Raw genomic sequence first — 262500 nt, forward strand, 5'->3', positions numbered from 1 at the left:
TATTCTACGGTAATGACACACACACATACACAGGCGTGTTGTTGTTGCACTGTGTGCAGTAGTGTGTTGTGTCTGTTGCAGTGTTTGCAGAGTTGTGTTTCACGTGCATGGTGGGACTGACCAACGCTCTGGAACAGGACAAATTCATCACTGGCTTCATCAGCTTCTACCTGAAGGAGGGCGAGCCTCACCTAAGCACCGCCTACGCCGTGATGATGTCATACTGGGAGGGCGTGGTCCACTTCATCCTCCTCCTCCTCATCATCCACCGCATGTTTTCACAGTCAGTTCCACCCAAACATCACCACTTCCTGTGTGCAGGAAACAAGAAAACAGAATAAAATAAAATATCAAAGTAATAAAGTTAGGTTAGAGGTTGTTTTTTTATATACATTTTTTAACTTTTTTTTAAAGTCATTTTGTGCTTTTTTGTATGGTTTTCTGTTATAATTCTTCTTTTTAAAAAAAAAAAAAAAAAAATGTTGCAAATGTTGTGTATTTTTTTAAACAAATAGTGTTCATGTTGTTTTGTATTTTTTTTTGTTGAGTCAATTTGTGTTTATGAAGTCAATTTGTGTTTTTTTAAGCTTGTTTTGAGTATTTTGTTTGTCATTTTGAGTGTTTTTGTTCTCATGTGTGTTTATGAAGTCATTCTGTTTCACTTTTGTATATTTGCCAATAATTTATTGTATTTTGTTGCAATTTTGTGTATTTTCTCTGTCATTTTTTGTATTTTTGTTGCCATTTTGTGTATTTTGGAGTAATTTTGTGTGTTTATGGAGTCATTCTGCACATTTTTATTTATTTTCCAATTGTTTATTGCCATTTTTGGTATTTTTTCTGTCATTTCATGTATTTTTGTTGTTCTTTTGAGCATTCTGGAGTTATTTCGTTCTCATTTTGTGTGTTTATGGAGTCATTTTGTGCATTTTTGTAAATTTTTCTGTTATTTTTAGTATTTTTGATGTAGTTTTGTGTATTTTAAAGTCAGTTTGTGTATTATTGTCCTCATCTTGTGTGTTTATGGAGTAATTCTGTATATTTTCCAATTAGTTATTGTATTCCGTTTGCTAATTTGTATATTTTCTCTGTCAGTTTACGTATTTTTGTTGTTCTTTTGAGAATTCTGGAGCTATTTTGTGTATTTTTCTTCTCATTTTATGTGTTTATGAAGACATTTGAGCATTTTTATATATTTTTCTGTTCTTCTCAGTAATTTGTTGCTGTTTTGTGTGTTTTTGGAAACTACAGGAAGTCGTACCGCAGTCTGGGCCTGCTGTGGGCCGGCTCGTCCATCGCACATCAGATTGTCCACGTTCCCGGCGTCCTGATTGGTCAGAGCTGCTCACACTGCATGCTGGGAGTGTTTGCTGCTCTGATTGTGTTGTGATGATGTTTGTTGTGTGTTCAGGTAAGTACGGCTCCAACATCCGACCTGCGTTTTGGAGGAACGTCCCGTTCTTTGTGGCTCCTTTCTGGGTCGCGTTGCAGCTCCTCAGCAGACCCAGGGAGATGCCTGTGGTGACAGCAGACAAGGTAGGACACATGGCTGGTATCACATGATTAACATTTAGACCAATCAGGAAACAACAGAGGCTTTGTTTGTTTTTGGTCATTTTGTGGGTTTTCCTGTCATTCATGTATGTTTTCGTTCTCATTTTGTTGTTATTTGTATATTTTCTGTTGTTTTGTGTATTTTTGGGTTTATTTTCTATAAACTTGTTGCAGATATGTGTGTTTTGGGAGTCATTTTGTGGTTTATTGTCTGTGTTGTTTATTTTTGCTTTTGTTCTTTGTGTTTATGGAGTCAAATTTGTGCGTTTTTAAGTTTGTTTTATGTATTTTTTCTGTCATTTGTGTATTTTTGTACTGGTTTTGTGTGTTTATGCAGTCATTCTGTACATTTTTGCATCATTTCTTTTTATTTTTTTGTATTTTGTTGCAGTTTTTTGTGTTTTTGGAAACATTCTGTTTAGTGTTCTGGTTGTTTTGTGTCTTTTTGTAGTCATTTTGGGTGTTCTTGTTTTCTGATTTTGTGAATTTTGTACATTTTTTTTTGTTGGTTTTTTGTATTTTATTGCCGTTTTGTTTGTTTTTGGGTATTTTCTGTGTAGTGTTCTTGTCATTTTGTGTGTTTTTGGAGTAATTTTTGATATTCCTGTTCTTGTTTTGTGTGTTTATTGAGTCAGTTATTTTTTTTGCACATTTTGCCATTTTTTTCTTTTGTCATTTTGTGCATTTACTAGGGCTGCATGTGTGTTCTTTGAGCTTTTTCACTCAAAGGCATGTGCTGTGTATCACATTTTCTTGAAATGTGTTTGGATCTAATCTGATCTCATTTGGTGATGACTATCAGAAGGTTTGTTACATGGCGCTCTCTTCTTCTTCTTCCTCAGCGTATATAGTGAAGGGTGTGGGGAAGGTACAAAGCAAACATTAAAGAGAAAAAAACTAGATTTTGATCAAAACTCTGTTCTTCCATGGCCTCGACCAAGAAAATTCTTGAAGTTATGACTTTAGTTTTCAAACTCCTTGGATTCAAGGAGTCATTCACTGTGATAGATCGATGTGAGACACACTTTAGTGCTTGTGTGGGATGTTCACGTAGACTTTATAGAGGAACTATTAAATTAAAGATGGCCGCCTTGACCTTTTTGTGTTGTTGTTATGCAGATTTCTGCAGAGCAGAGGAAGAGTTTACTGACCCGACCTGCAGATCTGCTGCTGTCGCTGCTGCTGCTCGGAGCCATGGCCTTCTCTGTGTTCAGAGGCTTTGTAAGCACTGCTCACTGTGTGTGTGTGTCTAATGTAACACAATCACACTGTGTGTAACAACACTGTGACTGACCTACAGGTGGTGCTGGACTGTCCTCTGGATGCTTGTTTCACCTACGTTTACCAGTATGAGCCGTACCTCAAAGATCCAGTGGGATTCCCCAAAGTCACGGTCAGCCCGTACTAAAAATTAAACACACAAAATGACATTAAAATACACAAAACAACATAAAGGCATACAAACTAAAAGTAAGATTTAACAACATAAACACACAAAAATGACTAAAAAAAAAAACTTAAATCCTTGAATCAAAATGAGAGAAAACTATTCAAATCACAACAAGATTGTACAAAAGGACAGTAAAATGGACAAAATTTCTGCAAAAACACACAAAAATGACTCAGAAAACACATAATGAGACCAAAAAATGCACTAAATGATGTAAAAACATCCAAAACAAGAGAAAAATATACAAAACAACAACAGAAATATACAAAATTTGAGTAAACTTTACAAATTCACAAGAAAGACACACAAACAGATGTAAAAACATACAAAATAAGAGGAAAATATACAAAATGGGGAGAGAAAAAAAAAAAAGCGAAATGAGAAAAAAAAAAGCAAAATGAGGACAAAAACCCACAAAATGACTCCAAACACTCGCAAAAATTACTCAGAAAACACAAAATGAGAACAAAACTACATAAAAACTTACAAAATAAGAGAAAAATATATAAAAAACAACAAACCCCCACAAAAGAATAGAAAAATGTTTCAAAAAATGAAAGCAAAATTACACAAAATGACACAAACATATAAAATAAGAGATTAGGAGAACCTTAGCGGTGTAGTGTTTCACTCACTGTTGTTTCCAGGTGTTGGTTTTGTTCTTCTATGCTCTTCCTCTGCTCTCCGTGCTGCTCTACGGTCTGAACGTACCCGGATGTAGCTGGATGCTGGACTGGTCCGTCCTGTTAGCTGGTGCTATGGTTCAGGTAACTTCTGATCTGGTTGTTTTGATGTTCTCTTTCATAACATTCCTTTTGATGTCTCATCATATATAAGCCTCCGTGTCATATCTCAGAAGCCATTTCTCATAAAGCCAACCTTGATTGGCTGATGAAATATATTCATCCACGGCAGGTAGTCCCACCTACTATAAGTAGAGTGGGCGGAGAATACATTCGCATTCAAAAACCTCTTCTCGCTCAAGAAGCTTCTCTCCACAGCAGCTGAACTGTGCACGGGTAGACCCTTCCTGGAGTCCGTAGCGGGACGATCCTTTTTGTGTCGACTACCTCAGGTCAACCAGTGTTTTTCCGTGCTCCCACGCTCGGGACTACACTGCTTCGACGCCCTCCACGGCCGTCAAAAGCCGACCGCTGACACCCCTGTCTTTGTCTCTGCTCACCCCTCCATTAGCTTAGCACCTAGCAGCCAAAGTGCCAGCGCTAACTAGCTTCTCATTCCTGTCTGCACGCCAGCACAGAGAGGAGAAAAGCCCCACACACCAGGGGGGCTGGAGCACAGCCAGGTCTGCTCAGGGTGCCTCGGGCTAGAACACGCCCAGACCCTTGACTCCCCTAGCTCCTGCCGCCACGGCGCCATTTCATGGTAAAGTGCCTCCGTGGACGGCTAACACAGTGGGGAAGATGAAGATGTGGCCCTGAACTCCTCATACAGAGGAGGAAGGGGAAGACATGTGTGGAACAGGCGGTTCTCCTGTCCTGATCTGTACAGTGCTTGCCCTGCCGGCTGGTGTAGCATGCGATAAGCTTGTCTGCAGTACAGGAGCTACCACATCCCATAGTGAGACATCAAAAAGAATGTAATGAAAGAGAACTATAGGTTATTTACATAACTTTAGGTTACTCTCGTAACCCTGGTTCTATGAGTGAGATGTCTCACCAGACAGCCCTTCTTGCTGATTGAGTGAGAAGAGGTTTTTGAATACCAATGTATTCTCCGCCCCCTCTACTTATAGTAGGTGGGACTACCTGCCGCGGATGATTACATTTCATCAGCCAATCAGGGTTGGCTTTATAAGCAAGGGCTTCTGAGATATGACGCGGAGGCGTATATCCCATAGTGAGACATCTCACGCACATTACTCAGAGAACCGGGGTTATGTAAATAACCTATAGGTATTGTTGTTGTTGTTATTTTACGTCACCTCCATCTTCCTCCTTGTGCTCCTACAGACCCAGTGTTGCCATGTTGGAGCTTCGCTACATTCCCGCACTCCCTTCACGTATCGAGTCCCGGTGGACAAACGGTGGTCCGTGGTCGCCCTCAACGTGTTTCCCGCCGTCGCCACGGCTCTGTTGCTGCTGCGTTGCCATAGCAACCCCGCCTATTTCATGAACCCTGTTCACAAAGGACAAGCCAGCGGCAAAAAGAAGGAGGACTAAAGCACAGTTAATTTAACCCTTTCTTTTTTTGTTAGGTTTTTCTTTGTATAAGGAAATATTAAAGCCCCATAAGTGTGTGTGTGTGTGTGTGTGTGTGGGTGGGTGGTAAAGCTGTACCCAGCTGATGATTTTATCACAAAATGATGTTAGTTTAGGTGTTTTTTTTTTATTGATTAAGTACAGATACAAACAAAAAGACACCTTTTACATTAATACAGATTATAGACAAAGCTGAAAGACCAAACAAATGATAAAACAAAAAAGAATACGTATATGAACTAAGGGGCAAAACAATCTACTTACAATCAAACAACAGATTGGGCTACTGAAAAATCTCAAGTTTCTTCATCAATTAAACAAATTTAGAGGCATTTCTGCCATGAAGAAGAGATAAAGAATTAGCAAAAAGTTTAAGCTTGTTCCTCCAGTCGGTAAAGTTAGGCTGAGATTTAAGAAAACCAGGAAGAAGTAAAGCCTTCCTCGAGCAGCGCAAAATAAAAGAAATGAAAACTAGACTAAATACAATGGAAGCGTATTGCATTCATTTGAGGAAAATCAAAATAAGTCTGTTCTTTTTGAATAATTTATTCTTTTGGTTTAGTTTTTGGGCTATTTTTTCATGTTTTTTGTAGTAATTCTTTTCTGTTTTTCTTGCAATTTTTTTTTCTGAATTATCGAGATACTTGGAAATCCCGCAACAACATCCATCCTATGGCGACTCCTTGTTGCACGTCTTGAGTGACCACGTATCAGCCTGAATGCACCTCAAATGCATCATTTTCTATCCATGGAACATGACAAATCTGTCCAACTGATCCTGGAGAAACGTTATGTCCCGTAGATCTGAATGTGCTTTCCTTCTGAACAACCGTAAAGTCGATGTGGTGAAAAGGGTTTATAAGTCCCAAAAATACCATGAACGTGGGAAAAATAGAAGTGTCAGAAATTGGAGTAATGTAGCAAAAAGTCATTAAAAGGAGCAAAAAATATGGCAAGAAAAAATGATGAAAATAAGTTAAAATATTTGGTGTAGCTGCAGAAAAAGGTAAAAAAAAAAGAAAAAAATGGGATTGAATTGTTTAGAAAATATTCTTAGTTTCGTGAAGGCATCTGGCGACCCCTTCCCACTGTCTCACGACCCCAAATGAGGTCCTGACCCCAAGGTTGAGAACCCCTGCCTTCAATGAAACATGACATGATGGCAGCCATTTTTAATTGAAAATTGTTGGAAGAACTCTCAATTTTTTTTAAATCCTGCAATTTTCCTCAAAAATTTCCACAACATTTTATTACAAAATCAAGGAAAATTAAAGCTTTTACAAATCTTGATTTAAAAAATTAGATGTAGACAATATAGGCCTCATCGATCAATAAATCAAAGATTTTTTGCTACCAAAAAAAAAAAAAGATTTAAAGGTTAAAAGTTTGTTTTAATCTCCGCTGTAAACACTATCTTATTGAAAAGTTTGGTGCATTGCATTGTGGGATGTGGAGTTCCACAGAAGAATGCATAGAAATGTTTTTACTTCATTCTTTCCGAGATTTCTTGTGTTTTTTCCCCCCAAAACTCTGCCAAAGTGACTTACCGACACATTCGTTTTCACTGAAAGTCGTAGCAAAACAATGGATAATGTTTATATTGGGGATCCTGGTCAGGAAGTTAATGTGGATGGAAAATACGAGATAAAGGTAATAAACTAGAATTTACGTTTCTTAAAAATCATGAAAGAAAAGTTGCACTTCTGAACCAAAAAGCTTGATTTGATTGAATTTGTGGATGAAAAGCAAAAAAGAAACCCAGCTTATTTTGTTCACTTTATTAAGAATGGAGTACAACAGCAAGACAAAAAGTCATAAGAAGACCAACAAAAGGAAATGAGAGAGAAAACGTCAGAGAAAAGAGCAAAACATGAAAAAGAAGACATTCTACCATCAGGATGTAACGACAGCCGTGCAAAGTATTATTAACGTATTTAGTAAATCAGATACAATCAAATGTTATCAGAAAGAGGCTCTCTGATTGGACAAGGTCCAGTTATTGATCCGGTATCAGCCAATAACACGTTACACTATTTACAAAAACAGAGATTAGAGCAGACACAGGCAACTGTTATCACAGGGGGCGGGGCCACATGACTGTGATTGTATCTGATCTGAGGGTCACATGATCAACATTCATGTCAGCATTAGAATAATGACCAATCAGAGCATTAACAGTAAACAACAAATGGTTACTGTGTGTTTTTGGAGTCGTCTTTTGTAGTTTTGGAGTAATTTTCTTTTTTTGTGTCATTTTGTACAGTTTTCTTTATTTTATTGTTGTCTTTTTGTGTTCATGCCTCATGGAGTCATTCTTGTTAAATATTTTTCTATATTTTGTAATTGCTTTATGTGTAATTTTGTTGTCAATTTGATGTTTTTTGTATTTTTGAATAATTTTGGAGTCTTGTGTGTAATTATGTTATTGTTGTCTTTGTCATAATTTGTCATAATTTTTTGTTTAAGGAATAATTGTTGTGTATTTTTGTCTTCATATATTGTTGTTATACCTTTGTGTAATTTTTCATTGTCTATTGTATTTCTGTAGTAATTTTGTATACCATTTACATTTTTGTGTATTTTTGCAGTCTTCTGTATTTTTTTTGTTCATTTCTGTATTTTTGCCGTTCTGTTTTGTATTTTTCAGTAATTCCCTGTGTTTACATTCAGGGCCTTATCAAATCAAACAGAGGGCCCCGTGTGGCCCCCGACCCTCATGTTGCCCATGTCTGGATTAGAGGCAATCAAAGGATTATCATAATTTACTAATAGTAAAGAAACCTGATGTTACGTCGTGACCCGTGTGAAGCGTGAAAAACTAAAGGAGAGCCTAAATACTAACGGATAAGTCACAATAAATAGGATCATCACACACACACACACACACACACACACGCAAACACACACACACACACACACACACACACACACACACACACACACACACACACACAGTATTAGAAAAAAAACACACGTCAGTAGAAGATATAATAGAACCGTCTAATTCAGACGCTAGAGCAGTGGTTCTCAACCTTTTCAGCCCAAAATAAAGGTTCTAATGATGGTCCATTGTTCTATGAATCTGTGATAACCACATTTATTTATTCATCTGAATAATATCCACTGTTATGCAGGAAGTTTAGCATTATTTATGTCCTAGTATATAATCATCTTAAAGATGGAAATCCTTGTTTTAATTAGAAATAAAATGAGTTAAAAGTGACCAAAAATGGTGGAAAAGGTGGTGAAATAAGATTTTAAAAACCACATAAATTAGTTGAAAGTTGCAAATTAAAGTGGCCAAAAATGCACAGAAAAAATGGTAAAAAGGGTTGAAATTGTCAATATTGGAACAATTAGCTTAAACTGGCAAATAATGGGCATGACAAATGGTGAATGTGGTTAAATTGGCAAAAATAAGCATGAATTATGATGAAATATGATATTTGTTTTGTCATTTTGTGTGTTTTTGGAGTCATTGTGTATATGTTTCTTGTGTTGTGTGTTTTGTTGTGTTCTTGTTAATTTGTCTGCAATACAGTATATGTTTATTTCGGTTGTAGTTTTTTTGTATTTTTAGGGTTTTGCGTGTCTTTGTTGTGGTTTTGTTCATTTGTCTGAGATTTATGTTTATTTCGTTTGTTGTTTTTTTGTGTTTTTGTTGTGAAATATGGTGAAAAGAGGTTAAAAGTGATAATATTGGGTCAACATATGTGACATTGGGTGGAAATGTGGTGGAAAGGGCTTATAAGTGCTGAACATATATTTAAAGTGGAAAAAAAATGTGATGAGAAAGCATTCATATTTCATGGAGAAGTGGCAGAAATGGGAGTAATGTAACAAAATGCATTAAAATGAGCAAAAATATGGTAAGAAAAAGTGATGAAAATAGGTGAAAATATGGCAAGTTAGGTGTAGTTTACTCTAGGAACACAAATACACACAAAAGTAACTGAATATTTTACAAAAGGACATGGAAATGCACAAAATGACAACAAAAACACAAAAACTTAATCAAGGAACACACAAGATGACTACAAATACACACAAAAGTAATTGAAAATCATACAGAATGACACAGAAAATACACAGAATTGTATTAAAAATACAGAAAACTAAAACAAAAAAACACAAAATGAAGGTGGAAAAGTGGTGGAAGGGGTTTATACGTGCTGAAAACGTCTGGAAAGTGGAAAGAATTGTGCAGAAAAGGGATTGAAACTTGATGGAGAAGTGACAGAAATGAGAGTAATGCAGCAAAAATGCGTTAAAAGGAGCAAAAAATATGGCAAGAAAAGTGATGAAAACAGGTAAAAATATTAAACGTTTGGTGTAGTTTTTTTTAAAAAATCTGCTAAAAATGAGCTCAAATTGTTCAAAAAATATTGTTAGTTTTTTGAAGGCATCTCCTAGTGTCTCACGACTGCAAATGGGGTCCCGACCCCAAGGTTGAGAACCCCTGCACTAGAGGAACAACAAAGTGGGTGGGGCTACGGTAAGAGATAGAAAAAGCTCAGGGTTAGCAACAAATTCTTTAGAAACACAAACACACTACGATGAGCAAACTCATGATCAGAAAAGTGACTCAGCACTTTTCTAAGTTTTTGTCACACACACGCACACACACACACACACACGCACACGCACACAGTTCTAGTTTGTGAGGAGGAATAATGAAGGTAAATGTTAGACAGGAAGTGTTCTCTGGGACCTTGGCTAAAGGCTAAAGGCTAAAGGCTAAAGAAAGCAGCGTGTATAAGGAAACAGAAGCTAAAGGTAGTGGAGGGCGTGGCTTGGGGCTGGAGGGGCGTGGCCTGGGGGGAGGGTGTCAGATATCAAACTATTTGGTTCAGTAGTAGCTGTGTGCGTCCTCGTGGCCCTTGTTGTGTCCTTCTCCGTGTCTCCGGTGGTTGTGGCGTTCGCGATTGTGGTGATGGCGTCGGTACCGATGCGACCGCCGGGCTGCAAGGTAAAAGTATTATGTAAAATCACACAAAAGAGGTACAAAACAACAATAAAAATACACAAAACGACTCCAAAAACACCCAAAAATATATAAATATACATACAACAACAGAAAAATACTACAAAACAACAACAAAAATACAAAAAGTGACTCCTGAAAACACATAAAATGAAATAAAAATACATGAAAGGACTTTAGAAAGCACAAAAAATGACTCTGAAACATACAAAATCACATAAATACAGAAAATGACTAAAAAACACATAAAATGACAATACAAAACACACAAAGTGACATATAGATACATATAATGACAGAAAAATACACAAAATGACTCCCGAAAAACACAAAAATATACAAAATGATTCAAAATAACACAAAATGAAAAAAGTACATAGAATGGAAGAAAATGACTCGAAAACACGTAATTACTCCAAAAACACACAAAGTGACATATAAACACATACAACAAAAGAAATGCACATAAAATGACAGAAATATATATAAAGAAAATGAATACAACAAAGCACAAAACAACAAAAATACACAAAATGACTCAAAAAAACATACTTTGAAGAAATATACACAAAATGACTATAAAAACACACAAAACTACAATAATAGAAGACAAAATGACCACAAAAATACAAAAAATGGTAAAAAAAAAAATGTGCACAATTGACCAATAACACACAGAACTACAACAAAAATGCACAAAATGACTGATTAACCTACAGTACATGAGGAAAAGAAAAGTAAAATATAAAACATGGACTCACACTTGGTGCAGATGATACGAGGTCGTTCCCAGCTGCCGTCGGCTCTGCATCGAGCAGTGGGAATGTGACGCTGGTAGAAACCATCAACACACTGGTAACGCACCACTGAGTGGATGTCATAGTGGGAACGCCGTCGTCCAATCAGGTGGGCGTTCTCCACTGTGGGCGGAGTCCCACACAGAACTAGAAACAAATTAAAACAGCAGTACACAAAAACAATAAAATAATGATCAATCTAAGCATTATTACAGGAATGAATAAATGCATTTGTGCATTTTGGGCGTCATCTTGTGTATTTTTGTTTTCATTCTTGTGTATTTATTTATTTATTTATTTATTTATTTATTTATTTATTTATTCAGTTCATTTCCGACATGGTTGCAATCACAGAAATTCACTTTTGACATTCAAAATCACATCATTGTTTTTTTTTTTTTTTTTTTTTGTCCTTTTGCATGCCGGAAAGGGCGACGGAAAAAAGCATTTTGCTTATCCAGATCCGTCCCCTGATTTGAACACAGATAATTTTACATCAAACCTCGTTTCTTCCCTAGTCAAACATTCTTATCTTCTTCATACCATAATTTCATCTTTTCATTAACGTCTCTTTTTTTTTTTTTGTCCTTTTTTATGTGATGTGTTCTCGTCTGCAGTCATTGTTCCTGTTGTTACTCCTCCTCACTGTCCTTTTTCTCCGTATCTCCTCGAGCTTTCTTTTCCGGTCGTTGTTTACGTTCCTCCAACTCTCCAAACAAAAAGTTCTTCTTCTTTCGGAGAATCTTCATATCCTCGGAAAGTCGCCTCAGCATACGATGCATCAGAAAGGCACATGCACATACACATACCACCATCATTAGCAGGCCAAAGATCATGACCCCTAGCAGATAGATGTCCTCCACATCTTCCACTGTCAGCAGGGAGAGACAGAGCATCTGGCTTCTCCCTCGTGCATCCATGACATATCCACTTGGGTATGTGTCCTTTGGACACGCTGGTTCGTGCTGTAGTAATTGCCTCGTCGTGAAGATTTTGTCGATGGCGCTCAATGACCAGTTGATGAGTTCCATGTCGTCGCTGTAGAGTTCGATGAAGAGTTGACTTGAGATCTGTATGCGTGTAGAAATGTCCTCCGTGTTTTCTCCTTAAATCCTTTCAGATCTACGGATTGTTGTGTCTCTGCGTCAAGGCTGTTCCAGAGGTTCATGGCTCTATACACAGTACTATGTTTGCCAACGTTCTATTTGACCCTGTCTGGTCTGAACACATTATTATGTCTGAAGTCATAGGAATTTTGATTGTATGTGAAACGTTTTTGTATTTGATGTGGTAGTTTTTTAGATGAGGCCCTAAATGCGTGTATTTGTGTGTTGTAGTGTATTATTTCTTGCAGTTTTAGGTATTTTGCCTTCTCGAATAATTCGTTTGTGTGTGCGTTGTGTGGTGCTTTATGTAAAATTCTTATAGCTTTTTTTTGTAGTTTAAATAATGGTTCAAGATACGTTTTGTAGTTATTACCCCATATTTCGGAGCAGTAATTTAAGTGCGATGCTATGAGTGAAGAATAGATTGTTTTAAGTGATTTGGTATGTAGGATTTGTTGAAGCTTCCATAGGATGTAACTGCTTTTGGCAACTTTGTTTTTAACTATTTGTATATGTTTTTTCCAGGTCAAGTTGTCGTCCATCCACACTCCTAGTACCCTATATTCTTTTACTTGTTCTATTATTTCCATGTTTAGTTTCAGTCTTATATCTCCTGTTATTTTTCTCTTTCCGAAATTGATGAATTTTGTTTTACTCACGTTTAGGGCTAGTTTATTTACATCTAACCATGTCTGAATTTTTGATAATTCTTCATTTGTTGACTCTATTAGAGTTTTAATGTCTTTACCTGAGCATAGGATGGTTGTGTCATCTGCAAACAACGTTAGTTTGAGGCAATTTGAGACTTTGAAAATGTCATTTATGTATAAAATGAACAGTTTTGGCCCTAAAATTGAACCCTGTGGAACACCACATTGTATGGTTTGGCATTTTGATGTATGTTCTTCAAAGTCAACATATTGTCTCCTATTTGTCATATAGCTTTTAATCCATTTTAAGGCATTGTGCTTTATTCCGTAATTTTGAAGTTTTTCTTCTAGAATATCATGATTAATTGTGTCAAAGGCTTTTTTTAGGTCCAGAAAAATTCCGAATACAAATAGTGTTTTTTCTAATGCTTCTCTTATATTCTCCATGATCAATTATAGCCATAGCTGTTGAACGTCCTTTTCTAAACCCATATTGTCCTTCATGTAGTATATTATTGTCTTCTATAAATTTGTCGAGTCTTTTCATGAAGAGTTTTTCCAGAATTTTCGATAATTGTGGTAATATTGATATAGGTCGATAATTAGTGAAATTCCATTTTTCTCCACCCTTGTAAATCGGTCTGATTTTTGCAATTTTCATTTTTTCTGGGAAAACACCATTCTTGAATGAGAGATTACTTATATGTGTTAGTGGCGGGGTTATTTCAGCTGTTATGGTTTTTATTAGACTCATAGTTAGATTATTAACGTCTCTGGATTTTTTTGAGGTACAGGTTGTGATTATTCTGTCCACCTCTGCTTCTGTTACTTCTTCAAGTACAAGGTACTTATCAATGTCTTTCTTCTCATTGTCAAAATGGTTCCATTTAAATGTTGGGTGTTTATTAAGCCCTTTCTCCGTGTTTTTTCCAGTATTTATGAAAAAACTGTTGAGTTCTTGTGCTATTATGTTTTTATTGTATTCTTTTACATTGTTTATTATAAAGTGGTCTGCATTTTTTTCTTTGCTTTTGCGCATGGTTATGGTATTTATAATTTCCCACAATTTTTTGTTTTTGTTTTTATTCTCTTTTAATTGTTTTTTCATAATATTCTCTTTTTTTTTCTCTTAGTAAATTATTGACTTTGTTTCTGTATTTTTTATAACGTACTTCTGCTTTCAGTGTTTTTTCTGTTATATATTTTTTATATAATATGTTTTTCTTTTTGCATACGTTGGCTATTTTCTTATTAATCCACTTTGTTTGTTTTACTTTTGATTGTTATTTGTTTCAAAGGGCAGCATTTATTGTATATTGTTGTTATTGTGTCTGTAAATGTGTCATATGCTACGTTCACGTCTTCTTCCTTGAAAACACTCTCCCACGTCTGTCTTTTTATCTGTTGTTTAAAGTTTTCTAGTTGTTTTTCTCCTTCCAGTCTTCTGCATGCCAATGTGTTATGATTTTCAAGGTTCTTCTTCTTTTTAGTGTTAAGTATCGTAAATATTGGTAAATGATCAGAGATGTCATTTATTAATATACCACTCTTTAGATCTGTGTTTTGTATGTTTGTGAAGATGTTGTCTGTCAGTGTTGAGCTGTGTTTATTAATTCTGGTTGGTTTCGTTATGAGAGGTTTTAATCCATTTGTGTACATGTAATTAGTAAAGTCTTCAATGTGTGTATTTTTTAAAGGGTTTAAAATGTTTATATTGAAGTCTCCACATATCAGTAATCTCTTATATTTAATTTCTTCTATCATTTTAGTTAGTTTCTCATTAAATATGTCTATTTTACAGTCAGGTGCACGATACAAACAACAGATTATTATCTTATGTCCCTCTGGACTTGTAATTTTCACTGTTATACATTCCATCACTTCTTCCACGGTTAAACTCATCGATTCTATAATCTCCATCTCAATATTTTCTTTTATGAATAGTGCCACCCCACTTCCTGGCTTGTGTAATCTGTTCTTATAGACAAATTTATATCCTTTTATCATAAACTCCATGCTTTTTTTTTCTTTCAGCCAAGTTTCTGACAGTGCTATTATGTCAAACCTATACAATGTGGAGATGTAATCCTTAATGTCTTCAAAATTTGCATACATACTCCGACAATTACAGTGAATAAGTGACAGACCTTTTTTCTTCTTTGTTTCCACTTTGAATTCAGTCTCTGTGTAGTAATGACAGTTCGTGTCTTGTTTCCAGTGCGAAAAGTTGTTTGGGTCCACTTCGTCCACTTGATTACTCTCCCGTTGTTGATGTTGATAATGTTGTGGATGATTTTTAGTGATTCTTTCCATATCCATAATTTCTATCAGTGTTCTTGTCGTTTAGGTACCTCATTCGTATTTTTCCAGGTCTTCCATCCTTTCGATTAGAATGGGTTTTCCATTTTCTTCTCCTGGGGGTGTGATGTAAATCCTGCAGCCTCTGGTCCAAGTTTTCACAATTTTTCCTCCTTTCTTCAGTTGTCGTGCCTTCCATGCGATACTTGCATTCTGCTTCGTCAAGTTCTCGTTCATCGTTGATGCTCTTTTGGGGGATTCCTGTCAGAAGACCATGACAATAGTCCAGTCTGCTGGAGATAAAAGCATGGACCAGTTTCTCCTGATCTTTCTGAGCCATTAAACCTTTCACTCTGAAGATGTTCTTTAGGTGGTAGAAGCTGTTTTTGTGATAGATTTGATCACAAATCACAAATTTCTTCTCTCAATACCTTGACGTCACTCTGCACGGTTTTCAAGGATTTCTCCAGGGCATTCCTCATGGACTCTATCTTCGTAGATAGATCCTGTCTCATGTCCTTAATCATTTCTTTAAGCTCTTCCAAAGCCGGATCAGGTTCTGGATCCGGTGGTGGCATTTGACTTGGTTTTTTTCTTGTAGTCATGTTCTGGGCCCAGTTTTCCCAGGCTCAGGTTTTCTTTGTGTTTGTGTTTGCTATTTGTGTTTGTGTTCTCTTTTTGGAGTCATTTCTGTGTATATGTGTTGTCATTTAGAGTATTTTTGTGTTTTTTTGTGGTTGGATTGTGTTTTTTGGATTCATTTTGTAGATTTCTATTGGCATTTTTAAAATTTTCTCTCTCCATCCATCCCTCCCTCCCTCCATCCATCCATCCATCCATCCCTCCTTCCTTACCTCCATCCTTCCCTCCCTCCATCCCTCCCTCCATCCATCCATACATCCATCCATCCCTCCCTCCCTCCCTCCATCCATACATCCATCCCTCCCTCCCTCCCTCCCTTCCTCCATCCTTTGTTCCTTTACCTGTTCCTTTCTTGCAGATGTATGGCAGGTTGTAATTACATGGAACATCGTTCCACTTCCCGTCCTCGTGTGCGATGGTCACCACACAGTCTTCACCTCCTGCAAAGAAGTTATCTGGCTGGCTCTCCCTCCAGTTCTCATAAATCTACAAATAAAAAGATTCTGTCTTAACTTTGGTGCTAATGTACGTTGTTATGATGAGAAAAATATCGCATTTTTCTTTTGCATTCTGAACGTTTTCCTTAAAGACAAGGATAAAGCCTTACCTTACGGAGCAGTTTGATTTAATTTAATTTACATTTTCTAATTAATTTCACGCTGAATAAATAACCATCAGATGTGAGTTTGTCTCTGAGCTATAATTAATCTCACAATCTGCAGGTTATTATTTCAAACCAGTAAAAATCAGGTTCTATGTTTATTACAAATTGTAATCAGAGCTGCTTTGATTAAATGGAATAATCGTCATTAGCATTTCAATAAAAACAAAGAGTCACTGCTTCTCACTAAACCAATGTCAGGTTAGACTGTTGATGACTTTATTTATGGGAATGTTTGTTTGTTTTTCTGTCACTGACCAGATCGTTGGCGTCCGTCCACTGAAAATCATCCTCCACTGTTCGATCGTTCAAACCAATCCACGCGTTGTCGTGACCAAGATCTGCAACAAATACAAATATCTTTTAATTAGTTTGAACTAATCTAACATTTACACACATGTTCACATTACTTATGTGGCAAACTCAAGGTCCAGGGGCCAAATCAAGGCCCATCAGAGCCTCCACTTTGGTCCTCGGTACAATTTTTAATACATTAAGTTTTTAAAAAATGGCAACAGAACTGTTTAGCTCCAGATTTCTCAGTCCTTCCAAATTAAAAAAAATGATGTCGCTCCCCAATTTCTACTTGTATTTTCTCTCTGTTCATAGTTACACAATTTATCTGTTTGTTTTTTTTACACAATTTCTGTCATTTTTAATACCAAGTTTGACAGAACATCATTTTTTTAAACCCTGCAATTTCTCCCTAAAAAATTCCTTACATACATTTTGTACATATATAACGTAACAGATATGTTTTTTAGTCTGTATTTTAATGGGTTTTTTGAATACTTTTTTCATGTGTTTTTGTTGTAATTTTGTGAAATTTTCTTCCATGTTTTTTGGAGTCATTTTGTGTATTTTTGTTGTTGTTTTCTATATTTTTCTGACATTTTGTAGTTGTTATTCTTGTTCCTTTAATTAAGTTACTTCAGTGTGTTTTTGGAGTCATTTTGTGTATTTTTCTGTCATTTCTTTTTTTGTTTTTTTAGAGTAAAATTTCAAATTTTGGTTATTGTTTTGTATATTAATCTGTTATTTTTTCTAGTCATTTTCTGTGTTTTGGGAACAAGTTTGTGCATTGCTGTTGGTTTGTGTTTTTTGTTGTCATTTTGTGAATTTCTGTTGTTGATTTATATATTTTTCTGATACCTTTGTAGTCTTTTTACATGTTTTTTGAAATTGTGTTTGTTTTTAGAGCAATTTTTGTGTATTTTGGTTGTCATTTTGTATCTGTTTTTGGGGTCATTTTGTGCTGTGATTTGGTTAATTTTTTTCTTTTTGCATTTTCTGTATTTTTCTGAAATTTCTTTTATGTTTTTTAGAGTAATATTTAGTGTTTTTGTTGTTGTTTTCTATATTTTTCTGACACTTCTGTAGTTGTTTCAGAGCATTTTAGAGTATTTTGGTTATCACTTTGTATACCGTCGTGTTATTTTTGCCAGTTTTGCCATTTTGTAAGTTTATGTTGCACAAAATGAAGATTAAACTATAGGTCACATGTGGCCCCTGAAGTTCAATAAGTAATAACCCATGCAGTGTTTGTAGGTGGGCTAATGATGATGATGATGATGATGATGATGATACCGTTGATGAAGGCCTGCTCATTAGTGGAGGTGATGCTGCTGAGGTGAGCGCTGTGCTCTCTACAGTCCTTCTCTGCATCTTCCCACGTGTGTCTGTGGCTGAAATACCTGCACACGACACACGACACACGACACACACACACACACACACACACACACAGAGGGAAAGTGTGTCACAAATAAATGCAGATAACGCTGATCAATCTGACGTTTCTTACTTGTAACAGTGACCGTGAAACTTCCTCCAGCCGTGCTCACAACCTTCAATGTCTGTGGAGAGGACGAGAGCGTTAAACAGCAACAAAAACACACAAAATGAACTCAGAAATGTACAAAATGACAACAAAAACATAGAAAATGTGAGAACAATACATAGAATTAAAACAAAAATACACAAAACGAGAAAAACACACAAAATAAGAGAAATTTTTTTTTCCAAAAACACAGAAGATGACAACAAAAACATACAAAATGAGAGAAAAATACACAAAACGACATAAATACAGTTAAACACAACAAATAAGAAAAAAATACACAAAATGACATAAAAACAGTTAAACACACCAAATGTGAGAAAAACATACAAAAAAACAACAGAAATACACAAAAATGGCAAACAAACGACAACAAACACTTACAAAATGAGAGAAAAAAGCACAGAATGACCCACAAAACACAAAAGGAAAACAAAAAACATGCAAAATGTGAGAAAAATACACAGAAAGAAAACAAAAATACACAAAAACGGGATAAAAAACACATAAAATAAGAGAAAAAAAATTCCAAAAACACAGAAAAAAACAAAAACATACACAATTAGATAATATAATATATTAAATTGCAACAAAAAAAGCATAAAAACAGTTAAACACACAAAATGTGAAAAAAATGTACCAAGTGACTCTAAAAAAAAGAAAAAAAATCAACAAAACGTACAAATCAGGTAAAAATATACAAATCAGATGTATAACATAAAAAATGACAACAAAAACAGACAAAACTGACTCCAAAAACATAAAATGACAACAAAAACAGACAAAAATTAACCCAAAATGACAACAAAAAGGGACTAAAGTAGACAAAAATGACTTCAAAAACAGATGAAAATGAACACAAAAAATGACAAATAAAAAGAACACATAACGACATAAAAACCCATTCAAATAGAGAGAAAATTGACTGAATGAATAAAGTGTGCAGGACAGCAGCCCTCGAGGACAGAGAATGCAGCCATTTGCTCCATTTTCATCCTCACTGCTGCTACATTTCTAATTCCATCAAACGCCCACGGTAGATCACATCTATGTCACCTTTTTCACACGTGTCTCCTCCGTAGCTGGGCAGGCAAAGGCAGAGGAAAGAATCTATCTTATCGATGCACGTCCCTCCGTTTTCACACGGCTCAGACTGACAGTCATCCACGTCTGTGGAGAAAAGGAGAGAAGAAGAACATGCTGCAGCTTTATCCAGGGTCCAGCAGGCGTGGGTGTTTATTTAGTTTGATCAGCGTTTGAGTCACATGTCACTTAGAGAACATGAAGCAGGCATTAGAAAGTGAAAAGAATAACAACTAAAAACCAACATCACGTTCTTTATTCACTCAGCCTGTGAGACAGTTTACTGTCCAGAACTGATAGAAACAGAATAACCTTCTGTTTTTTTCCTAATATTTTTAAAAGATTATTGCTGCCAAAACTTCTCATTTTTAAACTGATTGTTTTTGTAGTAAAAATGTTGGAAAAAAAGATTGATTCACAATATTCTCAGTCAGTTTTTTGTGTAATACAAGTATTTTTTTGCTATTATCCTAATTTGTTGTTGTGGTAATACTGGTTTCTATACAACTTTTTTTCGTTTTTTGTGTACGTATAATTTATTTTTATTTTGTTTACAGTTTTTAACATTTTGTTTAGACTTCTCTATATTCTAATTCTTTAGTAAAATAATATTGAGTTTTATGTGTATTTATTTTTAGGTACAGTAACTGTTTGGTTTGGATTCTTGTTCACCATTTATAGAGGTCAGGACTACAGACACAGAGAGGTCAGACGTCTACAGACATCAGTGATGATGATGATGATGATGATGATGATGTCATAAGAACAGATAGTGTCATTCACTCACCGATCTCACAGTTCTCTCCAGCGTATCCCTGAGGACAGTAACAGCTGTATCCTGTGGTTCCCTGAGGGAGACATTTACCTCCATGTAGACATGGGTCGGTCACACATGGCTCCTCATTGGCTGGAAGAGGCAGAGGGAGGGGGCAGGAGGGGGGTTTCAATCAGAATTAATATTATTAGTGAGGATGTCTCCTGCATTTATTATTATTATATGTAATCATTCTTCCGTACGCTCAAACTACTCACACAATTTAGAACCAATTTCAACAAGTGACGTATCAAACTTTTCAGAAAATTCAGGACTTTTACTTTTCACTTTCATTGGAAATTTCAGCTTTTTAAAATTTGAACCACTTCATCCCCAGCCATTCTTCAAACCATTCAACTTTTTCAACCTTATTGCTAATATTAAGCTATTGCTAGGTTAGTGCTAATGCTAGGTGAATGCTAATGCTCGGCTACTATTAATGCTAAGTGAATGCTAAGGCTAGACTAATGGCATTGTTAGGCTATTGTTAATGCTAGGCTAATGCTAATGCTAGGCTAATGCTAGGCTAATGCTAACTCTAGGCTATAATGCTAATGCTAGGCTGATGCTGCTGCTAACACGAGGCTAATGCTAAAGCTAGGCTAATGCTAACGCTGGGCTAATGCTAACACTAAGCTAGTGCACTTGCTAGGCTATTGCTAACGCTAGGCTAAAGCCAATGCTAGGCTAATGCTAACGCTATGTTAATGCTATTGCTAGGTTAATGCTAGGCTAATGCAGCGGCCAACACCTGCATTCTCGCTTGCATTTTCTTCAGGAAATGCAAATTTCCTAGTTATCAATATTATTACTGTTATCATTATTATTAATATTAATAATATCATTGTTATCATCATTGTCATTATTATTATTATTGTCAATATAATTATTGTTTTTATATAATTATTTTATATTTTATATTGTATTATTATTATTATTATTATTATTATTATTATTATATTATTTTTATTATTATCATTATTACTAATATTAATATTAACATTGTTGTTATCATTATTATTATTTTGTCGTTATCATCGTTAATATTACTATAATTAATGTTGTTAGTGTTTTTTTTGTTTTTGTCGTTGACACTGAACAATTATGTTTTCATCACTGCTTTTAGTTCACTAGTGTTTCTATATTCCTTATTTATCTATAATGTGTATTATTGTTAAGATAAAGATCACCTTTATTAGTCCCGACAAATTAATCGTTTTATTAATGGTTATCTGTTTTTAATATTTTTTTTTAATTTACATTTATCCTGTTTGACCTATGCAGCACTTTCTCTGTTTGTTTTTTAGATTTATTTATTTTTCTTCATACTCACAAGTATTCCAATGTACCTGTTTTAAGTTGTACAAACTCTGTTATATTATTGTTTCTATTATTATGATCATCATAGATTAATTTTAATTAAAATGTTTAATGATTAATAATACATTTGCAGCTAAATTACATTCCATCACATTGAAAAGCAGCACTCTCTTTTTGTATCTTTAGAGATATTTATCTATACATGTAGTGTGTCTGTACTCTCTGTTGATGTGCCTTTGAGCAAACACCGACACCTGAGTTTCGCTGCAGGACCGCGGGTACGAACACTTTAAATATCCATGAGGAGATAAATGCAGAAAAAAACGTCTAATTGTCATGTTTTACGAACACACACACACGTGTATCCATTTCACACTCCGTCTCAGAGCCCTAAACCTCAGCCATCCACTCAGAGAGGCGGTTACCATGGTTACCATATGGAAAGCAAGCCTTGGCTCACTCCAATGTGAGAACCCCCCCCCCAAATGCCCTCGTCGTCCCCGACAAGAAAACGAGCAGACCTCCCGCTGAGTGTGAGTGTGTGTGTGTGTGTGTGTGTGTGTGTGTGTGTGTGTGTGTGGTCTCCTACATTTCCATATCAATTGACAGACGACCACGTGTTTCTGCTCATTATGGCAACTTAAGGTCTTTGGAACGTTAGCGCTCTCTCAAGCCTTTGTTCTGGAAAAAGCTCTGACACCACTGCAGTGTGTGTGTGTGTGTGTGTGTGTGTGTGTGTGTGTGTGTGTGTGTGTGTGTGTGTGTGTGTGTGTGTGTGTGTGTGTGTGTGTGTGTGTATTTGTTTTCATGGCCATTGTGCAAACATCAATACCACAATGATGATGATTGGCCGTCGGCCTGAAGCGCAGAAGGAAAGAAATCCTGAGTCGACGTTCTGTGAGTTATCATGGATCACTGCCACGTTGACAAATTATTTCATTATCACGAGAAAACAGAGCAAAAAATAGGATGAATGCCAAAAATTCTGATTATCAAGACAAAACGGAGAGAAAAGAGAGTTATGAATGACAGAAAACCATCTCATTATCACAATAAAATGAGCAGAAAAAGTATGTCTGCCAAAACTTCTTGTTTTTACGAATAAATGAAACAAAGAACAGTTTGGATGCCCAAAAACCTTCTCGGTATCGTGGAAAAAAAATTGTATGAATGCCATAAATCACAAGAAAACAAAGCAAAAAACAATGAATGCAGAAATTCTCGTTTTTTTTATTTATTTTTTTACAAATAAATGGAGCAAAAAACAGAAGGAAGGCCAAAAAAATGTTCTAGTTATCGTAAAACTAAGTATGAATGAAGAAAATTATCTCGTTATTACAAGAAAACAAGGCAAAAAACTATGAATGCAAGACATTTTTGTTTTTACGAATAAATGGAACAAAGAAAAGTATGAATACCCAAAAACTTTATAGGGATCGTGAAAAAATCCATGCCATAAATTATCTTGTTATCACAAGAAAACTATGAATGCTAGAAATTCTCGTTCTCACGAGAAAATGGAGCAAAAAAAAAATACATGGCAAAATGTTTTCACTTATTGTCAAACAAATGAATGCCAGCAATTATCTCGTCATCACCTGAAAACAGAGCAAATAATAGTTTGAATGCCAGAAATTGTCATTCTAACGACAAAATAGAGCTAAAAACTTATGCCAAAATGTTTTCTAGCAATACCGAAACAGAATTATTGAATTAGTTTTCATGACCGTTGTGCAAACATCAATATCACAATCACTGTTGGCCCTCGGTCTAAGCGCAGAAGGAAGGAAATCCTGAGTCGACATCTTGTGAATTATCAGAAAGAGGAATGAGGAGGTGCGTCATTCCTCAGCCTCATGGATTTATCCTTTCTGATAAATCCATGTTCACTCTGAGGCTCGTGCTGTGAATTCTGCTGAAGTCAGGTGATAAAAACCAACCGAGCGTTTCATTTAGTGCACGTCAGGCTGGGTCCAGCGTGCACATCAGTCAAGGTCGCGGCACGTCTTGATAAATATCAACCGTTATTATGACAACCACAGCATTCCTTCATGTGTGCACGTGCGTGTGCATGTGAACGATAAAGCTCATTCAATAAGGCGAGTGGTGAGAGTGGACAACAGACAGAGCAGCAACAGACAGACTAGAAGTTTAGTCAGAAGAGTACAGGAGCAGACCATATTCTTCTTTTCTCGTTATAACGAGATATTTTTTTGGCTATCTAAAAAAAACAAAACAACATTAGACACAATGGCTCTAATTTATCAACCTTGTGTGAAAACGTGTGTTAACGTGAGTTCACATTGTGTCGTATGAAAGGACCAACGTGTGACTTATCAAACAATGGTATCTGACCAATCCCAGCATACAAATGATAAGGTGTTGAAAAAGCAGCAGATGATTTCCATCTTCATGAACATGTTTTGGAGGCCCCGCCCACTGAGTTCAAACAAGATAAGAAGCTTTTCCAAGATAAAAGTCTTACCTCACATCTGAGGTGGAGCAAAATTAAGATGTGCTTTTTGAATGTGTGAAAACTGGAAATAAATAAGCTCTTTTAAATACTCTGTGGAAGAGGATCAGCTACTGAGCAGGTGACGTCTGCCCCCCTGTGTGCACTGAGAACAACTTCACAACAGAGATCTTGGAAAGAGACACGGAAATATGACATTTATATCAACCTCATTCCACATGCTTTAGGCAATAAATATCACATTAAAATAAATTACTGATTGAAACGCTGTAAAAAAAAAACGTAAAAATGACTAAATACTATCCCTTGTCTGTGTTTATTATGCCTTCAGCCAATTTCACCTTTAATTCATCACATCACTGATTACTGCAGCGCATTTTCTTGCTGCTCCACTAATCCACTCAGATTATCTACATGAGCTCGGACCTGACGTGAGATCTGATTGTAGCGTATGCTCACATCACAATTGACAAATACAGAAACTTGCCTGAATTTGGTCGAACGCATATCGTACGCTCGGATCTGAACGTACCAACGGTTGATAATGAGGGCCATTGAGCAGATCAGTGACATAAACCAGACTAAGAACTGCTGCCGCTGCGCTCACAAATAATGGAAGTTAAGACTATTTTTGATAAAAGCCAAACTATGAATACCAGAAATTCTCGTTCAAATAAGAAAACGGAGCGAAAAAAAGTTGTGAAAAAGTTTTCTAGTTTTACAAATCAATGGGGCAAAGAACAGAATTAATGCCCAAAAATGTAGTTTTCGTGAAAAACTAAATGCGAGTCTCAAGGAAATCTGTTACTGTAAAACAAAGTATGAATATCATTATCACAAGAAAATAGACCCAACAAAAAAATATGAATGACAGAAATTCTAATATTTCCGGAATAAATGGAGCAAAGAACAGTATGAATGCCAAAAAATGTTCTAGTTATCGTAAAAAACAATGTATAAATGTGAGAAATGTTCTTGTTATCACTAGAAAACAGAGTAAAAACAGAGCAAAAAAAAAGCATTGATGCCTGAAAATCTCATTATCCACAAAAAATGGACCAAAAAAAGTCTGAATGACAAAAGACCAGTTCTTTATCACAAGAAAATGGTGCAAACCCAGGAAAATGGTATGAATGCATGGGTCACTTAGGGCTTCTGTATTTTTTGTCCAAAAATAAAACATCAGTCAATACCAACGAATGATTGAAGCTGATTAAAAGGTTACGATCAATCTTAATTCAACATTCTGCGCTAAAAGAAAAAAACAATGGCCACAGCTGCAGATTGGAGAGGACAATAATCTCAGGCCCTCATTTACTCTCATCGATTGTAAGGACTGATGAAGCTCTGTGTGATCCAGTCAGAGATGGTGTGTGTGTGTGTGTGTGTGTGTGTGTGTGTGTGTGTGTGTGTAGAGGAGGAAAATCAAAGCCATTATTCCTCCAGGATCTCCTGAGGGTGCTCCAGCACCAGCTTAGTTTGTGTAGTGAAGATATCAGTGAGTGTTTGTGTGTTTACAGCCTTTTGCTCACATGACTCCTGGGTCTGAGAGTCAATCAATCACTCTGAGCAGCAGGACCCTCACATTGAGCAGTAGTAGCCTCCCAGTGAGCAGCAGGAGCCTCCCAGTGAGCAGCAGGAGCCACAGAGTGAGCAGCAGGAGCCTCGCTGAGCAGCAGGAGCCACAGAGTGAGCAGCAGGAGCCTCACTGAGCAGTAGTAGCCTCCCAGTGAGCAGCAGGAGCCTCAGAGTGAGCAGTAGGAGCCTCACTGAGCAGCAGGAGCATTACACTGAGCAGTAGGAGCCTCGCACTGAGCAGCAGGAGCCTCACTGAGCAAAAGGAGCTTCACACGGAGCCTCAGAGTGAGTAGCAAAAGCCACAGAGTGAGCAGTAGGAGCCTCACTGAGCAAAAGGAGCTTCACACTGAGCAGCAGGAGCCTCCCAGTGAGCAGCAGGAGCCACAGAGTGAGCAGTAGGAGCCTCACTGAGCAAAAGGAGCTTCACACTGAGCAGCAGGAGCCTCCCAGTGAGCAGCAGGAGCCACAGAGTGAGCAGTAGGAGCCTCACTGAGCAGCAGGAGCATTACACTGAGCAGCAGGAGCCTCAGAGTGAGCAATAGAAGCCTCACTGAGCAAAAGGAGCTTCACACTGAGCAGCAGGAGCCTCGCTGAGCAGTAGTAGCCTCCCAGTGAGCAGCAGGAGCATTACACTGAGCAGCAGGAGCCTCAGAGTGAGCAGTAGGAGCCACAAAGTGAGCAGCAGAAACGGCCTCATGTTGATACACTTTACGTATGTTTTCCTCCATCCTTTCACAGACAAGTTCAAAGAGGCTGGAATAAATCTGTGTGTGTGTGTGTGTGTGTGTGTGTGTGTGTGTGTGTGTGTGTGCGTGTGCGTGTGCGTGTGCGTGTGCGTGTGCGTGTGTGTGTGCGTGCGTGTGTGTCAGACGCCCGAGGGCTTCAAACACACACAGCCATGGGATGTTTCCTGTGTATGAGCTGCTCTCATTATCCATAAATAAAACAGGTTGTAGCTCGTGAACTGAATCCTCACATCTCTGCTACTGATGGAAATGAAAGACTAAAAAGGTCTGAATACATGAGCAGGCAGAGATAAAGGAAAACTGTGGAACAATTCCCTTAATTTCAGCTTGTTTGTAAATAACATGCCAGGGCTGGGTCGATGTGATTTTATCACAATACAGGGGTGCAGATTGTTTATTAATTATGATTCGATAATGATTATTTTCACCAACGTTTATTTATTTATTGGTTTGTTTGTCTGTTAGCAGGTTTACGTCAAAAATAACGAACAAATTTGGACAAAATTGTAACAAAAGACAAACCTTATTTTGATATCACAGATTTCTGGTAAAAAAAAAAATGTTAAATAAAATAAAAAATTGGACTATTCTTCTTCAAATCTCATAGAAATAAAACACGATTTTCAATCTCATATTTTAGGGTCAGAGTTTATGGTTAGGGTTAGAAATAACAGTAATAAAGCTGTTTATTAATAAAATGCCATTCTAGTGCAACCCCATGAACCCCCCGTGATGCCCCCCAGTTTGGGAACCACTGATCTATTGATTCTGGATCAGTTTGAAAAATGACAAAATCTTTTTCACTCATCATTGGTGAAAAATAAAAACTCATATCTGTTCATAATTAACTGACCCTTATGAAATTTGACTCATTTATGTTTGGTTGGTTTCTCTCACCAAGTTTCATCCAGACCAGATCTGGGTTTTTTGACAAATTTGTTGGTGTCCATACATTTACAAAAACCATTACCACAAAAACTAAAATTGAACCATAGAAGCTTCTGGAAGATTACCTGTTGGGTTCTCGTGGTTCTCAGGGTTCTCGGGGGTCCCAGGGTTCCCAGGGGTCTCACTGCTGTTCACTCGTCCTTGATTCCTCTCCTCCTCTCCATTCCCAGTAAAAGAAGCCCCTGATCCCACAGCGTGAGACCAGGTTAGCTCCTCCTCCTCCTCCACTGGTCCAGAATGGGGTGGAGCTTCACCCACAGAAACATTCAGCACCTCCTTCTCCTCTGGGACCACAAGGAGCGCTGGTAAGGACCCAGTAGAACTCTCACTGATGTCTGTGGCAGTCTGGGCGGACTGGGATGGGGATGCAGAGGAGGGAGGTGGAGGACTGGAAGTGGACAGGGAGGGTAGGGTGGAGGTGAGCGTGGGAGGGGACGGAGACCAGGGGGAGGGTGTTGGACTGGGTTCTGGTTCTTTGGGTGGAGAGAGGGCACTTCCTGTTGTGACTCTGGGCTGTAGAGGAGTGGTAAAGGAGGAGGTGGTAGAGGAGGCGGTGGTGGTAGTGGTCTGTCCTCTCCTGTGTCCTCTCTCTCTAGAACGTTCTCTGGATCGTTCTCTGGGTTTACTGGTCCCCACTGGTCTACGGGACACGTGGATCTCACCTTTGGCTTCGACCCCAGCATTTCCCCCGCTGCCCTCCTCCTCTACTCTCCCCCTCTCCTTCTCCTTCTCCTCCCCTCGGCTCCGGTCCTCCCCTCGGTTCTTCTTCCCTCTTCCTCTCCCTCCTCTTCCTCCGGGCCTTGGGGAGGTTAGGGTCACGTGGGTGGTGGTCTGGGTCTGGACGTGGACCCACGTCCCCACGCCTGAGGAGGTGAGCTCAGCTGTAGCACTGGAGGAGGAGGAGGAGGAGGAGGAGGAGCTGGATGATGGTGTCTGGGTGTAGGTTGGACTGTGTGTGCTCGGTGAGCGAGTGGAGGGAGCCAGAGTGGAGACAGGGTTAGTGGGCGGAGCCTCACTCTCTGTGGATGATGATTCCTGTGATGGACTCACAAACCATGAACTGCCCCAAGAAAATAAACCTGAGGATAGAAAACAGGAAATGACCAACAGGAAGGGTTACTATGACAACTTAACACAACAACGCTGTAAGACAATGGATCTATAAGAAAAATAAAAACACTGAACAAATCCTTCCACATTGACCACCTATAGATCACACATGGGTAACTGTTGGCCCTGAAAGTAAACACACAAAAGGAATCCAGAAACACACAAAACGCCAATAAAAATACACAAAAGGACAACACGAATGCATGAAATGACAACGAATCACAAGAGAAGCTTTCTCACAAAAAGACTGGAACATATACAAAACCCTAACCCAAGTCAAATTCCTCGCATGTATAACATACATTACACGGCCAATAAAGTTGATTCTGATTCTGATAAAAACACAAAATGACAGAAAAAATACATAAAAGGACAACAAAAAAGACAAAATTACTCTAAAACATACAGAAAAGCATAAGTACACAAAGTGACTGCAAAATAAAAACGAGAATACACAAAATATATAAAAAGATGAAAACAAGAATACTCGCATGAAATTAAAGAAAATGCCTTCAAAAATACACAAAATGATAGAAAAATAAATAAAAGGATAACATAAATAAACAAAATGACAACAAAAATACACAAAATGACAGAGAAAATATAAAAAGATGAACACAAAAACACAAAAATCTGGCATAAAATTATACTAAACACCTTAAAAAAATACACAAAATCACTTTAGAAACACACAAAATGAAAGTACATACCCCAAAATGACTGGAAAAACATACAAACACATGAGAAAAATACACAAAATGACTACAGAAAAACACGAGATGCCTTCAAAAATGAACAAAATGACAAAGATATATAAAATATCAACAAAAATATACAAAATGACAGAAAAATAAAGAAAAGGACAAAGAAAATAAACAAAATGACTCAAAAAAAAAAAAAAACACATACAAGCAAAGATACACTACATGACTACAGAAACACAAGAGGCACCTTCAAAAATACACAAAATGACAGAAAAACACATAAAATGACAGACAAATATACAAAACGACTACAAAAACGCACAAAATGACTTGTACATTCTGTACTTAAATCCATACGTGTAACCTGATGTTTCTTATTCACTCACTTGATGATAGGGTAGTGCTGCTGGGCTTGGACTCTTCCTCTTCCTCTTCCTCTTCCTCTTTCTCAGTCTGTTTGGTGGTAGAAACTTCCTCTGCTGCTTCTTCACTAGGTCTACTGGTTCCCTCCTCATCATCACTCCCTACCAGGTAGTTCCAGGGTTTCCAGATGGACTTCACAATCTTTGAGATCACCTGGAATCACACACGAGCAACAGGAAACAGTGTTATTGATCTAATCAAATATACAGATTCAGTCATTGATTATTTAAAATCATTCACGTGCTAGTTTCACCTCCCTTAAAACGTTTTGTAAAGAGGAATAACAGATGAATACAAACTTTTTATTTTTTTAGAAAATGTGCATCATGTTCATGAATTACAAACACTGTAATTGAGTTTGTTGGTTTATTTTTTTTTTTTTTATATGATACAGTATATATTTTTTTAAAAACATCTGTATGACTTGTGTTAGCATATTGAATATTTTTAAATCCGTACAGTTTTACATCAACCTGTCAAGGGACTAGAGATGAACATTAGCTGTTGGCTAAAATGTCACATGTTTACTAAATGTTCACAACTGTTTATAGATAAATAAATACATAAATTAATAAATAAGAAAATAAATAAATAAACAAATAAATACAAAAATACATGAAAAAATAAAAATAATAATAAATAAAATGATAATTATAATAATATGGTAGGCATAATGGCTTGTAATTGGAGGCTCACCAGTTCTAATCCAACCTGGTCCATCATTGTGGAATGTCGAGCAAGTCCATTTATATTTTATTTTTAAAGAATAATCAAGCAGAGATTACAGTATTTACACACAATCTGTTTTAGTGTCAGAGAGACAGAAATGTCCATTTTTGCACAAAATGAAGGAATATGACAAACTCCACCGACAAAAATTTAAATATTTTTCATGACAGGGACTAAACCCTCACCCACATGTTTATATTTACTGACAATATCACACATTTCCTCTATATTTTTCACTGTAATGTTAGCTTTACAAGTGTAGCTAATGGCTGGATGTGATTTCAGTGTGTGTTTGTGTTCTGTTGTGTATAAATATACAAACACTGACCTTCTGAGGAGGTGTGGGTTGAGGCGGAGGTCGTAGGAACTCCTCAGAGTCTGGCCCAGGTTCCAGGGCCTCCCCCCAGTCCAAAGAGCTTTGTCCTGGCACTAAGTGTAGAGTCATGAACGTCTCTGAGGACTCAGAGGACCAGGGGTCTGAAGCTGTGAATAATAACCACAAGTATTAACGTCGCCATGTGCGAAGCACAGAGTGGAAGGTTCTAATTTACCCTGCGTTTTTCTCTCTGTCTGTTAGTAAGATAACTTGAAAAGTTATGAACGAATTTGGATGATATTTTCAGGGAAATTGATAAATGGGTCAATTAAGGAACAGGTGATTAAATTTTGATGTTCTGACTACAAAAAAAAAAAATATATATATATATCCCATTTCTTTTCCCATCCACACTGTGGAACCTCTGTAGAATTCTGACATCATCACTGTTGATGTTGCCATAAATCCTTCCGATACAGTGATGATACTGGTATATTAGAATATTAGAACATGTGTGATGTCGACTTCGTAGCCTCGGCACATCTCATAACATCACTACTATACTGATCTGACTGCTCAAACAAACTAAGAACACAACACCGTTAAGATGGCCAAAAGACCCAACTCTCCTCCACCACCTTCACCCTGTAAGCTCCCAAGAACAAAACATTCCAGAGGAAACTCAAATACCAGAAAATTAATGCTTATTGTATGCCTTATTCTAATACTAATGCTAGGCTAATGCTAACGCTAACGCTAGGCCAATGCTAACGCTAGGCTAATTCTAATGCTAGGCTAATGCTAACGTGAGGCTAATGCTAGGTTAATGCCAACGTTAATGCTAGGCTAATGCTAACATAAGGCTAATGCTAATGCTAGGCTAATGCGATTACTAGGTTATTGTTAACGCTAGGCTAATTCTAACGCTAGGCTAATCCTAATGCAAGGTTAATGCCAACGGTAACGCTAGGCTAATGCTAACATAAGGCTAATGCTAACGCTAGGCTAATGCGATTACTAGGTTAATGCCAACATTAACATTAGGCTATTGCTAACATAAGGCTAATGCTAACATAAGTCTAATGCTAACGCTAGGCTAATGCGATTACTAGGTTATTGCTAACGCTAGGCTAATTCTAAACTTATGCAGTGAGACGCGGGCCAGCACCTGCATCCTCACTTGCATTTTCTTCAGGAAATGCAAATATTCTATACATATATTCTTTAAGCACGGTGGCTTATGGGTAATGTAGTAAGTGCATTGTGTGTATGTCCCGCCCGGTACTTGTGCTGTATTTGGCAGAGATCTGCGCTGCACTAGTTACACATATATTTACATCCGCGGGGACCCCCACTGAAGGTGGTTGAACACAGATATGAACATTGAAGAACAGTCATGTAGAGACAGGGCCATCTATAAGGGGGAATAAAGGGGAGAACTTTTTGGGGTCCATCCATAAAGTCAGCAAAATGATGATCTATTGTTCTATGAATCTGTGATAACCACATTTATTTATTTATTCATCAGAATAATATTCACTGTTACCCAGAAAGTTTACTATTATTTGGACCATAGTATATAGTCATCTTTAAGATGGAAGTCCTTGTTTTAATCAGAAATAAAAATGGGTTAAAAGTGACCAAAAATGGTGGAAAAGGTGGTGAAATGGGATTTTAAAAACCACAGAAACTGGTTGAAAATTTCAAACTAGAGTGGCCAAAAACCGACAGAAAAAGTGGTAAAAGGGGTTCAAAGTGTCAATACTGGGGTAATGTACTTTATAAAGTAAAAACAATTAGTTTAAACTGGCAAATAATGGGTATCACAAATTATGAATGTGGTTAAATTGGCAAAAAATAAGCATGAAATATGGTGAAAAGAGGTTAAAAGTGACAATAATGGGTCAACATGTGTAACATTAGGTGGAAAAGAGGTGGAAAGGGTTTATAAGTGGCGGAAATGTCTTGAAAGTGGAAAAAATGTTCAGAAAAGTGATGAAAATAGGTTAAAATATGAAAACTTTGGTGGGTAAAAATAAGCAAAAATGTTCAAAACTTAGTTTTTTGAAAGCATCTGGCGACAGCCTCCCAATGTCATATGACCTCAAATGGGGTCCTGACGCCAAGGTTGAGAACCCCTGCTTTATGCAGAGGAAACATCATAAGGAGAAGGACTCACAGGCGTCGCTGTAATACGACTCCTCCTCTTCTAGGTCAACCAGACCGGTCCAGTTAGATGGAGAGTGATTGGTGTTCACTGGGAGTCCTGGACCAATCAGAACCCACGTTAATATAATGTCCACGTGTATTTATAATGTGTATAGTGTAATGAGGGAGGACATAAACACCTCCAGTGTTGGTGTTTTGCTGTGTTGTCACATCAGGACTCTGCATTCCTGCTGAGTCGTCACTCGTGGAGCCGCTCAGGTAGCTCCAGGGCCTCCACAGGGACGTGTAGATCTGACTAATGGAGCCTGAATCCTTCCTGTTACCTGTATAAAAACATAAAAGCAGGTTGTAAAATGTTAGAAAAACAACCTTTGTCAATAATGCAGTTTGTTAATTCCATCTTGTTGCCATGGTTACAACAACAAAGCAAAGATATGTTTCAGTGAAAACAGCAGAAATGTGTTGGGAAGTCATTTTGGGTCAAAATAAGTATCTAAAATCACAGTAAGAATAAAAGTGAAAAACACTTCCATGCATCCATTTACAGCAGGGGTTCTCAACCTTGGGGTTGTGAGACACTGTGAGGGGTTCGCCAGATGCCTTCAAGAAACTAAGAATTTTTCTTTTAACAATTTGAGCCCATTTTTGCATATTTTGCTGTAACTACACCAAACTTTCCATATTTTAAGCTATTTTCATAAGTTTTTCTTGCCATATTTTTGCTCCTTTTAATGCATTTATGATACATTACTCCCATTTTTGATACTTTTCCATCAAGATTAAATGCCTTTTCTGAACATTCATTTCCTTTTAAGACATTTTCAGCACTTATAAACCCTTTTCACCACTTAATATCACATATGTTGACCCATTATTGTCACTTTTAACCATATTTCATGATTATTTTTTTGCCAATTTAATGACATTCATCATTTGTCATGCCCATTATTTGCCAGTTATACTAATTATTCCAATATTGACACTTTGAACCTTTTCTTTTCTTTTTTAACCACTTTTTCAGTCAGTTTTTGGCCACTGTAATTTGCAACTTTTAACCAATTTCTATGATTTTTAAAATCCCACTTCACCACCTTTTCCACCATTTTTGTCACTTTTAACCCATTTTATTTCTGATTAAAACAAGAATTTCCATCTTTAAAATGACTATACACTATGGTCCAAATAATAACAAACGTCCTGAATTCCTGACGTATACCTCTGTAGCAGTAGGCGTCGTACAGCGCTGTGCCGTTGTCCGTAGTGCCGTTGTGCAAGACGGTGCGGACCCCGGCCTGGTTCCCTCCACACTCTGGGTGGGGCCAGGTCACGGGGAAGCGCACGCTGCCATCTGACACCCAGCCGGGGGCACAGCTGTGAAGCCCCGCCCTCCAGGCTAAATAAAGCTGTCCTACAGTGGCTAACTGACCCCCCAGGGACACACAGCGGTCTGAGGCTGAGGACAGAGACAGTCTGCCTGGGACCGACGAATGGAACACTTCACCTGAGGACACACAAACCACAGCATTAACACAGGAAACTACATAGAGTCACTGTGTGTAGTTCTGTCATCATTTTGTTTGTAGTATTTTTATTGTTTTTTTTTTCTGTATCTTTGGAGCCATGTTATGTATTTTTCTTGTTGTTTTCTAACTTTCAAAAGTCATTTTTTGTATTTTGTTATCAGTTTGTGTATTTTTGTTATTGTTTTGTACCTGTTTGTTGTAACTTTGTATATTTTTCTTTCATTTGTATGTATGTTAAATGTAATTTAGTGATTTTTGTGTATTTTTTGAGTCACTTTCTGTGTTTTTTTCTAAAATCATCTCATGTAATTTATGCAATCTTGTGTGTTTTTGGGAATAATGTTGTGTATTTCATGTCATTTTGTGTGTTTTAGAATCATTTTTTCTATTTTTATGTCATTTTGTTTTTGGCGGTCATTTTGTGTATTTTTGTTGTCGTTTTCTATCTTTCAAAAGTAATTTTATGCACTTTGTCATTTTGTTTGTTTTATAATCATTTTGTGTACTTTCATGTCATTTTGTGGATTTTTGTTGTTGTTTTGTATCTTTTTCTAGTGACTGTATATTTTTTCTGTCATATTTTTTTCATTTGTATGTATTTACATGTCATTTTGTGTGTTAATGGAGTAATTTTGTAAATTTTTGTTGCCGTTTTGTGTGCATTTTTGCAGCCATCTTTTATGTCTTTGGAGTCACTGTGTATTTTTGTTATTTTGTGAATTTTGGTTTGTTATGTGTGTTTTTGTAGCCACTTTGTGCATTTATCTTGTGGTTATTTTTGTGTGTGTGTATTTGTCTTCAACTTATGTAAATTGGTTGGTTATATTTTAACATTTTTTGTTTTACATTTTTTTGTTATTTTTCTGTCATTTTGTTGGTTTTTGGAGTCATTTTAAGTGTTGAGGAAATTCTACACATTAAATAACATATAAATGCATATGATTCCTATGTGAAACACATGTATTAATACTAATGGTTTGGTTTTTTGTGTGTGTGTGTGTGTGTGTGTTTGTGTGTAAATACCATCCAGTTCTTTAGCAAAGCAGTAAACATCAAAGAGCTCGTTGGGGTCCCTCTTCCCATAATTCCTCACTCCAGCTGAGTACTCCTGGTGTCCATAGCAACCGAGCTCTGGAAACTGGATGGAATATCTGTGGAGAAAAAAAACACAACATGTTTTTAATGTCGTCTTTGCATCAACATTTCAAATGTCATTTTTAAAAGACGTCGTATTTGCACCGTGTCGGAAAGGGCAGCAGTTAGAAGGAATTAAAACACAATCAACAACAACTAACTGTAGGACAATTACAGGCATGATTCTAAAGCAATAAAATATATGTATTTCTAGGAGAAAAGAAGAAAACCAATCTGTCGGAATTCTATCAACAAAATGTTCATTTTTCTACAGGAATTAATTATTTTATTCTAAGTTAAAAACTTAAAGCTGAGCCTGGCATGATAAAAATCACCCAAAAAATGCATAAAATAAAAAAAAAAAATGCATAAAATGACAGAAGAATACACAAAATGATTCCAAAAACAAACAAAATTCCAACAAAACTATACAAAATGACAGAAAAGTACACTAAACAACAAAAATAAATGCGGAAAACGAGTATAGACGCACAATAAAAACAAAAATTCAGAAAATGACAGAAAAACACACAAAATAATACGAGAATGAAACATAACGACTAAAAAACATTGACTTTGAAAACACAAAACAACGACATGTTCATAAAAAAATAATGACTTAAAAAAAAACACAAAATGACAACTAAACTTCCCTAAATGACAGAAAATACACAAAATGTCTGTAAAGACACAAAATGCAAACAAAATTATACAAAATAAGACTGAAAAATACACTAAGCAACAAAAACACGGAAAATGACACAAACAAGCACAAAAACACATTTCCCCAAATGACACAAATTGACTTCAAAAACACACAAAACAATACACAATGACAACAAGAACACACAATATAAAATAAAAAAACACAAAACAAGAATTGTGAAGATGATAAAAAAAAAAAAATATACATAAAATGACTAAAAACTCACAAATACCACCACCAGTTGACACCAGTTCAGTCAAACTGAAAACTAATAATTTCATGAATCTGTGGGAAGTTCAGTCGTGGTCAGAGATGTTATATCATCTTAAACTTAGTCAGGCTGAATCGAGTTAACCACAAAGTTGAACTTTAAGTTGTAAAGTTCTTTGGTGGACGTGCTAACGTTCCTCCTCACCTCACGGTCTGGTCATCCAACCATCCTGCTGCACAGCTGGATAAACCATCATGGAACGCTGCCCACAGCTGGGACGCTGTGGCTATCTGAGCCGAGTTTTCCTGGCACGCTTTACGGGCCTCAGAGAATGAGAGAGTGTAACGGGAGCTGGGAGCCTGGTAGTGGAACACCACACCTACACACACACACACACACACACACACGCACACACACACACACACACACACAAACCAGTGCACATGTAATTATAGCCTCTTGGTTCAATCAGAAACACAGAATATTCAACCAAAGCCTTTTTAATCAAAAACTCACACCAAGAGCAAAAAGCATAAATACACAATCAGTTCAAAATTCACACTCAACCATTTTCATGCTGATGAGGTTTAAGGGTTTTGTTACAAACATTAAATAAAACCCAGTAGTTGTTTTTATTGATGCAAAAAGGTTCAGTCTATAAAAAATATTCTCGTTGCTTTTTGTGCAGCAACGTTTCAGTCTTTTATTCTGAAACTCTTCATATCTTTCTTTCCTGTTGGAGTTTTCCCTTAGAGCCATGAAAGCAGCTCACAAGTTTAAGTAGTAAATCTCTTCACTATGCTGCACTTTCACACGTCGACTAAAAATACACAAAAAAACAACAGAAATTTTCAAAATGACAAGATAAATACACAAAAGGACAACAAAAATACACAAAAATACATAAAATGACAACAGAAATAGTCAAAATTACCCAAAAGTTGCACAAGTTGACTAAAAATACACAAAATTAACAGTGAAATTTACAAAATGACAAGAAAATTACACAAAATAATTGAAAAACACACAAAATTACAGGCAAATACACAAAAAAAAAACCCAGAAAATATACCCAAAAATACATAAAATGACAACAGAAATACACAAAATTAACCAAAAGTTGCACAAGACAACTAAAAACATGTGATTATAGCCTCTTTGATCAATCATAAACTGGGAGTTTCACACGTAAACACAGAATATTCCACTCAAAGCCTTTTTAATCAAAAAACTCACGCCAAGAGCAAAAAGCATAAAAACACAATCAGTTCACTCAACCATTTTCATGCTGATGAGGTTTAAGGCTTTTGTTACAAACATAAAATAAAATCCAGTCGTTCTTTTATTGATGCAGAAAGGTTGAATCAGTCACTTACCAGACACCAGCAGAGGTACGGTGTCTCTCTCGTAGTCGTTTCCCACTTTAACCTGACAGTGGTAAGTGCCTGAGTCGTTGGTTCGTAGACTCGAGATCATCATGGTGGCGTTCAGACGATTGGCAGCGTATCCCAGCAGCACCACACGCCCACTGAAGGCCTTGTTCACCTTAATCACGTCACCTGTAGCACAGAAACAAACAACGGGAACACACAAAATTACCCAAAAGTTGCACAATTGACAAAATGACAAGAATGATACACAAAATAAATGAAAAAACATACATAATTACAGACAAATATACAAAAAGACAACACAAATACAAAAAAAATGCATAAAATGATGACAGTAATACATAAAATTAACCAAAAGTTTAAAAAAATTACTAAAACAACACAAAAATAAAAGATAAATTTAGAAAATAACAAGAAAAATATACAAAATGACTCAAAAAACATACAAACTTACAGACAAATACACATAAGGACAAAAAAATACACAAAGATGTATAAAATGAAGACAGAAATACATAAAATTACCCGAAAGTTGCAAAAGACGACTAAAGATACACAAAAACAACAGAGAAATTTATAAAATGACAAGAAAACACAGAGTGAAAAAAAATAACAAATGTACCAATACAAAAAAGACAACAAAAATACACAAACATGTATGAAATGACAACAGAAATACACAAAACTATATCAATTGTAGCACGATTCGCCTAAAAATACACAAAAATAACAGAAATTGACAAAATAACAAGAAAAATATACAAAATGACTGGAAAAACACACACATTTACAGGCAAATACACAAAAGGAAAATATATAAAATCACAACAGAAATACAGAAAATTAAACAAAACAACAAAGCAAAATGGCAGGAAAATCTACAAAATGACCCAAATACATAATGTGGCCCTTGGATCTCACTTTTGTGGCCCTGCTGTGATAAACATCTGTGCTATAAATGTTCCCAGTTTGACCTCATGGTGATGTAGATTATTAACTGGTTTCCCCCCTTTCTTTTCAAAGCTTCATGCTGACTTTGATGTTTGGGGGATGTCGTCTCACCGTCTGCAGAGAGAATGATTTCCGCCTGAGGAGAATCTGGTCCTGATGCTGAGGGTCTGCTGCGGGACCACAGGAGGTGAGGGGGCGTGGCCGAGGAGGCTGACTGTAGGGTGAACACACAGGGGAGGACGGCCTGGCCGGCCAACGATTGATTGACGGTTGGATGAGTGATCCGACGCATGTTCACCACAGAGGAGGCTTCACCTGGACACACAGGACAGGAGAAAATGTTATTTCATCGTTCTAGAAGGCAGTGTTACACCTGAGGGAGGAGGAATTAAAGGGTAAAGGAGTTAGGGAGGACAGGACAATTTATTTGTTCAGATCAAACAAAAAAACCTGTCGTTAAATGACATTAAACTTTTAATTTATGTTCTTTTTATTCAGCGTTTCCTTTCAGTCGGAGTTAAAGTGTCTATCGACACAAAATCACATGAAATAAACAACATTTTAATGTTTTCTTGTATTTTATGTAAAGATTAATGTAGAATCACTGCAGCGTAATATTATCTGTATCGTGACGCCATGTGTCACGTCTAACAGACGTGGGCAACTGGCGGCCTAGGGGCCATATGTGGCCCCCAAAAAACGTACAAAATTATAAAAAAAAAATACAAACAAACAAAAAACAACAAAATACTAAAACGATAACCAATAAATGCAAAAATTGCTTCAAACACATAAAAATTACATAAAACAGACAAATGCCTCTAAAAAAATAAGCAACAAAAAGGTTTGTAAAATACACAGAATTAATTCAAAATGAGTGTATCCTCATCCTGTTAATTAGATAATACAAATACACAACACAACAAGAAAAACACACAAAATGACTTGAAAAGTACACAGCAACAGAAAAATACATAAAACAACAACAGAAACACATGGAAAAGGCCCAAAACAACACACACAAAAAACTTGAACGTTACACAAAGCAAATAAATAAATAAACAACGACTAAAATTATACAAGAAACAAACAAAGTGACTTGAAAAGTACACAAAGCAACAGAAAAATACACAAAACAACAAGAGAAACTCATGGAAAACACAGAAAATTACTCCAAAAACACACAAAACCTAATGCTGTGATTGGTCAATATTGTAACGCTGACATAAATGTTGATCATGTGACCCTCAGATCAGAAACAATCACAGTTTGAACGGTGCTTTCTCACATTTCGGGGTCACCATGTGATCTCTACTCATGTTCTCCCTGTGTATGCATCATTTATTAGTGGAACCTTATCTTTCCTCAGCACATTCAGATAAAGGTTAGACTTGGTTCTGCACGCGCTCAGTCAGAGGAGACTAAAGGACAACCAACAACCCCAAAAATAGGAAAGTGTTTCTAATTTTAGTTAAAAAGCAGTGAAAATATATCATATCAGAGGAAAAGGTGTGGGCAGCAGCATTAAAGCTTTGATCAGAATCCAGCAGCAGGATTTGGAATTGTTTTTGTCCATCTGTGTTTATATTGATCAGCGTTCATGGTGAATACACACTTCATTCTGGTGTGAGCTCAGGGCTGAGGCTGGTTCTAATGTGAGTATCTGAGAGGTTTGGATGTCAAGTGTCGTCTGTAGAATGGACGTGACACACAGAACAATAGAAAAGAGGCTGGAAGTGACAGACAGAACACACTCAGTCATTAACAGACCTGGTTTTATTTATTCCTGTCTGAGAGGCTGAGGACAGCTCCCCATCATACATACTGTACTATGTACTATGGGCAGCTGTGTATGTATGTGCATGTGTGCAGATATAAATTATATATATTATACAGTATATTTGTGTTATATTTATCTTATTTATTGTCTAATGCAGGGGTTCTCAACATTGGCCCCAAGACCCCATTTGTATATTTAATATCTTCTTTTTTTTAATTTATTTTTTTTAACAATTTGAGCCTATTTTTGCTTATTTTTACCCTTTTTCTGTATCTACACCAAACTTGCATATTTGAACCTATTTTCATCACATTTTCTTGTCATATTTTTGCTCCATTTAATGCATTAATACATTATTCCTTTTCTGATATTTCTCCATCACATCCCAATACCTTTTCTACACATTATTTTCCACTTCCAAGACATTTTCAGCACTTTTAAACCCTTTCCACCACTTTTCCACCTATTTTTGACCCATTATTGTCACTTTCACCACTTTTCACCACATTTCATAAATATTTTTGCCAATTTCACCACATTCATGATTTGCCATGCCCATTATTTACCAGTTTAAACTAATTGTTCAAATAAAGACACTTTTTTACCACTTTTTCTGTCTGTTTTTGCCCACTCTAATTTGCAACTTTTAACCAAATTCTGTGCTTTTTAAAATCCCATTTCACCACCTTTTCCACCATTTTTGGTCACTTTTAATATATAATAGAATACAATAGATAATGTGATATTAAATAAGAATGGTTACTTAATAATAAACCAATTTGTGTTTTTTTTTTTTTTTTTTTTTTTAAGAAACACTAGTTGTTTTTTTTAATTATTTTATTTCATTTATTTATTACATAAAGATGCCAAATGCAAGCAAGGTAATTTAATTAATAAAAAATTAAATTTAATATTAATAAAAAAATAAATAAATAAAATAAAATAAAATAAATAAAATAAAAATAAAATAAAATAAAATAAAATAAAAAAATAAAATTAAATGAAATTAAATCAATTAAAATAAATAAAAACAAACAGACAAGGCGTTGGGACAGAAGAAAATTCATCAATATTTTTCAGTATCGAGCTTTTCGATGACATCGAGGAATCGTCGCAGCCCTAAAGACTTTAAAAGGGAAAAATGCTGATAAATGTATGTAAGTGTAAGCTACAGTGGGAAATGAATGTGCAGTTATGAACTAGACCTTAAACATTTGGTCCAAACGTGAAATAAATCCAACAGAGAAACGAGGCTTTGATGAGATTTTGAAATGAACAGATGGGCTGATTAATCTCACATCAGCTTGTTTTTAGAGGAGCTTCAGCTCAGTCCTCTCGACCATGTCAGCACACAGCCTCAGATTAGCAGTTTATTTCCTTCTTCGTCTTCGTCTTCTTCACCTCCAAACACACGCCCACACACTCCATTAAACCCACTAATGTGCTGAGCTCATCAGAATGCAGCGTTTACGTCCAAATGTGTTGATTCATTTCTGCAGCACCTGGACATGAAGAAGCAGTAAACAGTGAACTCACCCGAGCCCAAAGAGAGCATCATCATCATCACCATCATCATCATCATCATCATCAAAGCCCAGAGGGCCATGGTGAACCTGCAGAGAGAAGAAAGACAGAGTGCATCATATATCAGCATATATCAGGGCTGCTCCAAGCTTTATGCTGTACAGGGAAACATTAGCGCTACACACACACACACACACACACACACACACACGCACACACGCACACACACACACACAGAAAACATTAGCAGCTAACGTACACAACCGCCCACAAACAAAAGTACAATATTACTCCAAAAATGACAGAAAAATAGACAAAACCAAAACAAAACTACACCAAAAGAGTCCGAAAACACACAAGACGACTACAAATATACACACAAATAACAGACAAATGTGCAAAATGACAAGAAAAGCACAATAAGATAAAAAATACACAAAACAACAATAAAAATCCTTGAAATTGTGACAAAAAAACATGACAACAAAAATACACAATATGACTGAAAAAGTATACAAAACAACAACAAAACCTTTACAATTACTTCAAAAATACAGGATAAGAAAAATTAACAATGTGACAGAAAAACATACAAAACAACAAGAAAAAGACAAAAAAAAAACAATAATTGAGATAAAAATACAAAAAATTACTCTAAAAACACACATTATAACAATAAAAACACATAGAAAAATATAGAAAGATTATTTCAAAAATGACAAATGGCAACAAAACACACATTACAGAAAAAAAATCAACAAAACAGCAGCAAAACTACACCAAATTACTCCAAAAACACACAAACTACTACGAGCACACACAAAAATTATTTCAAAAACACAAAACAGCAAAAATACAAAAATTCAAAACTAAAATTAAAATTTGATGCTGATTATATCCTCACATGCATGGTTTGAGAAAAAATATCCCAAATTTGTCTTGAATGGGTGATCAGAGAGACGGAAATGTCAATTCTTATTAGAAATCTGAAGTAATCAATACAAATAGTAATCAGGTTGTTTAACTAAATGTTTACCTTTACATTCCCATTTGCAGTAAAACTGTGATTTCTGAATGTACAGTATACAACAGACATAGGAACACAGGAAAACAGACATGCTACCCTTGGTTTAATTTTATGCATCCTCCAAAGTAAATGTACAAAATGACAGAAAAATACACAAAATGAGTGCAAGAATACATTAAAAAAAAAAAAAAATTACAAAGAATTACAACAGTGCAGGAAAATACAGCAAAATAGAAAAAAGCGGAAAATATTACAAAAACACAAAACTACAAAAAACAGTAATACACAAAATTGCTCAGAACAAAATTACAAAAAAAAAACGACAACAAAAATACACAAACATTACTCCAAAAATGAAAAATGGCAACACAAACACACAATATGACTCAAAAAGCATATATTGTACAGGAAAAATACACAAAAGGACAACAGAAATGCATAAATGCACCATTCCTGATACAATTCATTGAGCCCAAGGATGAGGTTATTAGAGGTAAACCCACTGCAGTTCATTTTCTGTAGGTGGACAGTGTAGGTTTGGTCTTTTGTCGAGTAAAGCTATTGTTATTGAACCTTTCCTTCCACGACTCAGCAGAAAACTCTATTTTTCTCTCCTGTTTCATCGCCGCCTGCTTCATCACCACTATAACATCCATAAAAATGCACCGAATGCCCTAAAATAATCTCTACTCTTGACTGACAGGCTGGTTTCACTGCGTCGTTATTTTACTGGCAGCAGGAAGTCAAAACAAATAGAAAATAAGTGCTCACAGAGCCAGAAGCTGTCCTCAGCGTTTCAGACACTGAGGCTTAAGTGCCGTGATGTGATTGAGAGATGCGGTAAACTATTGACATTCACTGAAATACAGTTGACCTTTGAACCCCATCCATTGGAGGAGACACAGCTGGAGTTTAGCCAATGATTGTATCCATGGCAACCCTATACGGAGAGGATAGATCGTGTTTCTGTATCACCAGAGGAAATAATGTTCAAAAAAGACAAAAATAGAGATGAAAAGAACAACGTACTTTGTGTACGTTAACTCCAGCAACATGTGAATCTTATAAACCCTGCCATTGACTTGAAAAGCTAAAAACATACATAAATACATTGTTAATGAAGTGAAAAAATGAGAGTGCAGAGTCTGGGAGGCTTGAATTCTGTCCCCTTTACAGGAAACGACAGAAAAACAGACAAAACAATAACAAAACTACACCGAATGGCTCCAATAACACACAGTACTACAAATATATACTCCAAAATTACAAACACTCAAAAATCACTCAAAACAATGACAACAAAAAGCACAATGTTGACAAAAATACACATGAACACCAAAAATATACATATAGACAACAAAAATACACATTAAGACAATAAAAATGAGCAATATGACAGAAGATATACAATAAACTATACAAAAAACATGAAAACCACACAATAAGACAGAAAATATACAAATCCACAACAAAAATACAGAAAATACAGAAAAAAAGACAAAACAAAACCAAAACTCCAACAATGTACTCCAAAAACACACAAGACGACTACAAATATACACAAATAACAGACGAATATACAAAAAACAACAGAGATTTTGTCACTGTTTGTTAATCATTTTTAATCTTTTTTTTTTTTTTTTATATTTGTGTGTATATTTGTAGTCGTCCCTGTGTGTTTTTGAGGTCATTTGCAGTAGTTTTGTTGTTGTTTTGTCTACATTTCTGTCATTTTGTGTATTTTTGTTGTCAATTTGTATATTTTTTTGTGTTATTGTGCGTTTTTGCAAGAATAAAATATGCATAGTTGATAAAAGTCAATAAAAGAAATGAAAACATGAGATGGCGTGAGGTAAACCTGAGTCTGAATCCTGGACAGCCCAGTGGAAAATCCTCACAAACATCGGAAATGAGCTTTAGACTTTAACAGAGGATTGGTTTTGGTCCCACATGCTCTTCAGCTCAATGGAGACACTGAAGACAAAGACTTGAGTTTTTTTTATTCTAGTCAAACTGGTTTGAAGAGAAGAGAGAAGAGAGAAGAAGAAGAAGAAGAGAGAAGAAGAAGAGAGAAGAAGAAGAGAGAAGAAGAAGAAGAGAGAAGAAGAAGAAGAGAGAAGAAGAAGAAGAGAGAAGAAGAAGAGAGAAGAAGAGAAGAGAGAAGAAGAAGAAGAAGAGAGAAGAAGAAGGAGAAGAAGAAGAAGGAGAGAAGAAGAGAGAAGAAGAAGGAGAGAAGAAGAAGAGAGAAGAAGAAGAAGAGAAGAGAGAAGAGGAAGAGAGAAGAGAGAAAGAGAGAAGAGAGAAGAGAGAAGAGAGAAGAGAGAAGAGAGAAGAACGAAGAAGAAGAAGAAGAAGAAGAAGAAGAAGAAGAAGAAGAAGAAGAAGAAGAAGAAGAAGAAGAAGAAGAAGAAGAGAAGCAGCAGAGCTAAAAGGGACTTTTAAATACAAATAGCTCTACATTATTAATCAGCTGCACCTTGGTGTCGCTTCGAGTATCATCAACTAGAGATCGTGAGTCTATTTTAGACGCATGAGAAAAGAGCTGGAGCAGCAACGTTCAACATATTCAGGTTGATTGTGTTTCAGAGACAAAACAGTTCCATCAGCTAAAGTTAAACCACAAAGAGTCGATCAATTACAAACCCAGATAGTAATCAATTAATCTTCACCAATAATGAAAGAAAGGGATTCCTCTATTTCTAAACTGACCCAGAGTCAGTTTATTGATTCAAATCCTGCTCAAAATGTAATGGAATCTGCCACGATTTAAAGTCTATCTTTGGATAATATTTTGTGATGTTTGGAAGTTCATTCATACTGTGATTTGTGTTTCCTTGTGTTTGCCACAAAAACTTTTCTGAGGTTTTCACTAAAAGTTGCAGCAAAAAAAAAAATGGTGGTTTGTTTGTTTTGGAGCTTAACTGGAAAAATCTTAATCTGGTTGGGAATACTGGGAACAAACCACAGAAATGTCCTCCTTTTCTGGAGAAAACTTCTACGCATCCGTCTACAGGACTCCACATCCCACAATGCAATGCACCAAACTTTTCTAACAAAGTCAATAAAAGAGTGTTTACAGTGGAGGTCATCATAGGTGAGAAGGGCAACGGGGGGCTACGTGCAGCCCCCAAAGTAAACACTGAATGACTTCAAACACGGATTAGAATAAATACACAAGAAACAACTGAAAAACACAAAAACAAAACAAGAAATACACATAAATGACCAAAACACACAAAATCACAAGAGAATAAACACAAACTGACTGTGAAATTACACAAAAACAGCAACAAGCACAGAAACACAAATAAGAAAACAAAACAAAAACTCTTGTTCTTGCCTGTGTTAATGCTCAGATTGTTCATCAATTTCAACCATTTTACCTCTTTTTATTCCAGCAAATAATCTTTGAATCATTCATCTATGAGGCCGACACTTTGTCTTTTTCTGATAAAGCAGCTTTAAAAGCTGTGAGTATTTAGCAGGGTGACACCCGTCAAAGGAACGGGATGACATACTTACACAATGACTCACACATACACAAAGAATGACAGACAATTAAAAACAAAACCTTTACTAAAAACCAACAAAAAGTCTAAACTGAACCAGGCAAAAAACAAAAAAACCTGAAAACATGACGAATAAATACAAAATGATGTGAATAAAGGCCTTTCTGGAGTCGCCACGGTAACGGCGTCTGGAGCCGACAGCATCTCTGAGTCTTCTAAAGAAGATTACATAACAGCAGTTTAGCTCTTTATGAGACGCTCATCGATAGGCTGAGCAAAATAAAAGCGAAGCGTGTGAGTAACGAACATTCATTCCTCTGTGTTAACAAAGCACTGCTGCCTAAACGTACTTTAATTACACTATTTGCTTTGTGCTTTTTCCTGTTTAAAAGCTCCAGTAAAGGAGGCCTGTGGTGGGGGGGGTGAAACACATTGGGAGGCCCCCCATGTCTAACTGTGGCCTATCAGCACCTGATGGGCTGTGACAGATTGGGGTCAAACTGTTGGACTCATTGGATCCATTGGTGAAAGAGACGGAATGGTTTCCAAGAGCTTGGAGAGAAAGTTGGACAGGGTCGAGACTCTCAGCAGCTCTGCCCAGAGTTACATAACCAGGAACCCAGAGTGTCGCTACCAGGAGCCCAGAGTGTTGTTACCAGGAACCCAGAGTGTTGTAACCAGGAGCCCAGAGTGTTGTTACCAGGAACCCAGAGTGTCGTTACCAGGAACCCAGAGTGTTGTAACCAGGAGCCCAGAGTGTTGTAACCAGGAACCCAGAGTGTCGTTACCAGGAACCCAGAATGTCGCTACCAGGAACCCAGAGTGTCGCTACCAGGAACCCAGAGTGTTTGTAACCAGGAACCCAGAATGTTCGCTACCAGGAACACCAGAATGTCCTACCAGGAACCCAGAGTGTCATTACCAGGAACCCAGAGTGTCGTAACCAAGAGCCCAGAGTGTCGCTACCAGGAACCCAGAGTGTTGTAGCCAGGAGCCCAGAGTGTCGTTACCAGGAGCCCAGAGTGTCGTTACTAGGAGCCCAGAATGTCGTTACTAGGAGCCCAGAATGTCGCTACCAGGAGCCCAGAGTGTTGTTACCAGGAGCCCAGAATGTCGCTACCAGGAACCCAGAGTGTTGTAACCAGGAACCCAGAGTGTCGTAACCAAGAGCCCAGAGTGTCAACACCCAGGAGCCCAGAGTGTTGTAACCAGGAGCCCAGAATGTCGCTACCAGGAGCCCAGAGTGTTGTTACCAGGAGCCCAGAATGTCGCTACCAGGAACCCAGAGTGTTGTAACCAGGAACCCAGAGTGTCGTAACCAAGAGCCCAGAGTGTCAACACCAGGAGCCCAGAGTGTTGTAACCAGGAGCCCAGAATGTCGCTACCAGGAACCCAGAGTGTTGTAACCAGGAGCCCAGAGTGTCGTAACCAAGAGCCCAGAGTGTTGTAAGCAGGAGGCTGAGCCTGAGACTGGCAGGAGCCCAGAGTTCAGACCATGGACCAAGTCTCTATGGAGGCCATAGCACATAAAACACTGTAAGCCTATAGAAGGCATCCATTCACAGGTTTCACCAGAGGGGATTTAGTACATAGAGAGCGCTGGTCATCAACCACAGCCTCTGCATACTAACAGGAAGCTGCTTTTGTTGTGTAGAAGACGTCAGATGTTGTGAACGCCTCCCTCTAAATCGCTCCTCTTTACTCCCAGAACCAGCAGTTGTGTTCAGAGGAGAAAAGAAAGAGGCAGAAGTCTCAATGCTGACGTCCGTCTGACACATTTCCACCGTGTGGCCTGAAAGGGACACATTCTTAGCCGAGTATGAGACTGACAGCGACCCAAAGAGGTCGTCACTGCTCAGAGAAACCTCACGTCTGCAGCTGGTGGGAAAACTGCTCATGGATCAAATACATGTGATTCCTGGGGCTGGGATGACTTCTCCAAACATTAAAATGCATCGTCGGGGGTTTGCGGTTTTGTTTCTCCACCAGATTCTGACACAGAGGCTGTGTTAGAAATGGCACACTCCGTCCAATTTACCAGGGTCTGCCAACTTTAGGGTCGATATCCCATTTGGGGACTTTTTTTCAGGTTGAATTGGCAAACAATAAGCATTAAATGTGGTGAAAAGAGGTTAAAAGTGACAATAATGGGTCAACATTTGTGACACTAGGTGGAAAAGTGGTGGAAAGTGTTTATAAGTGCTGAAAATATCTGATGGAGAAGTGGCAAAAATGGGAGTAATGTAGCAAAAATGCATTGAAAGCTGCAAAGATGTGGCAAGAAAAAGTGATGAAAATAAGTTAAAATGCGGCAAGTTTGGTGTAGTTGCAGAAAAAAGGGTAAAAAATAAGCAAAAATTGACTCAAATATTCTTGGTTTCATAAAGGCACGTGGCAACACCCTCCCAGTGTCCGACTTCCCAACACATATCGGATATTTTTACTGAAAGTTGTGGCAAGACGATATTGGATGTTTATTTCGGGGGTTTACACTGAAAGATCTGAATCTGTCCAAAATTGAACGTGTGTCAGAATGAGGGGAACACTGGGAACAAACTAGAACAAAAATGGAGTTAAGTCAACGACTGTCCTCCTCGTAGGGAGAAAAAACATAAGAAATCACAGAAAGAATGAAGGAAAAACACTTCTGTGCATCTGTCTACAGCAGTTCACATCCCACAATGCAATGCACTTAACTTTTCAACAGTGTTTACAGCGGAGATTAAAACTTTCAAGCAGCAATTTCAGCTTTTTTTTTTTTTTTTTTTTTTGGAGTAAACGATGTTGGATTCATTGATCTTCGAAGCCTACACCATGATTATATATAATTTAAAAAATTATCGTGCGTAGCAGCTTTAATGTTTTAAATTGTGGGGCAGACGGGCAACTGGGGGCCACGTGGAACCATGTGGGGCCACATGGGGCCCCCAAAGTAAACACTAAATGACTCTAAAAACACATAAAATGATCATAAATATCTAAGAAATAACAGGAAAAAACACAAACGATTCCAAAACACACAAATGACAAGAAATATAAACTAAAAAAATTACAAAACTTTTGTCCTTTCTTGTGTTAATGCTCAGAATGGTCATGTGACCCTCAGATCAGGTACAATCACATTTTTTGTGGCCCCCGCTGTTTAAAGCGTCCCGTCTCTGACCTAGAAAGTAAATATCAGACTAAAATATGACCCTACGGTTCTTCTGCATGTTTTCTTGAGGTGATGAAATGAGAAAAACACAGAAACGTAAAACGTGACCACATTTCAGAGGAAAACGCTCCCGTTTTCTTTTGCTGCTGAGTCGAGGGAAAAGGAGAGTAAAGGCTTATTCCTTCTGCTTTAATCATATCTTTAAAAAAAAAAAAAAAAACCCTATTACCTTCGGACTGCTGCAGTGTGAACGACTGAATAACAGCTCCAGATAAGTGACAGACAAAGTGTGGAGAGGAAGAAGAAGATGACGATGAGGAGGAAAGACGAGTCAATGGAAGGTCATTTCATCAACGTAGTGACAGGAACACGTCGCAGTAAACGAACGTTTGAACAGGTGTAGCAGCTTCCGCTAATTAATTGTAAAGACCACATAAAAATAAAAGCAGGCACTAAAGGAGACGTTAAATCAGAGTTCAGGTTGTACGAGAACATTAAAGAGTGTGGAAGGAATAACAAAGATTCATTTTGTCATTCAGGAACGGAAGACAAGAAATATTTCATTTATATATTATTATATTATTATCACATTAAACTGAACTCTTATTTTATTTAGAAACTACAAATCAATAAAAAGCAATTCATTATTTTAAACACTGATAAAGTCACAGTGTAGGCCATGAATCAAAGGGATTTATTTGATAAAACGGGAGAATTTACGCAGAAATGAAAGAGTAAAGTTGAAATTGTTGCTCGTAATTTTTCTTTTAGACTCAAAGTGACTTGAACTTCGGAAAGGTTTTGATCAAAACGTTGTGGGATCTGAAACCCCGTAAGAATGCAAAGATAGTGCCAAAGAAGTGTTTTTAGCTCATTTATACCATTATGATTTTTGAAATAGAAAACAATGATCCGCTAATCTGCCAACTATTACATTTCAGCCGTATCTGAGTGTTTCAGTCACAATATAAACCCACACCATTGTTTTCACACAACTTTCAATAAGTGAAAACAGCAGAAATGTCACTTTGCCACGTAAAGGAAATTTACTTTGATCTCCTGACATGTTTTGACTGTCAACTGCCAGTGTTCTTCAGAGGCGTAAGCTGAAAAACAGTTGTCTGAAAAGATGAAACCTTAACATATTATTCAAAATGAACTTGCTGGAATTATTACGCAGGAGTCAAGAAAACATTAAAGACATCAGCAGACGCTCATTTTTAGCTTTTTATCTCATTTTGTATTTTTTGTTGTCATTTTGTGTGTTTTTGAAATCATTTTGTTTATTTTCCAGTAATTTTGTAAGTTTAATTTTTGCGTGTTGTGAGTCACTTTGTATATTTTTGTTAATTTTGTGTTTTAGGAGCAATTTTTGTGTTTAATTGTCATTTTGTGTGGGTTTTTTTGTGGGGTCGTTGTTTTGTAAATTTCTCCCTCATTTTTAGATTATTGTCTAATTTTGTGTTTTTTGTTGTTGTTTTGTGTGTTTTGGAGCAGGGGCTGTTTTTGTTTCGTTATTCATCTCTAATTTTGTTTGTGTGTCATTCTGTGTTATTTGAGTATTTTGTCTTTTTTGTGCATTTTTGATGTTGTTTTGTGTGTTTTTCCAAGTCATTTTGTGTATTTTTTGGTCATTTTGTCAGTATTAGTTTTGTGAGCTATTTTGTATGTTTTATTCACTTTGTGTTTTTGGAGCAGATTTCGGGTTTAATTGTTGTCGTTTTATGTCTTTATTTGTCGTTTATCATTTTTAGATTTTTTTCTATTTCTGTGTTTTTTGTGCGTTTTTGGAGTCGTGGTGTTTGTTGTTTAGTGTGTATTTCTGTAATTCTGAAGTCATTTTGTGTATTTTCTTGTCATTTTGTTTGTTTAGATTGTTTAGTGTCTTTTTGTGTATTTTTCTTTTATTTTTTGTCTTCATTTGTTGTAATTTTGAGATTGTAGGTCCATTTTTATTCAAATTGTATGCTGTTTTTAAATAATACGATCAGATAAAGCCCTGCTTCTGGATTGAGATGCAGAACGGACTCCTTCTATTCAGGATTACAAACTCCATCCATGCACAGACATGAGGACAAGGGCAATTCATCACAGAAACCCTCTGAGGAAAAGAGACGAGCTGGAATTTAGCACAAAGCAATGCAACATGGGAAGTGAAGCAAACTAGACCAACGTGAGAGTGTGTGTGTCCTGACCTGGGTCTGTAGTTTATATAAAGTAGGTTATAACACAAACATCTTTCCTGTTCTTTTAAAATAATTATTCAGAGGAAATAAATGGTTGATCAGAAGGTGACACAGCTGCTTTAAATCCATCCGTAGGATCTCAGGTGTTCTCGTTCTCACTCTTCATTCTCGGCCTTTGTGTGTTTCACGTCAGATAAGGTGACGGCATATCCGACAAGGGGAAAAAATCAATTTAAATGCATTTGATTAACATATAGTGGAGCCACATTATTCATTGTAGCAGCTTTCAGAGGAAATAGAATCCAGAGGTTTAACTGCAGCTGAGCTCAGGAACAAATAAACACAAGCAGTTTTTAAATGACACACTTTTTTCAAATGAAATCACATAAAATATTAAACACTAACAATTCAAACTGAAACTTTGACAAACGATAAAATATCTTCATTATTTCTTGCATTTATTTGTGCGTTTAAACAAATAAAGTTGAACAATAGGAGCACGTTTTGTCCAGTATTCACCACATTCTCTTTAGATGGGATGTAAAATGTGTTTTGTTTTCTTATTATTTGAAAATTGTTTCCAAAACTCTTTGGAAAAGATTTACGCTTCAAGATAAATGTACGTGATTTTTTTTTTTTTTTTTGTCCTCAGGCTCTGACGATGTCGTGACTTTGTTTCTGTGTCAGTGAATTTATTTGATCATTTCTTCTGTCCATCATTTAGTCTTAGATTTAGATCAGAAGTAAAGAAAAAGTTACAAATTATGGAAACATTATCAACTACAGTAGCTCTTAAAGGTTGGTCCAACACAGACGTGGGAAACCTACAAAATTACAGAGAAATATACTGTACTTGAGGACAATAATTCACGTAATGACACCAAAAATCACAGAAAACACACAAAAAAAACTATACGTTTCAATAAAAATTACTTCAGAATTTCAAAATTACAACAAATGAAAGAAAACCCAAAAACTTAAACAAAATGACAAGAAATACACAAACGACTTCAATAAAACACACAAAATTACAAAAAACACATCATAATTCAAAAATACACAAAACAATAAGAAAAAGAAAAAAAAATGGAAAAAAATCACAAATTACAAACAATTATACACATGAAATCCTACAAAAACACAAATGACTCACAAAAACTAAAACTGACAAAATTACCCGAAAATACACAAAATGACTTCAAAAACACACAAAAAAAATGCACAAAATTCAAGAAAAATCTGAAAATTTACAAAATGACAACAATTATAGACATAAATTTGTCCAAAAACACAAAACGACTTCAAAAGAACAACAAAAAAAGCTCTAATTGAATGAAAAATACAGATAAAATGATGACAAAATACACAAAAGAAATAATAAAAATAATGACAAAAAAATACAAGCTACTGACAAAAACACACAACATTTTTTAAAAAACAGGTAAAGGACAACAAAGATATACAATACGACCCCAAAAACAAAAAACAAATAATGAGAAAAAAAAAAAAAACACAAAAGCACTCAAAAAGGTTAAAAGTGGAAGTAGCATGTTGTTAGCATTAGCCTTAGACAGAGTGTGACACCATCTGTGTGAGAAAGACGGCAGAGGTCAAAGGTGAAGGATCCAAAGTCTGCCGTGGCAAAGCAAAGAGGGATCAGGTGCAGGAGAGAGGAAATAATGTGTTTTAGAGCAGAGGAGGAAACGTCCCTCACTGTAGAACCAGAAATATGTATGATAATAATAATAATATATTGTTTGATACAAGGGTCACATGAGTAAACATAGCTTAGCATTCATTCTGTCATCTTTGTATTATTTTGTCATGACAGTGTGTTTCTGGACTCATTTTGTGTAATTTAATTTCCCATTTTGTGTCTTTTTTTAATGGTTTTCTGTGGTTTTGTATATTTTTCTGTCATTTTTGTTACCGCGGTGTTATTTTGGAATCATTTTGTGTGATTTTTGGTGACATTTTGTGTATTTTTGTGTTATTTTGTGCACATTTGTGTAGTTTTTATGTTCTCTCTGGTATTTTTCCGTACATTTATGTGTGTTTTGGGCTGAAAATGTTGAGAACCACTGGTTTAAATGTGTGGAGAAGCAAGTCATCATTAGCTTAATAAATGGTTAGCTAGCCTTGAGGCTAATGTGCTGACGGGAAGATATTAAACTATGACATTAATACAAATGCGTCGGCCTCCACTGATGTTAAAAAGCGTTATGAATTATTGCAATTTTTCTTCCTGAAGCCAATCAGACGTCGGTGCTTCTTCAAATATTTGTCTTCCATCAGTTTGGAGCCGAGGGCTAAAGACAAAGAAACAGCTCGTTCTCTTTGTGCAGCAGCCGTTCAGTCTCATCTACAATTGTAATGATTGGCCCCCGTAGCCCCTCCCCCTACTGAAGGCTGAGGGTTGATTGATGGATTGATTCGTCCAATCTCTTTACGGTTAGTAGAGATGACAGATGTTCATCTGTGGAACAACTGGACTCTGAGGTCCAGGAGCTGTCCGGTGCTGAAACGTCCTCCTCCAAAGATCAGCGACGGTGTTGTTTGTGTATTTTTGGTGACTTTTGTATATTTTTTAGTTATTTTGTGGATATTTGTGTATTTTTCATGTCCTCTCTGGTATTTTACCGAAATGTAAAGGTTTTTTTTTAGTCATTTTGTGATTTTTCACCCATTTTGTGTCTGTATTTGTTTGTTTTTTTGGAGTCATTTTGTACAGTTCTGGTGACATTTTGTGCATTTGTTTGTGTATTCTTTATGTCCTCTTTGGTATTTTTCCGTAAATGTTAATGTTTTTTGGAGTCAATGTGTGTACTTTTCTCCCATTTTGTGTGTTTTTGGAGTCATTTAATCATTTTTTTTTCTCCTATTGTGTCTATTTTTGTCGTTTTGTTTGTTTTTGGCATTATTTTTGTGTTTTAATGGTGACATTTTGTACATTTTTTAGTTATTTTGTGCGCATTTGTGCATGTTTTATATCCTGTTTGATATTTTGCCATAAATGTATTTTGTTTTTTGTCATTTTGTGTATTTTTTTCCCATTTTGTGTGTTTTTGGAGTCTTTTTCATGTATTACTCACGTTTTGTGTATTTTTTCCGATGTTTTACTTTTTCACCATTTATCCCATTTTATTTCTGATTTAAATAAGTATTTAAATCTTTAAGGCACAAAGAATAATAAACTTCATATTCATACACTTTGGCTTAGTTTGTATATAAAAATTGTTGATACATCTAGGACACTAAAACTTTTTAGTATTTTTAGTGAACTTTGCACGTTTTTTTTAGTTATATTTAATTTTTCTGTATTTTTTTATGCCATCTTTAGTAATTTCCAATAAATTTATGTGTTTTGGATTCATTTTATGTATTTTTGTCATTTTGTTTGTTTGTTTTAAGAGTCAGTTTTGTGTATTTTTGGTGATTTTTGTTGTCCTTTTCTGTATTTTTTATGGGGTCTGTGGTATTTTTTCATAAATTCATAAGTTTTTGGAGACATTTCATGAATATTTTTTTAAAACCTATTTTGTGTCTATTTTTGTTGTTTTCGGAGTCATTTTGTGTCTATTTTTGTCGTTTTTGTTTGTTTTTTGAGTCTCTTTTGTAGATTTTTTGTGACTTTTGTAGATTTTTCAGTTATTTTGTGCATATTTCTTGTCTTTTTCTCCTCCAAAGATCCGTGACTGAGTTGAAAATACTTTCCACTGATGATAAGATGACACTTTAGTTCCTTTTGTAGTTCACGTGTTGATAAATCCAGGACACTAAAACCCTGCCCTCTACATCCACATCAGATCGTCCCATTTCAGGGGAAACTTATTCACTCGCCACTCGCTCACAGGTAACACTTATTTTATCGTATCTAGGCAGCAATACACACAGGTGCTCATTTGCATTTATATAGCTCCATTCCGCTGGCTATTAACACTGTATTAGGGAGGAAATGGACGCTATAATCCCTAAGTGACACATCAGGGTGAGCACTTTCCTCATAGAGAACCATCTCCAACCACAGTTTCTGCTCAAAATACAAAAATAAAACCGCTTGAGATGCTTTTTTCGGAGTCAGCGAGGAAAGAAGAAGAAGAAGAAGAAGAATAAGATGTTGAAAACCAAAATGAAGTTCATCATAATTCCAGCAGCCTGTGAAGCGTGACCTGTGCTCACAGCCTGTTCCTTAATCTGCAGAGACGTTTTCATCTTTACAAACTCACAATGAAGATATAAAAAAAACTCAGACAAAACAGTTTGGATCGAACCATTTTAGTCACAGATCTTCCTCCAACACAGAAATCACACGCGATCAAACAAATATAACAACGTCCCACGCAACTCAGAAATTGGGATTTCCGACTTCCTACTTGAAAAAAGTGACTTGAACACCACCTGAAGTCGGAGATCCTACTTGTTAAAAGTCATGGGAAAATAATCTAATATTCTAGCGGTCAACTCGGTTGAACTTGGAATTTTCAACTGGGAAATGCCGAGTTCCGAGTTGCCTTGAAAGCAGCATTACGTGTTTCTCAGTCAGCTGCTTCTTCATTGGTTACATTCGGTTCCACGTCACTAATCACGACGTGATGAGTCTGGAGTCATCTCGAGTCATCACACACACACGGGGAGTATTGGTAGTGAATATTGAACAACTATTAAATATTTACAATTGTTGGCCCCGCCCCATTTCAGAGCAGATTATCGCAGCTTTGACATGAAACCCAGCAACTCGGAACTCTGGATTTCCCAACCTCCTACTTTGAAAAAGTGACATTGAACGCTACTCAAAGTCGGAGTTCCTAATCGGTAAAAGTCGTGGGAAAAATAATCTTATAGCGTTCAGCCATGTTGGAGATATTTCCACGTACTGCCGTTGAACTCGGAATTTTCAACTGTTCCGAGTTGCCTTGAACGCAGCATTACGTGTATGTAAGGACTTGTTTACACAACAACGTTTTGCTTCTGGTTCCATTTTTGTTTCCAAAAAGTTCCTCATGCACACAGCAGCAATTTCAAAATGATCTCGGTTTACATGAGATCACGGGAAACATCAGAAACCATGTAGTAATCATGCCAGGCCAATAGATGGAGGTGTGGTTTTACAAGTCACCAAAATAAGAGCATGTGCAGAAACACTTCCTCTGAACACAGTAGGAGTGAAGCTTTAATCAGACCAACAGAGTTAGACCTGAACCAGAATAAAGCTGATCTCTCTTTAAGCCTGAACCCATTGCTGACGACACTATTCACGTCCTTGCACAACACACACGTGTAACACTAACTCTCTACATATGTGACACACAGCTCCATGAGTCATTTATGCATTTTTTAATCATCATTTATTCATGTACCAGAGGACAGCCTCCATTCACCTCCTCAGCAAACATTTGTGCGTCTTTCTCGCTCTAATCCAAACACATCACCTGTCCTGGCCGTTCATTCACCGTGCAGTCGAGTCCAACCAGAGTCTGTGTTACAAAGATAGAAATGAAGCCAAATATATGCAGCTCTAAGTAGGAGCGCAACACTGTGAATGTCATCAGAATGAAATACGTCTCCAATGATCCAAGTGATGGTGATAAAAAAAACAGCACTTTGTTGGAGTTAAATCCACAATAACAGCGTTCCTCAATCTCAGTGTGCAGGGCTGTGACACAGGAAGCCAGTAGTTAGTAATAGTTTTGAAAAACGTCCACTCTGGAGCCACTTTTTAAAAAGTTCAGTGTTCAAGCACCAAAACGCTGTTGCCGTGTAAATAGACACACAAAAACGCTACAAAACTTGTGTTTTTACCTGTAAACAGGGCCTACGTCAGCTCCTATTCCTGATTGGCTACATCCTGTTCCACAAATCACTGCATCATGTGTCATGACTCGTCAGTTTTCTTCACACACACAAGGAGTTAAGGTCGTAAACATTGAAGGTTAATATTTATGACCTGAGCAGATAATCAGGACAAATTCACTATAAACACTCCTCAGACCACTGGATCATTTTAAAGGATAATCTGATTAAAAATAAGATAATCTGGGTTTTTTTGTGTGTGTTAGTGTTAGTGTACCCCACTTTAAACACAGGCTGGCTACAGTAGCTGGAGTACAGCTTGATGCTTTTTAAATTACATTACCCCAATAAAAGCTCTCCCTTTTATTCGCCCTAATAAATGGTCCTTTCTCCACACGACTGTTGTTTTTGTTGTTTCTGAACAATTGAGCCCATTTTTACCATTTTTACCATTTTTCTGCAACACACCAAATTTGCCATATTTTAACGTATTTTCATCACCTTTTCTTGCCATATTTTAGCTCCTTTTAATGCATTTTTGTTACATACTCCCACTGACACTTCTCAGCCCTTAGAAACCCTTTCCACCACTTTCCCACCATGCTGCATATGTTTGACCCATTAGTGTCACTTTTACCTATTTAACGATATTTTGTGCTTATTTTTGCCAATTTAACCACATTCTCGATTTGTTATGCCGGATCTGCCAATTTAAACTAATTGCCAATATAGACAATTTGAACCCATTTTTTTTTACCACTTTTTCTGTCTGTTTTTGTCTCTAATTTGCAACTTTTAACCAATTCCTGTGGTTTTTAAAATCCCATTTCACCACCTTTTCCACCATTTTGGTTAACTTTAAATCCATTTTATTTCTGATTAAAACAAGTATTTCCATCTTTAAGATGATTATATATACTATAGCAAATAATAATAAACGTTCCTGGATAACAGTGGATATTATTCAGATAAATAAATAAATGTGGTTATCACAGATTCATAGTATAATGGACCATCATTTTACTGACTTTATGGATGGACCCCAAAAATCTCCCCCCTTTATTAAATAATAAACGACCTTATACAATGACAGTCTTGATCACTTTGGCTCCATTTTGTCCTAAAACGTTCGTCCCAGGTGAGTTTAATCATCTCTGATTGTTTCACTGATGTAAAGTAACTGATGCGAGTCTCACATCATCGACCAATCCAACCCTGAACCAGAGCTCATCCTCTGTTTTAGAAACACGTTCCCATTCTTCCCAATGACAACGCTCAAAGTGGTCCCACTAACCCACTGACACACACACACACACACACACACACACACACACACACACACACACACACACACACACACACACACACACACACACACACACACACACACACACACACACACACACACACACACACACACAGTAAACTTTACTACATTCTTGTCTCTTCCTCTCCCCCAGCAGCTGCTCTTCTTCCTCTTCTCTCAGTCCCATACACACACATCTACATCCACAGTCCGGTTCCCCCCCCCACACACACACACACACACACACAGGTTTACACCCCTGCTTTACACCCACACTAACAAGGCCCAGGAAGAAGAAAAGACTCCAGTCCTTCACAGTGAAGTGGGCTCCACTCAGACTCTAATATTCAAAGACGAAAGCACTCGTTTTGTCTCAGAGCAGAACCTCGTTCATAAAACACACACCAGGATGTGGTTGATCAGCTCCAGACTCACAGAACAAACAACAGCGTTAGTGAATAAATCTGGGATCAACATATCACTGCGTGCACAATATATCACTATTTACCCATCCATTTTCAGATTATTCCTGTTTTTCAGGGTCGTGGGGGTCCGTCGGTGTCTATTTCCAGCTCACACTGGGCACTAGGCAGGGGGTACACCCTGGACAGGGCACCAGTCCATCGCAGGGCAACACACACACACACATTCACTCCTACAGGCAATTTAGAGACGAAGCTGGAGGAAGCCCACGCAGCACGGGGAGAACATGCAAACTCCACACAATAAAGACCCAAATGTCCACCCCAGGGCTTTGAACCCAGGACCTTCTTGCTGTGAGGTGGACGTGCCAACCACTAAGCCACCGCGTGCCCTCATGTCACAATTTATTTATTTTTAAAATGCATTATTTCATTATATCAGTTTTTGGAACTAGGACTCGTATATTGTTTCTAAAAGTGTATGATTCAGCTTTTGTTTTTGGAAAATAAGGAAATGAAACAATAATCATTACTACTGAATCTCAATATATATCAAATCCTCACCAAAGTATTGTGATAAAATCGTCATTCGTGAACTTGTGAGATACAGAACAATGTTTTGTCGTGTGGAATCTTAGAAGAATACAGAAAAATGTTCAACAAATGAATTTAAAAAATAAAAAATAAATAAATAAGAATATCCTGACAAGTAAATGCAATAAATCCAATAAAAACAAAGAAATGATGGATAAAAGTGCTGCAGCAGAGTCTGGAATTAACTGCTGAGATTTTATTTGCAGTTATAATCAGTTTTTTTGCTGGTATTGATATTGAATATATATTGAATAGCACATTGTCCCTGCCCTAATAGTGAAGCAATGGTCACTAATGATTCTGTAGATCTCACATCTGGATTTTACTCTGACAGATGTTCAATAAATTACAGACAAAATAAAATATATATATATATGAAATAATATATAAAATACAGTCAATAAATCCAATAAAAACACAGAAATGATGGATAGACGTGCTGCAGCCGAGTCTAGAATTGACTGCTTGTATCTGAGATTTTATTATTTGCCAATATTGGACCGATATTGGATCGGGACGCATTTTTACACATTGTCTCAGCCCTAATAGTGAAGCAATGATCACATCTGGATTTAACTCTGACAGATGTTCAATAAATAAAAAATACGCTTTGGTTTTTGCTCATGTTTCACATCTTTTTCCACACAATAGACGCTGAAGTTGAATTTGTAGAGGAGCATATTATGTCTTTGTCTTTATGTATTACTATTTATTTCCAATTTTAACTGAATCTCTCTGCTGTATGATGGTCACCTGCTACTATTCTTTTATCAGTTCAATGACAATAAAGCTTCTGTATCGATCTGATCAGGAATGAGATAAAGACACAGAACAAGTGCAGAAGGCTTTTGTGTTCACTCACAAAGTGTGTGTGTGTGTGTGTGTGCGTGTGTGTGTGAATGAGGATATGACACACTGACACAGTGAGTGAAGGGTTCACGTACCGTTTGTATTATTCCTCCACTGATCAGATGATCCTCAGGAATGTATGAGATGATGATCCTTTAGTGTCCAAAGTTCCAGGGATGGACGATGCAGTGAAGCAGCAGATCTTCTTCTTCTTCTTCTTCTTCTTCACTCCTCTATGAACATCGTCCTCTCGTCACTGAGCCGCAGCACACACACACACACCCGTCATGCTTTCAAACGCTGATGAGCTGGATCTGAGCAGCCGCAGAGAGAAGCAGCACCTTCACCCTCCTCCTCCTCCTCCTCCTCCTCCTCACAGCAGCAGTGAGGGAGGGATGAACAAAGAGGAGAGAGGAGCGCCCCAACCACGGGGGGGGGTCAATAATCCGATTTCTACACAAGCTCAAAGGTCGATCCATGTCTGTGGATGGAATTACAATTTGTTCATGAGCTCAGAGACAGTCTGAGTGTCACCCCTCCCATAACTGAGCACCATGTTAACCTCACACACAGTGAATATGACCTAGAGCTGGGCAATATATAGAAATGATAGAGAAAAATTACAATATCACCTGTAAGGATATACTTTATTTTATAGCTAATTTTTAGGGATGGTAATCAATTAAAAAAATGTCATTAATCGCAAACTTTTCTGTGATTGCAATTAATTGCAAAATACAGAAAATGAAAGAAAAAAGCACAAAATCTCAAGAAAAATATGCAAAATGATTGCAAAAAAAAACTAAAACGACTCCAATAATACACAATATGACAGAACTAAACAAAAAAAAAATACAATAAAAACACACAAACATGACCACAAAAACCAACACAAATGACATCATAAACAAAATGATTAAAAGATTACACAAAATAAACTGCAGAAATACACAAACTGAAATAGAAATACACAATATGACAGAAAAATACACAAAATGACTGCAAAAACATCCAAAACGACTCTAAAAACACACAATATGACAACAAAAATACTAAAAATTACAGAACAAATATGACAAAAATCAACAAAATGACCAAAAAATACCACAAAATGAATGCAGAAACATCTAAAACGACTCCAAATACCACAATATGACAACAAAAGGACACAAATGACCATAAAAAAATACAAAATGTCTCCAAAAACATACAGAACGACAAGAAAAATACAATAAACAAAGCAGCAGTCAACACAAACACAGTACTGATAGACTTTAGTCTGTTTCCTCAATAAATGTCTCAGAGCAGATATGAGCAACTAGCGGCTCAGGGACCATATGTGGCCCTCAGGCAAATTTTGTGTGGACACCCAAAAGTATACGCACAAAATAAAAAAACAAACAAAAAACACTTCAAAGAGCAAAAATACAGAAAGATGATTATACAAAATAATAGAATGACGACAAAAATGCAGAGAATAACACAAACTCTTTGTTGTTTCCTGTGTTATCGCTCTGATTGGTCATTATTCTGATGTAAATGTTGATCATGTGACCCTCGGATCAGATCCAAGCACATGTTTTGTAGTTAAAGTCTCATAGATCTGCTGCTGCAGGTTTACACAGTTACTGACTGAGACTAAAAGTGATCCACTGGATTAAAGCCCAGGACAGATTTCTGATCTGTTTCTGTGGCAGTGCATCATGGGAGTGTTGAGTCACAGGGAACGGGTGTCACTGAGCTTCAGTTACACGTTGGGATCGTCTGACTGTTTAGTGCACTGGCATTCATGAATGAATGAAAATAATAATAATAATAAAATAGCTGGATTTCATGTCAATGTAGTGCTATAACTATTTAGACAGTTGGTGACTGAAGAGGCTGAAATCTAGAAGCTACTCACTGAGCTCAGGATATAGGAAATACTCACACATGGAGCTGACTCAGCAGAATGAAAACGTTCTGTGGTTTGTAGTATTTGGATTTGGGCCTGAATTAACATTGGAAAGAAAATACTCAAAAGTTCTGGATAAAGAGTCATTCATACAGTTTCTATTTGGTCAGATAATCAAAATTTGAGTAAATAATACATTTCAAACACACAAAAGGACAACAAAAATCCCTATAAGATAACAATTAATGGAAAATGGCATCAAAAATATACAATACGACTCCAAAAACCCACAAGAGGACAGCAAGGATACACAAAATGGCAACAAAAATACACAAAACTAACTCTAAAAACACAAAATAACTACAAATATACACAAAATGACTCATAAGACAATATAACAAAAACATAAGACTCCAAAAACACATAAAAGGATAGAAAAAGATACAAAATATGCAAAACTCCTCTAAAAACGTGCAAAAATGACAAGAAACTACACAACACGACTCCAAAAACACACAAAAGTACAGACAAAGACACAAAATGACAAAATAGTGACAAAAATACATAAATTGGCTTCAAAAACTACCAAAGTGACAACAAAAACATCCATAACAACAATAAAAGTATACTATATGACACAAAAAATCAACATGAATTAACACAAAAGGGCAAAAAAGTACACAAAAAGATGATACAACATACACAAAAGAGTGATAAAATAGTGACAAGAATACACAAACTTCTACCAAAAACACAAAACTTAAAAACAAAACAGGCAAAATGACAACAAAAATGTACAATACGATTTCAGAAATCCCCAAAAGCACCAAAAAATCCACAAAATGACAAAAAAAAACACAAAACCACTGAAAAAATACACACATTTTCCTGTAAAAACACACAAAAATGATGGAAAAACAAACCAAAACTTCAGATTGTTCATTATTCTGATGCTGACATGAATGTTGATCATGTGACAAATGGATGTAGGATGAGGATGACGACACAAAAGCAACTTTCAGAACCTTATGAACACATTTTGAAAACGATGGTTGAAGTGTAACGTGGGGTGCTGTGTGAAGGCCGTGTGCGTAATGACTCTTCACTGGGGTTCAGCTGCTCCTCTATAATTAGAAATATTAACTCGGTTAATGTGAACACATCAAACATTAACCAAGCTCATAAAAGCAGAGGAAACAGGAAGCGTTCCAGCAGGGAGAGAACTAAACTAAACTAAACTCACTCCTGTTCTTGAAGCTGATTGGACGGCTTTGGTTGAGGCTCCACGCTGAGTTTAAATGTTTCTCCATCTGTGCAACATCAGGGCAGTAATGGAGGAAGTCACTGAGACACAAGTTAACCACACAGCCACGTTCTTCACGCTCACATTTCTCTGCTCTTTTGCTTTCCAGACGCCACAGCACGTTTTTTCCTTTAAAGTTTCTCCTGTGTTTGTGTAGCAGCTGATGTTAGTTCCATTTCACACATTCATTTAAATTAAAAAAAAAAACTGGCAACCCAAGCACAAAATGACTCCAAAACACAGAAAAATACACAAAATGACCAGAAAATATACAATGAATACACAAAAATGACTCCAAAAAGAAAAAAATAACAAAAAGGCAACAAAAGTACACAAAACATGCAAAATGACACGTAAAATACACTAAATCACAACAAAAAACAATATAAAAGACAACAAAAAGACACGTAATGACAAGAAACAAAATCACAATTTGATAGGAAAATACATTAAATAAAAGGAAAATATACAAAAAATGCACTAATTTTCTCAAAAATCACGATGACAAGAAAAAAGAAAAGAATTACTGGAGAAAAAAAACACAAGATGACAATAATACACAAAATATTTAAAAAATACACAAAAAATGTTCAGAAAACATGCCAAAAAGAAAATACTTACAAAAAACACTACTACAAAAAAACACAAAATGACAACAAAAATACATACCAAAAGTCATAAAATGATAAATATAGAAAACAACAATGAAAATATGCAAAATGACTCATAAAATACACTAAATGACAAAAAAAAAAAACACGCACAAAATGAGAGAAAAATACACAAGACAACAACAAAAATACACAAAATAACAACAAAAAATATTTTAAAAACATAAATAAAAACATAAAAAATTACAAGAAACCAAAAGTACAAAATGATTCCAAATCACAAAACAACAATAAATACACAAAGTGGGAGAAAAATCAACAAAATTAAAAAACAATCAGATAAAAGTTGCCATCTCTGCTTATTTATGACATTTAGGCTTTTGCATTGTTTCCACTTCTGTAGAACTCTAAGTTCTCATTATTTTTCTTATTTTCAACAAAAAGCTTATTTTATTCTACACTGTAAACCCAATGACACGTAACCTCACGTATAGTAAAAGGATTTGTGTGTTTTACAGAAGCTTAAAAGTAGGTTTACAACTTAAAAATAGAAAAGGTGGAACATCAATTATTCACGGTTTGTGATTTGATATGAAGCGAAAGGAAGATTTAAAAAAAAATAAGGCAGGAAGTTATTGATTCCAAATACAGGATGTGACATCAGTGGAGGCAGTCAGTCGTTCACATAAGGAAACAAAAACAACGCAAACGTCTCACATCACAAATAGTTTTGTGTAGTAAATGTTTTACTTCAGGGTTCTGAGACTGAGTGGGTGGTGATGATGATGATGATGATGATGATGATGATGATGATGATGAAGGGAGGACGAGGGAGAAAGAAAGAAAAAAACATTTACACGTTTAATTATGTGCTGATTAACCTCAGCAGTTAAAATTCAGGTCATGGAGGAGGAGCAGCTGCTGCATGTGTGTGTTTGATGGGGATGTGTCGATATGATTGAGGTGTGTGTGTGTGTGTATCTAATGAGCTCTCCTGTGCAGCTCTGTGTCGCCCTCGTCCTTTGTCCTTCTCACTGCTTTCATCCTCCATCCTGAGCCACTGGCTGCAGCAGCACATTAAAAAGCTCACACACACACACACACACACACACACACGCACACACACACACACACACACACACGCACACGCGTTTAGTTTTTTGTTTTGGTGTAAAATCAATTGGAATTTAAATTATTGTCATTGACTTTTGACCCCAAATATTAATATATTAAAGCAGAAACTTTTATCACAGCAGGTTTTATCTGATCTCAGGGTCACATGATCAACTTTCATGTCAGCATTAGAATAATGACCAATCAGAGCATTAACACAGGAAACAACAAAGGCATAAGTTGTGAGGATTCAAACCGGTGGTTCTTTAACCATTAGGCCACCTTTTTGGATATTTTACATCTAAGTTGTTTTTGTTTTTTGTTGTTTAGTGTGTGTCTTTTTGGAGTGTTTTTTTGTCTTTTTGTGTAATCTGTTGTGTTGTTGTGGATTTTGTTGTCTTTTTGTTTGTTTTTTTTGTCTTTTTGGAGTGTTTGGTTGCCTTTTTGTGTCTTTTTTGTGAATATTGTTGACTTTTTTGTGTCTTGCTGTCTTTTTTGGTGTATTTTGTTGTCTTTTTTTGTAGTTTTTTGCATATTATCTAGTTATTTTTGTGTACTTTTTAGTTTATGTATATTACCTAGCTATTTCTGTGCATATTTCTTTGCATTCATTTGTTTTTCTTGTCCATTTCTGCAGTTTCATGTGTATGTTTCAGTCACTTTTTGTCGTTTTTGCTCCAAAGCTACACAAAATGACAACAAAAAGACACGATCACTGCAAAAATACACACAAAAAACCTCTAAAAACACTCTAATTCACAGAAAAACCAAACATATATACAATATATGACTCCAAAAACACACAAAAGGATGGAAAGGTACACAAAAAGACAAGAAGAATACATGACATGATGACAAAAATACACTAAATTATCACAAAGAATGACAGAAAACAGAGTAAATCTTTGTTTTTCATTGATCTAAATGATGACATGAATGAGATAAAAGTTGCCGTCTCTGCTTTAATGTTTACCTTAAGCATCACCGCTCTGTATTTTAATTATTTTTTTCTCACCACTTCCCACAATAACATCATCTGAGACCAAAGGACGTGTGTCTTTATCACTTCCTCCCTTTAGTCTTTATTTCTCCTGATGATGAAACATGTTGGTTTGCCTCCAGCTGCTCGTCTCACATCATCATCACCACCACCACAGTCTTTGAACATACGTGTATAAGAACTGTATATTATAGTACAGCATCATAAAGTGAGCAGAGCTCCTTGTAACACTCGTATCTCTCGTCTCTTCTTGCCATAAAAATAGACAAAGTTGCTCAAGGTTGTTTCCAAGGATGTTCTCACTGCTGAGGTTTAAGATTCTGCACCAAACTGAAGCTCCAGCAACAAAGAATGAGCGTTAAAGGACATTTAACGGCTTCCTTAACTATTCCAGATGTTCTAACATCAGGAGGTACAGTACATAAAATCACTCCAAAGACACACAGGATGACTACAAAAATAACACAAAAAAATACACAAAGTGACAAAGTGGAAAAATGCAAAAAATGTCATCAACAATACATAAAATTACAAGACCACTACAAAAATAGCACAAAAATATACAAAACAATGACAAAAAAACAAAACAAAACTGCAACAAAATACAAAGAAAGTCTCAGAATATGTATAAAATTACAAAAAAATACACAAAACAACAAAAATCGCAGACAACTGCAACAGAAATACAACAAAGGAGTCAGAAAAACACACAAAACACTAGAAAAATACACGTCAACAAAAATACAACAAATGACAATTTAACAATAAAAACACACAAAACTGCAACAGAAATACATAAAAGGACTCTGAAAAACACACAAATTGTAGAAAAATACATATGTCGTCAAAAATGCATAAAATTGCATGACACACAAGATGATGACTACAAAAATAACACAAAAATAGACAAAATGACAACAAAAACACAGAAAGCTGCAACAAAAATACAAAAAAAGACGGTATCAAATTCCAAAAAATAAACACGAAATGACATCAATACACAAAGTTAAGACAATAAAAACACAGAAAAATGCCATAAAAATACAACAAAAGACAGAAAAACATACACATTCAGGAAAAATACATTAATGTCAAGAAAAAAACTTTTCCAAAGACACACAAATAACACAAAAATATACCAATCGACCACAAAAACACAAAAAACTGCAACAATAATACAGTAAAGAACTCCAAAAAAGGGCAAAATAATAGAAACATTTATTAAATGACTTTTCCAGACACACAAGACAACAGACAACTACAAAATAACACAAAAATTAAACAGAACCACCAAAAATTGCAGAAAAATACACAAAAATACAACAAAAAAACGCACATTATGATAATAAAAGAAAAAACACGTTCATGACTAAAGCTGCTGTTTCGACACTAAGGTGGAAAACTCATTAGAAAATTCCACTGGTTCTATAAGAAATATGATGATAGTTCATTAAAAAGCAGTGGAAAAACGCCTGTGCTGTGTTTCATTGGATCTGTTTTAGTGTTTACATTTATTTCTGAGGACAGACACTATTTCCAGTTCTCACTCCTCAACTATTTGGTCTGAATTACACACAAAAAGTTCTGTACAGTATTTCTATTTATAAATGTGATGATAATAAAAAACCGCTTTGGCAGATTTATGGCAGTGAAATAACTGCTGACTTCATAGATCATAATAATGTAGTAGATATTCTACGACGTCATTAATGAGCAAGTTTTTTTATCACAGGGGGCGGGGCTACAAACATGTGACTGTGTCTGATCTGAGGGTCACATGATCAACATTAATGCTTTAGAATAATGACCAATCAGAGCATTAAGACAGGAAACAATGTTTTATTTTATTTTATTGTTTCATTTTTGTATTTTCTTGCTTTTTTGTGTGTTTTTAGAGTCATGTTGTGTATTTATGTTGTCATTTTCTGTAATGTATGTTTTTACTAGAGTTATTTTTTTTTTTATTTTGTGTGTTTATCTGCATGTAATGTGTGATTATTTTGTGTATTTTCATGTTGTTTGGTGTATTTTACTATATTTTTTGTTGCTATTTTGTTTGTTTGTGGAAGTTTTGTTATTGTTTGGTATTATTTTTCAGTGATTTTGTGTATTTATGTTGTAATTTTCAGTATTTTTCTGTAAAGTACGTTTATTATGGTAATTTTATGTGTTTATCTGTAATGTATGATTTCTGGAGTCATTGCGTGTATTTTTATTGCTGTTTTTGGTATTCTAATATCATTTTGTGGGATTTTGGAGTCATTTAGGGAAGTTTTGTTATTGTTTGGTATTATTTTTCTATGAGTTTGTGTGTTAATGTTTTCTGTATTTTTCTAAAATGTACGTTTTTTTAATGGTTAATCTGTGCATTTTTCTGTCATTTTGTGTATTTCTGGAGTCATTGTGTCTTTATTGTTGTTTTGTGTGTTTTACTATAATTTCTTTGCGTTTTTATAGCTATTTTGAGTTTTCTGTGTTTAATACAGGAAAGAACTAAGAGTTTGTGTTTTTGAGTTGTCATTGTGTGTGTTTTTGGAGTGGTTTGATATTATTTTGCCTAATTATTTGGTTTTGTGTCATGATAATGTTGATTTTTGAGTTTCACTGTTCAACAAACTGTATTAATTTCAACTTGTGGAAGCAACAAACAAACACACAGTTTGTTTAAATATTCAGCTTTAAAAGCAGAAAGAAAAGCTAAATGTATTAACTGATATACATCTGTGTTTTCTAAACAAGCTGCTGTGGGTTTATGAAGCTTTAGCTCCATCTAGTGGTTGTAAAACAAACTTACAATGACCCCAAAAATTATTTTAACTACCTGGAAGTTGAAAATAATTGTTTTTATGTACTCAGCGTAGGTGAAAAATAAAAAGACAAGGACAATTAGACCAAATTCAATCCTTCAAATCAAATTTTGATTATCAACTTCATAACATTTTCCAAGTATTACATTTAGTTTTTTTTATAGTTTTAAATTACTACAATTTTCCACCTCCAATCTTAATCAATGACAAAATACAAAAAAGACTCATATGAAAACATATGAAATTACAAAAACACATAGAAAAAGACAACATATTGCAAAAAAAATACAGCAAAGAAAAAACATACAAAATACTGGAAAAATACAACAAATGTCAACAATGCACAAATACATAAAACTTTGCCAAAGACACAAAAGACAACTATAAAAAATAACACAAACATATACAAAACGACAACAAAAATCACACAAAATTGCAACAAAAATACAGAAATAGACTCCTAAAAAACACACACACAAAATACTAGAAAAACATACAAATTATAGAAAAATACATATTACCAGACATACAAGATGACTACAAAAGTAGCACCAAAATTACTCCAAAAACACAGAAAACAACAATAAAAACAAAGAAAACTGCAATATTTAACTTGCATTTTAAAGACCAAATTTTAACAGCATTTAACGTGTGTGTAAAATATTTATTAGTCAAGTTTTAAAGAAACAAATCAAATATTATCATCATTCTTTTAACCACATGGTAACTTATTAATATACTTTAAAACTATCTAAAAAATACCTGGGTTTAAAACACATTTTTAAACAATGTAGATCATTCAAAACTACTATTTAAACCAGGGGTTCTCAACATTGGGGTAAGACACCCTGAGGGGTCACCAGATGTCTTTGAGAAACTAGTAAGGTTTTTTTTTTTTTTTAATAATTTGAGCCCATTTTTGCTCATCTTTACCCTTTTTCCGCAACTACACCAAACTTTCTATATTCTAACCTATTTTCATCACTTTTTCTTGAGATATTTTTGCTCCTTTTAATGCATTTTTGAGACATTACTCCCATTTCTGACACTTCTCCATCACATTTCAATGCTTTTTCTGCACATTTTAAAGACATTTTCAGCACTTCTAAACCCTTTCCACCTAATGTCACATATGTTGACCCATTATTGTCACTTTTAACCTCTTTACACCATATTTTTTGTTAATTTTTGCCAAATTTAACCACATTCACAATTTGTCACGCCCATTATTTGCCATTTTTAACCAACTGTTCCTACTAATTGATCCAATATTAACTCTTTGAACCCTTTTTACCACTTTTTCTGTCTGTTTTTAGCCACTCTAATTTGCAGATTTTAACCAATTTCTGTGGTTTTTAAAATCACATTTCACCACCTTCTCCACCATCTTTGGTCACTTTTAACTCATTTTATTTCTGATTAAAACAAGGATTTGCATCTTTAAGATGACTATACACTATATCCCAAATAATAATAGAGTTCCTGGATAACAGTGGATATAAATACTGATTTTATTTCACATTAACCAAATCTAGTTTTAACTACACAGTTTACGTGGCACCTGAAATTGCATCAAACTCAAACATTCCTTGCATTGCCTGGTAAAAAATAATAAACAATATGCCACACTTTACAGATAAATGAACAAAGTGCCCATGCTAAACAATGTTTAAATCCTTGTGTCCAATATAAAACCCATGGCTGTATTTCGTGGTGCTTACCAGTTAAATCTTCTCAATGGGACTGAATGAACAGATTTCCACTGTAGCTACTAAGCTCACACTGCCATTGGCCCAGTTCACCCACAGTGACAGGTGAGAATCAGGTGTGCACACTCACAAGTGGGAGGGGCTTCCACCTGGCCCCTCCCACTGCTTAGCTGGAGGGAGGGAGCTCACAGGGAGTTTGGAAGAACATTTAGTATTGGTTCTATTTTTGGGTGTTAATAGACAATAATGCGTATTTATTTTGTGTTTTTGTGCATTTTTGTTGTCCTTCTGTCTGTTTCTGTGTGTTTACTTTGAGGGCCACACAAAAATGGAATGAAATCAATTTACAAAAAGGCAAAAAAAAAAAAAAAAAAAAAAAAACACAAAGCAACAATAATTGTTTAAAATAAAAGAAAGCCAAAAAACAGACAAAACTACAACAAACCGACAAAAACAAACAAAATGACAGGAAAAATACACAAGACAACAACAAAAACCCACAAAAATCAGAGAAAATACACACAAAATATTCAAAAACAAAACCCCACAAAATGACATAAAAAAAACACAGTTACAATAAAAACTATCTGTGTTAATGCTAAGATTTGTCGTTATTCTAATGCTGACATGAATGTTGATCATGTGACCTTCAGATCAGCTACAATCACATGTTTGTGGCCCCGCCCCCTGTGATATAAAAACCTATACATCTATTTAACCAGCAGGCGTCACTACTTCCTCTTGTGTGTGTGTGTGTGTGTGTGTGTGTGTGTGTGTGTGTGTGTGTGTGTGTGTGTGTGTGTGTGTGTGTGTGTGCGTGCGTGCTGTGCGTGTGCGTGTGTGTGTGTGTGTGTGAACCTCCATTGGTTCCCACCCTAATCAAAAGGTCTGAGTTGTGGGGGGTCATGTCTGGCCACCCCTCAGGAGAATAACGGGGTCTCTGTCTGTCCCCCCCAAAAAAAAAACCCACCAACGGTCTCCTCCATCCCCATGGCAACAGCCAGGGACCACTAATGCCCTCCAGACTGGGGTGTCCGAGCAGATGCCCATAATTATGTGTCTCTACATGCTTTCTCTGTGGGTTTAGACACTTTCCTCACATTTTGTATATGTTTTGTTGTTGTTTTGTTCATTTGCGTTGTCTATTTGTATATTTTTCTCAAATTTTCTGTATTTTCTCTCTTCTTGCTGTTGTTTTGTGCATTCTTCTACTATTGTGTGCATTTTTGTTGTTTTTTTAATGCATTTTTCTGTCATTTTTCTTGTTTTGTGTGTCGAGTAATTTTAGTTTTTTTTGCCATTGTTCTGTGCATGTTTTTTTTATGATTTTTTTTTACTATTTCATGTGTTTTTGTTCACTCTGAGGGCTGTAGATACGTGATACGGACTGATCATTCATTCATCTACAGCTGACTGTAAATCAGTCCATCAGATGTAAAGCTGTACCTATATATCTATATAGGATGTCATCACTAAATGAAAAGATTAATTTATCCATTCATAATCTTTATTCTCTAAACCAACCAGGATCTTCTAACAATGGACAGGTCATTTTCCAAGAAAACTGCAGGGCTTTAGTACTCGCTCAGATCTTATCCACTTCAGTTACCATGGTGATTTAGCCCGGTAAGAAGTTAACCAGCACCGTAGTACAGCAAACACCCAATAAATCCAGGAAGTTAGCGCGATAAGAAAAAAAATCCATGTTTCGTAGTACAGGCCCGAAAAGTACAACAAGAAAAAGAAAAATACACAAAGGTATACAAAAAATACACAAAACAACAACAAAAACCCACAAAATGACTTAAAAAGTACACAAAGCAACAACAGAAACACATGGAAAATACACAACACAACAACAAAAACACACAGTTCCTTTGTTGTTTCCTGTGTTAATGTTCTGATTGGTCATTGTCATTTGTTCTTTGGTTATTTTGTTTCAAAAACAAATAGAAAAATAGAAAAAAACAGATTGTTTTTTTTTTTGGTTTTATTAATGTAAAACCAGAAACAGGAAAACCGAAAACCAAACAAGCAGCGTTTTTTCTGTTTTAAAATTGGATCTGGTTCTGTTTGTGTGATATTTGGATATTTCTGGAGAAACTAGGACGAGAGTCTGATGTTTTAACCTCACCACACAGAGAGGACCCACAGACGGACTTTTTTCTGCTGCATTTGATAAAAAATGATCTTGTATCATGTTGTCCACCTCACACTGATGGCAGACGTATAATTTGTGTCGATGATGTTTTGTTAAAGAGTTATTGATGCTGGAAGTCTGAATCTGTGAATATCTGCCAACCTGACCGAACAGTGTTACGTTCCAAATAGTATCCAGATAATTTGGTGACTGGGCGGACTTTTGCTCCCGGTCCAGACATAAAAAGAAGCAACGCATAAGACACATTACGTGTGAATTGAAACGTTATTAATACATAAATAAATCAAAACAAAAAAAAAAAAAAAAAAAAAAAATGGATGTTACATGTTACGTAAAACATGCTCATGATATGTGGAACCAGAGGTGGTGTAATGAATCTACTGGTGCTCCTGGTTTCTTCAACTTCCATATGTGTTGACAGCTGCTGTTAGCGATTTTTATAATGTGCAAAATAAACATTTTACTGACCTCAAAAAACCTGTAATTTTTTTCGCAAAAGTGTCAAACCGTAGAAGTTATAACATCTGTTGTTCCTCACAGTTGATAGTCAGTCACCATTTTATCTGGATACTATTTGGACCGTTACACCACAAAACAAAACATAAACATGAGCAGCTTTTTACGAGCTAAAACATCTACACACTGAATAAAAACATGAGCAGGACCAGAAAACTGTCCTATTGTGTGAGGAGACCTGGTCCAGGACCTGGGGAGGGGGGTGCAGTGGACTTCAGTTCTCGCTCTAATTTCCCCGTCACACAAACAGAACAGGTTTAAAAAAAAAAAAAAAAAAACAGAAAAACGCTGCTTATGTGGTTTTTGGTTTTTCTGTATTTCTGTTTTGGTTTTAAATCAGGAAAACAAAATGTTCTGGTCATTTCTAAATTTATCGGAACATATTGGTGTGATATATCGTTTCAAAGGTAATTCAACGTAGATTACGATTTTACGTCGCACAATTTCATTTGTTTTACTCGGTGGAACCGAGTCATTTCACCGAATTCTCTGGAACATGGTACGTGCTATTTGGCGTGGAGGTGTTCCGTGGGCCCAGCCGTATTTCATCAGAACTTGTCTATATATATTTTCTATATAACCTCTATTATTGCATTGTTTATTTTATCTTTTTTGCATTATTTTTTGGATTTTTCTGTTATTGTTTTTTTTTTTGCACTTTATTCTGAGCTGAGTTTTTATGACAGTACATTTCTCCACTGCAGGACCAATAAAGACACTTTACTGTAAAACTAAGAAGTTTTCTGTGCTGTTTGCTGTTGTTGTACAACATGTTTATATTTGGGAGAATATCACACATTTCCTCCATATTTTTTTACTGTAAAACAAATCGGCTGATGTTAGCTTTAGCATGTGTAGCTAACGGTGCAGAAAAATTAAGAACATTTGGAATGATTTCAGGAAGTTTATCATCACGGAGTGAGTCTGAATGTTGAGGAAAGACGAGGAAACGAAGCGATTAAAATACATGAAGTTTTACGTGTTTCCTGTTTGGCTCCAGAGGTCGCTGCTGATTGGTTTAAAGACTTCAGTGTGTTGTCCAGTGAGTTCAAAGGTCACTACAGGCACTTCATTAAAGTCCCAGTGGTCAGTGACGGACTCCACAGCTCACCTCACCTCTGACCCTCTGACCTGAAGCCCTCCCTCAGAGTTTAACATTAAAGTGTTTAAACTGTAAAAACTACTTGGATACAACAACAACAAATAAGGTAACATTTTATAACCACTTTTTAGTAGTTTAGGGAATTTCTTGGGTTTTTTTAATATTTATTTTGGAAAACTCAAAAATGTGTATTTTTCTGTATCACATTTTTCTAGGACAACCTTGAAGAAAAAGAAAAAAAACTTGAGTTTCACTAACTTAAAAAAAAAGTCAGTTGTTAACTACATCATAATTAAATCAAGTAAAAATGATATGTACTAATACATCACTGAAGGACTTTTAAGACGTGAGGAAAACCGTGTCAAATAAACACTTTATATAAATGTGAGACAAAAGGCTCTATAATGAGTCTGTAGGTGTTTGTGATGGTGCCGACGGTTTAAACTGGGATTGGATCAGAAAATGGGAGGGTTGGTAATGATGACATGAAGAGAAAAATAAAGGGAAAAAGAGATTTAAAAAAGGGTCATGGGAAAGAAGAAAAAGGATATAGAATAAAAAAAAATAAAAAATAGGGGAAACTAAAATTACACGATGGTAAAAAAAAAAAAAAAAAAAGAAAATTGGGAAAAATTGGGAATAAAAAAAAACATAGAGAAAATAAAAAAGAAAACAAAATACAAATACAAAAAGAAAAATAAGGGAAAAAGACAAATGTAAAAGGTTGACAAATGAAATAACATTAATAAAAAAATGAGAAAAACTAAAAAAAAAACAAAGAGGAAAAAGAGAAAAATGAAAAGTGGAGAGAAAAAAACAGAAAAAAGAAATTAAGAAAAAACAAAGGGAAAAATGGAAAAAAATGAAATAATTTAAAGGGGGAAAGTACATGAAAAAGTTGAATAAAGTGAAATAAAAAAGTAAAGTGAAAAAAGGAAAATTAAATGATAAAAGAAAATAACAAAGAGAAATACAATTACATAAAGAGGATAAAAAGGAAAAATGAAAGAACAGAAAAATTTAGGAGTAAAGGAGAAGGAGAAAACCAAATAACACTAAATGAAAATGAAAAAATGGAAAGAAGAAAAAAAGAAAGAAAGAAAAGGAGAAAAATAAAACACAATTAACAGAAAAAAGAGGGAAAAAGAAAAATTGTGAAGAACATTTTTTGAAAAAGAAAAAAGAAAAAAATGAAGGGAGAAAAAGAAGAATAACATTAGGAAAATCAGTAAATATTTGAGTGACATGATTTGTAATGTTCTATGTGTTTCCTTCAACGATCACAGACAGATGATAAGTGAGGGTTTGATTCCCTCAGGAGTACTCGGACCTTTGGGCCAGACACAGTTTGATTTAATGGAGATCAACCAACATCATGGGACAGACTGGTCTGAGACAGTCAGACACACACACACACACACACACACACACACACACACAACCACACACACACACACACACACAAAAATACTCCAAACATATAACTATATATATAGATTTAATATATATAATATATATACTAAAAAAATATATATATATATATATAAAGATAATAAAAAACAAAAACATTCATAGGTAAACAAATGTTTTAAAAGTATTTAGACTGTTATACTGGGAGCTGTGGTCTGGTTTCATGGTGGGAGGATGGAGCAGGTCGGCCACGCGGCTCGCCAGGCCACGCCCCTTCTTCCTCCTCGCCCCACCCCTCGCGCTAATGGCTCGTGCTTTGAGCTTGAACTTGAACGCAGGAATGTGCTCGTGGGAACGGAGGCTCGTGGCTGACCCACGACCACTGATGAGTGGAGGGGGGTGATTATGCTAATCATTAACTGTGATTAGCATAAGAAACAGTCAGCTTCAAATTAGAGGAAGAGGAGGAGGAGGAAGAGACTGACACATAACACTGACTAAAGTACTAATATCTATATCTATACATCTATAGAAGACTAGCATGAAAACCCTTTGTTTTGTATAATTAGTTAACCTGTTTAATTCTCCAATTAAAACTCTCAATTTTACTCATTGATTTTAATTATTAGTTATTTATTTTGTCAGTCAAGCATCGAACATACAAAGATTTTTTTAAAAGTGAATACGTTTTTTTATTTAAGAATTATTAAACGATGAAAAACAATCTATTTTAAATATTTTGCACCCTATACTGTATATAAAATATAAAATTATGGTTAAAATAACAAGATTTTTGTATTTATTTTTTTGCATTGTCAATCTGTTTAAATTAGAGAATCTTACATTAGTATATATTTAAATGCATTTTCTACCAATTAACCTTTTGTATTTTCTTTTAAATGTTTACATTTTCTTAAAAATTAAAGAATTGTAAGCATTGAGATCAATATCAGTAATAAACTCTTTCAGTAAATACATATTTGAATTGTACCAACAACTCTACAACAGTCACTTTATTTCTATGACTTTAACACACAATAATAATATTAAATTATTTTTTATTCAGTACATTTATTTGCAAATTTCTATTACACCATTAAACATCTTGGAAAAGTCTTTCTTTGTTGTTGTTTTATTGTTTGTCCTTTATTCATTATTTTCGTTGCATGTTTTTTTTTAAATTTGTCTAACAAATATTAGTCTGTTATACTTTTTAAACGTATTTATAATAGGATTGTTACAGGAAACATCTTTCTTATTCTCTAATTCTAATTCTCACCAAAGGGTGTCGCTGTTTCCTGCTACAGTATTTATTATTTTTTATTGTATACTAGGCTTTTCTTTAAAAAAAAAAAAACAAACCTATTATAGACCTTTACACAGGCAGATCAATTACAAACCATATACATGTGTAATTTTAGTTACATTTGGTCATTTTTCTCCAACATTAAATTAAGATCCCAAATTCTACATTTTTAGAGCCAAAATGGCAAAAACGGATAAAATGTTGCTGTTTTAAAATCTGTTTAGGTTTCAATCTCATCGTACACGTCACTCTTGACTTTGACTTAACATTTTATTATCTTTAAAGAATTATTAGGATGTTTTTGTATTGCTATAATAATATTTTTAAAAGGCAGAAACCGATGTGTTTTCTTTGTGCATGTTTTTAAAAATAAAAACATGGAAATCCTCATAAAATCATCAGTATGTTTTTCTTAATAAGTTCTTATTTTGTTGTTTCATGTGTGTGTGTCTTTTAGGAATATTTTAGTATTGTTTTAGGCTATAATTTTCAGTAATTTTTCTGTCCTTTTGTGTATTTGCCTGTAATTTTGTATGTTGATTATTTTTATTTTGTGTATTTTCCTGAAATGTTTTGTATCTTGTCATTTTGTACATTTCTTTTTGAGTTGTGCAACTGTTTGTTAATTTTGTGTATTTCTGTTGTCATTTTATACTGCAAATTTTTGTCTTAATTTTCTGTATTTTTGCTGTCCTTTTCCTGCAATTCAATATAAAAACGTGTTTTCTCCGTATGCTTTTAAAACATAAAAACATGGATATTTTCATAAAATCATCAGTATGTCACTGTTTTTAGCTCATTTATCTTCTTTTGGATAAGGCCTGTACTTGTGATTGGTCATTTTTAATATTTTACAAGCTGTAATTCCATAGTTTTATGTGTTATTTAATCATTTTAGAAACATTTTAGTATTATTTTAGGTTATAATGATTTTTTTAAAAAGCAAAAACCAAAGTTTGTTTTCTTTGTGCATGTTTTAAAACATAAAACATCCTCATGAAATCATCAGTAGGTTGTTGTTTTAGCTCGTTTTTTAGGCTCATATTCTGTTGTTTCACGTTTTTTTAATATTTATTATTCATTTAGGAATATTTTTGTGTTGTTTTAGGCTATAATTTTCTGTGATTTTGCTGTCCTTTTGTGTATTTGCCTGTAAGTTTGTATGTTGTTTATTTTCGTTTTGTGTATTTACCTGACATTATTTTGTATCTTGTCATTTTGTAAATTCCTTGGTTTTTGTGTGTATTTTTAGTCTACTTGTGCAACTTTTGGTTCATTTTGTGTATTTTTGTTGTCATTTTATATATATTTTTGAGTCCATTTTCTGTATTTTTGCTGTCCTTTGCCTGTAACTTTTTATAAAAACGTGTGTTTTCTTTGTGTATGTTTTTAAAAACAAAAAAAAACATTGACATTTTTGTAAAACCATCAGTATGTCATTGTTTTTGTGTAAAAACGACATTTATCTTCTTTTAGATAAGGCCTGTATTTGTGGTTTGTCGTTTTTTAATATTTGATAAGCTGAATTATTCCATTGTTTTATGTGTTATTGAATTCTTTTTGGGAAAATTTTATTATTGTAACTTGTTTTATGAGATGTTGCCTAATGTAATAGGACACACATTGTAAAAATGAATACATGAATGAATTAAAAATCTCAAATAAAGCTTATAATAAAAATAAATAAATAAATAAAAAAAGCTTATAATAAAACAATTTTTTCGGTTTTTAAGTTTATACAAAACTCCAGAATAATGGGTGAGGATCTTTGCTGACGTGAGTGTGTGTGTGTGTGTGTGTGTGTGTGTGTGTGTGTGTGTGTGTTTGTGTAGGGGTGATGAGGGTGGGGGGGTGGGGGTGGGGGGTGATGAAGAGGCCCAGGGCTGCAGCTCGGTGCAGAGTTCAGGGGGAGATATTGTTGTGAGCCTGGGAAAGTGAAGCGGGGCTGACGCCAGACTGGGGGGGTTCATGTGAGCGTGTGTGTGTGTGTGTGTGTGTGTGTGTGTGTGTGTGTGTGTGTGTGTGTGTGTGTGTGTGTGTGTGTGTGTGTGTGTGTGTGTGTGTGTGTGTGTGTGCGTGTGTGTGTGTGCGTGTGTGTGTGTGTGTGTGTGTGTGTGTGTGTGTGTGTGTGTGTGTGTGTGATTGGGGGGGGGGGGTCAGTGAAGGATCCAGACCTGATTGTCATGTTAATGTGTTCGCGGCACGTTGTTGAACTTGATGTTGACTTCTTTCTCTCTTTCTATGAGAGGGAGGGGGGGGGTGGGTGGGGGCATTTTCTCTGACACTTCATGGTGGGAAAATCCATCCAAGGGCGTGCACACGCACACGCTTTTTCAAGCCCAACAACTGCCTACACGTTTGTTTGTTTGTTTTTTTATTTCTCACTGATAAACGCTCTAAAAATAAATATATCATAAACCTGAAATATGCATGAAGGGGAAAAAAAAGTATGTCAAAGTCACGTGGTACAAATAAGGAATAATAGTTTTCCTTTTGATTTTTCTTTACAATTAACTATAAAAGTCAAAAAGTATCTTCTTAACATTTATAAATATTGATATAAGAAGTTTCATGATTATTTATGTAACTGTTATGGTTTCTGGTCTAATTTTGGGCAGAAAAATAATCACAAAAATGACTCAAAATGACTTCAAAAACACTTGAGACGACTACAAATACACAAAACAACAACGGAACTACACAAAACGACTCCGAAAAACATGTTAAAACAACTAAATGAACTCTAAACAACAACAACAAAATATGACATAAATACAGAAATTGACTCCAAAAATCACCAAAGATAACAAAAAAACTACATGAAATTACCTAAAAAACACACAAGACAACTATAAATATACACAAAATAACAGAAGAATAGAAAACAACAACAAAATTATCAAAAAACACACTAGAAATGCACAAAGTGACTCCAACAATCCCCCAAATGACAGAAAAATGACTCCATATGACTCCAGAAACAAACAAGACAACTATAAATATACACAAAATAACAGATAAACACAAAACAACAACAAAATAAACTAAAAGACGCAATAAAACACGCAAAGGATACACGAGATGAGTCCAAGATCACAGTATGACATCAAAATACACAAAAATAACTCTAATCTCAAAATATCACAAATTTCAACAACAAAAATCACAAAAAATAGGCAGCAAAACTACACCAATTATTCCGAAAACACACAAGATTACTAAAAATACACACTAAAGAGCGGCAAAATATACAAAAACTATTTCACAAACACAAAACAGCAATAAAAATACTCAAAATCACTCCAAGAACACACATTACACCACAAAACTACACAAATAGGTAGAAAAACATCCAAAAACACACAGAAACCTAAACATGACCCTCAGATCAAAAACAATCACAGACTTTCCAGTTTTCACTTTCACAAACAACATAAACAATCTATCTATCTATCTATCTATCTATCTATCTATCTATCTATCTATCTATCTATCTATCTATCTATCTATCTATCTATCTATCGTTTTAAAAAATAAACTATATACACATGTTTATGAAACATGTTATTATATATATTCATGTTGCTGACTCTCCATCACTGAAAAAGCCATCAGGCTCCTCCTCCTTTTCCTTTCTTTTCTCTTACAGTAAATCAGCTCCTCGTGTTTAATTCTATAACAGCAGCATCAGGAGGCCGTGCAGGTGATTTTAATCCGATTATAAATGTGAGCAGAAAAGGAATCATGTTGAAAAGAGTGACAGAGATAACTAACACACATTTATTTATTATCAGATGTGTGTGTGTGTGTGTGTGTGTGTGTGTGTGTGTGTGTGTGTGTGTGTGTGTTGTGTGTGTGTGTGTGTGTGTGTGTGTGTGTGTGTGTGTGTGTGTGTGTTATCTTTTTCATATTCTCACAACTTTTGTAAAGATTACAAAGTATGAGTTATCTGTATCACATGATCCATGATAAGAATAACGCATGCATTGCCTCCTCCTCGTGGCTCAGATTGTGACGCAAATAACGCACCATTTAATGCAAACAGACGCTTGTTATTATTGTAATAATTATTAACATCACCGATTAGTGAAAACCATTTCATATGGGTCACACTGAGAATGTGCGGCACATTTATTTTGACCTAATTTATCAGGTTTTCTGTAAACATTGTATCTATTTTTGTAAGAACGAGTTGGAGCATGAATAATCAGGATTTGTTGCGACCATAGCAGCTGGTGTTTCCTAAAATAAACAATTTTTAAAAGTTATTGTTGCAGAATGAAGCATTCTGACTCGTTTTTACGCACAGACGCGCAATTACGCACCCGTGTGACGGAGAAAACGCATCTCCATGGGAACATTTAGAGGACTTTGTTAATTGTATACTAAAGGTGCAAATTTTTGGCCTATGGTGTGTGAATAATTTCAGAGGAAAGCAGCCATAACTCTCCTTAAAAAAAAAAAAATCGAGTGTGTGTGACGTCACTTTATCTGTAATAATTTATCATTTACGCGCGCATCGCTGGGTTTTTAATGATGATAATTGGATGAAATCAGCAGCTGAGAGAGTGACACACCTGCATTCATGTTCATCTCTCTCTCTCTCTCTCTCTCTCTCTCTCTCTCTCTCTGGGGTGGAGTTTATCTCCTGCGCTCACCGTGGACTCGCCACACTTTGTCAGTCGTAGCGTCTGCGCAGGACCGTGAGGAGGACGCACACACGCACAGACACACACACAGACACGTGCCGTCCACCGTACGGACAGAGGACGTTCTTTCTAATCTTTTGCTGAAATGAGAACTGACACTGAGGGGAAATCTTGTCAGATTTTTTTTTACAGGATTTAATCGATTTGATGGAGAGGATTTTACGCGCGGTTTCTAAGTAAGTGCAGAGACATTTGGCTTTGATGTTGGGATTAAATAAGACTGCTGTGCTTTGATTCTCACCATAAAGTTTCATTTCAATTGTCTTATTTTATTTATTCAATCATTTTAATTTTATGGGAGTGTTAATTTGGAATTATTCTAAAGCCAAATTATTATTATTTTATTTATTTGGCTGAAAAAGTTAAGATTTTTGCAGAAATTGAATGAGATCTGACTTAATAGGAAGTTTGTAACAAAGGGAAGTGTGTGTGTGTGTGTGTGTGTGTGTGTGTGTGTGTGTTTGTGCGTGTGTGTGCGTGTGCGTGTGTGTGCGTGTGCGTGTGTGTGCGTGCGTGTGCGTGTGTGTTTAATGGATAAATTGGATTAGTTGGTGTCAAATACATGTTGTGCGTGTCTGATGGAAGTCAGTGACCATATATATACAAAAATGACAACAAAAATACACAATAAGACTAAAATACACAAAACGACAACAGAAATACACAAAATGACTCCAAAAACACACGTTAAAATGACAAAAATACACAAGAATAACTCCAAACAAGAAACGAAAATTAAAGATGACATAAATACAACACAAATACTCAAATATGACCAAAAACGACCCCAAATTACTCCAGAAACACAGAAAAAATAACAGAAAAACACAAAAAAACAGCAAAAACACAAAAAAACACGCTAAAGATAGACTAAGTAACTACAAGATCACACATTACAATCCCAGAAAACACAAAATGACTCCAAAATTACTAAAAGAGACAGAAAAACTACACCAAATTACTTCAGAAACACATTAACACACACAAAATAACAGAAAAACACAAAACAATAACAAAAAAATTAACCAAAAGACAAAAAGAAACATGTAAAAGATTGACTAAATGACTCAAAGACATATTACAACAACAGAAATATACAAAAGGACTCCAAAATTACCAAAAGTGACAGAAAAACTCCACCAAATTACTTCAAAAACACATTAGATGACTACATACATACACAAAATAACAGAAAAACACAAAACAACAACAAAAACACATTAAAGATGCACAAAATGACTCCAAAATTACCACAAATGAGAAGAAAACGACACCAAATCTCTCCAAAAACACACAAGATGACTTTAAACATACACAAAATGACAGAAAAACACAAAACAACAACAAAAAAATGAACAAAAAGACAAAAAAACACGTAAAAGACACATTAAATTACTTTAAGAACACACATTACAGTGACAGAAATGCACAAAATGCCGCGTAAACTGGTCCCGCTTCCTCCTCCTCCATCCTCTTCCTCTGTGTGTGTGTGTATGTGTGTGTGCGTGTGTGTGTGTGTGTAGCTGTAGTCTCTATCCATCCAAAAGGCCTCACTCCGTGTCTTTGGTTATCTAGCTGTATGAGTTTTAATTTCATAAAGCTAGAGAACCGAAAGTATGGAGTGGGTGCCCAGCACTTCAGAGGAGGATGAGGAGGATGAGGATGAAGATACAGGAGGAGAGGAGGAGGAGGATGATGATCAGCGCCGCTGCTGACAAAAATGAAGAGAAGGAGGTCGTTTAACGTCAGAAAAACAGCCGTGATTTCCTCGTAAACGTGCACATGTGTCCGTTTATACATGTCGGTGATGCTCGTGCTACATGACGACTGAATGTGTGCATATATCAAACACATGGGGTGAAAAAAACATGTGGATGTGATCATATGTAGTGATCACAACTGCGTGGGCTGTTAAATCAGGAACATCTCGAGGGATGAGACAGAAATAGTTAAAGCCGCGCTGTGATTGGTCAGCCAGGCACGTCACATGACCAGTGGCAGCATCAGCATCATCCAGAGGAGCCTGTGAGAGGAGGAGCCAACGTGTGATGATAGTGGCTCAGAAGTTATTATAGCACGAGCTTCATTCATTCATTTCATACTTAGAATGACATTTGTTTGTTTGGATAAAAACATAAGAAGAAACAATCAGTGATTCTGAAACGTAACGGAATGTTCAAAGATGGACTTCTATCACAGCAGGGTCACAAACGTGATCTGATCTGAGGGTCACATGATCAACATTCACGTCAGCATTAAAATAATGACCAATCAGAGCATTAACACAGGAAAAAACAAAGAGTTTGTGTTGTTTTTGTTGTTTGTTTTCCATGTGTTTCGGTTGTGGTTTTGCATATTTTTGTAGTTTGTGTATTTTTCTGTTTTGTGTGTTACAATTGTAGTTTTGTATAATTAACACAGGAAAGAACAAAGTGTTTGTGTGTTTTTGTTGTCATGTTGTGTGTTTTCTATACTGTATGTATTTTGTGAGGTTTTTTTTGTAGTTTTATGTATTATCATTGTAGTTTTGTATATCTAATTAACACAGGAAAAATCAAAGGGTTTGCGTGTGTTTGTTGTCGTCCTTTTGGAGTCATTTTGTGTATTTTTCTCCCCTTTTGTGTGTTTATGGTGTGTTGTATATATTTCTGTCATATTGTGTCTGTACGGTGAAGCTCTTATTGCACTAACTTTCTGGATTTTATCAGCGTGTCCTATACTACGACACTGGTTAATGTCTTACCAGGCTAAATCACCATGGTAACTTAGGCTGAACATCTGTCTGTCATTTTGTCTGTTTTTATCGTTCAGTATATTTTTCAATTTGTGTATTTTTGTTGTTGTTTTTTATAACTTTTTTTTTTTTTTTCTTTATTCTGTCATTTTGTGTATTTTCTGATTGCGTCTTGTGTGTTTTTGTGTCATTTTTGTTTTAATCTTTTTATACTTTTCTGTCATTTTGTGTATGTTTGTTGTCATTTTACATTGCCTACCTAACTTTCTGCAGTAGTTTCATAATTTTTTGCACAGTGAATACTTTCACACACACTGTGATTATGTCTCGTCCTGCTAACGTAGCTTAGCAACTGCACACAGTAGTTATAATGTATAGCTTTGCTTTATTTGTTTCCCTGTTCAGTGTTTGCATGTTTTTTTTTTTTAAATAAACACAACCTTGCATTGTGGTTAAATAATGAAAAGTGATGATGAAGGTCTATAATTTATCATTGAATGCACGACTTGGTCGAAAGATTGAAAGACGTGCGTCGATGTCAATCAACTTATTTATTTTCCCGTCTCTTGTTGTGGTAGGAAAATGTTTACAAGGTCATCACAAAGTTTGCATCAACTCACAAACAAACAAGGAGGAGGAGAAGAAGAAGAACAAGAAGAAGAAGAAGAAGAAGAACTTAGGAGGCGAGATGGAGTGTGATGCGCCCTGCAGGTACGTGTTCATATAACGAGCACACACGTGCACACGCACACATGCACATCCAGCACATTGTTTCCATGAAGCTGCCAAGAGCAGAAAAGACGAAGGTGCCCTGGTTTTATTTTGGGTTTAAGCAAAAGTCGGCAGAGTTAATACAGTAGGTCAAAGTAGCAGTGGATGCTGGAGGCACACACACACACACACACACACACACACACACACACACACACACACACACACACACACACACACACACACACACACACACACACACAGAGAGATGTAGACGATGATGGTCTAGACCCCATGTGTCGAACTCAAGGTCCGGGGGCCAAATCTATCCCTTTAGATCAGTGGTTCTCAAACTTTCCAGGCCGCGACCCCCAAAATAAAGGTTCCAGAGCCCGGGGAAACCCACTGTAGCTGAAGGTGGTTGAACACAGACATGAACATTGAAGAACAGTCATGAAAATGGGATTTTAAAAACCACAAAAATTGGTTAAAAGTTGAAAATTAGAGTGGGCAAAAAATGGGCAGAAAAAGGGTTAAAAGTGGCAGAAATATGGTGAAATGAGGTTAAAAGTGACGATAATGGGTCAACATAATGTGACACTAGGTGAAAAGTGTTGGAAAGGGTTTATAAGTGTAGAAAATGTCTTGAAAGTGGAAAAAAATGTGCAGAAAAGGCATTGAAATTTGATGAATTATGAGTAATGTAGCAAAAATTCATTAAAAGGAGCAAAAATATGACAAGAAAAAGTGTAGTTGCAGAAAAAGGTAAAAATAGGCAAAAATGGGCTCAAAATGTTCAGAAAATATTCTTAGTTTATTGTAGGCACCAGGTGACCCCCTCCCAGTGTCTCGCGACCCCAAATGGGGTCCTGACCGCACGGTTGAGAACCACAGCTTTAGCATCAAATTTGGCCGCAGAATTAAGTCAAAATTAGAGAAAACATGAATTATTGTGTAAAAAATACCAAGAAATTCAGTTGTAGATATCTCAGCAATTCCAAAAAAATTAATTCAATGAATATCCACAATTTTCCCACGCTTTTATTGCATGATGGAAGTCATTTTTAATTGCAAATCTTTATCTTTTTAAAAATCCTTTCCCATAAAAATTTTCCCCAAATTGAATAAAATTGGTCAGAAACTCGAGGAAATGTAAAGATTGGATATTGTCTATAACTTCCATTACTTTACATATATTTATAGGTCAGAATAATGTTGAAATTGCTTGTTTTTCCTACCGAAAATTTGCAAAGTGGTCTGTTTTTGACCCTTGAACTAAATAAAATATGTTTGACAAACCCTGCGTTAGATGGTTTCTAAGGATCTGAAAGAGTTGGATGGAAATGAGATGGAAATATTTGGAGGTTTTCTTTGGAATTAGCATCTGTTTCATTAGCAGCGTGTGTTTAGCTCCATGTTGAATTCCTTTGAACACACACACACACACACACGCACACACATCCCTCCAAACGCTGATCCTATTTGTCAGGTGGAGTGTGTGCTAGGTGAATGGGAGGTTCCCGTGTAATCTTGGCTGCGCTTCTTTTATCCCGTTACGGAGAGCAAAGGCTCGCCGACACTTTGAAGCTGCTCATGTGGAAACAGCGTTTGGGTGGCTCTGTCTATTCTGGCTCTAATGCCCCCCAAACCAAAGGCCCACTCCCCTCATCCAACATGTCTGTGTCCTCATTGCTAATAGCAACTAGCATAAAGGGTTAGCACGGCATCCATGATTCAGTCATTCTGAAAGTCTGTAAATTGTAATCTGTGTTCAAATGTTCACACCTTTATCTGCCTACGTTTAAAATATAAAAACACACTTGTAACCTATATCAATATATTCATGTTTTCGTAAAACTAAACTACAATTTCACCACATGGGACGCTCATTAATACACAAAATGGCTCCAAAAATGCACAAGAAGACAACAAAAAGATCAAAAATACAAAAAACAAGAATAAAAATACACAAAACAGTGACAAAAATAGACAAAATGACAGAAAGATACATAGAAAGATTAAAAATACCCTAGAAACGACTAAAGAACACACCAAATTTCAGAATAATTAATAAAAATGAATGCAAAAAAGCAAAACAACATTAAAAATGCACAGAGATTAATCAAAAAACACACAAAATGAGAGAAAAATATGCAAAAAATGGCTCCAAAAGCCTATGCAGTAACAAAAATAGAAAGAAAACGCCAGACAACTACACAAAATGAGTCTATAATCACACTAAATGTCAGAAAAAAATTCAAAGATGGCTCCAAAAACCCACGCAACAATATAAATAGAATAAAATGAGTCCAAAAACATAAGAACACACAAAATGTCAGAAAAATACACAAAATGATTGCTAAAACATATAAGATGACAAAAACCCATGAAACATTTCCCGAACACATAACATTACAAAACCAAAACTGACTCCAAAACAACAAAATACATGCATAGAAATGACTCTAAAAACTCGTACAATGACAGTAAAAACACACAAAATGCCAGAAAAATACACAAAATGACAAAAAAACAAACAAACATACAATTACAGAATAATTCACAAAGATGACTCCAAAAACACACTTGTAAACTATATAAAAATATATTTTTATTTTCGTCGACTAATTAAAATGAAACTACAATTTTGTCACGTGAGACTTGTTAACTAAAACTTGCTGACTAAAACTATTGACTATGACTAAAATAGTGCTGATGACTAAATTTGGACTAAAATTAAATTATATTTTAGTCAAAAGAGTGTGACCTCGTGTGTAGACTTTGTTAAAAAAAAAAAAAATAGATTCATGGCAGAAATATGAATTATTGTCACATTAGAGTGAATTCCCTCCACTTGCCTTTAAACAGGCTGCACTGGGAGAACTGGGAATTAACCAGTAAGTACATATTGTACACACTGTCAGCCAAGGTCAAGCCATTATAGTTCCTCAACCTTGAGGCTCAAAAGAAAAGCTCCAGTTATTCAAATTTAGTTTAAAGTTCTTAAAGGCGACCCCAGCAGATTTTTTCCCAAGCTTTAGCATTAGCATAAAGCTAAAGGTCTACAAAGTGGATCACCTCAGTATTAAAGCGGCTGTTAGCAGATAAATCTGCAGTAATGCAATGCAGCGTAGAATGGAGGATGTGTGTGTGTGCGTGTGTGTGCGCGTGCGGTACTGTACAATAGCCCATGGCAGATGGAACACAGGCTAGCTAAGCACTTGCTAATCATGATGCTAAACTCTCTCCTGCATAAAGCATAATGTGCATAATTTAGTCATTCTGAAAATGATTGATTATTCTGTAAATAGTATTCTGTGTTCAAATGTTCACACCTTTGTCTGCCTACATTTAAAATCTAAAAACATATTAACGCACATTAATGCACATTAATACTGAAAAAGGCTGCACAATGCACAGAAAGACAACAAAAACACAGAAAACAATAACAAAAATACACAAAATGATAGAAAGATACATAGAAAAACTACAAAAATACACTAAATGAATTCCAAAAACACACAAATATACAAAGTGGCTCCAAAAAATGCACAAAACAAGAAAAGAAAGACAACGCAATAACAAAAATACACAAAATGACAGAAAAAATACACACAATTACTCCAAAAACAAACTTGTAAATGAAATAAAAAATATGTTTATATTTTTGTCAACTAATAAAAATGAAACTACAATTTTGTCACATGGGACGCACATGAATGCACACTACGCTCATTAATACTCAAAATGGCTCCAAAAATGCACAAGACAATAACGAAAAAACACAAAATGACTCCAGAAACAACCAAACAGACAAAAAAAATTACAGGAAATTTTACAAAAATAACAAGCACAAATATACAAACCGATAACAAAAGACACAAAACAACAGTAATACAATAAAAGACTTACAAAATGTACATTAACACTCAAAATGGCTCCAAAAATGCACAAAAAGACAGAAAAAACACACAAAACAATACACAAAATGACAGAAATATACATAGACAACAAAAATACATTAAATTATTTCTAAAACTCACATAAACATAGAAAATGGCTCCAGAAAAATTCACAAAATGACAACAGAAAGACACAACATAATAATAAAAATACACAAAATGACTCCAAAAACACACAGATATACAAAATGGCTGCAAAAATGCACAAAAGCACAACAAAAACACACAAAGCAGAAATGAAGAATGAAGACACAAAATGACAGAAAAATCCATTAAAAATGACTACAAAAATAGATGTACAATAGATGTACAATACATAGAATAAAAATACATAGAATGAAAACATAAATACACTAAACTCTCTCGTGCAGCTTTTCCGCAAAGATTTGAGTGAAATGTGATTCTCGGGACATGTTTTTTACACAAATACTTTTAAAACCAATATTAACACCAGGAGATTAGAAAGTCGAGATTATCCAAAAAGACGAGGGGATCTTTTTGTAAATCCTACCAACAGAATAATGAGACGTATTTATGAAGGAGCTCCTGAATGGGAGAGAAGGAGGGGGGTGGGGGTGCAGGGGATGGTTTGAACAGGAGGGCCCGGGTGTGTGTGTGTGTGTGTGTATATCAGACGGGGGTACAGGGGCCCCCGGTGCAGCCCAGGCCTCAGCCTCAGCACAGGCAGCTGTGAAAAGGGGTCCCGTCTTTTTCCCACGCCCAGCACGACGAGAAACAGTGCCGCAGCTCGCCAGGGTCAAGTCCCATCGCTAATATATACACACACACACACACACACGCACACACACACACACAGAGTGAGGCAACGATCGTGTGTTTAAAAAAAAAAAAAAAAGTTGTGCAAATGACCAAGCTGTCTGGGAAGCTCTGTGACACGGGGACACCTGCTATTCTCCCAGAATGCTTTGCATCTATTAAGGAGCTGATGCTGGGCTGTATGAGACCAACAATTAGGTCACAGATTCAACTTGAACTTACATTTATACCATTTATACCTCAGCGTCCAATAGAATCTCAGCATTTTTCACACGCACAAATTAAAATCTTAACGTGAATAATCGTCAGTTGTCGAGTGCTATTGTTTGTGTGAACACACACACACACACACACACACACAGCCTCAGAAAATCACAAAAAAAAAACTTGAACTTGATTTAGAAACAGGAATATAAAATAAAGGAATCGAGCTAGAAACCCGTGTGACTCTGGTTCTTTTAATTTCGTAAATGTAAAATGTAAAGACTTTAAAGAGAAACAACTAAACTAAAAAAAAAAAAAAAAAAAGAAAAAAGGGTCAAACAAATTGTGTCACTCTGTGCATCCCTTTTTTTCAGTTTGTTGAATGAATCAATTAGAGCTGGGACGATACGCTTTTGTCACAATTCAATTTTTTATCACCATTAATACTCAAAATGGCTCCAAAAAATGCACAAAAACACAACAAAAACACACAAAACAACAACAAAAATACACAAATTAACAGAAAGATACATTGAAAAACAACAAAAACACACAAAATGACTCTAAAAACACACAAAACAACAGAAGTACACAAAATCACAGAAAGATACATAGGAAACATATGCTCAAAACGACAACAGAAAAACACAATATATAAAATAACACAAAACTACACTTGGAAACTATATCAAAATATATTGAAATTTTTGTCAAATAATAAAAACTGAACTATAATTTTGTCACATAGGATGCACAATAATACTCAAAATGGCTCCAAAAATGCACATAAAGACAACAAAAACAGACAAAACATTAACAAAAATACAGAAAACAACAGAAAGATACAGAAAAAGACAACAAAAATACACTAAATGAATTCCAAAACACACACAAATATACAAAATGGCTCCAAAAAACGCACAAAACACTTGATTGAACTTAATTTAGAAACAGGAATATAAAATAAAGGAATGGGTGGAGGAATCAAACTAACAACCCCGTGTGGCTTTGGTTCTTTTCATAAATGTAAAATGTAACCAAGTGTAAAGAGAAACAACTAAACTAAAATACAAACTAATATTCCCTTTCTTTCACTTTGTTGAATAATTCTGTGAGGGCTGCGACAATGTCACGACACACGAACATTGTGGTTTTGATTTCCTTATTTTTAATTTTTTAATTTTTGGTTTTAATTTCCTTATTTTCTTGTGCACACACACACACACACACACACACACCTGGTGTTGAGGTCTGGTGAGTGTAGATTTATTCACCAGTCAAACAGCATTTAATTTGAGTATTGTTGTATTACATAGCAGTTCTGTTTCTTGCTGTCACCAGCAGAGTGCTACATGGTTTATAACCAGCATAGTGGTAATGCATGTACATGTGCAGTCACTTTCCAGTTGAGTTATCATCTTCTCTGCATTATTCCGTATAGATCTTTTCACACACGCACGCTATGGGGGGTGAATCCATTCTACATTCGTGCGCACCAGTCCAACGAACGCGTAAACGAACACGTACCCTGCGCCTGCACGTCTGATCTACATTTTCCATAGACTTAGAATTGGTACACGGGCCCAATGCACAAGTCATGTCCGCATGTGTGTTTGCAGACGTGTTAACGCTAGGGATGTAACGATTCATTCAACTCCTGCGACGATTTGATTCACGATACTGGGTTCACGATACGATTCTCTCACGATTTAGTCTAAGAAATGAGACTGTAGACAAATGATGACTGAAAAATATTATATTAAAACTGGAAAATACTGTACTATTTTCCTTTATCTTTCATTGTCAAAAGAATCCCTTGATAAACTATTAAAAATAATACAATTTAACTAAAAATAAATCCTGAATGAAATAAATAAAGAAATAATACAAATGAAGAAGAAGCCTATTAATTTAAAATCTGGCTCTACAGTAAACAATGCTAAACTGCATAATAGTTCTTTTTCTTTTTAAAAGTGCAACTGAAAATGTATTTTGTGCCTTAACAATTGGACTTTAAAAAAAAAAACAGTCAGTGTACTGTATTTCCATCAGATATTTGTTTGGACCAGCAGAGGGCGCTGGTAACCCAGTGGTCGGTTGGCATGCAGCTATTCTAGCAGTGAAGAAGAGATGCTATGCGCTAGCAGACAGAGCTAATAGAAAAATGACACTTTTACAGATATTCAAGTAATATTACAGATATTATTTCAGTGCTAAAGGGGTAAGGAATCATTTATGAACATGTTTAAGAGTAGTAGGTGATCCCGCCCGCCGCCTACGCTTCTGGACGGATAAATTATTTTTGACATGATGAGTGCTGATGTTTGTATCAGGCACTTTCTTCCACACTACTTGCTTACAATGAGCTGACCAATCGTGGCAAGGTCAGGTCCAACGTCACTCTCTAAGTTGCCAGTTTGTAATTACAAACAAATGCATGGCTGGATAGATTACTGGAAATGCGCCATGCAGTTTTGATGCGCGCAATGCACAGCAGTACCAGTAACATGCAAGTGGGGTTGCCAGGTTGGGGGCCATAAGCATCCGCTTATTCTGCATATAGGCTGGGTCGGCCATGTCTGGCACCGACACTCACGTCACGTGTGAGTGACGTAGTTCAAACAAAAAAAGTACTGCGATTCAGTGCACTGAATGAATTCCAAAACACACATAAATACACAAAATGACTCCAGAAACACACTTTATCAATATCTATATTACTTGGTAGAAGAAAATTGATTCTGGGAAGAAATACTGGTCATCGATTATCGTCACAAAAAATATGGCGATATATGTTAAATCTGTGTTTTTTCCATCATTTTTTTGCACATTTTCAGGTGTAGTTGTGTAGTTATTTATGCGACCGCGTTGAGGTTCAGAGCTACTCGTTGACCGTCTTTATGTGAAGCTGTGATTTTTCTCTAGATCTAAAATGTGGCGGCCATCACTGTGCATGCATTAGTCACACCCCCCCCCCATTACTGTGGCCCCTCCTATAATAGAGTCCTATTCAGATGAGCTCAAAGAGGGAGCTTCTAATTAGATCTGTAAAGACGCTTTGTTGTGGTCAGTGTGTGCACGGTGACAGCTAGCGTTAGCATAGTGTTAGCATTGTATGGGCCCTTAATGAGGTTTGTTAGCCTAGTGTGTGTCCTGCTGTTTGAACACACACTAAACCTTTGAAGAAACAGAGATGAAGAGAGAGCCTGTAATGTGGACGCTCCGAGCAGCAGATGATGATGATGATGATGATGGTGAAGATGATGCAGATGATGCAGATGATGCAGAGCTCTGTTACTGTTTGAGCTTTACTCTGTCAATCTAACGTGAAATATTAATATAGGTGTTTAATCAAAAACCTCCAAAATCTGCGTCATAAGCTGTTAAACACAGGAAGTTATAAACAATCATCAAAATAAGGCACAAAATTTTCAACCGATCTTTATGAAATTTGACTCAGTTTAATCTGGATTTCGCAGTTCATCATTTTCCAAAGACATGTGTGTCCATCCATTGTAACCTACGTTTTGGTTATTAACGAGGATAGAAATGACTTCCAAGTCTTTAAAGTGTGAATGGTTATGGCGAACTGATCAGGATCATTGATCCAGATAACTGACAATATCTGGAAAAGAGGAGATTTGGAGCTTGGAGGTGGTTTTATTTTAATTTATTTTACTTTATTTGTGTTTTTATGTAATTACACTTTTATTCCAATTATATTTTCAATTTTGTTTTGACTTTTTATTTTATTTTCTTATTTTTCTTATTTTAACTTCTCTATCCTATTTTGTTTTACTTATATTTTTATTTCATTTTATTTACTTGTATTTTTATTTTATTTACTTATATTTGAATTTTACTTTATTTTATTTAACTTTTTATTGTACTCATATTTTTGTTTTTTATTTTATTTCATTTACCAATGTTTTTATTTTTTCCTTATTTAGTTTTATTTATACTGTATTTGTATTTTATTTGTATTTAATTTTATTTACTTGCATTTTTATTTATTATTTGGATTACTTGTCTTTTTATCTTTACTTTCTTTTACTTGATTTTTTTTTTACTTGATTTTTTTTAACTTACATTTATACTTTTCAATCTTGTTTTATTTGCTTGTATTTTATTTTACTTATATTTTTATTTCACTCTATTTCCCTATGGTTTCTTTTTATTTTACTTATGTTTTTATTTTATTGTATTTCCTTATATTTGTATTTTTACATTGTTATTTTAGGAACACCAAAGCTAACATTATAAAGATGCATATTAAACGACACATTCAGAGGATGCGTAGCATAAATTTAGAACCAGATTGAGAAATGTAGACGTAGAATAGAGGCCGTTGTGCTGCAGGAACGATGAATATGATAGAGATGAAGGTGGAGGGCAGAGACAGAGAGAGATTGGTGGTGAAATGAGGGATTGTATGAAGGCAGAAAGTGGACCTGCTGGGTCTGCTGCTGCCTCACAGATTGTAAACTGTCACTCAGGATGGAGACAGACAAGGAGGACACATCATTTGCCCACATTACCTTCTAATGCTGGAGCGGCGACTGGCCTTAGTTTCTGATTTTTTTTTAGCCTCGGCTCCATTTTCACTTCGCCCGTGCACATGCATGTGAATAAAATCCTGGATCTATTTAGTGAGGGATGAAATGCGTCAGCTGCAGTGTCTCATTGTTCACTGGTTGGTCGCTTCTCCACAGGACGTAGTAAATGTTTTACCAGTTTACCAGTGTAATCCTTTACATTGGCACAATAACATCCCACTGCAGCCACACGATCCTATTAGACTCCCAGAGAGACTCGGGATCTCCATACACATAGAGCAGCCTCCCTCTCAAATCCTACAGAATGGCAACTGGTGGCCCGGGGGCCACATGCGGCCGTAGGACTAATTTTGTGTGGCCCTCAATGTAAATTAACAAAATGACTATGAAAACACTCAGAAATGCACAAGAATACTGGAAAATGTATAGAATTACAAGCAAAAATATACAAAATGACTCCAAAAATAGAAAATGACAACATAAAAGACATAAATACAGTACACAAAAAGGCTCCAACAATGCACAAAACGACAGGAACAACACACAGAACAATAACAAAAACACACAAAATTACTTGTGAAAAACACAAATATACAAAATGACTCCAAAAACACACCAGAAATACAATAAATGACGCTCATTAATACTAAAAATGGGTCCAAAAATGCACAAAAAGACAACAAAAATACACAAATGTAGGCTGAAAACACATCAAGATGACTAAATATACACATGAATAACACAAAATGAAACTAAAAAACTTACAAATGGTACAAAACATACAAAATAAATGCACAGAAGGACCACTAAAATAAACAAATTCACTCTAAAAACACACAAGATGACTACAAATATACACAAAAAACAAAAAAAATATGTAAAATGACACCAAAAACACACATACAATAAATAACTCCAAAAATGAACCTAAAAAACATACAAAAATACAGAAAAATGCACAAAAGAGCAACAAAAATACACAAATGTACTCTAAAAACACACAAGACAACTACAAATATACACAAAATACCTGAAAAATGTATAAAATTACACCTAAAATACACATAAAAGACCCCAAAACACAAAATGACAACGAAATACATATAAAACACTGTGTTGGAATGAGAATCAATTTGAGATAAAGTGACTTCCCAACACATTTCTGGTGTTTTCACTGAAAGTTGGTGGACAATGTTTATTTCGGGGTTTACACGTTCTCCAGCCAATCCCTGTCCTCCTCGTCTGAAGTCAGTTGAAGCATTTTTCGTGACGTAATAAACAAAAACATTCCTTTCTTTTGGCGAACAATTAGAGATGTCGGTGTTATTTTGTTCCCCAAGTCCAAAGCCAAGGGTCACAGTCCCCCCCACCCCCCACTCTTGATAATGGCGCTCTTTCTCCCTGGCCGGGTGGAGGGCTGCCCTGAGCTAACATTGTCCCCTACGCCGGCTCTAGTGGGGGCCCCATTGTGTGTGAAGGAATGGTGAGTTAACACCCACGTCTGAATCCTCTCAATGAGAGCATTGTGTCTGAATCTCACTCCAGCTACAGCTCACCCACTCTCTCTCCCTGCATCGCCCCACCCCACCCTGCACTGGGCGATCCGGGGGGGGGCAATACCCGGGTCGCTCGCCTTTTATATAACCAACCAACGCAACGTAACGAAACACACAATAATGGCTCCAAAAAACCAAACCAAACCAAAAGTAGATGAAAATGACCCTAAAAACACACTAAATGCCAGAAAAATACACAAAATGATTCCTAAAACTCAGAGAAAGTAAAACAAATGAAACGACTCCAAAAAACAAAACCACAACTAAAATACACAGAAATTACTGGAAATTATGCGAAAATGACTCCAAACCCCCCCCCAACACAGAGAAATGACTAAAAAACATACACAAAAATGCCAGAAAATTACACAAAATTAGTCTAAAAAAACACTAAATGCCCAAAAATGGCTCGAAAAACCTACGCATATACATTATTAGAAGAAAATTACTTAAAAAACATTAAATGACAATAAAAACACACCAATATGGCAGAAAAATACACATAATGACTCAAAAAAAACTCTTTAAATTACAAAAACACTTAAAATTACAAAAACATAAAATGACAATAGAGCACACAAAATTACAGACTGATTTACAAAAATGACTCCAAAAACACATAGTTATGACAAAAACACACAAAATGTCAAGAAATACACAAAAATGGATGAAAAACCCACGCAATGACAGAAATAGAATGAAATGACTCCAAAAACACATATAATGACAATTACAAACACACAAAATGCAAAAAAAAAAATACATAGAAAGTACTTTAAAAATGGCTCCAAAAACCCATGAAATGACAGCATATTGTGTGTACGCGGCTGTGTGTGTATGTGGCCATGACACACACACGCACACACTTTGTATATTATGAGTGTGGTTTGAGGCCCCGGCGACTCATTTTTCTCATGGAAAAGAACAAAGAGAGACATAAAGGGCTGCGTGCCATTAGCATGATAACGGTTCTGTTCACATGCTTAGCACCAAAGGAATCCTCTCTCACACACACACACACACACACACGCACACGCACACGCACACACACACACACGTTAGTTTATTCCAAACGTTTAGCTCCAGTGAAATGAACGGTAAAGCTTTTTGGTTTTTTTATGGCGCACAAGGAGGATTTCCATTTGTTTCCGTGCAGCAGCGTTGGGCGCCCCAGGGCAGGTTACAGAGGAGCAACTTTTGCGTTTTCTACCCACATATTTGTAATCAAAGTGTTAGCGTTTACATTTGCATTAGCATGCAGCACAGGGAAAGCTGAGAGCCAAAGGTGAGACGCTCTATTTCTCCCTGTTTTACAGATGGAAACATACAGGGTGGGTGGTTTGAACCCAGAGACCTGCTGCAGCTCATCATCATCATCATCATGGCCGTGGGCGCTCAGCTCAGCTTCCCTCCCCTCCTCCTCCTCCTCCTCCTCCCGTGGATCCCACCGCCATGCAGGGCCCGGCCGGGTGCTGAACCATCGGGGGCCCCAGTGAGGGTGTGAGTGGGCTGGGATGGATGAATAAAGGCCCCTAAAGGCTGGAATCACCTCTGGAGATACAGACGAGGAATCGATAGTTGCTGGTTACAGTGCCCCCCCCCCCAGGCCTCCAAAGGATGGGACTCCCCCCCCAACCCACTCACCACAACCCTGGACTGGCTGTGTGTGGTTCTGCTGAGGGGTTTTTCTTTCAAAATAATACGTAACACAGAGCGTTGAACGACTGCCAGGAGGGATCTTCCTTTTTTTTTTTTTTTTCAGTTGGAAGAGTGACACATCACCCCCCTATGTACCCCCACATACCCCCCCTCCCTCTCTGCCTCTGGCTGTTTAAACATCAGTTTGGGAGCACTGCTTATTTTCCATTTGACAAAGAGACAGTTTGATCTTTACTTTGGTGAACGGTTGCCATGGTGATCCACAGACGCGTGTCTGTTCAAACCTCACGTCCAGGGTTCTTCAACAATGCTTTTGGTTCCTTTTTAGACGCCTTTAAAATAAATACGACTGAAACTCAACGATGGATGAAGATCACAGCAAAGTGACTTTGGAGCTCACAGAGAATGTAAAACGGTACGTATTGCTTTGAATGTTCTGATATTTCTGCTCCATGAACTTCTCTTACTCTAAAAACACACAAGACGACTAAATTTACATAAAATAACTTTAAAATATATAAAATGACACCTAAATTAGACTTAGATAAGTCCAAAAAACAAAAAATGAAACTAAAAACATACAAAAATACAGAAAAATGCACAAAAGGGCGACAAGAAAATGGACACATTTACTCTAAAAACACTCAAGACGACTAATATACCTAAAATAACTAAAAAATATATCAAACGGTTCCTAAAAACACAGGAAACAACACAGAGTTTGTGTTTTTAAAAAACACACTAAATGATTCCTAAAAAACATGAAATTACAACAAAATTATACAAAGTTACAGAATAATTCACGAAACTGAGTCAAAAGAAACAAATAAATAAAAAGGCACAAAAATGACTAAAAAACACATGATAACAAAAACAGACAAAATGCCAAAAAATTATTATTATTATTATTTAAGAACATGTAAAATTACCACAAAATCATACAAAATGTCAAAAAAAATACAGAGAAGGTAAAACGGTACGTATCGCTTTGAGTGTTCTGCTACTTCTGCTCCATTAAGGTTTCTATATTTAGATAGAGATGTACACTTTTGTCACTGGGGGCGGGGTCACAAACATGTGATTGCATCTGATTTGAGGGTCACATGATCAACATTCATGTCAGCATTAGAATAAGGACCAATCAGAACATTAACACAGGAAACAACAAAGAGTTTGTGGTTGTTTTCTTTTCATTTTTCTCATTGTGTGTGTGTTTTTGGAGTTATTGTGTGCATTTTTGTTGTTGTCTTGTGTAAAACACACAAAAGTATAGAAAAATACAAAAAATACAGATTAATTTACAAAACGGACTCCAAAAAACCCCACACAATAAATAACTGACAAATACACAAAAATGGCTCCGAAAATCCATGCAACAACAATAAAAATGACTCCAAGAACACAATAAATGACAATAAAAACACGCAAAATGCCAGAAAGATACACAAAATGATTCCTAAAACACATAACACGACAAAAACACAGAAAACGACTCCAGAACACACAAAATTACAACTTAATTAGAATAAAAATAAGCCCAAAAACATGGTAAATGACAATAAAAGCACACAAAATGACAAAAAAAAAACCCCACCTAAAATTACATAAACACAAAAATACTCCAGAACACAAAATTAGAAAACAATTCACAAAAAAGACTCCAGAAACACACTTAATAACAATGAAATACGCAAAAATGCCTCCATAACACCCACGCAACAACATAAATAGAAAAAAAATTACTCAGAAAACACATGAAATGCCAGAAAAATACACAAAATGAGTCCAAAAATATGCAGAAAAACACAAGAAATGTCTCAAGAACAAACAAAATTACAGATCAATACACAAAACAACAACAAAAACACACAACATGAAAGAAAAATATGTTCCAAACACAACGTTTTTGTTGTTTCCTGTGTTAATGCTCTGATGGGTCGTTATTCTAATGCTGACATGAATGTTGATCATGTGACCCTCTGATCAGATACAATCACATGTCAGTCACCCATCATTAATCTAAATATAACTTTCTGTATTACGGTTAATATCAGGACCAGTTTCCGATCATATAAAGTGAGATGAAAACACTGATGGGCTCAGTTTCCTCCTCCTCTCGCTGAAGAACATCAGTGAGCTCTGCGTGTGCATGAGTGAGCTGCGTGTGCATGTGTCCCCCCCCCCCCCTTTAAAAACCACTGTCACCATGGTCTCAGTGAATCCAGGTCGCTCGTGGGCACCGCTTCAGACAAAATGGCTGCTGGTGACGAGTCGTGCCAAGGACGGCAGAGCGTCTCCATCGTCTGCCATCTGTGTAAACGTTAGCATGAGTCTGATGTAAATCAGGCCTAATTGCATTAGAATAACCTCCTCAGAACGTTTGATTGGCGTGAGACCATAATTAGACGTTTGTAGGCCGCTTTGGCCACAGCGTTTAAAGCGTGTTTGATGGCAGTGATGGCGCTGTTGTTTTCCTCTGGAGGTCCAAAAGAATCACTAGTGCTACTAGTTACAGTATATATATCTATGTATGCTCATAAGTTTGTGAGTTTTGGTTATTTTGTGTGTTTTTCCTTACATTTCTGTTAATTTGTTGTTGTGACAGAAAATCAAAATTAGTCCAGAAACCGAAACAACTAAAATACACAAAATTATTCTTATAACACATAAAATTACAAAAACACATCCACTCCAGAACACACAAGGTTACAGAATAATTCACAAAAATGACTGACAAAAACACAGCAACGACTCCAAAAACACAATAAGCAACAAAAATATGCAAAACTAGCTCCAAAAATGTATGAAATTACAATGAAAAGCATACAAAAGGCCAGAAAAAAAAATGTAAGGACAAAAACACATGAAATCACTTCAGAACACACAAGTACAGAATAATACATAAAAAACCATAAAAAATACACACAAATAACTCCAAAATGTATTAAATGTCAGATATATACGCAGAAATGGAGCCAAAAACCATAAACATGTCACAAACATGTCGGTTAGTTGTTTTTGTGTGTGTGTGTGTGGACACACACTACCATATGGCGCTTAATGTTGACTTGCAAATGTGTCACTGTACAAAAGATTGGGGCAGAGCTTTGTTTCATCAGACGGTGCTCACACACACACACACACACACACACACACACACACTAAGACAGGATCCACAGGCCCAACACACACTCCAGACATGCTAACATGAGACTAGCCTCATCTGGTTACCATGGCGACCAATGAACACATCTGATGTGGCCACATCATAGAATCATAAAAAACGGGTTTGATGAAATCATAAAAACTGTGGCGGCCGTGAAGCATCGAAGCCGCTGCGTAGATTAGCAGGTTAAACTTAGCATAACGACAACAAACCTTCATCCTGTTACGTCTTATAAAGAAAGATTTATATTGAGGGCGGAGCCTAAGGAAAGACGTTTGACCATGAATAACATAAAGTTAAGATGAGTACTCACATTTAAAGTAGTCAATGTTGGTTTACTAGTGTGCAAGTACACTTTACAAAGAAAAAAGCGTCACTAGTACTACTAGTTATTAGCATGATATTCTAATAAGGGAACAGGAAAAAGCTACCTCAGGCTTGCCATTGGCTTGTCAAATATCCCAACCAATCAGGGAGCTGGATTTGGTTATAATCCCTCCCACTTTTAGGTCTACTAGTACTACTTGTGGCTTCACTAGTACTACTAGTAAACTAAAAACAGTCTACTAGTTCTATTAGTGAGATATTTTGAGTGTACTTGTGGTACGAGTACACTTACTGTTACTAAACTTACTAGCAATACTAGTACACAAAAATGTATTCACTAGTAAAGGTTTTTGGTGCACTAGTGCACGAGTACATCTTACTAGTAAAGCAGTAGTATTACTAATAATGCTTTGAGTTTTTACCACTACCAGTTACTAGTAGTACTAGTAACACAGCTGAGGGTTTTTGTTTTACTAGTAAAGTCTATTCGTGTACTGGAGTACCTAAAACCTTTACTAGTAAATACAGTTTTTGTTTAATAGTACTACTAGTACACTCACAGTATCTCCCTAGTAGTACAAGTAGACTGTTTTAGTCTACTAGTAATACTAATAAAGTCAATAGATTGATAGTAGTACTTAGTAGAGCTAATAGTAAGAGGGATTATAACCAAATCCAGCTCCGTGATTGGTTGGAATATTTCGCAAGGCTGGATTTGCTTTATCTTATTAGCATATAAAGCTAACTAGTAGTACTAGTAAAGAAAAAATCACATTAGCAGTACCAGTAGAGCTAATGCAAATAAAGTAGGAGGGACTAGAATCAAATGCAGCTCCCTAATTGGTTGGGATATTTTTGAAAACCAATGGCAGTACTTGTGTATACTCGTGAACCTAGTTTGAGTACATGTAAGGCTTGTTAGCTCAAATGTGGAGTGATATTAGCAGCGCTAACATTGGCAGTGCTAGCATTGGCAGCGCTAGCATTAGCAGCTGCTCGTTGTACAGTCAAGTCTAACGTGAGCAGCATAATGGCGTTTATTCATATCCCGCCGTCTGTCTGCTCTGTCGTGGGAGCAGAGGTGGGGGGTGTGGAAGTGAAGGAGGTTTTTTGGGGGTGTCTGGACTGAGAGGATTGTGGGGTCTAGACTGTGGGGGGGTGATAATTGGGGGTGTAAGTGGAGACCTTATTATTCTGCTCTAAGGAGGGACCTTTAACGAGGGGCGGGTGCATCTGCCTTGCTCATTAGCATTAGCATAGAGCGCTAAAAGCGCTCTGCAGCGCACATCCACTTACAGGATGGGAACCAGCTTCACACTGCAAATGACTTTAAACACACACACACACATACACACATCAGTGTTTGTCTCCCTCACACCAACCAATCAGCTCGCACTGAGCTGCTGTTAGCCAATGGGGAATGAGGAAGATGAGGAAGTGGAAGGAAAAGTAAGCAGTGTCATAATTTTACCCTAAACGTGCCGGAGGAAACAGAACGAGAAGTAAAACAGAGCGTGAAACGAGCCAATCAGACGTAGATATCGCCTTTTATTAGAAGAACCAAAATCAAAATGTTGGTCATCACCAGTAGGACCAGACCTATAGTGGGATTAGAACCACAGCCTGTCCTGCTCTGACGAGGTCACTTAGAGTCAGCCGGGCCGTCGTAGACACAATAGAACCAAAACACATCTGCATAACGTCTGGAACAGACTCAGCTGATGCTGGTCTCTCAGAGCGTGGGAACCATGGACACACTGGTACGGACCCCTCTGTAGGAACAGGTGAAGAGGTCAAGGCCAGAGACAGGGTGGGATCATGGTCGTCTGGGTTAGAAGTGTGCGTATGTGTGTGTGTGTGTGGGGGGGGGGGGGGGGGCTGTCTGGGTCCTGCAGAATGCAAATTATAATGACTATGGAAATCAGTTTGAGCATTAATAATAGTTCATCTCTACTCGTCCTCATAGTTGGTTTACTAGTGCAAGCACACTTTACTTGTAAAGAGTCACTAATAATAAACAAGTAGACTATTTTTTGTTTACTAGTTTTACTAGATTATATAACATAGATAAGACATCCTTTATCTGTCCCACAATGAGGACATTTGCAGAGTTTCAGCAGCAGATAAATAGGATATGTGGGGAAAGTGGGCGGGGAAAGGTAAAACCTGGCTTCCCATTGGTTTCTAAAAATACTCCAACCAATCAGGGAGCTGGATTTGATTAGAAACCCTCCTAATTTATTTGTATTAAAAAAGAGAAAATGTTTTTTTTATATTTTTCATTTTCACGAGAGAAAAAAATGAGACAGAGCAGAGCTACACTGGCCTCATGTAAAGGATTTTCAATATTTGTGAGTGGTGAAATAACCCAAAGTTGGGATCCAAAATAAAAATGAAAAATGAAATGTTTTATAACCCAAGAAAGAATAACCTTTATACTATAAATTAAAACATACCAGATTTCTTATTATATTCCTGCAGTTATTGGCCAATGAAAATGGTAAAAAAAAAAGAAGTATTTTTTCTTTTTTCCAGAGCGCGTCACCTAAGAACCAATGCATATATGTGACTAATCATTAGTGATGTGAACAGTCTATGTTCATAGCTCTAAGCTGATAGAATTACAGGGAGCTGAGGCGTATGCTAAGTTATTTACTGAAGGCCCAAACATGTTCCAGACCCAAACACATACTCACTGTTTTACTAGGAGCTGGCATATCCACCAGATAGGATGTATAGCAGATATTTTTGTATATTCTGAGAGAGTAGGTGGAGCTGTATTAATATACCACATTTACCTTTCCTATGTGATGTAGTTCCTGAGATACTGGAAGCTGAAAATGGAAGAAAAATAAGGACACACCCCCCTCACTAAATTGTCCATACCTCAAAAAGTATTAATTTGATTAAACTAAACATTTACAGAGTGAATATTGAATAATTACAGAACAATTGGTAAAAATATCAGAGTTTTTTTTTTAGACCTAAGTGCGTGGGTTGTCCTGAAAATTAGTTGAAATGACCCTATAATTGTTAACTAGTAAATGATTTTGCTTCACTAGTGAGGTCTACTCTAAACCTTCACTAAGCCGATGGCAGGCTTTAATATGCTTTTCCATCGAGTGAAACTTTTTGCTTTGCTAGTAAAGTGTAGTCGTACACTAATAAACCACATGTGCTAGTGGAGCAGACAAGGGCCCTTGGTCTAATTTTAAGCGGCCCCCAAAGTAAACGTATAAAATGACAGAAAAAATACACAAATTAAAAGATAGAATACATTACAAAATACAAGGAATTACAACATTGCAGGTAAAAAGACACAAAAACACAGAAAATACTCCAAAAACTACTACAAAACGACAACAAAAATACACAAAATGACTCAAAAGTACACAAAATTACAGAAAATACCATGAAATGTACACAAAAAGAGAAGACAAATGCAAAAAATGACCCTGCAAACCCACAGTACTAACAAAGAAGCAAAAGGACAACAGAAATACACAAAAATTACTCCAAAAAATGTCAACACAAAGACACAATATGATTCCAAAATAACATACATTTTACAGGAAAAATACACAAAAGGACAACAGAAATGCACAAAATTCCTAATAATGAGCAAGACAACAACAAACATACACAGAATGACAGAAAAACACACAAAACTACTATAAAAAGTATTCGTTCTAACCTGTGTTATTGCTCAGATTGGTCATTATTTTAAATGCTGACATGAATGTTGATCATGTGACCACATGTGCACTCACTCACACAGTTTTGTGGCCCCTGCTGTGATAGAAGTCGCCCACCTCTATAGTAGATGCTAACTATGGTTGATATCACGTGAATGCTAAGCCCCGCCTCCTCTGATGAACATGTTAGCTTGCGCATTGGCTTTTGCTTCATTTATTCATCAGACTCTCTCTTTTCCTGCTGATCGTTGACACATTTCCACGGTGGAGCTCCTGCTCTACTTTAGTCTGTTTTTAGGCTTGTTTTTATGCTGATGCAGGCTGCTTCCTGCCTTTGTTAGGTGTCAACACAAATGCCTGAATGAAATATTATTTCTGTTCCCACATGCACAGTTTGTTCTGCTGGGGCAAATAAAGGAGGAGGATTTATTGTAGAGTCGTCGTAGGTAAAGGATGAATATCCACAAGATGAATTACTCTGTGTTTTATTAACACATCACCACTCAGAAACACGCGTTTTGTCCACATTAAAGTTCTTAGTATGTGTTAAATATCTAATTGTGAAGTGATTATTTTCAAAGTGGAAAATGTCATCTGCATTTTGTTGGAATTTCATATTTCTTCTCTATTTAAAGTCAATATTCTTTTCTCTTGTTTTGAGGCTGCCCATTAACAGCAGGACGTTTTCCCCTGACATTTATTTTTTTTAAATTTCCTGAGTCATATTATCAGTATTCACATCAGCATTTAGAATAGTGACCAATCTGAGTATTAAGAAAGGAAAGAATAAATGATTTTGTGTGTTGTTGTTGTCATTTTGTGTGATGTTCTTTAATTTGTATGTTTTTGGAAGCATTTAGAGTTTTTAGCTGTAATTTTATCATTTTGTATATTATTCTGTTTTTTTGGAGCCATTTTGGGAGTATTTGTGTGTGTTTTGCTGTCGTTTTTGTGTTTTTCTTTTTGGTAGTCAGTTTGTGTATTTTTCTGTAATTTTGTATGTTTTTTTAAGTCATTTTGCACATTTTTCTGTTTTTATTGTTTACTTTGGAGACATTTTGTATATTTTCAATGTCGTTTTTTAGATTTTTCTGATATTTGTTAGTCGTCTTGCATATTTTTCTTATGCTTTTGTGTGTCCTCTAATTTAGTTTTTTTCTTTTTGTTTTGTCATGTTTATTTTTATGTTTGTGCAGTAATGTGTATTTTTATTACCATTTTTGTGTGTTTTGGGAGTCATTTTGTGTATTTTGATGTTCTTTAGTGTATTTGTAATGTCGTTATTTATATATTTTTCTGATATTTTTGGAATCTTTGTGTATTTTTGTCATGCTTTTGTGTTTCTTTCTGTAATTTTGTGTGTTTTTCATAGTCTTTTTTTTTATGTCTCGTATCTTTTTGCAGTACTTTTGTGTATTGTTTATTACCATTCTGTATTTTGTTCTTTTATTTTTGGAGTTTTTAAGGGTCAAACACAAAAAAATCACAGTAAGAATGAAGTAAAAAAAAAAAAAACACTTCTATTCATCCGTCTACTGGACTCCACATCCCACAATGCAATGCACTATGCACACATGTTTTAAGCAGCAACATCAAACCTTTTATTTATTGATCTATGATCACAAAGACACGCACACACACACATACACACACACACACAGTTAAGTTTGTGTAGTTTTGTTGAGGCCTCACAAACTATGGATTTACCATATTTTTATTTTTATTTACGAGCAAATATTTTTACAATTCTGATCTGATTTTTATGTTTTAATATAAATTAAGTAACTAGAATAAATAAAATGAATAAATAAATATGTGAGATATGTTTTTATCTGTTTTGTTGAGGCGTTGCTTAACATCACGTCTTAGTGAGAAGGACATAACAGACAGTCTGACCTCTGACCCCGCCCCTCTGAGGCTTTCATTCCCATAGGCCGAGTGTGTGTGTGTGTGTGTGTGTAGCGGCCACCCATTCAGGGCTCAGTCACGGACACTTAGACACACACCAGAGTCTGGATTCACACGAGCTGTGATCCAATGACGTGTTTATAATGAGGGGCGACGAACGGGGACGTCTTTGTTGGACGGACACAATGTGTGTGTGTGTGTGTGTGTGTGTGTGTGTGTGTGTGTGTGTGTTTCGCCTGCTGTGGAAAAAAGGTGGAGGTTTACATACAAATCTCGCATTAACTGTGACCATATTCACAGTGTTTGACTGTTTGTTTGAAACGTTTTATTTTATTTGTTTTATCATCATCATTATTATTATGAAGGCCCTCAGTCAATATCTATGTAAATGCACAAAATTGCTACAAAAATGCACAAAAAATGACCAAACAATAAATAAAACAACAAAATAAATGGTTTGTGTGTTTTTCCGAGTCATTTTGTACAAATTTCTCTCAGTTTGTTTGTTTTTATTGCCATTTTGTAGTCAGTTTCTGGAGCAATTTTGTGTATTTTCCTGTCGAATCGTGCATTTTTCGGAGCATTTTTGAGTGTTGGTGTATTTGTTCTAAACCAAATGACTCAGAAAACACAAAACAAACACAAAAACACATAAAATAAGAGAAAAATACAAAAAGTGGAGCTTCCTTTCCAAAAAAAATCTCACCTTAACTGTGTCCTTTTTGAGAAAAACTGTTTATATTAGTGAGACTGTGTGTTTTAAGTCCTCCAAAAAATAAAGACATATTTGATTTATCAAATATGACATAATCAATATAAATATCAACAGATATACACAAAATAACAACAGAAATACAGAAACCAGCAACAAAAACACCAACAAAAACACACCAAATGTCTTTAAAAATACACAAATTTGACAACAAAAAAAAAAATCACAAAATCTCCAAAAAAAAGTCTGACTTGCGTATTTCTGTCATCATTTTTGTTGTGTTAACTTTTGGGGGCTGCTCAAAATAAGGGTGAGGGTCCGGATAAGGCCCCCAGACCGCATGTTGCACATGTCTGGTTTAACCAATTCTTGTTCAGCCATGACGGAGCAAAACCCAGACAGCAGAAACACACACACACACACACACGTGTCAGGGGTCAAAGGTTACAGAGGGCAGACATTAACACAGACAGTGACTGCTTGTCGTGCCCGTGGCTCCGCCCTATTTTTATCGTGCTCAGGTCACTCATCTCTATTTCTTCTTGTTTTATTGCAGTTTAGACGACGGGCAGAGAAGCTTCTGATTGGCTGAGAGATTCCACCTGGAACACTGATGGAAATTCATTCTGTGATTGTTGTTTAATTTATGTTTAATTAATAAACTGACTGTGATTATGAATATAAATGTGACACTTGTCTGCAAAATAATGTCATTTTACATGTTTGTGTGTATTCGAGTTGTTTTGTACAAATTTGTAAGATTTTTCCTTATATTTTGCACACGTTGGGAAAAAATGTGCACTTTGTGAGAATTCTTTGATATTTCAGATTGAGAAACATGTTTGTATTTTTTTATGAATCTAATAATAATAAAGAAATGTAAGAAAAATTTCATTTTTAAGTGTTTAATTTGAGCGTAATTCTCCAACAATGACCTGAACACACGCTTCAAATAATTTTATCCCCTTTAAAAACCGTCAGAGAAAATGAAATGTTATGATGCCAACGGAAGCACAAACATTGGGTTTATTTGTGTCCGGCGATAAACGTTCAGTAAAGGAAAAAAACAGACATTAACACACATTTACACAGACAGAAGACGACAAAATAGACACAATAAAGAAGCAACTACAGCACAAACAGAGACGACCAATCAGGACGCAGAACAGGAGTCCAAACAAAACAATGAGTGGGACGTTATTTATTTTAATTTAATTTAATCTAATATTATTATTATCATCATCATGAAGGCCCTCAGTCTGTAATTTTGTGCGGCCCCCCCTAAATAAATGCACAAAATGACTAGAAAAAACACAAATTTGCAACAAAAATGCACAACAGCCACATAAAGTTACTCAAAAAGCACAAAATAACCTAAAAAGTAAATAAAATAACAAAAATAGACCAAATGACTGAAAAAACACAAAACGGCAACAAAAGCAACACAAAATAACCTAAAAATAAATAAAATAACAAAAATTGTTCAGAACTGTTTTATTTATATATATTCTTCAAAATATCAACAGAAATACTCAATCCGGCAACAAAAATACACAAAATCTCTATGAAAGTGTCTCTCATGTGTTTCTGTCCTCACAAAACAACAAAAACGGGAAAATATGCAAAACAAAAACACGGCAATAACAAAACGATAAAAAATACAGAAAATGGCAGAAAAACATACAAAATCACTCATATAACACAAAATAAACACTGAATGAAAGAAAAATACAGAAAATGGCCACACACACAAAAAAAGTCTTTGTTTGCAGTGTTTAAGCTCACATTTGTTCAGGAGGACTAATAATAACAAATAGGTCAATGTGTTATTCATCATTAGTTATCAAAATAAGAAATAACAAAATAATAATAATAATAACAACAACAAAGAGAGAATTGAGTGTTGAACACTCGCTGCTTTCTGAGCACCATTGTCAAATTTGAATGGATACAAATTGGCTCCGCCTCCATCCGGCATCATGCCAGATAACTATGGCAACCACATCCACCCTCTTCCAGTCTCTAATAATTAGTCCATTGCTCCTTTTTTCTTCTTTTTTAACTCATCCAAATGTGCAGCTAAAATATTTGTGTAAAAACGAGATGAAATCAAATGTTTCCTATTGGATAAAGATAAAAAAAATATCATTTATTTAATCTGACGATGAATTAATTTATTGTAAAACAATGTGTGTGCGTGTGTGTCACGGTCAAGTTCACGGTGGACTGACCGTTAGTTCTAACAGCTGCCACCTGTCGGTAAAACTGAGTACTGCCACAAACAAGGAGGCAGTTCAATCTACATCATCTACTGACACCTAGTGTTTACAGGGAGTCATTACAAGACAAAAACACACGAGCTCCAGTGGAGAAATGAACTATCGAAAATAAGCAAAATGACTTCAAAAACACACAAAAGGACAATTAATATCCACAAAAATACCATGAAAATATACAAAGTTACAACCAAAAATAAACACAAAACAATAAAAATACACAAAAATTACATGAATGAAATTTTTTTTTAAAAAGAGAAAAAGACAGATTGACAACAAAAATTCAAATAACAAAAATTCAGAAATGAAATTTTAGATTCTAACCCATAATGAGAATTAATTCAAACTGATGTCAAAGCAGTAAACTGTAGACATTTTGTTTATTTATTTTTTGGTTGTTACTTTGTATATTCCATTGTTTTGTATTTGTGTGTTTTTGGAGTCATTTTGCTTATAACTTTGTTTATTTTCTTATATTTTTGTGCACATGTATTGTCTTTTTGTGTGTTTTTGGAGTCACTTTGCTTATTTTTGGTTGTAGCATTTATCACATATTTCTGTGCATATTTTTGTTCTTTTTGTCTATTTTGGAGAGATGTTAACTTTTTTATTGCAATTTATTAACATTTTTTTGTATTTCTGTTTGTATTTATTGTCCGTTTTGTGTGTTTTTGGAGTCATTTTGCTTACTTTCGGCTACAAAGTATATTTTATTATATTTTTGTGCACATTTATTGTCCTTTGTGTGTGTTTCTGCAGTCATTTTGCATATTTTGTTGTAACATATATTTTGTTGTATTTCTGTGCACATTTAATGTCGTTTTTTAGGTAAATTTGCTTATAATTGTGTATTGTACATATTTATTGTCCTGGTAGTGAGTTTCCGGCTTCATTTTGATCAAATAAATCTGACATAAACCTGGGAAATATCACAAATATGAGGTTTGAACAAAAAAAAAACCAAGTACATTAGCCCAAATTAGGATAAATCATATTAAAGAAAACATTAGACTCGTCCACAGCAGTGTTACATCGCCACCTACTGGTCAGTTCCACTAATGACCTGATATCAAGACAGAAAAACTAAGATTTTCTGTCATTCTTTGCTTTATTTTCTTGTGATGTTTTACTATAAATAACACAAATACAAAATCTATGGTTAAAATCCAGTTTTATTAGACATTTTAAATCTTCCTAAACAAATATTAATCACCATCACATCACTACAGACAGAGCACAGACTGTCAGTTATTATTCATACATTCATGTTGGCACCAAAACAAAACAAAAAAAACACTAAAATGCAGAGAAAAGCTGCACAACTACATTAAATAAACTTCAAACCTAAATATTTCTGTCAATCTTTGTTGTTAAAGGCAAATTTTAAACTCTGATTAAACATCTTTAATCTCTGGAAACGTTTTGGCATCCGATGATTGTCACGTGTTCTGCACAAAAACTTTTTCCAAAGAGAAACAAAAACATTTAAACACGTGCTACAAAAAAAAAAACACTCTTCATTCAATGTGCTTTAAAATCACTCCCACTGTTACTTTAGATCAATTATAAACCGCTGAGATCATCAGAAAGGCAACGATTCCTTTAATAATACGACAAAATATTCCACACGAGGCACTTAAAGGTGAACAACGTTCACGATATGAACCATAACAGGTTCTAATGATGAGCAACTTTGACACAAGCATGTGATTATATCTGATCTGAGGGTCACATGATCAACATTCATGTCAGCATTTAGAATAATGACCAATCAGAGCATTAACACCTTAAACAACAAAGAGTTTGTGCGGTTTTTTTTGGCTGGCATTTTGTTTTGTTTTTTCTTTCATTTTGTATGTTTTTGGAGTTATTTTGTGTATTTTTATTATTGACAAAAATGACAGAAAAAGTTGAAACCACAAAATTATAGAATAATTCACAAAAATGACTCCAAAAAACAAAACTACAACAAATGACTCCAAGAACACACAAACACAGGAAACAACAAAAAGTATTTGCATTTTCTTCCTTTCGTCATTTTGTGTAATTTTGGAGATTTTGTGTATTTCTCCGTCATTTTGTGTATTTTTCAGTTGTTTTGAGAGTTTTTGGAGTCATTTTGTGTATTTTCATGTCGACTTAATGAATCTTAAAACACATAAAACAACTCTAGAACCCACAAAATTACAGAATCATTCAGAACAGAATAACTCCTAAAACACACCAATACAGGAAACAACAAAGAGTTTGTGCGTGAGCGTTCGCTTTGTGTTTTGGTGTCATTTTGCATATTTTTTCTTAATTTTGTGTTTTTGAGTCAATATGTTTATTTTCCTGTATTATTGTATTCATCTTGTTATTAATTAAGTGATCATTTTTGTTGTCATTCTGTATATTTATTTTCATTTTTTACAAAGATAATTAATAATAAAATTTTATATTAATATATAGCTTTTATAGGGTCGAGGTTTTTTATACTTTTGGTACTTTTGATGTCATTTTGCATATTTTTCTGTTATTTTAGTGCTTTTAGTCATCTTGTGCGTTTTTGTTGTCCTTATGTCTATTCTTCAGTCATTCTGAATATTATTGTGCTTCTTTTGAGTGATCAGAGTCATTTTGTGTATTTTTGTTGTTTTGTACATTTTTCTGTAATTTTTGTTTATTTTATTTGTCATCTTGAGCGTTGCTGTTGCCTGTTTGTCTATTTTTCAGTCATTGTGTGTATTTCTCTCCTTGTTTTGTGTATTATGAGTCCTTTTGTGTATTTATGTTCTCGTTTTGTAATTTTTTCTGATATTGTGTATTTATTTAGTCATCTGTGTGCATTTTTGTTGTCTTTTTGTCTATTTTTCAGTCATTCTGTGTATTTTTGTAGTTGTTTTGTGTAGTACGAGTCATTTTGTCTATTTTTGATAAGGTTCCGTTTGTTTTTCTCTTATTATTGTAGTCATTTTGTGCGTTTGTCTACATTTTGTGTGTTTTCCTGTCATTTAGTGTATTTTTTAATACTCTTGTGCATTTTTGTTGTCTTTATGTCTACTTTTCAGCCATTCTGTGTATTTTCGTGGTTGTTTTGTGTATTACGAGTTCTTTTGTTATGTTTTTGTTTTCGTATTGTAAATTATTCAGGTATTTTTGTTGTCATTTTGTGTGTTTTTCTATCATTTTGTGTATTTTTCTTTCTGTAAATTCTTCTATTATTCTAGCTTATTTTTGTCTTTATTTTGAGAGTTTTGTTGTCATTTTATGTAATTTTGCCTGTTTGTGGAGTCATTTTATTAGTTTACTTTGGGGCTGCACAAAATATTCGTGTGGCCCACATCTACATTAGGCTCTTTCCAGTTCATGCTACTTGTGATAAAAACTGAAGTTTTTAATGTTTAGTATGTTTAAAGACACACACAAAAAAAAATTCCTCTTAACATAAAATGAATTAATTTATTAAAAACATCACAGAGGGAAATGTACGGTGGCTGGGAAGTGTCAGGTGAATGCATTTAAAGAAATGAACACAAATGCAAAAAGGTCACAACACGAATGCAAAATGGCTACAACGGAAGTGTTTCCGACGGACCGGTATTACAGTCGCATATGATAGCCTGATATGAAAAATATGAGTATCCTAATCTACTTTCACTTACTTTCATACGCGTTTCGATGTCTTCTTCTTGTTCTTAACTGTTCTGGTGGGTTAAAAACATCCGCCAGAAACGTGTCCGTCTGTAATACCGGTCCGTCGGAAACACTTCCGTTGTAGCCATTTTGCATTCGTGTTGTGACCTTTTTGCATTTGTGTTCATTTCTTTAAATGCATTCACCTGACACTTCCCGGCCACCGGGTTTTCGCAACGGAAGTGGTGTGTGTGTGTGTGTGTGTGTGTGTGTGTGAACACGTTACCATATTGCACATTGATTCTTGGAAGAGGAGTGTTAATGGTATGTTCCTGCTGACTCCTCCCCCTGGGGCGGGGCCTATCGTCCTATGTAGCCCATCTGATGCAGCTTCCTGAGGAGGATCTGCGTGAGATCAAAGGTTGTGAAGCTGATTCCCACGGCGATGGGCCCTTTGACCCAGTTCATGCTGAGGCCTTTGTAGAGTCCTCTGATAAGCCCCTCCTCCGACACGATGTCCCTCATGGTGCCCAGCACAGAGCCATACGTGTGGCCCGTCACGCCCGCCGTCTGCATGCGGCGCCGCACCACGTCCAGAGGGTAGGAGGCCGACTGACCGATGAGGCCCGCGCACGCTCCGAACGCCAGGCGCTCGTACGAGTACGGCTGAGAGCGTCCGCTGTGTTCTATATGAGAGAGACGAGCTCTGTGAGAAACCTGATCAATCACCTAGAGGGACTCCTGTTCTCAGTCAGCGCAGGAAACGCACGGAAATACGCAGAATTCACCATCGAAAATATTTTTTTTCTTTCTTATTTATTTAATTTGCAACAGAATGTCCTCCTCACATACACGTTCTAGGACATTAACACCCTATTATACCCAGAAACAGGTGACTAAATGCTAAGCATGTGTAGCAAACGGACAAAGATGTCACTTTTTGCTCATAATCTCATTTAAAATCTCACATGAATGCGGCTGAGTGGGATTTCGCTGAAAATGCTAACTAACTAGCAAGCAGTGGTGGGCCGTCAGGGCCAGCAAGGCCTTCTCTGCTGCTCTAAACATCAGAATATACATTTATTTTTGATATATTTTTCCACAAATATATATTAAATTATTCCTCATAGATACTGTTTTCATAGCTTTCCTCTTGGTTGCACTGTTTCCAGTCTCAGGTTTTAGTGAAGAATGGTTTCCCACTATGAAGGTAGATATGTTGCAAAATGGAACCACTTGTAGAAACATTTACTTGTATCAAAAATCCACACACACGAAACTCACTAACTCTAATGTTCTGGAAAATTTTGACGTTTGAGGTTATTAATTTTTTTTAAAAATTGAGGCAGTCGATTGCCTTCATTTTTGTGAGTTGTGGTAACTTATTCATGTTTACAGTGTGGCTTTAAATTTTAACTCTACAGGTTCACATTTTTTTCCCATCATTTGTGACATAAAATCAATTTAACGCGTGTGGAATTTTTATACATTAGCTCACATCACATTCTACAAGCTCTCGCATTTTCCAACATATCGCCCCTTCATATCCTGTGTGTGGGAGCATGCATGACCCCTCCTCGCCCCTGTTAATGGTGTTGCTCCCACGCCTCCATTACACCTGGGACACCGTTCTTTACCGGCGGCGCGAAGACGAAAAACCGAAACGGTCTCAGCCGTTTTTAACGCGTCACACGGGGAAGCCGGTGACAGCGTTGACAGCTCTGAGGTAGACTGCAGTGACACGACGAACACAATCCATCCATCACACTTCTGTCCATGTAATGATGACAGTTTGTGAAGTAGTGTCAGTGGGTCGGTGCAGGCCAGACAAATGGATCCAGCTGGCCGGATCTGGCCGCTAATTGGGGTTGACCGTTGTTCTACCTCGCATGAAGGCCCAGGTGTGAAATGCACGGCGCGCCACTTCTAGCAAATGTAGCAAACGTAGTCTGGTGTGATTTCAGCACAGCCCTCTCAAATATAAAAATTGTATTTATCATGTTTGCCATGATTTCTAGAAGTTTAATATCCAGTAAATAAATCTAAAGAGGGAAAGAAAATGAAAGGAAAACCAAACGGAAACGGCTAAACCCTGAAATGGATTCAGAAACAGAAAACAGGAGTCCCTGATCACTCTGTTATGAAGTCATATCTCCTTCTATTGGTGCAAATGTTTAGAATTAATCTTCACAAAGAGCAAAAACTAAAGCCTAATGATGTTGGTGATTAATGGAAAACATGTTAAATGTACATTTTTCATATTTTCTTCTTATTACCTTATAACTTTTAGCTGCTAAAACTTTATTAGAGGTGATAGATAAGTATAGATATATAAGTATATAGAGGTAGAAAGAGTGGCGTGTAGTACCTGCGTGTAGTTTTTTCAGTGTCTCGTATGTGAAGAAGCTGAGGCCAGCGTAGGGGACCACGCCCAACATGGTGGGAGCGAAACCTCGATACAGAGTTTTTAAACCTTCCTCTCGGGAAATTCTCACAAACACGTGAAGGATGTTGCTGTACCTGCAGCGGGAGGAAAACAAAGAGTATCAGAAGACAGACGTGCTTCATATAACGCATCAAAGTGGATTTATTCAACATGAAAGGCTGATGGAAAAGTGAACGAGTGAACAAGCACTCGTATCTCCTGCATATTGTTGTTACACTATTACAAAACGTGACCCCCAAAAGAAGGTGTCAGACAAATACAACTGCAGAAATACACAAAATGACTCAGAAAAACATACAAAATGACAGAAAAATGCACAAAATGAAAACTAAAATAGACAAAATCACAAAGAACGACAAAAAAAAACACTATTAAAAAACATGATGCTTCAAAAAAAAAAAAACACACACAAAAATATCCAAAAGGACAACAAAAATATATTTTAAAAAAAGGTTACAAAATTACAGAAAAACAGACAAAATTACTACAAATGAAAAACAGAAAAAACATGATGGCTTCAAAAATTCAGAAAAATTACTGAGAAGGACGGGGAAAAAATACACGAGATGACAACAAAAATATTTTTAAAAAATTAAAAAAAATCCACAAAATTATTCAAAAACACAGAATTGTGTATTTTTGCTGTTCGAAATCTTTTTATTGTTTTTGGTTGTTTTTAAATAACATTTTTCAGTCATTTTTCAATGTGTCATTTTTGTGTGTTTTGGAGTCATTTTGTGTATTTTCATGTCTGTCTTGTTTTGTGTGTCGTCATGTTTCATATCTTTCTGTCATTTTCTGCATTTTAGTTGTTGTTTGGAGGCATTTTGTGTAATCTCGTGTTATCTGGGTATATTTTTCTGTCATTTTTGTGCTTTGGCGGCCTGTACTAAACTAGACATTATCTATCATGTGGAAGTAACGATGAATCCAGATCTATCCAAACACAGCCTTACATTTCCTTGGGCGTCACAGCCATCCTGGCTCGCACCATGTCCAGAGGATACGTCAGCATGGTGGCAGTCGTCCCCGCCATCGATCCCGCCAGTAACCGTGGAAGCGGAGGCAGGGCCCTGAAACACAGCCATCAGCACTTGTATTTATTACTTTAAAAGAGTAGAGGATGTGAAAGGTTTTAAGGAAACAGTGGCCAACATACGCCCCCTGGAAGCCGTAGTAGCTACCCAGCCGAGCCTTGTACTGCTCGTGGGCACAGAACTGGATGGCGGCGTAGGGGATGACGCGCACCATGGTGGCAGAGTTTCCCCTCCACAGGCTGAAGAAGCCATCTTTCAGGTAGGTGCGATAGATGAGCCTGTAGGCTTCCTATGGACGCACACACATCAATAAAAATATACAAAAAGGACTCCAAAGATGCACAGAAATCACACCAAAAACATACAAAAAAACACACAATGACAAAACTAAAAAAAATGATGGCTTAAAATGTACACAAAAATGACTCAACAACACACAAAAAACAAAATAACAAAAACAGAATGTCTGAAAAATAGACAAAAAGACAACAAAAATGCACAGAATGGCTCTGAACACACAAAAGAACAAGATGAAAGCATAAACTTACCAAAAAATAGACAAAAGGACATAATTAAAAAACTAAACAAAAACAACAAAAAACACAAAAAGACCCAAAAAAAAAAACCAAACAAAAAAACGACAGAAACGCAAAAAATGACTACAATAATAACCGAAAAACACACATAAAAGGACAAAAATACACAAAATGACAACATGAATACACAATGACTCCAAAAACACAATAAACGACAAAAATGAAAAAAAAAAAAACAACAACATAAATGCAGAATCTTTGTCGTTTCCTGTGTTCGTGTTTTTTTTGGAATCATTTGTCACTAAATCAGGGTTTTTCAACCTGAAAATCTACACCTGAAAATAAAATGGGGTCACCTGAAATATATAGTAATAAAATAAAAATGTTTTAATTTTTAATATTTAAAAAAAATAATAATAATAATAAAATAAATGATTAAAATAAACTTTTTTAATGATTTTTTGATATATTTAAAATTAAACAATTTCATTTTAAATCATTTTAATTCATATTTATTTATTTTGCACAATTGAAAAAACAATACATAATATCGCAGAAATAGATACATATACAGTGCAGGAAGGGGCAGAAAGCTCAAGGAACTTAAATATATATATATATTTCAAATGAAAACATCACACACACAATATCAAACAACTGTATTCTATTCTTGGCTACTCTGTATTTGTAAAACAAACATGATCCAAAAAATTAATTTCACAGAAAAAAGTCTGACGTACCTTAGCAGAAAATCGAGCTGAAGACACTAAAAGAAAAAAAAAAAACAAGATAAGATAAAATAAAAGGAGTCAAAACATGTTCAGTGTCCGACTTGCCTTGAAAGATGATTTTGGTTCTGTCCAATGGGGCGACGGCGGTCTTGGCCACAGCTCCAGCTAAAGCTCCAGAGAACAGAGAGTTCAGCACTGAGCGAGAGTTCTTCACTCCCTGCACAGAGTCGTGTCAGCGTTTAGTTACAATCAACAGAAAAAACCCACATGAATGTTTAAGGAACATTAACTCACATTAACACAATATTTTTCCATTGGAAACGTGAGACAAAATGAATTACAAGTGCAGCAAATGGACAAATATGTCATATTTACCTCATAATCCTTATTTGTTCTTGTTCTGTGCGTTTTTGTTGTAATCTTTTGGATTTTTGTTGTTGTTTAATTTGTTACAGCTGTTGTTTCGTGTGTTTATGTTGTTGTTTAATTTGTTTTTGTTGTCATTTGCATATTGCTTCTGTCATTTTGTTTTTGTTGTGGTTTCGTGTGTTTTTATTTGCATTTTGTACATTTTTGTTATTATTTTGTGTTTTTTTAATGATTTATATATTTCTTCTATCATTTACTGTTTTTGTTGTCATCTCGTGTTTTTCTTGTCATTTCATGTATTTTTGTTGTCATATTGTTCGTTATTGTTGTCATTTGTATATTTCTTCAGTCATTTTCTGTGTTTTTTTTGTCATTTACTGTAATATTGGCGTTCTTTTTGTGTATTTACATTTGGCTCTGAGACAAATTTCATGTATCTCCCAGGCCACCTGTTGCTCATATTTGCTATACACACAGGTAATATATGAATCTATAAATCTAATGTTTTTAAACATGGCAATCCTATTTACACAATCATTTTATTTCTATAAAGTTAATACTAAATATTCAGTAGAAGCTGAGTGAAAAACAAAATAATATAATTTAGTGTGTTTATGTTGTTAATTTGTGTGTTTTTGTTATCATTTTGAGAGTTATTGTCATTTTGTGCATTTTTGTTGTCATTTAAATAATTCTTCTGACATTTTGTGTGTTTCTGTTTTCATTTTGTGCGCATTCTTCGATCACTTTGTGCGTTTTAGTTGTCATTAATACATTTAATCTGTCATTTTGTTTGTTTTTTTGTGTGTAAACCATAACACTGACATGATAATATTAAAGTGGTGTATTTCAAATAAGTAAAATATTCACTTGTGGCTGATATATCACCTCTGTGTGTGTGTAAGGAGCCCTCTGCAGCACTTCTTGTTGTGAAAGTGATGCCCGCTGCTCCCTGACTCCACTCCCCATAACAAACACTACACACTGAACGCACACAGCATGGACTCAGGATGGGGGGGGGAGATTTCAGCTACACACAAACACAGAGCTGCAGAGAAATCAGAGGACATGGGACACCAGGATCAGTTTCAAGTTAAACAGTCAAAAACACAAAGTTCAAAGTTCAATCCTACAAACAAAGTCATGCCTGTGCTGATCCTGTATGTAGATTAAACCCACAACATTCAACACTTAAGTCGTTGTCGCGGGTGAAAGGTGTCACACCTGTAGACACGCCCCCTGCTCACATTTCACACCACCTTTTTCCCACAATCGAGATAACCTGAGGCATTGATGACGATTCGAGCGACTTCAGAAGCTGCCACAGAAAGATCCTGTCACCTGTGTGTAGATAATTACTAGCCAATCATTTCACAGGACAAGTCAGCTCTGTGTGACCTTTGAACTCACACCAGCTTAACGTTAACACACTGAACACGTTGTTCTGGGAAAACTTTAACTGAAGCAAAAGGAAAAGCACTTTTCTCTACTGTGACCTTTAGTCTGTGACCTTGGAAGGTTGTGGCAGTGGTTAAACTGCTCTGAGGCAGAGGCTCTTACAGTGTACTTTGAAGCAGTGTTTCTCAAACGGGGGTACGTGTACCCCTAGGCGCGATGGCACTACAGGGGGTACTTAAGAGAGAGAGAGTGGAAAATTGACAAATAAAAGCATTAAAAATGTTTTTATAATGTTTATTTTTAGTTAAAATAACAATAAAAAATAATATCGTAAATGATCTTGATTAGAACATGAACTGAAAATACAAGGCACTGTGTTGGTCCCACACCAGGCGGGAGATGACCGGAAATAATAAAAAACTATAGAAATAAATCTAGTCAGGGGGCACTACATACTGTTTCATTCATAGGCGCTTTTTTTGTTTTACGGCTTCTAAATATCAAATTTTCTTCTTTTTAGAAACAGGTTTTTTTTTTAAGTTTTGTTTACCCTTTCTTGACCTTTATGATGAAAATTTTTTTTTTTTTTTTAAAGAGTGAAAGCTAAAGAGAAGTAGAGGATGTAAGAGGAGCTGTTTGGGTTGAACCATTGTTGTGAGGAGGTGAATGAATGAGAACGCACTCAGGGTTCTGGCTTTAAGCCCACGTGTTTTAATGCCAGCATTGGTTTAGTTTCCAAGACGACTGAGCCTTCAACAGCAGCTCTGTTTGCTCTTTTATTTCACATCTTTAACATAATTACCGCAGCTTAACTCTTTAGACCAGGGGTGCCCAAATTCTTTTCATTGAAGGGCCAAAAACTAAACATTAAAGTTGCCGTGCATGAAATGATGCCAATAACATCACTGTGCAATATAAACACTTAAAGTAGTTTGAAATTGAAGAACACTTTTCTTTTTTGTGTTTCATGGCATAAATTTGTAAAACATCAAAATATCTTCAAAGATATTTAGTACAAAACAAATTCAACAAAATGGGACACAACATATCCCACCTACACGATCAAAATATTACATTTTCCCAGTCTTGAACAATCCTTTAAAACTCGAGAAAAATTATGTAATTGGACATCAGCTTTAGATTTTTTTCATTATAAATCACTGTACTGTATTGGTCACATTTTTATATTTTAAAAATATATAAAAATAACAATTTCAAATATAGGCAATGGACCAAAACTGATCACTTGCGGGCCAACTTTGGCCCACGGGCCCCATATTGGACAGCGCCGCTTTAGACATTTAGGCCTCTGGATATTATAGAGAAAGGGGTTCAGCTTCTTTAATGTGAAAGTAATGAGCTGGGACAATTGGATTTTATCAAGATACTTGGGGGATGATTTCATGAATACTGTAGTAACTAAAAAAAAACAAAAGGTAAATCAAACACTTATAGAAACAATATAAGACTCATAGTCCCAAAAAACAATGAACATAACAATGAGTCAGTCAGTCACTTTAAGTTCTAGCGTTTATTTCAACTGGAGCTCGACCGATTAATTGGTCAGGCTCTAATATTGAAATCACGTGTCAAACTTAAATCCGGCCCTTTAGAGGATCAAATTCGGCTGGCAGGATAAAGTCAAGATTATAGAAAACATGAATCATTCTCTAAAAAAAATGTAAAATACCAAGTAATTCAGTTGTAGAGATCTCAGCCCTTCCAAAATACATACAGTGGATATAAAAAGTCTACACACCCCTGATCAAATGCCAGGTTTTTGTGATGTGAAAAAATTACACCAAGATAAATAATTTCACTACTTTTTCCACCTTTAATGTGACCTATAAACTGTACAATGCAATTGAAAAACAAACTGAAACCTTTCAGGGAGGTGAAGTAAAAATTAAAAAAAACTGAGAGAATGATGTTGCAAAAGTGTGCACACACTCTTATAACTGAGGACGGGGCTGTGTTCAGATTTAACCAATTACATTCAAACTCATGTTAAATTGGAGTCACACACACTGATTAACCCCAAATAAAGTTCAGCTGTTCTCGTAGCTTTTCCTGATATTTTTGTAGCGACATCTTCCAGCACAAGCCATGGTCCTCAGAGAGCTTCCAAAGCATCAGAGGGATCTCATTGTTCAAAGATATCAGTCAAGTGAAGGGTACAAAAGAATTTCATGAAAATAAATATAACATGGTACACAGTGAAGACAGTCATCAAGTGGAGAAAATAAGGCACAACAGTGACATTACCAAAAATCGGACGTCCGTCCAAAATTGATGACAAGACGAGAAGAAAACTGGTTGGGGAGGCTGCCAAGAGGTCAACAACAACATTGAAGGAGCTGCAGGAAATTCTGGCAAGTACTGGCTGTGTAGTACATGTGACAACAATCTCCCATCTTCTTCATATGTCTGGGCTATGGGTACTAGACGGAAGCCTCATCTTAGACAAAAAACATCCAAGCCCGGCTTCATTTTGCAAAAACACATTTGAAGTCTCCCAAACGCATGTGGGAAAATGTGTTATGGTCTGATGAAACCAAGGTTGAACTTTTTGGCCATAATTCCAAAAGGTAAATATGGCGCAAAAGCAACACTGCTCATCACCAAAAGAACACCATACCTACAGTGACGCATGGTGGTGGCAGCATCATGCTTTAAGGCTGTTTTTCCTTCAGATGGAACTGGGGCCTTAATTAGGGTGGAAGGAATTATGAACAGTTCCAAATACCAGGCAGTGTTGGCACAAAACTTTCTGACTTCTGTTAGAAAGCTGAAGAGGAACTTTATCTTTCAACACAACAATGACCCTAAGCACAAATCAACAAAAGAATGGCTTCACCAGAATCAGATTGAGGTTTTGGAATGGCCCAGCCAGAGTCCAGACCTGAATCTCATTGAACATCTGTGGGGTGATCTGAAGAGTGCTGTGCACAGAAGATACCCTCACAATCTGTCAGATTTGGAGCAGTTTTGGCAAATATTGTCTCATCAAGATGTGCCACACTGATAGACTCTTACTCAAAAACACTGAGTGCTGGAATAAAAGCCAAAGCTGTTGCAACAAAGCATTAGTTTAAGGGTGTGCATATTTATGCAACCAGGTTATCTTAAGTTTTTTTTATTTTTCTGCTTTAAAGGTTTCAGTTTGTTTTTCAATTGCATTGTACAGGTTATAGGTCACATTAAAAATGGAAAAAGTTGTGAAATTATTTATCTTGGTGTCATTTTTTACATCACAAAAACCTGGCATTTGAACAGGGGTGTGTAGACTTTTTATATCCACTTTAAACTCAATTGAATATCCACAACATTTGCCAGGAAGCACAGTTTTCTAACGCTTTTATTTATCACATGATGGCAGTCATTTTTAATCGCAAATTGTTGAAAAAGAAAAATCTTTATCTTTTCCCAAAATCCTGAAAGTTTTTATAAAATTATTTCACAAATGTTTCCACAAAATACATAAAAATTGGTCACAAATTTAAAGATCAGATATTGTGTATAACTCATTACTTTAGATATATTTATATGGCAGAATAATGTTGAATTTACTCATTTTCTTGCCTAAAATTTGCGGCCCACTTGAGAACAAACTAGTCCGTATTTGACCTTTTGGACTAAAATATGTGATTTGTTAATTTTATTTTTTACATTGTGTTTTTCTGGAAATAAAGTTTGTTTGCCTTTTCATTTTTGTCAGTGGCTTTAAAGTCCGTATGTTGAAAGTGTTCCTAATAAAAGTTCCTTATTCTAATTTAGTGTGTTCTACTTCTTCGTCTTAAATCATATTTAGCGTATTGAGAATATACAGTGTTTTTATTTCACATTGATATTTTATATCACACATACACAGAGGTGTATTACTGTTCTAAAAATATGCAGTGGCAATTTTTTTGAAAATTGAAGAATAGTCCAAATTTGTATTTTTTTTAATTAATAAATGGTCACTTTTTTTAAAGTATTTTTACATTTTGTCACAATAGGGGCCCTGAGTGTTTTTCATTCTTCGAAGTGGGGGCGCAGCAAAAAAAGTTTGGGAACCACAGTGTTAACCCATGATGACCACATTATACAGACATACAGACATGGAAGGAAAAACAAAACTTTTTTTTTTTTTTTTTTTTTAAATGAATTGTGGGAGAAAAACATCGATTTTTAATATCGTCATTCGATATTTTTCCCAACTCTTTCATTCATTGATACTTTTTCAGTTAATGTATTTATATTTTACAAATGTTGCTGTGTATAAATGCTGTGTATAAATGCAGTGTGAGGTGATCATGTTACATTTCAACCTGCTTTTAATATCACAAACTGCGTGTGGTCGCATTTAAACTAGCACTAAATCAAACAAACGAACATTAACTCCTACTGCTTTCAATGATGGAAGCCTTTCATCATGTTTGCTAACAATAATACACACTAACACACTGACATTCATTGATATAAATAAAAATGTCTTACCTTATTGGAGTGAGGAGAGGAGAAAGTATTTTAAAGATATGTGTGACTTGTCTGTGTGTTTACACGCCCTGTGTTTAAAATAAAGTTAGCACAGCTCAGCTAGCTGTTAGCTCGAAGCTAAACACAAGATAAAAACAGCTGCTAAAGAAGAAAAAAAAAAAAACTACACAGACGGTGCGTGTGCGTGTGAAAGGCACTGCTAACCTCCGTGTGTGTGTGTGTGTGCAAGTCAGCCCAGCGGTGACTTTAGATGACAGACACCCTCCATGCTGCTCTATTTCTGATCTCACTGAGTAGCAAACACGGTGACGTTTGACAAGGACGAGCCGCGATGCATGCTAGGAAATGTAGTCCGAGCAGCGCGTGGCGCCCGTTGGGATAGGTCGAGCAGAGGGGCGTGAATGGAGAACGAAATAATGTACAAAACAACAACAAAAATACACAGAATTACTCCCAAAACACATCAAATTACAACATAAATATACAGAAAGACAGAGTAGTATACAAAACGACAACGAAGACACACAGCATGACCAAGAAATATACAATACCACAGCAAAAATCCAGATAATCACTCCCAAAACACAACAGATGACTACAAAAATACACAGAAAGACCAAAAAACATACAAAACGACAACAAAAATATACAAAATGAAAGAAAAAGCCACAAATTGACCCCAAAAAAGACATAAATATATAGAGGGGTGTGAATGGAGGTCTCACAGGGCAATTTTCTTGAACAAAAATGGAATTAAAGGTGTTTTATTCAATAATGCAAAGAACGATGGACTTTATAATAAAGAGGATATTTTTTCTTTGTTTAAAAATGAACTATACATGGATGTATCATTGTGTTGTCTTTAATATCTACTTATCCTCTATGGCAGACATAGGCAACTAGTGGCCACATGTGGGTAAAAGCAAAAAATACTTTAAAATGACAGAAACATTTGCAAAACTATAGAACAAACATCCACAAAATTACTCCCAAAACACATGAGCATAGGACTACAAAAATACACAAAACGATAACAAAAAATGCACAGATTCAAAAACACACAAAACGACAAAAATACACAAAATAACAGAAAAACACAAAAATACAGTAAAAATGCAAAAATCCAGTAACCAAAAATAACAACAAATTTACACAAAATGAGAAATATACAAAATGACTCCCAAAACACATACTGTAAAGGGACTACAAAAATATACAAAACAAAAAACAACAAAAACACATACCCCAAAAACATACAAAATGACAGTAAAATACAAGAATACAGTAAACATACACAGAAATTACTCAATATACACAAACCAACAACAAACACACAGAAAATGAAGGAAAAACAGGATAAATATAAAAAATGAATCCAAAAAAACACAACATGAGAAAAATATCCAAAATGACTCCAAATACACACATTATCAGCAAATGTACACAAAATGAGAAAATAATGTACAAAATTGCTCCCAAAACACATCAGACAAAAAATACACATTAAGGTAAAAAGTACACAAAATGATGACAAAATGACAGAAAAACCAAAGAATACACTAAGAATACACAGTGACTACTTCATAAATACATAAAAGTACAAGTATATTTTACAAAATTAATCCAAAAATAAAAACAAGAAATATACACAAAATGAGAGAAGTAGGCAAAACAACTTCAAAAATACACAAAAGGACAAAAAAAAAACACAAAATTGATTTCAAAATCACAATCTCAGCAAATGCATACGAAATGAGAGAAAATACACATTCAATTACTCCTAAAAACACACAAAAGACAGTGAAATATACAAAACCAACAAAGATACACAGTGACTCCATAGACGCACAAGATACTAAGAAAAATGTACAAAATAACAAAAACAGTAACTTTTTATTTCCTATGTTAATGCTCTGATTGGTCATTATTCTAATGCTGACATGAATGTTGAGCATGTGACCCTCAGATCAGATAAAATCACATTTGTGGCCCCGCCCCCTGTAATAAAAGTTACCTCTGCAGCTAAAATGTTAGTGAATGAATGAATGATCATTTGATTAGAAGAATCAAACCCAAATGTCAGTTTATTGCCTTTAAAGTATTTTTTTGTTTATTTTAAAAACTTTTTTCTTTGATTTCATCCTCTTTATGCTTTCCAGTTTTTGGTACGTTAGTGTAATAATAGAAATAGAAATAAATAAAACCCAAATAAAAACACCTTTGCCTCAATTCAACGATGAGTTAAAGTAGCTTTTAACGATCAATATCTTAACATCTTTAAAATCAATTGTCAAAGTTGACATGAAAATATTGTAGATCTTTAGAGTTTTCCTTAAAGCCGTACAAACCGCCTCCCTTTAATTGGTTTATTATCTCAGAAACTTCACGGTATCCCCACATGTGCACTCAGGAAGATAAAGGCGGAGCAACATAAGTCAGCTTTATCTTAATCTTGCAGATTGGGTAGAAAAATATTGTTCTCTTTAGGGATGTGAACAAAAAAAAACACAAACAACCGATCATATAAAAGGAGCAGTTTCCCCTGTGAATTTTATTACATATGAACAACAGTCTGTCCCAGTGTAAGGCAGTTATCTGCTCTTACTGACGTTACTATTAACGTGTGACCGCAAACAGAAATGTACATTTACCATAGAACTATTACAATGTGTAAAATTCAATTCAATTCAACAAAGTCATCTCAATGCGCTCATTATAAACATCTCTATAATGAGGACAACATAAAAAATTTAAACACGTATACAAAGCTACTGAAGCCCAAGAGGCCATGCATTCATACGTTTGGTTTTTGATACGTTCTTTTTTGATAACCAGATCATTTCTGGTATTCATTCCTTTATTTTCGTGCCATTTTCTCATGAAAACGAGATCATTTTTTGTCATTCATACAAACAGAAACTGACAGAAGAAATATAGAAAACTACAACAACAAAAAAACCAAAATGAAAACAGAAATTATGGAAACGGTAACAAACACAGAACGACAAATACACACAAAATCACAAGAAAAATAATGAAAACGATAACTAAAAGACACAAAACAACATTAAAACAAACAAAATGACAAGACAATGATGAAAACGATAACTAAAACACACAAAATGACAAGAAAAATAATGAAAACGATAACTAAAACACACAAAACAACATTAAAACACACAAAATGAGAAATATATCGGTGTAAAGCCTAGAAGAAATATATAAAACCACCACATAAACACAAGAAACAACATAAAAATCCACAAAATGACATGAAAAATAATAGAGACCACAAGTAAAACACACAAAACCACATAAAAACAAAAAGAATAAATGTCAGGAATGATCTGGTTTTCAAAAATCGTGGCAAAAAAAGGACAAAAGTATGAATGGAGCAAAGTCTAGTTCAAGTACTCCAAATGCGGTTCAGGCACGTCCATGGTAACAGTTTGAGGAGTTCCTCTGTGTCTCAGTTGGTGAGGCCTCCATGTTTCCCCTTCCACAGCTCCCTCAGCTCCACCTCACAGCCCAGGTCCCTCAGAGTGGCCTTACCCACGTCCCCGCAGTCCTGGTGCTTCTGCAGGGCCTGAGTTATCAGAGCTTCAGCCCCCAGATCCAGGATGGGCTGGCACAGGTGCTGCATGCGTGACACCAGGTTCCTCAGCAGCATGCACGCTTGTTTCTGTTCCACAGAGGAGATAAAAAAACATGTGAATAGAGCCTCATCATCACTACTGTGGGTGTTTAACTTTACCTGCACGTTGACCACGTTAGGGTGAGTCTTCATGGCCTGAACAGCAGCCAGAGCTCCTCCGTTCTCCATGATCACCTGACAGTTTTCGGGTTTACGTAAAGCCAGGACGGAGAGACACGCACAGCCCTGCTCACACACCTGGATGGACAATAAGAGTCCATTAAACCCTAACGTTTATAGTAGGGATGTCCCAATACAACTTTTTCATTTCCGATATGATACAGATATTGCAGCCTTGCGTATCGGCCGATACCGATATTGATCCGATACAATATCAGAATGAATCATACATACTTTTGTTACTTTTTTTATTAATGAATAAATAAATTACTTATTTTGTAGTGTGAAATGTTAGAAAAGGCTTGATCAAGTGATGTTACTCAAACAGTAGGGATGAAAAAAACTGATCGATTTATTAGTAACCAATTGGTTACATACATTTTAACCTTCAACATAATATCTACAGTATTCTACAATTGAATAAAATAAACAAAAAAATCAATTGCAAAAAAAAAAAAAAAAAAAAAAAAATGGAAATTTGAATTTGATATCCAATATTCGTTTACAGATTGGGACACCCCTAGTTTATAGTATGTCACACCTGTAACATCAACACCATCAACAATAAGGGTCCATTAAACCCTGTGCAGGGACAACATTTGGGGGATATGCTACGAAGCTAGATTACTTCTTATCATGCTAACTTCCGGGATTAATCAGTGTGTACTGTCCTACAAAGCTCGCTAATGTCTCACGGCGCTAAACCACCATGGTTCCCTCCTATTCCCACTGTTCCTTCACCCCCAGAAGTGTTTCAGTGGTGGCCATGATAAAGAGCGTCCAAGTTCTCTTTAAGCTAAGGAAAAGAAGCTCAATGCTTCCTTTAGTCTAGGAAACACTGATGCATCCTTTACCAAAGGAGACCAGATAATACTTTTAAACATTTAAAGGGACACGCACATCTGAGCGCTCACGGAAACTCACGATGACCGACAAGTAACGGAGATCATGTAAATGACCAATGCAATAAAATGCTTTGAACAACTTTAAATAAATGATCTAACACCCATATCTTATTATATGTAAGACATATTATCGGATTATAACTGACATAAAACAGACACTTTGTCGTTCAGGAAAAAGGGATCAGAGATATTTTTAGCCACATTATGTTTTATTGAACAATTCATATTTCTGAGTGAAAGGTGAGTGTGAGCAACCATTCTCAATGTGACGTTTTTTAGTTTCACTTTTGTTCCTCTAGTCTGGTAACCTCTTTCCCTTTGATTTACATTTAAACCTTGTGATATTTGAGATTATATCAGCGGAAAGTGTTATAAATGTGCTTTTAGTAGTACGTTTTCGGAAATTTGTAGTTTTTTCACCACAGCAGACGTCACTAACCTTCCCGGCCGTCAGATTATTACGTCACATAGTGGAAGTGTGTCTGATTGTCATAACAAACATGATGGCCGTTTCCTAACTTCTCTCCTAACACCCGTGGATGACGTCACGGGGTTAAGAAAAAGTGGATAGGAGATAGGAGGGACTATTCAGACACAGCCCAGGTTTTGTTCTGGCTAGGATCTTAGCGAGTGCTAAAGTCCAGCCTCCTGACCAATCAGTTCTCTTAGAAAGCGAGCTGTCCAATGAAAGGTGATGTGTGAACACGTCTCTGTGTGGATCTGATGCGACGCTGACAGGAGAGAGAATCACCTTTCATTTCCTGATGACATCCTTTAGGAAACAGAGATTTTTATTTGATGGACTGATAAAGTAAAATAAGCAAGACAAGTCAGCTGATAAAGCCTGCGTGCATCGGGCGCTTTCAGACCAATAAAGATAAATTCATTCATTCATGTATTCTGGTGATGCAAAGAGCCTCAGTCCTGTAAGATAATATAAAATATAAATATATTCCACCTTACGATTTAGGCTGATCTGCATGAAAGCAGCAAAGAAAGTGAAACTGATCAGAGTGTCTGTTTGTTCTATGTTTATAATCCCACTAATTTAAACATTACCTCTCATCAATTACTGCATTAATTACTTTCTGCTTTTACTACATCACCAGTGTTGTTATTGATCTGAATTATGTATTTTAATATATAATTATCTAGCTTTGTAGCATATCCCCTTATAGTACATCTGAAGGCAAAATCAGGCTCCAAAAATACACAGAAACACCTCACATGCATGTTTCAGGATAATATCATACATTTACACACTATTGATCACCAGAAAACAAGTGATTGAAATGCTCGCTACACCATCTGTAGTGAAGAAAAAAGGCTTTGGTCGTTGTTGATGTCGTTTTGTGTTTTAGTTATTGTTTCCTTTATTTTTTGTCATTTTCATTTTTGTTTAATATATTTCTTCTGTAATTTTTAGTTTTTTTTAATGTCGTTTTATGTGTTCTAGTTATCAATTCCATTATTTTTGTTGTCATTTTGTGTGTTTTTCTTGTCCTTTTATGCAGTTTCATGTGATTTAGAGAATTTTTTTAGTCCTTCTATATATTTCTTCTGTAATTTTGTGTGCTTTTATGTCGTTTCGTGTGGTTTTTTTGTCGTTTTGTGTGATTTTGTTGTCAATGACTTTATTAACCATAATCATGTTTAATACGATTTCAGGAGGTTTAATAGCACTAAAGTCATCTGAATGTCACCTGTAGGTAACAAAGAACGCTAATATCATTAGTTTGTGTGTTAGCATGACTTACAGCGGCATTGTTGGTGTGCCTGTTCATTGTGATGACAATGAGCTGCACTCCGCCCGCGTTCACCACCGCGTCTTTCACATCATCGTTTCCAGCGATGGCTCGTATGGCGCTGAGAACCTGCCGCACCAATTCCTGCAGGGAGCAAATCAGGTTCAAGGAAACAGCTGATCAGGAAGTAGGTTCAAAAACAAAACGACCTACCACTTTTTCATAGCTGTTAGCGAGCAGCGTCATGATGAGTTTAAGACCACCCAGATCACACACGTCCTGACAGAATTCGTTTCTCACCGACAAACAAGACAACGCTGCACAAACCTCACTCAGAACTGATGTGTCGTCAAGATGAGCTGGAACGAGATGAGAGAGGTAGAATAATAGTATTAATAAAATAAAACTATATTAACAATCATAAATGTAACAGTATTCATAATAATAAAACAACAATATATATATGTAGATATATAAACATGCATTATATATAATTACATTATGATATAATAATATAATATGTATTCATAATAATAAATACATATTTATTCATTATAATATGTATTAATATTTTAATTTTTATATTTATTATATACAATATAAAAATATTAAATCAATGGGTCCTTTAATAAATAATTTTTTTCCAAAATGTAGACTTTATATATAAAAAGTATTATGAATGTGTGTATTACATAATATATAATATAAACATCGAGTATAAATACATATAAGTGTACATTAAAAAATATGTAATAAATCACTAAAAATCTTATATATAATATATAAATATAGAATCAATGTGTTTTTTAATTATTCTTTAATAAATGGAATTCACTTATTTTTTCCAAAATGTAGACTTTATATATATTATATATGTAATACATATATAATTTAAACATATAATGCAAATATATATGTTACATAATAACTGTACATTCAAACTATATACATTTATTAATGAATCACAAATATATATATATATATAATGTAAAAATATAAAATCAATGGATTTTTAATAATTTTCAAAAATGTAGACTAAATAAAATAAATATAATAAATAATTATTATATCAAAACATACAATAGTGTACATCAAAAAATGTGTTTTTTAATCATTTTTTATGTTTTTTCCAAAATGTAGACTTTATATATAAATAATATTATAAATATTTACTATGCAATAATATATATTAGAAATAGATTATGCAGCAGTAAATGCAACCTCTGCAAAAGTGGAATTCAAAATAAATAATATTTAGAAAACTATAATAAACTAACAAAACAAAATCAAATCTTGTTTTAAAAAATAAATAAAATAAAAGATAAAACACAATAAAAGAAATGACATGAAATAAAATGAGGCAAAGTATAACAAAATTAAGATAAACAATAAAATGAAATAAAATGAAATAAAATGAAATAAAATGAAATAAAATGAAATAAAATAAAATAATTAAACAAAACAGTGTTTGTCTCACCTTTTGCAGCCTGGATTAAAACCTTGAGCCCATTGTGCTCTAGAACAATCATCTTGGCGTGTTCGTGGGCATGTCCAAACATCACTCTGATGTCATCATCAAAGGTCATGACCCTGAGCGCCGCAGACGCCTCTTTGACCAGCTTACCAGACCCACTGTGTCGTGTGATGGCATTGGTCAGCAGAGGCAGAAGCCCCACCTTCACCAGGTCCTGCCTGTTCTGCTCGTGTTTCACGCAGAAGTGACGTATCGTACGCACGACCACGCGGGTTAATGACACGTCCTCAGCGTACGTATTCAGCACGTCCAACAGGAAGTCCCGCCCCTCTGCGTCCAGCAGGTCAGGCAGTCCGTCCGTCAGCGCGGCTAGCGCAGACAGCGCCTCTAGTAGCGTATCAGGCTCCTCCTCCTCATAGCTCCTCCTACAGTAGTATAGGATGATGGGGTATGCCTCTTTTTGGGCTGCCAGGTACCTTTGAGCAAACTCACGGTTGCACTGATCAGTGAAAGTCTTTAGGTCTGATGTCATGTCCGTTAGCGCCGCCGCTGAGTCCTTTCCTCGTTTAAGGGAATCTAAAGCCTGCACATAGAGAACAAAAAGAAGCAGAAGAGAAGAAAGGATGAAGCAGCAGATACATTTGAGCATTTTCTAAGCAAACAAACCACCACACTCACCTGTAACACCTCGTGTGTTTGCTCCTCCTCATCGTCAGCAGCTGGAATTGCCTTAACTATACAACTCAGGTCCACATCTGTATAGAAACACAACTGTTACATTTGGTTTAGTGACCCAAGACATTATTGTACCACCTGCTTTAAGCAAATAACTGCTCCAATTTTGTGTGTTTTTGGTTATACATGTTGTCATTTTGTGTATTTTTATTGCTGTTTCATGCAAAACACACTAAATAACAGAAAAATACACAAAATGACAAAAATTATACCAGGTTGCCAGTTGCCCATGTCTGTTCTTCACTTTAAGAAACTCTAACTTGGTTTATATAGAGTTGTTGATATGTAGAAAGAAATGTTAAACCTAAACAAAAACTGTTAAGATTAAGAAGAAAAAAAATGCAGTCAAATATGTGTCCATGCAGCTTAATCACACATTAGTTTAATATATATATATATATATATATATATATATATATATATATATATATATATATGCATTTGTGTGTTTGTGTTGTAATTTCGTATTTTTTTTCCCCTCATTTTCTGAGTTTGTGTTTTGGTTTTATGTGATTTTGGAGTCACTTTGTAAATTTTTCTTGTAGTTTTATGTATTTTTTTCTGCTTTTGCTGATTTTGTAGTTATCTTGTGTGTTTTTGTAGTTCTTTTGTTTATTTTTGTTGTCATTTAATATGTTTTTTTTTTTTTTTGGTCTCCTTTTGTGTTTATTTCCAGGGTCGCAACAAATTATACCAAGTTACCTGTGTCTGTTCTACACTTGAAGAAACTATCATTTGGTTTAAATACAGTTGTTCATGTGTAGAAATGTTTAATCTAAAGCACAAATTGTTATAGTTTCACCTTTATGGTCACAAGAAAATGCAGGATTTTCCTACTTTGGTCAATTTGGGATTAGAAATGGGTCAAATGATCATATATATATATATTACTGCTTATAAAATATTAATATATGTGATAATGTCCTTCTCATTTGTACCTTGAGACTCAAACTGCTCCACAGCGTCCTTCAAAGCCTCCTCAGGCTCCATCTCAAACTCCTTCATGTTTTCTTTCACTGCTGCATCAAATGTTTGCTGTGTGATCCTCATTTTTGCCATTTTTCCAATGATTCGCCGAGTTCTCTGCAATAAAATAACCAGGACAATTACTGGTATCTAGTGATGTGACGGTCCGTATTGAGGCTCCGATGCGTGTGTCCAGTAATCCAGGCGATGATATGTGATACATATAGCTTAGTTTTAGTAAACTGAGTTAAAATCTAATCACATTCGTCTTTTTTTATTTTATTAAACGACATAAATTCACTGAATTATAGAAAAATATGAGACATTACCTACCAACGCCCTGACGAATTGCCTTTAGTCTGTAGTCAATAGAACACAGAGATACGCAATTTACGTTGAAGCATTTCCTGCTTTAAACACGCCCTACTCATCTTCTGATTGGCTCCTCGGGATTTCACTGTCCAATCATCACACGTTGGGCGGGTGCACAAGAGCAACCGCCAATCATGTGCGAGAGAGTTCAACGGCGTCTTTCCTTCAAAACGTAATGACTTTACATTTTTTAATCGCTGTTTTACTGCTCAATAACAGATTGGTATTTTTTTTAAATAATTACTTCTTTGATATGATTAATATTAGACTTATTTGGCAGTGATGGGCAACTTTTATTCACTGTCATGTCAGAAATTACAATAATAATGTCTAATAAGAGCATTAATACAGTTTTTGTGGTCAATTTGAGATATTTTCCCTATCATTTTAATTAATTAATTATTTTTTTTGTCATTTTGTGTGTTTAGAGTCATTTTGTGTATTGCTTTTGTAGTTTTGTACACTTTTCTGTCATTTTGTGAATTTTTGAAGCCATTTGGTGTATTTTTGTTGTCGTTCTATGTATTTTCCCGTCAACTTGTATGTGTTTCTGTCATTTTTGTTTATTTCTGTTGTTTTCTGTGTTTTTGTTGTCATTTTATTTGGTTTTTGATGTCGTTTTGCATATTTTAGGTTGTAACTTTGCATGTTTTCTTGAATTTTTATTGTCGTTTTGTGCATTTTTTTCAGCCATTTGTGTATTTTTGTTGTCATTTTATGTATTTGACTGTCAACTTGTATTTTTTTTTGTTGTTTTGTGTGTATTTTTGTTATCTTTTTTGTCATTTTGTTTGTTTCTGGAGTCGTTTTGTACATTTTAGGTTATAATTTTAGTATTTTTCCCTGTATTTTTGTTGTCAATTTACTATTTTGTGCCCAAAAAGGGGGACAACTTAAGTGTAATGTCGCTTTTGGACACTAGAGGAGATTTAAGCCAAACGAACGTGAATAGCAAACTCCGTAAGATGTCCCGCTTAAATAAACGCTCCGGTGGAAAACTTGGTCTAAACTTTTGTGTCCGCAAATCATTTTTTTTTTATTTACACATTTTACAATAAAATTTAAATGTATGTAAAAAAAAAAAACCAACAACAACAAAAAAACAACAGCAAAACACAACAAGAGTTTAAGAAAAATATTTCATACATTTGAAAATTCTTATTATTATTATTATTGGTTTTATGAAATGTTCATTTTTTTAATAAATATTCTTTCAACAAAATTGCACTTCTTTTGCAGAGACTAATCAAATATTGATTTTTTTTTTTTTTGGCTTCAGCAGACACCACAAACCTGTAGGTATAGAAAAAAAAAATAATTAGATGAGTAAATTAATGAACATATTTGCTTGAATTGTGATTAAAACAAAACAAAACAAAACATGACATTAATTCAAAATAAAATTAATGGAATAAAATAATCATGAAAAAAATAGAAATTGGAACAAAACAACAACAACAACAACAACCACAACAAATGTACAAAATTCCAACAAAAAACACAAAATGATGACAAAAACATAATAAATTTTAAAAAAAAATTCAAAATTAGAATAAAAACACACTAAATAACTCCAAAAAACATCCGTCTGATGTAGTTTTTTGTACATCACAAAAAACAAATAGACAAACTAGTCACGCTGCAAACCGATAGCATCCATTCCATGTGACAATCTGTGAAACTGTCTATTTGGCCTTACCGCAGTGTCAGAACATTTTTTAACAGACCCTGCATTGCTTTGCACTCAGACAGTGACTCAGAATCCAATTTATTATCAGTCTCAGCCAAAATATTAAATGTACCTTATAACTTTTAAGTAAAATGTATTATTATTAGGGCCCAAGCAACGTATTGTAATGCACCTCGTTTTATTATTATTATTATTATTATTATTATTATTATTATTATTATTATTATTATTATTACAAAAAAGTGATTGCATTGTTGAGGGCCTAAACACGTTCAAAAACTCATGAAAATTTGAACGCATATTAGGACTGGAGAAAATTTGATATTTTGGAGGAATTACACATGTGAATGGCAAAATGACTCAATAGGAGGGCTAATACAATTAGTTTCACGTACAGCAAAAAAATTCTGTAGGATTCTGACATAATCACTGTAGAGGTAGAACTGATGACATCATCACTGTAAAGGTAGAACTGATGACATCATAAATGTAGAGGTAGAACTGTTGACAATATCAATGTAGAGGTAGAACTGATGACATCATAAATGTAGAGGTAGAACTGATGACATCACAAATGTAGAGGTAGAACTGATGACATCATAAATGTAGAGGTAGAACTGATGACATTAACAATGTAGAGGTAGGACAGATGACATCATCACTGTAGAGGTAGAACTGATGACATTAACAATGTAGAGGTAGGACAGATGACATCATCACTGTAGAGGTAGACCACTGTTCCAGTGTTCTAATATTCTAATATTCCAATCTTCCAATGTTCCAAAATGGGTGGGGCGTGGTGGTGGTGGGCTCTCCAGTGATTGGATTAGAACATTGGAACATAGGGATGACATCATCAGGTAGAACTGAAGACATCATCACTGTATGCTTGAAAATGGGTGTGGCGTGGAGGTGGGCTCTCCAGCGATTGGCTCTAGCGCGCACATGGCTACGGAGTGCAGTGATTGGCTATCTATTGGTAAAAGGAAATCATAGACATTATGTTTGCACAGAACTTTGCAGGAAAGTTTGTGATATAATCCTTGAAAATGGTCAGCTACGTCTGAACACTTTAAAATTTCTGCCACAGCCCGACATGCAACACACCTTAACGTGCGCCAAGTCCCGACATGCGTGTGGTTGCGCGGGCCCGTTTAATATTGGTATACCTCCAAAGTAAACAAATAAAACTGCAAAAACACCCTAAATTATAAAAATATGCACAAAAGGTCAATAAAAAATACAAAAGATGATTAAAGTATCATTAAAATGTATCAAAAAACATACAAGACAATTAGAAATACACAAAAAATAGCAAATAAATTTACAAAACTACAACAAAAATATATAAATGACTCAAACAAACATATAATTACAGAAAAATACACAGAAGGACTACAGAAATGCACAAAAATAACACTAAAAGATATCAAATCACAAAACACAGCAGAAATACACAATTGTTGCACCAAAATTACACCAAAAACACACGAGGCAACTACAAAACGAACAGAAAAGTAACTTAACACACATTTTGTTTGTATGCTTCCATTATCGGATCAAAAGGTTGTTCCAGAAATGTTATTATTTACACTTTTTATTCACGTTATACTTTTATTTCTATTTAAAGCACATGTAGATAGGCTTTTATCTATTCAAATAAAAAAAAAGTTATTTTATTTACGATAATTGATTTATTATCCTATATTGGTTTCTGTCTGAGTGTAGCACAAAAATAATTTTTCAAAACAAAATACAACACCATAAAACTAACTGCAATGTTGAATTTTATATCTAGAAATACAAAAAAAGACTTATTTTGGAGAAAAAAGTTGAAAATCAAAGTGTGATTTTACATTATCATGTTAATCTAAGTTCTACTATCTGACCAAAACGATGGTCCAGCAATTTTATCATTTACTTTTAACTTTTATTTGTATATAAGCTCTTGTAAATAGACTTTAATCTCTTCAAATTAAAGAGAATTTGATTTATTATGTTTATTGTCGTTTTTGGTTAAGAATTATTTTTCAAAACAAAACAACACCATAAAAACGAATTGCAATGTTAAATTGTATGTCACAAATACACAAAAAAAAAAAAAAAAAAAAAAAAAAAAAAATTTGAAAAAAAATTGGGGGAAAAAAAATGTGTTAAAAATCAATGTTTCAATACATCACGTGATGTTTCTGGTTGTAAATAGTTTACACGAAACTGTATCTGAAATGTAATCTAATACCCTATACTGTTGTTTATGGTTCACACTTTTCTCTCACGCGCACGCGCGCGCGTGCAGCGCGCTCGAGGTCAGAGCGCATGCATCGTCAACCTTTGGTTCTGATCGTCTCTCAGACGCCGCCGCTCTGAAGGAGCCGCTTCCTGCCAAATAGTGCTCCCTCCCATCATGATGTGACTGAGCAGCCACTTCCACTTCCTGTATTGTTACTGTGCGATTTAATGAGGATTAACTTTAACTGTCATCATGTGGAAACAGGGGCGGCCATTACAGGCCTGATGCACGAGGAGAGGAAGTGTGGGCTCCATCCAGATGCTGACCAGATGCCCCCCCCCCCCACATACACACACACACACACTTCTCTGATCAGCAGTTACATTATGAGCAGTGTAATGAACTTGTGTCAAAGTAAAGTCAAGGCTTGAGGGCCAAATTCGGCCCTTTAGAGCAGCCGGTGGGTCCTGCAGACACAAGTAAAAATACACAAATTCAATGAAAGCTCCACAATATTTGCAGCTGGATCTTAAATCATGAAAGAAAACTTTCAATGTTTCCAAAATCATGCAATTTCCCTCAAATTATTGAACAAAAAGTACCCAAATTAAATAAAAACTGGTCACAAAATGATGGAAATGTATGTGTTGCTCCTTCTCCTCTTAATGCGTACCTACTTTACCAGGGCCGCGCCTGACCAAATTATACATTATACAATAGGGATAGGGTGAGTCGGGGGCCCCAGGATCCAAATTCGCTTAGGGCCCCCAACTCACCCGATCCCTAATGTATAATTAGTATAAAATTATTGTATAACATAATGCATTTCACTTGACAACCCTTTTTACTATTAAATAATGTGTTGTCTGTCTTTATCATGTCCACCACTTAAACACTTCCGGGGTTGAAGGAACAGTGGATAGGAAAGGAGATAGGAGGGAATATTCGGACGCAGTCCTGGTCTTGGTGGAGTCCGGACGGCCATCCTGGATTATGTCGTCACCAAGCGCGTCATCTCTGCAAGTTGTGCATGTGCAGAACGACTGGAATTAACTTAAATCAGAATTAAGTGGTTACAAGGTAGAGGAATTATTTAATTCGGAATTAAAATCGAAATAAACCACCACCTATAGGTGGTGGTTTATTTCGATTTATAAATCTGAATTATAATTCAAATCTGAATTATAATTCAGATTTAAGTTTATTTCGGAAGTAACTTTGCATTGGGAACGAAGTGTTTACATAGTCAGGTTAAAGAGGATTTAACTTTTATTCTGAATTAAAGCTCCAATGTAAACGTGGCCATAGTTTACTAGTAACGGAAAAAAAAAAAAAGACTTAAAATAGTCTTGGAACATTGGTCACACATTGCACATGCACGCAAATGCGTCTCCTCGTGCAGAATGTAGCTCCCCATGAAAGATGACGTCCTACGCACAGTGCATGTTCTGCTTGTACTTTACTTATCTTTTATATACAGTACGTAGAAGTGCAAACTAGGGCACATTTATGTTGAAATTACTCATTTTCCCACTCTGTGTTTGGTTCCTGAACTAAAATGAGTTTGACGCCCCATGTGATGCAAACCTTCTGTGCTTCATTAGATTTATTTATCAAGAAAATATTGACTTGTGGCTAAATTTAAACCCATTAACAACAATAATAATATCCAGGAAGTTAAGTATTATTTGGGCCATAGTATATAGGCATCTTTAAGATGTAAATCTTTGTTTAAATTAGAAATAAAATGGGTTAAAAGTGATCAAAAATGGTGGAAAAGCAGGTGAAATGGGATTTATAAAACCACAGAAATTGCAAGTTGCAAATTAGAGTGGGCAAAAACAGACAGAAAAAGTGGTTTAAAAAAAGGGTTAAAAGCGTCATTATTAGAACAATTAATTTAAACTGGCAAATAATGGCAATACAAATGGAGAATGTGGTTAAATTGGCAAAAGTGAGCATGAAATATGCTGAAAATAGGTTAAAAGTCACCTCTTTGTGTGTTTTTGGAGTCATTTAAGGCTAATTTGTTGCAATTTTGTAATTTTTCACACATTTTGTGCATGTTTGTTGTCATTTTGTATATCATGTTATTTCTGTTTCCATTTGTACTTGTTTTGTGAGTTTTTGAAATAAATGTGTGTGTTTTTGTTGCCCTTTTGCGTATTCTTGTAGTTTTTGGTGTATATTTCTGTAATTTTGTATGTTCACTAACTATAGTTGCCCATTTGTGCTGAACACATGAAGTTTTTATGTGGACCGTATTTAAATATGTTGTGTTCTCGTAAAGCTGAATCTGTGAAAAATCATGGGACATGGGAAGTTCAGTGGGCGTGGCTAAATTGGCCACTATGATTCACATCTCTGTTAAACTAACTCATCTCATCATTCTATACCTGCTTATCCTACAGTGTAAACCCCTCTGGAGGACAGGACACCATGTAGTCTATCTCATTTATTGTGTGTGTCAGATATTAGAGGATTGATGATGGTCCACATGTTATTCTGTGTGTGTGTGTGTGTGTGTGTGTTATTCTGTGTGCATGTGGTTCTTTGTGTGTATGTGTGTTTCTGTGCACATGTGTGTGTGTCTCTTTGTTTGTATGTGTGTTTCTGTGTATATGTGTCTCTCTCTCTCTCTCTCTCTGTGTGTGTCTATGTGTGGTGTGTGTGTGTGTCACTCTGTGTGTGTGTGTCTTTCTCGGACCCCTGTCCCCTCACTGGTCAGTGACTTCCATGATGATCCGGTCGTCCCTGGTCCTCCCAGTGCGCATGCCCAGTAGGAGGACGCAGCGGCTCCATGTGTGTGTCGAGGCTCATTATTTGGCAACAGACGCGGTGAGGGAGTGAGGGAGGGCCGAAAAAAGAGGATATCCCCTGGATTTACAAAAAAAACACCGATTTATCTTGGTTAACATCACATTAGCCACTGACCGGTCGACCCACGGAGGACCACGGACCACCGAGGAGCCCCGGAAGTGGACTTAGGTGAGCCTGAAGTTAGTTTTTTAGTGAGTGGATCGAGGGGAGGCTTTTATTCGGACTCACCGAGACGAGACAAGCTTTTCCTCCACATTTCTGTGGCATAGAGCCGCTAATGGGCCGGGAAAGTAAGACTGGGTCACCGAACCAAAGGTTGAGGACCAGAGGAGGAGGAGGAAGGGGGTTGGGGACAGGGACCGATGTTTGGGTCTGTTTGAAATGAGTTGATGCGGATGTTGGAACAGCGGCTCGGTCCGAGTTCCGACTCGTAGGTTTTTCCCTGAGGTGAGGTGTTGAGTCCCGGTGGGACCGGGTCCCAGTGGCGGTGTGTTTGAAGTTTGAATCCTGTCCGTGTGGTTGGTGGAGCCCTCAAAGCCCCCCCGCGCCCCCCCCAAACCGGGTTTTGGTCTCTGGTCTCGGTGGTTCTGGACTGTGCGGGTGATGTGGACTCAGGGGGGTTCGAGTCCCCTGAACTGGTTTCTAGTCCTGGTTCTCTCTGCCCTGTGTGCACGTGGTCTGTTCTGTATGTGGTGGTGGAACCAGAACCAGAGCCGGGTTCGTGTTTTGTTTTTGTGAGATGGCGCTAATGTTAGCTAACACACACACACACACACACACACACACACAGAGTGAGAGAGAGAGATACACAGAAACACACACAGGGGTTTTAGGGGTGACCGAGCCGCCCCTGAACGCACCGCCGCCCCCCCAGGGTCGCTCGCGCTAGTATCTGGAAGCTAATCTTCCTACTTCTCTGACAACCATAGTCTTCCTCCTCTTAAAGCTGAACACACACACAACCACGGAATAATGCACACTTACACACACACACTCAAACACACACACAATCTTACATTCACATACACACACAGAAACAGACAAAATCACACACAGACAGTAACACACACACGGACACGCGCACACAAAATCACACAATCCTACACACACTCACACACACACACACAGAAACAGACAGTAACACACGCACACAGAAACACACTATCATCACAACCACAGAATAACACACACACACACACACACACACACACTTGTTTCCAAACTCAAAACAGTTTATTTAGACTCAAACTGACAGTGTATACGGGCTGAACTGGTTTCGTTGCTGCACTTCAAAGCTTTTAATGTTCACGTTAAACCACGTGCACTCCAGTGCTCTGTGCATGTACATTAGTTACTTCTGCTGATTTGGTTTATTAAAGCCCTAATTAACAGCACTCCTCCTGAATAACGCACTCGTCTATTCATTCTTTACACGTATAATTTAAACCACAATTACAAACTTTAATGATCACTAATTGCATTATTTTTTGCTAATGACAATTACACAAACTCACATTTACTCCCACCCCTTCACTGCTAAGGGTAGTTCAATTAACCCCTAGCCTAACCACGCACACACAAAAGGGGGGTATTTCATCAAACCCAGCTCAGGGTTAAGTCCAGGTTTAACCTGAGAGTCCGGCTCCGTTAAGCCGGGTTCTAACTGGAACGGCGGTTTCATCAACGAGAAAACACCTTGGTTACCATAGTAACACAGTTCGTGGGTCAAACCTGCTCCCGACCAGGTTTAAGCAGAAGGCTTGGCTTAAGCTGCTGACGCACTCTCATGAAACCACGTCATCATTATTAAAGAAGTCATTGCTTTAAAACACTCATTAAAGATCTACAAAAGGAAAGGAGTCAAAAAGACTTCTATTTAAAAAAAAATAAAAATACTGCTTTAATACGGTATTTTAAAAGGAAATAAACATAAAATCATGGTAAATGTTTTAATATGATTTTAAATCCATACAAATGACGATAGAATCATTGTCCAATTACATGTTTAATGTGTACCGTATTTTTAATGAGATATCACAGTCTCCATGTGTTTAAACCATCAGTAATAATATATAAGGATACGTGCGTATCCATCGTCTCCGTTTACCACACAGTATAAATATGTCTCTTCATTGATCAGAGATTAATAATGTGGATATACAGAAAGGGAGGGGCTTCAGGGACAGTCACAGGGTAGAGACTAAGGCTCCCAATGACAAAGATACACTATCGCTTTAAGGGATGTGCGCGCAGTGCACGCATCTGCACCTGCAGCATCTACATGTGACATCCAACAGCATCCAACAGCACCGCTGCTGCTCCCGCTCTTCATTTAGTGCTGAGTTCAACAAACTATTCTTCAAACACTCACAAGTTTAATAAAATGAACTGAATAAATAAATAAATAAATAAATAAAATACATATAATTTAATTGTGAGTTACATCATCTCTTATATTAAAAGCTGACATGTGTTAAAAAACTTATCGAACGCACATGATCAGTGTGTGATCACATGTTTCAGTTGTTTACTATGATAAATTGACTAAATAACACCGTCTTTTAACCCTTTACTACTTTTTTGTTTTTCTAACGTGTCCGTCATTTATTTTCACTGCTCAGTAACAGGTGACATCACATCCTGTTGGTCTCTGCATTGGCTCCTATTGGCTTCTCATTCATCGTGAAAGCTGCAGTGCATGTGTCGTCACTCTTTAAACATTAAGTCTGTGATCGATTTTGTGGGTCTTATGAGGTAGTGCACTTAAGCTAAACACTGTCAGCTGGCTTGGCTCAGCTGGGGAGCTTCAAGCTGAGAAGAGTTTGATGAAATGGTAAAAGCCAGCGTGGTCACAGACGGCTTAGCTGAACCAGGTTTAAACCATAAGCCTGGCTCTACTGAGAACACTTTGATGAAATACCCCCCACGGAGAACATGCAAACACAGACGTGATACACCTCCCACTGTGCTGGGATGTGATAAACAAATAAATGTAAAAAAAAGTACAACAGATAAGGTGCTTTCCTCTACAGTAAATACAACAAAAAAAAAACACAGAACAAAACAGCACAAATACACGAAAAAACAACACAAATGAACAAAATTACTCATAAAATAAATAAAACTACTAAATTACAGAAACATATTCAATAGGACAAAATGAAACACTCCAAATTACACCAAGAATTACTAAATGACAGCAAATTCACGGAATTGCTATGAAAACAAACAATAAGACTACAGTAATAAACAAAATCACAAAAAGAATCACTAAATGACAATAACAATTCCCAAAATCACTCAGAAAACAAACAAAACAAATACAGAAAAATATTAAAAACCACAACAAAAAAACACAAAGTTACTCTTAAAATGCAACATAACTACAGAAATACACAAAATGACAAAAAGTATCACTAAGTCACCATAAAAAATTACAAAATCACTTTGCAAACACACAATAGGACTACAAAATTACAAAAAGAACCACTATATTACAGAAACATTCCCCAAATTACTCTCAAAACACGCAATATGACTACAAAAATACACAAAGTGACAAAAATAATCACTAACAACAAAAATTGACAAAATTAACTTATTCCGAAAACATGCAAAACGGCGAAACAAATACAGAAAAAAAATTGAAAACAACTAAAAACACAAAGTTCGTTTTAAAACACAGGAGAAGTTACCCCATTAACACACAATGACCTGTTAAATAAAGAAAACGATAACAAAAAACACACAAACCCTCTGTTTTTCCTGTATTAATGCTCAGATTGGTCATTATTCTAAATAATGACATGAATGTTGATCATGTGACCCTCAGATCAGATATATAATCACATGTTTGTGGATCTGCTTGGATTTTAAAAGTTGATGGCTTTAAGTTGGAGCTGTTTTTTTAGTGTGTCCTCTTGTCTTCTGTGCTGTCATTGTCAGTTACATATTATTAGTCAGTCAGTCAGTATATATAATATAGCCCAGCTGAGATTTAGACGTTCTGTTGCATTGAAGATATCTGTATTAAAGTTCTCATGTCATGCTATTTTTCACCCATCTCCATTTGTTCTAAGAACCCTATAAACATAATGTTTCAGGTTTATTTCCCCAAACTCGCCTGTTTTAGCCTCTGAAAAGTCACTTTCTGAGCAACTCTACTCAAGCAGGCTGATTATGCATCCTACTTATGCATATTAATGAGTGGGCGTGTTTATAGACGGGGCACTGACTTTCTCCTCCCCGCACGGTGACGTAGGGCCAGAGGATGACCCACCCTCCTCCCACCCACTCATGTTGCTTTATAAACACGAGACAAAGTGTGGGGGAGGGGCGTTCACCGGTACATATATAGACTGTAGAAAATACATACATAGCACTGAAAGAAGGACGCTTAAAATGCTCATTTCTGTGGGCGTGTCTGTTTACATGTCAATCACGGCAGAGAGCTTCCTGGAGGCGTGGCTTCTCCAGCTCAGTGCCGCGTCAAATTCGTCATCAAAGTGGGAACGCGTCATCAAATTGTAGCGAGGTGTTTGGGTTCGCCCTGCAGTAAGAAAGGAGCAAATCACCCTCTAACTAACGATCAATGAAAAAAACACTTTGGGCATGTGTATGAAGCCCTAATAGCATTTTAATGATGTTTACAGCACAGAAAAGTTAACTTTGTGTAACATGGGCCCTTTAAGCTGTGGAATTGCTCCTGTAGGTTCCCAGCAGCAGGATGTCAGGAACGAGCTCTTCTGTTTTCACTATCAGAGTTTTTCTAAGACAGGAAGATCACAGTGATAGTGACCTGCTGAATTTACATTTTATAAAGGGCAACGTGTGGGATGATGCACTCTCTCTGACAGTTGCTGCACAGTACGACGTTTCACGTGGTTTATTGTCTTTGTAAAAAAAATTGTTTTTAATGTTAGCCGTGAACGACAACAAAACTCTCAATTAAATCTCAAATAATTGTTGCTTTAGAATTTTGTGTTCATACATTGTTTGATAATCAAACTTTTATTTTGAAAACCTAATTTAAATGAGTTAAGTGAGATTATATTTTGATATGGGATATATGATTATGCAGACAAGATGACAAAAAATACACAAAAATAACAGAAATTTACAGCAAAGGTACACAAAAGGACAACGAAAATATATAAAATGACAACAGAAATTAACCTAAAGTACAATAAAAATACACAAAAATAACAGAAAGAATCACAAACTACCTGAAAATAACTTGACAAAATACACAAAATTACTCAACACAATTTTAGAAGAATACACAAAAAGACAGCAAAATATATAAAATGACAGCAAAAACAAAGAAAAATTCAAAAAAACTAAAGACAAGATAACAAAGATTACACAAAAATAACGGAAATGAACAAAATTACTGCAACAATACACAAAAAAAGGACAACTAAAATATGTAAAATGACAAAACAAATACACAAATGAACTAAAAGTTGCTCAAACAGATAAAAATACACAAAATTGACCAAAAAGCACCAGACAAGACAATTACAAATACACTAAATAACAGAAATTGATAAAATACACATCAAAACTCAACAAACACACAACATTTTAGAAGAATACACAAAAGAAAAAACTAATTATATAACATGACAATACACAAGTGTAAATATATGAAGGAAATGTGTGATATTGTCCCAAAACATGCATGTGAGGCAATATTTATTTAGTGTCAGATTGTAATTTCCACTTGATTTTGTTTGATAAATAAAAAAAAAATATTCATTCACATTATAGAAAGTGAATTCTGTATTTTCCGTCTATTTATTTTTTACTTTTTATTCTTATATTCTTTATTCTTATTCTAATTTAAAATTTTTATTCACATTTTAATGTTTTTTTTTTTAAAAAAAATTCTATTGTTTGTTTTAATTGTATTTGTATTTTTTAATTGTTTTACAATACTAGTACAGTGCCTGTTGGAAGTATGTATTCATATAGTGGGAGCTTAAGTAGAGTTGTCAATTATGGCCAAATGAGTATGTGTATAAATATTTAGTTTTGTGTATTTTAACTCATTTTCATATTTTTGTTGTAGTTTGGTGTATTTTTCTGTAATGTATGTTTTTTGGAGTCATTTTGTGTGTTTTTGGAGCCTTTTTGTATATTTTTGTGCATTTCTGTTGTCATTTTGTGTGCTTTTTGTATAAATATTGTTTATTTTTTTTGTTTTATTTTACTCATTTAGTATATTTTTATTATAAATACCTTATGCGCGGGGCGGTGTTTAGCTCAGTGGGTAGAGCGCCCGCCCCATCTACAGAGGCTATAGCTCCTCACCTGCAGCGGGTCCAGGTTCGATTCCCGGCCTGGGACCCTTTCCTGCATGTCATTCCCTGCTCTCTCTCACCCCCTTCCTGTCTAGCAACTGTCATATAAAGGCCACTAGAGCCAAAAAAATCCTTAAAAAAAAAAAAAAAAAAAAAAAAAAAAAAAAAAATAAATACCTTATGCGTGATGAGGACGTGTTTTGAGATGTGCGTGTGTGCGTCTCGCTACCTGTCTTCCTGGTTGCCGTGTGGGACCCTCTCCATCGCTCCTCCATAGGTTCTCTCACACACACGCACGCACGCACACGCAGCAGCCGCGCGCATGCACATACTCCGTCACAGGTTGTTGAAATGCGTGTCTGATGCCCAGTGCGTGAGACTTGAGAGAAAAATAAAACTGACCCGGAAGTACCACAACGCAATCGAAATTGGGAGTCGTAATTTCAAAACAAAATGAAAATAAACATTTTGTTTCACACTTAAATAACTTTTAGCAGTACAAAAACGTTTTTAAGATTGACCTTATTTTGTGGACTGGAGGATTGTCTGCTTCTACGGATTATTAGAGGTTTTAAATGAACAGATTGGTGCACTAGCGCCCCCTCACACTGAGGTCAAAAGCTGAATAGGTTTCACTTCTGGGTAAACATGAGTGTACCGTCCCAGCTTAATAAAATTAAAATAAATGTTTTGCAACACCAAATAAGTCCAAAATAACGGATGCACACACCCGGGCTATGTGGAAACTGTTAAAAAAGTTTCAGGTCGAACAGACACCGTGTTGGGGAGAAGTTCGCTCCGCACACACACGCGCACGCAGAACTTCCTTGATTTAATAGAGAGATTATTTTATTTTATTTTTTACTGTAATGTATGCACTTAATTAATAGTCTTGTAGTTAATTATGTACATTTTCTTTTTTCATTATTTTCTTTGTTTATCGTTTTTTCTATCTGTAATATTTCTCGAGCTTCTGTAACAAAGTAATTTTTGCCCGGGATTGATAAAGTACATTGTGATTTAAATTCTGTTTTCCATGATTATGTAAATTTAGTCCTTATACCTGTGTACAGTGGTGTGTAGGTAACAGTGTGTTTATTGCTTACCATTTGTAGCTTTTTTTTTACGGATGATTCAAAGTCTAACAACATTCTCAGGATGTTGTTTTTGTTGTTTGAGCTTCAAAAGAACTTTAATGATAAAAGTTACTAATTAAAACTAGTGTCCGTGTTACGTAAGCTGAGCTAACGCACAGCTTTAACAGCTTTTATCAAGCATGGTGGTGGAGGGGGGATTTTTATTGCCTCTTTGTGGTGATCTGGAATGAACCGTCGGTTGTTCACATGAACAAAGAACTTGTGAAGTGTAACAATAAGCATGTGTTAAAGGACCTAAATGGCATTAGGTCCATTCATCTAATGCCCTAAAAGACTAAAAAACACATGGATTTACAGAAATATACACAAAAGGACAAGAAAAAACATGAGACATATACAAAAATACACAACATGACGACAGAAATACACAAAATGAACCAAAAAACAGACAAGACAACTACAAATACTCAAAAATAACAGAGAAATTTACAAAATCACAGCAAAAATACACAAAAGGACAACGAAAATATATAAAATGACAACAGAAATACACAAAATTAACATAAAGTTGCAAAAACAGATAAAAATACACAAAATTAACCCCCCAAAAATTCAAGATTACTAAAAGAAAAATATACAAAAATAACGAAGAAATTGACTAAATGATTCAACAAACATACAACATTTCAGAAGAATACACAAAGGGAAAACAAAATATATAAAATGACAGCAGAAAAAAACAAAATGACAACAGAAAAACACAAAATTAAGCAAAAAGACAGATAAGATGACTAAAACTCCAAAATTACTCCAAAAACACACAATAAGACTACAGAAATATAGAAAATGATCAAAAGAATCACTGAATGAAGATAAAAAGAAAAGCTAAATACACAAAGTTACTCCAAGATAACGACAAATGACAACAAAATGAGTAACTCCATAAACACATATAATGACCTGAAAAAAACACAAAATGACTCTTAAGTCATAACACACAAAATTGTAACAAAAAGTTTTTGTTTCCTGTTTTAATCATCTGATTGATCATTATTATTCTAAATGCTGATATTTCCAGTAGAACAGAGATGTTGAAATATATCTAAGCATCGTCTAAAATATCAGCATCAGTTTTATTTAAAAACATTTGCAACCTGACTACACAGTATGATAAATATTGTGGCTCTACAGTCAGGTTTTTGTTCTCGTTGCACAAAGATGTGACACAATGCAGAGGATAAATAGATGATAAGAACACTTTGCTGATGCAGCAGTTTTGCAAGGCCGTGTAGCTGCAGCAGTGTGTGATCCTCTGGAGGGATATAGAATTATGTGTTCACAAAGTATAGATCTGTGTGTGTGGGGTGGGGGGGGGGTTGTACTGTAACTGGTGCTGCTGTGAGGAATGCTAGTGACACATCACCGACAGGATAAATAAATAAAAACACTCCATGGAGCAGGAAGAGGAGATAGTGATAGTGAAAGGAACCTGACGCTGGATTAAAGAATAGTCAAATACACACACAGTGCTACGACGGTGCTCGGCTAATGGATGGGATTGAATCACGCTAATGCTAACGGTCGCTAACCCTCCACTACAGCGGCTCACGCCATCGATCGATAAACATTCATAAAATATGTTAAGATTTCATTTATTCAGACTTTTTTTTTTTTTTTTTACTTTGATCTCCTGACACGTTTCATCAGTCAACTGCCAGTCTTCTTCAGAGGCATCTGCTGATCACTTTGATGTGTCCTTGACTTATAATTATAATAATTCTTCTTGTTCTTGTTGTTGTTCTTTTTCTTCTTCTTCTTCTCTATTAAAAATAACAAATTGATCAATGACATTTTTTTTTAAAAAACGTGATTTTTTTAATATTTTTTATTTTTTACTACTATTCCTTCTCAATGTTTCCGGCGTGCCCCTGAGGAAATTTTGAAAGGGAAAATCGGATAAAATGTGTTTCAGATTTTTGTCGTCAATTATTAAACAACCAGGGACTACCAGTTTATTATTATTATTATTATTATTATTATTGTAAAGGTTAGACTGGTGACGTTACAGCAGGAATCGGTCGGTTTTTATTAGAAGTGCTTGGTTGAGTTTTTACTTTTAGATCCTGAAATACTTTTTGTGTGTGTGTGTGTGTGTGTGCGCGCACGTGTATGTGCGTGTGCTTGAAGAAACTGCCGTGGAGATGAAATATGACACCTTTCAGCCATTCATTCATCCTCCATTACAACGATAAGGTCAGTTTCAGCTTCAGATTGAGGACTGGATGTGTGTGTCTGTGTGTGTTTTGTGTGATGGTTTGTGTGGGGGGGGTTGGTAATATATAATCCTCACCCACCGTTTCCTATTCACAGTATCTAAATTAAAAATGTGACGTCATCAACACACACACACACACACACACTCCCTTAATGGCTGCTCCAGCACCTGAGGGGTTAAAAACAGCTTCAGCTTCTCTTGCACACACACACACACACACACACACACACACACACACACACACACACGAACCAGCCGGTTCAAACTGGTTCTGGGGGGGAAAGTGCTTTGTGCGTCCCAGTGCATTGTGGGAAGGGTCGTGTCATGTGTGTCAGAGTAATAATAATAAAACTTTCTATTTCATTATCACATGATTCACTGTGTGTGTGTGTTTATTGTGAATCAGTGCATCCTCGGTACACACCGTGTGTGTGTGCGCGTGTGCGTGTTTCCTTGCTGCCAGAACCAGAACAGGAAGAGGTTCTAAGGGTTAATTGTACTCATTTTCCCCCAACAAGTAAAAACATAGTTTCCAGAGTTGTAGAGCCTTGGGCTTGAACTCACTGTGGTACAGCAGAGCAACATAAAGTTTGATTGCTTAGAGCATGGAGTTCTCAACCTTGGGTTCAGGACCCCATTTAAGGTCGCAAGACATTGGGAGGGGGTCGCCAGATGCCTTCAAGTAATATATTTAGAAAAAAACACATCATGAGAGTAAATACACAAAATGACACCAAAAGCGTACAAGATGACCATATAAACCCTGACAAAATGCACGACATGAGTAAAATGCACAAAACACACAGAATGCTTCAATGACAACAAAAAAATGACAACAAAAACACACAAATGTTGTCGATAATGTGAATCAGACAATCTCGTTTTTGTGGACCCCGCTGTGATAAAAGTTTGTAGGATTTGTTGCTTTATTCATTGAAGTTGACGACTCAGTTCTGAAGGAGTCAAAGAAAGTTCTGTGAGGATGATGTCACCATCGACTTGTTCCTTAAAAATAAATCAGTTGAATATGAATACATACATTGATAACGTATCAGATTTAGAGCAAGGTGGAGATCCAGTTCATTTACTCTCTCCCACACACACACACACACACACACGTTTTGTTTTTAACTGAGCACTTATCTTGTTTATTTAGCTTTTTGGTTTAGACTTACTTGGATAATTGGATGTTTTGAGCATGTGCTCGAGTCAACATTGTGGTCATGTGACCATGGTGATTCAACATGTTTTGTCTTAGGAAGCGGGGTGATCACTCAGATTGTGTCCCCTGAAGCTCATTGAAGGTCAGTTTGCTTGTCCTCCAGACTAAATATAAGTCTGATTGATACTGATCTGATCTGGGGAGTTTAGAGCCTCCATCTATCCATCCATTTTCAGACCCGCTCTGTCCTATTTCAGGGTCGCGGGGAGTTTAGGGTCCGATAGTGGAAAACGGAAGGAAAATATACAAAATGGGAACAACACTCAAACAAAACTGCAACAAAAACACACAAAACAACAAAAAACTTGCATAATGAAAGAAAGGTATACAAAAACGGAAAAACAAAAATATGCAAAATAACCCCCCTCCAAAAAAAAAACACAAAACAAACAGTAACAAACAAAAATGTACAAAATGACAGAAAAATATACAAAACGGGAACAAAAAATATGCAAAATGACTCCAAAACATCCAACAAAATGGCAACAAAAACACACAAAACAACTAAAATATACAGAATGACAGAAAAATGGCTCCAGAACGACCAAACTGACCCATTATCATTAGATGCTAACAGAAAGCTAACACAAGAGGAAGGTTACGTTTTATAGGCCTATTTATGAAAGGATCAGTAATTGTGATTGATTGTATTAAAACTTTAGTAATTGAAAATGTAATTGTAATTTACTTTCACTGGAAAAATAATTGTAATTTATTTGTAATTGGAAAAACACTGGTCAACATAATTGAGTTGTAATTGAAGATGGATAATTGAAGACGTAATGTAACTGACCACACTACAGGTACAATTTAAAATCGGGTTCCAATGTGACACAAAATGCCTCGCATGCAAATGTTTTTACATGTGAATATTTATGCTGTTATAGCAGTTTTAAAAATCTCCTATTCTGTATTTAGGGGATGTCTGAGGAGGCGGCCCGTCAGACCCGCAGCCAGAAGAGGGCGCTGGAGAGGGAGGCTGCCCCCCTGTCCGACTCAGAGAATGAAATCAAAAAGCCTAAAGTGGACGTGTGTGAGCTCACTGACCCAGGGTCTGGACTAACTGACCAGGACACTACAGACAGGACTCTAACAGACCCACAGAAACAGGAACAGGAGGGGGAGGAGGAGAAGGAGAGGGGGCGGAGCCAGCCTCCACCTCTGGACCTGCCCCCGCTCTCTCCGCCCACAAAGGACGATGGGAACATTGTCATCAAGAGACATCAGACGGATGAACACGCCTCGGACAATCAGAGTGTGTCCAACGACTCACGGACGCAGCTCCGACACACAGAGACCAAAGCCTCCATCATGGTTGCCACGGAGATGAAAGCCACCATCAAAGTGGAACTTCAGACCGGAGAGCAGCCTGTGGACATGAGTACCTCCAGAGGGTGGGAACTATTTTTAAACTTTGTTTATCTTTAAATAACTTCAACTGCTACTTGCTTATCCTGTACAACAGGAAACTGTCATTATAAATACTACATCATTATTAGACCACATTCCTTCTCTTTATACAGTGTACACTCAGGAAATAATAATTTGTTGAACTTATTTAATATGGTTATGGCAATGATTTCCACCAAACTCAGTTGTGTTAGAACTAATTCAGCAGTAATATTAAAATGGAAATAAGTTAGTAAAGTGCAAGCAAAAACATTTAGTGTCCAGCTAACTTAAACATTAATTCATTGGACTCAGTTCTGTAAATATAATTCAACTGTATTTAGCAAGACCAACTAAACCAAATCATAACCAACTTCAATAAGGGTGGTAATACTGTATTTAACTGGTTTTTCATTATCCTAATTATATTAATTTGAAGTAGACCCACTAAACCCTATTATGTCAATGATTTTCCACATGGTGTAGATAAGTTAAATTAAAATCAAAAACTCCGGTTCTGTGAGAAACTAAATGTGTTATCAATTTATTTAGAAAAATTATAACAATCTAAACCGTTTTTTTAATTTTATTTACCAGTATTTAAAATCCAAAATGACACAGAAATGCCTTACATGCATGTTTCGGGACAATATCACACATTTACATGCTGTTTTTGCCCTGAGGTGACTGAATGTTTGGCAAGTGTAACCAATAAAACTTTGCTCATAATCTCTTCAAAATGGTTTGAAAGAAAAAAAAAAAAAAAAATGACTCAAAAATATTCAAAACAACTACAATAAGATACAAACAAAAACTCCCAAAATACACAAAGCAACAAAAATATGCAGAATGACAGAAAAATACTGTATACAAAACAGGAGCAAAAATATGCAAAATTACTCCAAGACCACCCGACTAAAACACACAAAACAACAAAATATATACAGAATGACAGGAAAATATACAAAACGAGAACAAAAATATGCAAAATGCCCCAAAAACACCCCACAAAATTGCAACAAAAGTACAAAAAATCGATCATTTCTACTTTCGGAAAATATCTTAAAATCTAATAATCAGTCAAATCAGGCCTTTTTACACGTGCAAATGTTACTTTCGCTTTTTTAACTTTCAAAAAGTTGCAAACGTGCAGTTAACATACATACAGATAATTGATCAATAAGATGTTTTAAAGATATGTTGCTTTTTTTTTTTTAAAAAAATCACTTTAACAACTTTTCTCACTTACTTTTCTCTGTCAAAGTGAGTTTTTAAAACATGTTTTGTGTGTGAAAACGTTCAATCCTGTCCTTCTCACCACCATTTCCCCTCCACTCTCCACCTGAACCCTAAAAGTCTCTTTGCACAAAATGAAGTTGCGTCCCAAACTGGTTCCAGCCGGCTGTTGCCATGGTTACCGCCGTAGAAGGAGCAGGGAGGGGAGGGGTGAAGGAGCGAGTCACGTGACCGTGACTTTGAGGTCATGTGACTTATTGTGGCAGTGATTAGTCCACAGGAAGTGATGATAGTGGTGTTAAGTCAGAGGACGGACGGACACACACACACACACACACACACACACACACACACACACACACACAAACACAGACTCCTGAAATACACAAAACAATAAAAACATACACGATGAGAACAAAGTATACACAATGACTTAAAAAACAAACAAAATTCACAAAGTAACAATAAAAACACACAAAATTACAACACAAAAATCTATAAAAACACATGCAATGAGTCCTGAAATACACAAAATAATAAAAACGCACAAGATGAGAAGAAAATACACAAAATAACAAAAAAAACAAACAAAATTTTACAAAATAACAACACAAAATGACAACACAAAACATCAATAAAAACACGCACAATGAGTTCTGAAATACAAAAAATAATAAAAAATGAAAGGATTCATTTGTTTTGTCCCACAATAGTCTAATGAGTGTCTTTGTCCTTCTTCTAATTCTGTGCAGCATAAAAAAAGAAAAGCGTCCTCTGTCTCCTGATGAAGACGACGATGATGATGATGATGTCATCATCTTGTCAGATAACGACTCAGCGAGTCCTCCAATGAACGGGCTGAGTCACTGCAGAGAGTTGGACACGGACCTGCTGATGGTGAGGTCACACACACACACACTACAGACCACCACCGTGACCTTTGACCTTTGACCTCACCACCTGCCCAAGAACATTTATCATCGTTGAAACCATGAAGTGGCTCAGCTTAATGTTTAACCCACAAATGGACGACTTTTATTCATGTCAGCATTAGGAGTGTGACAATATCTCGATACGGCAATATATTGCGATATTTTTCCGCACGATCAATTATTGATCGATTTAATTTTTTTATTTATTTATTTTTTTCAAAACCTTTTCTGCTTTTTCACTAAAATGTGCTGGTACGTCTTCACAGAAATGTTGTCACTAGGGCTGGGCGATATGGCCTTTTATAAATACCGCGATATTTTTAGACCATGTCACGATACACGATATATATCTCGATATTTTGCATTACCCTTGAATTAACACTTTGATGCACAAAATCACACCAGTATGATGATTCTATATGTCTACATTAAAACATTCTTGATCATACTGCATTAATATATGCCAATTTTAAACTTTCATGCAAAAAAGGGGATATCACAACTAAGTCAAAGTTGACATAACTGTATTTATTAAACAGTGAGTGGCTCAAACATAAAATTGTCAACAGAAAGTGCACGTTCTGTGCAAAATTGTCACAGAGACATTTCAAAACAAGACATTAGTGCAGGATGCAACTCACATGGCATTTCAAAACACAAAATTAAAGTGCACTTTTTGTACATAATGCCACTACAATATTTTAAAAACAAATAGTGCCCTTTTGTGCATGTTGTCATTAAGATGACATTTCAAAACAACACTAAATTTAAGTGCACCTTTTGTGCATAATGCCACTAAGATATTTAAAAAAAATATATATAATACACTTTTGTGCAGGATGTCACAGGTCATTTCAAAATCAGTAAAATAAAAAATAGCTGCATAATAGGAAATCAAATGGTGGAAAAGAAAGTGTATGGTATTTTTAATTTCACAATCCTATGGCTTCAAAGACAATACCTAAACATAAAAGTTAATCTACAAACAAGCATAAAAAATAAAATAAGCTTAACTTGATAACCTAAGTAATCTTCGATGCTGGACAGGACAAGAGAAGAAAAAAAAATAATTATAAAAAAAAAAAAAAAAAAAAGTCCGCGAGTTTAACGATATGGTCATTTTCAACACCGCACAGACTACAAGCTGCGATATATCGAGTATATTCGATATATCGCCCAGCTCTAGTTGTCACTGTTTGTTGAAGGAACCAATATATTGTTTACTGGAATATTGCACTATAATGGTGTCACTGGTAAGAAAGACCCTGTTTACACAAAGCACTATTGGAGATACTTATTCATTTACATTGGTATGTTGACACATTTACAGAAATGTTCTCTGTTCATTGGACACTTTTTCAATGTATTGTCTTTCAGAGATGTAAAATAAAAATTGTATCTTTTCACTTAATCTATTTTTATCTTATGTCATAGATTATCGTAGATTGATTTCTGACCAATATATCGATAATCGCAGTATCGTCATATTGTGAGATAATCGTTATCGTGAGCTTTGTATCGCGTATCGTATCGTGAGGTACTCAGAGGTTCCCACCCCAAGTCAGCATTAGAATAATAACCAATCTGAGCATTAACACAGAAAGTTACTGTTTTTATTTCATTTTTTTGTATTTTTTGTGGTTTTGTATCTTTTTCAGTTATTTCCATGCACATTTGTTGTCATTTTGAATTTTTATGTTGTTTTGTGTGTTTTGGAGTTTTCTCCCATTTGATTTTTTTTTAAGTAATTTTGTGCTCATTTGTTGTCCTTGTGTGTATTTTTCTGTAATTTTGTGTTTTTATAATCATTTTTTATATTTTTCTCTCATTTTGTGCGTTTTTGTTGATGTTTTGTCTATTTTTCAGTTATTTCCGTGCATATTTGTTGTCATTTTGAATATTTCTGTTTTGTTTTTTTTAAGTATTTATTGTTTCATTTCAATGTATTTATTTATTTTAAATTAATTTTTTATTTAAATTAAATTGTTTATTATTTGTCTTTCAATTTAATTATTTTTTTAAATGAAGTTATTATTTAATTTACATTTATGTAATATTTAATTTAGGTTTTTTTGTGGTTTTAGTTGATTTTGGGAATCATTTTTGTGTATTTTTGTTAGGGTTTTTTTTGTGCTTTTCAGTTATTTTCATGTATATTTGTTGTCATTTTGTGTTGTTTTAGTTGCTTTTTGAGTAATTTTTGTGTAATTTTGTTATTGATTTGTGTGCTTTTCATTTGTTCCTGTGCACATTTGTTGTCTTTATGTGCATTTTTCTGTCATTTTTGTGCGTTTACCTTGAGTGCCGCCAGTTTCCGTCTTGGATTAAACCCCAATAGTGCGTCTTGGAGTCATGAACAGCTAAATGTGGGATGGAACATGAATGATTTGAGTGTGTATGTGTGCAGAAAAGCAGCCCAGTGGAGAGAGAGAGGATCATTAAGCAGCTGAAGGAGGAGCTGAGGCTGGAGGAGGCAAAGCTGGTGCTGCTGAAGAAACTCAGACAGAGTCAAATCCAGCGCGACGCTCAGCAGAAGGTGAACATCAAGCCACACCCCCACACGGGAAGTGACTCTAACCTTCCGTCGTCTTTTTTTTCAGACTTCAAACTCATCCAACACTTCTGCTCCCCCTCCTTTAATACGAGGAACCAATACAAACAATAAAGTCTCTCCACAGGTGAACACACACACACACACACACACAAACACATACACACACACACACACACACTCAGTAGGTTTAAGTTAAGCTCAAAGCAAGTGTTGGCTTTATTCAAACAGATTCTGACAGGAAGGAGTTCAGGAACCGTTATTCCACCTCCGTTGGTGAGAGGAGGGCAGCAGCTTTCATCCAAACATGGAGCCCAGGTCATCATGCCAACGCTGGTCAGAGGCTCACAGGTACCAGTAACACATCCATTATCCAACGTGTCGTTTCAAGGAGAAAGTGAGGGGAGATCTCCTGTCTGTGAAATGGAATGAAGTGGAATGAAAGTTAAAAAATTAGACCAAAAACACATAAAATAAGAGGAATAATGTACTAAATGGTACCAGGAAGACACAAAATGACAGAAAAATACATAGGATGAAAGAATAACAGAAAAACAACAATGAAAACAAGCAAACATACAAAAATGACAGTAAAAACAGACAACGTGAGAGAAGGATTTGATGACACCAAAATTACACTAAACAATACTAAAAACACACAACATGAGAGAAGGATTTACTAAACCATACAAAGAACGCACAGAATTACACAAATTGATTATCAAAAATCACACAAAGTAACAGAAAAATATGTAAGATGACAGAAAATAACACATTTCACAAAATAATATTGAAAACAAGCAAACATACAGAAAATGACAGTAAAAACACACAAAATGAGAGAAACATTTACTAATTGATACTAAGAACACATAAACAATGAAAAAAAGCACACCGAAATGTTTCCAAAAACACACAAATTGTGCCCAAAAATACACACAACAAAAATACAAAAGACAAAAGAACAAATACAGAGGACAACCAGAAACAAACTAAATAAGAGAAAAGTTTACTAAATGATTCAAAGAACACACAAACACTGATAAAATCACACAAAATAACAGCAAATTTAGCAAAAAAACAATGAAAACAAAAGCAAAAATACACAAAATGACATTAGAAACACACAAAATGAGTGGAAAGGAAAAGTGCTGAAAACTGTCAATAGAACCTTCATTACAGAAAACGAGGTGAACTAGAAAGTTAGGATTTTTCTGCTCCTTTAAGCAATACACACTTGATATTTCAGTGGGTCACATTTTTACTGAAAACAACTGTCGTGGTCTTGTTTCCTGGACCTGTTTCCTGGTTTGTGTCCTGGTCTGGTTCAGTCCGTGTCTGTGTCTCCACAGCAGATCCAGGCGCTCCGTCAGCAGCAGCAGCTGGGGGCCTCTGGAGGCTCGGGGGCGGGGCCTCCTCCCCTGCTGGGGGGCTCCAGAACCTTCACCACGGCCCAGGGTCAGACGGGCCTGGTCCAGCAGGGCCTCCTCAGAGTGGGCAGCAGCAACTCCAACTCACTGGTTGGTCCCTCACTCACTGCTTCTCTTTAAACATTGGAGACACATGTTCACCTCATGTTTCTGACCTTTTCTTCTTCTCCTCCTCTTCCTCACAGGGTTCTTCATCTGGTTTGAAAGGCTCTTCTTCAGGAAACAGCATCTCCCTCGTGGGTCTGAACGACTCTCCAGCTAGCCGTCAGGCCGCGGCTAAGCTAGCCCTTCGTAAACAACTAGAGAAAACCCTGATGGAAATCCCCCCTCCCAAACCCCCCTCCCCAGACTTTAACTTCATGCCCTCAGCGGCAAACAACGAGTTCATCTACCTGGTGGGACTGGAGGAGGTGGTGCACAACCTGCTGGACTCCATCCACAGGAGTATGTCCGCTTCCTCATTTCAATCACTGTTTTATCTCAATTTATTTATTATTTCATTTAGATGTATTTATTATTTTATTTAAATTTATTTATTTTAAATATTTTTACTATTTTATTTAAGTTTATGTATTTATTATTTTATTTAAATTTATTTATGATTTTATTTCGATGTATTTTTTTTATATACATTTATTGTTTTATTTTATTTCCATGTATTTATTATTATTTTTTATTTCCTTTTATTTAATATTCTTATTTCGATTTATTTTTTATTTAATTTAAATGTATTTATTATTTTATTTCAATGTATTATTTTATTTTCATTTATTTGATGTTTTATTACAATTTATTTCTTTTATTTCAATACATTTATTATTTTATTTCTATTTAATCTTTATTTTATTTGTATTATTTCTGGTTGTTTGATGTGTTGATGATATGTGTGTGTTCCAGGTAAAACAGGGAGGCCTCTGGTTAGGAACGTTCTCAAAGAGCCCTTCACCTGCACACAGTGCAGCACTGACTTCACCTGCCAGTGGAGGCTGGACAAAGCAAAGGGCGGAGTCACACTGTGCGAGGACTGCATGTCGTCCAATCAGAAGAAGGCTCTGAAGGCCGAGCACACCAATAGGCTGAAGTCGGCCTTCGTCAAAGCTCTGCAGCAGGAGCAGGAGATCGAACAGCGACTCATTCAGACCACGATGACGAAGACCACGACGAAGGCTGAGCAGGTGGCGACTCAGCAGATGAAGCAGGTGCAGGCCAGACTCTCCGCCCTCCAGCAACAGCAGCACCAACAGGCTAGAGGCTCCGCCCCCCATCAGCACCAACACCACCAACACCACCACCAACAGGCCAACAGAGCCTCCAACATCCTCCACCATCACACCATCAAACAGGTGGGAACACACCACTGTTTATATTTCTGAATGTTTTTTTAACAATTTGAGCCCATTTTTGCTTATTTTTTTACCCTTTTTCTGCAACTACACCAAACTTTCCATATTTTAACCTATTTTCATCACTTTTTCTTGCCATATTTTTGCTCCTTTTACTGTATTTTTCCTTCATTACTCCCATTTCTGCCATTTCTCAATCAAATTTCAATGCCTTTTCTGCACATTTTTTCCACTTTTATGACATGTTCACCACTTATAAACCCTTTCCACCACTTTTCCACCTAATGTCATATATGTTGACCCATTATTGTGACTTTTAACCTCTTTTCACTATATTTCATGCTTATTTTTGCCAATTTAACCACATTCACTATTTTGTCATGCTGACACTTAAAAACTGTTTTTATCACTTTTTTGTCTGTTTTTATCCACTCTAATTTGCAACTTTTAACCTATTTCTGTGGTTTTTAAAATCCCATTTCCCACCTTTTCCACCTTTTAAAAAAAAAAACAAAAAACTTTTAACCCATTTTATTTCTGCTTAAAACAATCATTTACATCTTTAAGATGCTATATACTATGGTAAATAGGTAGTAGTCACAGGATTACATGTTCATCAATCAAACCTTAACATCAACTCTCACAACTGCTTCATGCCATCAAAATACAAGATTAAAAAAAGACAAGACAGTCAAAGATCCCAAGTGATGCACGTTTGAAGTATTTCAGGATATCAGCTGATTGGCTGGTAACAATTGGAATTATTTGTGTTACCCAGAAATTGGGAGTAACTTTAAATAAATGTTTCATATCTCCAAATAATATAATTAAAAACCAGAGCATTTCAACACACAAAATGACATGAAAAATACACAAGTTGACAATAAAAAAAATAACAAAAAAATAAACAACAACCAGAAATACAAAGAAAGATGCCACCGAAATTACACAAAATTACACTAAAAACACACAAAACGTGTCCAGAAAAAAACAGAATTACTGAAAGTTACACAAAAGACGAAAAAAATATTTAGTATTTGAGTTACATTGTAGAAATGTAGGAAATTTCTAGAACTTAAGCCTGGTGTTTTTCTACATTCTTGTGTGTCTCAGCAGAGCTCCCAGGGCCACGTGTCCCGTGGCGTCTCCTCCGTTGGGGGGGTCAGAGGCGTCCCCCACTCCTTCTCCTCCTCGTCCCAGCTGCAGAGTGCCGTGGCGGCCGCCGCTCTGGTCAGTCGGCCAGGTAAGCATGCCCACGTTCCCCAGCGCTCTGTGCAGAGTTCAAAGGTCAGCAGCAGCGGATTCCCCGGCCACAGGAACGCCAGCGGGGGGGGCGGGGCCTCGGCCGCTGCCTGGAGGAAGCAGAGCCACGGCAACACAGGTAGTGAACCAGTGAAACCAGTACGACTCCAGCCTCTGTCACTACAGTAGCCCCCACCACCTCCTCCTCATCCTGGGGAGGGAAACACCCCCACTCTAACGACAGCCAATCAGATTCTCCAAATACAACCCCCCCCTTCTGTGCGGTGGATTATTTTATTTTCTTCTTTAAAGTTATTTCAATTGTTCTAAAAGGAATTTCCAAGTGTTATTGAAACAATAAAAAACACAACAGGACAGGCATAGGCAACTGTCGGCCCGGGACCCACATGAGGCCCTCCGTCTGATTTAGTTCAGACCCCCAAAAAAATCAACCATATTACTCAAAAACACACAGAATGAAAAATGTCAGTATAAACACACAAAATAGAAAGATTTAATAATGACACAAAACGATACTAAAAACACACAAAATGAGAGAAAGATTTACTAAATTATACCAATAACACACATACAATGGCAAAAACACACAAAATTAGAAAAACTTACAAAACAACAATAAAAACAAGCAGAAACATACAGAAAATAACATTGGAAACATACAAAATGTGTCCAAAAACACAAAATGACAGAAAAATATACAAGATAATGAAAAAAAAGACAATGAAAACAAGTAAACGTACACAAAATGACACTAGAAATACACACAATGAAAGAATATACTAAATAATACCAAGAACACAAAATGTCCAGAAACACACAAAATGACTAGAAAAATACACAAAACAACAATAAGAACAGCCGAACATGCATAAAATGACACCAAAATCACACAAAATAAGAGACAATTGTAATCATTTGGAAGCTTCTTTCTGTGACTTGGTGTGTGTGTTTGAATCCCTGCAACGTTTAATAAGGAAATGTAAATGTTTTTGTGTCTAGTCCGTCCTGATTAAGTTTGTCGTGTATCAAACTCTTTACTCTGCTTCTTCTTCTTCTGTGGTGCGTGTGCAGGCGTGACCATGGCGTACGTCAACCCCAGTCTGACGGGTCACAAGGCGTCTGGTTCAGTGGACGCTCGTCAGAGGGAGTACCTGCTGGACATGATCCCCTCACGCTCCTCCATCTCTCAGACTGCTGCAAACACCTGGAAATAAACTCTGCTGCTGCTCCACAGCTGCTCCACAGGACCGCCAAGCAATTACAATCCCTGAGTGAATAAACACTCCTTTATTTCCTTTGTGTGTTCCTTGAGGTTTTAAGTCACGTTGTTGTTATTTTTCATGTTTCACCATGTTTGCCACATTAGGCTCCTCCCCCTGGCCTTTAATCACAGATGGATTCACCCTCAAACGTTCAAAGCAAATAAAAAAACTAAATACGACTCTTTCTTTTGCTTTTTTAAATTCAAGTTGTACAATTTTCCATCACCTGTGTAGCTTTTGAATTTATTATTTATTTTTGGACTGGTGTTAAATTAATTCTGTATGAGGGCTGTTTATTTTTTTTAACCCCGCCCCTTTTTTTATTTTTATTTTTATTGTTTTAACAGCATGCCGACCCGCCATCTCTAAATATTATAATGTTTATTTTGCTTATTTTACCATAATGTTCACATTGTTAAAGTCATTTTGGAGGAGCCGAACTCTTCATCCTCGTCATCCTCAGCAGTCCAATCATCTTATTGCTTTGTACAAAACTTAGGTTGAAGTTTATTTGTTTTCTTTTTTTCCCCCTAGCTCCTTAAGAAAGAATTAAAATTTTAAATACATTTAAAAAAAACAAAAAAAAGTCTTGTGATTTTATTGCAAAACCAGAAACATTTTAGACATTGACAATAAACTTTTGATATTAGATAAATAATGTTGTATTTTTATGTTGAAAAAGTTGTAATTTTACAAGAAAAAAGTTGTAACATTAGAAAAAGTTTTTTGAGCAACAAAAAAAATTACAGGAATAAACTTGTAATGTTGTGAGAATACAACCGTGAGTGACGTGTGTGTGTGTGTGTGTGTGTGTGAGAGAACGAGTTCTACTGAGGTTCCAACATCGCTAACATCTCATGTTTGTCTTCAGATCGACTAAATCGTTCGGCTTTTACTAAAGTTTTCCGTGGAGAGAAACAACATGAGTATTTAACAATTTTCAGATACCTTGCTAATGCAGGGCTTCCTGTTACTGTCAAAATAAAGCTGCCTAAAAGTAACTTAAATCAAATATTTATTTCCCATTCATTGTGAATGTAAAATTTTTACATTCATTAAGTCAAACTTAATCAAACTATTATCAAAAATATACTTAATTCTAAAATTATGACTTTTTCCTCATGCATTTTGGACTTATATACACAAATTGACTCCATAAACACATGACTACAGCAAAAAAGACACAAAAAATATACAAAACGACAACAAAAACGTGCAAAATGAGAGGAATGACATACAAAAGAAAAATACACAAAAATGACTTCAAAATCCCAATATGACAATACAAATGCACAAAATGACTTGCAAAACACAGAAAACAAAACAAAAGGATTAATATACAAAAAATACACAAACTGGCTCAAAAAATAACATCAGAAACATTCAAAATGAAAGAAAAATATACATAACAAAAATACGCAAACTGAAAGAAAAATACACACTTCTATAATATCAGTATTACTGCTTTTTCCCCGTAAATATTACTAGTTTTTTAATTTTTAATTGTAGTATTCTGACATTTTTTTTGTGCCAGTGTCTCATAATATGACATGTTTTTTCTTATAAACGTAGACCTTTATCATCTGGTGAGACTCATGAAGTATGGTTTTCACAACCGTCCCCTGGAGTTTATCATTTTACTGCGGGTATTATACACGTGGTTTACACCTTATTTGGTACAATATTTTATTTTGACAGTGACAGGAAACCCCGCGTTAACAGGGCATCAAAAAATTGATAATTCATCATATTATTCCTCTCCACGGAAATCTTTAGTAAAAGGCGAAAGATTTATTCGATATGAAGAGAAACATGATTATGTAATGTTACATAGAACTCAGAGGACCTAATTCTCACACACACACATATCACTCACGGTTGGACTCAATGTTTACTTGTTCTCACTTTGATCCTGATCAATACAATCCATACATTTAACACTCACATCTATATTAGTTTGTTTAGTATCTTTATTTTATAAAGTTAGGGTGAAAAACACGATCGTGCGTCTCCTCCGCACTTCCGGGTTGTTTGACCATTCCTCTTCCAATTGGCTACTTCTGACTATCTGTCCTCCCATTGGCTGTTTACGGAGTGCGTCAGAGTTGTGAATAAACTCCTTTATTTCTATCAGTGCTGCTGTGGGATGAGCATATTTGACACAAAGGACGTTATTTAAAGGAGTTTTAGGTGAACTTCTCTGCATCTGAAGGAAAAATGAAAGGATGAAAAGAGTGGAAAGTTGCAGTTTTAACTCGATTTTTTCAGGTGGCGCCAGAGAGCAACCTTATAGGAGACGAATAGAGAATTTGAATTAGAATTCAGCAGTCTTCAGAAAAACAGAACAAACAACACTCAATAGTCCAACTAATCAACAGAAAGGGTGTAGTTTGAAGCAAACGTTTATATACACATCTACCCCATCACAACAAACTAAACAAGGCTCTCAAGATAATATATATTTTGATAATTAGGCAACTGTTACTAGCTTTACAATACACATTCAATATATATTCTGCACAAAGTTCTATACATACAGTTTATACGTACACATCAAACATATTTAAATATACGTTTACACACATAAATAATATAATACCTTTTAATATGTACTACACAAATTTCATCAATTACATTTTAAATGTAAAATATGGTGTGGTAATATTTCAATAAATTATATTCTCTAACACAATATATACTATTTACTTCACAAATGTAATGAATTAAACTTCAAATGTAAAAAATGATGTGGAAATATTAGCATAATAATGATAATTGTATTCAATTATATTCCCCGACGATATTAAACATCATATACATGCATTTCTATGTGACGTATTCTGTCCACAATAACAAACATTGGCGGTGATGCATCAAAGTGAATGCTAGTCGCCATTAAAACAAAAATCCCCGAAGAAGAAGAAGAAGAAGAAGAAGAAGAAGAAGAAGAAGAAGTAGAAAAACCGTAGAAGAAGAAACTGCTGTGTTTGGGCAGCAGAAGCAAGATGGCGGCCTCCAAGGTGAAGCAGGACATGCCTCCTCCGGGTGGATACGCTGCCTTTGATTACAAGAGGAATCTCCCTAAACGAGGACTCTCCGGTACATGTTGTTAACCTCCTCATACACAGCAAAACGTTCCCCCAAAAAACAGCCTTTAAAATACACGTTTTCTTAGTTTACGGCCACCGGTGCTAATGCGTTAGCCGCTGCGGTGCAGAACGAAGCCTAAAAAACCCAACGACTTTCAGCCTTTAATGCATGAGTTTACCAAGTTTACAGCAGATATAGAAGTTTTAATTCGTCCTAAATGTTCGAGAGGTGTCATTAACATTGATTAAAGCTTTCTTTAGGTTCCAATAGGTCATAATAGTGACCTCACTGCTAACACACTGTATACACTGATGCACCCTTATCGACAGTTGTCAAAATATTGTCATTTATTATGTTGTGTGCATTTAGTAACATACAACAAACTAACTTATCACCAGTAGAAATACTACAGAGACCTGCACACTGAGTATTTAGAATAATGACCAATCCGAACATTAACACTGGAAATAAGGAAGAGTTTTGTTATTTTGTGTATTATTGTTGTTGCTTTTCTGTGTGTTTGCAGTTTTATATATACTATACTATACTATATATATATATATATATATATATATATATATATATCGTTCTTGTTTTGTGGCTTTTTGGAGGTGTGCATGTTTTCTGTTATTTGTGTATTTTTTTTTTTTTTTTTTTTTTTTACTAGTTCAGTCTTTTTGTGTATCTTTTTGATTGTGTGTACTTTTCTTTTATTTTCTCTGTGTGTGTTTCCGGAGTGTTATGTATTTTTATTGTATAGTTTTCTTTTCTTTTTCTTGTTTTTATGAGTTATTATGTAAATGTTTTTTTCTGTTATTTCTGTGTATTTTTATTTATTTATTTATTTTTTTAAGGAGTTAGATTTTTTTTTTGTATCTTTTTAATTTTTTGTATTTTTCTGTGTGTGTGTGATTGAGTGAGTTTTTTGTATTTTTCTTGTTTATATTGTGTAGTTTTCTGTTGTTCTTGTTTTTGTGTGTTTTTGGAGTTTTTGTGTATTTTTTAGAGTTATTTCTGTATATTTTTTAGGTGTTTTTTAGTAGTTTGTTCTTTTTGTGTTTTTTTTTTTGGTCTTGTGTATTTTCCTCTCATTTTGTGTGTGTGTGTTTCTGGAGTTTTGTGCATTTTTCTTGTTTATATTGTATAGTTTTATGTTGTTTTTTTATTTGGTGTATTTTTGGAGTTATTGTGTAAATTTTTTCAGTTATTTCTGTGTATTTTTGTAGTTGTTTTTTGTTTTTATTTTCCTCGAGCCAAGTTGTGTATTTACTTTGAGGACCACAAAAACAAGAAGATTAACAAACGTGTTTCATTCGTGTATTGCTTTGTTTTGCATAAATATGATATTGCTTTTAAACTTAAGCTGTTCGCTTTATTACGTTACTGCAAAACAGTCGACGTGGACACGTTAACTTGTTTAAATGCCAACATTCTTAGCCCATAAACACACATTTCTTTTCTAAACTGAACGCTAAATCTCATCATAAACCCTATGTAAGAAGTGTTTCAAAGTAATAGAATAATGTAATTTAATTGTTCAGTTTGTGCTCTCATCACTACTTCCTTTCCCAACAGGATACAGTATGTTTGGTATTGGCATTGGGATCATGGTGTTTGGCTACTACAGGCTGTTTATGTGGAACAGAGAGAGAAGGTGAGAGAAGCATCCACTGATTCATTCACTGAGGATTAGTTAGTGTTCATATGTGTGTTATTGTGTGTGTTTCAGGCGCATGCAGATCGAAGAGCTGGAAGCCAGGATAGCGATGATGCCTTTGATCCTGGCAGAACAAGACCGAAGGTTTGGAATCTTAAGAAACATGAAGAAAACGGGATGTTTTTAGGTTGTGTCATAGAATTAAACGTGTTTTTATTCTTTATTTTCTCTCAGGGCGTTACGAATGCTGAGGGAAAACCTGGAGGAGGAGGCCATTCTCATGAAGGACGTTCCTGGGTGGAAGGTGAGAACTTTACAACAGAGACGGACAACTGTTATCAACGGGGGCGGAGCCAAAAACATGTGATTGTACCTGATCTGAGGGTCACATAATCAACATTAGTGTCAGCAATAGAATAAAGACCAATCAGAGCTTTATTAATATCGTTTCTGTTGTTGATTATGTGTTCTTGGTTGGGTTGTCACGATATTAGAATTTCAAAGTCGATATCGATGCTCGGGGGGGTGTGGCTGACTCATGTTTTCACGGAGCGCCGCTGCGCTTGACGAGAAACAGACGGAGTTTTACAGACACAGCAAAGTTAAACGGGCACTGATGGCTCTGTGTTTAAGAGTCAGTGATGATTTGCGCAGATTTTTTTTTGGCAATTATAGACAGTGTTTGATGTGTTTTAGGCAGTGTTCAATGCAACAAGGGCAGGAGGGGGAGGGCGGGGCACCTCATCAGTGGTCCCCGGAGCATTTCCGCATAAAAAAACATTCCTTGCCTCACAGTGACGGCATTTCATGTTGATTCTGTCCATTTCCATATTTAACAGTTTTCATTGCTCGATACCGTGATTTAAAGGGCCCTATTAGTGTTCAGTTGCAGCTGAGGGGAGGGGCTGGACGTGTGTCTGTTTGTGTCTGCAGCAGCGAATAAAGTTGTATCAGTTGAAACAGGCGAGGGAAATAAACTGGAGATGAACCATAGATACATTAAGAGTTGAACACGGCGCTGTTAGTATCGATACTTTTGCAGGTGGGTATTGTATCCGATACTCATTTTTTGGTATTGATACTTTATTTGGTGTCGAGGTTTTTGACACTAGTTCTTGGTATAATTTAGTGAATTTGTCTTATTTTGTGCGTTTTTTGTGTCATTTGTTAGTTTTTATTGTTGTTTTGAATACATTTATGTGATTGCCATTGATTTTTTTAGCAATCTTGTGTTTTTTGTATCATTAAGTTAATTTTTTCTCTTATTTTATGTGTTTTTGGACACATTTTGTCATTTTTCATATCATTTTGTTTATTTCTAGTTCTTTGTTTTTTTTGTTTTTTTTCGTCATTTAGTGTGTTTTTGTCATGTTTATGTGTTGTTGGTATCATTAAGTAAATTTATACATCATTTTATCTACTTTTGGTGTCATTTAGTTACATTTTCTCTCATTTTGTGTGTTTCTTGTTGTCTTTTGTTTTTGTTTTTTTCGTTGTTTTTTTGTTTTTTCCTGTTTTTTGTTGTCATCTTGTTAATATTTTTATTTTTGTGTTTTTGGACACATTTTGTGTGTTTTTGTTGTTTGCGGGTTCTTGGTATCATTTAGCAAATATTTCTCTAAATTTGCGTGTTTTTAATGTCATTTTCTGTATGTTTGCTTGTTTTCATTGTTTTGTATATTTTTTTGTTATTTTCTGTCTTCTTGTGTATTTTGTGTATTTTTTGCTGTAACTTTAAAAAATGCATTTAATGCGGGTTAAAATTATTATCTGTTTTAATGAGATAATGTGTGTGACAGCTGTAATTTTATATGTATTTTTCTGTTTTTTTTTTGTCTTATTTGTTTTTCTTGGTATTTTGTATATTTTGTTGTCATTTTGTGTAGTTTGTTCTCTTTTTGTTGTAATTTCAATGCATTTCTGATATTTTTGTTGTCTTTTCCTTTTCTGTAACATTTTGTTGTTTTTTTGTATTTTTGATGTGGTTTTGTGTATTTTTGCTCTCGTTTTATATGCGTTTCTAATGTTTGTTCACGTGTGTGTGTGTGTGTGTGTGTGTGTGTGTGTGTGTGTGTGTGTGTGTGTGTGTGTGTGTGTGTGTGTGTGTGTGTGTGTGTGTGTGTGTGTGTGTGTGTGTATATATATATCTGTAATAATATTTTTTTTGTCATTTTGTAGATTTAAAACGTCAAATTATAGTGGACGCCATGTCTGAAGAAAATGTAAAATGTTTTACTCTTAATGGTCCAAACGTTGGAGATTCTCAGTATTAAATGCATCGTATAGTGTGGTAGTTAGTGACTGTATGAAAACCATAATGTGAATATGATGTGCGGTTCCCTGCAGGTGGGGGAGAGCTGCTTCCACACGGACCGCTGGGTCCAGCCTATGTCAGAGGAGCTCTTTAACCTTCGACCCCGGGAGCAGCTCCTGCACGAGCGCTTTGGCTTCCTGTGGTACGTGTGATACGTGTGAGCACCAACAACCTCCAGCCTGTAAATGATCATTAAACTATTCCCTGTTTTACAAACCTCATCCTGGTTTATGTCTTTATTTTAAATTTTTTACTTTAAATTAAATGACTCTTTCAGAGAATTACATTTGTACCTAAAGGTGGTTGAACACAGACATGAACATTGTGAAATAAAGGGGGAACTTTTTGGTACCATCCATAAAGTCAGCAAAATGATGGTCCATTGTTCTATGTATGTGTGATAACCACATTTATTTATTCATCTGAATAATATCCACTGTTGTTCAGGAAGTTTACTATTATTTGGGCCATCGTATATATAGTCATCTTAAAGATGTAAATCCTTGTTTTAATCAGAAATTAAAATGGGTTAAAAGTGACCAAAAATGGTGGAAAAGGTAGTGAAATGGGATTTTAAAAAACACGTAAAATGGTTAAAAGTTGCAAATTAAAGTCAGCAAAAACGGACAGAAAAGTGGTCAATATTTGCTTAAAAGTGGCAGGAAAAAGTTCGGAATATACAGCCAGAAATTGTAAATGTGTTTAAATTTGCCAGAATAAGCATGACATATGGTGAAAGGAGGTTAATTACAAGTCTTTAGTGTATGAATAAGAAAAAATGCCACTGTTTACAAATTTACGCCACACTATAGCCTTACCTCTGTTTCAAGGCGTTGTAAATTTCTTCCACATTTTTTATGCCTTACTATAGCCTTTTCTCTGTTTTGGAGCATTTAAAATTGTTTTACCTGTTTTTATGCCTAACCATAGCCTTACCTTAGAAAAAAATGAGCAAAAACTTGTTTTAAAGGGTTCCATGGTGTAATGGTTAGCACTCTGGACTTTGAATCCAGTGATCTGAGTTCAAGTCTCAGTGGAACCTCATGACGTCTTTTCTTTTTATGCCTGATTATAGCCTTTTCTTTTATTTTGAGGCGTTTGAATATTTTCCTCCCGTTTTAATGCCTTACTATAGCTCTACCTCAGAACAAAAATTGCAAACAGCTGTTTCAAGGGTTCTATGGTGTAATGGTTAGCACTCTGGAGTTTGAATCCAATGATCTGAGATCAAGTCTCAGTGGAACCTCAAGAAAAAAATCCACTGTTTGTCGTTTTATGCCTTACCTGTGTTTTTTTGCCTGTTTTCATGCTTTACCATAGCCTTACCTTTGAATAAAATTGCAAATAAAGAAAGTCTACAGGGTTCCATGGTGTAATGGTTAGCACTCTGGACTCTGAATCCAGTGATCTGAGTTCAAGTCTCAGTGGAACCTCATGATGTCAAGTACAAGTCCTTTATGTATGGATGAGGCAAAATTTGCTATGTTTGCTTTCTCATGCCTATAAACTATGGACTTTTCTTTCGTTTTGTTGCATTTACAATTTTTTCTCCCATTTTTATGCTTTACCATAGCCTTTCCTTCATTTTGGGGCGTATAAATTTTTTTTCGGACGTTTTATGCCTTACTATAGCCTTACCTCCGTTTTGGGTGTTAAAAATTTTTTCAACTTTTTATGCCTTACTATAGTCTTTCCTCTGTTTTGAGGCAATTGAAATTTTTCCGCCCGGTTTTATGCCTTACTATTGCCTTACTTCCGTTTTGAGGCAATTGAAATAATTTTTTCCTTTTTTATGCCTTATTATAGTCTTTTCTCTGTTTTGGGCTGTTAATAATGTTTTTGCCCATTTTTATGCCTTACTATAGCCTTACCTCAGTTTTGAGGCATTTGAAATTATTTCGCCCGTTTTTATGCCTTACTATAGCCTTTCCTTCATTTTGGGGCGTTTAAAACTTTTTCGCCCATTTTATGCCTTACTATAGCCTTTCCTTCATTTTGGGGCGTATAAAAAAATTTCGGACGTTTTATGCCTTACTATAGCCTTACCTCCGTTTTGAGGCAATTGAAATTATTTCGGCCGTTTATGTGCCTTACCATAGCCTTTTCTCTGTTTTGGGGCGTTTAAATATTTTTCGCCCATTTCTATGCCTTACTATAGCCTTTCTTTCGTTTTGGGGGGTTAAAATTTTTTCTCCCATTTTTATGCCTTACTATAGCCTTTCCTCCGTTTTGGGGCTTTTAAAATTTTTCGCCCGTTTTTATGCCTTACTATAGCCTTACCTCTGTTTTGGGGTGTTTAAAAATTTTTCGATTTTTTTTTTTATGCCTTTCTGTAGACTTTTCTTTCGTTTTGTTGCGTTTACAATTTTTTCTCCAGTTTTTATGCTTTACCATAGCCTTTCCTCCAATTTGGGGCGTTTAAAGATTTTTCACCCATTTTTATGCCTTATAGCCTTACTTCCGTTTTGAGGCGTTTGAAATAATTTTTCCCGTTTTTATGCCTTACTATAGCCTTTTCCTCCAAATTGGGGCGTTTGAAAATTTTCCATTCGTTTTTATGCCTTACTATACCCTTGCCTCCGTTTTGAGGCGTTTAAACATTTTTTGCCCGTTTTATGCCTTACTATAGCCATACCTCCGTTTTGGGGTGTTTAAAAATTTTTCGATTTTTTTTTTATGCCTTTCTGTAGACTTTTCTTTCGTTTTGTTGCGTTTACAATTTTTTCTCCAGTTTTTATGCTTTACCATAGCCTTTCCTCCAATTTGGGGTGTTTAAAGATTTTTCACCCATTTTTATGCCTTATAGCCTTACTTCCGTTTTGAGGCGTTTGAAATAATTTTTCCCGTTTTTATGCCTTACTATAGCCTTTTCCTCCAAATTGGGGCATTTGAAAATTTTCCATTCGTTTTTATGCCTTACTATACCCTTGCCTCCGTTTTGAGGCGTTTAAACATTTTTTGCCCGTTTTATGCCTTACTATAGCCATACCTCCGTTTTGGGGTGTTTAAAAAATTTTCGACATTTTTTATGCCTTACTATAGACTTTTCTTTCGTTTTGTTGCGTTTACAATTTTTTCTCCAGTTTTTATGCTTTACCATAGCCTTTCCTCCAATTTGGGGCGTTTAAAGATTTTTCACCCGTTTTTATGCCTTACAGCCTTACTTCCGTTTTGGGGCGTTTAAAATTTTTTTGACTTTTTTTTTCATGCCTTAAGATAGACTTTCCTCCGTTTTGAGGCAATTGAAATTTTTCCGCCCAGTTTTATGCCTTACTATACCCTTGCCTCCGTTTTGAAGCGTTTGAATTTTTTTTGCCCGTTTTTATTCCTTACCATAGCCTTTTCTCCTATTTGGGGCATTTAAAATTTTTTCGCCCATTTTTTGCCTTACTATAGCCTTTCCTTCGTTTTGGGACGTTTAAAAAAAATGTCACCCGTTTTATGCCTTACTATAGCCTTTCCTTCATTTTGGGGCGTTTAAAATTTTTTCGCCCGTTTTTATGCCTTGTAGCCTTTCTTCTGTTTTGGGGCGTTTAAAATTTTTTAGACTTTTTTCATGCCTTACGATAGCTTTTCCTCCGTTTTGAGGCAATTGAAATTTTTTTGCCCGTTTTTATGCCTTACTATACCCTTGCCTCCGTTTTGAAGCGTTTGAAATTTTTTTGCCCGTTTTATTCCTTACCATAGCCTTTTCTCCTATTTGGGGCGTTTAAAATTTTTTCGCCCATTTTTATGCCTTACCATAGCCTTTCCTTCGTTTTGGGACGTTTAAAAAAAATTTCGCCCGTTTTATGCCCTACTATAGCCTTTCCTTCATTTTGGGGCATTTAAAATTTTTTCGCCCGTTTTATGCCTTATTATAGCCTTTCCTCCAAATTGGGGCATTTGAAATTTTTCCACCCGTTTTAATGCCTTACTATAGCCCTTTCTCCGTTTTGAGAAAAAATATGCCATGCGATAGCCTTACTTTTGATTTTGGGTGATTTTTTTTTTTTGTCATTTTTTTTTTCCATACTGTTTTCTTAGCCCTGTTTAAGTATGTGCATTATATTTGCAGTAGTTTTTAGGTTCTAATGATGGTCCAAACTCAATTTTTTTTTTCAAAATTTTTGAAAAAATATGCCACGCTAAAGCCTTACTTTTGATTTTTGGGTGATTTTTGTTTTTTGTCATTTTTTGTGCCTTACTGCTTTCTTAGCCCTGTTTAAGTATGTGCATTATATCTGCAGTAGTTTTTAGGTTCTATTGATGGTCTTAACTCAATTTTTTTTTTTTTTAAATTTTTGAAAAAATATGCCATGCTTATAGCATTCCTTTTGATTTTGGGTGATTTTAGTTTTTTGTCATTTTTTGTGCCTTACTGCTTTCTTAGCCCTGTTTAAGTATGTGCATTATATCTGCAGTAGTTTTTAGGTTCTATTGATGGTCTTAACTCAATTTATTTTTTTTATGAAAATTTTGAAAAAATATGCCTTGCTGTAGCCTGAATTGAGAAAAAAAAAAATTCAAAGTTTATTCTTATGGGTTCCATGGTGTAATGGTTAGCACTCTAGACTCTGAATCCAGTGATCTGAGTTCAAGTCTCAGTGGAACCTCATGGTATCAGTCACAGGACTTTAATTTCTCTGGAAATATATCTAATATTTGTATTCCTTTTCACCATTTTGAGGCGTTGGAATTTTCTACACCTATTTCTATGCCTTACTAATGCCTTACCATTTTTTCGCCCAATTTTTTGCCTTACTATTGCCTTACCACCATTTTGAGGCGTTTGAAATTTTTTCGCCCGTTTCTTTGCCTTACTGCTTTCTTAGCCCTGTTTAACTATATGCATTTTATTTGAAGAAGTTTTTAGGGTCTAATGATGGTCTTAACTCAATTTTTTTTTTTTCGAAATTTTTGAAAAAATATGCCATGCTATAGCCTTACTTTTGATTTTGGGTGATTTTTGTTTTTTGTGCCTTACTGCTTTCTTAACCCTGTTTAAGTATGTGCATTGTATTTGCAGTAGTTTTTAGGGTGTAATGATGGTTCTAACTCAATTTTTTTTTTTTTTTTTTTTTTTTTGAATTTTTTGAAAATACTTGCCTTGCTAAAGCCTTACTTTTGATTTTGGGTGATTTTTTTTTTTGTCATTTTTTGTGCCTTACTGCTTTCTTAGCCCTGTTTAAGTATGTGCTTTATATTTGCAGTAGTTTTTAGGGTCTAATGATGGTCTTAACTCAATTTTTTTTTTATAATGAAATTTTTGAAAAAAAATGCCTTGCTGTTGCCTGAATTGAGAAAAAAAAAAATGCAAAGCTTATCCTTATAGGTTCCATGGTGTAATGGTTAGCACTCTGGACTCTGAATCCAGTGATCTGAGTTCAAGTCTCAGTGGAACCTCATGGTGTCAGTCACAGGACTTTAATTTCTGTGGAAATACATCAAATATTTGTAATTTTTTTTTTTTTGGAAATTGTAAAAAAAATTATGCCATGCTATAGCCTTACTTTTGATTTTGGGTGATTTTTGTTTTTTGTCATTTTTTTTTTTCCTTACTGCTTTCATAGCCCTGTTTAAGTATGTGCATTATATTTGCAGTAGTTTTTAGGTTCTAATGACGGTCCAAACTCAATTTTTTTTTCAAAATTTTTGAAAAAATATGCCTTGATAAAGCCTTACTTTTGATTTTGGGTGATTTTAGTTTTTTGTCATTTTTTGTGCCTTACTGCTTTCTTAGCCCTGTTTAATTATGTGCATTATATTTGCAGTAGTTTTTAGGGTCTATTGATGGTCTTAACTCAATTTATTTTTTTTATGAAATTTTTGAAAAAATATGCCTTGCTGTAGCCTGAATTGTAGGGATGTAACGATTCACTCAACTCCCGATACGATTCGATTCACGATACTGGGTTCACGATACGATTCTCTCACAATTTTTTCATTTACAAAATGGGACTGTAGACAATTTTTTTTTTTGGGAAAAAAACTAGAAAATACTGTATTATTTTCCTTTTATTTTTCATTGTCAAAAGAATTCCTTGATAAACTATTCAAAACAATGCAATTTAACTAAAAATAAATCTTGAATTAAATAAATAAAGGAATAATACAAATGAAAATGAAGCCTATTAATTTAAATTCTGGTTCTATAATAAACTATGCAAAACTGCATAATAGTTATTTTTCTTTTAAAAGTGCAACTGAAAATGTATTTTGTGCCTTAACAATTGGACTTTAAAAAAACAAAAAAAAAAAAAAAAAAACCGTGATTACACTGATTTACGTCATATTTGTTTGGACCAGCAGAAGGCGCTGGTAACCCAGTGATCGGTTGGCATGCAGATATCTTGCAGTGAAGAAGAGAAGCTATGCTAGCAGACAGAGCTAATAGAAAACCGTGACTTTTACAGATATTCAAGTAATATTACAGATTTTCTTTCGGTGCTAAAGGGGTAATGAATCATTTATTAACATATTTAAGAGTAGAAGGCGGCCAGAAAGAAAGTATTAGCAGACTCCGCCCGCCGCCTACACTTCCGGATAGCGCCCTCTGCTGGTTAAAAAAAGTATTGTGATTCAATTGTCAGAAAATCGATATCAACCGTGACCCCTATGAATCGATTTTTAACTGCCTTACGATTAATCGTTACATCCCTACTGAATTGAGAAAAAAAAAAATTCAAAGTTTATTCTTATGGGTTCCATGGTGTAATGGTTAGCACTCTGGACTCTGAATCCAGTGATCTGAGTTCAAGTCTCAGTGGAACCTCATGGTATCAGTCACAGGACTTTAATTTCTCTGGAAATATATCTAATATTTGTTTTCCTTTTCACCATTTTGAGGCATTGGAATTTTCTACACCTATTTCTATGCCTTACTAATGCCTTACCATTTTTTTCGCCCAATTTTTTGCCTTACTATTGCCTTACCACCATTTTGAGGCGTTTGAAATTTTTTCGCCCGTTTCTTTGCCTTACTGCTTTCTTAGCGCTGTTTAACTATATGCATTTTATTTGAAGAAGTTTTTAGGGTCTAATGATGGTCTTAACTCAATTTTTTTTTTTCGAAATTTTTGAAAAAATATGCCATGCTATAGCCTTACTTTTGATTTTGGGTGATTTTTGTTTTTTGTGCCTGACTGCTTTCTTAACCCTGTTTAAGTATGTGCATTGTATTTGCAGTAGTTTTTAGGGTGTAATGATGGTTCTAACTCAATTTTTTTTTTTTTTTTTTTTTTTTAATTTTTTGAAAATACTTGCCTTGCTAAAGCCTTACTTTTGATTTTGGGTGATTTTTTTTTTTTGTCATTTTTTTTTTTCCTTACTGCTTTCATAGCCCTGTTTAAGTATGTGCATTATATTTGCAGTAGTTTTTAGGTTCTAATGATGGTCCAAACTCAATTTTTTTTTTCAAAATTTTTGAAAAAATATGCCATGCAATAGCCTTACTTTTGATTTTGGGTGATTTTAGTTTTTTGTCATTTTTTGTGCCTTACTGCTTTCTTAGCCCTGTTGAAGTATGTGCATTATATTTGCAGTAGTTTTTAGGGTCTAATGATGGTCTTAACTCAATTTTTTTTTTTTCGAAATTTTTGAAAAAATATGCCTTGCGATAGTCTTACTTTTGATTTTGGGTGTTTTTTTTTTTTTGTCATTTTTTTTTTCCTTACTGCTTTCTTAGCCATGTTTAAGTATGTGCATTATATTTGCAGTAGTTTTTAGGTTCTAATGATGGTCCAAACTCAATTTTTTTTTTCAAAATTTTTGAAAAAATATGCCATGCAATAGCCTTACTTTTGATGTTGGGTGATTTTAGTTTTTTGTCATTTTTTGTGCCTTACTGCTTTCTTAGCCCTTTTAAGTATGTGCATTATATTTGCAGTAGTTTTTAGGGTCTAATGATGGTCTTAACTCAATTTATTTTTTTTATGAAATTTTTGAAAAAATATGCCTTGCTGTTGCCTGAATTGAGAAAAAAAAAAATGCAAAGCTTATCCTTATAGGTTCCATGGTGTAATGGTTAGCACTCTGGACTCTGAATCCAGTGATCTGAGTTCAAGTCTCAGTGGAACCTCATGGTGTCAGTCACAGGACTTTAATTTCTGTGGAAATACATCAAATATTTGTAATTTTTTTTTTTTTGGAAATTGTAAAAAAAATTATGCCTTGCTAAAGCCTTACTTTTGATTTTGGGTGATTTTTTTTTTTTGTCATTTTTTTTTTTTCCTTACTGCTTTCATAGCCCTGTTTAAGTATGTGCATTATATTTGCAGTAGTTTTTAGGTTCTAATGATGGTCCAAACTCAATTTTTTTTTTCAAAATTTTTGAAAAAATATGCCATGCAATAGCCTTACTTTTGATTTTGGGTGATTTTAGTTTTTTGTCATTTTTTTGTGCCTTACTGCTTTCTTAGCCCTGTTGAAGTATGTGCATTATATTTGCAGTAGTTTTAGGGTCTAATGATGGTCTTAACTCAATTTTTTTTTTTTCGAAATTTTTGAAAAAATATGCCTTGCGATAGTCTTACTTTTGATTTTGGGTGATTTTTTTTTTTTTGTCATTTTTTTTTTCCTTACTGCTTTCTTAGCCATGTTTAAGTATGTGCATTATATTTGCAGTAGTTTTTAGGTTCTAATGATGGTCCAAACTCAATTTTTTTTTCAAAATTTTTGAAAAAATATGCCATGCAATAGCCTTACTTTTGATGTTGGGTGATTTTAGTTTTTTGTCATTTTTTGTGCCTTACTGCTTTCTTAGCCCTTTTAAGTATGTGCATTATATTTGCAGTAGTTTTTAGGGTCTAATGATGGTCTTAACTCAATTTATTTTTTTTATGAAATTTTTGAAAAAATATGCCTTGCTGTTGCCTGAATTGAGAAAAAAAAAAATGCAAAGCTTATCCTTATAGGTTCCATGGTGTAATGGTTAGCACTCTGGACTCTGAATCCAGTGATCTGAGTTCAAGTCTCAGTGGAACCTCATGGTGTCAGTCACAGGACTTTAATTTCTGTGGAAATACATCAAATATTTGTAATTTTTTTTTTTTTTGGAAATTGTAAAAAAAATTATGCCATGCTATAGCCTTACTTTTGATTTTGGGTGATTTTTGTTTTTTGTCATTTTTTGTGCCTTACTGCTATCTTAGCCCTGTTTAAGTATGTGCATTATATTTTCAGTAGTTTTTAGGGTCTAATGATGGTCTTAACTCAATTTATTTTTTTTATGAAATTTTTGAAAAAATATGCCTTGCTGTTGCCTTAATTGAGAAAAAGAATATGCAAAGCTTATCCTTATAGGTTCCATGGTGTAATGGTTAGCACTCTGAACTCTGAATCCAGTGATCTGAGTTCAAGTCTCAGTGGAACCTCATGGTGTCAGTCACAGGACTTTTATTTCTGTGGAAATACATCAAATATTTGTAATTTTTTTTTTTTTTGGAAATTGTAAAAAAAATTATACCATGCTATAGCTTTACTTTTGATTTTGGGTGATTTTTGTCATTTTTTTTTCCCTTACTGCTTTCTTAGCCCATTTAAGTATGTGCATTATATTTGCAGTAGTTTTTAGGGTCTAATGATGGTCTTAACTCAATTTTTTTTTTTTCGAAAATTTTTGAAAAAATATGCCTTGCTAAAGTCTTACTTTTGATTTTAAGTATTTTTTGTTTGTTTTTTTGTGCCTTACTGCTTTCTTAGCCCTTTTAAGTATGTGCATTATATTTGCAGTAGTTTTTAGGGTCTAATGATGGTCTTAACTCAATTTATTTTTTTTTATGAAATTTTTGAAAAAATATGCCTTGCTGTAGCCTGAATTGAGAAAAAAAAAATTCAAAGTTTATTCTTATGGGTTCCATGGTGTAATGGTTAGCACTCTGGACTCTGAATCCAGTGATCTGAGTTCAAGTCTCAGTGGAACCTCATGGTATCAGTCACAGGACTTTAATTTCTCTGGAAATATATCTAATATTTGTTTTCCTTTTCACCATTTTGAGGCATTGGAATTTTCTACACCTATTTCTATGCCTTACTAATGCCTTACCATTTTTTCGCCCAATTTTTTGCCTTACTATTGCCTTACCACCATTTTGAGGCGTTTGAAATTTTTTCGCCCGTTTCTTTGCCTTACTGCTTTCTTAGCGCTGTTTAACTATATGCATTTTATTTGAAGAAGTTTTTAGGTCTAATGATGGTCTTAACTCAATTTTTTTTTTTTCGAAATTTTGAAAAAATATGCCATGCTATAGCCTTACTTTTGATTTTGGGTGATTTTTGTTTTTTGTGCCTGACTGCTTTCTTAACCCTGTTTAAGTATGTGCATTGTATTTGCAGTAGTTTTTAGGGTGTAATGATGGTTCTAACTCAATTTTTTTTTTTTTTTTTGAATTTTTTGAAAATACTTGCCTTGCTAAAGCCTTACTTTTGATTTTGGGTGATTTTTTTTTTTTGTCATTTTTTTTTTTCCATACTGTTTTCTTAGCCCTGTTTAAGTATGTGCATTATATTTGCAGTAGTTTTTAGGTTCTAATGATGGTCCAAACTCAAATTTTTTTTTCAAAATTTTTGAAAAAATATGCCACGCTAAAGCCTTACTTTTGATTTTGGGTGATTTTTGTTTTTTGTCATTTTTTGTGCCTTACTGCTTTCTTAGCCCTGTTTAAGTATGTGCATTATATTTGCAGTAGTTTTTAGGGTCTATTGATGGTCTTAACTCAATTTTTTTTTTTTTTTAAATTTTTGAAAAAATATGCCATGCTTATAGCATTCCTTTTGATTTTGGGTGATTTTAGTTTTTTGTCATTCTTTGTGCCTTACTGCTTTCTTAGCCCTGTTTAAGCATGTGCATTATATTTGCAGTAGTTTTTAGGTTCTAATGATGGTCTTAACTCAATTTTTTTTTTTTCGAAAATTTTTGAAAAAATATGCCTTGCGATAGCCTTACTTTTGATTTTGGGTGATTTTTTTTTTTTTGTCATTTTTTTTTTCCTTACTGCTTTCTTAGCCATGTTTAAGTATGTGCATTATATTTGCAGTAGTTTTTAGGTTCTAATGATGGTCCAAACTCAATTTTTTTTCAAAATTTTTGAAAAAATATGCCATGCAATAGCCTTACTTTTGATGTTGGGTGATTTTAGTTTTTTGTCATTTTTTGTGCCTTACTGCTTTCTTAGCCCTTTTAAGTATGTGCATTATATTTGCAGTAGTTTTTAGGGTCTAATGATGGTCTTAACTCAATTTATTTTTTTTATGAAATTTTTGAAAAAATATGCCTTGCTGTTGCCTGAATTGAGAAAAAAAAAAATGCAAAGCTTATCCTTATAGGTTCCATGGTGTAATGGTTAGCACTCTGGACTCTGAATCCAGTGATCTGAGTTCAAGTCTCAGTGGAACCTCATGGTGTCAGTCACAGGACTTTAATTTCTGTGGAAATACATCAAATATTTGTTTTTTGTTTTTTTTGGAAATTGTAAAAAAAATTATGCCATGCTATAGCCTTACTTTTGATTTTGGGTGATTTTTGTTTTTTGTCATTTTTTTTTTTTCCTTACTGCTTTCATAGCCCTGTTTAAGTATGTGCATTATATTTGCAGTAGTTTTTAGGTTCTAATGATGGTCCAAACTCAATTTTTTTTTTCAAAATTTTTGAAAAAATATGCCATGCTTATAGCATTCCTTTTGATTTTGGGTGATTTTTGTTTTTTGTCATTTTTTGTGCCTTACTGCTTTCTTAGCCCTGTTTAAGTATGTGCATTATATTTTCAGTAGTTTTTAGGGTCTAATGATGGTCTTAACTCAATTTATTTTTTTTATGAAATTTTTGAAAAAATATGCCTTGCTGTTGCCTTAATTGAGAAAAAAAATATGCAAAGCTTATCCTTATAGGTTCCATGGTGTAATGGTTAGCACTCTGAACTCTGAATCCAGTGATCTGAGTTCAAGTCTCAGTGGAACCTCATGGTGTCAGTCACAGGACTTTTATTTCTGTGGAAATACATCAAATATTTGTAATTTTTTTTTTTTTTGGAAATTGTAAAAAAAATTATACCATGCTATAGCTTTACTTTTGATTTTGGGTGATTTTTGTCATTTTTTTTCCCTTACTGCTTTCTTAGCCCATTTAAGTATGTGCATTATATTTGCAGTAGTTTTTAGGGTCTAATGATGGTCTTAACTCAATTTTTTTTTTTTCGAAAATTTTTGAAAAAATATGCCTTGCTAAAGTCTTACTTTTGATTTTGGGTGATTTTTGTTTTTTGTCATTTTTTGTGCCTTACTTCTTTCTTAGCCCTTTTAAGTATGTGCATTATATTTGCAGTAGTTTTTAGGGTCTAATGATGGTCTTAACTCAATTTATTTTTTTTATGAAATTTTTGAAAAAATATGCCTTGCTGTAGCCTGAATTGAGAAAAAAAAAATTCAAAGTTTATTCTTATGGGTTCCATGGTGTAATGGTTAGCACTCTAGACTCTGAATCCAGTGATCTGAGTTCAAGTCTCAGTGGAACCTCATGGTATCAGTCACAGGACTTTAATTTCTCTGGAAATATATCTAATATTTGTTTTCCTTTTCACCATTTTGAGGCATTGGAATTTTCTACACCTATTTCTATGCCTTACTAATGCCTTACCATTTTTTCGCCCAATTTTTTGCCTTACTATTGCCTTACCACCATTTTGAGGCGTTTGAAATTTTTTCGCCCGTTTCTTTGCCTTACTGCTTTCTTAGCCCTGTTTAACTATATGCATTTTATTTGAAGAAGTTTTTAGGGTCTAATGATGGTCTTAACTCAATTTTTTTTTTTTCGAAATTTTTGAAAAAATATGCCATGCTATAGCCTTACTTTTGATTTTGGGTGATTTTTGTTTTTTGTGCCTGACTGCTTTCTTAACCCTGTTTAAGTATGTGCATTGTATTTGCAGTAGTTTTTAGGGTGTAATGATGGTTCTAACTCAATTTTTTTTTTTTTTTTTTTTTTTTTTGAGTTTTTTGAAAATACTTGCCTTGCTAAAGCCTTACTTTTGATTTTGGGTGATTTTTTTTTTTTGTCATTTTTTTTTTTCCTTACTGCTTTCATAGCCCTGTTTAAGTATGTGCATTATATTTGCAGTAGTTTTTAGGTTCTAATGATGGTCCAAACTCAATTTTTTTTTTCAAAATTTTTGAAAAAATATGCCATGCAATAGCCTTACTTTTGATTTTGGGTGATTTTAGTTTTTTGTCATTTTTTGTGCCTTACTGCTTTCTTAGCCCTGTTGAAGTATGTGCATTATATTTGCAGTAGTTTTTAGGGTCTATTGATGGTCTTAACTCAATTTATTTTTTTTATGAAATTTTTGAAAAAATATGCCTTGCTGTAGCCTGAATTGAGAAAAAAAAAAATTCAAAGCTTATTCTTATGGGTTCCATGGTGTAATGGTTAGCACTCTGGACTCTGAATCCAGTGATCTGAGTTCAAGTCTCAGTGGAACCTCATGGTATCAGTCACAGGACTTTAATTTCTCTGGAAATATATCTAATATTTGTTTTCCTCTTCACCATTTTGAGGCGTTGGAATTTTCTACACCTATTTCTAATGCCTTACTAATGCCTTACCATTTTTTCGCCCAATTTTTTGCCTTACTATTGCCTTACCACCATTTTGAGGCGTTTGAAATTTTTTCACCCGTTTCTTTGCCTTACTGCTTTCTTAGCCCTGTTTAACTATATGCATTTTATTTGAAGAAGTTTTTAGGGTCTAATGATGGTTCTAACTCAATTTTTTTTTTTTTTTTTTGAAATTTTTGAAAATACTTGCCTTGGTACAGCCTTACTTTTGATTTTGGGTGATTTTTGTTTTTTGTCATTTTTTGTGCCTTACTGCTTTCTTAGCCCTTTTAAGTATGTGCATTATATTTGCAGTAGTTTTTAGGGTCTAATGATGGTCTTAACTCAATTTTTTTTTTTTCGAAAATTTTTGAAAAAATATGCCATGCTATAGCATTACTTTTGATTTTGGGTGATTTTTGTTTTTTGTCATTTTTTGTGCCTTACTGCTTTCTTAGCCCTTTTAAGTATGTGCATTTTATTTGCAGTAGTTTTTAGGTTCTAATGATGGTACAAACTCAATTTTTTTTTTCAAAATTTTTGAAAAAATATGCCATGCTATAGCATTACTTTTGATTTTGGGTGATTTTTGTTTTTTGTCATTTTTTGTGCCTTACTGCTTTCTTAGCCCTGTTTAAGTATGTGCATTATATTTGCAGTAGTTTTTAGGGTCTAATGATGGTCTTAACTCAATTTATTTTTTTTATGAAATTTTTGAAAAAATATGCCTTGCTGTAGCCTGAATTGAGAAAAAAAAAATTCAAAGTTTATTCTTATGGGTTCCATGGTGTAATGGTTAGCACTCTGGACTCTGAATCCAGTGATCTGAGTTCAAGTCTCAGTGGAACCTCATGGTATCAGTCACAGGACTTTAATTTCTCTGGAAATATATCTAATATTTGTTTTCCTTTTCACCATTTTGAGGCATTGGAATTTTCTACACCTATTTCTATGCCTTACTAATGCCTTACCATTTTTTCGCCCAATTTTTTGCCTTACTATTGCCTTACCACCATTTTGAGGCGTTTGAAATTTTTTCGCCCGTTTCTTTGCCTTACTGCTTTCTTAGCGCTGTTTAACTATATGCATTTTATTTGAAGAAGTTTTTAGGGTCTAATGATGGTCTTAACTCAATTTTTTTTTTTTCGAAATTTTTGAAAAAATATGCCATGCTATAGCCTTACTTTTGATTTTGGGTGATTTTTGTTTTTTGTCATTTTTTGTGCCTTACGGCTTTCTTAACCCTGTTTAAGTATGTGCATTGTATTTGCAGTAGTTTTTAGGGTCTAATGATGGTTCTAACTCAATTTTTTTTTTTTTTTTTTTTTTGAAATTTTTGAAAATACTTGCCTTGCTAAAGCCTTACTTTTGATTTTGGGTGATTTTTGTTTTTTGTCATTTTTTGTGCCTTACTGCTTTCTTAGCCCTTTTTAAGTATGTGCATTATATTTGCAGTAGTTTTTAGGTTCTAATGATGGTCCAAACTCAATTTTTTTTTTCAAAATTTTTGAAAAAATATGCCATGCCAAGCTGCTTTAACTCAGTTAATAAAAACATTGGAGGAACAGATGAGAATATACCAAATGTTGAAAAACAGGAGCTTTTTGTGCATTTTTCTCTTCCTTTTTAATATTTATTAATTTATTTATAAAAGCCAACAGTCGTTGATGTTTATGTTGTAAATACATCCACAAACAAAACACACAAAAATGTATAGACAAAGTCTGGTTATATAAAAAGTGTTAAAAACTAACATAATCAATATCTGTATGATCAATAATATGTAATCTGAATGATCTGTAGGATATAATTTATAACATCAATGACTGTTTATATGGATGATAATAATAATAATAATAATAACAATAATAATAATAATAATAATAATAATAATAATAATAATAATAATAACCTCCTGTGGTGTGACAGGAAAACAAAGGAAGACTTGATGTTAGTTTGATGTGTTACACGTGGTACCTTCTCAGACCATGATCAACAGGTGTGTGGATAAAAAGTGTGTGTGTGTGTGTGTGTGTGTGTGTGTGAGATGCAGGCACGTTACACATTCAACCAGAAACAGAAGAAGAGAAGAGTGATCCTTTAGAAAAGTGTCTTTGTTGTCATTAAATCCTCCTGTTTGATCTCAGAAAAAAGGCAAAGCTTGAAATTAAACTCCTCTCCCACCTCCAGAGTCTCTGACTCCCCAGGGTCTTAGAGTCCTCCAGAGTCCAAACCTTCCCACGTCCTCAGAACCAAAGAGAGAAGCTGATTGGTTGTCTTTATCCTTTGAAGGGCCGTGGAGGAGGTTTTCCTATCTCCACTGAGATGTTAGTGTAGAGAGGAAACCTCCTCACATGGACCAGCCTGTAGCTCAAAGATGAGATCCCATCCTTCCTCATAGTGTTCTTTGTGTTCTGGATCTTATTAAATCTAAAGCAGACACACAGAACCACAATGATCATCTGCTATAACATCTGTTACAACATCTGTTACAACATATGTAATAACATATGTAATAACATATGTAATAACATATGTAATAACATCTGTAACATCTGTAACATCTGTAATAACATCTGTAACATCTGCTATAACATACGCTACAACATCTGTAACAACATCTGTAATAACATCTGCAACAACAAATGTAACATCTGTAATAACATATGTAACATCGCTATAACATCTGTTACAACATATGTAATAACATATGTAACATCTGCTATAACATATGCTACAACATATGTAGCATCTGTACTACACATGCAATAACATATGCAATAACATGTAATAAAATGTTATAACATATGTAATAAAATCTGTAACAACAGATATTATAACATCACAAGCATGTTATATCAGATGAAATAACATCTGTTATAACATATGCAATAACATCTGTAGCATCTGTAAAAATGAAAGCTTTTAAGTGTTAAATCTTATGTAGTTGTTTTGTGTTTTTAAATGTAACACTTTGAGATTCCTTGAAATGAAAAGTGCATTATAAATGACATTTTTTATTTATTATTATTATTATAGTTTGAGTTGATGTGGATCCTATTCATCAATAATAAAAACATTCACTGTTGCACAATATATATCACGACAGTCTGTATATGAGTCACTGAGTCTTCGTTTTGACCTCCTCAGCTTCACACAGTATGAACATCTGTTTTTCACTCCCAATCCACTGTAGATGTGACATTAGAACACTGTCTGTGTGTGTGTGTGTGTGTGTGTGTGTGCGTGTGTGTGTGTGTGTTACCTTTGAGGGTTGGGCTCGTTGTGTTTGTCTCTCTCATGTTTGATCATTCTATAACGACCGATTCTAACATCAGGCCTGGACACCTTCATCCCATTCAGAGTGATTCTGTTCCACAAAAATACACAACAACACACAATCGCTATCAGAGTGATCCTGTTACACAACAACACACATACACACAATAACATCACCACGCAATCACTATCAGGCCCTATTTACACGATAAACGTTTTGTTTTTGTTTCCAAAAAGTTCAACATTTACACGACAATGTTTCCTAAACAATGTTTGTTTACATGAGACCAGGAAACATGTAATAAACCATGTAGTAAACATGTAATAAACCATGTAAACATGTAATACACCATGTAATAAACCATGTAAACATGTAATACACCATGTAAACATGTAATAAACCATGTAAACATGTAATACACCATGTAATAAACCATGTAAACATGTAATACACCATGTAATAAACCATGTAAACATGTAATACACCATGTAAACATGTAATAAACATGTAGTAAACATGTAATACACCATGTAGTAAACATGTAATACACCATGTAGTAAACATGTAATACTCCCATGTAGTAAACATGTAATACACCATGTAGTAAACATGTAATACACCATGTAGTAAACATGTAATACACCATGTAGTAAACATGTAATACACCATGTAGTAAACATGTAGTAATCATGTAATACACCATGCAGTAAACCATGTAATACACCATGTAGTAATCATGTAATACACCATGTAGTAAATATGTAATACACCATGTAGTAAATATGTAATACACCATGTAGTAAACATGTAATAAACCATGTAGTAAACTCACCCTAGGTTAGTTAGGGCTAACCCTAACCCTAAGCTAAGACTAACCTCTGAGGCTCTGCAGCCTACCAGTGAACTTGGCTGTGACACGGAAAGTGTTGTTTCCCTGTTACCATGGAGATGGAGAGGGAAGCATTTTTTATCAAATCCAATTTTCAAGCACCAAAACGCCGTTGACGTGGAAACGGACAGACAAAACGTAACTAAACGTTTGCGTTTTCACAAGGAAACATTCTTGCGCGCACACACACACACACACACAAACCTGTTGTAGATGTCGTCGTCCTCCCCTCCCCACCCCCAGTACTCATTGGGGAATCCATTGATCTTCAAAAACTGTTTTTTACTCAAACCTGAAACTCCTCCAAAGTATCCAGCGTATGGAAGTCTGAGAATATCAGAGGTTTATTAGATATAATGATAATGATAATAATAATAATATTGATAATGATGATAAATTATAATAGAGATATATTAATAATAATAATAATATTAATATTGATAAAGGTACAGAGATGATGAGTGTGTGTTGCCTGAAACCAAACTTATCCATAGGGATACCAAAGTGTTGGGGCTTGTTGTAGCAGTGAAAAATGTTTCTATCATCCATGTGGATCAATAATAATAATAATAATAATAACAATAACATTACCTGAAACCAAACTTATCCATAGCGATAGCAAAGTGTCGGGGCTGGTCGTAGCAGTGGTAAATATTTCTATCGTCCATGGGGATCAGGTCCACGTCACTGAAGATGAAACAGTCGTATTCTGAGTCCTTCAGAGCCTCTGAGTAGCCAACGTTCAGCAGCTTGGCTCGATTGAATGTCTCCTCACCCAGCTGGAGGTGGACACACACAGACATAATGAGACTCTAACCAATCATGGCTCTGCACGCTTACCTTTAACCCTAACCACGTTCCTCCTACTGCTGAACACTTAATAAACATAATTATGTAAACCTACAGGGTAATTCGTCTCTGACTTTTACTTATCCTGTTGATCAACAAAATATATTAAAAAAAATAAAATCAAATAATGCTGGTGTCTATCTCCACCTCTCATTGGACGCTAGGCTGGGGTACACCCATCACAGGGCAATGGAGAGACTAACATCATGTTTTCGGATTGTGGACGAAACCCATGCAGCACGGGGAGAACATGCAAACTCCACACAAAAAGGACCCAAGTGTCTACCCCAGGACTTGAACCCAGGACCTTCAGCTGTGAGGTGGACGTGCCAAACACTTAGCGCTGTTTAGCTAGCACAAAGCTATGTAGCTCTCATCATATCTGTGCGTTTTTGTGATTGAGACCGTTTGTGTGTCACCACTAGAGGGCAGTGTGAGACACCTGACTGCTGCTAGATTTACTGTATATTATACTTTACAATGGTTTTCATTTATATTCACGTACCCCCTATGACAATCTGTGTACCCCTGGGGGTCCCCATGCCTCACTTTGGGAACCTAGGGCCTAAAAAAAGCAGTGAGTCACTACAATTACTGACGAGTGTGAACTGATCATGTGATTAATAATAAAAACCCGGTTCAAAGCAGCTTTGAATTATAATATAGTTCAATAATCATATTTAAAGGAGCATAGGGCAGGATTTAAGAAAAACTAAACATTCATTTTAAGTTTTTTTTAATGCGAGTGGGTGACGAAGCGCTCTAAACCAAAAGAGAATGAGCCCACACACATTTCTCCCTTTTGCCTTGAAAAGATTGTGTGATACATTTTGTACTTCTGTTCAATTCAATTCAACTTTATTTGTATAGCGCAATTTACAACAAAGTCATCTCAATGCGCTTATCAAAATAAAAAATTCATAATATGAAATAAAAAACCCAACAAGATTCACATGAACAAGCATTTAGCGACAGTGGGAGGAAACCACTCCCTTTTAACATTGCATAGCAATGGAAATTTATATCATGCTCTCTGACAACAGGAACTGTTCTGGGTACAAATTTCCCCGAGCAGTTCTGCAGACGTGAAGTCAAATGACGCTGGTGCGCGTTCTCGACGGCTTGGAGAGGCGGCCCACTCCCGGAAATGAAGCAGAAAGAGAAGAAAACGGCTTGGAGACTGAAAGAAGACAAGCACGGTGGACTAAACTACAGTTCCACAGATGTACGCTGAGGCATGTGCACAGGTTTTGCAGTAAACAGTCACATGAATGGCGAGTAAATAGATAACCGTGTCACAGTTGGAATGCGGATCGAGCCGCATCTTCTCGTCCAAGTCCGACCCGACAGTGAAAACCTATTTTTTTTCTCAAAGAAATTACATATTTATGTTTGTTTTTAGTGATAAGCACCAAGTTTCAACAGTGTATTATTCCTTTATAATTGTCCTCTGCTCCATTCTTCATCCAAAGTGAATCACAGCTCTCACTTACATTTAAAGAAGCATTCTTCAGGGCTACATCAGCTGTGGCTGCTGCAGCAGGAAAGGAAGAATGCTGCGCGCAGTTCTAAATACCTGCCCGAACTTGACCCGTCCGGTGACGTCAGGGTTTGGTCGGGTATCCATCCTCTATACACACTATCAGCTGTGCTCCTGCGATAAACAAACAGTTGATGCGCGCTCCTGCGGCGGCTTGGCTGATGGTTGCAGTCACACTAACCACCGTAGTGTTGCTAAGGATTTCTAGATCCTGCCCTTTGCTCCTTTAAGATAGGTCTCCACTTTTCCAAGATGTTTTCATTCATTACCTCAGCACAAATATAATCTTCAGAGATCCATAACATCAATGCACAGGATTTAATGTGTGTGTGTGGATGACTTAATGTGTGTGTGTGTGTGTGTGTGTGTGTGTGTGTGTGTAGATTAGAGGGAGAGGATTACACACACTGACGTCATCTGTTACTGAGAAATCTCATCAAGTTCAGATTTATTACAGCTCTTTGTTCACCTGACGTGCATGCACACACACACGCACACACACTAAACCCTTGTTCTATAAAATAATGTTGTCATCATGTCTCTGTGATGAGATTATAAACCAACCTTCATCTCTAATCTTCAATCTCTTAAACACTCATCATCATCACTAATAACTAATAACCGTCTGTTAAAATAAAGACTCTGTGTCCAGCGTCCAATCAGCTCGCTAGTTTCTACCTGGTTGATGATATAAAGGCCGTAGTCGATCTTCTGCCTCCTCAGGATTGGATGAAGATAATGAAGCCAGTATTTCAGGTGATTTTCTCTGTGACGAAATGGGATGATGATGGCTACCTGAGAGAGAGAGAGAGAGAGGGGCACTCAAACACCTGATTATTAATGATTATTAACCATTAATGATGGGTTAGGGTTCTATCAGTCAGGGGGGGGTACTGAGCCACATGCTAGCTCACACACATCAATCATCAGAGTTACACACTCACTACACTAATGTTATGAAAGAAATTTAAAACACACACTGGGAGGAATGATGAAGATGACGATGAAGAACAGACCTTCCATCTGGCTCTACAGTCTGGGGGTGTGTAGCGCCCCCCGTTGGTGACGTTGGGGTTTTCTTTCTGAACTCGTTCCATCGTCATTAACGAGCTGAACTCAATCAGTAAACGACCCACTGAGGAGGAGGAGAAGAAGAAGAAGAAGCTGGTCACCACTTATAACGGTCACCAGTTAGAATTAAACACCAACACGTACACACACACACACACACACACACACACAGAGATGAAGTTCTGTCAGTGTTTCAGTCATCATTCATGCTGAGGTGTTGCCTTATTACTATTATTATATATCATTATATTATTATGTATTATTATTATTATTATCATTATCATTCAGTATCTGCTTCACACATGTTAATAACATGTTACATGTAGTGTAGAGCCAGGGATGTCATTGAAACACATCAACTAATAACCTGAGTGTGATCAGAGAGGAAGAAGCTGGCGGACTGAACACAGAAGGAGGCGTGGCCTGAGGAACACACTGAGGTCAGAGGTCATGTTACGGTATGTAGACCAATCAGAGATCAGCATGAACCATCAGATACAACCAGAGGAAAAACACTACTAACACACACACACACAACACTACTGAGCACTAACACACACATACTAACACACACTAGGGCTGCCAACTTTGATCGTTTAGTCGACTAATTGGTCGATGCCGTCATGGTCAACCAATATTTTCATTGGTCGACCAGCAATGGTATCAGTTTCAATACCAACAAAAAAAAATGCATTGCATGTATATAGGTGATAAGGATTAAATATCAAATATAATTTATTTAATGCCTAAACATGATTCTATGTCCAGCAACAGCTGTGTAAGTGCGTGCAGCGCTGCAAAAAAAAGTGTTGCGCTTCAGCTGACAGCGCAGTGGACTCTCCTCAGGGCAGATCAGAGCAGAGAGCAGCGAGGGAAGCACAAGCATCCACTATTGAATCAATCCCTTTTCTGCACAAGGACATAGATTATCCTTATATTTGATACGTGGATTATGTAAATAGATCCACTGCTGTCTCTGGCGCCACGGCGCGCACTGCGCACCTGTTTGATGTGCGTTTTTTCCCCAGTGCGCTGATCTGATGTTTGACCAAAACTAGATATTTCTCTCTTTATCTTTCTCCTCATCCTCCTCTGCACCTGATCATTGATTCTACGTTTTCTTTTGGTTTTTTTCTTGGTCGACTAATCCCTACGTGTGCCATAGTCTTGGTCACCAACCTTTTCCTTGGTTGACGACAGCCCTAAACACACACACACACACACACACACACACACACACACACACACACACACACACACACACACACACACACACACACACACACACACACACACACACACACACACACACACACACACACACACACACACACACACACACACACACACACACACCACCTGTCAGCTGGTGCTGTGAGGCAACCAAGTGTGTGTGTGAAATGTAAATCAGTGGGTTCTCTCTCTGTGTGTGTGTTCAGTAAAACCTCTGATGCTGCAGCCTGTGATGAAACCATGTGACCTTTGACCCCCAGCTGCAACATTCTGAGCAGGTACACAAGTACACGCACACACTGAGTGAACCTAACAGAGCTCAATAGGCTGATCAATGGACTTCATTGATCCTTAAAGGTAAATATTATTATTGTCAATCACTCACATTAAATCAATTTTATGACACACTCAGTCAGGCCTGGAAACATAGTTTAGCCTTTGGACTGAACTCACTATGTAAACACAGAGACACACACACATACTGTATATATTATACATACATATTAGTGCTGTCAAGAGATTAAAAAATGGTGTGAATAATTAATTATGCTATGTAAAAAATGTATCTACTTTTTTTATTTTTAATTGCACCAAAAAATTGCTGAGAAATGCCCTCAACTTGAGGTATTATCATTTAAATCACATTATTGTGGCAGATTCAAAGATTAGTATATAACAAAGTGTCTTTATAAAGTCATTTATTGTTTTATAAAAGACTTGTAGATATTTACATTCCACTCTAAGTGAGATGATTCCAAAAAGCTTTAGTTTAGACCATCAGGGAGAATATTGCTGTGAACTCATGTCAATCTCCAAATAATAGAAAATACAAATGAAATAAAACATTGGGACTTATTCATTTTGGTTCTGAACCCTGTAATCTTGTTCAGTTTTGGCAACACGGCGTGCTCGGAGCATGTTGCAGTTAGCACTGCCCGTGTGTCCGTGTTAGCTGCTACATGTTTAGCATTGAGGTGGTAGTGGAGGCTACAAAGCTCCGGTGTTCGGCAAACACTTTCTTGCTCGATTTGCACACAACTGGGCTTGTGTTTTCCATCCGGTGTTTTTATAAGGCGAAATTAACACAAACGAAGTTGAGAAGCTCGGTAGTCACATGGTAGTCCCCAGTCTTGTATTGTAGCCTGTGCATCAGTATTATGGGTATACCGGGAACTCTTGAAATGAGATGTTTTGTTCTGTTTTGAGTGCTAAAAAAACGATTAACAGTGTTTTTTTAGCACGTTTTTTTCCCTATAATTAATGAATCGCAATGAACGCGTTAAGGTGACAGCCCTAATATATATATATATATATATATATATATTAGGGCCTGGAATTGTTTGAAAAAATTAACTAATTAATCGCAAATCTGAATAAATATATTTGCGATTAATTGTGATTAAAAAATGCCAGCAATTTATCACAGTTTATTGCATTGTCAGCTCCTGATAAACATGCAAAAATGTAGGAAAAAATGTTTTTTTAACCAAATATTCGCAAAGAAAGTGAATAACTCTGAAGTGTAACAAAAAATAACTTAATACGTCTTTAAAAGACAAAGCTTATAGCAAATACATTTCTTGTGATTCAAAACATTGTTTGTGCAACACTGTACTATTCTATAATGTAAACAATGAACAGAAAATTAGAACCTCAGCTGTACAGTTAATTTAAAACTTTGTTTCAAATGCAATTATGTAATGTAAACAATGTACAGTTATTTTTCACAGCAGCAGTACAACATCAGTAACAAAAATGCATTGGTTCAAATAAGACTAGTATTTTTTGGCAGTATGAAACCCTCTGTAAACACTATAACTATCTGTCTTCTGGGGTCTGTTGTACAGCGTGTCGATTTTTGAATGAATAGTTTTTCTGGCAGGCAGTTTATACGTGGGGTCCTCCATTGAAATTTTAAGTACCTGAAGCAATCCCACATCCTCAACAATAAAAATTTGTAGGACGGCAACTTGTAGATATCCAACAAGCCATTGCATTGGTTAATTTGTCATTAATATGTTTGGAAAGCTTCTCCTCCAGAGTTGTTTGTCGTAATCCGCCGGGTCTGCCTGATGCCGCCGCCGCTGAACACGAATGCTTCCCTCGTAGATGGTACGTAAAGGAAGAATTACTGCAGTGGTGATTAAATTCCCCTTTGACATGCACACATAACTTAATAATTTAAAGCTAAACTGTCCATTTAGAAGCATGTGTTTTGAGTTTCCCATTGCTATCTCAGGCTGTAGCAGCATTAGCTACAGGAAACGGAACTTTAAACGACGCGTCAATTAATTTTAACGCGTTAATATGAAAAAAATTGACAAATTGTTAACGTGCTAATTTTCTCGGCCCTAATATATACTGTATATAATATGACAGATGCATCAAAAACACTTGTTTTACCCAAACAGGAAGTAGTGATGACTCTAAATGTGTCTGATGTTCTAATGTTGCAAAAGAGTCAAAGAGCCAAGGCTCCAGAGCCGCAGGTTGCAGACCCCTGGTCTACTGGTTCCTAGTGAGGGGTGCGTGGACTCACCGAGGCCTGGAGGACTCTCTGGACAGGGAGGCAGTGGTTTGGGAGAAGGCGTCTGCTGGTCCTCAGGCTGTGGACTAGGTGAGGTGGTGAGGCAGGCCGCGGTGGCGTTGGCCCGGGTCACATTGTACAGGAAGTAGTGGTGGGCGGTGCCAGCGCTAACGTTAGTGTTGGTTCTGGAGCCGTTGCGTCTGAAGAGGTCGAAGCGCTGCGAGTACACGTCGAAGTAGAGGATCATCATGATGAGGAAGTGGATCAGACACAGCAGTAGAACCGCCTTACAGATCCGCTCCAGGGTCCGGCCCAGCATCAGCCGCGTCATGGCCTGCCTACCTGGTCCTACCTGGTGCATGAGCTCATTCCCTCAGTGATTGGAGCAGGAGGCCCCCCATCACCCCCCCCTCAGTGACATCACACAGAGCGCCAAAGGAGGAGGGGCCTCAGCATGACCAGCAGGGAGAGGCATCCAGCAGAGAGCTACTGGTTCTACTGGTTCAATGGTTCTACTGGTTCTACTGGTTCTACTAGTTCAATGGTTCTACTAGTTCAATGGTTCTACTGGTTCCACTCGGAGTTTCAGGAACCTAAAAGATGAAACACAGAGAAACAGTTTCATGTTTCAAAGATGATTCATTTTACAATCCCTGCCTCTTTACCCTTTGAGCCTGCTAGGCTAACCCAGCATGTGGACTGGTGGCTATATGCAAAGCTAACCAGACATATGGACTGGTTGCTATATGTGCTAAGCTAACCAAATATGTGGGACTGGCGGCTACATGCTAAGCTAACCCAATATGTGGACTGGTGGCTATGTGCTCAGCAAACCAAACATGTGGAACTGGTAGCTACACGCTAAGCTAACCAAACATGTGGGACTGGTTCATATCTATCAAGTTCTGGATTTTATTTTCAGTGCCCGCCACAACCCGTCTCACTGCACCAACTAAGCTTCAGTATCCGTTGCATTTCAGCTGTCAGTTTTTTAAGAAGATGTACAAAACTACAATTGGTTGAGCAGAATCGGATGGGTTTATCTTTGACAATGAAATGCTCGTATTTTGTTAATATGGGAAATTGACAGGATAATAATATGGGAAGATGGCGGGAAAACTAGTTGCTATGTGCTAAGATAACCAAACATATGGACTGGTTGCTATGTGCTAAGCTAACCAAACATATGGACTGGTTGCTATGTGCTAAGCTAACCAAACATGTGGACTGCTTGCTATTTGCTAAGCTAACCAAACATATGGGACTGGTGGCTACGTGCTAAGCTAACCAAACATGTGGGACTGGTGGCTACGTGCTAAGCTAACCAAACATGTGGGACTGGTGGCTCTGTGCTAAGCTAACCAAACATGTGGAACACTAAGATTCATCTTTAGTTTTCTTCTCTCTCAACTTAAAATATACACAACATGCTTGTTCAGAAAAGTAAACGGACACTGCTCAGACTGTCAGAATAAAAGCTCAGACTGTCAGATTAAAAGCAGAGACTGTCCTAATCCTGTCTTTGTGACAAACATATTCTACTCTGTATACGTCTGTGACCTTTGCTCACGTCGACTCTAACGGTCTGTTGTGTTCAAACATGTTTTACAAATAATTGAAATAGATATACTTTGTGATTGGTTGTGTTTAAAAGGAAACATACTGTTTGCACACACACACACACACACACGCACGCACACACACACACACACACACACACACACACACACACACACACACACACACACACACACAGAGTAAGTGGTGAAAGTTTAATGAGTGACAGATGGAGAGCAGATGGTTTATTATTGATCAGCTGATGGTGACACAATGACACCATCAGTGTGTAGAAAACATGCAGGACAGCAGCTCTCCAGGACCTCCATCTCACCTCATTATTTCATTAAAAACATTCACACACACATGCGCAGGGGACCACATCCTTCTTTTTTATATGTATATAATTATACACACACACACACACATATATATATATATATTCATGGGGAATGGAAGATCGACAGCTGTCAGATCATGCGACTCCCTCTACCTGAGCGCTACCTGAGTGGCTGCTCACCTGGTTCACCTGGTCCAGTGATCTCTACTCTCTCTCTGACCTGGTCCAGTGATCTCTACTCTCTCTCTGACCTGGTCCAGTGATCTCTACTCTCTCTCTGACCTGGTCCAGTGATCTCTACTCTCTCTCTGACCTGGTCCAGTGATCTCTACTCTCTCTCTGACCTGGTCCAGTGATCTCTACTCTCTCTCTGACCTGGTCCAGTGATCTCTACTCTCTCTCTGACCTGGTCCAGTGATCTCTACTTTCTCTCTGACCTGGTCCAGTGATCTCTACTCTCTCTCTGACCTGGTCCAGTGATCTCTACTCTCTCTCTGACCTGGTCCAGACATTCTTTCCTTTCCTAAGCAGTGTTTTTGTCCCTTTTTGGACCATGTGTCAGTGTGAGTTTATTAGTTTAGTGTTTGAGGCCCTCCAGGTTCACCTTTAGTTTAGACTTTGGTTTAATCTGATTGGACGAGGAGGATCACATGTTTGTGTTCAACGACAAAAGAGTTAGAGACAAATAACGTATTATTAATAAACCTCTAAAAAATATGTTGGGAACCAATTTCCATAACAGACACACACACACAAACAGATAAATGCAAGCACAAACGCATGCTCTCTGTCTCTCTCTCTCACACATACACACACACACATACACACAATGAGACACAAAAGAAACACACACATCAAACACACACAGGGACCAAATACGTGTGTCTGTGATAATAAAGATGGAGTCTGTACACGGTGCTCCTTATGTAGTGTGTGTCCACTGATGTTCTCACAGAGTAATCAGATTACTCTGTTTCTTGCCTCACAGTAATCTGATTACTATGTTCCCTGCCTCACTGTAATCTGATTACTCTGTTCCTTGTCTCACAGTAATCTGATTACTCTGAGGGTTTTTGTTTGTGGATGTGCACGATGCAGCTGTGCGCGCGACCCCCACACACACAGAAGAGTGAAAAGCTCGTGCACGCAAACAAAGAGCACCTACCTCTCACTGTGCGCGTGCATGTGCAGCAGCTCCGCTAGATCGGATCAGACGGTGTAATCGGATCGCGGACGGGTCCGGTGATGAAGATGATCTTCATCATCGACAGGCGAAGATGCTCCGTGCACGTCCGCGTGCACGGCTGCTGTCTACGGAAGCCTGCCCAGTCCCAGCATCCTTCGCTTTTCTCCCGCTCTGTAGAAAGAACGCGCAGCGCGTGGCCGTCCGATGACGTCACCGTCTGATGATTTTCTTTCTAATAAAAAGGTTTTTGATTTTTTTCCTTTTTTTAGTTTGGTGATAAACAAAAACACTTTCTCTGAAATATTCTAAAAAAAAACAACTGAGTTGAAAAATAAAAGAGAAATATTTTTGTTTAATGACTAAAAAACAATGTTTCATTAATTGATTAACTTAGTAATGTAACATTCTACAAAGTTTAAAAAAAACACACACATTACAGCTGATGAAAAGCACAATAACATGTTTTAAATTAAAAAAAACAAACATAAATTATTCTATTTCAAAGAATATTTAAAGTTTGATCGTTTTTAACCTGAACCAGTGAAGATGATAAAGATCTGAGATTATTTCAATGATAGATTATTGATGATAAAGTCTTACCTTTAGTTTGTGATCACATTCAGACACAGATGATTGGTTTAGATTTCCACAGCCTCTCCTAACACTCAAATATTTTTGTTTCCATCTTCATGTCAGAGTGAACACAAGGAGCGCATGTGACAGAGTATCCTCCTGAACATTTTAATAAGCCTTTTAACAGTCTGGAACTGTGCATGCGCGACCTGGGGGGGTCAAAGGTCGAGAGGGATATAAGCGTTAATAAGCTCGTTCACTCTGTTGATATTTCCAACAGAGATCTTTGGTGTTTTAATAGTGTTTATATTACTATATTATACTACATGATATCAATATTACACATATTCGGACTCGAGGAGGTGATCAAGGTTTTCCACTGATGCCACTTTCGGACCGATCCGAGCACTTTTAAAAACCGATGGGAGCAGCTCAGCAGCAGTATGGAGGCAAGGCAGTCCCCTTGCTTCCACACAGGTGACCCCTGATGCACGAAAACACAGACTACCAGGGTCTCCAGCGGGTGGAATTCTGACTCTAGCCAGGAATGATGCACATATCCAAGTACTTTTGTAAAACCGATGAGAGGACGGAGCAGTATCAAAGTGTCGCTTTGATACTGCTTCCCTCATCGGTTTTACAAAAGTGCTCTGCTTCCACACTCCTCACCCAAGCTTTTAACTTGTGATTGTAATGTATTTTTTTTCTGTATTTACCTTTATTATTGTTAGTTTCTCTTTTTGTTTGTGTAATTGTTTTAAGGCAGTGGCTATCCGTACGGTTGCCGTATCAATATATCAACATTCTATGTTACCGTACCAATAGCACCGGTGGTTGTCTGTACGGCAACCGTACAAATAGACACTTTCTTGTTTTAACAACTGTAAAGTGTCTGAGTTTTTTAAAAGCGCTTATAAATAAAATGTATCGTTATTATTGATGGGACAAGCAAGTTTTCCGTGTGAAAATGACAGTATGAGTTCTCACTTTGAAAAGGTAAATTCACGAGGTACACCATTCACTAACCAGGTCCATGATTCACTTTTTAATTAAGTTATTATTTTAATTAAATTTACAAATTTGAAGAAAGTGCACAAGATGGAGACCAAACAGGCTGATAAGTGAAACAGCACTGATCAGCTGATTGGTCACTGTTTAAAAAGCAGGAAAAACCTATATTTTCAGCTTGTGTGTAGATTTAGCTTTAGCAGCTAACTCTGCATTTCTGCCTTGGAGACCGATACCACGTTTCCGCAAAAAATCTTGCAGGAGTCAATGCTCTAACGGTAAAAAAAAAATCGAAATCTCTATCAGACTCATCAGCCAAGGCGAGTTTATCACCTCTTGACCATTAAACTCACGCGCGAGAACTGAACGAGATTTCCGTGAGTGTGAAAAGGCTTATTATTAAAGCTGTATCCTCCACTAGCTGTTAGTGTTAACGCACGCTGCTAGCTAACACACGCGGCTATTTGTTAGCATTAGCGAACAACACTTTTAAATATTGGTCGTGGCTGCGACTCATTGGCCAGTTTAGGTCACGTGATAGGTGCACCACATGACTTAAAGTACCGTCAGTTGTATTTTAGCTCATATTTATTTTTAGCTACCCCGCTAACCCTTTTATTTTAGCCCTATCCCTAACCCAGGAAATACCCTATAATGTTTATTTTTGTCAGATATGCATTTTTAAAGGTGGAATTTGCCATGTTAAATATCTTAAAATGAAAAAATGTACATGTCAAAAGTGGGATGCAAACCCACGTTTGTGAAAGGAAGGATCCTTAAATCGGTGCCTTAGACCACTCGGCCATCCTGTGATCGTTGAAGTCACAGGCGCGTTACGCTTATGTAAAAAAGGTCCGGAAACGCACCCATAGTCCCAGAGGCTATGGCTACATTTAACGTATCTCTAGACACTTTTATAAATATTTAACCTCAAACTATGAATGGAGTTTAGTACGGAGGCTGATTAGTGTTGATGGAGAACATAATTTTGGCTGAATCAAGAATAAAGTGTAAATTTCGAGAATAAACTCAAAATCCAATATGGTGATAAAAGTGTCATACTATATCGTGAATTGGCCCTCGTCAGCGTCTGTAGATGTGACTTTATTAGCAAACCATAGACTTTTATCACCATATTGTATTTTGAGTTCATTCTCTAAATTTAGACTTTAATCTCATCATTATTCTTGGTTTGCATATCAAAATTGGTCCTAATCCTCTTTCGTAAATTGGAATACTTTACATCAAATACTTTTTATCTAAGTTAGTTCTGACCGAGTCATCCGATTGGACGACTTTTTACACACAGTATCCCTCCTCTGTCAGTTAGGAAATGCTTTTGTTGCCATAGCAACAGCCTCTTCTCCCTTGTGTGGGCGGAGCCAAATAAATAATCAATAAACAAATCATAATCTGTGTTGACTAATAAAATGTCTTTGTAGATAAAATATAAATATTAGAGCTGTTAATTATCACCTTACATGGTAAATGCAATTTTACAATAGTTAATAAAACAACAATGTATGTAATATTGGCTATAAAAAACAGCTTTGTGTTGACCAATATTAGTCTAATATAAATAAATACATAATATATATATATAAACACATTAAGATATTCCATTTCTAACTAACATCAGTTCACTATTATTACTCACATGTTTGATTCTCTGAGCTTTAACAGTTTTTATTCACAAAGTTTCTGAATTCATATTATCATCATATTATATTGGTTCTGATCAATAAACATTGATCCAGTCCAAAGTAACTCCACCACTTGACCTTTATGTGATGTCTGCCTCTGGTGGACAAATGTAAGTACTATATCATGTTATAGACTAACATTCTCCATCTATAATATATTTACCGTTTATAACATATTCTCTGTTTATTAAAATAAAACACAAACACTTTCTTTCCTCCATGACGTTCTTTACTTTGATCAGCAACATTTAATAAGGATTCACTTTTCTTTACACACACAAGAAGAATACAACAACAGACCCACAACCACCACACACACACACACACACAGAGGGAGTTACAGGTTTGATTTAAAAATCACACACACTCTGCCTTCAGGAATGTTAGCAAAACAAAAGAAACACATCAGTGAAAACAACACAAACACAAACACACACACACACACACACACACACACAGAAATACTTAGAGCAGTAATGGTCCATGCAGAGCGTTGTGTGTGTGCGCGCGTGTGTGTAAACATGAACAGGTCTCACACACACACACAGCCTTGAATAATTTATCAGGTATTTACAAACAAACAAAAACATGGCGTCTTCAGTCTCCCATCTTGACTTTGGACGTCTGAGGACACACACACAGAAACACACACTGTAAGCTCCGCCCCTCCATTGACAGCCCCTCCCAGTGATTGGTTACCTGCAGGATGGCCACGATGACCCCGAACAGGCCGATGGCGCTGCCAAAGATTTCCACGATGAGGATTTTAACGAAGAGGCTGGCATTCTGGGCGTCGGCCAGAGCCGCCCCACTGCCCACGATCCCCACACACACCCCGCAGAACAGGTTAGAGAACCCCACCGTCAGACCAGCCCCAAACATGGAGTAACCTGTGATATATCACATTAGAACAACATCAGCAACCTGTGATACATCGCATTAGAACGACATCCGCAACCTATGATGTATCGCATTAGAACGACATCCGCAACCTGTGATGTATCACATTAGAACATCCGTAACCTGTGATGTATCACATTAGAATAACATCCGTAACCTGTGATGTATCACATTAGAACAACATCAGTAACCTGTGATGTATCACATTAGAACATCAATAACCATTCACACATTTATACACCAGCAGTAGAACTTTAAAGTCTATTCTGAGGCTGACTGGGAGCCAGTGTAAAGACTTTAAAACTGGAGTAATGTGTTCTGACCTCTTTGTTCTGGTTCAGACCTGAGCTGCAGCGTTCTGAACCAGCTGTAGATGTTTGATGAAGACCATTACAATAGTCCAGTCTGCTGGATATAAAAGCATGGGCCAGTTTCTCCTGATCTTTCTGAGTTATTAAACCTTTCACTCTGGAGATGTTCTTTAGGTGGTAGAAGCTGTTTTTGTGATAGATTTGATCTGATGCTGAATGTCTGATCTGAGTCAATCAGAACACCAAGGTTTTTGACTTGGTCTTTAGCTTTTAAAGATAATTGCTGACAGCAGTCCTTTTTTTTAATTGTTACCAAAGACAATCACCTCCATCTTGTCATGGTTGTGTTTCACTTTCGCTTGTTACCCGTGCGCTGATCTGATGTTGACATTAACAGTTGTTTGCTAATTAAAATGGTGCTTACCACTAAAACAAACGTAAATATGTCATATCTTTGAGAGAAAAAAATGAAGTTTTCACTGTTGGGTTGGACCCGGATGAGAAAATGCGGCCCGATCCCCACTCCAACTGTGACGTGGTTATTTATTTACTCGCCGTTCATGTGACTGTTTACTGCAAAACCTGTGCACATGCCTCTGCGTACATCTGTGGAACCAAACAGTAGTTTAGTCCACCGTGCTTGTCTTCTTTCAGTCTCCAAGCTGTGTCCTTCTCATTCTTCTTTATTTCCGGTATTGGGCTGCCTCTCCAAGCCATCCAGAACATGCACCAGCATCATTTGAAGTCACTATCAGCGTCATTTGACTTCACATCTGCAGAACTGAGCAGGAAATTTGTGCCCGGAACAGCAGTACAAAATGTATCACACAATCTGTTCAAAGCAATAGGGAGAAACGTGTGTTGGCTCTTTCTCTTTGGCTGTGAGCGCTTCATCACCCATTAGCATTAAAAGACTTCAAATTAAGGTTTATTTTTTCACAAATCCTCCCTTATGCTCCTCTAAGTTTTGTTCTGTGAGCAGCGGTCGCGTTCCTGTCATTTAGTTATTTATGAAAAACATTTGATTTTTGAACATTTATGAATCGTCACGTGTTGAATCGCGATTAATCTAATAATGTATGTATTGGCACACGTCTAGAGTAACCTGTGATTAATCAGGAAGAAGAGGAGGAGGAGCACAGATGAAGATAGACACATTGGGTCTGTGGTTCTTACCAGCCTGGTAGTTTCTGGCTCCGATGGTTTCAGGTGTTGTTCCACTGAAACTCTGAGAAGACAAACACACTGATGATGATGAAGGTCTGACTGGTTAATGCTAATTAATCCTAGTTAGAGTGTACCTGTAGTAAGAATGGATATAACAAAAATTGTGTTTAATGTATTACTAATAAACACAATATGTGCACCTTTTATTAAAAACAACCCATTAAAATGACTTATTTTAAATAATTTTAAACCTTGGATCATAAACTATGGAGAAACAGGATATGACACACGTTGGTTGATGGTCACGGCCTGTGGCTTTAAATAACTGGTGCATTGTGGGAGGTAGAGGCGTAACAGGTGTGTTTACATTGTGTGAAGTGTAGTTTTTCAGCAGCCATGTGTAACCTTTCCCTCAGTGATAAAGGTTGTATGTTAGGAGAGGATTAAATATCACCTTTATCACCAACTTCCTGCTTCTTGTGAGCCTCTCTGCACCCACTCAGCATCAGAATTAGCCTAACGGACAGAGCTGTTGTTAGCAGCAGAAACGAGTAATGGCTGAGTAGTTAGGTGTTGGATGTACACAAATATGGTTAGAAACTGTGATGTGTTCATTGATTGGATGATGCTCCACTACCTCTGAGGATCAGCACCTGACGGCGCCCCAACCAACAGGTAAGTTCTCCTGACAGAGTTCATCATTTAGCCACAAGGAAATAAGAGGGAACAATGTGGTGGGGATGCAGTTAGTGCCATGACACCCCCCATAGAATCCCGTGAGCAGAAACGTAGTAGTGCTCTGAACAAATATGTTTACAAGCTGCAGACGTAACTTTGGTTTGGTGCCCATGAGTTTAACCCATTAGCTTAACCCGTTAGCTTAGCCCACAGATCCCTCACATACCACCCAATGTGGTGTGAACGTGAAAATTTTAAGTGTGCATCTTGTACTGATATTATAGAGCCAACGTCTGGATAACTCTGACTTAGTGTGGTTACTTGGCTCAGAGACGCTAAAGAAATGTCTTATTTGTGTTGGGTTTTTCTCAGGTAACCGAAATCAACCAACGTGTGTCATATCCTGTTTAAAATGGACTCTCCATAGTTGATGCCCCAAGGCATAAAATTGTTCTAAAAAGTCCTTTTAATGTATTTTTTTGATATAAAAAAGTGCACATATTTAGTTTATTGGTAATAAATTAAACATGTTTTTTATTATTTACATTTATACTCTTTAATGCTGAGAAGTCACACTGACCTCAGCCATGTTACTGATGACGATGGCCATGATGATGCCGTAGATCGCCACCGCCTCACAGAAGATGATACTGAGGAAGGAGAGCGTGAAACATCTATAGAACATCTGGAACCATCTGAGCTGACACATGTTGGTCCATGTTCCTCTGAGCTCTGATTGATCTGAATCTTCCTACCTCACCAGGTTCTTGGTTTTGATTCGAGGAGCTTTGACTCCGCCTCCAATGATGCTGGAGCCAGTGACATAGATCCCCCTGAAACACAGAACCACCTTTGTTTAGACCAGGACCCACAGTAGACCCATCAGGACCCACCAGGACCCACAGTGGACCCACCAGGAGCCACAGTGGACCCACCAGGAGCCACATTGGACCCACCAGGACCCACAGTGGACCCACCAGGGTGACTGTGTTATGCAGATGTTTGAAAACAGCTGGTGACCATGTTAACCGCTGACTACGTGAGTGTCAGTGTTAGCTGGTCATCATTAGCAGAGACATCAGTTTGATTAGGATATCAGTGCAGATGGAGAACTCACCAGGCCGCACCCACCACAGACAGAGAGATAGCCAATCCGATGCCCAGGTTCGCCCACATGAAGGGAGAGGTTTCAGTGAGGAACCTGTGAGACAGAGCAGAGCGCTACAACTCCAGGACACGTTGTGATTGGTTCATTTTAAAGTCAAACTGTGTCCTATGACACAATAATAATAATGATAATAAATTATCACACTCACCAGGCCACATCAAAGCGAAACCCGAGGTCAAAGATGGTGTAACAAGTCCCTGAGGAACAAAACATCTTCATTAAAAATATAGTAATAATAACAAACATTGTAAATATAATAATAATAATAATAAACATTAGACATACAATCTGGAACTAAACCATCATTTAACAGGTATTTATATATTAAACATTTATCATTATTATTATTATTATTATAAATACATTTTAATCATCTAACGTTTTATTTTATTACTTTTCAGTGTGAGCGCGTGCCTGTCACGTGAGACGGGCGTCACTATGCTGCGCTAACCAAGCCAGCTAGCCACATTAGCTCAGCATAGCCAAGAATAGGAATAACCTGCATTAAAAGCAACATTTCGGACCACAAACCGACCGTAAACGGTTTTAGTAATCGGATTAAAATAAAGCATTATACGTTCAGAGATAGAGTGAAGGTAATAAATAATAGGTGTAACGAATCCATTGGTTAACCACTTAACTGATGACCAATGCGGCGCAATAATAATGATAATAATAAAAAAATAGGTTTATTGTTTAGTCAAACATTTTTGTATTTAGTCTAAAGATTCTTGTATTAATAAACGTGTTTAAACTTCCACGTACTGCATCATAATAAATACGACAGGTTTTGTATTTATATTTTTTTATACAATAAATTTACCTTTTTTATTGACAGTGATGTCGAAGAATAATTTTGTTTGTGTTTACTTATTTTGTCTGTTGTTATATATTATTGTATTGTAATAAATCCTGAAGGAGGTGAAGGTGTCATTAGTTAACACGACACCCAAATGCGCCATGACAGCCGTGGTTTGTTCTAAGCTGTGTTGGTGTCTTAAAGCTTTTAGACAGACACATGTTTGTACTGTGGTGATAATGATGAATATCACTGCATACATATTTAATATGTGTAATATTAATTATGTGACGTTTGATTAACAGCTGCTCAGCACGAGCACCTGCCCCACACACGCGCATGGATCACTGACTAACGTCATTCGTAACGGGGTTATTGGTGTAATTATTACGATGATTATTAGTGAAATGATTAGTGTGGTTCGAAAAGCAGTGTTTGAAGGAAACTCACCCACTATGAGGATGGTGGTCCAGAAGGCCAAAGTGAGGCCGGTGTAAAGCGCGATGTGTCCGTTCATCATTAAGTCCAGAAGCATCGGGTCGATATATGATCACACTCTGCACTTCAAACACTCACTGAGTTCCAATTATTGCCTGATTAACGTCCTATTAAAGGCACAAACCGCAGAGTTAAGGAGGAAAATGTCAGGAAGGAAAAGCAGAAGCTGAAGGTCAGCTGACCGAGTCTCACAGCACGTGATCATAAGCCCCGCCCCCTCTGACGGTCCCAGCAAAGCATGTTTCGTTTAAATATCACTGAATTTATCATTATTATCATTATTAAATGTATTGTCACTAATTATTATTATTATTGACTAATTGTCAATAATTTTATTAAAATAATAATGATATGTTTCCTGTGACGGGAAGCAGCTGCGGTTTGTAAATCAACCGCTAAGTGTCGCTGTTGTGCTGGATTGTTTCCACAGGAATGAAACTAAACCTCTGTGACGCTTTTCCTCTGATTTATTCTTTAAAAAGAATGTTACTATGCCCCAAATACGAAGTAAACTTATTTTTAAATCATAACATTAAATGACTTTAACCAAAACAACCAAAAAGTGAAAAAAATATCCCTGTGTTAAAGGTCATTTTTGAAAGCAAGCATCTATCTATCTATCTTCTATCTATCTATCTATCTATCTATCTATCTATCTATCTATCTATCTATCTATCTATCTATCTATCTTCTATCTATCTATCTATCTATCTATCTATCTATCTATCTTCTATCTATCTATCTATCTATCTATCTATCTATCTATCTATCTATCTATAATGCAAAGAAGGTCTGCATGCGTGTGTGTGTGTTTGTGGAGCAAATATCTCGCCGACACGGTGTCTGTTCGACCTCAAACTTTGTCAACAGCTCCCAAATGCCACAAGTGTGTGCATCCGTTATCTGTTTTTTTTTTTTTTGTTTTTTTGGAGTAATTTAGTCATTTCAAAATGTTTATTTTAATCTTATTTCACCTGAACGGCACATTCAAGTTTGCCCAAAAGTGAAACCTATTCAGCTTTTGACCTCAGATATAGATAGTGCGTTAGCGCCCCCTCACACACTATTTCACTGCGCAGCTCCCCTCCATGTGTGCCAGAACTCCTGTGGACTTCTCTTTTGAGGGAACTTAGTTTTTTATTGTTCCTTATTTGGTGATTACATTTCAAAATGTTTATTTTCATGTTAGTGTGACCGTTCGCTATTTAGACCGCACGGACGTCTCACACACACACAATGTATTCATAATAAGAATATACTACATGACTAATATAAAAAAATAAATAAAAAGTACACAAAACGACAACAGAACAGCACAAAAAAATACTGTGATGCCGGTGAATCCAACCTTGGTGTTGTTCTGTGTTGCCATGTCTGGGTTGCCACGTTGGGTGTTTCCCGTGTGTGTTTGCCGCCCTGGGTTGATGTATGTGATTGTGACGTTTCCTTTTGTTGTGTCTTCACTCTCGCGTTAGTTCGTGGCGGGCGGGAGTAGAACGAGATTTAGATAAGTGTTGGCGGGAGGAGAAGTTAGTTCATGTCTGACAGTGTGGATGGTGTGTGTAACAACACTGTGTACGATTGTCCTGCTCTATAACCAGCAATTAAAAGCGACTTCTGACAAGACTTCAGCAATCCTTATTTCACGGCTCATCCACACTACAATACCAAAGGCTCCAAAAACCCACAAAATGACTCCAAAAAACATATATTACAGAAAAATACTCAAAAAGATGATAATGACTCAAAATACATAAAACTAAATATTTATACAAAAAAATACACAAAATGACTCCAGAATCACACTACAATGGCAACAAAAAACAATAATAAAAGAAAACAGAAAGATACAAAAATACACATAATGACTCCAAGAAACATACATTACAGAAAAACACACCAAACGAAAAAAATATAAAAATGAGTTAAAAAAAAACACAATTATCATGCGCATGTCCCGTAGAAATAAACCTGGGAAATCGCACACATTATTTTACTTTGCACCTGCAAATATACCCCTTTATAACACAACAGAGTATAAGAGCATGTACACCTCTTTGTACATCCAACCTTCAAACACATTCATAATTGACAATCTACCTAAGCTCCCACTATATGAATACATACTTATGACAGGCACTGTACTACTGATTTTGAATGTACTCCTCGTTGGCTCCGCCTTTACCCCCCGCCACCCTTCACCCTCCCCTCTGTGCTCCATCTCACTCACACGCACACACGCAGCTGCTCCAGAAGCGGACCTCAGCTCATCGCTGTATTGTGTAGAAACTTCGTCGTCTCATGTCTCATTCAGCAGTAAGTAAACACTAAACTTTGGGCTCGGTTAAAAAAAAAACAAAAAAACGAACCGTCTTTTTTTATTTCATTGATCGTTTTTAAAAGTTTACAACGGCTACAGATGACAGATTTTCTTTTTTTCCCTGTTGAGCAGTGTGCTCTCATTTCATTTATTTGTTGTTGTTTTACCCCTGAGTATGAGGAAAAAAATTTCTGTAGGGATGCACCGAAATGAAAATTTGTGGCTGAAGCCGAATAAAATATAAACGGTTGGCCGAATACCGATTATCGAATGCGGTTGTTAAATTTTTCACTATCTTAAAAATAAATACACTGTTTCATTTTGTGAAGTCTATACTCAGGGAAAGTATGTTCAAACCAGAAATGCAGAGCCAGATATAAGGGCTAAAGCACTACTTTACATGGTGCACACAGATTTAGCAGGTCCTATTGATCCATTATCTCGTCACCAACACAAGTATGTGCTACCTTTCACAGATGATTATTCTAGTGCTGTTTGTTTACTTTTTGAGAAACAAAAACGCTAACTGTATTAGTTACTGAAAAGTTTATAGCAGATGTAGCTCCTAGGGATGTGAATATTTGGGTGTCTCACGGTTCGATTCCGAATAAAAAAAGGAGGAAAAATTGTGAGGACGTGCACAAGAAACTGCAGGATTTACATCACACCACTGGGAGAAGAGAACGGAAAACCAATCCTCATCAAAACGATGGAAGACTTGGGAAAATACGAAGGATCCACCTAAACAACAACATTACTGATGGTAATCATGGATATGGACCCAGATCTATATGAACACTGGAAACAAAACTCAGACTGTGATTATTTTACGGAGACTGAATTAAATGTGGAAACCAAGAGTAAAAAAGGTCTGTCATTTATTCATTTCAATTGCTAGGTGGTGGGGTGATTAAGGATTACATTAAATTTAAATTCAAAGTGTTTATTGTCATATGTGCAGTTAGAAACACGTTTTCCTGTACAATGAAATTACTACCTTGCTTATGAACTAAGATATAATAATGTGTTTATACAAGTTAAATCTAACAGTGGAAAATACAACATTGCCAATAGAACTAACAACAGCTGGATTAACCTTGATGTAGAAACAAAACAAGCTGCAAACTTGTGTGTCCAAAAGAGACATTCCCGAGTGGTGACATTATGGATGAAAAGGGAAAAAAAAAACTTCCAAACACCGTCGAAAGAGGAACTATTCTTGAACTGGAACAACATCTGGCAGGGAACAAGGCCAACACAAACAACGATAGAGAGGAGGAGGATTAAAAAAAAGACAACACTGACTACAGATGAGAATACACAAAAAAGGACTGTTCAGAACAACTAGAGAATGTTTGACCAGAGAGACATGTAAACCCATGTAAATTTGCGATGGTAAAACAGGGGACGGGACCCAGATAAGCAAACTGCTTCTCTCGTCTCCTTTTTCGGCATGTACAAAAAAAAAAAAAAAAATGTAAAAAAAAAAAAAAAGTGAATGTAACCATGTCGGAAATAAACTGAATAAATAAATAATAAAAAAATAAATCTTAGGGTCACGATTCGATTCAAAATCAATTCTCGTTTTAACCGATTCTCGATTCTTGATTAAAAAATTGATACAATGCATAGTGTGTTAAGGCAAATTATGGCATCAAAACAATACAGTTTGTATAAGATAATTTTTAATAAACCAACTCCAATGATGTAATCACACAAAGGCAAACTTAAGACAAAAGGGAACATTTATTCATGCTAAACAAATAAAAACTTACTTACTGTACAAGAAATAACTTGCATAAATAAAATTGCCAAAATAAAAGCTTAGTCCAGCTGCCCCTTTCTTGCAGAATTAAGTCTCAACTCTCAGTGACTACAAGAATAAGTTAAGGCATACAAAAAATAAAGCCTCTGTTAATAAATAAAATTGCCTAAATAAAAGCTTAGGCTGGCTGCCTTATTCTCTCTCATAAGGTGCCCATTTCAAAATACACAACAATGAAACTGGTGTTTTCTTTGATATTTCAAAAATAAGATTGTACAAATAACGCTGCAAATTTCAACTGCTATTTTATGTGATTTCTCAACAAATCACAGAACAAGGGTGGATACATCTTGGGCTTGGTGTGTAGGATTACATAATTGTCCATGTGGGATTACTGTCCATCAGGAACATCGAGGTTGTTTTGCAGAAAAAGAAGCTGATGTGCGTGTTCTGGACTGACATTGCTTTGCTGTGCTGTCACAATATCTCCAGTGGTGGAGAATACTTTTTCCGCTGCAACACTAGTACCAGGGATGCTTAGGTAGTGTTGAGCTAATTTGGCTTGAAGAGGGAAAGCTGTCCCATAGTTCCTCCACCAATGAAGGGGGTCTTCTTAGAGAGACAGCTATAGCTTGAGCTAAAAATACTGTACAAAGACAACGTTGTATGCATGTGGATATTAAATATAATTTTGTGAGATCACTGTTTGATGGTGACAAGATCAAGTTGGAGTACCAGTGACATGGTTGTAGATACACTAACCAAGCCTGCTACTAAACTGAAGCTGATGAAGTTTGAGATGTTTATGTTTGGCACATGAAATGTTTTTGTGTATGAATAATGAATACGATTCCTTGGGAATTGTGAGCAAGTGGGGGTGTTAAGCAGTGTGGTCTTAATTCATTTATTTGTTGTTGGTTTACCCCTGAGTATGAGGAAAATATTTTCTCTTATTAGGCAGTTGTATCTGATGATGTAATGTGATCACCTGATATGTTAATCACCTACACCTGCTGTAAACAAATAAAAGAACAGGTGTTTTTCTTATGCAAAGAAAAGCAAAGAGTCTTTTGTGTTATGTCCCGCTGCGAAATTCTATGGGATCACAGGAGTGCCAAAATGAAAATGAAATTCATGTGGAAATATAAAGAGAATCAATAATAATAAAAAAAAAAATGGAAATATAAAATATAAAAGGCACAGCAGAGGATGTACTCCCTGCATCAGCTGAGGAAGTTCATCCTGCCCCAGGAGCTGCTGATCATGTTCTACACCTCCATCATTCAGTCTGTTCTATGCACCTCCATCACATCACTGTCTGGTTTGGATCTACAACCAAACTAGACAAACACAGACTACAACGGATAATCAGGACTGCAGAAAAGATCATTGGTGTTGATCTGCCCTCCATCCAAGACTTATACCTGTCCAGGGTCAAGAAACGGGCAGGTAACATCACTGCAGACCCCTCTCACCCTGCACACAATCTGTTTAAACTCCTCCCCTCAGGCAGACGCTACAGATCACTGTACGCCAAAACAACCCACCATAAAAACAGTTTCTTCCCCCAGGCTGTCACTCTGATCAACGCTAAACAGTCAAAGAGTGTCAGACCTGGTTCTGTGAAATAACCCTGGAACTAAACATAACAACCCTGGAACTAACTGTCACTGAGAATGTTCATGTACATAAACGTATACTATTTCATTTCAATGTTCACCTGCACTACTCATCACTGCACCACTGCACTATTATCTCATTATTGTTATTATTATTTTATCTTGTTATTGTTATCTTGTTATATTATTTTATTTAGTTTTGCACATATTAGTCTAACTACTGTTTAGATTTATGTTTCTATTTTTTCTCGTTGATTGTTATTATTTAATGTTTACATTATTAGAGAGAGCACAGTTCACTAAGTGAAATTCCTTGTGTGTATAACATACATTACATGGCCAATAAAGTTGATTCTGATTCTGATTCTGATTCTGATCAATGGCCACGTTTACATGGGAGGTTTAATTTCTCTTTAAAGCGGAGTAAAAGTTCCAAATTAGGTGGCTGGTTTATTCCGTTTTTAAATCCGAATGAGATAATTCCTCTTTCTTGTAAACACTTAACTTGGTTAAAGCTGCTTTAAGTTAATTTGGATCATTTTGCGCTTGTGCGATTTGCGGCGTTGATGGGTTGGTGATGACATAATCCAAGATGGCAGCGGCCCAAACTCCAGCTGAAACTATTTAATAAAAGCCTTAAAAGACATGGATATAATGAAAAGAGTGGATGGATGGAGGCATAAAAATGCAGACTTTCACACGAACACACACGGACCTCGGTAAATGCGATAAACAGAACAGGCTTCAGCGGACGGCTGGCACTAGGACCTGGAGGAGTAAATGCGTCCCCGTACAGCATTCAATCAATCAATCAATCAATCAATCAGTCTTTATTTGTATAGCGCCAAATCATAACCAATGGTATCTCAAGGCACTTTACAGTAGAGCAGTCTTAAGGACGGACTTTTCATTTTATGGATACACACATATGCATATATACGTATATACACATACATATGTATCCCACACCCAACATGAATTCATCATGGCGGCAAGGAAAACCTTCTGTTAAGCACCAGTTTATCATTGTACCAGTTGTTAGAGCTACTATCTTTACCAGGGAGCAAATATTTATCCCTGGTGATTGTTTTTAATGGGCTTTTTCTGTATTGTTTTTGTTTTTTCCATTTTGTCATTGCTTTTTCTGTTTTGTCTTTGTCTTTTTTAATTGCATTTTGACCATGCTTTAACTCAGGGTGCGAACTATGGGGGCGCTAGGGGGGTCTCAGCTCCCCTGGAAACATGATTTGTGGTATTTTTGGGGGGGGGGGTCACTTAAATACTGGCAAAATGCTGTTTTTCCCATGTATTTCCTTAATCTTATTTTCTTTTTTCTTTTTTTGTATGATCATGGGTTAGGGAATTAGGCTATTTTTAATGTATGATTTGCACATCACTATTTCACTTTAATAAAAAAAGCCAGCCTACATGCAGTTCTTGTCCTCACCATTGAAGTGTGGGGGCGCTATGCCTTAAACGTCACTTTAAATCAGACATTGGAAACGAAAAAAGAAAGACCACGCTGGACCATTCGCACTTAAGCAGTCTGTGATTGATGACCTTAAAAGGTGAATTCCGGAATCAGACCTTGTTCACATATTAAACAAAACATTCAAATGTAAGCCAGAAAGCAATATAATAATAATTTTGCCATCAAAAGCCTTGTCTCAGTGTTGTTGTTTTTCAGTTTTTTTTTTAGAAGGAAACCAATGTTCAGATGTTATAGTTTTCAATAAAGCAAAAAAAAAAAAGCTTCAAAGTCACTGAGAGATTTAAAAAAAAAAAAGCCTGAACAGAAACATGTCTGAGGTCTGATTGGCTGGCTTCACTCTTGTTTAGTGGTGTACTGGGTCTGAATGGGTGGCGAACGGCTGATAATTTGTTTGTCTGGGATTGTGTTCAATGAGTTCCTTATTTGGTCCGATGGTCCTCCTCGTTTGGTCGATGTGAACACAAACCAAGTCTTGAGTGGATCAAACAGAGTGAGAGGGAGTGATTGTTTCAGTGGGTCTCAGAGTGTTTCCAATCAAAGTCTAGAGAAATTAGGTTCACTGTGAACACAACCGCTCTCAGAGCGGATCAAACACAGGAAGTATCAGAGATGACGTAGAGCGCACGACATTGTGGGTGATCAGGAGAACCGGTGATGGCCCAAACCAGAAACGTTATCGGCTGTCAGAGCGGTTGCATTCACGTTCACTGGGACAATTTATTTATATTATTACTAGTGCTTTTCATTCATACTCAACATTTATATTCTTTTAAATGTTAAACATCATTAGAACCATGTGTGAGATAAATGTCATGTATTCATTAAATCAGTCACATTGAGATTGAATGACATCAAACCTTGTTCTAGTCTTCGTATTGTATTGTTGACAATTTGTGTGTGTGCGTGTTTGTTCATGGTTGGTTATATACTGGTGTTTGTGGTCGTATTAGGCACGGAGCAGTGTCACATAATGCTGGATGGTAAACAACTTGAGACTGTCAACAAGTTCTGCTACCTAGGATCTACCATCACCTCGACCTCATCATTGAATGATAAAATAAATGTAAGAATAAGAAAGGCTGAAGAAAGGAACAACTTTTGGAAAATTGACGAAAAGAGCACTGGAAAACACGAGACAAACCACGAAGACAAAGTCAAAATCAAGATTTATGAATCATGATTTCTCAGCACCCTCTTGTATAGATTTGAAACATAAATAATGTACAGGAGACAAGAAAAGAAACTTGATGTATTCAATCTAAGATGAAAGATGAACGTATCCCAAAACAACTGCTTTATGAGGAATTGGCCACAGGCAAGAGACACAAAGGAAGACCAAAACTGAGATACAAGGACACCTGCAAGACCAGCTTGACAAAATGCAACATAGACATTACAACTTAGGAGGAAATGGCAGAGAAAAGAACTAAATGGAGATCAGTGGTGAAAGAAGGAACTACCCAGCTGGGAAATATCCAGAGAAATAATCAGATAGAGAGACGCAATCAACTGAAACAACTTGAAAATGGAAAATCCTGGCATCTTATTGATATGCACATACTGCAACCGGAATGTGCTTCCAATATCGGAAGGATCAGCCACGAAATAAACTGCAAAAAGAAGTCTTAAAGAAGACAAAACATAGGAATTGCCTTATTAAGCTGAATCGACCGCCTGCATAGATGTAAAGAGCATTTATAGTTGGTGCTCAGTGATTGTACAGTTTGCTCTGGTGGTCTAACCACAGGAGCGTCTGATAACTCTTTTCAAATTCCTGATCCATCTCAAAGATGCAGAACCAGGACTCAGGTCCAAGCGGTGCTGAAGCCTCTTCCTCCCTGAGAACAGGACAGGTGAGTTTAGGACCTGACAGAAAACCATTATTAAAATGAAAACATACTGTATTTTAATGATCATTATTTGTCTGGAAGTAGATCATGATTTCGGCGACCCAGGTTCACAAGATACTCAACAGCGGATTTATGAAAGGAAAGAGCTCAACTATACCCCATTCCTACATTATCACAGGTATGAGTCCCTGAGCAGACACAATGTGACCGACAGATTTTACCTTTGACTGGCAAAACTGACACTTATTAAGTGAAACTTTAAGTCCCACTTCTCTAAGGCTGTCCAAAATTTTAGGGAGTCATTCTTCATGCTTCTCTAGGGTCCTTACAAAAACTATTAGCTCATCAAGATAGACGAGTACCTGAAGCAAATTCATGTCACCAACTGCTTTTTCCATGTGCCGTTGGAAAGTTGTAGGTAGTCCTGTGTTGCTTGTGATTCTCTCAAACTGATAGAATCCCAGAGGACAAATGAAAGCAGTCTTCTCTTTGTCCTCTTTGCTCTCGACGATCTGGAAATAACCACTTCTTAAGTCTAAAACAGAGAACCACTTATGTGGCTTGGTAATAATAATAAAAATAACAAAAAGACAGTCATCAACATCCCCCGCCAGATTGGTTCTCATTATAACTCACAACCTTTTCTTAAATGTCCTAAATCTAACTTAGATGTATACATAAGAAAATATCACATCAGAATATAAATTTATGAACTATCTTAAACTATCTAAGAAAAGCTGTCCCCTTTGAAGATACCGCAAACAGAGTAAAAAAAAAAACGGCACAAAAGCAAGAAATAATTGCGCACTTCTCATTTTCAAACTCCATCAAGCTATTGATACCCTGAAGTCACACCAAATTTGGTTATCCTATCTTAAACAGTTTGTGAGAAAAGCTGTCCCCTTTGACTTGGAAGAACACATGGACAGAGCTCAAACCTATAATCCCCTTCCACGTTTTGTAGCGGGTGATTATATGATTATAATGTATCTACGGTGGCTGGGAAGTGTCAGGTGAATGCATTTACAGAAATGAACACAAATTCAAAAAGGTCACAACACGAATGCAAAATGGCCACAAAGGAAGTGTTTCCGCAACGGAACTTTCACTTACATTCATGCATTTTTCGATGTCTTCTTCGTGTTCTTCTCTGTTCTGGCGGGTTAAATACATCCGCCAGAAACATGTCCGTCTGTAATACCGGTCCGTCAGAAACACTTTGCCTAGTATTAAGACGGTGGTTGGAACCCGGAGGGTGGCCGGTTCAAGTCCCAATGCGGACCAAAATACGGAAGTTCTGGTAGCTGGCAGCTGGCACCAAACCCCAACACTGCTCTAGTGCGCACCCTTCATTGTAAAAGCAGCTCCACTCTGACATCACAAACAGGACAAACAGGTCCTGTTTGTGCATGTGTGTGATTCGGACCTATGTGTGTGAGAAGCATGTCCCTAAAAAAACAGAGTGCACTGTAATTTAATAAAGTAATTAAAGAAAGAATGTAGTGTGTGAGTGAGTGTTGGTGGTGGTCAGAAGGGCCAATGGCGCACTTTGGCAGCCTCACTTCCGTCAGTGGCTACAACAGTAGCTTACCGCCACTAAGTGTGGAGTGAAAGAATAATCTCTTAATTCTGTAAAGCGACTTTAAGTGTCCAAAAAAGCGCTATATAAAAAAGATGGATGCATTATTCACACTCAGACACTCCGACACTCATGCCCAGGGAGCTCTCCATCCAAGACCCCAGGAGGTAACCAGCACTGTGTCAAACAGGCAGCTGCTCCCATACGCACTCGCACGGATGCGACCAGATAAAAGTTTCACTCGGACACACTGAAAAAATAGTTGCATATGCGACCAATTTGGTCATAGTCTCGAGCCCTGTCTCCACCCACGTCGCTAGCACGATGTGCCCAGCGATCATCAAATTCAGGCTCCCACAGGACCCCAAACAGCCCCAAACAGCACAGTACCAAGAGCTGCAGACTATAGCACTGCTGGACAGTGCTCAAGGGGGGCCACTCCCCACAAAACTGACCCCGCCAAAACTGGCCCAGCCTGCTCGCAGAACCCCCCCCCCCCCCCCACTGAAACCAGCTGGTCTGTTTCTCCATAGATAAACCTAATCAGATCAAACCGTTGGAGTGGGGGAATATTATGGAGGCCAAGGCTCGGATGAAATACCAGGTGAGTCAGTTTGTTTGCTTTAATCAAGGAAAACGATTCTAAATAAATTATCAGCACTGATGTCTCTGATGATGTCAGGAGTGGAAGATGAACTCCCGGGGACAGAATGTCTCTATCTCTATGTCTGGTCTCTACGATGATCCTAAGTGGCCCTGGTTGTGCGCAAAGACTGACGGCATGGTGATGGACGACAGCGGCAACTTTCTGTGCTGCCTGGAGGTGAAGTGTCCGTACAAACACAGACACAAACGAGTGGTGGACGCCTGCAGGGAAGACCGAAGATTCTGCCTGGAGATTCTGGACCCGGACACTCAGGTGAACTTTAGTGTGTTTATAGTGGTTTTACTCTTTCCACTGAGTACAGACATTAACAGGGGATTTAGCACCAGCATCTTTTAAAGTTGAAACTGATCAAACACAACCAGCAGGGGGTGCTAAGTAGCACCTGTAGTTTGTAATGTGACAAATGATGTGTTTTTGAAACTTTAAACCAGAAAGTCATGATGTGTCTGTTGTTGTTTTGTCTGTCGTTGGCGTGTCTGTAGTTGACTTGTTTGTAGTTGACGTGACTGTAGTTGTCTTGTCTGTAGTTGTGTCTGTCATTGACATGTCTGTAGTTGATGTGTCCATAGTTGACGTGTCTGTAGTTGACGTGTCTGTAGTTGACGTGTCTGTAGTTGACGTGTCTGTTGCTCTCTCCTCAGCCTCCGAAGTATCAGCTGAAAAAATCTCATGAGTACTTCACGCAGGTGCAGGCCCAGATGGCTCTCACAGGTATTCATGAGGTGGACTTTGTGGTTTACACGCTGAAGGACATGGCCATCACCAATGTGAAGTTTGACTCCGAGCATTGGGAGGAAACTGTGGCCAAACTGCAGACGTTCATTGAGATATACACTTTCAAACGCAGCGAGGAAGAGTTTTAAAACCCCAGGATCTGTTAACTTCAACCAGATCAACATCAACAGGATGAATTCAGGAGAATTTTGTTCAGTCAGTTTAAGTTGAATAAGTTATTAATGGGGTGTTTCCTAACCTGGTCTGATCCATGTTTATCTAAGATCTGCATATGTGATGAGTAGAATAGTGAAACTAGTGATTTCTAAATCTTGGAGCCTGTGAGACTAAGTAGTGTTTTAACAAGTCACTCAGTATGTAATTGATTATTTATATCTGATCATTTTAATCACTTCATGAATTTGTAGGAGAAGATTTGATCTTATTTAAATTGTTTGCTGCTTGTTATTTATTTCTAATGAAGTTCATTAAAACAAAGTAAGTCTGATGTATTTGGTTGTTTATTTATGTTTATGTGCATCATTAATGTTTCAGAGTCACTGTTAGTGAAGCTTGATTAAAGCATCATTTGGTTGGTCATTGACTTCACTTTATAATGATAATGTTCTACTACGTTTTGCTTTAATCTTTATTATAAATTACATATTAATTACCATCATATTTTAGTCATTTTCCTCCTCAATATTTTTAGTCACATTTAGTTGACAAAATGTAAATTTGATTTGTCCTAAAGTCACAATTTCATGAGCCTAAAACTTGGTAGCCAAACACGCAACACACAGAGGATGAGAAATAAAATATATCACAAGAACCACAAAATATCTGCAAATAAATCCATGTAAATATGTCTGATACATGCAAATGAATCCTCAAAGTGCTGAGACAGCTGTTGGGATAAAGGTCATTCCAAACCTTTTTTGTACAGTCCTATAGTAGCCCTTCTTCAGCCCTCGTAGTAACCCTGTTATAAGATCCAATAGTAGCTTTATAGCAGTTCTATAGCAGCCCTGTAGTAGCTCTATAGGATCTATATAGTAGTCCTATGATAGTCCTATACTAGTCATATAGTAGCCACTTTTCTACCGATGCTACTTTAGGGGCTCTTATTTTGAAATGTAATGACAGAGTGAACAGCTCCACCTTGTGGTTAAATCCTGTAATGACAAGATTTAGAAAAGGATGAAATGACTCACCTGGGTTGTATTACAATTTAAAATGTAAATAATCCATCTTAGAAAATGTAAGAATGTATTCATATTCATCAATAATTATTCACAATTAATCAATTGGAAACAGAAAAACAGTTAATATGTAAATGTATTATCAGAAATATCAGCACACACACAAAGAGAGAGTATTATGGGATGTTATGTGATGATGGACATCTCGTCTCTCTCTCTGCTCTCTGTCACTACTTTCACAACCTTCTGTAAATATGTGTAGAAATGCTGCCTCACGGCCTCAGGGTTCTCCTCCAGGTTAGACTGGATCACCATCAGACTGCTCAGAGGAGACGCTACACACACACACACACACAAACACAAAGTCAGTATGAGTTCACCTACAGAAACACCACCATTACCAAACTAACATGAAAGAAATTTTTAATTTTAACGTAGCCCCGCCCCTTCCCCTTTGACTCTGCTCAGCCAGTGTTGCTATATGCTAAGCTAACCAAACATGTAGTGTTGTGTTCAAGACCACACTATCCGAGACCAAGACTTGCCCGAGACCAAGACAAGACCAAGACTTCTGGGAGCCGAGACCAAGACCAAGACCATAAACATTTTTTTTTTAATTTAAAAAACATATATAAATAAATTAAATTATGACAAGGTTCGACAGTTAAATAACATTCTCTCTTTAGTTTTAGTTTCTTTTAAATACATTTGACAGACAAAAATGGTAATATCTAAAATATTAAAACTACTACTGCTACTGATAAATTCACAATTATTCTACATATTTGAAAACAAGACTTTTATGTCAGCTGAATGTACAGTAAGTGTTTAAAAGTATTTCTGCCAAGAAATAACATGGCTGGTCACCTACACACCACAGAGTGTTTCCTCTTTGCTGTGCTTTTACAAATGTTTTCTTTGTGGTTCGTGAAACCAAATTTCACAACCAACAAGTTAGCGGACATGTTTAGCTCCGCCTCTCTCTAAGAGTAATTTATTTCACCTTGATGGAGTTAGAAGTTCTCCTGGTGTTTATAGAAGAATGTGTCTGTGCTAAAGGAATATGAGCCTGTTCTAAAGTTGGGTTCACACAGAACACCACTTCAGTAACTATAGTCGCTTAAATTGCTTGTGATGAGTCGCATGAACATTCTCGCACTTTTTGGTCGCTTAGTGGGGAATAATTTGAATATTGTGATGAATAGTGGAAATAGTATGATTGGTATGTGTGTGCAGCACTGAGAAGGCTGACCACTTCTTCTACAGTTGTACATTTAGAGCACTTATCATAGACAGCTCCACTTGTACTTACAGTTTAAATGCTCACTTTACAGAGTGACTAAAGGATGAGTTACTCTAAATATACATAGAATTTACAAGGCTTATTCAAGGAGTATTCCACTTTCATTTGGCCCCATAAGTAGAGGAAGTGTACAGCCCATTCAGTGCAGCCTCAGCTCTACAGACAATGACGACCACTTGACGCTGTGTCATTTACATTGATTCTGAATATAATCTAGTCTCCAGAGTGTCTGAAGTGATGTTGGGTGTGAAGCACCCTCAGAGGAAAAGGAAACACCGTCACAGCCTAAAGCACTTAAAAATGTTCAATTAGGGTCAATACGACATGAGAAAAGACCACTTAGCAGCAGCTAAAAATGAAATATAAAAACATCATTCAGAACATTGAGGCATATTTAGCTCAACATCTTACCACATTTAGGTTTTAATTTGACTTTTTAAATGGTCGTATCATATTGAAGGTATAAATGTGGATTCCTTTACATGAGCCGCGTTTGTATCCAGAGAACTTTAATACAGACGTCAGCAGGTGTTTTAATGCAGATCAATCTTTCTGATACTAATGTGTGTCAGAGAAGAGTGTCAAGATTAATTAAAGTGTTCCTTGAGAAGCTGTGTTCAGGTGGGCGGAGCCAGGTGGAAACCCAGTGTTTCTGAGACAAAACCTGCCATTGAGCAGGTTCCATCCATGGAAAATGTTACCATGGTGACAGACTCAGAGTTTTTTTTCTGGAATACCCCCCTGATGAAGACACAAAGAGAGGAGTGTGTACCTAGGTCAGAGTGTGTGTCTGCGTGTGTGTGTGTGTCGCCTGGCTGACGGTGAGCGACCAGCACACACTGGGTGTCCTGTAGACCCTGAGAGGACACAAACATGGAGAACCAGCTCTCTATCTCTCTGAGCTGACTGGGAACAGTGGGATTATAGACCAGGACCACCCCACAGGAGTCAGTGGTCAGAGCAGGCCAGCACGACTCAAACCTGGAGGAGAAAGTAGAACCCACGTTTACTCTGCTACAGCTCTCCCTAGTGGACACTAAAGAGTTAGAAACACGTCACTAACAACACATTATGAACATTGAAGAACAATCATGTGGAGACAGGTCCATCTATGAGGGGGAATAAAGGGGAGAGATTTTTGGGGTCCATCCATAAAGTCAGCAAAATGATGGTCCATTGTTCTATGAATCTGTGATAACCTAATTTATTTATTTACCTGAATAATGTCCACTGTTATCTAGGGAGTTTACTATTATTTAGCCCATAGTATATAGTGATCTTAAAGATGGAAATCCTTGTTTTAATCCAAAATAAAATGGGTTAAAAGTGACTAAAAATGGTGGAAAAGGTGGTGAAATGAGATTTTAAAAACCACAAAAATTGGTTAAAAATTGCAAATTGTGGGTAATGGAATTTAAAAATGTAGAGGATAAAAGTGACAATAATGGGTCACCATATGTGACATTAGGTGGAAAAGTGGTGAAAGGGGTTTATAAGTGCTCAAAATGTGTTGTAAATGGGAAAAAAACTGTGCAAAAAACTCATTGAAATGTGATGGAAAAGTGTCAGAAATTGGAGTAATGTAGCAAAAACACATTAAAAGCAGCAAAAATATGGCAAGAAAAAGTGATGAAAATAGGTTAAATAATGGCAAGTTTGGAGTAGATGCAGAAAAAGGGTAAAAATAAGCAAAAATGGCTCAAATTGTTCAGAAAATATTCTTAGTTTCTTAAAGGCATCTGAGGACCCCCTCCCAGTGTCTCGTGACCGCAACGGGAGACCTAACCCCAAGGTTGAGAACCCCTGAGTAAAAGGCCTTAATCACATTCCACAGTGATGGAGTAGGATTAGAACCAGTGACCTTCTGATTGTGGACTATGTGGATCATGTGACTGAGGGCAGATCTGAATTATTATTATTTAGTGTGATTAATTATTTTAACACACACACACACACAGACACACACACAGTGTGCATGTGTACATCATGTGTTCATGTCCAGCTGCTGTAAAGTGGTTCTTACTTGAAGTTTCCTGAACAGTCCCACAGTGTGACCTCACAGGGCTGATGGTCTGAGCTGCTCTCCAGATCACACTCAAACGACACCATCCTTCAAACACACACACATGATGATGAAGATGATGTCACACAGTAGTAAACACTCTGTGGTCACTACCTCACTCCCTGTGTGGGCCTGTATTCTCCTCCCAGCCTTTCTGTAGTGTCTGATAGGAAGTTAGCAAGAACCGTTTTCCCGCTCTGAAACAAAGACAGACAGAACATTTTATGGACAATTTAAGCCAATGTTTGCTTTATTCTACCCTTTTTCTGCAGCGACACCAAACTTTCCATATCTGTTCTTATTTTCATCACTTTTCCCTGCCCTATTTTTGCTTCTTTTAATGCATATTTGCTACATTACTTCCATTTCTGCCACTTTTCCATCAAATTTCAATGCCTTTACTACACATTTTTTACACTTTCAAGATATTTTCAGCACTTATAAACCTTTTACACCACTTTTACACCTAATCTCACATAGGGTGACCCATAATAATAATAAAAATTATAATGATAAAAAAATTTATTTAAACGTGCTTTTCAAGAAACTCAAAGACACCATACAGGTTAAAACAACAATAGCAAAAACAGTGATGAAAACAAAAAAATATAAATCAGAAAAAAGAAAAAACATCAGAATTTTTTTTTTTTTTAAAAAAAACAGGCAAGAAACAGGTTTGAATGAATGGATGTTAAATGTTAAAAGTGTGAGACAGAGTGACACAGGTGAGTTTTGAGGAGTGATTTGAAAGATGGAGGTCAGTGCAGTTATTTATGTGAGTTGGGATAAAGTTATTGTTTTTAACTTTTAACCTCTTTTCACCATATTTCATGATTATTTTTGCCAATTTAACCACTTTCACCATTTGTCATGGCCAATATTTACCAGTTTAAACTAATTGTTTCAATATTGAAACATTTTTACCACTTTTTCTGCCCATTTTTGACTGCTGTCATTTGCAACCAATTTCTGTGTTTTTTTAAATCCCATTTCACCACCTTTTCCCACCATTTTTGGTCACTTTGAACCCATTTTATTTGTGATTAAAACAAGAATTTCCATCTTTAAAATGACTATATACAATGGCGCAAATAATAGTAAACTTCCTGGATAACAGTGGATATTATTCAGATGAATAAATAAATGTGGTTATCACAGATTCATAGAACGGACCATCATTTTTCTCACTTTATGGGAAGAATAGGTCAATAGTTTTTTTTACCAATGATCAGTGAAAACTGAGGTTTAAAAATTACATGTTAGCATTAACACCGATTGTTAGCATGAGAGAAATTCAATATGATGTAAAAAAAAAAAAATTCTGATATTTTCCCAAACATCAGCTACAATGACTCCAGAATTTTGTAAAAATGTTTTAATGAACACTGCAAATGTATTTATTAAGAATTAATAAGTATATGTTTACATCAGCATTTACAGTCAAACATGTTGATGCACTGTAGGATCAATCATGATTGATCAATCAAGAATGTGTGTAGGACAGTCTGTAGATGGTCATTAAAGTAAACATAGATACATTTAATAGGTTTTACATTTATTGATAAAAACACAGTGATTTACAATAAGTTTAAATGTACAACAGTTTCTTCAGTATTGGGGAGACATTTTGGTGAAAGTTACAAATCTGTAGAACATTTGGTTTATTTGTCGTAATTATTTTTTATTTTTCCTGATACTTGGTGTAGTTAATGTTTATTCATCGGAAGTCGATCACCAGTTTCTCTAGATACCAGATGAACCATAACACTGACAGCATCAAGGATATAAATATCACCCCGTTAAATTTCACGCAAACATTCACATCAAGCATAAAAAAACACGTAATTAAAGCAAAGTCAAACTTACCTGACAGGGACCAACAATGAGTATCTTTAGTTTGATCATGTGTGCTAACTGAGTTAGCTGCTCAGGCTAACTCACAGAGCCTGTGACGGACGGCTGTTTTAAACTAGACTTTAGTGAACTCTGGAGTGTTTGTTCTCCTACAAACTCATCCCCGGATGTTCATTATTCACGAAAACGCACTAAAACATGGCTAATGATGATGATTTTTAAACATAGCTGCCCTGCGACTCTTGGTTTCCATGGTAACAACAGCTCCTGCGCTTTGCTCTCATTGGATGAAGTGAACCTAAGGTTTAGCTCACAGCGCCACCCCCGGTCATCCACCGTAACTACAGGCACGAGGGTTACAGCGCAGCAACCAGAAACCCAATTCAAATTTGGATTATAAATCGGATTAAATGATGACGAATTTAAATGAAGAGTTGCTCGTTCTCTCAGGGAGTGAAAATAATCCACGTGGATCATAAAGTAAATGAACAGTTGAAGTGAGGGAGGTTAGTTTTCCTCTGACGTCATCAAAGCTGCTCAAACCAGGAAGTCGGTGTGTTCCTGTTTTAGTGAAACAAGCTTTAAAGTGAGCTTTTATTTTAAAAGTCAGTGAAACAGGCGTTAAAGTGAGTTTTTATTTTAGAAGTTAGTGAAACAGGCGTTAAAGTGAGTTTTTATTTTAAAAAGTCAGTGAAACAGGATTTAAAGTGAGTTTTTATCCGAGTTTATTATAGGATGGATTCTCCCACACTGACGGAGGAGGAAATGATTGAAATAAAGAAAGACGTGAGTATTTATTTAGTTTCAATATTACTCATTACATTTACATGACATTATTACTCATTATATATCATATGTCTGTGGATGCAGGTTCACACAGGTCACTTGTTAATTATTGACTACGTACGTATAGAAAGCTGTAACATGAACAAAAACAAAAATATCCTTTAAAATATGAACAAACCTACATGAGATGTGTGTGTGTGTGTGTGTGCGTGTGTGTGTGTGTGTGTGTGTGTGTGTGTGTGTGTGTGTGTGTGTGTGTGTGTGTGTGTGTGTGTGTGTGTGTGTGAAAGAAGCCTTTATAACAGATAGCAATGTCAAAAATAAAAATCTCCACGGAAGAGTTGGAAGACCTGAAAGAAGACATTTCAAACTGTTCAAATATCTGATAAAATATGAATATTCACAACAAAAGCTATGAAACTGTGACAGAAACCATTAGAACTATTGAATCAATGAACGTGAACTGGAAAACAGACAAAACTGAGTGAAATCCACAGAGCAGAAGTATCCACAACCATGAGTAACAGTGGGTTCACTTCCTCAACTTTTCATCAACCTTTGGTCTGAAGATGAAGTCCATCAGAACTGTTTCATACACACACTGTGATTTTACTCTGAAAAACATATTAAAATGTTTTATTATTATTATTATTGTTAATAACAACAACAACAATAATAATAATAATAATAATGATATGACTGGTTAATGACTAGTTAATAACTGGTTAATGACTGGTTTGGATGTAGGTTATGACCCAAATGCGTCACTACCTGTGTAAGTCGATCCGGGCCGACCGCCATCTGGACTTCCTGCGCTCTCGGAGGATCCTTACGAAGGAGGATGCTGAGGACATCAGCTGCAGGAGCACTCAGGGGAAGAGGACAGGCGTCATGCTGGACATCCTCAGTGAGAACCCTCAGGGCCTGGACGCCCTCCTGGACTCCATTAGGGAGAACAAGTCCCAGGACTTCATCATCGTCAAGATCACAGACGAGGTGCAGAAAGCCAAGAACGACAAGATAGAGTCGCTGAGAGGTGAAAGCGCTGACACAAGTCTACATACACGTTTGAAACGCTTTACACCACTAATCCTCCTCACAATAATGCGCACTGTGCACACACTCACACTTTTGCACACATTCTGTGTGTTCCTGTGTTTTTCCTCTATATTTCATGTGTATGTCCTGTCTGTTTCCTTTATATTTCCGGTCTGTTTCCTTTATATTTCTCATCTGTTTCCTTTGTATTTCCTGTTTGTTTCCTGTCTTTTTTCTGTGTATTTCCTGTCTGTTTCCTGTGTATTCCCTGTATATTTCCTGTCTGTTTCCTGTATATTCCCTGTATATTTCCTGTCTGTTTTCTGTGTATTCCCTGTATATTTCCTGTCTGTTTCCTGTATATTCCCTGTATATTTCCTGTATATTTCCTGTCTGTTTCCTGTATATTCCCTGTATATTTCCTGTATATTTCCTGTCTGTTTCCTGTATATTCCCTGTATATTTCCTGTATATTTCCTGTCTGTTTTCTGTGTATTCCCTGTATATTTCCTTTATATTTCCCATCTGTTTCCTTTGTATTTCCTGTTTGTTTCCTGTGTATTTTCTGTCTGTTTCCTGTGTATTCCCTGTATATTTCCTGCCTGTTTCCTGTGTATTCCCTGTATATGTCCTATCTGTTTCCTGTGTATTCCCTGTATATTTCATGTCTGTTTCCTGTATATTTCCTGGATGTTTCCTGTCTGTTTTCTGTGTATTTCTTGTTTGTTTCCTGTGTATTTTCTGAGTGTTTCTTGTGTATTTCCTGTATGTTTCCTGTGTATTTCCTGTATAATGGTCTTTCTTCTTACCGTTTGCAGCAGGCATGGTGGTGTGTTCATCAGACTTCTATGGCTCCGCCCACTCAGTGAGTGACGTTTCCTATTCGTTGAGGACAGACTCCACGCTGCTCTTCCATCCAGACGGGGAGCAAAGCTCCGCCTCCTCCCCCGTGCTCTGTGCTCCGTCTCTAATGACGGGGGAGGGACTGCCGTCGTCCAGCCTTCCTCGGCCCGGAGAGCCTGGAGCTCCGCCCGTTCCCGAGCCGCAGGAGGAGGGGGGGCCGTGCACCAGCAGTGGGGACTCCAACATCCAGCCTCTGAGGTCACGCTCACTCCTCTCGCACCACAACGTCTGCTGAAGAGAAGAAACCACGCCCACATCCATCTGAGAAACACTGTGAAGCTCCACCCTCTGACCCCTCCTATTAGTTAGCTAGCAGTCTGTGTGTTTGACTCCTCCCACATCACAGAGAAGAGAAGAAAGGAGGAGCAGACTGGGACCATTCACTGCTACACTCAGTGATCAATCACATGATCAGGATCAATAACTCGGTGAACAGGTCTGGCCCTCTCATTCACCACAAAGAAAAGAACACTACACTGTGTGTGTGTGTGTGTGTGTGTGTGTGTGTGTGTGTGTGTGTGTGTGTGTGTGTGTGTGTGTGTGTGTGTGTGTTTGTTACCTGTGACATCACTCAGTCACACCCACTAATAGATCAATCAGAGTATGTCTTTCTATCACTAGTAAACATTATTAATCAGTGATTGATAACGAAATGTGACAGTACCGTGTTCAGCACTAAAAAGAACAGCAGCGTTTTTATTTCCTAAAACAGAGAAGAAGAAAAAACATATGATGTATTAAAAATGTTTTTTTTATATAATTATTACTTATTGTTTGTATTGTTAAAACATCAGGAATTAAAGAATAATCAAATATTTCCAAGCAACTGAATATTTTATTTAAGGTCAAAACTGAAATATAATCATAATCAGATTTTTTTTTTTTTGTAAATTATATTCAAACTTATCCCCTTTCAGTGCAACAACATACAATATATGCAAGAATATATTATTGCAATTGCAGAATAAAAATGAATGCTAAAAGTACAATTAAATAACTGCTCCATCTTTACGTATTTACAAATATTAAATGATATATATATATTTTTTAAATAAATGCATTTAAGCTTCTATTGGGTTGGTGTGTGTTAGTAGATGTTACTCAGGTTAGTTAGTCATGTGATGTAAACCCCTCTGACTGTAATCAATAATAAATATCGATCCTGTATTAACCCAGTGTGCTGGTGCCTTCCTGTTCCTGTCCGCTGGGTGTCGCTGTGCGTGATTACTTCACCCCTGAAGCTCTTTACGTGCTAATCCAGATTGGTAGGTGTGGTCCAATCAGGAGTCAGGGCAGGTTAGTTAAGGGCGTGGCTAAAGTGGAAACAATACGCAGAGTTTCTCACAGAAAAGTAAATTAATCTGATCTATCAACCATCTGGAGCTTACACATAACACAACACACGAAGAAGAGCTTGGAACAGGTGAGTGTGACGTCACTAGTTAGTTTAAGAAACAATAGTTCAGTCAAATGTATTTGACCGTTAGTATGAATACATATTGGTTATTGATCAGTGAAGGTTTATTAGTCAGATCACAGTTATCTTTAGATGTTGATTAAAGGCTTTAATCTCAGTTCTAACGATGAGCAAAACATTTATTGTGTGTGTGCGCGTGCGTGCGTGCGTGTGTGTGTGTGTGTGTCATTTCCAACTCTAAACTAGACTTATTTTAAACTTGACCCACACGCTATAGTGTCCTGATCCCTGATTGGTTCACCCTGTGGATCAATCAAAACTTTATTTATAAAGTAATTTCTTACAAACACAACACGAAGTGATTTACACAAAACATATGTTGTGAATTAAATGTGTGTGGTGTGAATAAAGTTAATACACACTAATAAACACTTTTATCAACACTAAGGCCTGTCCTAAGAAGCTAGATAATTATATCCTGGATTGATCTCCGTTAGCTTCACCTATCCAAGCATTCTCTGTCACAGAGAAGCTGTACTATGAAGCAGGATATAAACATGTTAACTAACCCAGGTGATTTCAGCCTGGCAATGTGCAAGCTCCTGTGACAGGGGGCGGAGTTAGCAGCATCAGACCGATCACAATCACAGAGACACTGTGGAGAGCAAATTACGTCACTACTGAGGAATAATTTAAATAATAAAAATATGAGGAATAAAAATCCATAATTCAGACCAAAACAGCAGAAAAAGCTGGAAGAAAAGAACACAGACAGGAAGCTGCTGATGATAAACGGACAGCGCTCTGATCACTTTCACTTTATTACAGCACACACGTGTTTCTATGCAGGTAGTCCTCTTTAATTTATCACATACACACACACACACACACACACACACACTGGGATAAGAGCACATTTGTTCTCTGTAGTATGTTCCTGCTGATGCTGTCAATGAATGAATAAATGAATGAGTTGATGGAGTCTCTCCACAGGCTTCATCAGCTGACTGTAGAACATTCCATCACATGTAAATCTATATCTTTCCTAAAGGTTGTCATCACTAAATTAAAGGATTAATTCATCCATTAATAATCTTTTTTTTTTCCTGAACTCAGCTGAGTTTAGACACACCTAACCTGGTCTGGACCAGTAGACTGAACAGTAGACTGAAGGTACTACATCACCTAACCTGGTCTGGACCAGTAGACTGAACAGTAGACTGAAGGTACTACATCACCTAACCTGGTTTGGACCAGGTTAGGTGTTCAGCCTAAGTTACCATGGTGATTTGGCCCAAGTTACCATGGTGATTTATCCAGCGTCGTAGTACAGCACACACCGATTAATTCCAGGAAGTTGGAGATAGAGTAAATCTAGCTTCAGAGGACAGGACACATTTGTTTTTACAAATACACACAATTCAGGTGTGTGTCTTTTCTAATAGTGTGTGTGTGACGTTCCTCCTGCTGGGACTCAGAATAGAAATGACCCAGTTTGGTTGAAGACGACCTCCTTTGTATATGTATGTGTGTGTGTGTCCCAGCAGCAGGAGGACATGTTTCCTGAGTCCAGGACGTTCTGCTGTGAGGAGAACGTTCCTCAGTGTGTGTCCTACATCACTCAGGTGAGGACATGTCACTGGTTCTTCTCATTGTTCTCCATGTTGGATCTTTTTCCATCTCTTCCTGTTTTTCTTTTTCTAGGAGCTGGCCTCTCTGGACCTCTCCCCCTGGCTGGGGGCCCTGTCGGGGGTCTCTGGGTCGGGGGTCTCTCTGGACGTGGTCTCAGCTCTGAACGTGATGATGGAGCTGCTCCAGGTCCAGAGGAGAACCATGAAGAGGGTGAAGGAGCTACAGGAGGAACATTTAAAGACCAGCAACACACTGGAGCATCTACAGATACACAACAGTAGACTGAAGGTACTACATCACATGGTCCAGAGCGGGATTCGAACCCCCAACCCTTCGATTGTTGGACGACCCACTCTACCACTGATCCAATGCCTTTTCTGCACATTTTCAGCACTTCTATACCCTTTCCACCACTTTTCCACCTAATGTCACATATTGTTTTCTTGTATTTCATGTATTCTCTTCACCATATTTCATGATTATTTTTTACCTTTAGTTCCTCTAACACTGATGGATCACTGTTAAACAGGAACTAAAGCACAAAACTACTCTCTGCTGTAATCAGATTGATTGGGTTATTAAGTCGTGTTATTGATCCATTCTGGTCAAAATATTCATGTTCATGCAAAGGTTTTTTATTTAGTTGTAAAATGTCAGAGTGACTGATCTCTATGTTTGAAACCAGGATTTTATAATCCAATGTTTCTATTGGCTGAGAATGTCAGTTTGTGATCTTTTGGTCAGAGCCGTTTAGAGAGAGAGTTATGACATCTTCTTTCACGCCAATATGACCTTTTTTTTTTTTTTTTTTTTTTTTTTTTACAGCAATGGCGATTTATAGTGCGTCACAATAGTTCCCTGAAGTGAGCAGTGTACTATTGTAGATTGAATAATATTATTATTATCAGCATATCCAAACCAATTAACGTGTGCATTAAAGCATGTTAGTGGATTATTATTACATTATTAACATATATTGTATATACACACATATGACAGTGTACTGTATAAATATTGTCAATCAATGCAGTAATTGACAACAAATTACCAAAAATCCCAGGTATGTCATTCTAAATCAATAGATTTGAATTGCCCGCCAATAACTTCCGGTAACTATTTGAGTCTACATGAACCACGTGACGGTCAAGCATGTCGAACTTTCGTTGTGGCAAATCTCTCTAAACGGCTCTGGTTTAGGTGTCATGTTACATCACTGTTGGCTCCGCCCCCTCCTATAAATACCTGTGGTCTTTGCTGGACTGAGATAATAGTGAACAAAGAGCTTTAGTGACTATTGAGTAGCTAGTACGGATAGCATGGATTGTTTTTTGTAAAGTTGATAATATTGTGGGCGTGGCTTAACTGCTTCAGAAGCATTATTATTTTTAAGTGTGCGTGTGTGCTTGTGTGTGTGTAGGACCAGCTGGAGCTGTCTCTGAGGGAGAAGGCTGGTCTCCATGAGACGGAACGTCAGCTTCACCTGAAGATCAGGACCCTGCAGAACTGTCTAAAGACTGAGAAGGAGGAGGTGGGTCACCACTGCTTTTATATTGAAGGAGGAGGTGGGTCACCACTGCTTTTATATTGAAGGAGGGGGTGGGTCACTACTGCTTTTATATTGAAGGAGGGGGTGGGTCACTACTGCTTTTATATTGAAGGAGGGGGTGGGTCACTACTGCTTTTATATTGAAGGAGGAGGTGGGTCATCTTTGCTTTATATTGAAGGAGGGGGTGGGTCACCATTGCTTTTATTTTGAAGGAGGGGTTGGGTCATCTTTGCTTTATATTGAAGGAGGGGGTGGGTCACCATTGCTTTTATTTTGAAGGAGGATGTGGGTAGCCACTGCTTTTATTTTGAAGGACGAGGTGGGTCGCCGCTGCTTTTATTTTGAAGGACGAGGTGGGTGACCACTGCTTTTATTTTAAAAGAGGGGGTGGGTCACCACTGCTCTCCTTTTATTTTGATGGCCCCGACAGGTGGAAGGAAGCACTGCAGCCTTTGTTGTGTCTTTATGTTGCTCTAAAATTCACTGATTGTTTTACTGGTTTGTTTGTGTTTTTTTTTTGCACTGCTGTCTGTGTTTAGTTATTTTTTTATTATCAATGCATCAGTTTTTAAGGAAGAGCAGCCGACGTTAGTGTGACAGTTTAAGTGTTTGTTAGAGCAGGGGTCTTCAACCTTGGGAGGGGGTCCCCAGATGCCTTCAAGAAACTAACAATTTGGACCCATTTTGCTTATTTTTACCTGTTTTCTGCAACTACACCAAACTTTCCATATTTTAACCTATTTTTTATATTTTTACTCCTTTTAATGCGTTTTTGCTACATTTCTCCTATTTCTGACACTTTATCACATTCCAAAGCCTTTTCTGCACTTTTTTTTCACTTTCAAGAAATTTTCAGCCCTTATAAACCCTTTCCACCACTTTTCCACCTAATGCCACATATGTTGACTGATTATTGTCACTTTTAACTTCTTTTCACCATATTTCATGATTATTTTTTGCCAATTTAACCACATTCATCATTTGTCATGTCCATTAAACCCTGTTTTAAATTATATTAATGTCCCTCATTTCTGCCACTTTTAGCCACTATTGACACGTTGAACTGTTTTTGCCCACTCTAATTTGCCTCTTTTAACCAATTTCTTTGGTTTTTAAAATCCCATTTCACCACCTTTTCCACCATTGTGGTCACTTTGAACTCATTTTATTTCTAATTAAAACAAGGATTTCTATCTTTAAGATGACTACTGGTATATACTATTCCTGGATAACAGTGGATATTATTCAGATGAATAAATGAATGTGATTATTACAGATTCAATAAGGTTAAGAACCACTGGTTTGGATAAAGAAACGCTCCATTATGTCCAGAAGATAACCAGATGAACACGTTCTCCTCACTGTGAACAGGTTCTAAAGCTGAAGAACGTAGTTTTCAGTCATGAGTCCAAGAGGAAGGAGAGAGAACTAGTGAAACTGAAGGAACGTCTGAGCTCGATGCTGATGGACCGGAAGGAACGACCTGCCTGTGAGTAAACCTCACGCTTTAAACCATGACACAGCAGCTGTGATAACACACCTTTTTTTTTTTTTTTTTAAAGGATTTTTTTGGCTCTAGTGGCCTTTATATGACAGTTGCTTGACAGGAAGTAGGTGAGAGAGAGCAGGGAATGACACGCAGGAAGGGGTCCCAGGCCGGGAATCGAGCCTGGACCCGCTGCAGGTGAGGAACTACATCCTCCGTACATGGGGCGGGCGCTCAACCCACTGAGCTACACACCGCCCCGTGATAACACACCTTAACATGTTCATTAAAGTAAGAACTGATGAGTCGGCACTTCAAACCAACCAATAGCAACGTTCAAACCGTCACACAACACTTGGATGCTTTGGGTCATAGTGTTAAATGTGTGGTCCGTGGGCCAGAACGGTCCCTCCAGCTAAGTTAGCCAAATATAGAATGATCTGCAGAGTCTTTATATGACCACCAGGGGGCGCACAGTGACGGGGTACATCACTGGTTAAAAGAAGCAGATCAATCAGTGAATTAATATACAAGCTTAATATTAGTAAATAACAGTTGGTAAATGTAAGTTTTTCTTATAAAAGCCGTGTTTAATAAATCCTAATGATTAAATACGACTAAAGACTTCAAGTCTGGGGCTGCGTCCGAATAGTCCTTCCTATCTCCTTTACTATCCACTGTTCCTTCACCCCCGGAAGTGTTTAAGTGGCCGTGATAAAGAACGTCCAAGTTCTCTTTAAGCTGAGGAAAAGAGGCTCAATGCTTCCTTTATTACCTCCTTTAGCCTAGGAAACACTGATGCATCCTTTACCAAAGGAGACGAGATAATGCTGACCCACAATTCCTTGCTGCAACAACATTTAAAGGGAAATGCACACCCGAGCGCTGACAAGTAATGGAGATAATATGCCTTTACAACTTTAAATAAATAATCTAAAACCCATATTGTATTATATGTAAGACATATTATAACTGACATAAAACAGAACCTCTGTGGTTCAAGAAAAGGGGATCAGAGACACTTTTAGCCACATTATGTTTTATTCAACATAATTCATATTTGTGAGTAGAAGGTGAGTATGAGCAACCATTGCCTCTTTGTCTTTGATTTACATCCAAACTGTAATTTTTGGGAATAAATCAGCAGAAAGTGTTATAAATGTACTTTTAGTTCATTAGTTGTGTGATTCTTATACAGGTAAAAATAATCAACCTCAAAATAAATAAATTGTCCCATATAAATCATTTTATATGTAACATAATTCTATAGGCATACAAAACGGATATGGATTAGGGTTAGTAAGTCAGAACGCGATTGGTTTATTGAAAGTTGAGCGCCGCCCTAAACAGCAGGCTGCAGTCAGGGGCTTTTTGTTTCCTGTGAACAGTTCAGTGATCAATAACCTGATCAGTGATCAATAACCTGTTCTCCTCTCAGCCATTGAGGTTCTGAACTGTCTGAGCCGTTCTGATGGAAAGAGAAGTCGTTGGAGAACGCCTGAGACCTCTAACAGGTGTGTGTAAGACAGCTGGCCCTAGCTCCGCCCCTTGTCCTAACTCCGCCCCTCCCTGTGTAGTCATGAGGCAGAGATGTACAGAAAAATTCTGGGACAGTACGAGGAACGTCAACGTTCTCTGATGGAAACCAACACAGACCTGAGGAACGTTCTACAGCAAATGAAGGGGGAGATGATGCTTCTCCTCACGCCCACAGCAGGGGAGGAGCCTAGAGCAGGGGAGGAGCCAAGCAGGGAGGTGAGCTACCATATCACTCACTACACCCCATTAGATAGTGACTGTGTCCTAATAGTCCCTCCTATCTCCTTTCCAATCTACTTTTCTTACACCCTGGAAGTGTTTTAGTGGCGGCCATGATAAGCTAAGGAAAGAAGGCGCAAAGCTTCCTTTATAACCTCCTTTAGCATAGGAAACACTGATGCATCCTTTACCAAAGGAGACCACGTAATGCTGACTCACAATTAATTGCGGTGACAACATTGAACCTAGGAATGCTTTATGTGGTTGTACATGTGTATGTCTACAACGTTATGTTGACCTATATCTGGCATAAATGTAACAATTTCATAAAATCCTACTTATTTTGGATTAATGTTGATGTGAGTGTGAGCAACCATTCTCAATGGCCACGGTTACGTGATGTTCTTTAATTCGGAATTAGTTATTCAGAATTAAAGTGTTCTGCTTCGTGTTTACATGGAAATAGTAATTCCGAATGGAGGTTTACATGGAAAACAGGTTTATTTGGCTTTATTCAATTCCGCTTTAAGTCTGGGGGTTGGAAGAGTTCTGATTGGACAGGGGGAGAACGAGATCTATCATGTCTATCAGGAAAAGAACACAACACAGCTTTTCTTTTCTGCTACAACGTAGAAGACCACCTGAGAACTGTTTTCACCTTTGTGTTGATTGTAGTTTTAAAGCAGCAGCTTGACAATAATACACGTTCTCTTCAGAGCAGAAGAGAGATAGAGCAGCGGAGAAAGGAAGGTAGAAGTCCATACTTTGGTCAATCAAAGCCAGCTGTTCTACCTCCTCCACTAAACAGGATGTTTGAATGAAAAAAGAACGTTAGAATGATCCCTGCTTCATGCCCCGATGAAGCCTGTTCAATTTGCCGAGGTCTGCGTGTGTAATAAATCCATGTATCCGTGTGAATGTCCGCATGTTTATCCTTCCGTCCATCCACTCTTTTCAATATATTCATGTCTTTTTAGGTTCTTATTAAATAAATAGTCCAGGCGGCCGTCTTGAATTATGTCGTCACCATCGCGGCATGTCGCGCATGCGCAGAACGACCGGAATTAACTTAAAGAGGAATTAAATGTTAGGGTATTTGAGATTATATCAGTGGTTAGAGGCACAGGGGAAAGTGTTAAAGTAAATGTGCTTTTAGTCCATTTTAGGAAATGTCTAGTTTTTTCACCACGGCAGACGTCGCTAACAATATTATTATTATTATTATTACATCACCTAGTGGAAGAGCGTCTGATCGTCTAAACAACATGATGACCTTTACCTAACTGCTTTAGGAAGTCTCCTAATATCTTTTCTTAACCCTGTGACCTCATCCACGGGGTTAAGGAAAAGTGGATACAAGGAGATAGGAGGGGCTACTAGCATACAGCCTGGGACAAACAGATTCTTCATGTGACCTTACTATGTTCTGGGGGGGTGTGAGGGGGAGGACGGGTCATGTGACCCAGCGTTGGACGGGTCGTGTGACCAAGCTCGTGAGCAGCTGACCCACAGCATCAGGCTGCAGTGGAGAAAGATCAGAGACCACGTGGAGAAGATGGACTGTGAAGGTTTGTCTGATGCTCCTCCTCCTCCTGAGGTCACTGAGAGGTCACATGGGTGAAAGCCTCATTGATCATTTATTTTATTTATTTATGTTGCACAATTACAGAATAATCCACATTATCACATAAGAGATGGAGAAACACTACAGTTGAAGCTTAGAGCTTATTTATAGCCTTTACCTAAATAGTAATCAGTAAAGAACAGACAAAAACAAAAGAAATTTAAAAAAAACAAACATAAATATAAAAAACAAAAGAAAACCTAAGATAAATGGTTAAAATTACAATATACAATAAGATGAAAATATCATCAAACACAAGTGATTGTAAAGGTTTTGTGAAATAGCTCAATGTAAAATGATTCACCAGAATAATCATCCAACAATAAAAGCTTAAATAAAATAAAAATGTACCACAGTTGGTTACATGCAACCAAAAACGTAATAGTTCTATCCTACAGTTTTTTGCAAGGTGTGAATAATTGTTCTATAGTTTAGTGTCTCTATATTCTATATTTCGTAGACATTTAGGAGAAAGAAGATGGAGAATAAAAATTAATCTGAGTTTATTTTAAAGAGATTTCTAATGCTCTGGAAATTTATTTTTAGATAATACGGAATACATGAGAATGCATTTTTGAGAAATGTTTGTTCTGAATGTTCAGAATTTGTAGTTTTTTTTAAATAAAGGAGCAGAAGAGGTGTGTGTTACCATACTGACAAACCATGTGTAAAAGCAGAATGTTCAGTAGTGCTAAAGGAACCATAGTGGCCCAAAGTAAACTACATTAAAAAAGATGAGGATATTTCAGGCTGTAATAAAGAGAGATTTAGTGTTTACAAGGTAAACAATATATTTAATTATACCCAGAGATTAGTTCATATTTAACTAACCTCTGTTTAACTAACTTTGTTGACGATACTTGGGTTTTTTTAACAAAATTGATTATTGTATTTGTTATCTCTAATGGGTGACATCATAATCATCATCAGGATGGACCTTAGGAGGAGATGCAGCTTTCATGTGTCTGATATTCTGCTGTGTGTGTGCGTGTGCAGCGTGTGTGCAGAGCGAACAGATGATCCCACGTCGGGCTCACGAGGAGCAGATGGAGAATATGCGACGTGAAATCTATCAGTGCAGAGACTTAATTCACACTCAGCAGCTCCTCCTGCAGGTCACATGACTCAGTGTCTGTCTCTGACCAATCAGGAGCGCCGCTCTGTGAACGTGTGTGTGTGTGTGTGTGTGTGTGTGTGTGTGTGTGTGTGTGTGTGTGTGTGTGTGTGTGTGTGTGTGTGTGTGTGTGTGTGTGTGTGTGTGTGTGTGTGTGTGTGTGTGTGTGTGTGTGTGTGTGTGTGTGTGTGTGTGTAGCAGGGCTGTGTGTGTGACGGCCCCATGGCGGCCCTGCTGGGCGACGCCTACTCTCTGGAGGAGAAGGAGCGTCTGAGGGAGGAGTGGACCATGTTTGAACAGCAGAAGAAGAACTTTGAGGGAGAGAGGCGGAGCTTCGCTGAGGCTGCCATCCGTCTGGGCAGAGAGGTACACACACACTGACATTAACTCTGTGTGAACCTATGTTGACTGTTGACAGAAAGTACACGCACACACACAGAGGTATACACACACACACTGTAACATTAACCCTGTGTGAACCTATGTTGACAGGAGGCAATGTGGGAGGCAGAGCGATCATCCTGGATGAAGAGTCACTTCCTGAGTCTGAACCCGTTCACAGACGTGAGGCGGCGCTCGTCTGAGGGTCAAAGTTTACCGTCTGTCCGTACGTGTGTGTGTCCACCCTCAGCTGGTCACTGACAGTGAATGACTTCACTCAAACAGTCTGTCCTCTGCCTACAGACACTGATCCTCAGTCCAGGGGGTCGTCGGTCTGTCGCACGCCGTCTTCTCTCTCTACCTCCTGTCCTTCTCTGAGTGCAGCTCTGAGCGACCGCTACCCCCTGGACACCAGGGACCCCTACCCCATCCTCCGCCTGATGCCTGATGGCCAGAGGTGAACACGTGCACGCACCAGAACTTCCCGTGCATGTTACTGAGTGCTCTTTCTCCCCACAGGTGAAGAAGAGAAGATCTGGAACACTGACACCAATATTTTAAAGTTTATTAATAAAGACAAGTATCTATCAGTGACTGATCACTGGTCAATAACTGCTGTGTGTGTGCGTGCGCGTGTGTGTTCAATGAAGCTGATGGTGTGGATGAAGGTGTGTGTAGATGATGAACAGGTAGTGAACCTGGGATGCCACATGTTCAGGATCAATAAATATGATTAACTATGTCATATATAGGATCAATAACTCCATATTTAGGATTATTAACTCCATGTTACATGTGTGTGTAATGGTTCTAATGTGTATTTTTTGTTCTAAACTCTCATCCAACAAATCCACATTCCTACAAATGTAGAGGAATAAACAAACTTTCACTTTATTTTGTTCCTGATAAACTGATTTAATGTTTTAAATGTTTCTACATGTTTAGACTGAGCTAAGATGGCGGCGACGTGTGGCCGTTCTCGTGCTGCGGTCACGTGTCAAAGAATTTTGATATCAGATCCTTGTCACGTGAACTCGCGCGATAGCTGAGAGCCGCGCACTGGTTTGACTCGTGCCCGGTACCGCGGGCGTGCACGTAGTTGCAGCTCCTGCAAAGAGGATGAATACCGGGACGTTGTTGCTATGGAAACGACGGTAAATACTCCGTTTGTCCGCTGCATGTTACCGGGAACACAGGCTCCTCAGGCCCGTGCACGTTAGTAGATCCGCACGCGGACCACGGCTGATGCAACGCCGGCCACCGGTGCACCGGTCTAACTGGTGTCCGTTTCAGCTGGTGACGCATTTCCGGCCGCGTCCCCGGGTCGCCTAGCAACAGCGGACCGTTGGAAACCGGAACATCTATCAAAGTTTACTGTTTATCCACCGACACACACACACACAAGTTTAACAGTTAAAACGAGTTATTTAAGCAACCACCAGTTACAAACTAGTTTACAGTCACCAGTTTAAACGGTCTGCAGTTCAGTCACCAGTTAGCTCTGTCACCAGCTGAAGTACAACACCTGAGAGAGATGAAAGGCTGGTTGGATTTAATGTGGGCTGACTCCTGAGGACTGCTTCCTGGTTCTGGAGGTTCCTGAAGACTAGTTCTTGTGGAGGTTGTGAAGGTTCCCTAGGACCAGCTGGTGGGTGGGTCTTGAGGATGCTGCCGACCTCCACTCAGCTCCTGTGCCTCACAGCCAGCAGTGGAGTCCCTCTGTTCTCACGGGGGCCAGCCCGTCCATCCTTCCCGGTCCTGGGCTCTCTGACGGGGGTGCACATGTTCGGAGCGGGTCAGGGGGCGGAGCTGCTGTCCTGCGTGGGTCTGGGGGGTGGCCTGGTGGTGTGGAGGGTGTTCGTGGACAGCGTAATGCTGATCGCTGTAGGCAACAGGGAGGAAGAGGAGCTCCAGCGGCTCCTGGACAACGTGTGGGGCGCCATGGTTCTGGTCCTGGGTCTGGACCAGCTGACCCACATCAGGAACGTGGAGCGGCTGAAGAAGGAGCTGCGGTGCTGCTTCTTCCTCATCGACCACCTACTGGAGGAGGACCAGGGTGAGTTCCTGGGGGCTCTGACTCACTACCCAGACTGTGTGGTTCCTGCAGACCGCGCTGTGCTGCAGACAGCCGTGGACGCCTCCTCCCGGACCTTGGACTCAGAGTTCTGCTGCCTGTTGGTGGGCGGTCGTCTGGCGGTGGCCACGGAGCGCTGGTGGTCTCTGTCAGCCCTGGAGCTGGTTCTGCTGAGCACCCTGACCCGGATTTCCTCTGGGTCCGGCTCGGACCGGCCGGTGTTTCTGCCCCACAGCAGCCCGTCGGTGCCGCTGCGCCTCCTGAGCTTCACGTTGCTGACGGGCGCCATGGTGTGTGCGCTTTGCGGGCCTGGCCCGGCGCTACAGGAGGCCCGTGGCGGGCTGACGCTCTGCTGGGCCCCAGTCTTTCAGAATCTCAGAGAAGGCGTGTCCCAGCAGAGTGCGCTGGGCCCAGTGAGCATGAGGTCCGAGCTGCTGGCTCTGGTGCTGATCAGCAGGGCGACGACCCGCTCCGTGTCCTGGGTCACCCCCCACCCTCAGACCCTGACCCGGCGCCACTGCTGGGAGCTGCTCCGCTACTTCTACGCTTACTGCTGGACCCGGGTCTTCAGCCTGGACCTGGACCGACCACTGCAGACCTACATGACCACAGACGAGTGCAAGAGCTACGCCGTGCACACACACACACACACACTGTGTGTTATAGCTCCGCCTACAGTGCCCACGCCCACCCTGAGGGCTGCAGCCACACACACACTCACAAACATCAGCACGGCCTTAGGACTGTAACACACACACACATTCAGGGAGAACATGTAAACTGCATGTGTAAAGTCGTGTAGTAACTTCCTGTTTGAAGCGTCTGTGTGAGAGAGGAAGTAAAACCTGTGGTTTTCCTGATATATATATATATATATATATATATATATATATATATATATATATATATATAATCTGATATGTGTGGTATTAATAGTCAGGCTGTAGATGCTGCAGTGCATCATGGTCTCTGTAGTTTATTAGAGTCCATCTCTGTTTACTCAGTGTTTATAAACTGATTAAGCTGTGATGTCATCAATGTGCACTGACCTAATGATGATGATGTGTTCCCAGTACAGCCTCAGGTTAGCATTTAGCTAAACTTTATTTTAAACTAGGTTAGCCGCAGGTGAGCATTAAGTGGAACTTTATTTAAACCAGTTTAGCCTCAGGTTAGCATTTAGCTGAATTTTCAGGTTAGCATTTAGCTAAACTTTATCTTAAACCAGGTTAGCATTTAGCATGACAGGCTCACAGCAAACCAACAGATCCATGTTCAAATAGTGAGATCAAAGTAACGAGTCAGACAGGAACTCTGAGCCTCAAGTTAGACACGTTTGTTTACACACTTTTAACCCTTTGCATTAACTATGAATGACGGGGTTAACAGGATTAGATTAGTTTAAAATTGTAGTATGGTCTGTAAAAGTTATGAGTGTATGAATTAAACTTTAATGCTCGTCATCACCAGCTAATGTTAACACTTGAATGACCTGGTGATTAATAAACATGTTAATAAACACTGTTTTTATTCAGTATTTTATTCATTAGCTGCCCTCAGGCTACAGTTAGTCTGACTAATTATTCGGACTTTGCTCTGAGTTACGTTAGTCTGACTTTAATTAGTGTGACTTTGGTCTGAGTTTAGTTAGTCTGACTTTAGTTAATTTAACTTTAGTCAGAGTTTAGTTAGTTTGACTTAAGTTAGCCTGACTTTGGTCTGAGTTTAGTTAGTCTGACTTTAGTTAGTTTAACTTTAGTCAGAGTTTAGTTGGTTTGACCTTCGTTAGTCTGACTTTGGTCTTAGTTTAGTCAGTCTGACTTTAATTATTCTGACTTTGGTCTGAGTTTATTTAGTCTGACTTTAGTCAGAGTTTAGTTAGTTTTACTTAAGTTAACCTGACTTTGGTCTGAGTTTATTTGGTTTGACCTTCGTTAGTCTGACTTTGGTCTGAGTTTAGTTAGTCTGACTTTGGTCTGAGTTTAGTTAGTCTGACTTTAATTATTCTGACTTTGGTCTGAGTTTAGTTAGTTTGACTTAAGTTAGCCTGACTTTGGTCTGAGTTTAGTTGGTTTGACCTTCGTTAGTCTGACTTTGGTCTGAGTTTAGTTAGTCTGACTTTAGTTTGTCGAACATTAGTCAGAGTTTAGTTTGACTTAAGTTAGCCTGGCTTTGGTTTGAGTTTAGTTGGTTTGACCTTCATTAGTCTGACTTTGGTCAGAGTTTAGTTAGTTTGACTTAAATTAACCTGACTTTGGTTTAATTTGTACATTGCATTTCCGGAAACAAGAACCCGACGTGTCGTGTATGAACGTACAGTGTGAGCAGTCAGATCGTATCAGAGTGTCGGTCCGTACAGTGTGAGAACATGCATTGTGAGCTGCGCACATTCGGGCTCTGAGTTTGAGCTGGAACTGAGGGCAATGATTGAAAAAAATTGCACAGTGTATCCCAGCCTTAATACTTTAATTATTCTGACTTTGGTCAGAGTTTAATTAGTCTGACTTTTGTCTGATTTTAGTTAGTGTGACTTTAATTAGCCTGACTTTAGTTCGTCTAACTTTAGTTATTTTGAATTTGATTAGTCTGACTTTAGTTAGTCTGACTTATTTTTCATCACTTTAATGAGATCTGAGTGATGCATGTTCTACTTTCTGCGTGATGCTGGTGTTAAATGACGGTGTCGGTGTGTGAGTAGATAAGCTGCAGATTACTGTTACCATGTGAGCGCGCACTTGTTCCGCGCACACACGGTGAGTCGGTAGGAGAGTTACTATAAAACTACACACACTCAATCTCTCACACACTCAAACTCCACACACACAGAAACGCGCGCGCACACACTGAAAACATCAGATCAACCACGCACTCCGTGTTCCGGTGGTTCGCGGACCGACCATGTCCTCCTCTCGCAGCCCGCCGCTGAGACTGTTTCTCCGGACACTGACTCCCGTGTGTCCGCTATCCTCCTCCAGAGCTTGGTCCAGCCTGAGCGCGTCCCGCCGCGGGCTTCCCCGGGAGAAGCTGCCTGAGGCCGGGGAACAGGTGCCGGGGTCGGGGCCCCGGGCCAAGGTTCTAACCCTGGACACCATGAACCCCACCGTGAAGAAGGTCCAGTACGCAGTAAGGGGGCCCATCGTTCAGAGGGCTGTGGAGCTGGAGAGGGAGCTGTCTGAGGTCAGCCACTTTATTAGACACACATTAACACACAGCAGTGACACACACACACACACACACACAGTCCTTACAGAGACTCTCACACAAACATTGGGGGAAAATGTTTAAACCTTAAATAAGATACAACAGCATTGGGCCCTTCAAAATAAGAGCCCTGAACATCGTGTGTGTGCGCGCGTGCGTGTGTGTGTGTGCGTGTGATAGAGAGCGAGACTGCATCAGTCTAATAATGTTTGTGTGCTAATCCTGGTTATTATTACAACATTAATAATAATGTGTAGTAGTGTTGTTGTTGTATCTCCTGTCATTGACACTAAGAACTTCACATTGTGTTGTTTTACTGCATCAATCAATCAAAGTCCGCCACTTACTTATCGTCGTGTGTGTGTGTGGTGTGTGTGTGTGTGTGTGTGTGTGCGTGTGTGTGTGCGTGTGCGTGTGTGTGTCAGCGACTAATCAAAGTCCACCAGTTACTCATTTTCAGACTGTCCCAGTTTGTGTGTGTGTGACTCTGCAACAGTCTAATAGTGTTTGTGTGTTAATTCTGGTTAGTACAATAACATTATTATTATTAATAATAATTTGTGGTGTTGTTGTATATCCTGTCATTGACACTAAGAGCTTCACATTGTGTTGTTTTTCTGTGTGTGTGTGTGTGTGTGTGTGTGTGTGTGTGTGTGTGTGTGTGTGTGTGTGGTAATCCAAAACAAAGCTCCTGTTGTTCTCGGGGTTCAGAGCAGCTCAGTTAATGGTTTTGTGTTATAAACTACACACAGTATAAACTACACACACAGTGTGGGAGCATGGGCTCTTTGTGTTGTCCTAACCATTACCATGGTAACCGACACACAAAGAGACGTCTCTCCACACATTGACCTCAGAGAACGTGTGTGTGGCGTCTTCATCCAATCAGTGAAACTGTCTGTCATTGAGGACTGACTAGTTAGCAGCAGCTCACTGTGTGTGATGCTACAGTTAAACTGCTCCTCCTCCCTGCTCCACATCTGCGTAGCTGTCACCTGGAAACAGGAAGTGAGTCAGTCATCAGTTAGAATAGACACCAGATTGATCAGAACAGCAGTGCAGATGGGAATGTGTGTGCAGTCAGAGTGGTCAGCCTTAACCCTCACACACACACACACACACACACACAGGGTGTTATTCCTATCCTACTCTTTGATTGGCTGAGGCTCAGAGACGCCTCCTCGCAGCTGTGTTTTTAGGTTCCTTGTGTTCCTAAACTTTCAGCATGTGTCCAAACATCTGGTACGACCGTGTGCACATACATGCACCGTGTGTGCACGCTGTGTGTGCACGTACATGCACGGCGCTATGAGGCACAACTCAGCTGATAAACAGATGAAGTTACACTCGTGTCTGTTATAGATCATTTTCAACCATGTGCTTGAGTAACCACGCGCCACCATATTGGAGGATATACAAACAAACAAGACAACATCTGCTAACAGCATGTCTACTAATGTGTTCACTTTTGCAACATATTTCACCACCCTCGATGTCATAATTTATTCAGTACTAAATAATATGACTGAAATATCATGATTTGTTGAATATGCATGTCTCCTTATGCAGAACAGCTCAAATTACTTCACAAATTGTTGTGAGTACATTTTTTTATTCCTTGTTCAATAGTTTGCATAAAAGTTTTTAGAAAGCAATTTTGGTAAATATTTGTTTCGGTAACCAGTTACATTACTAGATAATTTACATGACATTTGGATAGTTGCCCCCTCACAGATTATGTCCGCAACCAACAGCAGCACAAAGGGTGGGCATTTTGCTAAAAAACAAAGTGTAAAAAGTGAACCACACGAGCTCAAAGCTCCGCGTTAGTTTGCGTATATCCACCAACATGGCCGAATTTCGTTTCGCAATTGTTATGCAAATCGGCTATGACGTCACGTGAAAACCATCTACAGCAGGTGTCACCAACATGGTGCCCGTGGGCACCAGGTAGCCCGCATGGACCATGTGAGGGGCCCTCAGGAGCTAGTCACCAATGAGCTCCATCTAAAATTTGATTTACTTTCCAGGATTCAAACTCACAAATATAAATGATATGAGATGTAGTTACTACGTAGTAAAGTTAAAAACTGCAGATAAAGTGATCTTTAAAAGTTAATTTTCACTGAAACATTGTAACAAATGTTTTTAAGTGTTGCGGATCTAGTGTATAGTTGTAGGTGGATTTTCTATAAATTTTTAGGTGGATTTTCTATAAATTTTTATGAAAATGAAACAATTGCATACATTCGGAGAAATAAAGTGTCAACATTTCCTACCTTTTAAGTTACTGCTAGCCTTCCTTGTTATTTTACTCTCTATTGAAAGTGAAACTGTGAAAATATAGTATTTAAGAAGTGCTTTTCTAATTGGTAGCCCTTGGGACCATGCAGTACCTATGAAGTAGCTCACAGTTTCAGAAAGGTTGGTGACCCCTGATCTACAGGCTCACAGGAAACTAATACTTCTGGTGTGCGTGTGCGTGCATGTGTCTTTCTTCTGTGTTTTTATTTCTCCATGTGTATAAAGTGTGTGTTGGACATGTGTGTGTGTTTAGTGTCTGTTAACGGTGTGTGTGTTTCAGGGGGTGAAGAAACCCTTCTCAGAGGTCATTAAAGCAAACATTGGTGATGCCCACGCCATGGGCCAGCAGCCAATCACCTTCTTCAGACAGGTGGGTGACTTCTCCCTCACAGGCTATGAAACACGCGGCTCATGGACCAGAGTCGGCCCGTCCACTTCCTCTCATTACGGTGTTGGAGAATTCACTGACGCTTTTATTTTGAAAAGATGGATTCATATCTGCTTCACATTCGTCTCTGTGCGTGTGTGTATTTCTCTGTCTGTGTGTGTGTGTGTGTGTAGGTCCTGGCTCTGTGCTCCTATCCTGAACTAATGAGTGACAGCTCATTTCCTGATGATGCAAAAAGCAGAGCCAATCGGATACTTAAGTCGTGTGGAGGTCACAGCATAGGTTAGTGTTACACTGATGATTCTCAAACTGGGGGGTGTGCCCCTTGGGAGGGGTTAGAACGGCCTTGCTGAATATTTATAATTTAAAATATAATATTATAAATGTGATCAAACATTTGATGTAAATTTTATCTTTTTTTTAATGAAGTGTCATATTTGTGTATCTCTGTGTGTGTGTGTGTGTGTAACTCTGACTGTGTGTATCTCTCTATGTGTGTGTGTGTGTATCTTTAAATGTGTGCGTGTGTGTAGGTGCCTATAGCTCCAGTCAGGGTATAGATGCTGTACGTGAGGACGTAGCTCGCTACATTGAGCGCAGAGATGGAGGCATTCCCTGTGACCCCGCCCACATCTACCTGACCACAGGAGCCAGTGACGGCATCATGGTACGCTCACCTTCATCATCATCATCATAAGAACCCACACAGACTCCTCCCACTGTTGGAAATAATGATGTGTATTTGTGTCTCACTCAGACGATGCTGAAGCTGCTAGTGTCTGGTGAAGGTTCGTCACGTAGTGGGGTGATGATCTCCATCCCTCAGTACCCACTCTACTCCGCTGCTCTGGCTGAACTGGGCGCTGTGCAGATTAATTACTACCTGAACGAGGAGCGCTGCTGGAGCATGGACCTGAGTGAGCTGCAGCGCTCCCTGGAGGAGGCTCGACGCCACTGCAACCCCCGAGCTCTGTGCATCATCAACCCCGGGAACCCCACAGGTACCCAATCACATCATCATCATCAGCGTCTCCATGATGACTCCTCTCCTCAGGTCAGGTCCAGAGTCGTCAGTGCATCGAGGACGTGATCCGGTTTGCAGCGAAGGAGCGACTCTTCCTGATGGCTGACGAGGTCAGACACACGACCCCATCCTATAATAACATCCTATAATAACATCCCATAAGAACATCTCATAATAACATCCCAAAAAAAATCTCATAACATCCCATAATGACATCTTATAATAACATTCCAAAAAAACATCTCCTAATAACATCTAATAATAGCATCCCATATTAAACGCTTCAACTAACCAAACATTCCCTGTCAGAGAGAAGCTGTTTTACGACGGTTGATCACAACACGCTTATTTAAGCCACGTGATTTCAGCCTGATACGTACGTGTTCAATGAAAGGGGTGGAGATTGCAGCGTCTGACCAATCACTACAATGGAGAAAACTGGCAGAGCGACCTTTTTTACAATGAGGAACAGCTTATGATCTTAAATAAATATAATGAATTTAAATACATGATGACAGCGAAGAGCAGCAGTGTAGCAGTCTAACGCTAACACCAGGTGGAGCTTTTATACTCGCTCAGATCTGATCCACTTCATAATTTGGTCCTGACCAGATTATGTGTTGCTTAAGTTTAAAATTGTGAATAATTAAAATCCGTAATTCAGATCAAAAACAACACTGTTGTTACAGAAAAGGCAGGAATGAAAGAACCCAGGCAGGAAGCTGCTGACACTGTTAATGTGTAAAAGCGTGATATTATTCACCATAATAATCAAATGAATGGGAGATCCCATTCATTGGATTAATATCATAAATAATGTCACGCTTTTACGCATTCACAGAGTCGGCTGATGAAGCCTGTGTCTCGATCCGTATGCGCGGACGGGTGAAGTCATATATTAATTAATTCTTTTATTACTTCACCCATCCGCGCATATGGATCAAGACACAGGCTTCGTCAGCTGACAGCTGACTCAGTCTATCAGATATTAATATATATCTTTCCTAAAGGATGTCATCTGCAAATTAAAGGATTGCATCAATGTCTAAATATTATCGCTCTCCTGTCAGCTGTCAGATCAGATCCACACAGTGACGTGTTCACACATCACCTTTTATTGGACAGCTCGCTTCCTAAGAGAAATGATTGGTCAGGAGGCGGGACTTTATCACTTGCTAAAATATTAGCCAGAGCAAAACCTGCTCCCGACCAGGCTAGTCGCTCAACCTTAGTTACCATGGTGACTTAGCTCCGTAAGACATTAGCCAGCTTTGTAGTCCAGCATACACTGATTAAATCCTGGAAGTTAGTGCGATAACAGATAATCTCGCTTCGTACCATAGATAACATCTCATAATAACATCCCATAATAACGTCCTATAACATCTCATAATAAAATTCCATAATAACATTTATAAAAACATCCCATAATAACATCTTATAACATCTCATAATAAAATTCTATAATAACAACCCATAATACCGTCCTGTAATAACACACAGCTGTAATAACATCCCATAATTACAGTGAGGCTCCGCCCCCTGCTGGTGTACCATAATAATAACAGGAGACTCCGCCCCCTGCAGGTGTACCATAATAGTAACAGTGAGGCTCCGCCCCCTGCAGGTGTACCATAATAATAATAACAACAGTGAGGCTCCACCCCCTGCAGGTGTACCAGGACAATGTGTACGCTGAGGGCTGTCACTTCCACTCGTTTAAGAAGGTTCTGTTTGAGATGGGTCCAGAGTTCTCAGAGACAGTGGAGCTGGTTTCCTTCCACTCTACCTCCAAGTGCTACATGGGAGAGTAAGTCCTCCTCAGGGGAGCTTACAGGTTCTCCTGCTGGTTCTGACCCATGCCGTGCTCTCAGGTGTGGGTTCCGTGGAGGTTTCATGGAGATCATCAACATGGACGAGGAGGTGAAGGTGGAGCTTAACAAGCTGCTGTCGGTCCGTCTGTGTCCTCCGGTTCCTGGACAGGCTATGATGGACCTGGTTGTGAACCCCCCTCAGCCTGGAGAACCCTCCTACCCCACCTTCATCAGGGTACGTTCCCCCTCCTCCTTCTCCTCCTTCTTATGATGATGTTGTCTCCTCTTCCTCCCTAGGAGCGTTCCACCACACTGGGCTCCCTGGCAGAGAAGGCCCGGCTCACAGAGCAGGTTCTGAACACGGTGGAGGGGATCAGCTGTAACCCTGTCCAGGGAGCCATGTACTCCTTCCCTAGGATCTTCATCCCTGAGGGCGCAGTCAGGGAGGCCACGGTACCTAGCTCCGCCCCTCATCCCTGGCACTGTAATACCACTATGTTCCACCAGAGGGAGGCACACCTTAGTGTAGGAGTCTGTGATTGTATATAGGAGCTTTATTCACTCACAGATCAGACAGGAAGTGACAGGAACGAACAGAGAGAAAAACACAGGGGAACAGGAAGTAATGCTAAGGAACAGGAAGCAAGAGGGAAAAAAACAGGGGAACAGAAAGTGACGGGAAAAAAAAGGAAGTGACAGGAAAGAACAGGAAGTAACACAAAGGAACAGGAAAAACACAGGAACAGCAAGTAACAGGAAGTAATGCGATGGAACAGGAAGCAACAGGAAAAAAACACAGGGAAACAGGAAGTGAAAGGAAGTAACAGGAAAAACATAATGGAACAGGAAATAAAAGGAACACAAAAGAACAGGAAAAAAACAGGGAAGGAAGGATAGGAAGGAACAAGCGAACGTGATCAGAAACCAAAGAAACAATCAAATTAAAACAGCAGTAATTCTAAAACGTGTGTGTGTGTGCAGGTCAAAGGTCAGCTTCCTGACATGTTCTACTGCTTGAGACTCCTGGAGGAAACTGGGATCTGTTTGGTTCCAGGAAGTGGCTTTGGACAAAAGGATGGGACGTACCACTTCAGGTGAGAAGGGGGGGCGCCTTGTTTATAAACACGTAACGAGTCTGAGAGAAGTTTATGACACTGTGCACCCAGATTCATTCATTTATTTAATGTGCTCACCAGTGTTGTGCTAGTTACTGAAATTATCATTAACAAAGTAACTCAGTTACTATTTTGATTACTTACACCAAAAAGTAATGCGGTACTGGAAAAAGTAACTTTTGAGTTACTTTGAATTAAAGAATGTATTATTTATTTTGGGTAATTTGTGTCCATACAGTTTCATATTAGTGATGTAATAATATAATAATCCACTGCTGATCAACTGCTATAAAACAACCATAAATGATGTGTATATAAAGCACAAAACAGCTGCTCCAAAATTAAAACAGTAATTTTTCAGCCTTAGCACAGTAATGTAAAGTAAGCTGTGAATATTCCAGGTGCACATTCTGCTGTTGACAATGCTTATAAAAATAAATGTGGAAAAACTAATTCACAGCTTTTTTCTCAGCTACACAATGCTAAACATATCAGGCTAATGAGCTGCTGTTAGCATTGACTCAGCAGCAGCGACAGGCTGCATATTCACAACAACATACCGTACAATAGTTTGTCTGACCTGTCCCTAAATAACAGTCACAGTCCGTTAAAATCCAGTCGCAGCGTTAGCTTAGCTTCACTGATGCATCTTTTGGAGACAAAAATGATGCGTGTATTTCCACTCTGAGAAGCTCACGCATTGACTCGCCATGATTGGCGCACGTGATGTAAACAGAAACATGCTGACAATGCTTCTTCTACTGTTTAACCGTGTTTGGCACAGCATCCCGCAAAAATATGTTGCACCACTGTAAACAGGAAGTACGCTACAGCTAGCAAAGTAACGGTAACGGCGTTATTTCTTTAGAAATATATTGCGTTACAGTACTAGTTACTGTCAAAAGTGACGTGTTACCGCCCAACACTGGTGCTCACATATCAGAGTTATAGATCCATGTGATATAGATGAGTCTGACCTTTGACGGGCGACCGTGGCTCAGGTGGTAGAGGGTCGTCTTCTGATCGAGAGGTTGGGGGTTCGATCCCAGTACTTGACTATGTGTCGAAGTGTCCTTGGGCAAGACACTGAACCCTAAGTTGCTCCCAGTGGTCAACAAGCACCTTGCATGGCAGTCCTGTCCCACTGGTGTGTGAATGTGAGAGTGATTGGGTGAATGAGCTGATATGTAAAGCGCTTTGAGACTGTTTCAGTGTGGGGATAAAGCGCTATATAAAATCAAGTCCATTTACCATTTGACCTTCACATTAAACACCTGAGTTTATGAAGAAACTCTAACTACACGAGCTGTGACATCATGGCTCTGTGACTCCGCCCACAGGATGACCATCCTTCCTCCCAAAGAGAAGCTGCAGATTCTTCTCTCTAAAGTTCAGGAGTTTCACCAAAGGTTCACCCTGCAGTTCTCCTGAAGCCACGCCCTTTTATAGGAGGACCAATCAGTGCCTTCCTTCATACCTGCTGCCTTCATCACCTGTGGAGGACTTTACTGTTAAATCTGGGAACAATCACACACACACACACATTGCCTGTAAATTACCAGTAGGTGTTGGTGTCCTGTGGGCGGAGCCTAACAGGGAGTGATCACATGACTGCGATTCAATAAAGTTTGTTTCTGTGATTCTTTTTTTATTTTTTATTCCTTGTCCTTTGCAAATTCTGTCTAAGGTCAACACTACAAGAAGTGCAATCTTTTTAACAAAGCAATGCATGTTTTGTTATTGCAATTAAATAAATGAATTTATTTTATTGCATAATTCAAACCATCACCAGCCCTCCCTAAGGAAGGGTAAGAAATACTTTATTAAAGGGAGGATGTAAAAAGAGAGGGCAGTGTAACACCTAGGTGAGGGGGCAACAAGGAGGAGAAACTCAAGGTGGGAAATGGAAAGGGTGTGGAAGAGTTGTTATTTTAAAGTGAGATGTGAAGTTGTAGTTGTGTTTATTGTGTTGTGTACTCAAGTCAGTCTGGTGACAAGTGTGAAGCTAAGGTATAATGGTGGTGGCTGTGGACAGAGGGAAGGAGTGAGTGGTAATACCTGAAACAGGTATTTTGGATCAACATGTCTAAGGTTAAGCCCAGTATGAGTTTCATCCCACAGCCCGAGGCGTGCCAGTGCATCTTAGACCAATGGATGTGCATGAACCGTTACTGTAAACAAAGCCAGGCCAGTAGAAAGAGCGGGGGCCGTGGAGCCCCAGGCCACCACCCCACAGCTGAGCAACCCCCCAGACGCCCCCAAAGATCCCAAGCCGAAAGGCAGCCACCGCTCCCCATATACACACCTGAGAAAGCCCCAAGGAGCCGAGGACCCCGCCACCGACCCCAACGCCCCCCGCCAACATCCACATCACATTACTAATTATGCGTAACTGTAATCCGTTAGTTATTTTTTAAATAGTTGGTAATCAGATTACAGTTTAAATGAGCAATATGTAGAATTTGCAAGCCATTTCTGCCACTACCAGTAGGCATTACGCCTTTGAGGCGTCTAGTCTGCTGGAAATTAAAAAGAAGAATAAACCTCCACTCTCAATGTGTCAACGGGACAAATACAAGTGTATAGTTATTTCAGAAGATAACATCTTCAAGTATTTCATCTCCAAGTGAACCAGTAAGTAACCCTGCTCCCAGCAGGCTGAGAAAAATGTCTTCACGGACAAGATGGCCTAGTTCAGGGACAGCTCTGCTGGAAATGGGCTTATACTCCACCCTAGCGGTGGAAAAAATGTACTACAGTTGGATATTTATTAATGTATATTTAACCATGTATAAGTGCCATTTCATGCGGCCTACATGTTCATGAATAATTCATGTTTATATATTAGTTTTGTATTTCATATTTTGCTAAAAGGAAATTATACATTTCATATGTAATATCTTGATTTAAAAACTTACACATTTGTGAGAATTGAGCTATTTACAAAGAAAGCAAGAATGCATGTTATTTTGGCATAAGAGGGCGCCGTTGAATTGTTATTGCCCACAAACAGGAAGTAGTTGTTTGATTTGACGAAGAAGAATAAAAACATGGCTGACGGAGTAACGTGGTCGTTTTACTGTGCTGCAACGAAACCAGCCTCAGTGTCAGTCATTTCCAGAAGAGGTTAAACTAAGAACCTTAGGAATTAAAGATTAGCCTCTACACTATGTAATCTAAACAAAAAAAATCACATATGGCATGACAGCTAAGGACATGTTTCTTAACACTCAAATTTTGATTTGAGGTTTTTCAGACATATTTAAAAGTTGAAAATTCACAATAATTCGACATATAGCCCCTTTAAATGGATTACCCGACGTCACGTCTCTGTCTCATGGGTTAATTATTTAACGGAAACACGACGTTCAAACAAATGGAATAAAAACCTATTTACGTCACTCATGATGTGTGAAGACAAGCAGCAGGAGGCGGAGCTAGAGCATGAACATCAGAAACACGGTATGAATGCATTTGTTTCAGGCTGTAATGGACGCTCATTAAACAGCAGCGAGAAGTTAGCACACTTGCAGGCTAATCATTGTGTCAGTGCCCAATTCTTTCATGGGCCTGATCATTTCAGATCATTTCAACGCATGCGCGAAACACGGCAATATCCGGTCGGCCTATTTCACGACAGTTGTGTACCATTTAAAAAAAAGTTTAAAACCCTGCTATTGTAAAAATAATTAGAAATGTATGTTTCGAGTGAATTCCGATTTATTTTGGTTTTTATTTATTTTCTGTTTGGTTTTTGATTGTCAATGTTGTGTATTGTTTTTCTCCATTGTTTTTTTTTTTTTAAATTAACAAATAAAAACGCCACAAAACAGTCACTTATTTACATGTGTACTATTAAAATATTTAACAAACATCGTATGGTCGGTTTACATTCAAATATCACATCCCAGGAGCTCTGTCAGAAAGAATGCGAGTGAAGGAAGTGACGTAGTCTCTGAAACGATCAGGCCCGCGGAAGGATTGGTTACGAACACGAATTAATTTTTTAAAAATTATTATTCTTTTTTTTTCTTTTCTTTTTTTAGTAAAACGACAATCTTAAGCAACTGTATTTCTGTACTCTCACTTTGTGAATCTAATTCAATTAAAATGCAGTAAAAAAAAAACTATATCTGAGCTCAAACATGATTAAGAACTTATTCTTGAAAGAAAATGTCTGGGGTTGCCATAAATTCTTGATATAAAAATGGGATCACAACCCAAAAAACGGTTGTGAAGCACTGCATAAATCCTGATTAATTCCACTCATTTGGAAAATGAGATTCTTTAAAATGTGTGTTATCACGCATTTATTCCATCATTATGATACAATACTTTGAATAAAAAGAAAGAAGTGATTGAAGGTCTGGTTCTTTGAGTGAAGTCAGGTAAAACATCCAGTGAAGAGAAGAACTTTTTAAATTAAGAACAGACGGAATTAAGATCAATTGGTTTATTAAAGATAAACATGATCAGGTCAAAGGTCACCAGGGGTCAAACTGTAATTAAAGAATATAATCTGGGATTATTGGAAGGTGAGCCAGCGTTTGTGATGATATAATCAGGGATTATTCAAACAGGATATATTACGGGATTATTGGAAGGTGATGTAATATGGGATTATTTGAAGGTCAGCCAGCATTTTGGATGATATAATCTGGGATTATTTAAAGATGAGCCAGCATTTATGCTGATATAAAATTAGATTATTTGAATGGGATATAATCTGATATCATATGAACGGAATGTCATCTGGTATCATTTGAATGTGAGCCAGTGTTTGGGATGATATAACCTGGGATTATTTGAACAGGATATAATTTGGAAATATTTGAAAGTGAGCCAATGTTTGGGATCATATAATATGGGATTATTTGAAGGTGATATTGGATTATTTAAAGGTGAGCCAATGTTTAGGATTATATAATATGGGATTGTTTGAAGGTGATATAATCTGGGGTTATTTGAAGGTGAGCCAGCGTTTGGGGTTATCCACAAGGATCTGGTGGACCTGCTCCTGGGTGAATCCTCGCTGCAGCATCTTGGGAACGATGTTGTTGAGGATGTGAGAATATCCGTGACCTCCGTACTTGGTGAGTCTGTTCTTTGTGTGAATGTCGTGAGCGATGAGCAGACGCTGCCCCAGACCCTCCTTCATCAGGAAGGACAGCCTGGAAAAAGACACATTTAATCTAACTCTGACATCACTCAGACAAACCTTTATTAAAAACAGATTCTCATAAAAAAAACACGAACTGTAAACAACATTGATTTGTTTACACTTTATTTATTTGTAGGATTATCTTTAAAGGTAAATTATAGTAAATAATGAGGATTTATTACTCAGGGGATCAATGCTCCACCCTGTGGTTTGAGGTGGTACTACACCATTACCTGGTGTAATTACTCATTCCTCTTTATAATCTGAGTGATAATATCTCTGTTAAATGTTATATGTCAAATTTTGATTCTTCCAGTGAATTTGCATATTAGCTAAATATTTAGTTTCACTTGTTACATTTAAATTTAACATTTTTCATTTTAATTTAAGATTTACAATTAACATTTATAGTTCAATGTAATATTTAGATTTAATGTTTGGATTTAACATTGACGTTATATTTTAACGAGAAAAAAAATCACATTGCTGTAAATATGGTCAAAAGTAACATAAAAAATAGTGTGTGTGTGTGTGTGTGTGTGTGTGTGCGTGTGTGTGTGTGTGTGTGCGTGTGTTGTGTGCGTGCGTGTGTGTTACTAACGTGTGTATCCTCTGGCTGTCACTGGGCATGTCCACGCTCAGATCAAAGTGATAATTCAACATTTCCGTCCCAAACAAATCAAACTCCAGGAAACTCCCCAACTCTGAGAACTCTAGAAGGTCACACTCTGCAAATATGGTCCTGATAAACACACACACACACACACATCAATCACATTATTAATTAACATTAACATTGATTAAATCTATAAATAAATGATTCAAGTACACACAGTGTTGTATTTAGTGTGTGTGTGTTACCTGTCCAGGTGTGACATCACCGTCTTGGCTGCGTCCCCCCCCTCCTCCTGCAGTACTCTCAGGGCGTGGGCGGGGGCCAAGGGGTTCCTCCCAGGGTGGATGATGATTGGACAGCCCAGCTGCTGCTGAGCAGAGGCCGCCGCCCTCAGCACACGCACCTCGCTCTCTGTGATTGGCCAGCTGCAGCCCAACTCTCCAATCACACCGCAGCGCACGTCTGTGCCATCAGCACCAACCAGGAGCTCAGAAAGCAGGACCTCAGTCAGCTGACCAATCACAGGGCAGCACCAGCAGTAACAACCAATCACAGAGCAGGAAGGTCAGTGACAACCAATCACAGGGCAGCACCAGCAGTAACAACCAATCACAGAGCAGGATGGTCAGTAACTACCAATCATAGGGCAGCACCGTCAGTCAGCTGACCAATCAGAGATCAAACATTATTAAAACCTTGGTGAGTTCGATCACTATCTCAGCATTAGTTAGTTGGTTAACTAGTTAGCTGGTTAGCATTAGTTGGCTAGTTAGTATTGGTAAGCTGGTTAGCTAGTTAGCATTAGTTAGCTGATTAACTAGTTAGCTGGTTAGCATTAGCTAGCTAGTTAGCATTAATGAACTCCTACCTGCTCCACACTGCTGTTCCTTGTGTGCTCAGAGTGCATGGTTAGCATCAGTTAACTAGTTAGCATTAGTTAGCTCCTACCTGCTCCACACTGCTGTTCCTGGTGTGCTCAGAGTGCATGGTTAGCAATAGTTAGCTAATTAGCATTAGTTAACTCCTACCTGCTCCACATTACTGTTCCTGGTGTGCTCTGATTGTGTGGTTAGTATTAGTTCTCTGGTTTGCATTAGTTAGCTAGTTAGCTCCTAACTGCTCCACATTGCTGTTCCTGGTGTGCTCCGAGTGTGTGGTTAGCATTAATTAGCTAGTTAGCATTAGTTAGCTCCTACCTGCTCAACGCTGCTGTTCCTGGTGTGCTCAGCGATTCCGGTTAGCATTAGTTAGCTTCTACCTGCTTCATGCTGCTGTTCCTGGTGTGCTCTGAGTTTGTGGTTAGCATTAGTTAGCTAGTTAGCATTAGCTAGCTAGTTACCATTAGTTAGCTCCTACCTGCTCCACGCTGCTGTTCCTGTTGTGTTCAGAGATTGTGGTTAGCATTAGTTAGCATTAGTTAGCTCCTACCAGATCCACGCTGCTTTTCCTTGTGTGCTCTGAGTTTGTGGTTAGCATTAGTTAGCTAGTTAGCATTAGTTAGTTAGTAGGCATTAGTTAGCTCCTACCTGCTCCACGCTGCTGTTCCTGGTGTGCTCAGAGTGCGTGGCGTCTACATAGAATCCTGCTCCTGCAATCACGTGCACGCCTGTGTCCACTGACAGCTGTCTGAGCGTGTGCACGTCACGCTGGATTCCTGTGGTGGTGTTCTCTACCACGCAACCGCCCCCCGCTCTCCTGAAGGCATGCAACTCCTCGCGCACAGCGTCTGTCTCCTGCAGCAGTTGCAGGTTCTCCTGGCTGCTGTAGGGGTTCTGTCGGAGCCAGTGGGCGTTCTCCAGCCTAAACGGGTTCTTCAGCGCCGCCGCCGCTACCGCATCGTCGTTTGACGGGGGAACGTAGCAGCAGTCGTAGCTCATGGTCAGGTGTTCATGAGTCAAAGTCTGACCCAGAATGTTTGGATCCACCAGACCCAGAACCGTCTGGACACGCCCACTCAGAGACGACATGACACCTGCACACGCGCACACACACACACGCACACACTGTTCATTTATTTATTGATCCTTGGTTTAAGGTCAAAAGTGACCAAAAAATGGGGAAAAGGTGGTGAAATGGGATTTTAAAAAACACAGAAATTGATTAAAATTGCAAATTTAGAGTGGTCAAAAACGGGACGAAAAAATTGTAAAAAGGTTTCAAAGTGTCAATATCAGAACAATTCGTTTAAACGGGCAAATAATGGGCATGACAAATGGTGAACGTGGTTACATTGGCAAAAAGAATTATGAAATATGGTGAAAAGAGGTTAAAAGTGACAATAATGGGTCAACATATGTGACATTATGTGGAAAAGTGATGGAAAGGGCTTATAAGTGCTGAAAATGTCTTGAAAGTGGAAAACATGTGCAGAAAAGGGACTGAAATTGTAGCAAAATGCATTAAAAGGAGCAAAAATATGACAAGAAAAAGTGATGAAAATTGGTTAAAATATGGTGAGTTTGGTGTAGTTGCAGAAAAAGGGTAAAAATAAGCAACAATGGGCTCAAACTGTTTAAAAAATATTCTTAGTTTTTTAAAGGCATCTGGGGATCCCCTCCCAGTGTCTCGTGACCCCAAATGGAGTCCTGACCTCAAGGTTTAGAACCACTTGTCTAGATGACATCACTCTATGTGTCAGATTACGACCCTGATGTTGAAGGTTCTTTGTACGTTTCTCATGGAAAAGATGGACTAAAAGTATCAGTGAATAACAGAGTTAATAGTTAACAGTTGTTGTGCAACCTGAACTCTGTGTATATCATTCTTTATTAAAGCCTTTGAACTTGTTCCTTTGATGATTTAATGGATCGTCTGTAACCGTCCTGGGAAAAACAAGACAGTTCTTCAGCTAGAAAGCATTATGTGTATATATGTATATATATATATATATATATATGATACTGGTACAACCCTATTTTACATACTGCATTGAGATTTGGGTAAATACACATGAAAACAACCTCCAAACAATAAATACCATTAAGACTCATTAATAAAGTTGGTTTTAGAGACCACACCTAAGCTTTTGTTTAAAACTACAAACTCTGAAACTTCACCATCGGATCTAGTTTAAAACGGCTCACGTGCTTTTCAAAGGGAACTGAACTTAAAAAGGTTCAGATTAGAACTACATTACATTATGAAAACGTGTCAACTGCAGGTGTTAAATTATGGAGTAGTTTATCAGAATAAATAAAAGGCAGTAAAAACATAAGCAACTTTTAAAAAAAATATACACAAAACAGATTTTAAACGAAGTCAAAGCTGAGGAGCAGCATGTTGACCCAGGGCAGTAATAAATGTATAAATATAGGTGAAGTACCCACCTTTATTAATATAAATATTATTGTGTTCATATGTATATAGGTAGCTTATATTATAATTATAGTGTTTAATATGACTGTATGTACATTGTTTATTTATATATGTGTGTGTGTATTACCATATATGTATAGGTGTATATATGTGTAGCATTTATAAGTATCTCATAGACAAATTGGGAAAAATGTGATAAAACTTTATTGTTTTTTACTGTAAAGAACAAGTGATAAAAGTCAGCTCTGACATCATTAAAGCTCAGACTGATTAATAATCAGTCTGAGCTCAGGTCTATCAGCTAATTATTGATCAGTCTGAGCTTCCTCTGATGCCCAGTGGGGGGCGCTGTTGTTCAGTTTACACATTATTTACCTCAGCTCAGACTCAGAATTAAACATTAACAGTGTTTGTTAGTTATTGTTAGTACTAAGTGCAAAGTGATCAACAACAAAGTGATCGATAACAAAGTGATCAATAAATGTGAAGTGAACACTGACCTGTGTGAGTCTGACGGAGCAACACACTGCTGTGCACGAGGATTATAGAGAAGATCTGACCTGTTACCGCGAGAATCTACGAGACCACACACACACACACGCTCTTTGCTCCTGTAAACAGTGTCTGTGTGTGTGTGTGTGTGGGGGGGGGGGGGGGGGGGGGGATGTAAAGGTTAATCTAAGATTTCGTTTGTGTGTGTGTGTGTGTGTGTGTGTGTGTGTGTGTGCGTGTGTGTGTGTGTGTGTGAACATTTGATAATAGGGTGTAATCAATCAGTGTAACCACAGCTGATCAAAGACATTGATTTAATTAATGTCCCCACGAGGACACACACGCGCACATGTATAGACATTTTTTTGCTTTTCTGTGTAAATCCTAGTTTTAATGACTGAACGAAAAAAATACTTCAGTCTAAAAAAATTCTGAATTTTTTTACCAATTGTTCTGTGATTATTATATATTCACACTGTAAATGTTTAGTTTGCTCTGATGAAAACTTTTTGAGATATGGAGAATTTAGTGAGGGGGGTGTGTCTTTATTTTTCTTACATTTTTAGCTTCCAATATCTCAGGAACTACATCACATAGAAAAGATAAATGTGGTACAGTAATACAGCTCCACCTACTCTCTCAGAATATACAGAAAGATCTGTTATACATCCTATCTGATGGACATACCAGCTCCTCAAAAAAGTGAGTGTGTGTTTGGGTCTGGAACATGTTAACAACTTAGCATATGTCT

General features: G+C 36.9%; 13 protein-coding genes, 1 long non-coding RNA gene, 16 other non-coding genes and 1 pseudogene across 41 annotated transcripts in view; 23 read left to right on the top strand and 8 right to left on the bottom strand.

Annotated features, from left to right (window-relative positions):
* The window catches only part of LOC114479066 (transmembrane 6 superfamily member 2-like), a 7417-nt gene extending 2153 nt beyond the window's left edge, over nt 1–5264 (top strand). Inside the window, exons 2-9 of the mRNA XM_028472520.1 lie at nt 1–9; nt 82–283; nt 1252–1334; nt 1412–1536; nt 2674–2775; nt 2855–2947; nt 3652–3771; nt 4978–5264. The exon at nt 1–9 is cut by the window's left edge and continues 95 nt beyond it. Of these exons, the coding sequence (XP_028328321.1) occupies nt 1–9; nt 82–283; nt 1252–1334; nt 1412–1536; nt 2674–2775; nt 2855–2947; nt 3652–3771; nt 4978–5187 (944 nt within the window). The 3' untranslated portion in view covers nt 5188–5264. The remainder of the gene's footprint in view (nt 10–81; nt 284–1251; nt 1335–1411; nt 1537–2673; nt 2776–2854; nt 2948–3651; nt 3772–4977) is intronic.
* Nucleotides 5265–9571: 4307 nt separating this feature from the next.
* On the bottom strand, nt 9572–61008 carry LOC114479063 (neurocan core protein-like). The gene is made up of 20 exons (XM_028472517.1): nt 60770–61008; nt 41850–41926; nt 38645–38848; nt 37568–37750; nt 36396–36570; nt 35164–35291; nt 33834–34118; nt 32797–32940; nt 32628–32714; nt 30461–30615; nt 29367–29556; nt 27232–28245; nt 20075–20194; nt 19261–19374; nt 18169–18220; nt 17952–18058; nt 16623–16705; nt 16045–16189; nt 10972–11154; nt 9572–10188 (listed from the first exon to the last, which is right to left on the bottom strand). Exons 2-20 carry the CDS (start codon nt 41917–41919, stop codon nt 10076–10078), a joined length of 3552 nt encoding a protein of 1183 aa, XP_028328318.1. The 5' UTR covers nt 41920–41926; nt 60770–61008; the 3' UTR covers nt 9572–10075.
* Nucleotides 61009–82293: 21285 nt separating this feature from the next.
* LOC114479483 (uncharacterized) lies at nt 82294–108973 on the top strand. The gene is made up of 4 exons (XR_003675998.1): nt 82294–82491; nt 85628–85760; nt 98132–98889; nt 108839–108973. It is a non-coding gene; the product is annotated as an uncharacterized LOC114479483 (long non-coding RNA).
* Nucleotides 108974–114337: 5364 nt separating this feature from the next.
* Nucleotides 114338–125474, bottom strand: LOC114479258 (mitochondrial coenzyme A transporter SLC25A42-like). Of its 2 annotated transcripts, none has more exons than XM_028472841.1 (8): nt 125173–125474; nt 120181–120340; nt 119029–119140; nt 118933–118958; nt 117779–117945; nt 117576–117692; nt 116542–116693; nt 114338–114859 (listed from the first exon to the last, which is right to left on the bottom strand). In XM_028472841.1, exons 2-8 carry the CDS (start codon nt 120259–120261, stop codon nt 114534–114536), a joined length of 981 nt encoding a protein of 326 aa, XP_028328642.1. In that variant the 5' UTR covers nt 120262–120340; nt 125173–125474; the 3' UTR covers nt 114338–114533. The 2 variants fall into 2 exon arrangements, with proteins under 2 accessions (XP_028328642.1, XP_028328643.1); XM_028472842.1 differs by lacking the exon at nt 125173–125474 and adding an exon at nt 120517–120635.
* A 2791-nt stretch (nt 125475–128265) lies between these two features.
* LOC114479421 (armadillo repeat-containing protein 6-like) lies at nt 128266–135193 on the bottom strand. The gene is made up of 8 exons (XM_028473087.1): nt 135145–135193; nt 134784–134928; nt 133789–133865; nt 133114–133693; nt 131850–131995; nt 131649–131780; nt 128927–129064; nt 128266–128854 (listed from the first exon to the last, which is right to left on the bottom strand). The coding sequence occupies exons 2-8, from the start codon at nt 134902–134904 to the stop codon at nt 128642–128644; spliced, it is 1407 nt and encodes a 468-aa protein (XP_028328888.1). The 5' UTR covers nt 134905–134928; nt 135145–135193; the 3' UTR covers nt 128266–128641.
* A 6643-nt stretch (nt 135194–141836) lies between these two features.
* LOC114479196 (transcriptional repressor p66 alpha-like) lies at nt 141837–164753 on the top strand. 4 transcript variants are annotated; one of them, XM_028472747.1, is made up of 11 exons: nt 141837–142091; nt 153741–154216; nt 156200–156344; nt 158787–158915; nt 158980–159057; nt 159162–159281; nt 160283–160450; nt 160546–160804; nt 161258–161703; nt 162817–163084; nt 164038–164753. In XM_028472747.1, the coding sequence occupies exons 2-11, from the start codon at nt 153744–153746 to the stop codon at nt 164178–164180; spliced, it is 2229 nt and encodes a 742-aa protein (XP_028328548.1). In that variant the 5' UTR covers nt 141837–142091; nt 153741–153743; the 3' UTR covers nt 164181–164753. The 4 variants fall into 4 exon arrangements, with proteins under 4 accessions (XP_028328548.1, XP_028328550.1, XP_028328551.1 ...); XM_028472749.1 differs by having other exon boundaries at nt 160286–160450; XM_028472750.1 differs by having other exon boundaries at nt 141838–142091; nt 162817–162946.
* A 327-nt stretch (nt 164754–165080) lies between these two features.
* Nucleotides 165081–165193, top strand: LOC114479882 (U5 spliceosomal RNA). The gene has a single exon (XR_003676029.1). It is a non-coding gene; the product is annotated as a U5 spliceosomal RNA (small nuclear RNA).
* A 741-nt stretch (nt 165194–165934) lies between these two features.
* Nucleotides 165935–166046, bottom strand: LOC114479880 (U5 spliceosomal RNA). The gene has a single exon (XR_003676028.1). It is a non-coding gene; the product is annotated as a U5 spliceosomal RNA (small nuclear RNA).
* Nucleotides 166047–167154: 1108 nt separating this feature from the next.
* On the top strand, nt 167155–171510 carry ndufa13 (NADH:ubiquinone oxidoreductase subunit A13). The gene is made up of 5 exons (XM_028473068.1): nt 167155–167327; nt 168894–168972; nt 169048–169119; nt 169210–169279; nt 171322–171510. Exons 1-5 carry the CDS (start codon nt 167234–167236, stop codon nt 171439–171441), a joined length of 435 nt encoding a protein of 144 aa, XP_028328869.1. The 5' UTR covers nt 167155–167233; the 3' UTR covers nt 171442–171510.
* Nucleotides 171511–172259: 749 nt separating this feature from the next.
* trnaq-uug (transfer RNA glutamine (anticodon UUG)) lies at nt 172260–172331 on the top strand. The gene has a single exon. It is a non-coding gene; the product is annotated as a tRNA-Gln (tRNA).
* Nucleotides 172332–172650: 319 nt separating this feature from the next.
* trnaq-cug (transfer RNA glutamine (anticodon CUG)) lies at nt 172651–172722 on the top strand. The gene has a single exon. It is a non-coding gene; the product is annotated as a tRNA-Gln (tRNA).
* Nucleotides 172723–175812: 3090 nt separating this feature from the next.
* Nucleotides 175813–175884, top strand: trnaq-cug (transfer RNA glutamine (anticodon CUG)). Its single transcript has one exon. It is a non-coding gene; the product is annotated as a tRNA-Gln (tRNA).
* A 718-nt stretch (nt 175885–176602) lies between these two features.
* On the top strand, nt 176603–176674 carry trnaq-cug (transfer RNA glutamine (anticodon CUG)). Its single transcript has one exon. It is a non-coding gene; the product is annotated as a tRNA-Gln (tRNA).
* A 1297-nt stretch (nt 176675–177971) lies between these two features.
* trnaq-cug (transfer RNA glutamine (anticodon CUG)) lies at nt 177972–178043 on the top strand. The gene has a single exon. It is a non-coding gene; the product is annotated as a tRNA-Gln (tRNA).
* Nucleotides 178044–179276: 1233 nt separating this feature from the next.
* Nucleotides 179277–179348, top strand: trnaq-cug (transfer RNA glutamine (anticodon CUG)). Its single transcript has one exon. It is a non-coding gene; the product is annotated as a tRNA-Gln (tRNA).
* An 834-nt stretch (nt 179349–180182) lies between these two features.
* Nucleotides 180183–180254, top strand: trnaq-cug (transfer RNA glutamine (anticodon CUG)). The gene has a single exon. It is a non-coding gene; the product is annotated as a tRNA-Gln (tRNA).
* Nucleotides 180255–180570: 316 nt separating this feature from the next.
* Nucleotides 180571–180642, top strand: trnaq-cug (transfer RNA glutamine (anticodon CUG)). The gene has a single exon. It is a non-coding gene; the product is annotated as a tRNA-Gln (tRNA).
* A 478-nt stretch (nt 180643–181120) lies between these two features.
* On the top strand, nt 181121–181192 carry trnaq-cug (transfer RNA glutamine (anticodon CUG)). The gene has a single exon. It is a non-coding gene; the product is annotated as a tRNA-Gln (tRNA).
* Nucleotides 181193–182592: 1400 nt separating this feature from the next.
* On the top strand, nt 182593–182664 carry trnaq-cug (transfer RNA glutamine (anticodon CUG)). The gene has a single exon. It is a non-coding gene; the product is annotated as a tRNA-Gln (tRNA).
* A 489-nt stretch (nt 182665–183153) lies between these two features.
* On the top strand, nt 183154–183225 carry trnaq-cug (transfer RNA glutamine (anticodon CUG)). Its single transcript has one exon. It is a non-coding gene; the product is annotated as a tRNA-Gln (tRNA).
* Nucleotides 183226–183706: 481 nt separating this feature from the next.
* On the top strand, nt 183707–183778 carry trnaq-cug (transfer RNA glutamine (anticodon CUG)). The gene has a single exon. It is a non-coding gene; the product is annotated as a tRNA-Gln (tRNA).
* An 892-nt stretch (nt 183779–184670) lies between these two features.
* trnaq-cug (transfer RNA glutamine (anticodon CUG)) lies at nt 184671–184742 on the top strand. Its single transcript has one exon. It is a non-coding gene; the product is annotated as a tRNA-Gln (tRNA).
* Nucleotides 184743–185633: 891 nt separating this feature from the next.
* On the top strand, nt 185634–185705 carry trnaq-cug (transfer RNA glutamine (anticodon CUG)). The gene has a single exon. It is a non-coding gene; the product is annotated as a tRNA-Gln (tRNA).
* Nucleotides 185706–186951: 1246 nt separating this feature from the next.
* On the bottom strand, nt 186952–199488 carry LOC114479224 (beta-1,4-galactosyltransferase 2-like). 2 transcript variants are annotated; one of them, XM_028472786.1, is made up of 8 exons: nt 199307–199488; nt 196257–196837; nt 192430–192548; nt 192092–192208; nt 189616–189803; nt 189229–189351; nt 188121–188225; nt 186952–187285 (listed from the first exon to the last, which is right to left on the bottom strand). In XM_028472786.1, the coding sequence occupies exons 2-8, from the start codon at nt 196603–196605 to the stop codon at nt 187135–187137; spliced, it is 1152 nt and encodes a 383-aa protein (XP_028328587.1). In that variant the 5' UTR covers nt 196606–196837; nt 199307–199488; the 3' UTR covers nt 186952–187134. The 2 variants fall into 2 exon arrangements, with proteins under 2 accessions (XP_028328587.1, XP_028328586.1); XM_028472785.1 differs by having other exon boundaries at nt 192394–192548.
* Nucleotides 199489–202824: 3336 nt separating this feature from the next.
* Nucleotides 202825–208326, bottom strand: LOC114479165 (V-type proton ATPase 21 kDa proteolipid subunit). The gene is made up of 8 exons (XM_028472703.1): nt 208085–208326; nt 206984–207032; nt 206785–206868; nt 206423–206500; nt 206248–206317; nt 204999–205050; nt 203311–203501; nt 202825–203235 (listed from the first exon to the last, which is right to left on the bottom strand). The coding sequence occupies exons 1-8, from the start codon at nt 208167–208169 to the stop codon at nt 203209–203211; spliced, it is 636 nt and encodes a 211-aa protein (XP_028328504.1). The 5' UTR covers nt 208170–208326; the 3' UTR covers nt 202825–203208.
* A 2066-nt stretch (nt 208327–210392) lies between these two features.
* Nucleotides 210393–220425, top strand: LOC114479654 (uncharacterized). Its single transcript, XM_028473434.1, has 6 exons — nt 210393–210448; nt 217119–217181; nt 217263–217356; nt 219291–219361; nt 219440–219676; nt 220066–220425. The coding sequence occupies exons 1-6, from the start codon at nt 210434–210436 to the stop codon at nt 220285–220287; spliced, it is 702 nt and encodes a 233-aa protein (XP_028329235.1). The 5' UTR covers nt 210393–210433; the 3' UTR covers nt 220288–220425.
* A 968-nt stretch (nt 220426–221393) lies between these two features.
* Nucleotides 221394–227052, bottom strand: LOC114479665 (intraflagellar transport protein 22 homolog). Its single transcript, XM_028473461.1, has 5 exons — nt 226572–227052; nt 224820–224902; nt 224667–224753; nt 223416–223624; nt 221394–221675 (listed from the first exon to the last, which is right to left on the bottom strand). Exons 1-5 carry the CDS (start codon nt 226608–226610, stop codon nt 221527–221529), a joined length of 567 nt encoding a protein of 188 aa, XP_028329262.1. The 5' UTR covers nt 226611–227052; the 3' UTR covers nt 221394–221526.
* LOC114479663 (afadin- and alpha-actinin-binding protein-like) lies at nt 226906–240834 on the top strand. 5 transcript variants are annotated; one of them, XR_003676006.1, is made up of 13 exons: nt 226906–227345; nt 232251–232328; nt 232408–232623; nt 233753–233863; nt 235254–235371; nt 236807–236882; nt 236946–237123; nt 238568–238694; nt 239747–239865; nt 240063–240230; nt 240357–240467; nt 240549–240702; nt 240765–240834. XR_003676006.1 is itself a non-coding variant. In XM_028473457.1 (13 exons), the coding sequence occupies exons 1-13, from the start codon at nt 227295–227297 to the stop codon at nt 240766–240768; spliced, it is 1521 nt and encodes a 506-aa protein (XP_028329258.1). In that variant the 5' UTR covers nt 226906–227294; the 3' UTR covers nt 240769–240834. The 5 variants fall into 5 exon arrangements, 4 of the variants coding, with proteins under 4 accessions (XP_028329258.1, XP_028329260.1, XP_028329259.1 ...); XM_028473457.1 differs by having other exon boundaries at nt 240357–240477; XM_028473459.1 differs by having other exon boundaries at nt 240357–240471.
* Nucleotides 240835–241293: 459 nt separating this feature from the next.
* Nucleotides 241294–243149, top strand: LOC114479664 (protein fuzzy homolog pseudogene; annotated as a pseudogene).
* Nucleotides 243150–245033: 1884 nt separating this feature from the next.
* On the top strand, nt 245034–253806 carry LOC114479169 (alanine aminotransferase 2-like). Its single transcript, XM_028472707.1, has 11 exons — nt 245034–245496; nt 248105–248194; nt 248386–248494; nt 248746–248879; nt 248970–249213; nt 249267–249346; nt 250910–251046; nt 251111–251285; nt 251348–251503; nt 252032–252144; nt 253506–253806. The coding sequence occupies exons 1-11, from the start codon at nt 245218–245220 to the stop codon at nt 253594–253596; spliced, it is 1608 nt and encodes a 535-aa protein (XP_028328508.1). The 5' UTR covers nt 245034–245217; the 3' UTR covers nt 253597–253806.
* A 2797-nt stretch (nt 253807–256603) lies between these two features.
* LOC114479857 (phosphotriesterase-related protein-like) lies at nt 256604–261879 on the bottom strand. Of its 3 annotated transcripts, XM_028473761.1 has the most exons (5): nt 261758–261879; nt 259469–259914; nt 258188–258453; nt 257928–258068; nt 257126–257336 (listed from the first exon to the last, which is right to left on the bottom strand). In XM_028473761.1, the coding sequence occupies exons 2-5, from the start codon at nt 259907–259909 to the stop codon at nt 257126–257128; spliced, it is 1059 nt and encodes a 352-aa protein (XP_028329562.1). In that variant the 5' UTR covers nt 259910–259914; nt 261758–261879. The 3 variants fall into 3 exon arrangements, with proteins under 3 accessions (XP_028329564.1, XP_028329562.1, XP_028329565.1); XM_028473763.1 differs by lacking the exon at nt 261758–261879 and having other exon boundaries at nt 256604–257336; nt 259469–259909; XM_028473764.1 differs by lacking the exon at nt 261758–261879 and having other exon boundaries at nt 259299–259611.
* Nucleotides 261880–262500: the final 621 nt, after the last annotated feature.

This window comes from Gouania willdenowi, chromosome 17 (assembly GCF_900634775.1).
Source record: "Gouania willdenowi chromosome 17, fGouWil2.1, whole genome shotgun sequence".
Classification (NCBI taxonomy): Eukaryota; Metazoa; Chordata; class Actinopteri; order Blenniiformes; family Gobiesocidae; genus Gouania; species Gouania willdenowi.

What these genes read in the sequence shown, in the direction of transcription:
- LOC114479196 (XM_028472747.1), top strand. Translation starts at nt 153,744, where the DNA reads ATGTCTGAGGAGGCGGCCCGTCAGACCCGCAGCCAGAAGAGGGCGCTG. An exon ending in GCAGCAACTCCAACTCACTG is followed by an intron (nt 160,451 to 160,545) that starts GTTGGTCCCTCA and finishes TCTTCCTCACAG; the next exon opens with GGTTCTTCATCTGGTTTGAA. An exon ending in ACCATCACACCATCAAACAG is followed by an intron (nt 161,704 to 162,816) that starts GTGGGAACACAC and finishes TGTGTGTCTCAG; the next exon opens with CAGAGCTCCCAGGGCCACGT.
- LOC114479063 (XM_028472517.1), bottom strand. Translation starts at nt 41,919, where the DNA reads ATGGCCCTCTGGGCTTTGATGATGATGATGATGATGATGGTGATGATG. An exon ending in CGTACCTCTGCTGGTGTCTG is followed by an intron (nt 36,571 to 37,567) that starts GTAAGTGACTGA and finishes GTGTGTGTGTAG; the next exon opens with GTGTGGTGTTCCACTACCAG. An exon ending in TTGGATGACCAGACCGTGAG is followed by an intron (nt 35,292 to 36,395) that starts GTGAGGAGGAAC and finishes TTTTCTCCACAG; the next exon opens with ATATTCCATCCAGTTTCCAG.
- LOC114479663 (XM_028473457.1), top strand. Translation starts at nt 227,295, where the DNA reads ATGGATTCTCCCACACTGACGGAGGAGGAAATGATTGAAATAAAGAAA. An exon ending in GTGTGTCCTACATCACTCAG is followed by an intron (nt 232,329 to 232,407) that starts GTGAGGACATGT and finishes TTCTTTTTCTAG; the next exon opens with GAGCTGGCCTCTCTGGACCT. An exon ending in CCGGAAGGAACGACCTGCCT is followed by an intron (nt 235,372 to 236,806) that starts GTGAGTAAACCT and finishes TTCTCCTCTCAG; the next exon opens with CCATTGAGGTTCTGAACTGT.
- LOC114479165 (XM_028472703.1), bottom strand. Translation starts at nt 208,169, where the DNA reads ATGCTTCTGGACTTAATGATGAACGGACACATCGCGCTTTACACCGGC. An exon ending in AAAACCAAGAACCTGGTGAG is followed by an intron (nt 206,318 to 206,422) that starts GTAGGAAGATTC and finishes CTCCTTCCTCAG; the next exon opens with TATCATCTTCTGTGAGGCGG. An exon ending in AGCCAGAAACTACCAGGCTG is followed by an intron (nt 203,502 to 204,998) that starts GTAAGAACCACA and finishes GATATATCACAG; the next exon opens with GTTACTCCATGTTTGGGGCT.
- LOC114479169 (XM_028472707.1), top strand. Translation starts at nt 245,218, where the DNA reads ATGTCCTCCTCTCGCAGCCCGCCGCTGAGACTGTTTCTCCGGACACTG. An exon ending in TGGAGAGGGAGCTGTCTGAG is followed by an intron (nt 245,497 to 248,104) that starts GTCAGCCACTTT and finishes TGTGTGTTTCAG; the next exon opens with GGGGTGAAGAAACCCTTCTC. An exon ending in GTGTGGAGGTCACAGCATAG is followed by an intron (nt 248,495 to 248,745) that starts GTTAGTGTTACA and finishes GCGTGTGTGTAG; the next exon opens with GTGCCTATAGCTCCAGTCAG.
- LOC114479654 (XM_028473434.1), top strand. An exon ending in CCATTCCTACATTATCACAG is followed by an intron (nt 217,357 to 219,290) that starts GTATGAGTCCCT and finishes GTTTCTCCATAG; the next exon opens with ATAAACCTAATCAGATCAAA. An exon ending in AGGCTCGGATGAAATACCAG is followed by an intron (nt 219,362 to 219,439) that starts GTGAGTCAGTTT and finishes TGATGATGTCAG; the next exon opens with GAGTGGAAGATGAACTCCCG.
- LOC114479857 (XM_028473763.1), bottom strand. Translation starts at nt 259,909, where the DNA reads ATGTCGTCTCTGAGTGGGCGTGTCCAGACGGTTCTGGGTCTGGTGGAT. An exon ending in GTGATGTCACACCTGGACAG is followed by an intron (nt 258,069 to 258,187) that starts GTAACACACACA and finishes TGTGTTTATCAG; the next exon opens with GACCATATTTGCAGAGTGTG. An exon ending in GACAGCCAGAGGATACACAC is followed by an intron (nt 257,337 to 257,927) that starts GTTAGTAACACA and finishes GTCTTTTTCCAG; the next exon opens with GCTGTCCTTCCTGATGAAGG.
- LOC114479665 (XM_028473461.1), bottom strand. Translation starts at nt 226,610, where the DNA reads ATGATCAAACTAAAGATACTCATTGTTGGTCCCTGTCAG. An exon ending in GACTGTTCAGGAAACTTCAA is followed by an intron (nt 223,625 to 224,666) that starts GTAAGAACCACT and finishes TTTCTCCTCCAG; the next exon opens with GTTTGAGTCGTGCTGGCCTG. An exon ending in AGACACACACTCTGACCTAG is followed by an intron (nt 221,676 to 223,415) that starts GTACACACTCCT and finishes GTGTGTGTGTAG; the next exon opens with CGTCTCCTCTGAGCAGTCTG.
- LOC114479421 (XM_028473087.1), bottom strand. Translation starts at nt 134,904, where the DNA reads ATGGCAAAAATGAGGATCACACAGCAAACATTTGATGCAGCAGTGAAA. An exon ending in TTTAATCCAGGCTGCAAAAG is followed by an intron (nt 131,996 to 133,113) that starts GTGAGACAAACA and finishes ATCTCGTTCCAG; the next exon opens with CTCATCTTGACGACACATCA. An exon ending in CTAACGTGGTCAACGTGCAG is followed by an intron (nt 128,855 to 128,926) that starts GTAAAGTTAAAC and finishes TCTGTGGAACAG; the next exon opens with AAACAAGCGTGCATGCTGCT.
- LOC114479258 (XM_028472841.1), bottom strand. Translation starts at nt 120,261, where the DNA reads ATGGGGAGTGGAGTCAGGGAGCAGCGGGCATCACTTTCACAACAAGAA. An exon ending in CTCCTTACACACACACAGAG is followed by an intron (nt 119,141 to 120,180) that starts GTGATATATCAG and finishes GACTCTGTGCAG; the next exon opens with GGAGTGAAGAACTCTCGCTC. An exon ending in TACTACGGCTTCCAGGGGGC is followed by an intron (nt 117,693 to 117,778) that starts GTATGTTGGCCA and finishes GCTGTGTTTCAG; the next exon opens with GGCCCTGCCTCCGCTTCCAC.
- LOC114479224 (XM_028472785.1), bottom strand. Translation starts at nt 196,605, where the DNA reads ATGCACCAGGTAGGACCAGGTAGGCAGGCCATGACGCGGCTGATGCTG. An exon ending in AGAGAGTCCTCCAGGCCTCG is followed by an intron (nt 192,549 to 196,256) that starts GTGAGTCCACGC and finishes CCTCCTCCTCAG; the next exon opens with TGGGTCGTTTACTGATTGAG. An exon ending in ATGGATAAGTTTGGTTTCAG is followed by an intron (nt 189,352 to 189,615) that starts GTAATGTTATTG and finishes TGATATTCTCAG; the next exon opens with ACTTCCATACGCTGGATACT.
- ndufa13 (XM_028473068.1), top strand. Translation starts at nt 167,234, where the DNA reads ATGGCGGCCTCCAAGGTGAAGCAGGACATGCCTCCTCCGGGTGGATAC. An exon ending in CCCTAAACGAGGACTCTCCG is followed by an intron (nt 167,328 to 168,893) that starts GTACATGTTGTT and finishes CTTTCCCAACAG; the next exon opens with GATACAGTATGTTTGGTATT. An exon ending in AGGACGTTCCTGGGTGGAAG is followed by an intron (nt 169,280 to 171,321) that starts GTGAGAACTTTA and finishes GGTTCCCTGCAG; the next exon opens with GTGGGGGAGAGCTGCTTCCA.